Genomic DNA, 250,055 nt, shown 5'->3' with positions numbered 1-250,055 from the left:
AAAGAGAGGAAAAACAGCCTAACAGGAAAATGGAAGGGGATAAAACACTCTTATCCTTGATCTCTTTGAATATAAACGGTATAAACTCTCCGATAAAGAGGAGCAGACTGGCAGAGTGGATCTGCAAACAAAAAGTTGCCATCTGTTGTCTACAAGAGACCCATCTTACAGCAAGGGATAAAAACAGGCTCTGAATGAAAGGATGGAGCAAGATCTTCCAAGCAAATGCACCTACCAAAATGGCAGGAGTAGCCATCCTGATCTCAGACAAGCTGGACTTCTCATTAAAATCAACTCAAAAAGACAAAGAAGGACACTACATTTTAATACAAGGAAAAATACAGAATCAAGACATCACAGTGATAAATGTATATTCACCGAACAAAAGAGGCCATACATATGTCAAGCAAATTCTCACAGAACTACAGAACAAGATAGACCCAAACACAATCATAGTGGGTGACTTTAATACCCCACTCTCTCCAAGAGACAGATCCAACACCCAGAGGATTAGCAAGGGAGCTGAGGACCTAAGTAACACCATGTCCAAAATGGATCTGAACAGATCTATACAGAATCTTCCATCCTACAGAGACCTAATACACCTTCTTCTCAGAAGCCCATGGATCATACTCCAAAATAGACCATGTCATAGCCCACACAAAGAACCTCAGCAAATACAAAAGTATTGACATTATCCCATGTATTATATCTGACCACAGTGGAATAAATGTAACCCTCAATAACAATGGTTACCACAGAGGCTATACACATTCTTGGAGGCTAAACCCCTCACTGTTATCTAACACTTGGGCCACAGACCAAATGAAAGATGAAATTAACAAATTCATAAGCCACAATGACAATGAAAATACATCACAAAGAAACCTATGGGATACAGCTAAAGCAGTACTGAGGGGCAAGATCATTGCCCTCAGCACTCACATTAAAAAGAATGGAAGGGGGCTGGGGATATAGCCTAGTGGCAAGAGTGCCTACCTCGGATACACGAGGCCCTAGGTTCGATTCCCCAGCACCACATATACAGAAAACGGCCAGAAGCGGCGCTGTGGCTCAAGTGGCAGAGTGCTAGCCTTGAGCGGGAAGAAGCCAGGGACAGTGCTCAGGCCCTGAGTCCAAGGCCCAGGACTGGCCAAAAAATAAATAAATAAATAAAAAGAATGGAAGCAGAGCAGGTAAATAACCTCACAATGAAATTAAAACAACTGGAGAAACAAGAAATGATCGAATCTAAAATGACTAGGAGGAGAGAGATCACAAAGATTAAAGAAGAGATAAATCTGATTGAAAATAGAAAGACCATTCAACAAATAAATAAGACTAAAAGCTGGTTCTTTGAGAAAATAAATAAAATCAACAGATCCCTTGCAAGACTTACAAAAAAAAGAAGAGAAGAGACTCATATACGTAAAATCAGGGACTCCACTGGAAAAATTACAACAAATACACACGGTATTCAAACAATCATAAGGAACAATTTCCAGAACCTCTACTCACTAAAAAAAATAATTTTACAGAAATGGATCAATTTTTTAGGGAAGTATAAACTCCCCAAACTGAACCAAGAAGAAATAAATCAACTAAATAAACCAATAACTTACAGAGAGATACAGGGGGTAATCAAGAGCCTCCCAACAAAGAAAAGCCCAGGCCCAGATGGATTCACCAACGAATTCTATAAAACCTTTAGTGAGGAGCTAATATCAATACTCCTCAAACTCTTCAGCGAAATAGAAACAGAGGGAGAAATCCCAAACTCATTCTATGAAGCTAATATTATACTCATCCCCAAACCAGGCAAAGACCCAACAAAAAAGAGAACTACTGACCAATATCACTAATGAACACAGATGCAAAGCTCCTCAATAAAATATTAGCTGACAGGATCCAGAAACTGATCAAGAAAATTATACATCATGACTAAGTAGGCTTCATCCCACAGTCACAAGGATGGTTCAACATCTGTAAATCAATCAACGTAATTCACCACATCAACAGAACTAAAATCAAGAATCACAATGTTATCTCAGTCGATGCCCAAAAAGCCTTTGACAAAATACAACATCCATACTTATTAAAAGCTCTGGAGAGAACAGGAATAGATGGAACATTCCTCAAAACAATAAAAGCCATATACAACAGACCAACTGCTAACATTGTATTAAATGGGGAGAAACTAAAATCATTCCTCCTAAACTTAGGAACAAGACAAAGATGCCCACTCTCCCCACTTCTTTTCAACATAGTGCTGGAATCCCTAGCCATAGCAATAAGACAAGAGGAGGACATCAAACGGACCCACATCAGCAAGGAAGAAATCAAGCTTTCCCTATTTGCAGATGACATGATCTTGTATCTGAAGGACTAAAAAAACTCAGTCCCCAAACTCCTACACCTAATAAACCATTTTGGCAAAGTAGCAGGATACAAAATCAATCCACAAAAGTCAGCAGCTTTTCTGTACACCAGCAATATACAAGCAGAAAAGGAAATTATGGAAATAATTCCTTTTACAGTAGCCAAAAAAAGAATAAAGTACCTAGGGATCAACCTAACCAAAGATGTGATGGACCTATTTAATGAGAACTATAAAAATCTAATAAAGGAAATCAAAGAAGACACAAGGAGATGGAAAGACCTCCCATGCTCATGGGTAGGCAAAATCAATATAGTGAAAATGGCCATATTGCCCAAATTGTTAAACAAATTCAATGCAATCCCCATCAAAATCCCAGTTACATTCTTCACTGAAATAGAGAAAGCAACCCATAAATTCATATGGAACAGCAAAAAACCTAGAATACCAAAGCAATTCTAGGCAAAAAAAGCAGTGCAGGAGGTATCACAATACCAGACTTCAAGCTCTACTATAGAGCCATCATAACAAAACCAGCCTGGTATTGGTATAAAAACAGACCTGAATACCAGTGGATTAGAACTGAAGATCCAGAAATAAAACTGCACTCTTACAGTCAGCTGATATTCGACAAAGGAGCTAAAGACATACAATGGAATAAACAGAGCCTCTTTAACTACTGGTGCTGGAAAAACTGGGCAGCCATATGCAGAAAACTCAAAGTGGACCCTAGCCTATCACCATGCACCAAGATCAACTCAAAATGGATCAAGGACCTCAACATCAGACCCGAATCCTCGAAACTACTGAAGGACAGAGTAGGAAAGATGCTAGAACTTATAGGCACAGGAAGGAATTTCCTGAATAGAGTCCCAGGGGCACAACAGTTAGGGGAGAGACTCAACAAATGGGACTACTACAAAATAAAAAGTTTCTGCACAGCTAAGGACATAGCCACCAAACTAGAAAGACAGCCAACCATATGGGAAAGGATCTTTACCAGCACAGCAACAGACAAAGGCCTAATACCTATCATCTACAGAGAACTCAAAAAACTAACCCCCTCCAAGCCCAGTAAACCAATTAGGAAATGGGCAAAGGAGCTAAAGAGAGACTTCACAAGAGAAGAGATAAAAATGGCAAAGAAACATATGAGGAAATGTTCAACATCCCTGGCAGTAAAGGAAATGCAAATAAAAACAACCCTGAGATACCACCTCACCCCAGTTAGAATGGCCTATGCTCTGAACTCAGGCAACAACAAATGCTGGAGGGGGTGTGGGGAAAGAAGAACCCTTCTCCATTGTTGGTGGGAGTGCAAACTAGTACAACCACTTTGGGGAACAGTATGGAGGTTTCTCAAAAAGCTCAATATAGACCTACCCTATGACCCAGCCATACCACTCCTAGGCATCTATCCTGAACAGCAGGTCCCAAGATATCAAAAAGACATTTGTACTTCCATGTTTATCGCTGCACAATTCACAATAGCCAAAATATGGAATCAACCCAGATGCCCCTCCACAGATGAATGGATCCAAAAAATATGGTACCTACACACAATGGAATACTACATAGCGATTAGGAATGGTGAAATATTGTTATTTGCAGGGAAATGGTCAGAACTTGAACAAATAATGTTGAGCGAGACAAGCTTAGAACACAGAAAACAAAGTGGCATGATCTCCCTGATATATGACTGTTAAGATGGGGTGACGGGGAGACAGTACAGACCAGGTCTGTGAAACCAAAAACTTCTTGTCAAATGGTATTTCCCACAGGATTGGGTCAGCGACCCAACATTATGTAACAAAAACCAAACAACTACTCAACATATAAAGGTCAAAAATTGACCTCTCAGTGGAATACTATAGCTCAAAAGCTATGTATGTATGTTCATATAAGACTATTGTCGACATATTGTCTAACGTCGACATTACATTTAAAGCCCTAGGCGAATTTTCTTTGGCATAGGCCACGTGGCTACTGTATATGTTCTTGGTACACTGTGTATTGTATATATGTCTACCTGACCTAGGGAAGGGAAAGAAAAACAGGGTGTAAGATATCACAAGAAATGTACACACTGCCCTACTATATAACTGTACCCCTTGTGCACAACACATTGTCAAATGTTTTTGTTTAATTAATAAATAAATTTTTTAAAAAACAGCAAAAAAGAGAAAATGTCTTGCTTCCATTTCCTTGGAGTTCATTTCAATAAATATTATTTTGTATGGCCAGAAATACATAGGCATTGCACCCTTGTGTTCCTCTGAGAGTGTTGGGCACCAGCTTATAGCTTTAAGAGGCGGTCCTAGGCCCGCTTCTTCTCCTGGCCTGGGGCCGCTAGCCTCGCCTCCCACCTCTGACCACGTGTGCGCCAAGATGGCAGCGTGCGGAACCCAGGGGGAGATCCTATGGGACGGGATGTGACAACTGCCTATAGAGGAAGTCCTGTGACGTCACTGTGATGGACAGCTCATAATCAGCCTATCGCCGTGTCTAGCTAGCCACTCCAAATCCCTCCCCTTCCTGCCGCCATTACTGCTATATAAACCCCACCCCGAAAATAAAACCTTGGATTTCGCGTGACGTTTTCCCCGAAGTGCCTGGTGTCCTGAGTCCTTATTTAAACGTAAGGGGGCTGGGTGGGCGTTTTTCGCGACTTACACATGTCCTCAGCTTTTCACACTAAGGCACACTCCTACCTTTCCCCTGTGGGTTGGGAGAAAGCGCGTGTGGGCCGAGAGCCTTACATGAGAGTATTCTCCTTTGGTCTCACTGTGTTGCATGCCTACTTGTATAATTTATTGTGTCAAGGTGTATTTTAGATCTAGCTTTTGCATATGAGAGAAAACATGTGCCGTTTGTCTCACTGAGCTTGGATTACTTCACCTAAAATGATTTGTTCTAGGTATACCCATTTCCCTGCAAATGACACAATATTATTCTTTCTAGTGGCTGTGAAAAATTCTGTTGTGTATAGGTACCATGGTTTTCAGCTCTACTTATCTATTGTAGGGCAATAGATAAGCTTTCCACAGCTTGGCTATATGTGGTTGCTTTTTTTTAAACAAATACTGTTTAATAGAATCAGGGAGAGAGAAAGCAGGTAGAGATTTGATCATTACCCTGAACATAAAGTGCTTACTGAAATTAAGCAATTATGAGCCCAACTATTCCAAAAAAGTCAACATAGATTAAGAGATTGGGTGTGACGACCCTAACAGATCTAACTTCATTCCCCCTAGTCACTTGCTTTACCCATTTGGTAGCTTTAAGCCAACCTCCTGGCCCAAAACTAAGATGCAACCTGGTTCTCTTATTCTATTACTGTGCATTAAAAATTTTTGTCTTTTTGCCTGTTGTATGTCAGAATTCTTACTAGCACAACTGTTAACAAATAGATGTCAGACTGTGCTTTGAGATGATACCAAGTTCATTGGTATCAGAGACCTGGAGCCCAAGTTGAAGTAGGCCCATTGTGGTAGTGCTGTGGTTGGACAGGTGGTCTGCTGAGTATTGCTACAGTCTCTATAAAAAAAGACTTTAAAGATCAAGTTTGATGCAGAAACTTGTACATATATGCAAAGCATAGAGAGGATTCATTGTATATGAACATGCTTTTCTTTAAGAAATTTCTTAAAACAGTACTTATGTTAGGCGTTAGTGGCTCATGCCTGTAATCCTAGCTACTCTGGAGACTGAGAGCTGAGGATTGTGGTTTGAAGCTTGCCCAGGCAAGAAAGCCCAATAGACTCTTATTCTTCAATCAACCACTAAAAAAGCCAGAAATGGAGTTATGGCTCAAGTGGTAGAGCACTAGCCTGAGTTTAAAAAAACAACAGCTGAGTAACAATGCCCAGACTCTGAGTTGAAGCCTTACAACCAGCACAACAACAAAACTAAAAAAGAACAGTAATTATTTCAAACAGGCAGGTATGAGAAAAACCCTTTTATTATCTCCTAGTTCCAATTTTGTATAGGTTTAACAAGAGTGATTTACATTGTAATAATCAGCTTTCACAAAACTCTCAGTATACTGAGACCCAGTGAAAAGAAAGACCCAAGAGTAAGTTTTCTTTTTAATGGAAGAAAGTGGGTAACACATGGAATTATGAATAAGAGATTAGCCCTTGGCTCTGGTTTTGTATATAACTCAGAATTGGGGAAGGAAACAAAGGAACTCTGGATCCACGATGTGCACATCATGGGCCTCAGGCTATGAAGTAAACAAGGAGTAGGGTATTGGAGGAAATGGATTAGAAAAAACACCTATCCGGACTGGGAATGTGGTAGAGTGCTTGCCTAGGGTACATGAAGCCCTGGGTTCAATTCCTCAGCACCACATACACAGAAAAAGCAGGAAGTGGTGGTATGGCTCAAGTGGTAGATCACTAGCCTTGAGCAAAAGCAGCTCAGAGACAGTGCTCTTTCATACACATTTTAAACATTTTGTTATAAATATTCTGTTACCAGGATGGACATTTCATTCTTCCAGTATAGCATTATCATACTTGATTGCACTGATTTTATTCTCTGCCAAAACCTACAAGATTTTGAGTAAGAATATTGGTCCAACAAAGAACTGAATGAAGAAGACAAATACATCAAAGTAAAGTGGCAAAGCAAGGGGAGAGAGAGAGAGAGAGGTGGGGGGGGGAAGGGAGAGAGAGAGACTGTTAAGAGAAACGAGGATCCAAACTAGGTGGCATGAGAGCAAGAACATGATGAAACAACTCAGTTTTCTAGGATTCAAGGAATATGAGAGGAGTTCATAATAATGATAGCTCCTAGTGGAAATAGGGCTCATGGCATCGCAGATTTTTGGAAGGGATCTGCCCATATACAAGGTTGTCATCCCATATGTATGAGAAGCAACCCATATACCTGAAGTTTGTGTACAAAGGAGTTTGTGTACAAAGGCCAGGCTCAGGACTCAATGGGTTAAACTGTGCAGGTGCCTAAGTTTGGTTTGAACTGCCTATAGTTTTTCTACCCTTAAAGTTCTAACCATAAACGGATCATTAATTATTCCCAAGGAGGAGTAGCCATGGGAAATACTAGGAAAGAAATAGAAGAAAGGGTTGGTTTCTGCATTCTTTTCTATACCCAACCTGTCTAAGATACAAGTTTATTGCTCTTAAAGACATGAGGCAGGAGTTGATATAGGATCCTGGGAAGAGGTGCTATTCCTAGGCAGGTGTTCTATTGGAAGTTCTTTGCAGTATATGAATTGATGCATCCCCAAGAAAACACACGAAAGTTGTAACGTATCATAGAAATTTGCATATATGCCAAGCTTCAAATGCATGTAACATGCTAAAATTTCAATCAAGCCATAACTAGAAAGCAGACATGAAAATTAACAGGCAGACGAGTCAAAAGCTAACAAGGTAACATGGAAGGCTTCTAATCTTACCTTGAGCTCTCCATTGTTCTTATCCCTTGACATTTCTTTTTCCATTTATTTCACAACAGTTAATTTCTTGTCACTGAGATCATGGCAATATTATCACCCACACATTGCTGGACTCTTGGAAAACTAGACTATTAATCTTGTGAAGTTGAGGTTCATGTGTGTTGGTTGTTCTGCTTGGCACATCGTAAGGTGTTTGTGAAATACTTGTGAGCAATATGGAAATAGAAAGTGTCAGCACTGACAGTGTTTAGCTTTCCAAGCTAAAATTCAACTATGGAATCTAAGGCCAGCCTCTGTATACACCCTTCTCCCTCCTACAGGTAGGTGGGGCAATGATTCCAGTTTTTAGGAGAATTGAGAAGGATCTGTTAGAGTGAGGAACAGTCAGTGATCCAGAAGCCTCTGCACCATGAGTGTCTCTGCATTGAGCCACACCAGGCTCCTGGGCAGCATCTCTGGGCTCCTCCAAGTGGCCTCCCTGTTTGGCCTGCTTCTGCTGCTGTTCAAGGCAGTTCAATTCTACCTGCAAAGGCAGTGGCTGCTCAAAGCCTTCCAGCAGTTCCCATGCCCACCCTCCCACTGGTTCTTTGGGCACAAGTATGAGGTAAGAAGTTGATGAACAGGGAAGGAGGGAGGGTTAGAGCTATGCTACCTGGTTAACAAGTCTATGGGTCAAAATCTCTTTTGACTTGTAATGTTTTGGGACATTTATTTGTTTGTCTGGGAGAATTCTAGGGATCAAAGCCAGGGCTTACTGCATGCCAGCTCCCCAGAGGGAGTTCACATCAAGTATTCAGTAAATAGTCTTGAGAGAATCTATCTGTGCTTCTACTCGGTATATTCACTCGTTGACCTTTTCACACTTCTGCCTAGTGTACTCTTCATTCAGATTTATATTATCCTAAGCGGTGAATCCTAAAAGCCCCTTGCAATCCCAGCCAAACATGATTAGGAGGTGTTAAAGTCTGGTTCTCAGAACAGGAATCAGCACATTATACAACAGTGTCATGATTATCTGTTAATGCAGGAAGGGCAAGAATGTAACTCTGAACTGAAGGAGAACAGAGTGGTTTTTATTGCTTCATAGGTGTATCACCAGCTTCTAGAAAACTGTGTGGTGTACAGTGACTATTTGCTAAGTGGAGGAATGTCTTGGTGCACATGAGAAAGAATTAAGTGGCCCACAGTTCGTAGTCCCTAGTTCTGTCCCAGTGCACCCTGGCTATGCCACAGTCTTTTTGTCCTTTTCACTGCTAACCCTTGCTCAAGATTGTATCTGTTCCTTTAGGAAAAGTTTTGCTGAAGAGTTATTCATTTGGTCTCGCTATAAGTACTCATCGATTCCTTCCTGGTATTACTGATTTCCTTGGCAGGGGGCCGGGTGGGGGGGGAAGGCAGGAAGTCTACAGGTCTGCGGTATGCTGCACTCTAAGGAATGACCCAGAAATGACAGGTTTCAAGATTACTTCATCAGCATGGGGAAAAGGATTAGAATATCAGAATGAAATGTTGAGAACAAATACCAGGAAGCCATGAGAATGCAGGGGAAGGGGCCAGCAAGGTTGAGTTTAATCTAATTACATGGATATGTCCTTGAACATTGGTTTCCTCATTCTTCAGTAAAATAGGTTAAACTCATAAATCACTCCCTGAGCATAACATTTCCTGAAGAGTTACATAATTCTACAAGTTTGGGTGAGCTGCCACACCAAAACATCATAGACTAAGCCTAAAAAACAATGAAAATGAACCCAGATGCCCCTCCACAGATGAATGGATCCAAAAAATATGGTACTTATACACAATGGAATACTACATAGCAATTAGGAATGGTGAAATATTGTTATTCGCAGGGAAATGGTCAGAACTTGAACAAATAATGTTGAGTGAGACAAGCCTAGAACACAGAAAACAAAGGGGCATGATCTCCCTGATATATGACTGTTAACAAAGGGAGACGGAGAGACAGTAGAGACCAAGTCTGTGAACACTGTATATGTGCTTGATACATTGTATATTGCATATGGGTCTACCTGACCTAGACAAGGGATGGAAAAACAGGTTGTAAGATATCACAAGAAATGTACACACTGCCCTACTATGTAACTGCACCCTCATTGCACAACACCTTGTAAAAAAATTTATGTTCAATTAATAAAAAAAAAACAAAAACAATGAAAATGTATTGTCTCACAGCATGGAGATCAGAATTCCCAGGTCATGGTGTTGATGGGGTTGATTATTTCCATGATTTCTGAAAGTGGTATCTGTTGTCTATCTGCCTCCTTGATTTTGAAGTTGAACACCTTCCTATATCAACTCACAAGTTCTCTCTCCATGCACATATAACTGTGTCCAAAATGCTTATTTTCATAAGGGCAGTATCATATTAGATCTAGGTCTACCTTAATGCCTTCAGTTTCAATCGCTTACCTATAAAAACCTATATCCAAATAATATCATACATTGAACACATAAGCACAAATATTTGGAAAGTACACATTACCTATAACTTTAATGTAATTAGGTCTGTTAGAAAGTTTTATATACTGTGTGTCAGGAAAATGGAGGAGAACAGAAAAGGAATAGGACAGACTCGGTCGATACCAGGAGACTGTTTACTGAGGAACAGTGAGGGGCACAGACCTCCCCTGTCTCAGTTTTGAGGTTGTACAAGAGGGTGAATTTGGGAGCAGGCTTATATGGGGTCTGTGCAAGAAGGCAGGTAATTGAAAGCACTACTAGGTCTAGGAAGTTGGGGGTTTTCTGTTTGGCCCACAAAGGGTTGTTTACAGCTGGGTCTAGGTGAAATGTCCTGTCTGCACATCAAAGCAGATTCGCACATTGAGGTTCCACCTGGTGCCTGTATGGGCCTGGAGCAATAGGGTAGGGGTCAATCCTTCACTATGGAGTCTATCCCTGAACACTGATCAAGCAGTGCTTGATCCAGTGGTACAAGAAAGATTCTAAGAGCATTTCTAAGCAAGCGCAGGTAGATGGTCCAACAATGTGAAAGAACCTTAGTTTATGCCAAGTTCTGTGGAGATAGCAAAACGCTGAATTACAACCCGGTCCTCATTAACACTGTGAGTCTCTGATTTCTGTTAATGGATCTAACACTTGATCTCCCTGTTGTACAACCATCATGTATACTTCAAGAACCGGACTTAAAAAAAAAAAAAAGTATCATTGTTTTTTTTTGTCCTTTGGTGACAGTTCCAAAACGACCAGGAGTTGCAGCAAATGATGAAATGGGTGGAGAAATTCCCGAGTGCCTGTCCTCGCTGGCTGTGGGGAAGTCAGGCCACTCTTTTTATCTATGATCCTGACTACATGAAGGTGATTTTGGGGAGATCAGGTGAGAATGAACTCTATCCCTGCAGCAGTAGCTCTTCTCTCTTGAGTATGTGCTCTAAAATCTGCAAAATTTCTGAAGAAACATACAATTAACATATCCCTATGTGAAAATATGTCAACCTTCCCATTCCTAGCTTTTCCCCAGCCTACAAACTAACCTAAAGCCAATAATATTTACTGAGAACTAAATGTTTTGAGTTCTATGTGGGCCTAAATTGATTTTCTTCCCTCTTCCCTTTCTTCTCCCCCTCCATCATTTCCTTCCTTCCTTCCTTCCTTTTCTTCCTTCCTTCTTCCCTTCCTCCATATTGAGCTATTTTGTTTTGTAAAGTGCTCACATCTGTAAGAAAAGCATCCATCTACATTGACTTGGGATTGAAACTTCTTTTTTTTTTTGGCCAGTCCTGGGCCTTGGACTCAGGGCCTGAGCACTGTCCCTGGCTTCTTCCCGCTCAAGGCTAGCACTCTGCCACTTGAGCCACAGCGCCGCTTCTGGCCGTTTTCTGTATATGTGGTGCTGGGGAATCGAACCTAGGGCCTCGTGTATCCGAGGCAGGCACTCTTGCCACTAGGCTATATCCCCAGCCCGGGATTGAAACTTCTAATTGTTGGCTGTCCTTGGTAATGGATGACTAGGCCACTACCAACTGTAGAAATACTGCTGCTTACAGACTGCCTTGTGCTGTATATTCCAGTTTCCTTTTAAGCCTTTCTTTTTTTTTTTCAGACCCCAAATCTCTTGATAGCTACAGATTCCTAGCTCCCTGGCTTGGTACGTACATTTAAATGTGGACACTCCCCTTGGCAAGATATATTTTTCAGGCTCATAGAGAGCAAGAACTGATGGACTACTGCTGTCAAGGCATATCCCTAAAAGTGACTGTGCTTCTCTTCTTCTCACCAGACCCATACCGCTTCTTCTTATTAGTATGATGGGGCTTCCATATGTCCTCTGAGTTTTCTCCTTGCAATCTCAATCTGACATTGCTTTAGGTCTCTTCTTGGCAAGTTTGACCACTCTCAAGTTTGACAGCTCTCATAATTACATCAATTGTATGAGCCCAACAGGGAAATTCACATGTTTGAAAATGCTGTCTTTAATGTGTCCAAGAAATTTTCTTGGTTATTATCATCTCCCAGAACCCTTACCCTCCTTAGCTCCCCAATTTTCTCTCTGATTCCACTACCCACACATTCATGCACCAACTCTCTTTGGCCCAGGCTATGGTTTGCTCCTGCTGAATGGGCAGAAATGGTTCCAGCACCGGCGGATGTTGACTCCAGCTTTCCACTATGACATCCTGAAGCCCTACGTGGGAATCATGGTGAACTCTGTCCAGGTGATGCTGGTGAGTCTATTTAGCTCTCTCATATCCAAATACCCAATCACAGCCTAGAGGCAGATTTGATTCGCTAACCCAGAAGACATTACAGAATAAGACTCTTAAGCCACTCTAATGGAATTTACATTCTGGCTCTACAAGCTTTATATTACTTTGAAATTTAAAACAAATGTTTTCCCCCTACAAATGGGTGCTTCCTGCCCTTGTATCCTAGCTCAGCTCTCAGCAAAACGTATGGGCTGCTCTTTGTTCTAAAATAATATTTTCCGACTTAACAAAAAACAATTCTAATTTCCCCAAATTCAAACCAATAACTGCTACTTAAAAATCATGTTTAATTTTATAAAACAAGTTTGTGAGGAAATCTGCATCCCTTCACAAATACTTGCTTTAGAACCATAATTTATTGGGACATATCTACTTTATAAAGTAAAGACATCCTATTAGAATATGTGGAGACACAGAAGCAAGCTGAGCTTTAATAGCATTGGCCACGTGGAGGGAGTGAATGGGTAAATGTCCCTTTCCCATCACAGGACAAATGGGAGAAGCTCAGTGATCAAGACTCCTCTCTGGAGATCTTCCAATACATCTCCTTGATGACCCTGGACACCATCATGAAGTGTGCCTTCAGCTACCAGGGCAGCGTCCAGTTGGATGGGTCAGTGATAGCCTTAAAACTACTAGGTCCTATAATTACTAAGTGGTGGGGACTCACCTGAAATGAATCAGGTTGGATGCTCACTTCCAAAAATGGTGAGATTTTGATCCCATATTTAAGCTAAACTAATTCCAGACTAGCCCAAACCCTGCTCAGCCACAGACCACTGATTCCTAGCACAAGTAGAAATCTGATTGTGTATGCCATCTTCTAAAGAGGCAGTGAGCTTTAAGATAAAAACTGACAGGTGCCTCCGATATTTGTGTTCTTACCATAAAGGGAACCTCCACCCAGAATTCACTCTTTATGTCAGTCTCTCCCCTCATCTGTCTACCTGTTTGCCTTTGGTCCCCCAGGAATTCCCAGTCCTACATTCAGGCCATTGAAGATCTGAAAAACCTGTCATTTTCCCGTGTGAGAAGTATCTTTTATCAGAACGACATCGTGTATAGTCTGAGCCGCCAGGCCAGTCGGGCTGGCCAGATCTCCCATGAATATACAGGTTCTCTCTGTGCATTCTGTCTCCTTTCTGTACCAGGCTCAGGCAAAATGAAACAGCCATGATTTCATCTCCAGAGGCAGCCACTCTGATGCCTCTAAAGATTTGGGGCATACTCATGCCAGGTGCTTCCTTAGTACAAATGTTGGGAGCTAAGATGTTGCAGATGTTACCATGAAATTGGTCATGTTGCATGAGACCCATCCCAGTAGTTCAAACAGAGCCTTTGTTGCCTGTGCTTTGGAGAGAATTCCTGACCTGAACCAAATGGTGCCATACTCCAAATCTTATCCCTTATCCATTGAGTTCCTACAGGGCATTCAGAGTGGGGCAAGAAGTACATAGGTTTTCTGGGGTTTGCTACAGCATTTGGCAATGCTTATTAACCACTGTCCTGGGACAGATCACGTGATCAAGAAGAGGAAGGATCAATTACAGGAAGAGGGGGAGCTGGAGAAGATCAAGAAGAAGAGGCACTTGGATTTCTTGGATATCCTCCTGTTTGCCAAAGTAGGTTCATGTGGCAGAGGTCTAAGGCTTTGCCAGAGGTACAGAGTGAGGTAAAACATGCATTTTTTTTCCCCCGCTGTGACCTCTCACAGATGGAGAATGGGAGCAGCTTGTCTGATGAAGAACTGCGTGCTGAGGTGGACACTTTCTTGTTTGAGGGCCATGACACCACAGCCAGTGCCTTCTCCTGGATCTTGTATGCTCTGGCTACAAACCCCCAGCACCAGCAGAGGTGCAGGGAAGAGGTAGAGAGCCTCCTGGGGGATGTAGCCTCTGTCACCTGGTAAGTGAATTCACAAGAGATAGGAACATACTGCCTCTCTGGTAAAGGGAACTTAAGCTATTCCCAGGCCCTGCCTGTCCTTCAGGATGAGCTTTGTTTCAGGGACCACCTGGACCAGATGCCCTATACAACTATGTGCATTAAGGAGGCCATGAGACTCTACCCACCAGTACCAACTGTGTCCAGAAAGCTGAGCAAACCTGTCACCTTCCCTGATGGACGCTCTCTACCCAAAGGTGTTAACTTCCTGACTCACTCTCCTAAGCCCTTCCTATGGATAACAATGGAGGATTTTTAGGCACACAGCAAAGACAAGAGAGGATGGAAAATCCATGTCTACTTCAGCAGTTCTGAATCTCCTTCAGTTCCACTTTCCTTATCAGTAAATTAACACTTACTTTGTAGTTAGTATAACATGTATGAAATAGGGGCACTTGGTTGGAGACACTTCAATACCTATTAGTTCTCCTTTAACATCTAAGGAAATTTTCATTCCACAACATTGGCATACATCACTTGCAAGATGGCCTTTGATTCTGTTGTTCATTGGAATAAAATCATAAGGTTCTTTAATTCTCCACAGTTAACAATCAACTTTGGAGTCTATGATCTTGTGATTACAGTTCCCTTGATTTGAATTACATGATATTTCAGATTCTAATACTCTAAGCTTTTATTTCTGACAAACACATTATAGCACACACAGACAACTTCTCTCTTCACGTGTACCTTTTTAAATAATAATAATAATAATAATAATAATAATAATAAAAGAAGCAGCCTATTCTTTTTTTTTTTGTGTGTGCCAGTCTTGGGGCTTGGACTCAGGGCCTGAGCACTGTCCCTGGCTTCTTTTTGTTCAAGGCTAGTACTCTGCCACTTCAGCCACAGCGCCACTTCTGGCCTTTTCTATATATGTGGTGCTGAGGAATCCAACCCAGGGTTTCATGTATACGAGGCAAGCACTCTACCACTAGGCCATATTCCCAGCCCGCACATTCTTTATATTGGACAGGATGTTTAGATAACTCCATTGTGATACATGCAAAAGAAACTCTACCAGTTGACATAATGATGACTTAATTGTCAGGATCTGAGATGAGGACACTAAGGAGATCTGTCTGGTTCTTTTGTTTTCTCCAGTGGAGGTAAATGAAGGAGATCAGGTGTTATAAGATCGAGATAGTATTGTTTATAAGAAGTCTGATTTGATGGCACAGAGAAGCTGATGGCCAAATCTGGGTGTTCTGTTATGGCAAAGAGACACCATTGCCTCACCTGCTTTTGGGTCTAGTCTCTGCCTTGTAATATGCTAGCTTTGTGACCATAGAAGTGTCATTCAGTACTCCTGAGCCTCTGAAGCCTTATCTAAAAGATGAAGAGATGAGTACCTTTCTGGGAAGGTGATTAGGAATGTTAAGTGAAGTAATATGTCTTCTCACCTGCTCAAAGTGGTGATCTATGGAGCCAATGTTTTTATGTATGCATGTCCTCATCTTGTGGAGAGACCAAAAATACACGTATCATGGGCATAACAAGTCATCTCTTTATCTCCTTATCTACCCTATAGGTGCCAAAGTCTCACTCGCCTTTTATGCTCTTCACCATAACCCGAAGGTGTGGCCAAACCCAGAGGTATGCGGGCCCTGCAATGTAGGAGGGGAAGATCTCTGAGGACCAACACCTCCTCTGACTTCTACCTGTAGGGTTACTGCCCCTCATGCATTGCAAAGAAACTTGATCTCCTTCTGTCCTGGCCCTTGTGTTTCCTTACAGGTGTTTGACCCTTACCGGTTTGCACCTGGTTCTGCCAAACACAGCCACTCATTCCTGCCCTTCTCAGGAGGATCGAGGTGAGCATCGTTAGTTGTTAATGGAGTAGAGGAAAAGAGGAGTTTCTGGGCATATACCTAATGTTTGGAATTCTCCACTTTGTTTTGTGGTAAATTCAGGTATGTGCCTGCTTGTTGTTGTTTGTCGGGAAGAAACCCTTTGGGGGTATGTCTGTCCCTGAAAAGAAGGTGGCATTTCTGAGCACACTTAAGAAAGGTTGGCCTACCACCCTCCCCAATGGCCACCCAAATACCAGTGTTGGTAGTGTTTCATACTTAAGTGTGCTCTGATGTTTCCTTCACTTTAGGAGTGGGATGGCAGAAATTAGATTTTTCTCATGGAAATTTAATCTCAGGCATGTGCTTTTAGCTGCCAGAATGCTTCAGTGGTGCACTCCTCTCTTTCTACACATTCTCAACCCAGCCTACCACTCTTTCTGCTTATTCTCTAGTCCCAGAACCATTGCAGAAAGTGGTTGGTTGTCTAGGTTTGTTTTCTTAATGTCTGGCATATACCAGCTGTCTCAGTCCGCCTGAGAGGATGCAGTTAGCTCCTCTATTGTAAGGTAAATCTCAGCCCCCAGAAAACAGAGAAGCCACATTTGAAAACAAGAACAGTATATTGCCTCTAAGGAAGACCTATTTTTAATTGAAACCTAACATTAAAAGATCCCTAACATGTCTACTTTAAACCCAATGAACCAGCTATAAACAAACAATTGTAAAAGAGCTACTGTAAGAACCCACATGGCTCAAGGAGCCTTGCACTCCTTGTGGAGTGCAAATTGCCATAAAACTTGTAATATTACTAGGAACCATGACTGACAGAACCATGACTGTTAGAATCATGATTATGCGAGTTCTTCCAGGGCTGAATTATCTTTCTTTAATTAGGCCTTAAGCAAACTGTTAATTCATCAACTGGACTTCCAGTATTTGGATTATCCTACAGCTAAGTACTTTCTTCTAGACATTTGCTGTAATAATGTTGCTTGCACTAAGAACAGTAAAGTTAGGTAAATGCCTAAACAAACCTAATATTTACTTTCTATGCATTCCAATATGGTAGAGTTTTTTGTTTCTTGGTTTTGCTTTTTTTTGTGTGCAGGGTTGGGTCTTGAACTCAGGGCCTGGGCATTGATCCTTAACTTTTCACTCAAGGCTGGCAGTCTACCACTTGAGTCATACCTCCACTTTTAGGCATTTGCTGGAGATAAGAGTCTTATATTCAGGCTGCCTTTGAACCACACGCCTCAGATCTTAGCCTCTTGAGTACCTAGGACCACAGGCATGAGTTACTGTCACCAAGATTCCAATATGCCTTTTTCCCCCACTTAATTAACTTATTCCAAGTGCAAATATTTTTTTTCCAGTCCTGGGGCTTGCACTCAGAGTCTGTAACTGAGTGCAGTGTACCCTTTTGCTCAATGCTAGCACTCAACCACTTGAGCCACAGTACCACTTCCAGCCTTTTCTGTTTATATGGTGCTGAGGAGTCAAACCTAGGGCTTCATGCATGCTACGTAAGTACTCTACTGAGAAGACACATTCCTCATCCCCCAAGTACAAAGATTTAAAAGTTTTGTTTTCTTTGACAAGTTCTCTGTTAAGGTATGGGAAGCAGAGGTGTGTAATCATGACCCTGGTAACCAATAAGAAGAGAAAGGTTTTGTGCAAAATCAGATACCTACACATGAAACAGACACCATCCTTTCTCCTTCCTTCACTCTGTCAGTAACTCATTGAGATGTTTGTGGAATGTTCCATGTTCCTGATACTCTCTCAGACCATAGACTATGGAAGGTCCTTGAATAAAGAACCTCCCTTGCATATATGGAAAGAAAAGGACTGTTAGTAAAGAAGTGACAGCCAACTGGTCACTAGCCCTGAGCCTTTAGGATTTTCAGGGAGTGGTCATAATAGCACCCTCAAGATGATCTGAGGTGGGAGGTGGGACTAGGAAAGTAAGATGTAGGTAGTATGGATACATCTGCACACTGTCCTTGGAGGGCCTAGAGAGTTACAGGGAATGGTGGGATCGTGGACACCAGTGAAATCCAGAAGAAGAAATGAAGATGGCAAGCAAAGACATTTCTGAATTAGAATTCAAAAGCTACATATATATGCTGATGGGCTGTGGGTTACATGTGGAATTTGACTAGTGAGTGGGAGGCAGATGGGGCTTCAACTTGGTGACAGATCTCCAACCCAATGTGTTCTCTAGGAGTTACTCATTGACACCTGCCTTCCTTCTCATAATTAAAGATCTTTTAGGCCGTAGATAGTGATCCCACCTTATATGGCCCAGATCACATTAGAGAACCAGAAACTCTTTTTTTTAGTGTTTAAAGGTATCTTTTATTTTTTAAAATAATTACTTATTTATTGTCAAAGTGATGTACAGAGGAGTTTACAGTTTCATGCATTAGTTCTTACTCAAACAGAGATCTCATGTTTGAGAACAGCAGTAGAGATCAATTTAGCTCTGGAAGAATACGCATTTTTGTCAAAGGTCAAAAACAAATGAACCACAAAGGGCGATCAAATACAGCACTAGACATTATGTTGAAAATGAACTCTACAGCTTGTGGGGGAGAGGGCCAGGAGGAAAACACTGGGAGAAAATGAGGGAAGAGGTGACACTGTACAAAAAGAAACACACTCGTTACTTGACTTATGTAACTCTAACCCCTCTGTATATTGCCTTTACAATAGTAATAATATAAAAAAGTATGAACCAAGACCTGGGGTAGAGGTAGATTTTGTGTGTGTGTATGTGTATGTGTGTGTGTGTGTGCGTGAGAGAGAGAGAGACAGAGACAGAGACAGAGAGAGAGAGACAGAGAGAGAGAGGGAGAGAGAGCGAGAGAGAGAGCTGTGCATGTGCATGGGAAGGATTCTAGTTGAATCCATGAATGAGAGCCCTGACCTGCTCAGGCACAGGCTAGAGCTCTTAGGGGCCAATGCCTGCCCAGGATAGAACAAGACCTGAGGCACTTCTCATTTCATTTCTCTCTCTGGCCTAGGAACTGCATCGGGAAACAATTTGCCATGAATGAACTGAAGGTAGCCGTGGCCCTGACCCTGCTCCGTTTTGAGCTGCTGCCAGATCCTACCAGGACTCCAGTCCCCATTACACGAGTTATACTGAAGTCCACCATTGGGATCCACCTGTATCTCCGGAAGCTTCAACAATCCTAGTGGGAGCAAGGACAGGCTCTGAGGACCTCCTGCTCACTGTTTTGGCTTTCTGTCACCTGCTCCTGTCCTTGTCTGGCTGCACAGATTTTACTTTCTCTCTGCCTACATTCCCTTTGCATCCACCTGCTATGGTACCTTTGTCCCCCTATCTGTTCTTTTTTTTTTTCTTTTACCTTCCTCCAGAATCCCCACCTTATCTATTTAATTTTCTTCTTAATTGCCTTCATTTTTTAATTTAATTTTGTTATCACGGTGATGTGCAGAGTAGTTACAGTTACATATGTAAAGTAGTGAGTATATTTCCTGTCATACTGTTACCCTCTCCCTCATTTTCTCCCACCTTCCCTTCCTTCCAAGCCCCCCTGAGTTGTACAGTTAATTTCCAACATATTCTTTTGTGAACATAGCTGTCGCATTGGCTAACCCTTTATCCTTTATCTCACCATTTTGATGTTCCCTTTCCCTTCCCTAATTTGGATAAGTGTATATACAATACCCAGGGCACCAAAATCAAATGCAGTGACAATAGGGTAAAAACCATAGAAAAGAAATACAGAAGAGAAAAGAAATAGTTTCACATAGTACATTAAAAACAACAAAGAAAAACATCTTGTTTCCATATCTTGGAGTTCATTTCATTTAGCATCATCTTGTATGATCATATGTACATAGCTATCGAGATCCGAAGTTAGAACTATCCTAGACATAAATTAATTATTACCAAGGATACCATGGAATCTATGTTTCTTTGGGTCTGGCTCACTTAACTTAATATGATTTTTTACAAATCTTTCCATTTCCTTACAAATGGGCAATGTCATTCTTTTTGATGGAAGCACAAAATTCCATTGTGTATATATGCCATATTTTTTGATTCATTCATCTACTGAAGATCATCTGGGTTGGTTCTGTATTTTAGCTATAGTAAATAATGTTGCAATGAACATGGTTGTGCTGGTAGCTTTAGTATGCCCTTGTTTGTGATCCTTCGGCTAAATGCTTTGAAGTAGGGTTGCTGGGTACAAAGCCATAGTAATAAAAACAGCTTGGTACTGGCACAAGAACAGGCTTGAGGACCAGTGGAATAGAACTGAAGACCCAGAAATGACTGCAGACCTTTGACCACCTAATGTTTGATAAGGGAACAAAAAAATAGGATGGAAGAAAGACATCCTCTTTAACAAATGGTGTTGCCAAAATTGGTTAAACACCTGTAGAAAACTAAAGTTAGATCCTTATATATCACCTTGCAGCAGAATAAATTCCAACAGATCAAAGACCTGGAGGTAAAAGCAGATACCCTGAAAACATTACAAGAAGCAGTAGGAGAAATACAAAGCTCCTACAGGAGGTACCCTTATTATCTATGGGACTAAGACCCCTTGACCAGGGTGGTTTTCCACACTGGGGAACCACTCTTAACGGAGAAACTGAACTAACCAATGATTAAATCAAGAAGTGATTTGTGTAATTGGATTCTGTCCCTTAGAGTGCTGGATATGTCTGAACAAAGACTTCATGTCTCTGAGATTAGGTGTAGGGGAAGATGTCCCTAGAGTTAGCAAGGGCTTGTCAGAATTCAGAGGAGTATAAACCAAGGTCTAAGGTATAGAGATGTGTGCGATCTATAAGAAAATAGGTCATGCTGAGCCCCTGAAAGGGCAATGGGAATGCCCTGCTTTGGGCTGGATTAGTCCCTTAGGGGACAAAATTCTGCCCAGCTCAGAACACAGTGTGAGGCCACTTCACACGTCACTGTCTGCCTAGAAATTTCCGTCATGAACCACTGACCTTGGTCCTTCTACCCTTTCAGATCCTCATTCTGGATCCCCATCCTGGTTATATGAGTTATACTCAAGTAGAGAATTGGGAGCCAACTGGATCTCAGAAAGCTTCAATAATCCGACAGGAAAATGGGAAAGGTTTAGAAGGCATCCTTCCTGCCATTTTCTGACTTCTTGTCACCCATTCTTGTCCCATGTTAATATGCTCATATCTTCTTTTTATAAATTTTATACAAATGGCCATTCTTCTCACCTGTCTGCTACCCCACCTCATGTCCTCCTGTCTGTGTGCCACTTTTGATCTAATCTCCTTCCAGGATTCCTACTTGCCTGTGTGTCTCCCATCTGGCTACATCTCTGAATATTTATATAGCCTCTGTTCACTTGTCTATTCCCTAGCCTGCCTTCCCTTCTACCTGTTTTTCTTTTTGTACTATTTGCCTGTGCCTGTGTGATCTTCCTGTTTTGCTAAAATGAACTGCAATCACTTTTATGGCTTTAAACAATACATATTTATAATCTTACAGTTCAGGTGCTCAGATGTCTACAGTAACTTTCCTAGGCAATATCCAAAATTTGCTGGAGCTCTCAGGGAGAATCCCCTGTCTTTCATCCTTCTACTTTTTGCTCTGATGGTCTCATGGTGATTGGATTAGTCCTTCCCTCCAGATTATCAAGGAATATCTCCTGTACATGAAGTCAAGTAAGTGTACATATTACCCACAGTTACAACAACTCTTCACAACAGAACTGTACTAACACTTAAACGGGTAATTTGGCCCCAGCCATACTGAACATTAAAACTAAGTCTGATTTTCAATTCTTGCATAAATACACATCCCTAATACAAATTTAAGTTGAAATATTCATTCACTTTTCACCAAAACCAGTCTGATGTTCTTTTCAACCTTTACAAGGACAACAAATGATGATTCTCCTGATGACTATCTTGGTAGTGTACTATTGAAAAAAACACTAACCTTCTCCCTTAAATAAAATGCAAAGTTAGGTTATGATGTTTATTCTTTCCTTGGTATTCTGCAGTATTCATACTTGACTCATATAAGCTAAATATTATCAACATATTGCATGTTAGATGTGATTGTGGTAAGTACAAAGGAAAGATGAGTATACACACAATATACTTATAATAAAATGAAGAATAAATAATCCTTACACTCCTAGTTTCTTCCACTTCTCACATGGTCTTTCTTCTACTACTTGCAGGGTCACAGTTATGTCTGAAGCTATCTTCTATTACTACACAGTGCACAGTCCCTCTGCCTGTAGCAAGCTCCTTAGTAAGTGGTGTCTTTTCTTGGTGGATTGGATGAGCCAAAGCTTCTCATTGTGACTTCTGGACCTTGTGTAGCTCTGTCTGAATCAGGATGTTATATATTTTCCCATTTACTTTAGTCACAGGGCATGTTTGTATTATGAGATGTTCTGGGATATCTTCTGTGATCCACATATCTTTTTTTTTTTTAATTGAAAGGTATTTATTGAGTGCCTGTGATGTGCTAGCTATTGTTTCAGGTACTTGGGACACGTAAGAGAAAAGCAAGGCGCCTGCCCTCGCGGGGCGCACAGTCTAGCCTTCTGCACCCCCTCAGCAAATCACACACACCTGCAGCGGCCCAGGGAGGACATGCCGGCCCGGCGTGTACGCGGACACGGCCTGGCGTGTCACAGTGGCCATGCGGGACCCCTGCCCCAGCCCACCACCCAGACAGCACAGAGGACTGAAGTTGATTTTTAATCATGAATTACGGGGAGGGCGGGGTGTGGCTGGGCGATTAGACAAACTGCTGTGACTGCTGCGGCTTGCTGGCGGCCTTGTTGGCGAGGTCCTTGGCCTTTTCTGTAGCTGCCAGTGCCGTCTCCTTGGCCTTCTCCTTGGCTTCCTTGGCTGTCTCCACAAATGTTCTGGAAGGGGGCTCACCTTGTAGCTTGGCCAGGATGTACTCAAAGCCTTTCATCGTCTTGGTCACGTTGCTTTTGAACCGGGCAAGACTGAACTCCTGCACAGCTCTGGAGACACCAAACAAGCTGGAGGAGACCCAGGCTTCCCGGCGGATTTCCGTCCAGCTGTTGTTGTCGGAGTTCACGCAGTAAACACACCGCTCCTCCACCACCATCAGCCCGGCGTGGTTGATGTTCCAGGTGAAGGTGGTCATGGTCTGATTCTGTGGGTCCACAATCGAGTCCTCCAGGATGTATACCGAGTGAGCAACGTTGGGCAGGAAACAGTCGCTCCGCCCAGCGGGGCATCCTGTTGGTCTTGGTCAGGAGTCTCTGGGACAGAAGCTTCTGGTCAGGGGTGACCTCCCGGTGTACTATGTCTTCCGTCAAGACATGTTTGCTGTAGGGGTTAGGGTACCGCTGCCAGAAGGCGGCAAACACTTGGTCCCAGGAACTTTGGAGCACGCTCTGGCCCAGGAAATACTTCACCATCGTCCCGGCCTGGGTGGGCTCAGCACCCGCGCAGCATCACACGGGGGGGGCGCACGCGGGGGCCGGGCCGTGGTTCGGTGCATGGCAGCCAGGCTCGCAGCTCAGTCACCAACGCGCCGCGCCCCTGTGGCCGCCGCCGCCATGAGGGAGTGTCCCGCCGCGCTGATCCACATATCTTTCCTCACTTTAATTGATAAGGTGTCAACCAGGCTCGTCTGAAATTCAGACCAATTACTCTTACAGGAGAGTAGGTATGTTTGATTCAGAGATGTGAGGAGCCACAACTAGGCAGGGAGCAGTTCTTTTCACTTCACAGTCAAGAGTAATGATGATGTTTGGATGGAAGCTTTTTTCCATTTAAGACTAAGACCTCTAGGCCAAGAGCTGACACATTGTAAGCCAGGAAGGAATTATTTTGCTGTTGGATCACTGTGGGTACTAAGCAGTGCTGCCATGAACATTTTTATCCCTTTACTTCTGAACCCAGGAGCACCAGCAGTGCCATATCCTGGACATTCATTTAAAGCAGGCATAGACTCCAAAGAACTACACCCCAACATGACAAGCTATTACCACCTAGCTCACACTGTACACTAAGGCAATTCTCAATGTTTCTCTGGCTCCGCACTGCATAATTGAAATATATGTATTCAGAAGTATTTGGAGTTAATATTCCCAGTTTCATTAAATCTTCTCTGTCTCCAATCCAAATTTCAAGCTCCCATAAATTCCCAGTTGGTGCCTTCAGTTTAGCAGAAGGAATTCATCAAGTTTAGGAATTCAATTTGGAGAAACAAGACCTATAGGGGCCTGGAGTCTGCTGAAGGAGAAGTAGGCCAACCTGGGACAGAGTATTTCCACGGGAGCCATAGGAAGCTCATTGATCATAGGGAAAGGAATTGGCCACTATCTTCCCAGAATTTGGACATAGTCCTTATCCCCTTCCCACTTTGTGCCCTGAGCCCTTTGCTCTCAGGAAGCCCCTTCCTGTCCTTGGGGACTCTCACTCCCTCACATTGGTGTAGTCAGGTTTATAGATATGCAGGAAGCCAATGAATTGTCCAAACCAGAGTGGGTGAATAAGGGAGAACTGGTGAGTCTAAGACACCATGTAGGCCAGGTTCCCTGACTGTTGGATATGAAATAGTTATAATTTCCAGGACCGCTTGGGTGTCAATATCAATAGCCAGAACCCAGGTCCTTGGGCAGAAAACTGAGGCTATGACTCAGGCAGGCTCTGGGATCTCTCTCTCTCTGTCTTCTCTGTGTCTCTTGGGGTGGGGGTGCTGGATGTAAACGTTGAGGGGCGGTCCTGGATTGACCTCCTCTCCTCCCACCCTGGGACCGGATGGCCGGAAGCCACTCCTAGGCCTTCCGGGTCCGGAACCGGAAAGAGTAGTTCTGGCTTGGCCCGCCTCCAGTCTCGATCTTGGGTCCACGTGGATGCCTTCAAGATGGCGCCGCCGGTGCCCAGGGGCGGTCCTATTGGGGCATGACGTCAGCCCATGGGGTGGAGTCCCAAGATGCCACTCTGGCCGAGACAGCCAGGCTCAGCCAATTAGCAAAGCCCGCCTTCCCGCCTTCCCCACCGTAATAAAAATCTTCCCTCCCGAGAGGAGTTCAGTTCAAAACCCCAGACTGCCTCCCTGGAGTCTTCTGTTTCCCTGCGCCTATCGCCCACAGGTGAGAAGGGGCACGCAGCCCAATGAGAGCACGCCTTCACCTTCTGCAGGCGGAAGATAAGGCCGAGTGCTCTCTCTTAATTTTTGGGGTTTGGGCATTTCCCCGGGAGATAGGGGAAAAGGGATCCATCATATCCCGACATCTTGGTATCTTTCTCTCCTCATAAGCTCCTCTATTCTGAAAACTCTGTGGTACAGTGGGTATGCCAGTGCAATAACAACTCCTTAGAGTAGTCATCCTCTCATATATCTCAGTTGGCTCAGCAATCCTAACTGGTCAACCTGCTTCCACTTGGCACCTGCCACCAAACTTTCTCTGAACTGCCACCAGGGGGAGGGTCCTTTTCCAGGTGAGAAGTTTATTCATTAAAATGGTAGCTGCCTTCTTATTCTAAGATGGAGAAAACATCTTGAGTTCTACCCTTCCAGACTTCCAGACTCCCTGTTCAGACTTTTGTTAGTAATCAGCATGTGCAAGGCTTTGTTCTGAACAAAGCAAGGCAGTGAGAAAAGACATGTCCTTGTCCTGTTGTTTGGTAGCAAAAAGAGGGAAATTGTCTACTTGTAGAAGTAGACAATTAACTGTCATAATCACATATAGCAACAAATGCTAGATTGAAATAAGTTGGTGATCAAAAGAACCTGTTTGGATAGAGTGATCTTGGAATGCTTCTGTTGGAGACAATACTTAAGTGAAAACTGAAGGATATTAATGAACTAGTTTTTTTTTTTTTATAGAATAAGGGAAGAACATTTGGGATCGAAGAGGAGTGCAGATAACAACAAATATAAAGGATCTAGACTGGAGAAAAATCATAAAATCCTCCAGGAGCTGCCCTATAGGTGGGAGACTCACTGAGATGAGTTTTTAAGTTCATGGGTTGTGTTTGTTGTATGACAGGCCACCCAAGAATGGAAGGAAAATAATGGGTAAGACCATTGTCTTCTGTCTAGCACACTGCTAGTATTAGACCAGATAAATGATAATCAGGTATTAGAATAAGGAGGGGTTCAAATTTTAAAAGATTCCTCTGACTCTGACAATTACTTTGTGATTTTACAGAAAATCAGTGGATGTCTCTAGGTGTTCAGGCTCTTGTTTGTAAAATGAGGTTAGTAACACTGGTAAACTGAAAAGTCATGGTGTTTGCAAAAGAGAAGCACCACAAAAACGAAACAGAATGTTTGTACAGTTTTCCTGCTTGATGGCACTGTGCAGGGTATTAAGGCCAGGGAGCATGCCTGTCTCAAGTTCACCCCTGCCATATTCAGCAAAGTGTTAGTACAGAATATCCGTGACCTAAAATAAATATGCCTGTTCCCTTCTATGGTCAACAAAAGCCACAAATGTTTGAGTTTTTCAATGCCTGCATATTTGGCCTTTGAAGAAATTTAAATGTAAATGAGAATATAAAGTTGCCTCAGTATTAAACTCACCTTTATCAAAACCAAGAAAGCAAGCAATGCCTCAGGTGATCTATCCACGGAAGGCCCCTCTACAGAATGCTGCCATGGAGATCAAGTGAGTCAACCAAAGTCATTTCTGCTTTCGTTTCCCAAATAAAAACAGCTAGAAAACAGGCACGAATAAAAATATAACATTTCCTGTGAAGATATAGCACCTCAGAAGAACTGAATTCTCTCATGATACCTAAGCAGTTCCAAGTTTTACTCATTTTCTTTCTCCATCATTCACAAAACTAATAAGTCTTGACCAAGCATCATCAATAGGCTCATGCCTCTGCTCCAGGCTCCAGAAAGCATAAGGATTTGTGATGCCAAGAAAGCAGTCTTCCAAAGACTCTGATGTAAGTGTCAGAACACTGAAAGGTGGGAAGATGTTTCTTTGTAAAGAAGATCTTCCTGCACCAAACACAATTTTCTGACTTAAGCTCATTTTGTGTGTGTGTGTGTGTATGTGTGTATGTATATATATTGACAGAGAGAATTTGTATCGCCTGTTGTAGCTTTGCTCAAAGCCTCCAAAATCATCTGTGAACATCATGTTCAATAGCTGTGCACATCTAGAAATGGGTGTGTCACATACCTTCTCACACGAGCTCTCCTGTAGATGAGGTGTTTTGTCGCTTCTTCCTGTAGCTTTCAAACTGCATGAAAGAGAAAGCATGGAGTTGTAGGCAGCCCTATGCACCAGATGCTCAACCAAATCCTCACCGCCATCTTAATGGTGAGCAGTAAACTTCCTGAAGCCATTTTGTCTGGGTTTGAATTTTGATACACCTCATGCCAGCTGAGTTATCTTGGATAAATAATCCTTCTACTTTAGATTTCCCATCTTTGCTGAGATTTGCTTGTTTTACTGTTTTATAATGTCGTGAGAAGATATCAGGTAAAATTTGATCAATGCCCTGAAGAGAGTGCTCACTACATGTCATTAATTATAGGCCCGACTATAAAGAACTTGGGGGTAGAAAATAACCTCAGGTGGCCTGTGAAGTTGAGTGGAATGAGGCGTACATAGTTGCAGGGCCCTCTGTCCTTCGGAATCTCACAGGGATCATGAGTCAGAGAAAAATGGAAAGAACTTTGGCCCCATGAATTGATTAATTAATTACATGTAAAAATGTAACACATTAAAAGAAGATACTGAAGGAAGAGCTGAAATACCTTTTGAACTTTACTCTCTGAATTCTGCTCATTGAATTTGATTTTCAAGAGTCAGGAAAAAGCAAGACTGATGTGAAAATAGTATGAGACACACCAAAGATGGTTTAAAAGGAAGGGGGTAATCAGAGGATCTCAGTTGAAGGCCAGTGAAGAACAACAGTATTTCAAAAAAGAAGTATTACCCCCCCACCAAAAAAAAATATTCCATCACCATCCCCAGTGGCTCATTATACTCCATCGCAATTGGCTGGGACAGTGATATGCACTCTACTATTCCAGATACAAAGGTATAATGATTGGGCACATTGGCACCCACCTGTCATCTCCAGTGACATGAAGAAGCACAAATAGGAGGACCACAGCCCAAGCCAGACAGGGAATAAAATTAAACCTTACCTCAAAAATAAGCAAGGCTGGAGCTGGGAATGTGGCTTAGTGGCAAAGTGCTTGCCTAGCATACATGAAGTCCTGGGTTCAATTTCTCAACACCACATAAACAGAAAAGCCAGAAGTGGTGCTGTGGCTGAAGTCATAGAGTGCTAGCCTTGAGCAAAAAGAAGCCAAGGACAGTGCTCAGGCCCTGAGTTCAAGAGCCAGGCCTGGGGAAAAAAATAACCAAAGCTTTCAAAAGGGAGTAGAGGCCTGTTCAAGTGGTAAAGAACCTACCTTAGGATCTCAAGGCTTTGAGTTCAATCCCTACACATACCAACAAAGAGCAATATAAATGGTGTGAACTTGATAAGCGTACATTATATATGTGTCATGAATATTACAATAGAGCTAATTTGTACCATTAATTAATGATGATAAAAACAAGGGATGAGGGTATTGAAAGTGAACATATATTACCCTTCTTTCTTTAGTTATTATCCCCGCATCTAGAACCTTCCATCTGGGTGAACTATTCATCTTTGAAGACTACATTCTTTCCATATTTGTTTTCTCCTTCCCTAGAAATTTCACTCCTCCCCCATATGGTCTTAGCATGTTAAATGTACTGGCCTAATTCTCTGCCTTTACACACTAGTCTGTGAGGTCAACAAATTTTCATTTATTTTGTGGAATGACTTAATGAGTAGGACATCCTGTAGGGTATATCAGAAGGAGATTATTATCCCACCTTAGAAAGAAGACACTGATATCAGAGAGGTTAAGTTCCTGGCTATGTAGATAGTGATCTGACCTTGGCCTTGAGCCTCTGGAATCAAAGTCCTGGGCTCCATCCACCAGTCAAATTGTAACTGAGAATGGATATGAGGAGTCAGCGTGCCCATTTCAAAGTCAGCTGGAAGAGGCAGTTTTGGAGCCTAGTAGGAAAGGATTTTTAATCCTTCCACACACATCTAGTGACTATTTCCCACTTACCATCTCAATTTACCTCTTTGTAAAAGGATTCCATGCCTAAAACCACAGTACTGACACAAGCAGCAGGTTTAAATTTTAGGTAAATTAGACTATAAATTAGACTATAAATTGACATTGAGGATCAAGTGATTTTTTTTTTTTTTTTTTTTTGCCAGTCATGAGCCTTGGACTCAGGGCCTGAGCACTGTCCTTGGCTTCTTTTTGCTCAAGGCTAGCACTCTGTCACTTGAGCCACAGTACCACTTCTGGCCATTTTCCATATATGTGGTGTGGCGGAATTGAACCCAGGGCTTCATGTATATGAGGCAAGCACTTTTACCACTAGGCCATATTCCCAGCCCCAAGAATGAAGTGATTTTTAAACAAATTCTGTTTCATTAACTATGATATTGCCTAGCACAGAGTAGGTTTTCAATAAATATTTTTGAGTAACCTGGGGGGTGCAAAAATGACCGTTGACTATTTCCATCTGATAATGCTCTGATCTGTTTCCCAAGGTACATCTTCCTGGTTAATCAACTCCAAACTCTGAGGTCAAACTATGCCCTTTTTCTCCCTCCCATATGGAGGTGGGGCAATCCTACCAGGACTTGAAATGCTTTGGGGATTTAGTCATAGTGAGGAGCAGTTAGTGATCCAGAAGCCTCTGCAACATGACTGTCTCGGTACTGAGCCACACCAGGCTTCTGGGCAGCATATTTGGGCTCCTCCAAGTGGCCTCCCTGCTGGGCCTGCTTCTGCTGCTGTTCAAGGCAGCTCAGTTCTATCTGCAAAGGCAGTGGCTGCTCAAAGCCTTCCAGCAGTTCCCATGCCCACCCTCCCACTGGTTCTTTGGGCACAAGGTAAGGAGGAGAAAGATGGAGAGTGAAAGAGATGGGAGGCCAGGGCTCTCAGAGACTGATCAACAAACCACAGGACAAAGCCCCCTGTAGAACTAGCACCAAACCTTCAAGTGACAATGTATCTCTCCAGCTGTGCTTATAGAGTGACAGGGAGCTCATTCCCTCAAGGGGAGCCTGCTTTGCTATTACTCAGCTCTAGTCACACACCTTTCTTTAGCAGGTCTGATGCCTGTCCTGGCCCCCTTCCACCTGGGTGTCTGTGGTTGGTCCTTCCGGACTTTCCTCCTCTTACAACTAAGCACAAAGACTCTGCTTTTACCCAAAAATCAAGCTTCTATATGGTTTGCTGCCCCAAATCCCATGCTTTGCTGAATTATTCAGAGCTCGTCCCTGTGTTTAGTATAAAATTACTAATGATTAATCTTTCCAATGATATCAGGTCAGAAAAGATCAGGAGCTGCAAGAGATTCTCTCAAGAGTTGAGAAATTTCCAAGTGCCTCCCCATTGTGGCTCTGGGGGAGCAAAGCCCGTTTTGTGGTTTATGACCCTGACTATATGAAGGTGATTCTGGGAAGATCAGGTGAGAGCTAAGCCCTTCCCACCTGTGTCTAAATAATCTAAATAATTGCTTACCATATTTTTCTTGAAGCCACAATCTAGCATATAGAAAACAGTACTTAGTGCTTATAATTTAAACAGCAAAACAGGGCTCAAGATTTTTCTTCATCTTTTTAAACTAAATTATTTTACCTATTTATATAGTTTGCCTTATATATGAAAGATAAACTTCATATCCACATTGACTTGGTTGTTTAAACTCTAATTGTCACTGAGCTATATCATGAATGACTAACTCACCAACCACTGTAGAACATCCTCCAAGTTATTTCTTACACTTTTGCACTGAAGACATGGTCTCTGTTTTTCACCAACTTACCACATCATTTTGGGGGGTGTTTAGTTTCTGGAACACGATGCCAGTCTTCTTGAGTTTAACTGACTATCATGACTGAGATAGAGGAGGCTAAGAGGGCAATGGGAGGTGACATGGAATATACAAGATGTCAACTGACAGTAATCAAAATGCCAGGGCTGGAAATCTAACTGTAAATGTGGGGGGAAATTTTGAAATATGTTATCAATGTGCATGTAGATAGTATCAAGAAGCTCGATGACAGTTATTAATAGAGGACTGGGATGGGAAAAGAGAGAACAAGAGAAGGTTATACTGAGCAAAACATAGCATCAGCATATCTGAAATACTAGGATAACACTGTTGGTCCAACCAACATACATGAAAGATAAAAATTGACAGGAGAGTAAAACAGATTGTTTGAAGGTGGACACTAGTGGGAGCAGGGAGGGTTAACAAAGAGGGTGAATGAGGACGAATAGGGCCAAAGTACTTAATTTGCTGTTTGAAAGTAGAATTCTAAAACCTAATGATATTTTTGTTTGGAGAAGGGGAAACGAGATAAGATAGTATCAGAAAGGGTGAATTTGATAAGGATATATTGAATGCATGTTTGGGATTGTCACAATGAAACCCCTTCTGTACAATTTACATATCCTGATTTTTCAAAAAAGAAAAAAGTACAAGCAGACAAAACCTGTCATGTCTGCTCCTGGTCAGAACATCAGTGCCTCCAATCCTATTATTTCCACTGTTTCCAATGAATAAACCTTTACTTTTCAGATCCAAAAGCTCATGGTATCTATAACCTTGTGGCTCCATGGATTGGTAAGTACATATTACCTAGAACTACAGCCACTTTTCATCTAGGTTCCCCAGGTACTGTCCCTTGGCCTTACTGAGAGCAACAGATTATTATTGTCAAGACCAATCATTAAATAGAAGTCCCATTTCAATCCTTCTATCTTGACCTTTACTTAAAAAAGAAAATTCTGGCCTGCGGTCTCCTGAGGCCAGCTCCTGCTACACCTCCTCCAAGTGATCCTGAAACATGTTCAGCCTGATATTTACTGAAGTCCCTCTGTGATCTGCCCTCAAGCCTCTCCAACTTTTATCCGACAGCTCTCTTAATCATATCAGATACACAAGAACAATTGGAAGATTCACATTTCTGAAAGGTGCCATTGCTTACTGGCTTTATCCAAGAAATGCTGTCTTCCTGACCCACTCCCAGCACTCTCACATTCTATTTCTCTCACAACACCTTTTTGTTTCTCCAGTTCACTTCCCTCACACTCAAGCCCATGTCCATCTGCTGCGCAGGCTATGGTTTGCTCCTGCTGAATGGGCAGAAATGGTTCCAGCACCGGCGAATGTTGACTCCAGCTTTCCACTATGACATCCTGAAGCCCTACGTGGGAATCATGGTGAACTCTGTCCAAATGATGCTGGTGAGTCTGTCTCTCCCTCTCATGTCCACACACTCACAAAATACCTCATGCTCCACTCTCTAACATAGAGGCCATTAGACATAATGGCATTTATTAATACTGCCAAGTCTATTCCTGTGAGACTTGGTTCCTCAGAAATAAATAGTACAGAAAACATCCAGGCACCAGAACTGAGCCAGCTGCTCATTGTCTTACCGAGTGTATCATGGTAGATACAAGTCCCTCTCCTTCCTTCTCAGCTCAGTGAACTGGGGGAATAGAAACTCCCACCAAAAGTAAGCTACCTGTCCCTGGATGGATTGGGCAATGGCAGTGTCAGTGGTATTGGGAGCTTGCAAGGCTGTCATTCAATCATGATGGCCCCAGGACTTCTGAGTGGACATCATGACCCATACATTGAGATGGACAAAGGAAGGCCCACATTGCCACAGTCAAACCTACCTCATGTTCTCTACCAACCTGACAGTGCTCAGTAAAATTTTGATAAATGAACTAGAATCAGAGTCCAAGATAGCCACCAATAGAATTACTCCTGGCCAAAGCATGCTTTCCTTTCCATGCTAACTGGTGATTTCATAGTTGAGATTCTACCAAATTTTCAAGTCTACTTCCCAAGCTTTCAGGAAACAGAAGGGTATTCGTGCAATGAACTTTTCCATCAACTCAAAAAAGTCACTACTTATTCTCAAAATTCAAAAGGTTTTTTTTTTATCGTGGGTAAATTTTATTAGAGGGGATTAATTGCACTAGAGTTAAACTGCAGCATTACTCCATACTACTTCAGTAATCATTGGTCACCTTTTTTTTTTTTTTTGCCAGTCCTGTGGCTTCAACTCAGGGCCTAAGCACTGTCCCCTGACTTCTTTTTGCTCAAGGCTATCATTCTTTCTTTTTCTCTTTTTTTAAAATTAAACTTTGTTGACAAGGTGTTGTACAAAAGGGGTACAGTTACATAATAAGGCAGTGAGTACATGTCTTGTGATATCTTACACCCTCATTTTTCTTTCCCTTCCCAAATCAGGTAGGCATATATACAATACCCAGTATACCAAAATCATATGCAGTACCCACATATCATACACCAAAGGAAATTCACCTAGAACTTTAAATGTAACGTCAACAATAGAATCCTTCTCTTGGAGTTGTTTTGCTTATCCTTGTCTTATATGATCATATGTACATAGCTGTTGAGCTATTGTGATCCACTGATAGGTCTATTCTAGACTTTTTTATGTTTAGTAGTTGTTTGGTTTTAGATACATAATGTAAGGTCACCGACCCAAACCTGTGGAAATACCATTTGAAAAGAAGTGACCAGATGTATATATGCTCAATTCTGTAATAACATATTGTGACAAACAGTCAGACTACAAATATTGCTCCATACACTTAATTAGCTAGAAGGGCATCTAATCCAAGAACTTGGAACAAGACACATGGAGAGAGAGGAAAGGAAGCTAGTCTATTTAGCACAGATATTCTGTGGGAAATGAGACTGTCAATGTCATCCTCCAATCCCAGGACAAATGGGAGAAGCTCAGCATCCAGGACAACTCTCTGGACGTCTTTGAAGACATCTCCTTGATGACTCTGGACAGCATCATGAAATGTGCCTTCAGTCAACAAGAGGGTATCCAGGGGGACAGGTCAGTGACATTTATTATCAGGATCTTTGTTCTTACCAACTGGTGAGGACTTACTTACCTGAGAGGCAGGTCAGACAGCTTCGATTCTCCCACTAAAAATGAAGATTGGGACCCCAAATTTAGGGACACCTAAGATTCCTGACCTGACCCATTGCTGCCTAACCACACACATCTAATCTCTAGCACAGGTGGAAACTGTCATGTCATCTCCATAAGACCTTTAAAATGGAACTTAGATATTTTCAAGTGTTGTCTTCTCCCATTATTGGAGGACTGTATGGTGAGTTCACTCTGTCTCTATCAGATTCTCAAACCCCAGTGTATTGTCCCTTCTGTTTTTCAGGAATTCCAAGTCCTACATCCAGGCTATTAGGGATCTGAACAACCTGGTTTTTGCCCGATTGAGGAATGTTTTTCACCAGAATGATGTCATCTACAGTATGACCTCTGATGGCCGCACATACCATCATGCCTGCCAGCTTGCTCATGAGCATACAGGTTCTGTCTCCCGCTTCTGTCCCTCTTCCTTATTAGGCTTACCCCAAAATTACAGTCATGTCTCTCAGTCAGAGATACCTCTGTTGAGCTAGAGATACACTCTTTCAGAATACTATGCTAGAATAACTTATGGCAGCTAAGAGTTTAGAGTATCAGGTATCATACAAAAATTCTCAGTGTCATAGTACTGTGATATTAAATAAGACGTGTACTAGTAATTTTTAACAGGACTTCTGTGCTCTTTGTGCCTAAGGGGAAGCTTGACTTCCAGATCATGTGCTAGACTTCCAGACCTGAACCAAACAGCTACCCAGAAATGCACCATAGTTTCTATAGAGACCCCAAACAGGGGAAAGGACAGGCTATGGGAGGTGCTGTAGCTTTTGACTCTGCCTGCCTGGTAACTGTTGTCCTGGAACAGACAAGGTGATCAACCAGAGGAAGGCTCAGCTTCAAGATGAGGGAGAGCTGGAAAAGGTCAGGAAGAAGAGGCGCTTAGACTTCCTGGACATCCTACTGTTTTCCAAAGTGAGTGCCTGTGGCAGAGACCTGAGGCTCTCTGGAGAAACTCAGACCAAGGGAAAACTTTCTCTCAATCATAACGCCCCTAGATGGAAAATGGAAGCAGCTTGTCTGACAAGGACCTGCGTGCTGAAGTGGACACGTTCATGTTTGAGGGCCACGACACCACAGCAAGTGGCATCTCCTGGATCTTCTATGCTCTGGCCATGCACCCCGAGCACCAGCAGAAATGCAGGGAGGAGGTCCAAAGCCTCCTAGGAGATGGAGCCTCTGTCACTTGGTGAGTGAGAGAGAGCTCAATGTGTGGGAGAGCCCTACCAAACCACTGGGGCAAACTCTAGACTTTTTGGGCCCTGCCTGACCCTGAAGATGGGCTTCCTTTCAGGGAAAGCCTTGACAAGATGGCCTACACAACCATGTGCATTAAGGAGGCTCTGAGACTCTACCCACCAGTACCCGCTGTGAGCAGAGAGCTGAGCAAACCTGTCACCTTCCCTGACGGGCGCTCCCTACCCAAAGGTATGAGCTTCCCACACTCACTCAGCAAGCACTCAGCATAGACAAGGAGCAGTCAGAAGTACACATGTGCTTCCCAGTTTGGAGCCCGGTGGGTCTCCTTTCCTCAAAAGTAATTTGTATTCTTAGTTTGAAGTTGGAATGAGAGAAATGAAAATGTTTAACACAATTTAACCTCAGCAATACCTCAAAACCTCTCATCCCCCAATTCTCATTACTGTGATAGACAGAAGATGACAGAAAATCAGAGAGGAACTAAGGTGCTATGGTTGCTTCCATAGGTGAAGGTAAATCAGGAAAGTTCATGGATGCCATGTTAAATGAAATGTGCAGTGTTCAAGGAACCATTCAGTTGCTAGCAAAGCAGATGGTGGCTGAATCTGAGCTTTAATCCATAATGGGAAAACTTCTGCTAACTCACTCCTCACCCGATATGAACCCATTGCTGCTATGTTGAAGCTATGAGAACAAAGGAAACTTAACGGGTCTTGCTCAGACTTTAGAATCTCATCTTTCATCATCAAGTACATGTAACACTGTGTGAATTCCAGAGCAAGAGTGGATTATTAGCTCTTCCTGTGGCTCCATGAACAAACTGTACACTTAAGTGGGAAAGGAAGGAATAGCAGTGAAAATCAATGAAGAGTGGACAAGACAGCTACAAAGCATATATGTGTATACATATATGTAGAGGTATGTATGTACACACACAGAGAGAGAGAGAAGGGGTGAGGGAGAGAGGGAAAGGCAGAGAGAGAGAAAGAGGCAGAGAGAGAGAAAGAGAGAGAGAGAGAATATGAACCTGGCTAGTGGGACAAGGAGAAACCAAGGTTACAAGCACAGGTAATCAAGTAGCCCTGATGACACTGGTGAGAATAGCCACAAAGTTTTCACAATCCTAAAACCCAGTTGCAGGACCTGGTGTGATAGTGACTCTTTCTCCAAGGCAGGAACTGCCCCCCCCACCACCCAGTATGACAAAAGGTGAAGGCAACTAAAACTGAATCAAGGGAAAAAATAAAATAGCTCATTACAGAGGGTTAATTCTAATTATTGGAAGGTTTAATGCATGTTATCTAAGGCTCACGGAAGATGCTTGTTTACTGTGATTTGTCAGGTCATTTCATATTAGCACTGAGCCTCCAGTACTTCCTTGATCTCATGTCTATATCATGGTTTTCTGCTCCTAAATCATACTAGGACCTGTTCCAAGCACCACCTCCAATGGTATCCACCTTGCACTAAAGTTTTAATTGTGCTCCTAGTGATTATATTTGTCATCCAGGCCATTTGTGTATTTGTGGCCCCTGTTCAATGAGGAGCCAGAGCTCTACCCTGCTAGCATCAATGTCTTTTCTGTCTCTCCTGCCCCACAGGTGTCACAGTTACACTCTCATTTTATTCTCTTCATCATAACCCGAAGGTGTGGCCAAATCCAGAGGTATGAGGGCCCTGGGAAGAAAGTGGGGAGGGAAAGGAACACGGAGAACTAACACCTCCTATCAATCCCACACCTAGCCATGCTGTCTCTTCATAGGTTGGAAGCAGGACTTGCCTCCCATGGTTCTGGGTCCTGTTTCTTCTCTCTGCAGGTGTTTGACCCTTTGCGGTTTGCCCCAGATTCTTCCCAGCACAGCCACTCCTTCCTTCCCTTCTCTGGAGGACCAAGGTGAGAAGCTGCTTGCATGGTAATGGATGTGAGAAAAGGGTTGTCCCCTGGCACATGCCTGGTTTTTATGATCCTGCAGTTCCCTGCGTGGCATCTTCAACTGTGGCTTTATTGGTTAATGTTGGTAGCTACATCTGAGCCCATAGGGACCTAGACCCACTGTCTTCCAATGACCGGACAAAACTTCGTGTCATTGTGTGTTCCCACTTTCACTGTAGTTCAGTGCTTATTCCATTTTTGAAGTATGTATTTTCAGAATTCTAGTTTCTCATGTAAATTAACTCGTAGGTGTTTCTTTCCTCTTTGTCAGATATCATGAAGGGTAGATGTGTGTCTTTTCCACATTCCCAATGCAGCACATCATCTTAATTCACAGGTTGAACACTACAATGAGTCGTTGCAAATTTTCATAGCTGTAGAATCTGAAGGCCTACTGTTGCAGCCATGTCTCTGAAAGTTTGCCGCTCATCATAGAAGACATTCATTGAACACCATTAAGGGTTGCCCACACATTTTGGGTTTCAGCAAAATTCTGAATGTATAGAAGGATTTCTTTTTTTTTTTAAAGCTCATAAAGACTTTTATTATTTTATTAGTTAATTTATTTTTTTTTTTGCCACTTGAGCCACAGCGCCACTTCTGGCCATCTTCTATATATGTGGTGCTGGGGAATCAAATCCAGGGCTTCATGCATACGAGGCGAGCACTCTTGCCACTAGGCCACATTCCAAGCCCTATAGAAGGATTTCTATACCATAATGCCATGATCCACTTAATCCAAGAATGAGGGAGTAAGGATATGGACAGCAGTGTCTGAGAGGAAATCTACTCTTCAGTTACAACATATAAAATGTGTACAATGACAAAGTGACCTGAAATAGGTGTTGACTTGGACAGTCATGTTCTGCTGTGAAAGTCCAGAATGCTTCCAAGACTTGTCTTGTGAAATATGGGTTGGCTTCAACTTTACAAATAATTAAGAGAAGGAAAGTTTTCCTGAGTCAATAATTCTGCAAAAAACATAGGTTTCCTGGTCATGGAGCTTGAACTCAGGGCCTGGGCCCTGTCTCTGAGCTCTTCTGCGCAAGGCTAGTGCTCTACCACTTTAAGCCACAACTCCACTTCCAGTTTGGGTGCTGTTAATGGAAGATCACATTTCTAGGATAGCTCGTCCAGGCCTATTTTAACCTTCAGTCTTTGGATCTCAGCTTATGCATGAGGTAGGATTACAGATGTAAGCCATCAGCACCTAGTTAATTTATGAATTTTATGAAGCTAATCAATTTTCAGAGAACAGGCCCTTTAGCATGTCATTCGACTAGAAGGCAGATTTCTTGAGATTAGTTACAAATCATGATAGAGCCATTGGAGGACAGAAGAAAATTATTAGTAGTAATTATTATTTAGAAATATGTACAACCCAGGTGTTCTATTATTGTTTTGTTTTTTTAAAATTTAACTAAAGTAATTTTTACAAGTGAATTAGTGTGATTTCTCTCCAAAGTATGTTTCTCTGTGCTACGCTGCAGGAAGGGAATAGAGAGATCCACCTTCCTGTCCTTGAGTCAAGGACAAGAACAGCCAGTTATGCAGAATTGCATGCCTGTGTGCAAGACACATACCATTCCTTCATTCCTTTGCAGTCGTTTACTCACTTAGTTGCTTGTGGAATGTCCCATAATCGGGAATTCTGCACATTCCTTTGAGTAAAGGGTGGTGCCTGGCGCTGTGGCTCAAGTGGCAGAGTGCTAGCCTTGAGCAAAATGAAGCCAGGGACAGTGCTTAGGCCCTGAGTCCAACTCCCAGGACTGGCCAAAAAAAAAAAAAAAAAAAAAAAAGGATGGTGCCTGGGGGTCAGGAAAGAGGAGGAACAAGTGGCAGAAGGGTAGGGCCAGTCAATGGCCTAAACCTTTAGAAAGTGCCAGAAGAGGTGGAGGGAGTCTTTTGACTTCTACATGAGATGTTATAGGAAGTGGTCCTGGGCATTTAAGATGTGGTGGAGGGTAGGGCATCAACCCGGAGAGATTTTGGATAAAGCTGGGGTATCTGAAACATTGTCCTCTGTAATGGAGGGTTTGGAAGTGTCAGTGTGGAGGGACAGTAGTCATGGAGACCAGAGAAATCTGGGAGAGGAGATTGAAGGTGACAAGAGGAGATATTTCAGGAGCAAAATTAGATAGCTTTGGATTTCAATACTGATGGACTGAGTTGGTGAGGGAGAATCAGAAATCACCACCTGGACAACCAGTGCCCCTTTCATGAGCTCCTCTGCTCCTCTATGAGTGCTCTGTAGAGATGGATCCTAAGTCCTTTGCCCCCACAGAAAATGAACACTGGGTCATGGTACTGACCAGTAGCCTCTACACTGGGGAACCAAACAACTGTAGGAGAGGGAGTGAATTCACCCTTACTTCATTCCAAAATGATAAATAGTAATAGCTTCTGTCAGGTCAGGGCTATTTCAGTTCTAACAGAGTAGGATTCAAAGTTAGGTCTTTGTAAAAAATGAGGCAAGTCAAGAGATTATGAATGAAGGCTTGGGGTAGAAAAGTGTGTGTGTGTGTGTGTGTGTGTGTGTGTGTGTGTGTGTGTGTGTTTGATCTGTAAGGAGAGGGATGAGGCAGGGCTTAGGAAAGAGGACTCTAAATGTCCAACTCTAGGTTGACTCAGCGGCCCAGGTCTGCCCAGATCAGAACAGGCTCTGAGGCCACATCTCCTTTCATTGTTCCTGTCTGGCTTAGGAACTGCATTGGGAAACAATTTGCCATGAATGAGATGAAGGTGGCTGTGGCCCTGACGCTGCTCCGCTTTGAGCTGCTGCCAGATCCCAGCAGGATCCCCATCCTCATGCCACGACTTGTGTTGAAGTCCAAGAATGGGATCCACCTGCGTCTCAGGAAGCTCTGCTAGTCCTGCTGGGGACAAGAGAAGTTCTGATAACTTTCTGCCTGCCATTGTCTTCCTGTCACCGGCTCCTACCCATAGTCCATCTATGTGCATCCTGCTTTCTTCTTCCAACCTGCTTGACAATCTTGCTTCCAGTTCTTCTGTTTGGCTTTCCTTTCCTCTCCTATCTTTGTCCAGGATCCCTACTTGCTGACAATCTATCTTTCTCCTGTCCACCTGCCTAAGACTATGCACACAATCCTTGACTACCTGACTGCCTTCAGACCTACCTGTGCCTGAACAGGCTGTTTTCCTTTCTGCTGCTTATCTGAGCTGAGCTTATCTGCTTATACAACTGAGCTTTCAACTGTTTTATAATTAATTATAGCGATGTTTGTGACAGAAATCTAGTGTTTCGTGATTTTAAAGATCAGAATTTTAACATGGGTCTCATTGGGACAAACACAGGTGCCGGGGTCTCTGGCCCCCAGTGTTCTCCCGACTCGCCTGAGAGATGGGGAAGCTCACCCCGACCAAGGCGGGCCATGAAAAGAAAAGGGTCGAGGGACCACCCATACCCAGCCCCTCCTCACCAGAGGATAATCAGACAGAGTCCAGGACAATGTCTGTGCACGTCTCGCTTTATTGAAATAATCTCTGCTCTTAAATAGGTCAGAGAGGGGCAGGAAGGGGAGGTGTGTACACGCACCTATCTAGGGACTGTGAAGGGAGGCCTGAGCTGTCCGTCAGGGTGGAGGGCCGAGGGACCCTAAGAGGCGGCCTAATTCTAGGTCACAGACCACAGGACCGCCTCCGGGTTCACCACCAGGCGCCATCTTGGCCACATGTAGTCCCAAGGCTGGGAGGTGGGGCTAGCTAGTACCGCCTTTCCAGGTTTGTTGTAATAGCCACCTGTGACCCCAGGGCTGGGAAACAGGCGGGGCCAGCTAATTGCCTCTTTCTGATGCAAGGCATCCGGGCATGCCCCCATACAGGAAATTAAAGGGCCACAAACCTTTAGTGTTGTTGGTATGCTTCTTCTTTTTCCCATTTCCATGATCTAAAGCTGCAATTCTGGGCTTTGGGATGCTTCACTATTCAAATGCAGTCTCATGTCAAATCTCTCTGCTTCTATGTTTACAATACTTGTCCATCATAATAATGATTTTTTTACATTGTTCCCACTGTGATAAAACAGATTATAGGGAACCAGGATGTGGACAAGGACACCTGCACATCCATGTTCATTGCTACAGTATACACAATAGCCAAGATGTTGAAACAGTCCAGATACCCCAGAATAGATGAATGGATCCAAAACATGTGGCACCAATAGACAATGGAATTTTACACAGACATTAGAAAGGAGAAAATAAATAATGGCATTTTCAGGGAGATAGATGGAATTAGAACAAATCATGTTGAGCAAGGTAAGCCAAGATCAGGAAGACAAATGGCTCATGTCCTCCCCGATATACAGAAGTTAGATTTAAAATGCAATGAGATATGACAAAGTATACAGAATTGTAGACACTCAGATACAGTGAGACCAAAAGAGGAGAAGGAGAAAAGCACCAAATTGAAAACCCAAGCACCTCTTTATATGTATATAAAATTATATATATATATATATATATATATATATATATATATATATATATATATATACACACACACAAAGCCCAAGGATTAGGAAACAAAGGATCTTTTCTTACTCATTTGTATTCATTACTTCTTATATGGTGTGCACATGTGATTTGGAGGAGGGCTCAGAATCAATGGAAAAATGGGTGAAAATATGCAGCAGCGAGGTCCACCACTGCACTGAACATTGATGAAAACTCGTGGGCAGAGATAGGAGGGATGGAATGAGAGAGAATGAGGGAAGAGATGATACTAAGCAAAAGGAAGGAAATGTACTTATTACCAGATGTATGTAAAAGTAACCCAGCTGTATGTCACCTCTAAAACAAAAATGAAGTAATAAAGCATAAAAAAATAGGAATTGTCCTCCTGCCATAATGGCACCTATATCTTGGGAAGCCATTATTCATACTAGCACAGTCTCTATAGGACCTCACCATCTCCATCTACCTCTCTCCTGAAAGGTTTCTGTCTACCTGGCAGCTTCTCACATAAGCCTTTCCATCTTCTGTCCTCCTTGCAGTAAGTTCACAATATAAAACGTGCCTGTCTTCCCTTGGATGGAGACTGTCGAGGTTTTCAGTCCCCTCCCTACACCCTCTGCTCCCCCCTGACCTGTGGGAGAGATGGGGAAGGCACGCCCTGACCACAGGAGCCAAGAAAGGAAAGCATCGACAGACCGCCCACACCCAGCCCTCCCTCACCAGAGGACAATCAGACACGTCTGGGAGTCAATTCAGCGCCAAGATCTCGTATATTGAAGGGAGCACGTGTAACTTACAAGGCACAAGAACCAATCAGAACGACAGGAAGGGGAGGGTGTACGTGCACCTATCTAGGGACTGTAAGGGGAGGCATGAGCTGTCCGTAGGGCGGAAGAGCCGGGGACCAATCCTAGAGTCAGCCAGATTTCTCGTCACAGCCCACAGAACCACCTCTGGGTTCAGTGTCAGGTGCTATCTTAGCCACACGTGGCCCCAGGACTGAGAAATAGGTGGGGTCAGCTAGTTGACTTCCTCTTTCTGATCCAGCTGTGTCCCACATCTCCCCCTTTTTGTTTTATTAGCAGGTGGTTGCCTTACTCGAGAGTGTGCCTGTCTTAGGTTGTTCCCCTCTGGGGATCTTACCCGTCATTGACTACCACTCTAGCTCTTCAGGCAAGCCTACCTGTACGGCTTGCCAGCCCATTTGGGGTGGGGGTGAGAGATTGACCCTCAAGAGGAAGCCCTGTTATTTTTGCCTCATGCCTGTACATCCTGGTAGGGACCATGGCCAACCTCATAGGGTTCCCAATCAGCTTCTTGTAAGGCAGCATATTGTTGTCGGACCACCATTAATTGAACAGCTGTGGCTCATTAAGAAATTGAAGAAGCCTATTAACCACACAAGGGCCAAATGTAAATACAAGAATTAATCAAGGGGCCCACAAAAGGGAGAAGGTAAGGGAGCCACCCATTTAGCCCAGTCCAGAGTTCAGTTCGTATCAGCGTCACTCAAGATCCTCTTGTAGCCTCTTTACTTTATCATGGACAATTCCAGAGCGGTTAGCATAAAAGCAGCATTTCTCTTGTAAAAAACAGGCAGAGTCCCCCTTCTCTGGCAGGTCCAGGCCCCAGCGATTCTGAAGGACCATAGCAGCCAAGGAATCAAGTTGAGATTGCAGACCTAGGACAGTGCTAGCAACTCGGAATTCGCTTGTCTTGGCCTGCCAATAGTTTCACTTTGGTGAACGTCTTCCTCGTTGCCCCACATTGGGCGCCATTGTCGGGGTTTTTAGCCCCTCCCTTCCCCTCCCCCGCCCCCTGCACTTCCCTGACCTGTGGGAGAGATGGGGAAGGCATGCCCCAACCACACGAGCCAAGAAAGGAAAGGGTCGACAGACCACCCACACCCAGCCCTCCCTCACAGGAGGACAATCAGACGCATCTGGGAGTCAAGTCAGTGCAAGATCTCATTTATTGAGGGGAGCACGTGTAACTTATAAGGCACAAGAGCCAATGAGTCTTGGGGACTCATTGGCCTTAATGGGGGAAGGGCGACAAGAGCTCACAAGAAGCTGCCCTTCCCCTAGCCCTGGGACAGTGTAAAAAGCTAGCCCCTCCCACCTTCCAGCCTCAACCAGAAGAGAAGACCCTGCCCCTGGGTGAGGCAAACACGTGCGTGCCACCATGAGAGGGGTTGCCCAGCCCACAAAGGAAGTTTCATGACATCACCTGATGGGCAGCCCGGCTTAGCCAATGGCCCAAGTCCTTCCCATTCCCGCCTTTGTCCTTAATAAATCCTTTTCCCAGCCTCCCCTGAGAGAGAGAAGCATGGAACACCTAACTGTCTCCCCGAAATCTTTGTTCTGTGGCTCCTGACACATTATGGGGGGCCGAGGAAGGGATTTCGGCATCCTACTTCAGCTTAGAGCAGTCCGGTAAGGACACGCCTTACTCCTTCTGCCGGTATGAGGGGTAGGGTGGAGTTTCTTTCATAGTTTTGGGGTTCAGGCATTCCCCCGGGAGATGGGGGAAGGGGGTCCTAGAGACTCCAACATTTGGGCATCTCCTCCGGAGAAGTGAGGAGACGGGGTCTCAGAGGCCCGACAAATGAGATCGGCAGGAAGGGGAGGGGTGTATGTGCACCTATCTAGGGACTGTAAGGGGAGACATGAGCTGTCCATAAGGGCGGAAGAGCCGGGGACCAATCCTAGAGTCGGCCAGATTTCTCCTCACAGCCCACAGAACTGCCTCTGGGTTCAGCGTCAAGCGCCATCTTAGCCACATGTGGTCCCAGGACTGAGAAACAGATGGGGCCAGCTAGTTGACTTCCTCTTTCTGATCCAGATGTGTCCCACAGGAGACAAAGGGGAAGGAGAAAAATGGAGGTTCAGAAAGACAGAGGAGATAGGTGCCTTCTGAAGATGTACATGGCATCTGCCTTGAGTGGCAGGAGTCCAGTTCAGTGTTCTATGGCCCACATGATCCAAGAGAGCTCACCCATGTGGCCCCAATGCCCCACACCCACCCAGCTGCGCAGCTCCATGAAGCTAAGTTTGGACAAAGGGCTCTGCTCTAAGACCTCAGAGGAAGAAATTCATACCACTCAGGGAAAACCACTGGCCTCTGGTCCATTTCAAAGCTGACATTTTTTCACATTCATTTTTTAAAGAAGAGCCTCAAGCTAGAGACTGTCTTGAGAGAACTATGAGAGACTTCAGGTGTGGTCTGTCCTAATGCCGTGGGGGCCCTTACAACCCTATATTTCACAACCCCAATAAGAATGAGAAGAGCTGGCAGTCTGGCCATGTGACCAGTTACCTGTCAGCTTTCCTCACATGCAAAGCCTGAAAATTCCTCATACATCTCAGAGAACAAACTATGTCCAGAAAGGGCAAGAAGAGCCCAAGTGGGCAAATGGTTCTAAGTGATGGGTATCAGATCTCAAGCAGCAATTTCACATAGGACACCACCTGGCAGAGAGGGTGAAAGAGACAAATGTGGTCAATGTAGTTGATGCACATATGTGAAAACAGAGGTAGTGACTCTGGTCAAGATGCATTGTATGCATGAAGAGACATTTTAGAAAGAACTCTTCCCCCTCTACAATGAATTGATTCTGATTAAAATAACATTAAATATAATTTTTGGGTTGGGTCTGGGAATGTGGCTTATTTGTAGAGTACTTGCCTAGCATGCATGAAGCCCTGGGTTGAATTTCCAGAACAGGCTAGGTGTTGCGCTGTGGCTGAAGTGGTAGAGTGCTAGCCTTGAACAAAGGAAACTCAGATACAGCACCCAAGACCAGATTTTGAGCTCCAAAACTGGAAAAAAATACACACACATATATATGTATATATACACACACACACATAAAACTATATGTATAAAAGTTTTATTTGGGAGCCATTGTTAAATAAGGGTAACAAACAAAAGAACTAAAGTCAGAAAACTCCTCCTCAGAAGTGCGATGACCAGTAAGTAGGTGGTGATATACATGCTTCATGGATCCACTAAAGAAAGGAATACTCACATCCCAGCAGGACGGGGCAAGATTTACCATATATGCAGAATGGCACTCAATTTAAAATGTGTTTGTATCTGGAATTTTCCACTTAATATTTTTTCACCGCTATTGAGTATAATAGGTGAAACCATAGAAACCTCAACTATGGAAAAGAAGGACCTATTAAGAACCTAAAGAATTAGTACTTTAATGCACCTTTATTCATACTCTCTACAAAGGTAATTACTTAGTTTTCAGTAAGGAGAAACAGATGTGAGTTACTATTAGACAATGATTTTTTTTTTTTACCAAAAGGAAAATAGTGATTGAAACAATGCAAATTTAATTTCCACACTTGTCCCCCAAAGCTATTGGAATGGTAACTCTTTTATGATACATGATAAGTACTTCAGTGTTTCCCTAGCAGTAGGTAAGAGCTCAACCATATGTCATTTGAATGTTTTTAATTTTAATATTTTTATTGTCATTATAGAGGTAGTATACAGAGGGGTTACAGTTTCATAAGTCAGGTAATGAGTGTATTTCTTGTTGGATAATGTCACCCTTTCCTTCACCCTTTCCTTCACCCTCTCCGAGTTTTCTTCTACTGTCCCACCACAAGTTGTGTAGTTCATTTGCAACAAAGTATCTAGTGAGTATCACTGCCACATTTTCCCCTTTGTCCCTCCATTTCTGTTTCCTCCTTTACATTCCTCCAAATAGATAAATGAACAAACAAGACAAAAGGAAAAGAAAACAGAAACAACAACAAAGAAAAACAATCTCTTGTTTCCATTTCCTGGAGTTCATTTTGATAAACATTATTTTAAAAACATTTAACTGTTGTTATAAAGGTGATGTACACAGTCAGTTAAAGAGTACATTTCTTTTTGGATAATGTCATCCCTTCCTTCACTCTCCCAGTTTTTCCCCCATCTCTACCCTTAAGTTGTATAGTTCATTTTTACCATAGTGTCCAGTAAGTGTCATTGCTGCATTTGTCTATCCTGTGTCCCTCCATTTCTGTGGTCCTCCTTACCCTCCTCAAAACAGATCAATGAACCAATAAGACAAAAAGAAAAGAAAACAACAAAGAAAAATCTCTTGTTTCCATTTCCTGGAGTTCAATTCAATAAATAGTATTAAGTATGATCAGAGGCATTTAGGCATTGTGCCTTTGTATTCTTCTCCTAAGAACATCCCCCTTTGGTCTCACTGTGTGTGAATGTCTAGAATACTGTATATTTTATCATGTTCCTGATATATTAGGTCTAACTTCCACATATGAGAGAAAACATGTGCCTTTTGTCTCTCTGAGCTTGGCTTACCTCATTTAACATGATTTGTTCTAAATCCATCTATTTCCTTGAAAATGACATAGTATTATTCTTTCTAATGTGTGTGTAAAATTACAATGTGCATGGGTACTACAATTGGATAAAAAAATTTATCCACTCATCTATTGTAGGACATTAGAAATATTTTCATAACTTGACTATTGTGAATGGTGCAGCAGTGAACATGGATAGATAAGTGTCTTTAAAAGTATCCAAGCTTAAGATGTTCTGGGTAGATGCCCAGGAGTGGTATGTTTGGGTTGTAGGGAAGATCTATGTTTAGTTTTGTTGAGGAACCTGGAGACTTCTGTCTAGAGTAGTTTGTAATAATTTACATTCCCACCAACAGTGCAATAGTGTTCCTTTATTCCCACATCTGTACCAACATTTGTTGTTTGAATTCATGATATTGACCAATAAAACTGAGATGAGACAGAATCTCAGAGTTGCTTTCATTTACATTTTCTTTATGGTCAGGATTGTTGAGCATTTTCTCATATGTTTCTTTAGCATTCCTACCTCCTCTTTTAAGAAGTCTCTCTTCAGGTTCTTTTACGACTGTTTTATTATGTAAGGAAGGGGTTAGTTTCTTGAGCTCCTTGTATATTTTGGATATTAGGCATTTGTCAGATGTATTGCTAGTAAAGATTTTCTCCCAGTCTGTTGGATGTCTTTCCAGTTTCATAACTATGACTTTGCTGTACAGAAACTGAATTTTGAGTTAATCCCATTTGCTAAGTCTCTCCTATCAGCTGTGCCCCTGGGACTCCTTTCTAAAAGATTCTATCTACTCCTATAAGTTCTAGTGTTTCTCCTCCTCTATCTTGACATAACTTCAAGGTTTCAGGTCTGATGTCGAGGTATTTGATCCAATTTGAGTTGATATTAGTGCATGGTGAGAGGAACATTAAAGTCTCCCACTATTATTGTGTTAGGATCTATTATGTTCTGTAAGTCTAGACGTGTTTGTTTAATGTATTTAGGTGCCCCATTGTTTGGCACATAAATATTAACCACTGTCATTTCCTCTTCCTCTTATTAATATGTAATAACCTTCTTTGTCTATTTGTACTTATTTTAACTAGAAGTCTATTTTATCAGATCACAGTATGATTTCTCCTGGCTTCCTGCAGAATGAATTTGCATGAAAGATCTTTTCCATCCCCTCACTCAGAAGTTGTATTTGTCATTGACAGTGAGGTTTCTTGTAGACAACAAATGGTTGGATTGAGTTTTTTTTTTTTTTTTTTTTTTTTTTTTTTTTTTTTTTTTGCCAGTCCTGGGCCTTGGACTCAGGGCCTGAGCACTGTCCCTGGCTTCTTCCCGCTCAAGGCTAGCACTCTGCCACTTGAGCCTCAGCGCCGCTTCTGGCCGTTTTCTGTATATGTGGTGCTGGGGAATCGAACCTAGGGCCTCGTGTATCCGAGGCAGGCACTCTTGCCGCTAGGCTATATCCCCAGCCCCGGATTGAGTTTTTTTTGACCCAATCTGCTGATATGCGTCTTTTGGGTGGGAGCTGAGCCAATGATGTTTCCTGACATTTTATTATGTTCTTGTAGCGTGCTTCTTTCCTCTTCTTGTGTTTATTAAACCATTCTTGTAGTGATTTTTTATTACATGCTGTGTTTTCTTGGCTTTGCTTGTCTTCTTCAGATAGTATTCTTGCCTTTAGTATCCTTTGTAGTACTGGGTTAGTGTTCATAAATTGCTTTAGTTTTTGTTGTGAAAGGTTTTAGTTTTGACATCAAATGTGAATGTTAACTTCTCTGGGTACACCAGTTTAGGTTGACAGTAAATTGTTGTCATTCAGAGCTTGATTAGTACCACTCCAGGCTCTCGTTGCATCAGAGTTTGTGCGGAGAAATCTGCAGTAATTCTAATCTTTATTCTGTTGTAATAAAGTTCCCTCTTTGATTTTGCTGCATTTAAAATTAACTCCTTGTTTTTTAAGTCTAACTTTTCTCACTGATGTGTCCAGAAGTATTTCTTCTCAGTTTCTGTCTGCAAGGAGTTCTAGTTGGCTCTGTCCAATGGGTGGCATTTTTGTGAGATTGCTGAAGTTTTCACTCATTCTTTCAGTAGGTTTTCTAGGCCTTTAGTTTTGAATTCTTCCCTTTTATATATCCTGATTATGCATAGATTTTATCTTTTGGCCAAATATGACAATTCTTGAATGTGCCTTTGTTGTGTTCTGAGTGTTTTTTTTCCTTGACTTTGACTTTTTGTTCTAATTCTTCTACTTTATCCTGATACCCTGCTTTCTAGTTCATTTTTTCTATTGCCTATGCTTTCAACTGTGCTTTGCATTAGGAAGATAGAGTCCTTCCTATTTCCAGGCTCTTTATTGATTTCAGTTCTCATGGAGTTAGTTTTTTGTTTGATTTCCTTCATTGAGGTGTGTAACATTTCTGTCTTCTTATCCATGTCATCTTGGATGTCCTGCATTTTCTTCATCATTTCCTCCCTGTATTCTAGTTTTGTTTTGTTTTTGTTGCCAGTCCTGGGGCATGGACTCAGGGCCTGAGCACTGTCCCTGGTTTCTTTTTGATCATGAAGAAAGGAGGAACAATTTTAAATTAATTGTGAGGGAACTGACCATTGAAATAAAAGGGCAAATCCATGATCAACTAGAAGAATACAGGGGTTGGGGATATGGCCTAGTGGCAAGAGTGCTTGCCTTGTATACATGCAGCCCTGGGTTCAATTTCCCAGCACATATACAGAAAATGGCCAGAAGTGGCGCTGTAGCTCAAGTGGCCGAGTGCTAGCCTTGAGCCTTGAGTTGAAAGCATAGGCAATAGAAGAAGTGAACTAGAAAACAGGGTATCAGGAGTTGAGGATAAAGTAGAAGAATTAGAACAAAAAGTCAAAGTCAAGAAAAAAAAACACTCAGAACACAACAAAGGCACATTCAAGAATTGTCATATTTGGCCAAAAGATAAAATCTATGCATAATCAGGATATATAAAAGGGAAGAATTCAAAACTAAAGGCCTAGAAAACCTACTGAAAGAATGAGTGAAAACTTCAGCAATCTCACAAAAATGCCACCCATTGGACAGAGCCAACTAGAACTTGCAGACAGAAACTGAGAAGAAATACTTCTGGACACATCAGTGAGAAAAGTTAGACTTAAAAAACAAGGAGTTAATTTTAAATGCAGCAAAATCAAAGAGGGAACTTTATTACAACAGAATCTTCTAGTTGATCATGGATTTGCCCTTTTATTTCAATGGTCAATTCCCTCACAATTAATTTAAAATTGTTCCTCCTTTCTTCATATTCACTATCACTATCTCTCTGTGTTGTTGGTTTTTGAGGGTAGCGTATTGTCTTGTTCATGAATTTTGTGATCTTTCACTGTGATTTATGCATTTGGGACTCTGGGACTGCAGGAGCAGTTCAATTCTGATATTACATTCAGGATGTGGTTTACTGGATACCTGAGGTATCTTTGTGCCTGCCAATGTTCAGCACTGAGTGGCACAGGCAGTGTAATCAATCCCAGCCAGATGTGGGGTCCCACTTTGAAGTCATGTGTAAAAGGGCATGACAGTCTATATTGATCCCCACTGGAGGTTGGCCTCACCTGTGTGGTTCCTTACTGAGGGGTGTGGGAAGTCTGATTGGTCCTAGCCAGGGTTGGGCCCAGTGACAGGGATCCTGTGTGGAAGTATGTGGTTAGTCTAATTGGTCACCACCCTGATTTGGACTTGTCTGTGGCATCCTGTATGTATGGGCATGGCAGTCTAATGGGCCCCCACATTAGTAAAGGTTGGTCCTGACTTTGGGGTCTCTTATGGGTTGATGCGGGCAATCAAATGGATTCCTGGAGATTAGGCCAGCAATGGAGTCCTATGTAAAGGAGCTCAACAGGCTAATGTGCCCCAGACAGAGGCTGAGTCCACCTGAGGAATCCTGGAGCAATGTGTGGTAAGTTTAATAGTTCCCCTCCGAACTGGCTAGCGATTTTTAAGACTGCTAGTTCTTGCAGTTCCCTGGCAGGCATGTGTGATCTTTCCCAGGTAGCTGCAAAAGGGGTGGGAAAGGGATCCAGGCTTCTTTGCCCTCTTCCAATATGGTGTCCCTTTATAGGTTGGGGAGGGGAGTGAGAGGTGAAAGGTGGGGTAAGAGGTGGGGGCGGGGGGAAAGTGTCCAGGCCAAGCACTCTGCATCATCACCAGGCTGGTATCCTGGGAGAGGGTTCCTTGATGGGGTACTCATGCATTGGTTCAAGCGGACCAGCAGAATTGTGGTGAAACCTCTCTACTGGTCTTTTCCTGTTTTTGTTTGTTTGTTTGTTCTGCAGTTGTGGACCTTCAAGTATGTTGTGTCTGTGCTATCTGGCTGAGATAGCTTAGCCAAGCTGCTGGAGGAGTGGGGGAAGGAAGGGACACTTTGGGGTGGTGCCTCTTGGCAGGTCTACATCCTTGTGCACTGCGGTATAAATTCTTTGTTAGTGTGTCTCTCTTCCTGTTTATAATTTTCTTGCTGCATTCTCTTGAGATGAACAATATGCAAGGCCCCTACATCTCTGCTTAGTCAGGGAGTGCTTGCCTGTCACTACTCCTCCTTCTTCCCTACCCTAAATGCATTTTAAAGGCCAGAAGAAATGGAAATTCTAAAATAACTAAATTCACCCAAGAGAGAAAGAAAACTTGGACTACTCCCTGTAGAAAAGTGTAATTTCATAGGTTAGTTCTATGTTAAAATTTTTCTTATTTGATAGTTTCCATAAAGAAAATACTTAACTGAGAAAGAAAATACTTAGAAATTAGTGTTTGCCTACTGAATAAAACTATCTGCCTCGTGAGTTCAGTTTATCTTTGGAACTTTTATCAAATGCCATACATTCATGCTAAATAAGCCATCTGTAGAAAGTAATCTCTTTAAGTGTCATGGACCCACTCTGGCCTTTGGGAAGCGGGCAAGAGTTGAAAGCTATTTATGGCCCCTGCACTGGTTTATCATTGATCTGACTTTGATTGGCTTTGTTGTCACTTTGGTAATTGTTATATATTCTGCTCAGAAAAGATAATCCAGGACAGAACAAATTCCCACAGTACTGGAATGAAGCAGGATAACACTTGGAAGGATGGGAATATGATGGATATTATTCTTTCTGCCCAGGTAAATGTTCCAACTGTCTAAGTCTGTTCAAACAGCTAGTCAGTTGTGTAGAGTTCGGGTGTGGAGGCAAAAGCAAGACTGGCCAACTAAATTTGACAGTAGTTTGGAACTGAAGGTGTGGCTCACTCAAGTGGTAGAGTGCCAGCCTTGAGCAAAAATGCCAAGCTCTAAGAGCATGAGGCCCTGAGCTCAAGCCTCAGTACTGGCACAAACAAACAAAATAAATAATTTTAACAGCACTATGAGTGGAGAAATTGGCTCCATGCAGTTTGGGGTAGACCGAATTCTGCAACTCTCCCACTAGAGGGAGTCAGTAATGACTAAATGATTTATTTGACAGGATTAGAGAATGATAATATAGTACACGGGATATAGAGAATCCCAGGAAATAGATCACACACACAAGCATTAAAATGAGGATCTAGTGTTCAAAAAAAATCTGGAGGAACTGGTGCTGCGGTTTAAAGTGGTAGAGTGCTAGCCATGAGAAAAAAGAGTTCTGGGACAGCGCCTAGGCCCTGAGTTTAAGTTCCATGACTGACAAAAAAAGTCTGGAAATGTTTGCCTGAGAAGAATACCAGTCCATTTTTAATGAAAGTGACTGATAAATCCCATAAATGTTGCTTTATTATTAAATGCATTAAGTGATACATATATGTGTGTCTACATGTGTATGTGTATCTGTACAAACATATATAGAGCTATATATGCACCATATTTAATATATAAACATTATATATGTATAGACTATATACACCTAAAAATGCATGTATATACTTATAGGGTTTGTCACTTCTGGAACCAAACGAAAGGCTGTACATTTTATACTTAGCTAAATCTCCACATGGAACCATGATCGTTAATTGTTGCTGAGGCACCCTGCTCGGAGCCAGCAAGAGAGAAGCAGGATCAAGATCAGAAAGCTAGTGGAAGCAAGGACACCAATCTAGAGAATGTGGTGAATTACACTGGGGCTGGGTGCAGGCCACAGGTTCCAGGATCAGAAGCACCAGCACCCAAAATCTCACCAGGCCCAGATAGGGTTGATGAAAAAAAGGAAAAATAGAAGTAGAGCTACTATGATATCTTCCCATACCACTTCTGGGATACACAAAAACAGAAGAATCCAAGTCAACTTAATGTAGTCAGTGTTTCCATATTAATCTTGACCCTGTTTGCAATAGCTAAAGCATGGAATCAACCCCAGGTGCCTAGCAACAGATAAGTGAATGATGAAAATGTGTACCACACACTCACACACACTGGAATTTTACTCAGTAGCTAAGAAGAATAAAACTATGCCATGTTCTGAAAAATGGAAGGATCTGAGATCATCCTACTAAGTGAAACAAGCTAATTCTACAAAGAGAAGTTTTCTCTGTAAATTAAGAGGAAAACACAAGATCATGAAAATAGAGGTGGGACTAGTAGGGAGTAGAAAGAGAGAGTGTGAAGGGTGAGAGCACTGAAAAAGAGTAGTGGAGAATATCATCAAAGCACCTTGCTTGTATATATAGAAGCATGCATACTGAATCTCCTTACGATATAAAACTCACCTCAATTTTTTTTTGTACCACAGCCTTATCTTTTACAATTCATGATCTATCCAAACAGGTTAGATCACAAAGAGTTGCTTACAGGCTGAGTCCTATCAGAACAGCTCCTGCTTTTCTCTAATCCCTGTCCCTTGGGGAGTATGTAAACAATCAAAGGAAATCAATCTGCATTGACTGTACAAAGCACCTGATTCCAGATGATATGTGTATCCTGGGTTCTCAGTTCTCTGGCCTAGCACTGTCACACAGTCTCTCTCTCTCTCTCTCTCTCTCTCTCTCTCTCTCTCTCTCTCTCTCTCTCTCTCTCTCTCTTTCTCTCTCCTCTTGGCAGTTTGAACTGTGGTGATGATATAGTGAAGAGCCAGACTAAAGCCATTTTGAAGTCAGGCCCCACTTTACCACTCGAACCTGAGATAAGCAGGCCCTGTGAGCAAACCCAGGACAAGCTTATTAGGGCACCGTCAATCAAGAACTCTAACCACCTGGGAATGCTTAACTCTAACCACCCCAGTAATGCCTCAAGCCCTGAGCCAATCAGATTTGTACCCATGTCCTAATCTTGCTTGCTTGAACACCTGATTGCTGTAACTTTATTTTTTGCCTTTATAAGCCCTGCGCAATCGCAGCTTGGGGCTTCCTCCTAACCTCCGCTGTGTCGGTGGGTAGGACGAGGCCCGAGTTGCAGTTCACCTGAATAAAGCCTTGCTTTTGCATTTCGGAACATCTGAGTCTCAGTGGCCTTCTTGGTGGTCTTCTCGCGACTTGGCATAATAGTTGGGGGCTCGTCCAGGATAGCCCCAGAGACCCCCGAGACCCCAGACTCTGAAGGTAAGAAAACAGCGCTGTTCATTTGTCTTTGTCTTGTCCTGTAATTTGTCTGTTTGTCTGCTTTGCTTCCTTTTTGAGGACGGCCGTTCCAACTAGTATTTCTTGAAGGGGTTGTTGAAGCAGACGCGCTTACTCGGCAATCCTGGGGAGACTGGGGGACGCCCCAGACTCTCCACCCTTGAAGGGGGACACCTGAAATCCCACCTTGAACTTGGGTCTTGAACTTGGGTCCACTCCTTCTGCACCCTTCAGGCGGTTGTGGGCCAACTTGGGAGATCTCCAACTCGTAGCTTTTCTTGTTTTCAGGCCTGTGTGTTTTCCTCCTTTTGTATTAATTGTTTTGTTTTTGTAGCCTTTTGGACTGAACATCTGATCAGAGCTATGGGTAACGTTCTATCTTGGGGACCTCCATCTAGCCCCCTAGACTTGATCCTAGCTCACTGGAGGGAGGTTAAGGAGATAGCTCAGAACCAAGGTGTGGCCCTTAAGAAGGAAAAGTGGATCACCCTCTGCAAGTCAGAATGGCCCACCTTTGAGGGAGCTAATTGGCCACCTGAGGGGAGCTTTGACATAGGTAAGATGAGGACTTTGCAATGCCTAATCTACACCCCTTGTTCGGGCCATCCAGACAAGAGAAAAACCAAGAAGGAAGAAAAGAAATTGTACCCACCTGTCCTCCAGGGAGGAAGCACAGAGGAGGAAATGTTTCCCCCTCCATTCTCCCCACCCCAGTTAACTCTACAAGAGGAGGACTCTGAGGAAAATGTTTCAGCTGTGCCCTCCGCTCCAGAGGGTCCCGCCCAGTCAACTCGCCAGCGTAGGCAGCCCAGGACAAGGACATGTCATCCCCGAGTCCTGACCCGCAGCCGCCAACCGGGGTGGACACGGAGCCAGCCCAAGCCACCAGCAGGTGGCGGGGGGGGGGGGGCGGGGGGGGAGTGACTCCACCGCGCAGCGCTGTTGTCTGTGTTGTTTGTGATTCTGACAGTCTCTTCTGTGTCAAACCTGCATAAGATGTATAGGCGACAGCTCACAATCAGTATGAGTGTCCACAAAAAGAACTCTGGGGGACCCCCACCCAGCCTTCTTCAGCAGAAAATTATTTGGTGTGCTAAAATGTTTCACTAAGACTAAAAATGTTTTACTAAGACTATCAAGCCCTGGAAAATGAGGATGGAGAATGCTAAAATAATTTGTTAAAGGTTTTGTCTTAAAATTTGAGTGTTGTAGGAGTAAGATTGACAAAAATATCTCTTGCCACTGGAAAATGTACGGCCGATGTTTATTTTGCGCGCTTTAAGATCTTTTTTTTTTTTTTTTTGGCCAGTCCTAGGCCGTGAACTCAGGGCCTGAGTACAGTCCCTGGCTTCTTTTTTGCTCAGGACTAGCACTCTGCCACTTGAGCCACAGCGCCAATTCTGGCCATTTTCTGTATATGTGGTGCTGAAGAATCGAACCCAGGGCCTCATGTATACGAGGCAAGCACTCTTGCCACTAGGCCATATTCCCAGAATATGTATGTATATGTGCATGTGTGAGTGTGAACATGTTCAAGACTGTTAGTATGATGTAAAATTGAGTGAATTTAAGTTTAAATTCAAATGGTCAAGTTCGGGCATTACCAAATGTTTTAAAAGATTAGTACATTGTTTAAAAAAAACAGGAACTAGAGTTAAAAAAGGATTTCTCAGGGTTCTTTAATTAGCAGTCAAAAAAAGTGGGTATCTTAATTAAGACTTGATTTAACAAAGGGCAAGCTGGCATGAATTCATCAAGCCAGCCCTATGGAGTCAGGATGGAGCCAAGAGAGGGCTTTCTTTCATCTTTGTTTTCAGGTGAACATTGGAAACCTTGTGGTAAAAATGAATGATTTGACTGGAATTTCTAAAACTACCCCTTGAGAGATACTAAGAATTGGAAAAGTTTTTTAAATGGTTGAAAAGTTTATTTATCTGATGTGATTCAATTCCTATGCTATTTTTGTAATTTGGATTTTAAAGGATATATATTAAACTAGTGGGGATAGAAGTAAACTCTCATTAACTCTATGTATGTAGGAAGAAATGGCAAAATGGGCTAACATTTCTCACTAATTTATTGAAAAGCTTAATGGATAAGTATTTCTAATTCTGTAATTGTAATTCTTGCATTAAGGAAAAATTGTCATTTGAGTTCAAAGATCTTTATGCCATGTGGTAACTGGGACTGAAGAGAGAGAGAGAGAGAAAAAAAGAGGCTTTTTTAAAACAAGCAGCTGGGAGGCAAAGGGCAGCACCTGGTTTCAGAATGCCTGTAAGCTTCAGTTTTTCCAATGCAGATAAAAGCTAAAGTGTTACTGTAAAGCAGAGGTTAGTAAAAAGGCTTTGGAAATCAGGAATACATTTCTAGATAAGAAATTTGGAAGTAAAATTGTCCTAAATGATTATTGCAAAGTGAGAAAAGGAGAATTATGCCTACCAAAAATGTTTAATTGCCATTCCAGCTTCTTTATAGTTTTTTTGTAACAGTTTCCAGCAGGCCCACAGAGAAGCACAGGTGATTCCTACAAGTTTGTCAAGATCTAACACTGGCCCTTAATAAGTTCCAGGTAAGAGCATGCTTAAAAACTACTTTTGTGTGGACCACCTTGTTACTTTTAATTGGAGTAAAGTGGCCTTTTGTAAGACTCATTGATCTGAAATCTGTGGTTCAAAGACAGCTCGGGCAAAGTTCCCTGTGAGAGTCTTCATCTCTAATCAACCAGCAAAGTGCTGGGAACAGAGTTTTGAGTTGTGTGGAGCTTAAAGTAGCACAGTGCTAGCCTTGAGCTGGAGAGCTGAGGGACAGCACTCAGGCCCTGAGTTCAAGTGCAGCAATGGTAAAAAATGGAAAAGTCACTCCTGGGACAAAAGTGATGGAGCATCCAGAGGCAGTAAGCCACTGCTAGGATGGCAGAGATGGTGTCAGATCTTAAGAGTCACTCATATTTGGCCTTTCAAAAGCTAATTAAGCCGGGAGGCCCTAGAAGAATAGTTCATAAGCATGCCTTTGTAATGCCCATATCTGTCTAATTGGGCAGGAACTTGCCAGTCATCTGTGATAGTGGGTAGTAAAGCTGTTTGCCAAATGGAGGGATAGTTTAAAATCCCAACCCCCGCATCTACTCAAAGCCCTGACTGGCAGTGAGAATTTTAAGCTGATACATCTGTTCAGGAAAGAAAGCTTGTAGACCTAAGATTGTGTCCTTATTGAGATCTGTTAAAGGCCTGCAAAGGTAATGTAGGCATTTTTTTTTAGGTCATCAGAAATCAGTTCCCCAGCAAGTCAGGAAAGAGCTTTTACAAACCAGAATGTTAAAATGCACAAATTTGTAAACCTGAAGTCACCTATCTGGGCTTCATATTAAGAGGGCAAGCATTGGCTGTCGGATGCATGTAAAGAGACTTTGCTAAAAATCCCTGTGCCTAAGTCAGCCAGACAAGTCAGGGAGTTCCTGGGAACAGCAGGCTTTTGCCGGCTGTGGATACCTGGGTTCGCTGAGATGGCCAAGCCTCTATATGAAGCCACCAAAAACCTCCCAGAGTTTCATTGGACTGAGCAGATGAAAAGATTGCCATTATGCACTGTTCAGGTCATCAAAAGGGAGTTGATTCGGTGACTAGAGGGAATAATCTGGCCGACCAGGCAGCCAAGGAAGCAGCCCTCCAGCCCAGAGCAGAAGTATTGACTCTAGTAGACCCAGGGCCATGAGCTTTGCCTCCTGTGCCCCAGTATTCCCAAGAAGACTTGGAGTGGACAAAGAAAATTCCCATGGCCCACAAACCCCCGGACAGAGAAGGAAACAATGACTGGTGGAAAACTTGTGAAGGGAAAGTTATCTTGCCACAAGGGCTGGGTAAGGGGATCCTTAAGAGAATCCACCGAGCTTCTCACATGGGAACCCGAAGAATGCAGGACTTGCTCCAACACTCCAAAGTGAAAATTAGACAAAGAGATCAACTTATTGAAGATATTGCTAAAAATTGTAAGGCCTGTCAGCTCACCAACACCCCCAATCAACCAGTTACTAAAGGAGCTCGCCTCCATGGGGATAGGTCAGGTGTGTATTGGGAAATAGATTTCACCTGGAAAATTTGGATACAAATATTTGCTAGTTTTTGTAGAAACCTTTTCAGGATGGGTTGAAGCTTATCCAACAAAGCATGAGACTGCGAATGTAGTGGCTAAGAAGATCCTGGAAGAAATCCTACCCAGGTATGGCTTCCCATCCACCACTGGGTCAGACAACGGACCGGCCTTCGTCTTAAAAGTAAGTCAGGGAATAGCCACTGCACTGGGGACGGATTGGAAATTGCATTGTGCTTATAGACCCCAGAGTTCAGGACAGGTAGAGAGAATGAATCGGACTCTAAAGAAACCTTAACTAAATTGGCCTTAGAGACTGGCGCAGACTGGGTGTCACGCCTTCCTTTTGCTCTTCTTAGAGTAAGAAATTCTCCCTATCAGCTTGGCTTTACTCCTTTTGAAATAATGTACGGGTACCCCCGCCCATTATCCCTAGCCTTCAGACTGAATTTTTTGCTGATTTGGATGATAATGAATTTTTGTGTAAACTTGATAATTTGCAGCTCGCGCACAAGAGTATGTGGCCCCAACTTAAGACATTATATGATTCCGCTTCTGTCCCTACCCCCCATTTATTCAGACCAGGGGACTGGGTGTTCATCCGGAGGCATAACCCCAAATCCTTAGAACCACGGTGGAAGAGACCCTACGTGGTGCTACTGACTACTCCCACTGCCCTCAAGGTAGACGGCATCACCACTTGGGTCCATTGCTCCCACGCCAGGCCAGCTGACCCCTTTGCCTTGGACGAAGACTACCGTGGTGGAACATGGGAGGTCTCCAAGCACCTGACTCAGCCACTTCGCCTTCACCTCAAGAAAAGAAAGTTAGACTGAATATTGTTATAATTTTCTTTTTGCCTTCTTTCCTTGCTACCCTGGTTAATGTGGATGCTATTTTGGCAGCTCACTCCAAAGTGGGGTGACCCCCTTATTTTAGCAACTAGCAGGAGTCCTGTAAAGTCCCATGCAAGCAAGAAGGCATTGGTAGTTTTGGGCTTGCTCAGGAATACGGGTATAGCCACCCGACCCTTAGAGCACAGCTGAGAAGTTTAGCATTCTATGTATTATTTTGTTGCTGACATTTGGATCCTAAACACAGCTAATGGTAAGTCTGTATAGGTGAAAGTTAATTTCCAGTTTGAAGTAATCCTGCAGTCCCTTGGTAAAGTAGACTAAGGTTGTAGGTTCCTGGCTAGGTAACGTCAACGTCCCTGAGTCAGCCTAAAGAAGTTACAGAAGATGAATGATCTTCACCCATCAGCCCCCCTTTAAAACGAAGGGGCCAGAGTTGTTTTTGGTTACTACTTTGGTCCCTATCGGCCCATGCCTTATCTCTATATCATCCCCTAGACATGCAAGCCATTGAAATGGACAGAAGGGAGCCATGATTGGCTCCCAAGGTACCAAAGAGAAAAGGGGGAAAATGAAGAGCCAGACCAAAGCCATTTTGTAGTCAGGCCCCACTTTACCACGCGAACCTGAGATAATCAGGCCCTGTGAGCAAACCCAGGACAAGCTTATTAGGGCCCAGTTGGTCAAGAACTCTAACCACCTGGGAATGCTTAACTCTAACCTCCCCCGGAATGCCTCAAGCCCTGAGCCAATCAGATTTGTACCCGTGTCCTAATCTTCCTTGCTTGAACACCTGATGGCTGTAACTGTTTTTTGCTTTATAAGCCCTGTGCAATTGCTCGGGGCTTCCTCCTAACCTCCGCTGTGTCGGTGGGTAGGACGAGGCCCAAGTTGCAGCTCACCTGAATAAAGCCTTGCTTTTGCATTTTGGAACGTCTGAGTCTCAGTGGCCTTCTTGGTGGTCTTCTCCCGACTTGGCATAACAATAGTAGCTTCCCTCTGTGGCATAGCCTCCCTCTTGGCTAACAGCTCACATTTCCTGCCTAAGTTCATGAATCTGAGTCCAAATCACAACAGTTTCCTGGATCCACACAAATTGTCATTTAGTCGATGCTGGAGGAGGCCTTTGGAGACCTAAAGTACTGTCTACCAGCTTCCAAGGGCAAAGCCAGTACCTACAGGATGACTGACACACAGTAATTCATTTCCTGGTAAATCCTACTGGATTTGAATGGGGTATACTGCCTCTGGGTATGAATTCCCTCTACTCAGTTGTTCATCTTTCAGAAATAACTCCAAAGCAGGATGGAGGCAAATGGCTGGTGGCAGATGCCACAAAATAAAGCAATTTCTCTCCTATCTCCCTCTTTCTGGCTTGCTTGAGATCTAGAGGGAGTAATTTCTCCTCTCATAATGTGTCTTGTTGAAAGGGCTTTGCTGCCCCCAAGTACTGTGATTTGAGGTTAAAAATTGTGGGAACAAATGCTCTGGATGTGATAGGTGTGTTCGTGCCTCTGTGTGTGTGACTAGAGATGGTGAGCAGGATTAAAGGTGATATTTGTATCCCATCACCTAACACCTGAGAGGGTGGGAGAGTGGGATTTTATATTTGCCTTAAGATTCTGGTCCGGAGAAAATTTTTGAGAATTTCTCCCCCTGGGGGAAAGGATGTTGCCATGGGAGCAACATTGAGTTATGAGAACAAAACAGATTCTCATCAATAAGGGTGTATATATGGACAAATATGATATAGCAGATACAGGGCTCAGTACTAGCTGTGGTTTTAAGCATGTGCTTGGTAACTTGGAACATAATCTTCATAGGTAAGGTACCGTAATGTGGCTTGCTGCTGTTAATGGTTTGGTCAACTTGTTAGTATATAATTATTTGATGAAAATGTAACATATTGCCACTGGATGCCAATGGCTCAGGCCTGTAACCTTAACTAGTTATGAGAATCATAGTTTGAAGCAAGTTTGGGGAGGGAAGTCCATAACTACTAAAGAGCTGAAAGTAGAGTTATAGTTCAAAGGGCAGAATGTCAGCCTTTAGTGTAAAGGCTAAGGTACAATGCCCAGGCCCTGAGTTCAAGCCCTAGTACAGGCCCACGTGCATGCATGCACATACACACACACGTACCACACAAAAGCAATATGCAACCATGCATTTTACTTCTAATATTAGTATAAATAGAGTTCAAAAGCTAAAACTAATCACTATGGAGTCAGGACACCAACAAAAGAATTACATTGAGTATTATTTTAATTAGCATCAATTAGTTGTACCAGGAAGGGGGGTTCTTCCTAAAATGTGCCTTCATGCATACAGTGCATCTTGTCCAGAGTCACTACCTCTGTTTTCACATATGTGCATCAACTACATTGACCACATTTGTCTCTTTCACCCTCTCTGCCAGGGGGCATTCCTATGTGAAATTGCTGCTTGAGATCTGATACCCACCACTTAGAACCATTTGCCCACTTGGGCTCTTCTTGCCCTTTCTGGACATAGTTTGTTCTCTGAGATGTATGAGGTATTTTCAGGCTGTGCATGTGAGGAAAGCTGACAGGTAACTGGTCACATGGCCAGACTGCCAGCTCTTCTCATTCTTATTGGGGTTAATATAGGGTTGTAAGGGCCCCCACGGCATTAGGACAGACCACACCTGAAGTCTCTCATAATTTCCTCAAGACAGTCTCTAGCTTGGGGCTCTTCTTAAAAAATTAATGTGAAAAAATGTCAGCTTTGGAATGGACCAGAGGCCAGTGGTTTTCCCTGGATGGTATGAATTTCTTCCTCTGAGGTCTTAGAGCAGAGCCCTTTGTTCAAACTTAGCTTCATGGAGCTGCACAGCTGGGTGGGTGTGGGGCATCGGGGCCACATGGGTGAGCTCTCTTGGATTGTGTGGGCCATTGTAGGGAACATGTAAATTATATTGATTACTCAGTCCCTTGGGAGGCATATATTTTAACTACACCTCATTCTCCAACAGCGGTCCTCTAGCAGAAGGGACCTCTTTTATGGCTTTCCTTGCCTGCTACTGCTTCAAAAGTGTTAACTCCCTATTATGAATTGGTAGCCACCTTAGTCCATATGTGCCGTGTGGAATCTTGTATCTTGGACGAGATCCATAGGTTATTTATATCCCCTATACTTTGCAACAGCAAGAATGGCTTTATATTCATTGTGATTCCTGGGCCATTGCTTGGGCCAATTTTATGGGCACAATTTCACATCATTATCCCTCCAACAAGTTACTTCACTTTGCCTTTTCTTACACCTTTATATTTCCTCAGGTTGTATCTCTATCACCTCTTTCTATGGCTGCCTTGGTGTTTATAGACAGATCCTCTAATGGAATGGCAGCTCTTACTATTGATGGTGAAACTAAATCTTGGGACACTGGTCTTTCTTCTGCCCAGGAAGTTGAACTTCAAGCAGTTTTACGGGCCCTTACACTTTTACCTACTAAAGCCTTTAATTTATATGTGGATAGTCATTATGTTATTTGAGCCCTTCAGGTCATTGAAGCTGTCCTTTTTCTTGGAAGAGCTAATTCCACTATCCAAACTCTTTTTTGCCAGATACAACTTCTTCGCTCTCGCACCTGTCCGTGCTTTTTTGGATTTGTACGTGCCCATATTAAGCTTTCTGGACCATTAAGTGAGGGCAATGCTATTACGGATGAGGCTACTCAAATTTTTCTCACTCAAATTGACTTAGCAAAGCAATCACATGCTGCCCACCATCAAAACAGTCATGCCTTATGTCAGCAATTTCATATCACTCGTGAGGCGGCTCGTCAAATTGTAAAAACTTGTCCCAACTGTATTACCTTCCTACCTGTGCCCTCCAATGGCATTAACCCTCAAGGCTTAGTGGCTAACCATGTTTGGCAAATGGATGTTACCCACATTCCCTCTTTTGGACTGCTCCGCTTTGTCCATGTTACCGTAGACACTTAGTCTAATTTTATTATGGCTACTTCTCTTATTGGGGAAGCTAGCAAACATTGTATCTCCCATGCCTTACACTGCTTTGCTACTATGGGACTTCTTAAACATATTAAAACTGATAATGGTCCAAGATATGTTGGACGAGCTTTTCAAACTTTTTGCAAATCTTACCAAATTGTTCATTCTACACGAATTCCCTATAATCCTCAAGGTCAAGGAACTGTTGAATGGGCCAATGGTTTGTTAAAACACCAAATTTCTAAATTAAAGGGGGGGGGCAATTATACCCCCTCTCTCCTGTTAATATTCTTTCTCATGCTTTATTTGTACTAAATTTTTAAAATTTGGACTGTAATGGCCTTTCCGCAGCACAGCGGTTCTGGGAAAAGAGAAAGCAAAGAGCTTTTGCCCAAGTTAAGTGGAAAGATCCTTTAACAGGTGCTTGGCACAGGCCCAATCCAATATTGACATGGGGTCGAGGACATGTCTGTGTTTTTTCACAGGATGAAAATGATGCCCGCTGGCTACCTGAGCATTGCATTCAGATTGTGGAAGTCCATCAGAATGGTACAAGTGCTGACCCACGGGGCTTACGTGATAGACCCACCGATTGTGCACCCTGTGACTTGGGAAGGAGCTGAGGTGTTCATCCATGTCAACAGATCAGCATACAGTACAGCTCCAGATCCTTTTATCCAACACGTTAAAATGGGAGACTTTGCAGCTTCTGGCATTGGAACCACTTTATGTTTTACAACTGACTCCAACAGTTATATCTCAGGCTGTACTGTAATGCAATCCATAAATCATAGAATTTGGATTCCTGATAATAGTCAAGTATATAATATATGAATGACTTCATTACCTACTGGGTTCCCTGTACATGTTAATTCTACATCATCCTTCATGATACCTCACTGCATCAACTCTTCTCAAATTGTAGAATCCACGGGAGAACTCCACCCCATAAAGTGTAGACATGGACACCCTTTTATAACCAATATTTCACGAACTAATTCTCAACTGATGGACTGGTCCAGAACCAATCTCACCAACAAGTACAACCCAGGTCTGTGGTGGATGAATGGACACCCTTAATGTCATGTCTGGATGTTAGTGGCTGCCCTAAATAATATCTCCTGGACCACTTCTTCTTGAAAAAATATTATGAGTTGTGTAACACCTCCTGATGCCATTATGTATGGACCTTTTAATATTTCCATAGGAACCATGTATTTCAATGTTACTTGTACTAACTGTTCTTTTACAAATTGCTGGTATAGTGGTCTTACTGATTCTGTAATTGTTAAAAAGCAGCCTCCATTTGTCATGCTTCCTGTGAAGCTTGGTATGAAGAAACAGGTATTCAAGTCTTAAAACGTTTAAAAGAGCTCATGCACCCTAAACGATTTATAGGGCTATTGATAGCAGGCATTGTAGCCTTTATTTCCTTAGCTGCCTCTGCTGCAGCAGCTACTGTGGCTTTGACACAAAGTGTGCAGACAGCTCATTATGTTAATCAGCTTGCTCATAATACTATGCAAACCCTGCACTTTCAAGGCAGGATTGATGATAAGGTAGAACAAAAATTAGAAGCATGTATGAATTTGTGTTGTCTCTGGGAGAACAAATTCGTGCTTTACAAACTTTGCAACAGGTGCGCTGTCATGCTGGGTTTGACTCTATCTGTGTGACCCTCCATAAATATAATGGGTCGAGCTATCCTTGGGAACAAGTTGTTGTAGGGGACAGCTGGCTGCTAGCCAGTAGTCCCACCTCCCTCCGGGTTCTACCGGAAGAGGCAGCCAAACCAGCCCCTGCCTCTCGGCTGCAAGCACGTGTGGCACCATGGCGCCGGGCCTTGGGCTGTGGTCTCTGTTTCTGCAGGAAGTTCCGTGACATCACCGTGATGGACATGCTCATTAGCCTATCGTTAGCACCTGGTTAGTCCCTCCCCTTCGCTTGTCATTATTGCTATAAATCTGTTAGTCCTTACCTTGAATAAACAGAATGCTCTTTGAAGCTTCTCCGAGAGCCCACACACCCCTGTCTTCCTTGGCAAGTATAGGGAGGGGGGAGGGCATTCTCGCAACCACACGCTGACCGAGGCTGCGTGTGGACCTTGCTTCCGCAGTAATTCCTACTGGCCAGAGGATATGCGTTGAGAGCGAAAGGGGACCACACAGAGGGGGGCAAATAGGCCCAGGATCTCTACACGGAAGGAGTTGCAGAGCTTAGCCCGGCAAGTTGTAGCACATCTAAATGGTATTTGGCACCATAATAATTTGTCCTTAGATCTCTTTCAACTCCATAGGCAAATAGCCGGACTAGAACAAGCTCCTCCTCTGGACTCTGAAGTGGCAGAAACAGCAAAAGAACTGTTTGAACAACTTCAACAGTATATCCCTTCCTTGACTAATGTTAAGGGGCTGCTAATGACATTGCTCGGCCCAGGGATACTTGTTTTTTTTTTGGCCAGTCCTGGGCCTTGGACTCAGGGCCTGAGCACTGTCCCTGGCTTCTTCCCGCTCAAGGCTAGCACTCTGCCACTTGAGCCACAGTGCCGCTTCTGGCCGTTTTTTCTGTATATGTGGTGCTGGGGAATCAAACCTAGTGCCTTGTGTATCCGAGGCAGGCACTCTTGCCACTAGGCTATATCCCCAGCCCCCAGGGATACTTTTGCTGATGGTTTTCCTATGCCTTCCTTGCATTGTACTCATATTGCAAAACTCTTTCATGAGTTTAGCCAGTCAGCTGCATAAGGTCAAGCTCCAAGTAAATGAATTTCCCCTGAGAGGAACCACAGCCAGAGATGGGTACGAGGGGGTCTCAGTCTGACCAACCTATGACAGTGCCTTCAGCTTTGCTCTGAAGAAGATCCCGATGATGGGTAAGGCAGGTTAGGTGACCCACCCAACCTAAGACAGGTGGGTTCACTTCTTTAAACAAAGATGGTAGAGGCCATAGAACACTGAACTGGACTCCTGCAACTCAAGGCAGATGCCATGTACATCTTCAGAAGGCACCTATCTCCTCTGTCTTTCTGAACCTCCATTTTTCCCCTTCCCCTTTGTCTCCATCCAAGGGAAGACAGGCACGTTTTATATTGTGAACTTACTGCAAGGAGGAGAGAAGATGGAGAGGCTTATGTGAGAAGCTGTCAGGTAGACAGAAACCTTTCAGGAAAGAGGTAGATGGAGATGGTGAAGTCCTGTAGAGACTGCGCTAGTATGAATAATGGCTTCCCAAGATATAGGTGCCATTATCGCAAGAGGACAATTCCTATTTTTTTATGCTTTATTACTTCATTTTTGTTTTAGAGGTGACATACCACTGGGTTACCTTTACATACATCTGGTAATAACATTTCCTTTCTTTTGCTTAGTATCATCTCTTCCTTCATTCTCTCTCATTCCCTCCCTCCTATCTCTGCCCACGAGATTTCATCAATGTTCAGTGCAGTGGTGGACCTCGCTGCTGCATATTTTCACCCATTTTTCTATTCATTCTGAGCCCTCCTCCAAATCACATGTGCACACCATATAAGAAGTAATGAATACAGAGTCATCTAGAAATGGAAAGTAAATAAGAAAAGATCCTTTGTTTCCTAATCCTTGGGCTTTGTTTCAGTATGTATATATTATTTATATACATATAAAGAGGTGGTTGGGTGTTACAACTTGGTGCTTTTCTCCTAAGATTATCCTCTTTTGGTCTCACTGTATTTGAGTGTCTAGAATTCTGTATACTTTGTCATATCTCATTGTATTTTAAATCTAAGTTCTGTATATCCAGGAGAACATGAGCTGTTTGTCTTCCTGATCTTGGCTTACCTTGCTCAACGTGATTTGTTCTAGTTCCATCTAACTCTCTGAAAATGCCATTATTTTATCCTTCCTAACGTCTGTGTAAAATTCCATTGTCTATTGGTGCCACATGTTTTGGATCCATTCATCTATTCTGGGGCATCTGGACTGTTTCAACATCTTGGCTATTGTGAATACTGTAGCAATGAACGTGGATGTGCAGGTGTCCTTGTCTGTATCCTGGTTCCCTATAATCTGTTTTATCACAGTGGGAACAATGTAAAAAATCATTGTAATGGACAAGTACTGTAAACATAGAAGCAGAGAGATTTGACCTGAGATTGCATTTGAATAGTGAAGCATCCCAGAGCCCAGAACTGCAGCTTTAGGTCATGGAAATGGAAAAAGAGGAAGCATATCAAAAACACTAAAGGTTTGTGGCCCCGTAATTTCCTGTGTTTGTCCCAATGAGACCCATGTTAAAATTCTGATCTTTAAAATCACAAAACACTAGCTTTCTGTTACAAACATCACTATAACTAATTATAAAACACTTGAAGGCTCAGTTGTATAAGCAGATAAGCTCAGCTCAGATAAGCAGCAGAAAGGAAAACAGCCTGTTCAGGCACAGGTAGGTCTGAGGGCAGTCAGGTAGTCAAGGATTGTGTGCATAGTCTTAGGCAGGTGGACAGGAGAAAGATAGATTGTCAGAAAGTAGGGATCCTGGACAAACATAGGAGAGGAAAAGAAAGCCAAGCAGAAGAACTGGAAGCAAGATTGTCAAGCAGGTTGGAAGAAGAAAGCAGGATGCACATAGATAAACTATGGGTAGGAGCCGATGACAGGAAGACAATGGCAGGCAGAAAGTTATCAGAACTTCTCTTGGCCCCAGCAGGATTAGCAGCGCTTCCTGAGATGCAGGTGGATCCCATTCTTGGACTTCAACACCAGTCGCGGCATGAGAATGGGGACTCTGCTGGGATCTGGCAGCAGCTCAAAGCGGAGCAGCGTCAGGGCCACAGCCACCTTCATCTCATTCATGGCAAATTGTTTCCCAATGCAGTTCCTAAGCCAGACAGGAACAATGAAAGGAGATGTGGCCTCAGAGCCTGTTCTGATCTGGGCAGACCTGGGCCGCTGAGTCAACCTAGAGTTGGACGTTTAGAGTCCTATTTCCTAAACCCTGCCTCATCCCTCTCCTTACAGATCAAACACACACACACACACACACACACACACACACACACACACACACACACACTTTTCTACCCCAAGCCTTCATTCATAGTCTATACTTGCCTCATCTTTTTATAAAGACCTAACTTTGAATCCTACTCTGATAGGCATGAAACCTCTGTTAGGACTGAAATAGCCTTGACCTGACAGAAGCTATTACTATTTATCATTTTGGAATGAAGTAAGGGTGAATTCACTCCCTCTCCTGCAGTTGTTTGGTTCCCCAGTGTAGAGGCTACTGGTCAGTACCATGACCAAGTGTTCATTATCTGTGGGGGCAAAGGCCTTAGGATCCATCTCTACAAAGCACTCATAGAGGAGCAGAGGAGCTCATGAAGAGGGAACTGGATCTCAAATTCTCCAGGTGGTGATTCTGATTCTCCCTCACCAACTAAGTCCATCAGTATTGAAATCCAAAGCTATCTAATTTTGCTCCTGAAATATCTCCTCTTGTCACCTTCAATCTCCTCTCCCAGATTTCTCTGGTCTCCATGACACTTCCACACCTTCCATTACAGAGGACATTGTTTCAGATACCCCAGCTTCATACGAAATCTCTCTAGGTTGATGCCCTATCCTCTACTGCATCTTAAATGCCCAGGCCTACTTCCTATCACATCTCATGTAGAGGTCACTGGCAAAAGGCTCCCTCCACCTCTCCTGGAACATTCTAAAGGTTCAGGCCAATGACTGGCCCTTATGCTTCTGCCTCTGGTTCCTCCCCCTTCCTGACCCCCAGGCACCATCCTTTACTCAAAGGACTGTGCAGAATGCCCGATTATGGGACGTTCCACAAGCAGCTAAATGAGTAAATGACTGGGAAGGAATGAAGGAATGGTATGTGTCTTGCACACAGGCATTTAATTCTGCATAACTGGCTGATCTTGCCCCTGACTCAAGGACAGGAAGGTGGATCTCTCTATTCCCTTCCCGCAGCGTAGGGCAGAGAAACATACTTTGGAGAGAAATCACACTAATTCACTTGTAAAAATTCCTTTAGTTAAATTAAAAAAAACAATAATAGAACACCTGGATTGCACATATTTCTAAATAATTTCTAACTAATAATTTTCTTCTGTCCTCCAATGGCTCTATCATGATTTGCAACTAATCTCTAGAAATCTGCCTTCCAGTCAAATGACATGATAAAAGACCTGTTCTCTGAAAATTGATTAGCTTCATAAAATTCATAAATTAACTAGGTGCTGATGGCTTACACCTGTAATCCTAGTTCGTGCATAAGCTGTGATCCAAAGACTGAAGGTTAAAATAAGCCTGGATGAGCTATCCTAGAGTATGTGATCTCCCATTAACACCCCCCAAAATGGAAGTGGAGTTGTGGCTTAAAGTGGTAGAGCACTAGCCTTGAGCAGAAGAGCTCAGAGACAGGGCCCAGGCCCTGAGTTCAAGCCCCATGACCAGGAAACATATATTTTTTGCAGAATTATTGACTCAGGAAAACCTTCCTTCTCTTAATTATTTGTAAAGTTGATGCCAACCCGTATTTCACAAGACAAGTCTTAGAAGCGTTATAGACTTACACAGCAGCCTTCTCAGAGCATGATTGTCCAAGTCAATAGCTATTTCAGGTCACTTTGTCATTGTACACATTTTATATGTTATAACTGAGGAGTAGATTTCCTCTCAGACACTGCTGTCCACATCCTTACTCCCTCATTCTTGTTTTTTTTTTTTTTTTGGCCAGTCCTGGGCCTTGGACTCAGGGCCTGAGCACTGTCCCTGGCTTCTTCCCGCTCAAGGCTAGCACTCTGCCACTTGAGCCACAGCGCCGCTTCTGGCCGTTTTCTGTATATGTGGTGCTGGGGAATCGAACCTAGGGCGTCGTGTATCCGAGGCAGGCACTCTTGCCACTAGGCTATATCCCCAGCCCTCATTCTTGGATTAAGTGGATCATGGCATTATGGTGTAGAAATCCTTCTATACATTCAGAACTTTGCTGAAACCCAAAATGTGTGGGCAACTCTTAATGGTGTTCAATGAATGTCTTCTATGATGAGCCGCAAACTTTCAGAGACATGGCTGCAACAGTAGGCCTTCAGATTCTACAGCTATGAAAATTTGCAACGACTCATTGTAGTGTTCAACCTGTGAATTAAGATGATGTGCTGCATTGGGAATGTGGAAAAGACACACATCTACCCTTCATGATATCTGACAAAGAGGAAAGAAACACCTACGAGTTAATTTACATGAGAAACTAGAATTCTGAAAATGCATACTTCAAAAATGGAATAAGCACTGAACTACAGTGAAATTGGGAACACACAATGACACGAAGTTTTGTCCGGTCATTGGAAGACAGTGGGTCTAGGTCCCTATGGGCTCAGATGTAGCTACCAACATTAACCAATAAAGCCACAGTTGAAGATGCCACGCAGGGAACTGCAGGATCATAAAAACCAGGCATGTGCCAGGGGACAACCCTTTTCTCACATCCATTACCATGCAAGCAGCTTCTCACCTTGGTCCTCCAGAGAAGGGAAGGAAGGAGTGGCTGTGCCGGGAAGAATCTGGGGCAAACCGCAAAGGGTCAAACACCTGCAGAGAGAAGAAACAGGACCCAGACCATGGGAGGCAAGTCCTGCTTCCAACCTATGAAGAGACAGCATGGCTAGGTGTGGGATTGATAGGAGGTGTTAGTTCTCCGTGTTCCTTTCCCTCCCCACTTTCTTCCCAGGGCCCTCATACCTCTGGATTTGGCCACACCTTTGGGTTATGATGAAGGGAATAAAATGAGAGTGTAACTGTGACACCTGTGGGGCAGGAGAGACAGAAAAGACATTGATGCTAGCAGGGTAGAGCTCTGGCTCCTCATTGAACAGGGGCCACAAATACACAAATGGCCTGGATGACAAATATAATCACTAGGAGCACAATTAAAACATTAGTGCAAGGTGGATACCATTGGAGGTGGTGCTTGGAACAGGTCCTAGTATGATTTAGGAGCAGAAAACCATGATATAGACGTGAGATCAAGGAAGTACTGGAGGCTCAGTGCTAATATGAAATGACCTGACAAATCACAGTAAACAAGCATCTTCCGTGAGCCTTAGATAACATGCATTAAACCTTCCAATAATTAGAATTAACCCTCTGTAATGAGCTATTTTATTTTTTCCCTTGATTCAGTTTTAGTTGCCTTCACCTTTTGTCATACTGGGTGGTGGGGGGGGCAGTTCCTGACTTGGAGAAAGAGTCACTATCACACCAGGTCCTGCAACTGGGTTTTAGGATTGTGAAAACTTTGTGGCTATTCTCACCAGTGTCATCAGGGCTACTTGATTACCTGTGCTTGTAACCTTGGTTTCTCCTTGTCCCACTAGCCAGGTTCATATTCTCTCTCTCTCTTTCTCTCTCTCTCTGCCTCTTTCTCTCTCTCTGCCTTTCCCTCTCTCCCTCACCCCTTCTCTCTCTCTCTCTCTGTACATATATACCTCTACATATATGTATACACATATATGCTTTGTAGCTGTCTTGTCCACTCTTCATTGATTTTTACTGCTATTCCTCCCTTTCTCACTTAAGTGTACAGTTTGTTCATGGAGCCACAGGAAGAGCTAATAATCCACTCTTGCTCTGGAATTCACTCAGTGTTACATGTACTTGATGAAAGATGAGATTCTAAAGTCTGAGCAAGAACCGTTAAGTTTCCTTTGTTCTCACAGCTTCAACATAGCAGCAATGGGTTCATATCGGGTGAGGAGTGAGTTAGCAGAAGTTTTCCCATTATGGATTGAAGCTCAGATTCAGCCACCATCTGCTTTGCTAGCAACTGAATGGTTCCTTGGACATTGCACATTTCATTTAACATGGCATCCATGAACTTTCCTGATTTACCTTCACCTATGGAAGCAACCATAGCACCTTAGTTCCTCTCTGATTTTCTGTCATCTTCTGTCTATCACAGTAATGAGAATTGGGGGATGAGAGGTTTTGAGGTATTGCTGAGGTTAAATTGTGTTAAACATTTTCATTTCTCTCATTCCAACTTCAAACTAAGAATACAAATTACTTTTGAGGAAAGGGGACCCACCGGGCTCCAAACTGGGAAGCACATGTGTACTTCTGACTGCTCCTTGTCTACGCTGAGTGCTTGCTGAGTGAGTGTGGGAAGCTCATACCTTTGGGTAGGGAGCGCCCGTCAGGGAAGGTGACAGGTTTGCTCAGCTCTCTGCTCACAGCGGGTACTGGTGGGTAGAGTCTCAGAGCCTCCTTAATGCACATGGTTGTGTAGGCCATCTTGTCAAGGCTTTCCCTGAAAGGAAGCCCATCTTCAGGGTCAGGCAGGGCCCAAAAAGTCTAGAGTTTGCCCCAGTGGTTTGGTAGGGCTCTCCCACACATTGAGCTCTCTCTCACTCACCAGGTGACAGAGGCTCCATCTCCTAGGAGGCTCTGGACCTCCTCCCTGCATTTCTGCTGGTGCTCAGGGTGCATGGCCAGAGCATAGAAGATCCAGGAGATGCCACTTGCTGTGGTGTCATGGCCCTCAAACATGAATGTGTCCACTTCAGCACGCAGGTCCTTGTCAGACAAGCTGCTTCCATTCTTTGTCTAGGGATGTTATGATCGAGATAAAGTTTTCCCCCCGTCTGAGTTTCTCCAGAGAGCCTCAGGTCTCTGCCACAGGCACTCACGTTGGAAAACAGTAGGATGTCCAGGAAGTCTAAGCGCCTCTTCTTCCTGACCTTTTCCAGCTCTCCCTCATCTTGAAGCTGAGCCTTCCTCTGGTTGATCACCTTGTCTGTTCCAGGACAACAGTTACTAGGAAGGAAGAATCAAATGCTACAACATGCCTGTCCTTCCCCAGTTTGGGGTCCCTATAGAAACCATGGTGCATTTATGGGTAGCTGTTTGGTTCAGGGTTGGAAGTGTAGCACATGATCTGGAGGTCAAGCTTCCCTTTAGGAGCCAAGAGCACAGAAGCCCTGTTGAAAACTGCTTGGACCAGAGCATCACAATAGTACATTATCTGTGTACGTATGATTATATAAGAATATGCTAAGCAAAATCAATTCCAAGTCATCGAAACAAGATCTTTGTCATTGTTGCTGTTATTTTTAATGTACTATGTGAAATTATTTCTTTGTTCTTTCATTTTCTTTCCTATGGTTTACCCCCTGTTGCCACTGTATTTGATTTCAATACCCTGGATATTGTATATATGTTTGTCTGAATTAGGGAAGGGATTGGGAAAATCAAAATTATGATACAATGGGTAAAGGGCAAACCAATGCAACAGCGACACTCACAAGACAATATGTTGAAAATTAACTGTATGCTCGGGGTGGAGGGGATTGAGAGGGAGGGAAGGTTGGAGAAAAATGAGGAAGGTGTAACAAGATGACAAGAAATGCACTCACTACCTTAAATATGTAACTGTAACCTCTCTGTACATCACTTTGAAAATAAATTTGAATTTTAAGAAAGAAAAATACTAGGAGGAGCCTTATTAAATAACACAATACTATGATACTGATAATTCTTTTATGGTATATGATACTCTAACCTCTCAGCTTCCATAAGTTATTCTAGCATAGTATTCTGCAAGAGTGTATCTCTAGCTCAACAGAGGTATATCTGCCTGAGAGACATGACTGTAATTTTGGGGTAAGCCTAATAAGGAAGAGGGACAGAAAGGGGGAGACAGAACCTGTATGCTCATGAGCAAGCTGGCAGGCATGATGGTATGTGCGGCCATCAGAGGTCATACTGTAGATGACATCATTCTGGTGAAAGACATTCCTCAATCGGGCAAAAACCAGGTTGTTCAGATCCCTAATAGCCTGGATGTAGGACTTGGAATTCCTGAAAAACAGAAGGCACAATACACTGGGGTTTGGGAATCTGACAGAGACAGAGTGAACTCACCGTACAATCCCCCTATAATGGGAGCAGACAACACTTGGAAATAATCTAAGTTCTATGTTAAGGTACTTATGGAGATGACATGAGCATCCAGTTTTCCACCTGTGCTGGAGATTAGAGGTGTGTTGTTAGGCAGCAATGGGTCAGGTCAGGAATTTGAGCTGCCTCTGAGTTTGGATTTTCAATTTTGGTTTTTGTTTGTTTTGTTTTGCTTTTTTTTTTTTTTTTTTTTTTTTTTTTTTTTGCCAGTCCTGGGCCTTGGACTCAGGGCCTAAGCACTGTCCCTGGCTTCTTCCCGCTCAAGGCTAGCACTCTGCCACTTGAGCCACAGCGCTGCTTCTGGCTGTTTTCTGTATATGTGGTGCTGGGGAATCGAACCTAGGGCCTCGGGTATACCGAGGCAGGCACTCTTGCCACTAGGCTATATCCCCAGCCCCTTGTTTTGCTTTTTGAGGTGAGCATCAAAGCTGTCTGACTTGCCTCTCAGGTAAGTAAGTCCTCACCAGTTGGTAAGAACAAAGATCCTGATAATAAATGTCACTGACCTGTCCCCCTGGATACCCTCTTGTTGACTGAAGGCACATTTCATGATGCTGTCCAGAGTCATCAAGGAGATGTGTTCAAAAACCTCCAGAGATTTGTCCCAGATGCTGAGCTTCTCCCATTTGTCCTGGGATTGGAGGGTGACATTGACAGTCGCATTTCCCACAGAATATCTGTACTAAATAGACTAGTTTCCTATCCTCTCTCTCCATATGTCTTGTTCCCATTCTTCAGATAAGATGCCCTTCTAGCAAATTAAGTTTCTATTCCCCCAGTTCACTGAGCTGAGAAGGAAGGAGAGGGACCTGTATCTACCATGATACACTCTGTGTAGGACAATAAGCATTTGGCTCAGTCCTGGTACCTAGATGTTTTCTGTACTATTTATTTCTGAGGAACCAAGTCTCACAGTAATAGACTTGGTAGTATTAATAATTACCACTATGTCTGATGGCCACTGTGTTAGAGAGTAGAGTATGAGTGTGTCTTGTGAGTGAGTGTGTGGACATGAAAGGGAGAGACAGACTCACCAGCATCATTTGGACAGAGTTCACCATGATTCCCACGTAGGGCTTCAGGATGTCATAATGGAAAGCTGGAGTCAACATTCGCCGGTGCTGGAACCATGGCTGCCCATTCAGCAGGAGCAAACCATAGCCTGCGCAGCAGATGGATACGGGCTTGAATGTGAGGGAAGGGAACTCGAGAAACAACAGGTTAATTTTGTAGAAATAGAATGTGAGAGTGCTGGGAGTGTGTCAGGAAGAGAGTTTCTTGGATAAAGCCAGTGAGCAGTGGCACCTTTCTTTTTGTTGGTTTGTTTTTCATTTCTTTATTGTTAAAGTGTTGCACAGAGAGGTTAGGGTTTCATATGTAAGGCAGCGAGTACACTTCTTATCCAACTTGTTACCTCCTCCCTCATTTTCCCCTGCCCCCCTTCCCATTTCCCTCCACCCCATGAGTTGTACAGTTGGTTTACACCAGATAGTTTTGAAAGTATTGCTGTTGCTTTGATTTGTATTTTTATCCTCCGTCTCTCCAGTTTGGTATTCCCTTTTCCTTCCCTAGTTCCACCTTTCAAAAATGTGAATCTTCTGGTTGTTCTTGTGTATCTGATACGATGAAGGCAGCTGTCAGATAAAGGTTGGATATACTTGAGGCAGATCAGGGAGTGACCTCAGTAAATATCATGCTGATCATGTTTGGGGGCCACCAGGAAGAGATATGGCAGGAGCTGAGCCCCAAGAGATCGCAGGCCAGAATTTTATTTTTAAGTAAAGGTCAAGGTAGAATGATTGAAATGGAACTTCTATTTAAAGATTGGTCCTGACAGTAATAATCTGTTGCTCTTAGTAAGGCCAAGGGACAGTACTTGGGGAGCCTAAGTGAGGAGTGGCCATAGCTCTAGTTAATGTATACTTACCAATCCATGGAGCCAAGAATTTATAGGTACCATGAGCTTTTGGGTCTGAAAAGTAAGTAAGGGTTATTAATTCAACAGGAAAATAGGGGGAAATAATAGAATTGGAGGCACTGGTGTTCTTACAGGGGCATACATGACATAGTTTTGATCTGCTTGTATTTTTTCTTTTCTGAAAAAAATAGTATATGAAAATTGCACAGAGGTTTTCATTTTGACATTCCTAGAAATGCATTCAATATATTCTTGTCTAACTCTCTCTATTACTCTCTTATCTTCTTCCCTATTCTTCAAACAAAACATTATTAGACTTCAGTATTCTACTTTCAACGAGCTAATTAACTACTTTGACCCTATTCATCCTCATTCAACTCTTTGTTAACCCTCCCTGCTCCCACTGGTGCCCACCTCCAATTAGAGTCTGTTTTCATCCCTAGTCATTCTTTATTTTTAGATTATATTCATTGCACCAATGGGTTTTGCTGTAATATTTCAGGCATGCATATATTATGTTTGGCTCAGAATAATCCCCCCCTTGTTCTCTCTTTCTTCATTCTGGTCCTCTGTTAATAACTTTCATTTAACTTCCTTATACTCTCTACATAAATAATGATAAAATATTTCAAAAATTTTCTCCCCGCCCCCCCATGGTTAGAATTCCACCCATGACATTTTGATTACTGTCAGTTGACATCTTGTGCATTCCATGTCACCTCCCATTGCCCTCCTACACTCCTCTATCTCTGTCATGATAGTTAGTTAAACTCAAGAAGACTGGCCTCATGTTCCAGAAGCTAAACACCCTCCTCCCAAATGGGATTGTAAGTTGGTGAAAATCATAACCCATATCTTCAATGCTAAAGTGTAAGAAAGAACTTTGAGAATGTTCTACAATGGTTGATGAGTTAGTCATTCAGGGCAATTAGATATTACATGCTCAGGTCACTGTGGATATGAAGTTTATTTCTCATCTATGAGGCAATCAACATAATTGGTTACCTTAACTTAGTGAACTTAGTTAAAAAAAGACAAAGAAAAAAGTTGAGTTCATTCCTGCTTAACTGTATAAATTGTAAGTATGAGTAAGTACTGCTTGCTATGTGCTAGATTGTGGCTTCAAGAAAACTATGGTAGGCAATTATTTAGATATAGCTAGCTGGATCAACATTTTGTTCTACAATTTCACAGATTCAGGGCATGTGTTAAGGAAGGAAGATCTATTGTTGGTGGGACAGGTTTAGCTCTCACCTGATCTTCCCAGAATCACCTTCATATAGTCAGGGTCATAAACCACGAAACGGGCTTTACTCCCCCAGAGCCACAGTGGGGAGGCACTTGGAAATTTCTCAACTCTTGAGAGAATCTCTTGCAGCTCCTTGTCACCTTTGACCTGATATCATTGGAAAAGTGAATCATTAGAAGCAATTTTAGACTAAACACAGGGACGAGCTCTGAATATTTCAGCAAAGCATAGGATTTGAGTACTTTTTGCCTAACTGTGCTTTCCTCTCTTTCAGACAAATTTTCCTGTCTCTCATGACTTGGTATGAGCCAGATGCTGTGGCCCTGTGAATGGACTAAGCATCTCTCTCTGCTTTCTTATCTGGCTCAGTACCCCTCCCCCACAGGACTGGCAACACTATCCCTGTGCAGCTCTTAGGATGCTCTTTTGTCTTCTTTCTGAGTGACTTCATGCACATGTGCCAATCCTTGTGTAAGGTAGTAGGTAGCTCACAGGGCACCATATGTGGAAAGAAGTCCAGAGATAAACAGATCTAGATTCAAGGGGAAACTCTATCATCAGTCATCTGGCCCATCAGAGTGACCTCTTTTCCAATGTCCTGATACACTAGATTCAAGTGAATTGTCACCACACAATGAGAAGCCCTGGGGACTAGGATTCTATCGCACTGATCTGTATCTTCTTGGGCAGGCTTGGGGCCAGCCAGGGAGAAGGGCATTCAGCGATTGGGATGGCAAGCCACCTAGAAGGCTGATTCTTAGATAACAGTAGAGGCTTAGTGCTAATAGGAGGAAATTCAGGAAGGACCAACCACAGACATCCCGGTGAAAGAATGCCAGGACAGACCTTCTAAAGGAAGGTGTGTGACTAGAGCTGAGTAATAGCAAAGCAGGCTCCCCTTGAGGGAATGAGCTCCCTGTCACTCTATAAGCACAGCTGGAGAGATACATTGTCACTTGAAGGTTTGGTGCTAGTTCTACAGGGGGCTTTGTCCTGTGGTTTGTTGATCAGTCTCTGAGAGCCCTGGCCTCCCATCTCTTTCACTCTCCATCTTTCTCCTCCTTACCTTGTGCCCAAAGAACCAGTGGGAGGGTGGGCATGGGAACTGCTGGAAGGCTTTGAGCAGCCACTGCCTTTGCAGATAGAACTGAGCTGCCTTGAACAGCAGCAGAAGCAGGCCCAGCAGGGAGGCCACTTGGAGGAGCCCAGAGATGCTGCCCAAGAGCCTGGTGTGGCTCAGTGCGGAGATAGTCATGGTGCAGAGGCTTCTGGATCACTAACTGCTCCTCACTATGACTGAATCCCCAAAACATTTCAAGTCCTGGTAGGATTGCCCCACCTACATATGGGAGGGAAAAAGAGGGCATAGTTTGACTTTGGAGTTTGGAGTTGATTAACCAGGAAGATGCACCTTGGGAAATAGATCAGAGCATTGTCAGATGGAAATAGTCAATAGTTATTTTTCTACCCCCCCCCACCAGGTTGCTCAGAAATATTTATTGAAAACCTACTCTGTGCCAGGCAGTATCATAGTTAATGGAACAGAATTTGTTTAAAAATCACTTGATCCTTGATGTCAATGAATTTATAGTCTAATTTACCTAAAATTTAACAAACCTGCTGCTGTGTCAGTACTGTGATTTTAGGCATGAGAATCCTATTACAAAGAAATAAATTGAGATGTTAAATGGGAAATAGTTACTAGATGTATGTAGAAGGATTAAAATCCTTTTCTACTAGGCTACAAAACTGCCTCTTCCAGCTGACTTTGAAATGTATACTCTGACTCCTCATATCCATTCTCAGTTACAATTTGACTGGTGAATGCAGCCCAGGACTTTGATTCCAGAGGCTCATGGCCAAGGTCAGATCACTATCTAGGTAACCAGGAACTTACCCTCTCTGATATCAGTGTCTACGTTGTAAGGTGGGATAATAATCTCCTTCTGATATACCCCATAGGACATCCTACTCGTTAAGTCATTCCACAAAGTCAATGAAAATTTGTTTACCTTACAGACTAGTATGTAAAGACAGAGAATTAGGCCAGTATATTTAACAAGTTAAGACCATATGGGAGAGGAGTGAAATTTCTAGGGAAGGAGAAAACTAAAATGGAAAGAATGTAGTCTTCAAAGATGAATAGTTCACCCAGATGGAAAATTCTAGATGAGGGGATAATAAACAAAGAAGGAAGGGTAAAGTATGTTCACTTTCAATATCCTCATCCCTTGTTTTTATCATCATAAATTAATGGTACAAATAAGCTCTATTGTAATATTCGTGACACATATGTAATATCTGTTTATCAAATTCACACCATTTATATTGCTCTTTGTTGGTATGTGTAGGGATTGAACTCAAAGCCTTGAGATCCTAAGGCAGGTTCTTTAACACTTGAAACAGGCCTCCACTCCCTTTATAAAGCCTTTGTTTATTTTCCCCAGGCCTGGCTCTTGAACTCAGGGCCTGAGCACTGTCCTTGGCTTCTTTTTGCTCAAGGCTAGCACTCTATGACTTCAGCCACAGCACCACTTCTGGCTTTTCTGTTTATGTGGTGCTGAGAAATTGAACCCAGGACTTTATGCATGCTTAGGCAAGCACTCTGCCACTAAGCCACATTCCCAGCTCCAGCCTTGGTTATTTTGAGGTAAGGTTTAACTTTATTCCCTGTCTGGCTTGGGCTGTGGTCCTCCTATTTGTGCTTCTTCATGTCACTGGAGATAACAGGTGGGTGCCAATGTGCGCAATCATTATACCTTTGTATCTGGAATAGTAGAGTGCATATCACTGTCCCAGCCAATTGCTATGGAGTATAATGAGCCACTGGGGATGGTGATGAATATGTTTTTGGGTTTTTTTGGGTGGGGGAATACTTCTTTTTTGAAATACTGTTGTTCTTCACTGGCCTTCAAATGAGATCCTCTGATTACCCCCTTCCTTTTAAACCATCTTTGGTGTGTCTCATACTATTTTCACATCAGTCTTGCTTTTTCTTGACTCTTGAAGATCAAATTCAATGAGCAGAATTCAGAGAATAAAGTACAAAAGGTATTTCAGCTCTTGCTTCAGTATCTTCTTTTGTTGTGTTGCATTTTTACATGTAATTCATTAATCAGTTCATGGGGCCAAAGTTCATGGGGCCTGACTCCTGATCCCTGTGAGATTCCCAAGGACAGAGGGCCTGGGCTGGGAATATGGCCTAGTGGCAAGAGCACTTGGCTCGTATACATGAAGCCCTGGGTTCGATTCCCCACCACCACATATATAGAAAACGGCCAGAAGTGGCGCTGTGGCTCAAGTGGCAGAGTGCTGGCCTTGAGCAAAAGGAAGCCAGGGACAGTGCTCAGGCCCTGAGTTCAAGGCCCAGGACTGGCCACCAAAAAGAAAAGAAAAGAAAAGAAAAGAAAAGAAAAACCAAGGACAGAGGGCCCTGCAACTATGTGCTCCTCATTCCACTCAACTTCACAGGCCACCTGAGGTTATTTTCTACCCCCAAGTTCTTTATAGTCGGGCCTATAATCAATAACATGTAGTGAGCACTCTATCTTCAGGGCATTGATCAAATTTTACCTGAAATCTCTCATGACATAATAAAACAGTAAAACAAGCAAATCTCAGCAAAGATGGGAAATCTAAAGTAGAAAGACTATTTATCCAAGATAACCCAGCTGGCATGAGGTGTATCTAAATTCAAACCCAGACAAAATGGCTTCAGGAAGTTTACTGCTCACCATTAAAATGGTGGTGAGGATTTGGTTGAGCATCTGGTGCATATGGCTGCCCACAACTCCACGCTTTCTCTTTCATGCAGTTTGAAAGCTACAGGAAGAAGTGACCAAACACCTCATCCACAGGAGAGCTCCTGTGAGAAGGTATATGCCACACCCATTTCTAGATGTGCACAGCTGTTGAACATGATGTTCCCAGATGATTTTGGAGGCTTTGAGCAAGGTACAACAGGCAATACATATTCTCTCTGTGAATATATATACATCTAGATATATATATATATATACATATGCACACACAGACAGACACACACAGATAGATATAGATATAGATATAGATATACATATTTATTTATTTATTTATTTATTTATTATGAGCTTGTCAGAAAATTATGTTTGGTGCAGGAAGATCTACTTTACAAAGAAACATCTTCCCACCTTTCAGTGTTCTGACACGTACATCAGAGTTTTTGGAAGACTGCTTTCTTGGCATCACAAATCCTTATGCTTTCTGGAGCCTGGAGCAGAGGCCTGAGCTTATTGATGATGCCTGGTCAAGACTTATTAATTTTGTGAATGATGAAGAAAGAAAATGAGTAAAACTTGGAACTGCTTAGGTATCATGAGAGAATTCAGTTCTTCTGAGGTGCTATATCTTCACAGGAAATGTTATATTTTTATTTGTGCCTGTTTTCTAGCTCTTTTTATTTGGGAAACGAAAGCAGAAATGACTTTGGTTGACTCAATTGATCTCCATGGCAGCGTTCTGTAGAGGGGCCTTCCGCGGATAGATCACATGAGGCATTGCTTGCTTTCTTGGTTTTGATAAAGGTGAGTTTAATACCGAGGCAACTTTATATTCTCATTCACATTTAAAATTTTCTGTAAAGGCCAAATATGTAGGCATTGTAAAACTCAAACATTTGTGGCTTTTGTTGACCATAGAAGGATACTGAACAGGCATATTTATTTTAGGTCACGGATATTCTGTACTAACACTTTTCTGAGTATGGCAGAGGTAAACTTGAGAAAGGCATGCTCCCTGGCCTTAATACCCCGCACAGTGCCAGCAAGCAGGAAAACTGTACAAGCATTCTGTTTTGTATTTGTAGTGCTTCTCTTTGCAAACCCCATGACTTTTCAGTTTTCCAGTGTTACTAACCTCATTTTATAAACAAGAGGCTGAACACCTAGAGATGTCCGATGGTTTTCTGAAAAATCACAAAGTAATTGTCAGAGTCAGAGGCATCCTTTAAAAATTGAGCCCCCCCTTATTCAAATACCTGATTACCATTTATGTGGCCTAATAATAGCAATGTGCTGGACAGAAGACAATGCTCTTACCCATGATCTTCCTTTCATTCTTGAGTGGCCTGTCATGCAACACATACAACCCATGAGCTTAAAACCTCATCTCAGTGACTCTCGCACCTATAGAGAAGCTCCTGGAGGACAGCGTGTTTCTTTTCCACTCTAGATCCTTTGTATTTGTTGTTCTCTGTGCTTCTCTCCCGTCTCAAAGGTTCTTCCCTTATTCTACAGAAAACTAGTTCATTAATATCCTTCAGGTTTCAGTTAAGTGTTGTTTCCAACAGAAGCATTCAAGATCACTCTATCCAATCACGTTCTTTCAATCACCATATAATGTCAATCTAGCATTTGTTGCTGTATGTGATTATGACACTTAATTGTCTACTTCTACAAGTAGACAATTTCCCTCTTTTCGCTACCAAACAACAGAACAAGGACATGTTTTTTCTCATGGCAGTTCAGAGATAGTTTGGTGGTAGATGCCAAGTGGAGGCAGGTTGACCAATTGGGATAGCTGAGCCAAGTCAGATATATACGAGGACGACTACCATAAGGAGTCGCTACTGCACTGGAATATGCACTGTACCACAGAGTTTTCAGAATAGAGAGGCATATGAGGAGAGAAAGATACCAAGAGACACAGACAGGGAAAAAAGAGAAACAGAAAGAAAAAGTGCCAGAAAGAGGGGAGAAAGGGGGACAGGGAAGAAGAGAAGGAGGGGGAGAAGAAGCGATCCTAGAGCTTGCCTGAGCCATAGCCTCAGTTTTCTGCCCAAGGACCTGGGTTCTTGCTATTGGTATTGACACCAAAGTGGTTCTGGAAATTATAACTATTTCATATCCAACAGTCAGGGAACCTGGCCTACATGATGTCTTAGACTCACCAGTTCTCCATTATTCACCCATTCTGGTTTGGACAATTCATTGGCCTCCTGCATATCTATAACCTGACTACACCAATGTTGAGGGAGTGAGAATTCCCAAGGACAGGAAGGGGCTTCCTGAGAGCAAAGGACTCAGGGAACAATGTAGGAAGGGTATCAGTGACCATGTCCAATTTCTGGGAAGGTAGTGGTCAACTCCTTTCCCTATGATCAATGAGCTTCCTATGGCTCCCGTGGAAATACTCTGTCCCAGGTTGGCCTACTTCTCCTTCAGCAGACTCCAGGCCCCTATAGGTCTTGTTTCTCCAAATTGAATTCCTAAACTTGATGAATTCCTTCTGCTAAACTGAAGGCACCAACTGGGAATTTATGGGAGCTTGAAATTTGGATTGGAGACAGAGAAGATTTAATGAAACTGGGAATATTAACTCCAAATACTTCTGAATACATTTCTGAATACATATATTTCAATTATGCAGTGCGGAGCCAGAGAAACATTGAGAATTGCCTTAGTGTACAGTGTGAGCTAGGTGGTAATAGCTTGTCATGTTGGGGTGTAGTTCTTTGGAGTCTATGCCTGCTTTAAATGAATGTCCAGGATATGGCACTGCTGGTGCTCCTGGGTTCAGAAGTAAAGGGATAAAAATGTTCATGGCAGCACTGCTTAGTACCCACAGTGATCCAACAGCAAAATAATTCCTCCCTGGCTTACAATGTGTCAGCTCTTGGCCTAGAGGTCTTAGTCTTAAATGGAAAAAAGCTTCCATCCAAACATCATCATTACTCTTGACTGTGAAGTGAAAAGAACTGCTCCCTGCCTAGTGTGGCTCCTCACATCTCTGAATCAAACATAGCTACTCTTCTGTAAGAGTAATTGGTCTAAATATCAGATGAGCCTGGTTGACACCTTATCAATTAAAGTGAGGAAAGATATGTGGATCACAGAAGATATCCCAGAACATCTCATAATACGAACATGCCCTGTGACTAAAGTAAATGGGAAAATATACAACATCCTGATTCAGACAGAACTACACAAGGTCCAGAAGTCACAATGAGAATCTTTGGCTCATCCAATCCACCAGCAAAGACAACACCACTTACTAAGGAGCTTGCTACAGGTAGAGGGACTGTGCACTGTGTAGTAATAGAAGATAGCTTCAGACATGACTGTGACCCTGCAAGTAGTAGAAGAAAGACCATGTGAGAAGTCGAAGAATCTTGGAGTGTAATTGTAAGGATTATTTTTTCTTTATTTTGTTATAAAAATATTGTGTCTATATTCATCTTTCCCTTGTCCTTACCAAAATCATATCTAATATGGAATATATTGATAATATTTAGCTTATATGAGTCAAGTATGAATACTGCATATTACCAAGGAAAAACACCATGACCTAACTTTGCATTTTATTTAAGGGAGAAGTACAGTGTTTTTTCAATAGTACATTATCAAGGTAGTCATCAGGAGAAGCATCATTTCTTGTCTATATAAAGACTGGAAAGAACATCAGAGTGGTTTAGGTGAACAGTTGATGAATATTTTGATTTAAATATGTCTCAATGGTTGTGTATGTATGTCGAATTTGCAAGAGTTGAAGATCTGGTTTCATTTTAAATTTATCTTTGCTGGGCCAGATTACCCAGCTAGTTAAGTATTAGTCCAGTTCTGTGGTGAAAAATTGTCATATCTGTGGGTAATATGTATACTTAGTTGACTTCAAGTACAGGAGATATTCCTTGATAATCTAGAGGGAAGGACCAATCCAACCACTGGAAGATCATCAGTGCAAAAAGTAGAAGGATGAAAGACAGGGGGTTCTCCCTGAGAGCTCCAGCAAATTTTGGATATTGCCTAGGAAATTCACTTTAGACATCTGAACACCTGAACTGTGAGATTATAAATATGTGTTGTTTAAAGCCATAAAAGTGGTGATAGTTCATTTTAGCAAAACAGGAAGATCACGTGGGCACAGGCAAATAGTACAAAAAGAAAAAAACTGGTAAAAGGGCAGGCTGGCTAGGGGGTAAACAAGTGAACAGAGGCTATATAAATATTCAGAGATGTAGCCAGGTGGGAGACACACAGGCAAGTAGAGATCTTGGAAGGAGATTAGATCAAAAGTGGCACACAGACAGGAGGACATGAGGCGGGGTAGCAGACAGGTGAGAAGAATGGCCATTTGTGTAAAATTTATAAAAAGAAGATTTGAGCATATTAACATGGGACAAGGATGGGTAACAAGAAGTCAGAAAATGGCAGGAAGGATGCCTTCTAAACCTTTCCCATTTTCCTGTCGGATTATTGAAGCTTTCTGAGATGCAGGTGGCTCCCAGTTCTCTACTTGATTATAACTCATATAACCAGGATGGGGATCCATAATGTAGATCTAGCAGCTGCTGAAATGGTAGAAGGACCAAGGTCAGTGGTTCATAATGGAAATTGACATTAGAAGTGACTTGAGAAGTGGCCTCACACTGTGCTATGAGCTGGGAGAATATGGAACCTTAGTCCAGCCAAGAGCAGGTCATTCCTGCTGATCTGATTTTTTTTGGTTGACCTGTCCTTTGGCTATAGTCAAGTGTTAAAGTCTCTCCCTATTATTGTGTTGGGGACCTATCATGTTCTATATGTTTAGGAGTTTTTGTTTAATGTATTTAGTTGTTTCATTTTTTGGTGCATAAATATTAACCACTGTAATTTCCTCTTCATGGATTATTCTCTTTATCAATATGATGTAATGACTTACCTTGTCTCTTTGTTCTGATTTATAAGGAAATGCATTTTTATCAGATAACAGTATAGATCCTCCTGCCTTGTTGCAGGATGCATTTGCATGAAAAAATCTTTTTCTGTCTCTTCACTCAGAATTTGTGTTTATCTTTTATTGTGAGATGGGTTTCTTGGAGACGGTAAATGGTTGGATTTTATTTATTTACTTTTTAATCTAATCTGCTCCTGTACAGCTTTCTTGGGGAGTTGAGCCCATTGATGTTTAACATTACTATGGAGATATATGTCATGTTTCCTGATGTTTTGTTGCTTTCTTGTAGCTTGCATTCTTCTCCTTCCTGTGTTTATTAATCTAGTCTTCTAGTGATTTTTATTGATGCCATGGTTTCTTGGCTTTGATTGTCTTCATCAGGTAGAATGTTCTAGTGATGTTTTAGTGTTCATGAATTCTTCTAGTTTTTGTCTTGAAAGTTTTTAGTTTTTCCATCATTGTTAATATTAGGTTAGCTTAGTTATACCAGCAATTGTTTTCATTCAGAACTTGAATTATACCACCTCAGGCTCTCCTTGCATTCAGTTTGTGTAGAGAAATCTGTAGAAGTTCTAATCTTCTCTCCAAGTTGACAGAGTTCCATCTTTGATGTTGCTGCACTTAAAATTAATTCCTTGTTTTCTAATTCCAAAGTTTTCACAATGATGTTCCTGTCTCAGATCCTGTCTGCCAGACAATCTGTATGCTTTTGCCAAGTAGGTGAGATGGTGTGTGTGTGTATGTTTTTAATGAACAACTTGTACTAATCTGAAAATTGAATATAAGTTTAATATATAAACTCATACCTTTATTTTTTTTTTATTTTTTATTTTTTATTTTTTTGCCAGTCCTGGGCCTTGGACTCAGGGCCTGAGCACTGTCCCTGGCTTCTTTTTGCTCAAGGCTAGCACTCTGCCACTTGAGCCACAGTGCCGCTTCTGGCCGTTTTCTGTATATGTGGTGCTGGGGAATCGAACCTAGGGCCTCGTGTATCCGAGGCAGGCACTCTTGCCACTAGGCTATATCCCCAGCCCCTCATACCTTTATTTTTAACACTGTTTTCCCAATTCCAGGTCAAAAGGTATTAGTAAAATGTAAAGATTTGGTTTGTAAAATTCTATTTCAGTAAGTTGTCATTTGTTATTTATTTATTCACAGTATTGGGCTTTGAACTTAAAGCTTTGGGCTTGCCAGGCAAGTGCTTTTCCACTTGAAACATACTTCCAGCCCTGCCTATTCTTATAATGTTTTATTTGAATTTAAACATATGATTCATGTCCTGTGATGGGGTTCAGTGTAAGATGTCCACCTATGCATATAGCATGCACCAATCATATCCAGACTCCCTTGATCTTCAATGCTCCCTCACATACCTAACAATCTAATAGCCTGATAATCACTGCCTTACATTCAGATGGAAATTTCAATCTCCACCTATGAGAAACAATATTTTTTTCTTCTCTGTCTCTGTCTTCCTTATTTTTTAACATAACGTTCTCTGGTTCTGTCCGTTTTGCTCCAAATGACTGGATTTAATTCCCTTTCTTGCTTAAAAATATGAAGTTGTGCATGTATTCTGCATTGTTCTTGGCCATTTATCTCTTGATTTGCACTGAAGCTGATTCCTTAGGTATTGTGAATAGTACTGCAATAAGCATAGTTTGCGCAGGTATTCCTTTGGTATCCAATTTCCTTTATTTTAGAGAGACACACACACACACAGAGAAAAATGGATCATATGGTAGTTTTATTTTTACTTTTCTGAAGCACCTCCACACTTTTCATTAATAACTTCTGTAATTTTCTTTCCTTTTTTTAAAGGATGCAATATTTTATAACAACTGAAGTAATTTAACAAATTAAATAATATGTAATGTAAATTAAATATAAATTTAAATTGTACTGTAAACAGTCTTTAAAAGCTAAAGCCTTTTCTCTTGAAGATTTTGTCTTTTTTTATTGTCAAACTGATATACAGAGCGGTTACAGTTTCATACGTTAGGCATTGGATACATTTCTTGTACTGTTTGTTACCTCCTCCCTCATTCCCCCCTCTCCCCTTTCCCTTTCCCTTTCTCCCCATGAGTTGTTCAGTGGGTTTACACTAAACAATTTTGCAATATTGCTTTTGTAATCTTTTGTGATTTTTACCCTGTATCTCTCAATTTTGGTATTCCCTTTCAGTTTCCTAGTTCTAATACCTATATACACGGTTTCCAATGTACTCAGATAAGATACAGAGATAGTGCAGGTACAACCACAGAAAGGGGATACAAGAGGATCATTAACAATAGAGGCTACAGTTTCACAACGCATGTTGAAAGTAATTACAACAGTGATATAACAGTCTTTTCCATAACATGGAGTTCATTTCACTTAGCATCATCTTATGTGTTCATAAGGGTATAGCTATTGGGCTCTTGTGATCCTCTGCTGTGACTAGCCTAAGCCTGTGCTAATTATTCCCTATGAGAGAAACCATAGAGTCCATGTTTCTTTGGGTCTGGCTCACTTCACTTAGTATAATTTTTTCCAACTCCTTCTATTTCCTTACAAATGGGGCGATGTCATTCTTTCTGATAGAAGCATACAATTCTGTTGTGTATACGTACCACATTTTCCTGATCCATTCGTCTACTGAGAGGCATCTGGGTTGGCTCCAAATTCTAGCTATGACAAATTGTGCTGGAATGAACATTGTTGTGCTGGTGACTTTAGTGTGTTCTTGTTTGTGGTCTTTTGGGTAGATGCCCAAAAGTGGGGCTGCTGGGTCTTAGGGGAGCTTTATGCTTAGCCTTCTGGGGAATCTCCATACAGCTTTCCAGAGTGGCTGAACCAGTTTACATTCCCACCAACAATGAACTTGGGTTCCCTTTTGGCCACATCCCCTCCAACATTTGTCATTGTTAGTTTTCTTGATATAGGACATTCTTACTGGGGTGAGATGGAATCTCAATGTTGTTTTGATTTGCATTTCTTTTATGGCCAGTGATGTAGAGCACTTTTTCATATATCTCTTGGCCATTCTCATTTCCTCATCAGAGAAGTCTCTTTTTAAGTCTTTAGCCCATTTTTTGAGGGGGCTATTGGTTTTTTGCGGTTTTGTTTAGGAAGAATGTAATTTTTTTAGTTCTGCATATATTTTAGATATGAGGCCTTTGTCCATTGTATGGCCGGTAAAGATCTTCTCCCAATCTGTAGGCTTTCTGTTTATCTTGTGAGCTATGTCATTTGCCCTGCAGAAGCTCTGCAGTTTGATGCAGTCCCATTTGTCCAACCTTTCTTTGATTTGTAGCCTTTCTGCGTCTTTGTTGAGGAAGTTCCGTCCTGTGCCAAGGAGCCCAAGTGTTTCTCTTACTTCTTCCTTTAGTGTTTTCAGGGTATCTGTTTTAATTTTGAGGTCTTTGATCCATTTGGAATTGATTTTGGTGCAGGGTGATATATAAGGATCTAGTTTTAGTTTGTTGCATGTGTTGAACCAGTTTTGCCAGAACCATTTGTTAAAGAGGCTGTCTTTCTTCCATCCTATTTTTTTTTAGCATGACTACGTGGGTTAGAATCCTGGCTGTACCTCTTGATAGTAAAATGGAGGAGAGGAAGGAAATAGGCCAGATTCGATCTTCCGTGGGCTGGGACTGTTTATTGAGGAACAGTGAGTGGCATAGCCTTCCTACAGGGTTGGAAGCTATCTCCAGGGGTAGGGCAGGAGTCAAGGGTTTTATGGAGTCTCAGCAAGGAGACAGAGGTTATTTGAGTTTAGTATGGGGGCGGGAAGTGACTGCAGGTATGGGCAGAGAATACAGCTCTGACTGTGTCAAGCACATCCAGGCACATCTGGGGTTGTGCCTGGCATCTGTATGTGTCTGGGATAATAGGATGGGGCCATTCTTTCACCTCTTACTGGCTGGATGATGCTGTACAAAGATATAATCTCTTTCTATTTTTTACTTCCAATCTATATTAAAAGATTCAATTTATTTTTAAATTTTTTGTTGTAGCTGCACAAAGGTGTTTGCGTTTTACAAAGCAGCTGTGAATGTATCTTGATCAATGTCACCCCATTCAACATTCTCACTCATTCCTTCCTTACTCATCCCCTCTCAGTCTTCTTAATTTTGTAGGATATGCACTTCACCCTTGACTGGTTCTCCTCATCTTCTCCTCTTCATTTGTTCACCCATTTCCCCTTGACCTTTCTCTGACCCTTTTCAGTACCTGTTTCCTGGATTCTGATTTTTGCTGATCTAAAACAAAAGCCAAAAACAACCCAACAACAACATTTTGTAGTGTTGTGGTGATGTTAAAAATAGCTCAGATGTTGAGTTGCCACATAGAAATAAGGATAAAAACTCAAAAGGAACTCAGCAAGGCAAAGTTTAATTCTGAAGAAGGGTGCACCATTGGCCAAAAATCTGGCAGACAAGTACACACTACAACACCTTTTTATATCCCTGTCTCAGCAGGCCCTGCCCCTCTGTTCACATTGGCTTCACTCAGGTTCACAATCTACAAAAGGGTATGGCTCAATTAACAGGACGCAATTAAACTTCAAGGAGCTTCTAAGAGGATGTTTGAATTAAATGCTCAGGAAAAGGATGTATGTAATTAACAAAGGCCAAGGCCAAATCAGGAACCCTTCAGAAAAAACATTCTCTCAAGATTAGCAGAAACGACCCAGTGCTGCTGGCTCAAGCATGTAATCTTACCTACTTAAGTAGCTGAGATCTGAAGATCATGATTCAAAGCCAGCCCGGGAAGGAAAGTCAGTGAGACTCTTATCTCCAATTAACCACCAGAAAACTGGAAATGGTGCTGTGGCTCAAGTAATAGAGTGCTAGCCTTGAGCTAAAAGCTCAGAGACAGCACTCAGGCCTAGAATTCAAGTTCCACAACTGACAAAAAAAAAAAAAAGATTAGCAGAAAGGAAGCAAACTACTTTGATAGAAAATACAATTTCTTCACAGTGAAAAGAAGCACATCAAGGTATTTGCTCAGTGCCCTGAACGGACTTTGTTCACCAAACGTTACCTTTTATTTCATTATAAACCCAAGTATAATAAGAGATCAGGATTCAAGAAGGGAAATATATAGTCACTACCAGAAACTAAAGCCAGACTGCTACCATAGATCTTTGTAGTATGGCCATTTGGGCTGAAGTATGTGCTGACTTATGAAGTATGTGCTGACTTATGCGGGGGCAAGAGTCACAGTCTAAGAGTCCCTGTTATGAATACTGTAGAAGTTAATATTACCATTCCTAAATATCTCAAAGGGCATCTACTCATTATTTCTACTAGTTATTCATTCTTTAAACAAATATTGGATGACAGAAAGTAACCTTAAAACAAGGTTAAAGGTAAGAGAGACTGTGATGGAAATACTTCCACGCCCCTTTGCCCTTCAATTTTCATAGGAATAGAGATACCAAGAGGGTAAAAAAACACTTCTGCAACATGGGTTGTGTAATGAATCACCTATCAGGAGGTAAAACGAAGAAGGGACATTGAGAAAAAGTATTTGAATAGGTGAGAGTTCAGGTTGGGAGCAGTCTCATAACCTCTGGAAAGTCTGGCTTCAAAGGAACTCCTCCTATAATCACCTTTTCCTTTTTATGTTTTGTATTTGATACATTGGATTTGACCTTGGGGAGATAATCATGAACAAAATGAGAGTTAAGAACTTGTAGACTGAATATGTCCCCGTAGCTTTTTCTGTTGATGATCCTCTTATATCCCCTTCCTGTGGTTGCCTCCATGCTATCACTGTATCTCATCTGAGTACCCAGGATACTGTATATACTGGTATTAGAACTAGGGAAGGGAAAGGGAATATCAAAATCGAGAGACAAGGGATAAAAAGATAAATGACTCCAAAAACAATAGTTACAAAATCATTTGGTATAAACCAACTGAACAACTCATGGGAGGAGAGGGGAAGGGGGAGGGGGAAGGGGGAAAGTGAGGGAGGTGATAAATTGAACAAGAAATGTACCCTTTGCTTTATGTATGAAACTGTGACCCCTCTGCACATCACTATGACAATAAATAAGTAATTATTCAAAAAATGTTTGGGCTTAAAAGTGGTCATGGTTATTATTAAAAATAATTACAAAATTATTAATTATAACTACACTTGATTGTGATTTATTTAATTGTAATTAATTAATTACAACTAAATTGTAACTAATACATCAATTATACAATAAAAATAGGTAAAATTGCCAATGTACTTCACTAATGTTTTAAAAACATCAAATGTGTAGATTATATGGCATTTACATTATGTCTGAATAAAGGTATTCATACAAAGAGATTCGGCCTTTATACAGGTTTTTTTTGTTTTTTTTTTTTGGCCAGTCCTGGGCCTTGGACTCAGGGCCTGAGCACTGTCCCTGGCTTCTTCCCGCTCAAGGCTAGCACTCTGCCACTTGAGCCATAGCACCGCTTCTGGCCGTTTTCTGTATATGTGGTGCTGGGGAATCGAACCTAGGGCCTCGGGTATCCGAGGCAGGCACTCTTGCCACTAGGCTATATCCCCAGCCCACTTTATACAGGTTTAAAAATAAAAAATATATGCAAAGTTTTATCACTATGAAACTTACTTCCAACCTCCCTCCCAAAAAAAAAAAAAAAACAGAAAGCAGGAAGCTCCTGGATTGATCTATGCACATGGGTATCAGTTTAGATCTCTCAGTTGGTTTTCCACTTATACTTTACTTTAAACTGGATCAAACTTTTCAGGAAATTAAAATACATGGAGTAAACCCTCTAAATACTTAATAGAATGAATACAGATCTGGAAGCTGGAGCCATTTGAATGGGAGAAGGGCTAGGGGGAAGAGGTATGAATGGAAAAGAGAACAGGGGACAAATACAATCATAATATTCAATAGATAGATGTGAAAAAGGAAGTGGGAAACTCACTATGACTCATAGGGTAAGGGGAAGAAATATGGGGAGAACAATGGAAGGGATGACCCTGATCAAGATGCATAGGACACATAAGTGGACACAATAAATGGTAACCCCCTTGTACAACCATTTGAAAACTACATTTAAAAAATTAACAACAAAAAATGTAACATGGCATGTCAAACTAAACTTGGTCTGTTCAAGACAGAGATGCAACCATGCCAGAGTTTTACTCATTCCCTTCCTGCCTCATATAGCAAGTGACTCAGTGTTGGCTGGACATCATCAATAGGCACAGATCTTTACTCCATGTCAGGAGAAGTATTAGCACACACAGCCTAGTTACAACCTTTTGAGATTATTAGTTGAGCTGTGTCTATGCTGAAAGGGTGGGAAAGATGCTCTTTTGTTAATAAATCTTGGTGATGCTAGGCACAACTTTTGTAAGAGTAAATTCTCTGCATACAGTTTATACTCTTTGTGTAGCTTTCTTAAAATCCTTACTCATATCCTTCCAAATTCTCAGTGAATGCCATTTGAAAAGACTATGGCATCTATCTAACCACATGGTTTTGCACACTTCTCTTCCAAGAGCTTCCCTGAGTAGTGAAGCCTGCAGTTGTGCCAAGATGCAGAGTAGATATTCTATCACATCTTCCTACTACTTGGAAACAATGGATGAAACATAGCAAATAGGAAATGCTCTGGATGTTTTGAGGGACAGCATATTGACCAGATATTCAACCTACTCATTATCTTCTCTACATTAATGCTTAACAGCAAAGTCTTGGAAACAGATTGCCTGGACTAGAATATGGCTATATCACTTAGCTGGGTGACCCTAGGCAAACATCAAACTTCTTTCTACCTTAGATTTCCCAATCTATATTATGATGTTAAAAAGTCTTGTGTCATAGATTGTGAAGGCAGGAACATGAAGTTCTTTATTTGGTGCTCTGAGCATAGGTGCACGAAGACTATTATCACATTGTAACCTCAACTGTTAAGGTACTCAAGATTCAGAGAAAGATGAGTCATGAATAGTAATCCAAAGATTTTTTTGCAGAATATTGGGGAAAACAGTTATGGATCCAAATAGAGCAAGAGTCAGAGTTCAAGATTCACAAATAGGGGAGAGGAAGCACCATGAAAGCTTAAACACAAAACTAGGGGAAAGTTCAGTGGAATAGAGTGTAAATAATTACATTCCCCTTTGCCCTAGGTTTTGTCATGACCCAGGATTTATGAGAGGGGAAGAAAAAATTATATAACTCTGATCCCATGGATTGTGAATGACCTCCATTGTATTAGGAAAGACAAAGGAGAAGATTGTTGGAAATATTTCATAAGCTACAGAGGAAGGCTGATTTGTACTCCAATAGGAACGGATTTTAATCCCCCCATGGACTCTTTTTTTTTTTTTTTGGCCAGTCCTGGGCCTTGAACTCAGGGCCTGAGCACTGTCCCTGGCTTCCTTTTGCTCAAGGCTAGCACTCTGCCACTTGAGCCACAGCGCCACTTCTGGCCGTTTTCTGTATATGTGGTGCTGGGGAATTGAACCCAGGGCCTCATGTGAGAGGCAAGCTCTCTTGCCACTAGGCCATATCCCCAGCCCCCCCGCCCCCCCCGCCCACCGCATGGACTCTTGAATGGCTGTTTTCCTTTTATGAGCATCCTTTTTCTTCTCTGTCATCAGTTTCTTAACACTGAAATAAGGATTTAGTAACAGCCATTCCTAAACATTTGTCATACTAGATATGAACTCTTTCTTAACTTATAAATTATCTAATTAGGCTCTCGCTAAGTTTGGAACACTAGTTTGTGAGGATTAATTCCATTTGGTAGAGCAAAAACTGATCACATGTAGTGTTGAAGCTGAAGAGCAGCTTTGATTTGGGGTGGAATTAGTGAATCCACAGCTTTCTTATCAACCTTGCACTGCTCTGTAACTTTGTATTTCTCTTTTGCTGTCAAATATCTCACCTTCCTGGTGTCTGGGCATTCACAGCTGCTTACTCTGTTGTTTTTTAAAAATTGTTATTATAAAGGTGATTACAGAGGAGTTACAATTATGTAAGTCAGGTAAAGAGTACATTTGTTTTTGGACAATGTCACCTATTCCCTTGCTCTCTTCCACTTTTTTCTCCCATCCCCACTCATAAATTTTATAGTTCATTTTCAACATAGTGTCTACTGAATAGCATTGCTGTATTTGTTTACCCTCCCTCCCTCCATTTCTGTGCCTTAAACTCCCCAAAACATATAAATGAACAGAACAAGAAGAAAACAAAACAGTAAAGGAGAAATAAAACCTTCTTTTCACTTCCTGGAGTTCATTTCAAAAAATATTATTTTGTATGATCAGATGCACATAGACATTGTACCTTTCTGTTCCTCTCCTAGGAGTAAACTCCTTTGGTTTCACTGTGTATGAATGCCTAGAGACCTATTTGATTTGTTATGACAGGTATTTTAGACTAGCTTCTGCATGTGAGAGAAAACAAGTACCATTTTTCTCTCTGAGCTTGGCTTACCTCACCTAAAACGATTTGTTCTAGGTCCATCCATTTCCCTGGAAATTACATAATATTATTCTTTCTAATGGCTGTGTAACATTTTGTTGTGTATAGGTAACACAATTTGCAGATCCACTCACCTATTGAAGGGCATCTGGACTGTTTCCAAAATTTGGCTATTGTGAATAGCTGAGCAGTAAAGATGAATGTTCAAGTGTCTTGATGGTATCCTGGCTTGTGATGTTTTGAGTAGATGCCCAGGAGTGGTATGGCTAAGTTTCAGGGAAGACTTATGTTTAGTTTTTTGAGAAACTTCCAGACTGCTGTTCAGATTGGTTTTACTTGTTTACAGTCCCACAAACAGTGCGACATGCCTGCCAAATTTGTTGTTGTTCAAGTTCATGATGTTGGCCAATCTGATCTGAGTTGTTTAGATTTGCATTTCCTTTACATCCAGGGATTATGAGTATTTCTTCATGTGTTTCTCTGCTTTTTTTTTCTACCTGTTCTTCTGAAAAGTCTCTCCTTTGCCCATTTAGTGATTGATTTGTTACCTGTGGGAGGGCTTAGTTTCTTGCGCTCCTTATATATTTTGGCTATTAGGCCTTTGTCAGATGTATTGCTAGTAAAGATCTCCTCCTAGTCTGATGGCTGTCTTTCTAGTTTAATAACTATGTCCTTTGATGTGCAGAAACTTTACATTTTGATATCATTTTTCAAGTCTCTCCCTATCTACTGTGCCCATGTGACTCTTTCCTAAAAGTTTCTGCCTATTCCTATAAGTTCTAGTTTCTCCTACTCCGTTTTGCAGTAATTTCAAGGTCTCGGGTCTGATGCTGAGGTCTTTGATCCTTATTGAGTTAATATTAGTGCATGGTGACAGGCAGGCATCCACTTTTGGTTTTCTGCATATGGATACCCAGTTTTCATAACACCAATTAAAGAGGTTATCTTTATTCCACTGTATATCTTTGGCTCCCTTATAAATATTAATAACTGGAAGCATATGGTTTTGTTTCTGGGTCTTCTAGTCTGTTCCATTGATCTTTGGATCTATTTTTCTATCAAGCTGTTTTGATTATTATAGTTCTCCAATAGAGGTTAAAGTCTAGGAATGTGATACCACCAGCATTTTTTTTTTTGCCCAGAATTTCTTTGGCTATTCTAGGTCTTTGTTGTTCCATATGAATTCTTGAATTGTGTTCTCTATCTCAATAAATAATTTTATTGGAATTTTGATGGAGATTATGTTACTTGTGATACTTTTTGGATAAATGTCACTTTTACAATATTAATTCTACTTATCTAAGAACATGGAAGATCTTTCCATTTCCTGATGTCGCTTTTGATGTCTTCTTCCAATATTTACAGTTTTCACTATAAATATTTTTTACTTCCCTGGTTACATTTATTTCCAGATATTTTATTTATTTTTTGAGGCAATTGCAAATTGCTTGTGTGTTGTTGGTATACAAAATGGCTACTGATTTCTGTTGGTTAATTTTGCATCCTGCTACCTTGTCAAAATTACCTTAGAAATGGAGTTTTTTGGGTCCTTTATATATAATGTCATGTCATATGCAAATAGGGATAGTTTGACTTCTTTCTCTATGTGAAATACTTTTGTATCATTTTCTTGCCTATTGCTCTGACTAGGAATTCCAGGACTATACTGAGGAGGGGTGGAGACAGTGGCATTCTTAACTTTTTCCTTTTTTATGGGAAATGGATTTAGTTTTTCACCATTCAGTATGATGTTAGCTGTTGGCCTGTCATATATGGCTTTTATTACTTTGAGGCAGGCTCCTTCTATTCCTGTCTTCTCTGCACCTTTTAACATGAATGGATGTTTTTTTTTTGTTTTTTTTTTGGCCAGTTCTGGGCCTTGAACTCAGGGCCTGAGCACTGTCCCTGGCTTCTTCCCGCTCAAGGCTAGCACTCTGCCACTTGAGCCACAGCGCCGCTTCTGGCCGTTTTTTGTATATGTGGTGCTCGGGAATCGAACCTAGGGCCTCGTGTATCCGAGGCAGGCACTCTTGCCACTAGGCTATATCCCCAGCCCATGAATGGATGTTTTGACAAAGGCGTTTCCTGCATCTGTTGAGATGAACATATGGTTCTTGTCCTTGGCTTTGTTGGTGTGACATATTACATTTATTTCTTTACATATGTTAAACCAGACTTGCATCTCTGGAATGAAACCTACTTTGGAATGAGAGTGATGGTGGCTTCATAAAATGAGCTTGGAACTTATCCTTTTTCTATTTCACAGTAAAGTTTCAGAAGGAACAGTAAAGTTTCAGAAGGAACAGTACAGTGTTTGTTCAATTTTCGAAGTCTTATAGAATTCAGCCATGAATCCATCATGATCTGGGCTTTTCCTTGTTGGAAGACTGCTGATTAGTTCCTCAGTCTCATTGTGTGTTATAGGTCTGGTTAAGTGGTTCATATCTTCTTGGTTCATCTGAGGCAGTTTCTATGTCTCTAGGAATTTATCCATCTCTACTAGAATTTACACTTCATTTGAGTATAGGTTTTGAAAATAGTCCCTCATAATCTTTTCGATTTCTTAGATGTTTGTTGTAATGTTTCTTTTCCCTTCTCTAATTTGTTGATCTGAGTCTCTCCTTTTCTTCATCAATTTAGCGAGTAGTCTGGAAATTTTATTATTTTTTTCAAAAGTAGAGCTTTTTATTTCATTTATTTTCATGTATAGTTTTTTAGTCTATTTAAATAGTTTCTGCCCTAATCTTTAATCTCTCTCTCTTTCTCTCTCTCTTTCTCTCTCTCTCTTTCTCTCTCTCTCTCTGTCTAGTAGTTTGGGGTTTAGATTGTTGCTGTTTTTCTAAATGATTTAGTTGCATCATGGGACTATTTACTGTGTGCCCTTAGAGCTATGAACTGCTTTTGCAGTATCCCAGAGGTTCCAGTATGATGTGTTTTCATTTTCATTGAATTATAAGAAATTTCTGACTTTCTCCTTTATTTCTTCAGTGACCCATATGTTGTTCTGCAATGTGTTGTTCAGTCTACATGTGTTTGAGTCTTCTTCAGTATGTATTGTTGAGAACTACTTTAATTCCGGTGTGATCTAAAAGGATCAAGACACGCCTTGCATCCTATGAGTGTCTTGATCCTTTTGTATCTGTTGAGGCTTGTTGGGTGTTTTAGGAAATGGCCCATTTTGGAGAATGTTCAAGGGAGGGGCTGGTGAGAAGAATGTGAATTTTGTGACTGTTGGGTAAAATGCTCTGGAATCTATTAAGTCCATTTGAGTTGTGGGATCATTTAATTCAGAAGCTTCTTTGCTGATCTTTTGTTTGACTTGTCCTTTGACAACAGTAGAGTGTTAAAGTCTCCCACTATTATTGTGTTGGGATCTATCATATTCTGTAAGTCCAAGAGTGTTTGTTTAATGTAATTAGGTGCTCCATTGCTTGGTTCCTAAATATTAACCACTGTGATTTCCTCTTTGTGCACCATTCCTTTTATTAATATGTAATGACTTTCTTTGTCTCTTTGTACTGATTTTAATGAATCTGTTTTATCAAAAACTACTATGGTTACTCTGGCCTTCTTGCAACATGCAGTTGCATGCAGAATCCTATTTTATCCCTTCACTCCAAATTTGTGTTCATCTTTTGACTCTGGGACCAGTTTTTTGGAGAAAACAAATGATTGCATTTTGTTTTTTGATTCAATATGCTTCTATTTGTCTTTTGGTTGGTTAACTGAGTTCGATGGTAGAGAAATATATGTGTTTCCTGCCATTGTGTTGCTTTTTCTGCATTGTGAATTTTTTTTTCAGCTTGTTGTGTTTACTAAACTAGTCTACTGAGTTTTATTCAATGCAGGGTTTCCTTGACTTTGAATGTTTTCTTCAGATTGTATTCTTCTCTTTAATATCCTTTGTAATGTTCCCTTTAGTATCCTTTGGCTTAATGTTAATGAATTCTTTAGTTTTGTTTGTTGTAAGTGCTTTTGTTTGTCACAGGTTGGTGATAGTTGTTTTTCAGAGCTTAAATTATACCACTACAGGCTGTCCTTATATTCAGAGTTTGCTGGCTAAATATGCAGTAATTTTAATCTTCCTGTGATAACAAAGTTCCTTTTTTTATTTTGCTGCATTTAATTTCATTTCTTACCTTTTATGTCCAAAGTTTTCCTATGATTTGTCTAGAAGTAGTTCTTGGATTCTGTCTGCTAGGAGTTCTGTATGTTCATAATGTGCTTTCCTTTGATTTTGCCTTTGATTTTTGATGCTGTTGTTGTTCTAATACCTTTGCTTTATCCTCAACTCCTGATACTCTGTTTTCTACTTCACTTGTTCTGTTGCCTTTGCTTTCAACTGTGTTTTGCAATAGCTCTTTGTTGATACCAGTTCTCCTGGTGTTAATTTCATCTTTCATTTCCTTCACTGAGGTGTGTAATATTTCTTTCATTGAGGTATATAATGTTTCTATTTTCTTACTCATGTCTTGCATTTTCTTGGTCATTTCCTCCTTGAATTCTTCTCTTTGGTTTTGGATCTGCCCTTTCATTTCCTCAGCCACTTCTCTCATCATTTCTTTAATGGTTTTTTATTCTTTATCTCTTCTTCTTTTCTTTCACTAGAGTCCTTCCCTTTCACTGTGATTTACACATTTAGGGCCAGGGTTTGCAGAGGTTGTTAAGATTCGGTATTAGGTTCAGTAGTAACAAGTTGTTGTTTTCTGGCTTTCTTGTGGGCACTGTATAGTTTGTGTCCCATGGAGAGGTGTGTGCTGGCTTTGGGGTCCAGTTTAGCATTTTCTCTAGCCCTGGTGTGTCTGGGGGTGTTATGTTCCAGGACACAGAGAAGCCTGTTGTGACAGTTAGGTGTGAACCACAATGCTGTGGGCTGTCATTGGCATCCACGCTAGGATGTTTAGGCAGGATGTGAGGCCAGATGGGTGTAGACTTCCCCCGCCAACCCCCTAACCCCATGCTTAATGAGGATGTCCTGCAAGGTAAATCACAGATGGGCTTTGGGGTGTGCTAGTAGTCCGGGTGCTATGGATGGGGGAATTCCACATTTGCATGCCCTGGCTGGCTTTGGAGGCTGTCTGGTCTGTGTGAAATCCTTGATGCTTTGGGCAGTGGCTTCTCATGCAAGGGATGCACATGCAGGCTTTTGGGTCCATCTGGATACATACCTCCCACCCTAAAGCCAAAACTGTCTTGCTTGGGTATGTACGGCCAGGTTTGAGTAGGTGCTTCCCCTAGAGATTTGGGTGGATGGTAGTGTACCTCTTGTGGATGAACTGATGGGCAAGGCTGTGGGTAGACCCCACAGTGAGACACTGGAGGTGTCACGGGTGGAGATTCACACCTGGGCTTTTAGAGGTCCCTCTCTGTATCCACTACCTGGCATTAGAGGGCTCCCTGGGGTTTTTCCCAGGTTGGCCATGTTGTGTCCTCATGAGTGTTAGAGATCTGCTGTGCTGTTCAGAGGTTATGGGACCTAGCAAGACCTTTCCTGGGACTAGAGCCTCCACTAAGATACACACCAGGACTCAAAGCCCTGCATTTCACTCAGCCCTAGTTGCTGAGTTTGGGGCAAAACTCTGTGATTGGGGTCTTCTGTTCTGGTCTCTGGTTCCAGGTAGCACTGGCTGGAGGCTTCCTTTTCCTCAGCCCTGAGAATTGAGCTCTGGGTGGGACTCTGGTTTGGATCACCACCTTTCTGTTCCTCTCTGTATGTGTTCCTGATGGGATCAGTTCCTATCTGTATTGGAGGGAGATCTGGCTGAAAGCCTCAGCCATGTGCTTTGTCCCAGGCCAGCAAGAGGTTAAAACATCAGGCACAGGTGTGAGCCAAGACTTGCGTGGTCTGTGAATGGGAGCTCCAGGCCTTGTCCATTGTCCTGGGCTCACCCATGCCCAATCTGGGCCAGATGCTGAATCCTCTCTAGCCTAGTACAGGTTGAGACTGATGACTACTCAGAGTGCAAATCACCAAGCTTTGTCCCTTGTCCCAAACTTGCCCAAAGTGCAAATTCCTGGCAGTATGAAGCAGGTTAAATCCCCACTTTGCTGCTGCTGGCTGTGATCTATGTGACATCTGGGTTCTGACCTCAGAATTGTGTCTCTTGTTTATGCGCCTTTTCCTACCTTCCTGTATTCCTTGCCTGTTTCTGAGCTAGGGGTTGAGTTCTTCCCCAGCCCTTCTCACTGGCTACCTGGGGTGGTGAGCATGTGATTTGCAGTGTTTTGTGCACATGTGGTCTCATTCCCAGGTTTCACCCATGAAGTCATTTCTCAGTTGCACTGCAGCTCCTGTCTTGCTGGGTGGGCTACTCCAAGCAGAGATCTGAGTTGGGCAATGATCACTGTTGAGCAGCAGGCTGGTGGGAGATTTGCACTGAGCCGAAGGCTGCTCCATGTTTTGGGCTTTCCAAAGCAGAGGTCTGCACCAAATGTGGTTTCATTCTATGCTGTCCATGGTGCAGACAATCATACCAAGCTGAGATCCCCACAGAGCTGAAGGCTGCAGCCCAGCAGACTACAATGGGACCTAGTTACACAGATCTTGTTTATTTTGTTGATTTTTCTCCTCTTCTTGAGTTATAAATGTTAGGTGACTGAGTCATGAGGTTATTAGAAAAAAGAAAGAGCAAAAAGCGACCTCAATAGACCAGGTCACCTTTAATGGAGAGTTGAAGAAGGATGCCATGGTGACCTGAGGAGAGTCGGGAGACATGAGGCATGGTGTAATGGTGGCAGGTGTGGAGGGGCTTAAATAGGACTGTGGTGAGGAGGTAGAGTCACAGGGAGATTGAGGCTTCAAAGAGTCTTGAGTTTTTCAAGGTACAGGTCTGGCTCCAGGAACCAAGATACTGCCCAGCTACTTCAAGAAAACCACTCTCTTGCATCTGTGGTGCCAGTGGAGAGGATGAGGATGGTCCCTGGAGTGATGCTGTCCCACAGCCTCTACACATACAGACTGAAGCACTTTTTGCCATGGCTTACCAGCACATCAGAGGCACATCTTCAGTAGGGCAATAGACATTTTGCAAAGCTTAACCATCTGCATACCACTGTTCTTGTCACCACCAGTGGCTCTGTGACAGTAACAAGAAGATTCTCCTTTTACTTTTCAACCATGGATTTAGGAGCCAAGTACTTCCACTTCTTCATGGCTTTTCTGGAATAACAAGGTCGATAGGAAATATTTGCCAATTACTCAGAGTAGGACCAGATTTCTGCCGCAGTAAAGCCTCCCTTTCTTCGGAATTTTAGCATTAGGATAGCCTTCACCTTGCCATTGGCACTAGCTTACTTGGATTCCGGTTTCTACTCCTAGTGTCTGGCTTCTCAGCCTTTTCACCTACCATCTTTCAAGATGGGAAAGAGTTATGAATTTAAAGTCTTAGTTCATGTCTGTTTTCTTTGTTGACATGCACACCAAATACCAACCTTCATGGTTGGTAAGTACAGAAAGTACTCAATGGAATGTCACCAGCAAGACCTCTGGCTCCTCTCCACAAACAAGGATCAAACCAAAGAACATTACTGGAATAGCCTTTGAGGGAGAGTACTGGAGTATAACAGGCAACAGAAACCACACAGAGCCCAGAGACACAAATGCATTTCTTATAAAGAAGAAAATGGAGTATATAGCATCTATCATCACATTTCCTAAATGAGATCAAACATAAACTTCACACAATAGAAAACAAGTAAGTTGGAGGACCCCAGGAGTTGCCACTAAACTTGCAAACACCTGAAGTATTTGTAATTAAAGAAGACTGCAGTCCTTCGACATCCTGAGCCCAATTTTCAGAGCTGCCGGAGAATCTATGCTGCTGCATTTATTATCCCAGAGAGAGCACAGTCCATGTTGTATCCTCTACTATTCAAAAGTCTATGGTACAGCGCCATCATGGGGCTTTCCTCCCATGACCAGTCAACCCCACTCAACTTCCTAAGGTACCAGGAAGCAGTCACACAGCTTGCTCTAAGCATCTCAGCCCACCAAGCCCACAGAAAGCAGTTGGGGCTCCCTCTCCTACAGCATGCCTGGGAAGTGTAAGGTCCTCTCCCTGAAGGCTCCATATAGATGCCCCCACCTCATTAAGTCTCCACCCAGTTACCTGGGTAACCAGCAGACCTGGAAGCAGTTACCTCCCCTTTCCCTGAGGTCACATCCTAATCCACCTGGCCACACCCCCTGCCCCTGCCCTAGACAAGGCAGGGCTGGGTGAGGGTCGCCCCTTCTCTCCAGCCATGGATCACCTCGGCCACAGGCCAGCAGTTCGGTAATAAACTTTCTCTCCTGCCTGAATAATGCGTGGTATTCTCCTTTACCGGCTACCTACTTTAAAAAAAAAAAATCTAACAGGAAGCAACTGGGCAGCCTACTCTGAGCTACTCATCCTGTACAGTCCTCAAACACTGATTGACACTGTACCTGGGCCTCCTAATACATCTAGGCTCCTCTATGGTCCTCAGACACTGAGGGAGAGGTACTATATCCTTGGCTCTGAGAATGCTGTCTTCTGACTGCCCAAGCCTACCAAAAGGACACAGGCCATACACAGCCCCGAGACACTAACAGGCACACTGCCCTGACTGCTGAGCTCAAAGTTTGTACCTTCCTGGATTCAACAGTCACCATGGCCTCTCAAGACCCTTAGAAACTGACCAGAACTTTCCTTCCATTGCCAGCCAAACCCGGGACCATATATGTTAGGTTTTTAAAGTAGGTAGCCGATAAAGGAGACCACCACACGGTATTCAGGCAGGAGAGACAAGTTTATTACTGAACTGCTGACCCGTGGCCTAGATGATGTATGGCTGGAGAGAAGGGGCAATGCCCTTCAGGCCCTGCCTTATCTAGGGCAGGAGGGTGAGGCCAGGTGGATTAGGATGAGACCTCAGGAAAGGGGGAAGTAACTGCCTCCATGTCTGCTGGTTACCCAGGTAACTGGGTGGAGACTTAACCTGGTGGGGGGCATCTGCATGGAGCCATCCCAGGGCAGGCCTTATAGTTTATACTTTTAATTTCAGATACTCTATGCCAATCTAATTTCATAATGTCATGTCAGGTTTTGTATGATAATATTGTTTGATATTTCCTAAAATCAAAAGGTTTGCACTACAAAATAATGATAAAGGAGTTGTATTGATGCAATCAGTAGGCACTGTATCCTTATATTGAAATATCACGCTGTACCCTCATAGTGTAAATGAATTAAAAAATACTTGTAAAATCATTTTCAATTTAAAAAGCAAGTCCAGGGCTGGGGATAAAGCTTAGTTGGCATAAGTTCAAGATGCTAAGTCAACAAGTATGCATTGCCAAGAGGGAGAAAGCGACAGACATGCACAGAAAGGAGAAAAAGATGAGGAGGAAGAGGAAAGGGAAGAGGAGGAGGAGGAAAAAAGCCAGGAAAATGAAAAATACATAAGCAGACAAATGAATAAACAAGTATAAGAAAGTACATGTGGTCAAGGGCAGTACAGTTATGAGGTGACAGCATTTCTCTCTTTGACATAGACACACTCTGGACTCTGAGCTAGAGCTGTGCCTTCACCTTTCTCCCTCCCACCGATGGGTGGAGCAATCTTCCTAGAACAAAGGGCAGGGAGTTAAAGAGCCCAGAGAGTCTACGCAGTTAGTGATCCAGAAGCCCCTGCACCATGAGTGTCTCTGTGCTGAGCTCTACCATATTCCCAGCCAGTATCTCTGGGCTTCTCCAAGCCACCTCCCTGCTGGTCCTGCTTCTGCTGCTCTTCAAGGCTGTCCAGTTCTATCTGCAAAGGCAATGGCTGCTAAAAGCCTTCCAGCAGTTCCCAAGCCCATCATCCCACTGGCTCTTTGGGCACAAGGTAGGAAGGAGAGGGAAGGGAAATTCGAGGGTTGGAGGCCTGGACTCTCAGTCATGGATCAACAAGCCAGAAGACAAAGCCTGCTGTGTTTTAAGTGTGCGGCCCCCCAGGGAACACCCAGCTTATGGCTCAGGCTGTTTTCTTCCCAGAAATAAAGTTTACTTCCTAAAAACAACTTGTCATGCTGGTCACACAGCTCTGCTGCATACTTCTGTTCTGCAGGTCTGTACTCTGTCCTGGCAACACTGAACTTGGAGAACTGTGATTAGTTCTACCCGAGTCTCTTCATTCCCTTGCCACCCCCAAGGCCCTCCCACCACACACCTCAGTTCTTCTCAAATAACAGACTTTGAGATAGTTCTCTGATCCACAGGGCTATTCTCTCTCAAGTCCAGAGCTTACCTGGAAACAAGGGCATTAGCGTGATGTAATTCTTGTCCTGTGGGCTCATGGTATGGTGACAACAGGCATGACTCTCAGCCGCTATTGCAGAAAAAAAATTTTTTTAAGCTTATGGATGTGTGGATGATGTTAGATGGAAAGACTGACTCCCTAGGTTGTCACCAGACTGAGGGAATTTCCAGAATATGTGACTTATAGGATGAAATCTGAAGATGATGTGTATAAGCAAAGAGGACAGCTGCAGGACATCCTGCAGGACACAGAGATGTGTTACACATGTGCTGCCCATCAAGGTCTCTTCAGCTCCTTGCTCTTTTCTCCACATCTAACACTATCAGCTCCTTGGATCCATGCATCATGCTCTCCCTGCACCCCATCCAGACACAGGGCCTGGCATAGATGGGTGAATTATCCAGGAGGGAAGACAAGATACAGCCTGAGAGTTGGGGAGGGACAGCACCAACCCCTTGCACTGTCATCCCAAGAGGTAGGGGCACTGAGCTAAGTATGGCTGCATGGAAAGGTGCCCATCATTGTGCACTGGCCACACCATCTCCTCTTCGGAGGTGATGGAGATGGAGACTTGTGTCCCTGTGTTTGTTCTGCTTTGTTACAGCTCAAGAACCAGAACTAAACAGAAGATTTTACTTGTTTGTATTTCTCTTGATGACAGCTTAAAGGAGACGAGGAGCTACAGCTTATTATGGAATCTATAGAGAAATTTCCAAGTGCTTTTCCTCGCTGGCTCTGGGGAACCAAGGCTTTCTTAACTGTCTATGACCCTGACTACATGAAGGTGATTCTGGGGCGATCAGGTGAGAGTCCAATCTAATTGTGGACAAAACAATTTCTCCCTCTTTGGTACATTCCCCTGGGCTGTCAGATTCTGCCAGTAAGAGATTTCAGCCATCACCCTACATGATCTTCTGGCCATTTTCACAGGCCACAATCAGCACATGGCCAATCATACTGGACATGTCAAACAGCTGTGTGGAACCAAATAAGTTTTTCTCTTTTTTCTTTGTTTTAAAATCGATTTGAGGTGACCTGTTATGTAAATGGTCCCACATCTGAAAAACACAAGCCACAAATCCATATGGATTTAGTTTGGAAATCACTAATTGTCACCAGTGCTAGATCAGATGATGATTAAGCTGTCGTCACCCACTGGGGGCGGGAGGGTGGGGGGAGGAGGCAGGGAGAACCAAGGCCCTTGCTTATTCTTTGGTTTGAGAATATGATTTATGTTTACTGTAAACTCACCAACTCGGGCCTGAAGATGCCCAGTTACTGGTACATGAGGCTACCTAACTTAGCTAGAAGGATATGAAAGGCAGTAGATGAAATAGCATGAGACGAACTGCTAGCAGTCATCAGGAATTCATGGCAGCTCATGACCTCCACCACAGCTATGTCAGAATTGCTTTATTTGTTCTGGTTCCTGTTAAGCCTTTCCTTCCTTTTCAGATCCAAAGGCCAATGTTGCCTACAGATTCCTGGCTCCTTGGCTCGGTATGTACATCCAAATTAGGAGTACAGTCTACTCAAAGCTAGGCTTCCCCAGTGCTAGTTCACACTTAGCCTCTCCAAGTGTTTCTCTAGCTCACAGATAATCACAGGTGACAAGCTACTGCTGTTTATGAATTATCTCTAAGTCTAGCCTAAGCGGTCTTCTAACCAAATCCTCACTCCTTCCAAATGCTAGAATGAGCCCGACTAATGCTTAGTTTCTGCTAAATCACTTTCCCAAAACATCTGATATTGATTTATATTATTCCTTGACTGGCTCCCAACTCTTTTTAAACTTTTTACCTCATGGCTGTATAATCACACTAGGTGTACCAGCCAAATTAAGGAATTTATGTTCTATTGTCTAAAAAATTACACCTTCTTCAAGGTTGTGTTCCCCAGCTCCACCCTAGGGCTCCTCCCAAATTAGTCCCATCTAAACATAACCATATCTGGCCCAGGGTATGGTTTGCTACTGTTAAATGGGCAGACATGGTTCCAGCACCGGCGGATGTTAACCCCAGCCTTCCATTATGACATCCTGAAGCCTTATGTGGAAATCACAGCCAATTCAGTCAGAGTGATGCTGGTGAGTCTGTCTGTCTGTCTCTTCCCCCCTCATACTTCCCACTCCCTTCACCTACACCTATCACACACTTACAGAATCTACTTTCAAATATGTGTGTTGCACACAAAACTTTGAGAGTAGGCTTCTCAGGCAGAAAACAGAATGACCCAATCACAAGGTCATTTTGCTCATTGTCAAGGCAAAGAACAGTGTTTCCAGGTCGTTTCCCACATCCAAGTCCTTAAGGCCCAGTGCCCTGGAGGAGAAGTCAATCCAGCCACACAGCAGGACTACATAAACCTGGCTGGCTTGGGCAATGGCCTTGTCAGGGGCAGAGCACACTCCCTAGGAAGTCACCCAATCTGAGTTGAGCCTGGAGCCCAGGTCTTCTTCTTGAATGGCCCATGCAATAAAAAATGTCCACCAAATCCACATTCTCACAGTTAAACCTGCCACACCATCACCTCTCAACAGGGCTCTGAATTTTGACTCAATTGTTCTTAACAAATCCTTGAGGCATAAACAGAAATCAAAGTCTTATGCCCATCCTTCATATTAGAAGTCCCTGTAGTGGTCATATGTTTTCTTTTGTCTTGACAGGTTTGCCCCCCCTCAATGGTAGTCTTATTCATCTCTAAAGTCAACCTCACCATTCAGACCATAGATGTGTCTTCTTCCTTTTTAGTACTTAAAAAAGGGGGGAAAGTTGCTTGTCAGATAAAAAGATTTTACCTTAACTGCTTGCAAACATTGTATTAAATTCTGAAATAATTTGTGACAATATGTGTCATTTAACTTACATTTGCTTAAAATTTGTAGTGTGTCTCCTCACTTAAATGAGAGAGTTGGAAGAGGTATCTAGAGTCAGAGAAAGATCCTCATATAACATGGGTCATCTGGGGAAAATTGAAATCCTTTCTCACCACAGGACAAATGGGAGAAGCTCATCGGCAAAGATTCCTCTCTGGAGATTTTCCAACACATCTCCTTGATGACCCTGGACACCATCATGAAGTGTGCCTTCAGCTACCAGGGCAGCGTCCAATTGGACAGGTCAGTAACAACCCTGGAGCTACAGGGTCCTTGGTCTTAGTAACTGATGTGGATTCGCCTGCAAGACAAGTGGGCCAGCTTAGATGCTCACTTGCACAGCAAACAGACCTAGACCCAGGCCTAGACCAAGCTCTAACTTCAGACCTGACCCATCTCTATCCCAATCAAGCACTGCTGATCCCTAGCACAGGTGGACCTGGCTCTTTTGACAATCCTGGAAAGGCCTAAAAGTTACAAAGTTGTAAAAGAGAAGTGACTTGCTAATCAGTATTGCCTGTGCTCATATTGGGGAAATCTCAGCATCTCTCTACTTGAAATCAGAACTCCTCTTACAATCTAAGATGTTCTGTATCATGTCCCTCAGGAAATCCCAGACGTACATCAAGGCCATTGGGAATCTGAATGACCTGTTTCATTCTCGTGTGAGGAATATCTTTCATCAGAACGACACCATATACAGTTTGTCTGCTAATGGTCGAACAAACCACGAGGCTTGCCAAATCGCCCATGAGCACACAGGTTCTGTCTATCCCTCTCGTCTCCCTTCTCTACTAGGCACTGATGAAACAGACTTCCCGTGACCCCTCAACAGGGGCATCTCATTGGTGCCTCTTCAGCACCTGGGACATATTTTTGCAGGGTACTTTCTTAGTACAAATGTTGGGAACTGAGATGTTTCTATGTCAGGTATACTATAAGGAGGTGCCTATGCTCACACATTGGTGATGTTGAATGAGACCCAACCCAGAAGCTCAAGCAGAGCCTCCATGGGCTGAGCTTCTGAAGGGAGTCACCTACATCCAGTGGTGAGGGACTCTCAACCCTGAGCACACAAGTGAACACTAACTTCTATAATCATCCTGAGTTCTATAGACACACAGGTTGAAGCAGGGGTCCTTTGGGCCTATTAGGACTTGCTGTAGCATCGGACCTGTTTGGTAACTGCTGTCCTTACACAGATCGAGTGATTGAGCAAAGGAAGATTGAACTACAGAATGAGAAAGAGCTGGAGAAACTGAAGAAGAAGAGACGTTTGGATTTTCTGGACATTCTTCTGTTTGCCAGAGTGAGTGTGTGGGCTGATGCCTCAGGTCTTGCTCAAAAGTCCAGAACAAGGGACAAATCCTTTTCTCTTGCTCTGGCTGTTTTCAGATGGAGAATGGAAGCAGCTTGTCTGATGAGGACCTGCGTGCTGAAGTGGACACGTTCATGTTCGAGGGCCATGACACCACAGCCAGTGGCCTCTCCTGGATCTTCTATGCTCTGGCTATGCACCCCGAGCACCAGCAGAAGTGCAGGGAGGAGGTCCAGAGCCTCCTGGGAGATGGAGCCTCTGTCACCTGGTGAGTGAGAGCTCCAGCAACTGAGAAAGTCCTGCCTCTCTGGTCTTTTCAGGTATCTAAGGATTGACTTCATTTCAGGGAACATCTGGACCAGATACCCTACACTACCATGTGTATCAAGGAGGCCCTGAGACTCTATCCACCAGTTCCAGCTGTTGTCAGAACGCTGAGCACACCTGTCACCTTCCCTGATGGACGCTCCCTCCCCAAAGGTTTGACCTTCCTAGACTCACTCATCCTAAGTCTTCCTGAGGAAGAGGGAGTCAGAAATCCACACGTTTCCCAGCAGTTATGAACCTCTCCAGGTCCCATTACCTTGTTCGTAATGAGTTCTTCTTACTCACAAAGTACATTTTCCAACATGAGACATGAACCTAAATTACCTATAAAATTTCTTCCAGTTCTATTATTCCACCTGATCAGCATTGTAAGGTTCTCTTGTCCTTCGGCTAACATTCTTTCCTTAGAATATATGGTCTTACAATGCTTCAGGTAATCCAACATTAGAAGCATTGACAGCCTGTGATTCTAAATACTCCAAACTCACTTAGATGCCAGAATTCTTGGCCATCTGGTTCCTCATGTGTCCTCATTGTCACCTCTTTTGCTCATTCCCTATATTTCACATAATGTGTGAAAATTTCAGTTTACAATGGAAAGAACTATCTATATAGATGTGTTAACAGGATATAATTCAGTTTGAGGGATCTTCTCCACAAAGAGATCTTCACCTGTGGACATGATCTTATGACTTTGGCCATTTCTTTTCACTGAGATGCAGAGACTCAGACAGGAATAAGTGAGAGAGGGTTCTTTTCTAAGGTCAGGACAGAGTAAAATCAGTGAACGCCATGTCGTGGGTCATAGGTAGTTCAGTCTCTGAGGAGCCCTCAGATTAATGCAGAAAACAGCTGATAACTGTATATGAAACCCTTACAATGGCAGGAAATGATTCTCTGACTTTCACGTTATGACGTCTAAATCCTAGCCAGGCTACTTCCTAACTGGGACCCCATAGGCAATTCCTCTCCAAAGGAATTGCCTCATCTGAAAAACTGGAGATATAAAAAATGATTTCCTTAGGATAGTGTTAGAAGGTCTGAATGAATTAATATGTGCTTCTCAGTGGAAATCCTTTATACAGAGACATACGCTTGTATTTGTTTTACCTCAGAAATAAGATCCAATTCTTTATTCTTTGTTCTTTATTCTGCTTATCTACTGGATTCCTAGTTTCCTGCTTCTCAGTTGTATTCAGGTATTTGCCAAGCCTACCATCCTTTCTTGCACCTGAATCATTCTTTTTACAATGATGGTTTGTGGTACCCAGAACTTTTGCTCATGAATACTCTGGATGAACCACAGCACCATTCCTATCTCTTCTATCCCACAGGTGTCCTAGTCACACTCTCCTTTTATGGCCTTCATCACAACTCGAAGGTGTGGCCAAACCCAGAGGTATGAAGACCCTGGAAGGAGTGGGGAGGGGAAGATCTCTCAGACCAATACCTCCTCCTGCTCCCACTTCTGGGTGTCCTGCCCCATCCTCAGCTGGGACACAAACTTGATCCCAACCTTTCCTGGCCCCGCTGATCCCTCTGCAGGTGTTTGATCCTTTCCGGTTTGCACCAGATTCTGTCCGACACAGCCATGCATTCCTGCCCTTCTCAGGAGGATCAAGGTGAGGCATCTTTGTGAATTAATGAGGTAATGAAGGAGGGACTTGTGATGGAGTCTTGATGCTTGTCACCTCCTGATTCATATATGTTATCTTCAGACATGCCTCTGTGTGTTGCTGTTTGTGGGAAAGAATCTTCACTTGGGTATGTTAGTGCAAGACAAAAAGGTATCAGTTCAGGACAGACTAAAGTAACATTGATTTGCCGCCTTTCCCAATAAACACCCAATTTCAAGTGTTAGTGAATGCTCCACCTTTCAGTGTGTTCTCCTTTTTCCTTCACTTTAAGAATAGGGCCTGACAAGTTCTCTTCCATGAGTAAAGAACTTTTTTCTGGAACTGTAATTTCAATTATTGTGCTCTTCAGCTGCCAGAATTCTTACAAGGGGCACTTTTCTCCTTCTACACATTCCCATCACATATTCTGGCTAATTCTCTATCCTAGAATCACTGTAGCAAGGGGTTCATTTCCCTGGGCTTATTTTCTGGATGCCTATCATGGACCTGAGATGTTATAGTAGCTCCTAAAGAGGGTTTTACACTAATGTGCCTTATCTCCAACTTTGCAGTCTCTTCTAGCCCAGGTTTTGCCTATATAGTGTGTGTGCAGGCCCTTTACAATACTTCCAGTTGTCTAACTTTGACAGGTGAAATAAATATATTGAGGTTACGGTTAGAGTTCATACAATCCAGCTTCAGGCAAAAAGGCAAAAAAAAGCCAACAAAACAGTTACACTGCCTTTGAGAGAAAATACACTGTTTGAATATACCACATACCATTCAAAATATTCCTGGCATGTAAAATATAAAGCACACTTGAAATAACTATTAAAGGATGTGGACACTCAAAAATCACTACCATGAAAACTCATCAATTGATGCAGAAATCATGCAATGAGACAACTCACTAGCAACTTGACAGGTATGAGGAGGAGCAAGTCTTCCTGAGGCTACATTTCTATACATTCTTCAAATGGTAAATTGAGGAATCCTTCCTATATTGGCAATAACTCAAAGTTTCAAGGACAAGAGATTCTTATGCAGCTCAATCTTTAGGTCAGCACTGCTTTCTACTTTCATTGCACTCTTATCTATTATGTTTATTGATTATTACATCAATTCAGTTGTTAAGAGCAAGTGAAAGGAATTAATATAATGGAGATGTACAAGAACTTTTTTAAAACAGCATCTGAGCCAGATCCTGTACTAGGTCATGGGAGCACAAAGATGAAAGATAGTGTCCCTGCCTTCAGGAGTTCAGAAATATGCCCCACAGAGACTTAAGACAGACATCATTCCTTCATCCACTCTTTCTCAATAATCACTCATTTAGCTGTTTGTGGGCAATTCTGTGCTTTTGGCACAACCCAGGCCTTAACTATGGAACATCCTTCAATAAAGCCCGGATGGGACCTTTCAAGCTCAGTCTGATAGAGGCAGGTGGCAGAAGGGTAGGACAAGCTGGTCTTTGGCCTGAGCCTTTAGGATGTGTAAGCTGATGTGGGGAGAGCATATTCTCAGTGACCTCAGCCTCAGATCTGAGCTGAGGTGGGAAGTAGGATTGAGATAGGAAGTAGGGGACCAGCAGCCTAAAGAGGATGTGGATGCAACTGGGGCATCAGAAATTGTTCTGCCTGATGGGAGATGAGGGGAGAGCCTTGGGGGAGGGAGGAAATCAGGGAGAATGAGAAAATGAAGATAGAAAGGAAGGACATTTCTGGGGTAGAAGCAAAAGGCTTCAGACCCTGTAGACTGAGAAGGTAAAGGGGTTCTGGAACCTGACCACTGACAGGGAAACAGATGAGGCTGCAGCTTGAAGATTCCCAACCTATTTCCCTCTCTAGGAGGTTTCCTGTTGATATGATTCTCCTATGAGGAACGCAGTTCCCAGTTAGTGAACTAACCAGTGGTTATCTTTAAATTCATGTGACTGGATTCTGTACTGGTCTTGTCCTAACAGAGGTTTCACACCTCTGAGATCAAGAGTAAGGGGAGGATAGCCCTGGAAGCCTGGAAGCCTTGTCAAAAATCAGGAAAGCAGAGACCAATGTCTGTGGTAGAAGTCTGTGGGACCTGTAAAGAAAAGAGAGCATGGGGCTGGGAATATGGCCTAGTGGCAAGAGTGCTTGCTTCGTATACATGAAGCCCTGGGTTCAATTCCTCAGCACCACATACATAGAAAATGGCCAGAAGTGGTGCTGTGGCTCAAGTGGTAGAGTGCTAGCCTTGAGCAAAAAGAAGCCAGGGACAGTGCTCAGTCCCTGAGTCCAAGCCCCAGGACTGGCCAAAAAAAAAAAAAGGAAAAGAAAAGAGAGCAGCTTTATCCACAAGGGAAGGCCCTGATGGCTCTGGCCTGGACTGGAAGTCGAGGGCCAATGCCTTCTCGGTCTCAGAACATAGCCAGAGCTATTTCCCATTTCACTGTCTCTGTCTGGCCCAGGAACTGCATCGGGAAGATCTTTGCCATGAATGAGATGAAGGTGGCTGTGGCCCTGACCCTGCTCCGCTTTGAGCTGCTTCCAGACCCCAGCAGGGTCCCCATCCTCATGCCGCGACTTGTGTTGAAGTCCAAGAATGGGATCCACCTGCGTCTCAGGAAGCTCTGCTAATTGTGGTAAGAACTAGAACAGTCTTTAAAGTCTCCTGCTTACCATTTTGTCTTCCTGTCATCTGTTTCTAACCCCAGTGTGTCTGACAGGTCCTATACACCTACCGTTCTTCCTGCAAGCCTTCTGTCCTGTCTCCTGTCTTCCTGCCATTCTTCTTTTCTCACTCACCCTTTTCTCCCTTCCTGCTTGCCTGTCTACCTGTCTCCCACCTAGCTGAACATGAGAATGTTCATATGACCTTGACCACTGGCCCACCTACCCATCTGCTTGTCCCTTTGTAGGTTTTTTTTTTCTTTCTGTCTTATTTTCCTCTATATTATTTTATATTGCTGTTGTAGTGAACTACCACAGCCTTAGTGGTAGGAAATAGCACAAAGTTCTTCTCTTACAGTTTTGAAGCTCAGATGTCTGACATGGTATCGCTGGGAGAAAACCAAAGTTGATTCAAGTGGCCAGCCTTGAGGAGAGTCCAGAAGAGAACCCCTTTTCACTTGCCAGAGTACAGCTGCATTTTTTGTATTTCTTAAAGCTAACTTATTCTTCTTTCTTTAAAGCTAGTATCTTTTCACATCTCTATTTCCCTCTCCACCTCCAGTGTAGTGGCATATGCCTGTACACAGTTCTAGCCCGGTCTAAACAAAAAGTTAGTGAGACTCTCATCCTACCAGGAAAGCCAGATGTGGTGGTGCACACCTGCAGTGCCTAAGCCAGCCCCAAATGAAATTGCAAGACCTTGTTTGGAAAAGTAATAAAAACTTAGAAGAGGAAAAAAAAAACTTTCTCTTACTGCCTTTACATTTCCTTCCCTTTTCTAAGGATCCTTCTAGGATCCATCAGGTAATCCAGCATTCTTTCCCCATCTCAATATCCATTTTATCAAACCTTGAGAGTTCCTTTTGACATACAAGGTAACATACTCATGAGCTTCAAAGTCAAGAGGTAGAGAGAAGCTTGTTATTCAGCTTAGTGTAGCCCTGTCACCTGGTCTATTCATCTAATCTCTTCTGCCTGGTCTCTGTCAGGTCTCTATCATCACTTCTGTTTACAATAAAGTTATCAGTGTCTCACACTGTGTCTGACTTTCCTTGGAAGGAGATGAATGGAAAAGAGACAGACAAAGTACCAGAGAGATAGAGGAGACAAGTCCCTTCTAAGGAAGGAGACAGAAGTGATGTCTGCCCTGTAGTCCAAGAGCCCAGCTTTGCCCAAAATGACCTATCCCTTCCATGATACATCAGTCAGATGACCTGTAAAGCCCACACCTGCCAGCCCCTGAGGCTCCCACATAGCCAAATTTCACAAAGGGTTTTCTCTGGAAGCCCAAGGGTAGATGCTTTCATCTGTCGTGGAAAGAGAGCAGGCCTCTATTGTCTTCAAGGACCACCATTTCACACACTGGAATAGATTATGGGCAGACACTCTGTTGGAATGAGCAGAATAGCCTTCAAGCCTGATCTGGCATGAGGGCCTTGGGGTCCCTGCTCATCACAACCCTGATGAGACATGTCAAGAGAGCTCAGCATCTTCTGTCGCAGTTGCCTGCCAGCCTTCCTCACTCTTCGGGTCTGGTAGTTCCTCAGGAAGCTCTGTGGAATGGACAAATATTTAACCACAGTCAAGAGGATTCTAGGTGGACAAATGTGTCTGGCCAATAGGAGAGGGTGTCAGATCTTGAGCAGTTCCTCTCCTACAGGGTAGTCCTAGGTCAATTCCCTCCTTTCTTGTGTGAATACCAGAGGGAGGATGGATCTTATCAACCCTGACCAAACTTGGGGAGTTTTGGGTGCTGGTGCTTCTGATCCTAGAACTTATGGCCTGCACCCATCCCCTATGGAATCCACCACATTCTCTAAATTGGTGTCCTTGCTTCCACTAGGCTTTCTGAACCCAATCCTGCTTCTCTTTCTGGCTCTGAACACAGGTTTCTTTGACATCAAAACCCCTCCTAACTCAGGGTCCTAGATGTCCTTAGTGGTGGTCCTTAGTGTCCTCCCTGTTTTGCCATGTTCTGTTTCCTGGAAGTTACCTTGTCTCCACATGGGTGCCTACAGCCAATATAAGCTTACTGGGCCCCTGACTTCCCAGGGCACTAGGCCATTTCAGTCTTCTTTTGAAGAAGAGCAGGAGAGGACACTCTGTTCTTTACCAAGTTAAGAAGGGAGCATTAGTGGGGGCAGCAGTATGACCTGGAAAAGTCATGGACAGACTGTTCATCAAGCACCACAGAAGGGGTCATGCAGACCTTACACAGAGTACAGGATAAGAAGAACTCAGAATTCTTGCTGACCAGCCAAGGATAAATAATCTAACTGTAGGATTCTCCTTGGGGTGAATGTGTGACCTAAAAGTGACTTCCAAGCAATGGGCAAGACCCAGTCCTATTTCCCATCCATACATGTATGTGTACACACAGACACATATAATCCATATATATAGCATTCATGAAACCACTCTTGTACACCTATCCCACCCTACCCACACTCATGCACATGCAATCCCAGGATCACAATAGGCAGAAGGATGTGGTTGGAGAACTACAACAATTAAGGTGACTTCATCTGTGAGGCTCACCAGTGCCAACCTTGACAACCCTTCCTCTTCTTGCACTAGAGCTCTTGGCTGTATTTCTCACTGACACATACCATCAGTACAATCATGCTATTACTGGTGGAGTTCTGGTCAAAACACACAAGAGTCTGGAGGCATCAGCTCAAGTTTTTTGCAGATGACCTTTGGGGTCTCTTCCCTTAGTATTGAAATGGGACAGTGGATGCAGTTTAAACTCATCTTCAAGCCAGAGGTATGGTGGGATTATCAACTCTAGGCTTACTCTGCAGGTGATGACTTACTTTCACTTGTGCAGACCACAGTCTATGCAGATTTCAGGACAGGAGAAGTTGGTGGCATAGACTGACATCCCACTCAGGTTGGGTCTCCTGCATCCTAGTCCCAGGGAGACAAAGAGGTCTGAATTTAAATGGGGCTGAACAGGTCTGAGTCTTCAGCACTAAGAAGGTAGCAGACTTGCCTTCTTCCAAAAGGAAAAGAATCAATAGCAGGAAGGATACAGGTACATGTCACACATCCCTCAGAATACAGAAACATCACCAAGTGGTCACCAGGGCACTTCCTCACTCCTCTCTGCCACCCCAGTTTCTAGTACCCTTCATCCCATACATGTCTGAATTCCTGGATGGGAGCCTACTAGTAACTTTAAATCTTGAGTACTGGAGATATAGGTATCCATAGATATCAAGCAGTTGCCACAGAGGCTACCAGGAACACTCTTCTAAGTCCTCAGGTAGTCCTCAGCTTGAGGCCCTCCCAAAGAGTCCTTCATGTACCTTCCTACCTCACTTTCATTGCATTCACTAAAATACGTTTCTGTTACATTTCAGAAAGACTGCAAATTATGAGGAAGTTTCTCAAAGCAAGTGAGTATTCACCAAAGGTTTGTGGAATGAATGAATGAATGAATGAATGAGTGCTAAAACTCTATGAATAACAAACATCTAGACACATGTTTACAAGGCACTTTTTCATCAGTTCCTACTCCCTTCCCAAACTATAAGCCTCCTGAAGGCCACCGAGACATAACTACCCCTCATCCAATCTGAGGGGAGAGCACAATAATCTGGCCTTTCTTAGCCTTTGCTCTCTAAGACCTACTTCCCAGACCCAGAGCCCAGAGGCTTCAGATGGAGGTGTATGCCATTCTTGGAACGCAGGATCAGCTGTGGCATCTTGATGGGCAGCTGTGAAGGGTCCAGAGAGAATTCAAAGCGCAGCAAACAGAGGGCTGTGACCACCTTCATCTCGTTCATGGCAAACTGCTGCCCAATACAGTTCCTGTAGCAAGCAGCACATGAAACTATCAGGTGTCTACAGTGAGGAAATCCAACACTTTTAGAGATCAACAGAAAACAATAACTAGATTTGGATGTAGAAGTGGCTGATGGATTGATTTTTCTGGGCTGAAGACCTGGGTCTTGAGACTGGACACCAGTGGCTCACGGCTATACTCCTAGCTACTCCAGAAGCTGAAATCTAGAGGACTATGGCTCAAGGTCAGCCAAAGCAGAATCTCCAAAACACCCAGCAAAATCAAATGGTGGAGGCACGATTCAATCCAACCTACCTATCTCCTGGGGGCAGGAATGGAATATGAGAAGGTCAGTAGATTTAGCATGGTCCTCTTACCACAGAGAACCCCATAGTGATTATTTCCCCCCATAACGTCCTCCACCCTTCCTTATGAGGTCCTGGAGAGTCTGGGCTTCTTCTTACCTGGGACCAGCAGAAAAGGGCATGAAGGCAAAGGGGTGGCGTCCAGTTACATTCTCAGGTGAAAAGCGCAGGGGGTCAAAAACCTAAGGAGACAGACCTTGCTTAAATACTTACCCAGTCTTGGCATGGCCTCCAAAGACCTCACCCTGCCTGACCTCTAGAGATGGAGTACCTCAGGGTCAGGCCACACGGAGCTGTTCCTGTGAAGAGCATAGATGTGCAGAGAGATCAGACTGCCTGCAGGTGAAACAGAGGCTCTGTGACCAGTGGTCCTGGGCAGCCAGGCCCACCTTCACACATCCTCGAGTGTCCCCCTAACCTATGCCTCACCACACTCTGCAAAGTAGCATGCCCAGTCCCTGTGGCCCCAGCACTGGGCACAGCACCTGACACAGACATTGTGGAATGAAGAAAAAGAAGAGGGGATCTCACCCTACCATCATGTGGGATAGGTAGGGATGGATACAGCCCTTCCACTTTCAATTAACTCACTTTTGGGGAGTTATTGTTCATAGCATTATGATGTTAATAGTATTAACTAACTGGGTATTAACGATAGTTTAAAACACTCTTTGCAAAGCCACCATATATATTGCTCATGTTGCATATTACACAGCCTCGTAGTCAATGTAAAACACACACACACACACACACACACACACACACACACACACACACACACACACCCTGACTGGATGTTCATGGTGGGAAATAACAGCCTTGATGAACACTGTCTCTTTCATCTTCACAACAACTCTAGAAAGTAGGTACTCACTTTAATTACTACCATTTTATAAAAGAGGAAAGAGGCTTAGGGTAAAGGAATTGACTCAGAAGCTGTGGAGCCAGGACTTAGAACCAGGTCCTCTGAACACAAAGCCAGAGCTCTTCCCCCTGGTGCAAATATTTGACCAATTGGCACTGGGGATGTCAGAGAGCACCCACAGAACTCTGATTCCACCTTACAACCCAGCTTATCTCACCTGCAGGTAGAGCGCGGCCATCTACAAAGGTGACGGGTTTGTTGAGCTGCCGGTATACCTGAGGCACAGGTGGGTAGAGGCGGAAGGTCTCCTTGATGCACATGGTCAAATAGGTCATCTTGCCCAGATCATCCCTGCCAACAACACAGGATGCTTGCAAACAAGGATCAATGAGTCCTGGGAGAAGGCAGGCTCCTGCCCCAACTTCATCCTCACACAGCCAAGAGTCAGGGGAACACAGGACTCCAAGGGCACAAACCAGAAAAGACTGAAAAAAGCCACTAAGACCCAGTGAGCTGGATCCACTTGCCTCTATCCCCTCCCCATCTTCACCACTAGGAGGAATGGCACAAGACCTAAGAGACATATGTTCACCCAGTTATCAAAGACAAGGTCTTTCTGCTTCCATGACTCTCAGGACGTAATGGAAGCCCCGTAAGGAGTAGTGTTTGAGGTTCTGCTTCTTTTCCTCTGTGGACCTTGTTTGGGAAGGACAGGGGGTTGTTTAGATAAACAACAATGAACTGTGAATGTGTGAGTGTGTGTGTGTGTGTGTGTGCATGCACGCTATTTCTCTTTCAAAGGTTCAACTATAACTAATGTGTAATGCCTAATTACTGAGCCACCAATTCTGAGTTATTTCTCCCTAGTCCCAACATTTCATTTGAATAAATGTCCTTGAATTTGCTTCAAGTTCTAGATAGAGTTAAGTGAAAAGTTTAAAAGTGGTTTAACTCTCTTAGGAGGAAGGAAACAAGAGGGCACAGAAATGGAGGAACAAACGGTGAACAAATGTATCAGTGGTACTCAGTTAACACTTTGTTGAAAATGAGCTACACAACTTGCTGGCAAGGAAAGGAAGGAAAAACTGAGAGAGAGCATGTAGGAATGGATGACATTGTCCAAAAAGAAATTTATTCATGCTAGGCAATGGTGTATCACACCTGTAATCCTAGCTATTCAGGAGGCTGGGATCTGAGGATCATGGTTCAAAGCCAGCCCATGCGGAAAAGTTCCCATGAGATTCTTCTCTCCAATTAACCACTCAAAAAAACAGAAGTGTATCTGTGGCTGAAAGTGATAGAGCACTAGCCTTGAGCAAAAAATAAGAGCTCAGGGACAGTGCACCCAGGCCCTGAGTTCAAGCCCCACACTTACAAAAAAGAAAAAGAAAAGAAATTTACTCCTTACCTGACTTATGAAACATCACCCCTCTGAATATTGTTTTTATAAAATAGCAATGAAGACATTGAATAAAAGAAAATGTTTAACTTCCTGACTGCCTTTATTCACATTGTTACCCAGTATAGAATGTCTGGCTGTCTATTCTTGAGTTTTGTTTTTTGTTTTTTTTGGTTTTTTTGGCCAGTCCTGGGCCTTGGACTCAGGGCCTGAGCACTGTCCCTGGCTTCTTCCCGCTCAAGGCTAGCACTCTGCCACTTGAGCCACAGCGCAGCTTCTGGCCATTTTCTGTATATGTGGTGCTGGGGAATCGAACCTAGGGCCTCGTGTATCCGAGGCAGGCACTCTTGCCACTAGGCTATATCCCCAGCCCTATTCTTGAGTTTTTAATACTCTTTACAAAAGTAATTCAAGCCCCACTCCTTCCCTTGTCTTCAACATCCAAGCCACTCCTTCTTACTCCAGTCTGTGATTCTCTCTGGCTTTTTTGTTATGGCCCCTTCTCCTCTCCCCATCTATGTCCCAGATAGCACTTGGCACATCACTGGAAGGTTTCCAATATTCAACCAATAAAAAATGAGCAATGGAGACTCTACCCCCTTAGAGTAAATTTTAAAGTCCACCATTGGGTAAGCCTTTTCTGCACCTCAGTGGTGTGCCTTGTCCCATACTGGAAGTATCTCAGGAGTGAAGAAAGGAGAGAAGCTGGACAGGATGCAAAAGCCTGGGGGTCAGGAGGTAAGGGAATAGATAAGAAATTCCCAGAGATTAGGCTACAAAGAGAAGTCAATTTGCTTGGTGTTCAGCAATTTAGTCATGAGCCAAGAAACAAAAGAACATTTGAAAGTTTTCAAGTGATGGAGTTTGGAAATAGTCTTTTCGGCTGGGGATATGGCCTAGTGGCAAGAGTGCTTGCCTCGTATTCATGAAGCCCTGGGTTCAATTCCCCAGCACCACATATATAGAAAAAATGGCCAGAAATGGCGCTGTGGCTCAAGTAGCAGAGTGCTAGCCTTGAGCAAAAGGAAGCCAGGGACAGTGCTCAGGCCTTGAGTCCAAGCCCCAGGAATGGCCAAAAAAAAAGGAAATAGTCTTTTCCCCTTCACCAGGGAGAGGTGTGGAATCTGCCAGCTGTGTACAGTCACCCAAAGGCAGGTGGCAAAGGATTGGCTCTTTACCAAGTCACCTATTTCTGTCCATACTCCATTTTCTTTCCCAGACTGCCCTACTCTATCCAGAGCCCAGAAGGCATTTGTTTTCTGTCTTCAGAGGAATTCAGCTCATAAAAATGGATGCCTTGTTCACCACTTTCTTTGTGTGAAAAAGACTCCATTTTGGGGGCTGGGGATATGGCCTAGTGGCGAGAGAGCTTGCTTCGTATACATGAGGCCCTGGGTTCGATTCCCCAGCACCACATATACAGAAAACGGCCAAAAGTGGCGCTGTGGCTCAAGTGGCAGAGCGCTAGCTTTGAGCAAAAAGGAAGCCAGGGACAGTGCTCAGGCCCTGAGTCCAAGGCCCAGGACTAGCCCAAAAAAAAAAAGACTCCATTTTGGGAAAATGGGCTCAGGGGTAAGTCCAAACCCAGCCCTCCCCCAAGAGGGATAAGTACAGCAAGCAGCTGCCATTTCCCAGATGGCTATGTCATCCTCAGATGGTACAGGATGGGCACAGCCCTCTCTTTCTCTCTCTGTAGCTGAGAGGAAAAAGGACCATCTTCAGCCTCACTCACCACTGGAAGGAGTCCTTGTCTCCTAGGATCTCTCGAACCTCCTCCCGACAGCGCTCTTGGTGCTCGGGGTAGAGGGCCATGCAATAGAGGAACCAGGAGATGCCACTGGTGGTGGTGTCATGGCCTTCAAACATGAATGTGTCCACCTCAGCCCGGAGATCTGCATCTGACAGTGTGATCCCATTTTCATCCTGAATTAAGGCACAAGGGGGAGCTCAAAGCCTTTAGGGTAGGTGGCAACTGGATCTCAGAGCAGTAGCTGTCCAATGTAAGACTGAAAACCAGAGTGAAGGCAGCTTGGCAAGTTGGAGAGAAGGTGAGAACCTTCTCCCAGATTCCTGTCTTTCTTCCAAGTCCAACCTAGATGCTTCCTACCCTAGGAAGTCCTCCTTGACCCCTCTAGCCAAATGGCCTGTAACTTTCCACACCTCCAATGTGAGCTGTGATTACTTAGCAAAAGACTACCACCTGGCAGAGAAAGGCCTCTTTGTTAATATCCACCTTCTGTCCCCTCCACTAGACTAGCAATGCTTTCCAATCTCTACATCCTAGTTTGGGATTGGCACTCAGTAAATTTAGAGAGTAGTAAAATAATAGGGAAAAGGAAGAAAGGAACATAACATTTGAATTCCAAGATTCTACAGTGCCAAGATTTTTTTTTTGGGGGGGGGGGATCTTATAAATCTATAGATGTCTCCAGATTCTATCATGTCACGACCAAGGCTCCCTCTTTAGGCCACAGACCAACCACACACCCAGCAGTCCTGCACCCCTGTTGACACATGTCATAAGACAAGAAGCCATCCTACATGGGGGGAAGAAGAGAGACTGTTGGCTACTTGTGCTGGGTGGTGAACCCCTTCCAAGAGGATGGTCTGAAGACTCTTCTGGGACCAATACTTGGGTGAACTAGGTGGAGTGCACTCACCCGAGCACCTAGAAGAATGTCCAGGAAGTCCAGGTGCCTCCGTTGCTGGATCTTTTCCTGTTCCTTCTCATTCTGCAGAGCTGCCTTCCGCCTTCTGATGACCTGGTCTAGGCCAGGAACACAATGTTATTGCCTGGGAACCATCCTCTGCCCTAAGAGGAACTGAGATTCTTTAGTGGGCAAGGCACAGAAGGTCCCAAAGGAAAACCCCATGCTTCCTAGCGGTGATGCCTGTGGGAAAGTTTTACCTGTATGATTGTGGGCTGTCTGGCAGGCCTTCAGGAATCGGCGGCCATGTGGGGTGAGCCAATAGATAAAGTCATTGTGATAGTGGAAAGACTCAAGGCGTTGCTGCATCAGCAGTGTGAGGTCACTGACTGCCAGGTAGTAGTCACTGTCCCTGTGCAACAGACGGTGGAGGGAGGGTAGGGAAATTCAGACATGAACTGAAGACAGACTCCTGAACAGCTCCTATCCAGGAATCCCACTCGATCACAGCAGGAGAGGATCCCTGCTCCTCCTCTTCCCACCCCTCAGCCTCCTCACTCAACCAAATGTGGTTCCCCACCTCAAATAAGACCTGGGAGGGCCAGGGCAAATCTCTATCTCCTTTCCAGCGAGGGCCCAGGAGTCCTCTCAGGGCTCCCCCCTCCCCCCTCCTAGGTTGGGGGTGTCAGCCTGAGGTGCCCCTGACCTGTGGTCCAAGCCGCTGTCTCCTTTGCCAAATGTGCACTTCATGAGTGTGTCCAGAGCCATGTGACCCACATCACAGAAGATGTCAAAGCTTCTATCCTCCCGAGCCTTTTTCTCCCACTTGTCCTAGAGCCCAAAGATAGGAGGCAATAAGTAGGCTGGCTGGGCTAGACACCCTCCATTGTACTCCAGGACTGCTGGAGTCTATCCCATAATACCGAACTCCTCCTCCGCAAACACCCAGTCCTGCGTCCATATGCTGGAATGTGGAGTTTGGCAGCCTGTGGGAAGCAGGCTCATAGGGCAGGACTAGGAGGAAGGTGTTATGTAACATGTCCGTACTTTCTCCCTGACAGGCTAGCCTGTAAGAAACAGTACAACCAAGACAGGGTAAGCTCCCTGACACAGCATATGTATAAATCAGGCCTGCAGTAATGCTAGGGAGGAGTTTCCTGCAGGAGGAAAGACTGGCGTAGGTAACTTCGAGAATTCTCCAGCCCTAAGACTCTAAACCCGACCTGACATTCCTCTCAGAGATGAGTGTGTAAGCAGTTGTGAGAGGTAGAGAATAAACAGAAGATACTTTTTAGATGTGAAGAGCTCTCAAATAGAAGCAGCCTTCAAACTCTGCTCTAGTAGGAGACTTACTGAAGCTTTTCAGGACCTTTTAGTGTGGCAAGAAAGAGAGGCAGGCCTCCTGATAGAGACTAGGAGCAGAGCTGCCTGGGCACTGGGAACGTCAGTACTGTCAGCCATTTGCATCAGGGCATTGCAGAGCAGCACTTTGGCCCTGCTGTCACAAGTAGAATGTGTGTACAGGGCCTCAGGGACCCTCCTCTGCCCTCACCCAGGGCAAAAGGAAGGTACAGACAGGGCTGGTCCTGGAGCCCACAGCTCCAGGAGCCTGCCACAGGGAACTCACCAGCATGGCACGAGTGGAGTCAGCGAACACAGCCACATAAGGCTTCAGGACATCATAATGGAAACCAGGTGTGAGCAGCTTACGGTGCTGGAACCATTTGGGCCCATCCAAAACCAGTAGGCCTCTCCCTGGGAAAGGAGGAGACAAAGGGATGAAAGGCCTGGAGAATCAAGGTATTCCTGCCCCACTTCTGGCAGTGAGGACCAAGCAGGCCCACCTCTCATCCTCAAACCTAGACCTCTGCAGGAGCAGACACTAAAAGACTGAGTATTTCCCTCAGAGGCCCCACCCCCAGGAGACAGTTGTAGGGAAGTAATCTTGGTCCTTTTCATGGGTTCCTCCATTACTGCCTCTCAGCTGCACCCACAAAGCCAGGGCTCCAGGGCCTGGTGTCAGATAACACTAGACTCAGTCACAGGAGATTTGCTACTTGGGACAGTAAGGTAAGAGGGAAGCTTCCTGGGCCTTGGCCTTCAACTGTTGGGATAGCAGTCACAGCATTAGGAGTTGGGAGCAACCTGCCATGTTTGTGCTTCATGGCCTCAGGAAGGACCCTTAACTCCTGCCCCATACACATACATAGTACACAGCCATGGAAATGCATTTCTATTGTCAATATTTGCCTCTTGTTTTCCTAAATCTGTCTGTCTTTCCTTTTACTCTCTCCTAGATAGCTATAGTAAGAACGAGAAGCACTGACATCTATCAAACATTTTTTTCTTGTGTTATTTGGGACCATTTTCTTCCTCTTGCCTCATCTTTTCTTAGCTCACAGAGAGCTACTGCGGATCCCTTGGAGATCATTGTAAAAGAATGACTTTGGAAAAATGTATAACCTCCATTCTAGAATACTCAATGGCTCTCATTCATCCTCAACATCAATCCACAATACTAGCATGAGAGCCAAGAGCGGCCAATTCCTACCTGCGCATCCTCATCTCCAAATTAAACTCTACCTTCCAATCACTCAGACTGCTCTCAGCCTCTGGTCCTAGTACCACAGATTTCCATGCTTTTGGCCTGGACAGCACCACCTATCAAAATCCCCTGTAAGAACAACTCTACAGGGGCTGGGAATATGGCCTAGTGGCATGAGTGCTTGCCTCGTATACATGAAACCCTGGGTTCGATTCCTCAGCACCACATATATGCAAAAGGCCAGAAGTGGCGCTGTGGCTCAAGAGGCAGAGTGCTAGCCTTGAGCAAAAAGAAGCCAGGGACAGTGCTCAGTCCCTGAGTGCAAGCCCCAGGACTGGCAAAAAAAAAAAAAAAAGAACAACTCTACAACTGCCTCCTTCATGAAGCCATTCTTCACCTCCACCAGTTCCCCAGAGCTCCTGCCCAGGAAGGGAGAGAAAATGAAGGCTGAGCAAGGTGCTTGGTCATATGTCCTCTGCCAGCCAAGACCTCTCCTTTCCCCCTTGTCTTCCTACAGAGAAGCTAAGCTTAGGACAGGGACCAACACATGGAGATCACATAAGCTGACAATCTGATTGGATGACTGACTGACTAGGGCAGGGCAGGGCAGGGCAGGACCCTGCTGATCCAGCTCTAGGGTGGAAAGGGATGGGTAGGGAAAGCAAGGTGCTTACCAATCCACTGGAGGAAGAAGTCATACACATCCGGGGCCTTGGGGTCTGCAGGAAAAAAAAAAAGTGGTTCTGCTGAGATAGGGACTTCTCAGAAGAGACTGGATGATAAATGGGGTGGGAACCTGGCCATCCCCTTCCTAGACTTTGGATATAGTCCCTGGACTCCTCCCCCTATTGTGCCCTGAGTGGTGTGCTCTAAGAAAGCCTCTCCCTCTCCCTGGAACACCTCACCCCCGCGGCTGTACACAGCTTTGGCATAATCAGGTTCATAGATGTTCAGGAAGCCAACAAATTGTCCAAGCCAGAGTGGGTGGGCATATGGGAACTGGTGGGCCCAGGATACCACCTTGTCCAGGCTCCCCGTCTGCTGGATCTGAAATGGTGACAGAAAGCCAGAAGAACTTAGTAACCCAATCACCAGCCAGGCCCCTGATCCCTGGGCAGGAAAGGGAGAATACTGCCCAAGCAAGCCCTTGGGCTTCCCTCCCTCCTCCTACACCCCTTCTCCTGAACAGTTCTGCTGCAGTGCCTGCCCACTCCAACCCACAGCCATTTCTCCAAGTCCAGGGAAAAAAATCATCTCTACCCATAGAGAAGAGGGAAACTTCTGGTGTCCTTGCTTCCTTTCTAGCTGGTATCCATCCACTTCTCTATTTTCTACTGGTCCTCTTGGATTTTATCTACCAACCTTCTCATAGCCTTTGTCATTTCTCCTCCATCCCTTCCCAAGTCACAATAAAGCCAGAAATTTAGGATCTCGGAGTTGGAAGGAACCTTTGGCTGATCTGGTTTATCTGAGCTTTACTCTTCTCTTCATCCACCATGCCTATGCCTTTCTGCAGCATTTTCCTCCCAACCGACAGGAGACCCTGACCTTACATTAGCACTGATCTTGGAAATCAAACAGCTTGCCATAGCCTTCCTGTGCCCGGATTTCTCCTATCTGCCCCGTCTGTCCCCAAGCATATGGTGAGAGTGAGGACAGCACTTGGCCCCACTGCTACCACTGCAGCCCCTCTGAGAGAACTTGGAGATCATCCTTCAAGGGGACACGTGACTGTGGCCCAGCTTCTTTGAGTTACACAACAGGATGCCTCAGAATTGTCCTCAGATGCCCTAACATTTGGACCAGCTTGTTTATCTCCAGAAGGAAGGAAGCGGGGGGGGGGGGGGGAAAGCAGGGAATGGAAATAATTCACTGATTCCAGTTCTCCACTCCACCCCATCATCCTCTCGTTTGTACTCTTTGTTGACCCTGCAAGGGATAAGCAACAGGATGCTCTTGCTATCCAAGAATCTGAGTGAGTTTTGCTCCAAGAATCAGATCATAAAGGGATGTTATGTTGTCTACTTGAACCATGACTTCTCTTTATAGGTAGGAAGAGTGCAGCCACTTTCCCACATGAGTTAGGGTAGGTCAGAGATCCTAACTGAGGCTCTTCCTGCTGTCCTTCCTGTCAACAAGGCTGCTCAGGCTTTGGAACAGTTGGCCTGAATGAAATTCAGTTGGCCAGTGTTCAAGGAACAGGTAGCTGCTTCTACAGTCTGCTGCAGATGCAACTCTCCCAGAGATGCTCAAGAACATAAATTCACCAGCTTGCAAAATGGAGGTGAACATTTAGAAACACAAACATTTGAGGAGGGAAGAAGACAGATATTTTCTCTGCTCCAGCATATTGGGAAGGAGGTTATGTTACACTCAGGTTCCTGGTGTCAGGCTGTCTGGCCCAGCACCTCCACAACATGAGAATCCTTCCCTCCAGGATCCCAGACACCTCTCACTACAAGAAACTACTTTTCTCTAGCCTTCTCTGGATTGTCCACATTCTGAACAAGACTTCTTAGTCACTGGACTGAAAGCCAGTGATGCCTTTCCAATGAGTCTCTGCTCTGTTGTCTGGAGTCACTTCAGCACTTGTTACCTAGAAAAATCCTATGGAAATCAGCCCTTTCTGCTCTCCTTCAAATGGACTTCCCTGGGTGCCTCTGAGTGCCTGAGTCTCAATGTCTTCCCTTCATGGTTACTCCCCTAACCACAAACAAAATAGTGCATGTGTGCTTGAGTGCATGCGTGTGTGCATGCACACGTGTGTGCGTGCATGCCCAAGATAGCATTAAGATTTTAAATAAAGTTTAAGAGTTAAAAGTACCTACCAGGAAGAACCAGTCAAGAGCACTAAGAGAACCAAGCAAGAAGAGACAAGATCTCCAAATTACCATATGACTTTACTTACAAATACATCAGAGATTCAACTACAGAGTTGAGCAGACAGCCTAAAGAGAGAGGATCTAATGCATAATGCCCCCAAGAACAGAGAAGTGGCTTCATCTCCACTCTAGTGTCAGACAAGTGGCTTCTTGACCATCTTCTCTTAAGACACAAATGTACATAAGAACATGTGACCACACAAGTCACAGAAAGAACCGATAGCTCAGTTTCTTAGGGGGATATGAACCCAAGATCTGCCTTGTTCCAGTAGAGAAGACTTCTACTTGTGCCCAGTGCCAACCCACCTTTCTCCCTTCCTTTTACCCCTCTCAGATCTCACCCTCTTTAGTAGCTCCTTCCTATATGCATTTAAAGCATGTCTGTCCCAGTTAATGCAAAGAAAAAAAAATTTAAAACAGAACTCCAATTTTAGCTAAAACCTGGTTTTCCCTCCCTTCAGAATAGCTATTTCATTTTTATAAGATAGTCTCACTATGTAGCCAAGACTATCCTGGAATTCTCTATTCTCATCATGCTTCCTGCCTCTCAATTGCTAGGATTCCATTGGCTTGTAACGTAACTTCTCAAAAGAGTTTTTCCTACCTCAGTACCTCAGCCCTCATTCCCCCCACATGCTTCCATTGAGGTGCCTATCACCTTCTCTGGTGTTAAGATTGGCAACCTTATAGTTGCTGTGACATGGTTGACTCCCTGCTCTCCCCTGAGTGTTCCTCCTGACTCTTGATGCCATTCTCTGTAGTTCCTCTCCCTCTGTGTGCTCTAGAAGAATGATGTTCCTCTGGGTCTCACCCTTAGCATCTTCCCATCCTAGAATTTTCTCTCTGGAGGCACTTCACCTTCTCCTATGTCAGTTTTTGTTACCTATCTTCCTCACTGGGCAGCTTTTTCCAAAAGAAATTTCTTCCTAGGCCCCCAAAATATCACCAATAACACCCCCCTCCATCTCTGCACCATATTCCCCAAGGCCCCAGTGCTTATACATATTAAATTTGCCCCCTAAGTCTTCTCTTCCTCCTTTCCTAAGGAATAGAATCACTACCCATCTCAAAACTAGCTATAAATAGAGTGTTACTGCCTCCTTTGTTTATACTGATATCAAGAGATATCTCCTGTGGAGACTGGCCTTCCCCACTTCAGGCCTAACAAGCAAGTGGGTTGGAATTAGCAGTGCAGAGATAAGAGAATCAGATACAGCAAGTCGCAAAAGGAAGCTCCTGCCACAAAACTCCCCAAATCTTGCCCACTCCTGAACCTTCTCTTCCTGGGTTTCAGTTGCCCGCATGTTCCACTATAAACATAGAAATTCTTTCCTTTTGCTTAAAATCCTCCAGATTCTGTTCTTATGACACAAAGAGATGTTTTTCCTCTTCATGTGGCATTGACAAAGTCTGCTCTGACCCAGATGTATTGATGCCTCAGTTTAACAAGGTCAAAAGCAATCTTTGTCCCCCTTTTCCTAGTAGATGAAAGGGATCTCACTGCCCCCCATTCTCCCTCTGCCCCCCCCCCAACCGCCACATTTGTGGCAGTGGCTTTGCTATCTCCTCCCTTTCCTATTCCCACTGAGCCAGCACCTGGTCTACTCTACCACCCACTCCTCCCCATCTCACCTGGATGCCGCCACCCTGGCCCCTGCTTCATGTTTGTATTCTACCCTGGCTCCCAGCTCCCTACTTGCCCTCCTCCCTGGCCCTCTGCCTCCTATTTGTTCTCTTCTGGGTACCTTCTGCCTTACCTTTTGAAGAGCTGTTGATAAGACAATGCTAGTTGCTTAGAAAGAAAGAAAAGAACCAAAGACAAGGTTTGATTTGGAAGCAAGGAACAAAGAAAGCAAAGATCTCAGGGTATTTTGCCTTAAGAATTCCTTATGCTGATGTCAGACTTGGTATCTGTCTGCCAGTGGTTTGCTAAATCTCTACATTTTATCCCATTCTATATATACTCTTCTAATCTAGAAATTTGACCAATAAGGAAGTGAAAATACAAAGGGAGGGAATGATTTATCCAGTAAGGAACAGCAAAAGTTCACCATCAATGTTCAATAAGTAAAATGAGCAAGAATCTTTACAATCCAACACAAAATCAAGGAGATTATTGAGGAGAAGGGCAGGGCTGGAGAAGAATCCCAGACACACACACAACACACACACACACACACACACACACACACACACATACACACACACAGAGAGACAGAGAGAGGGAGACAGAGAGACAGAGACAGAGACACACACACACAGAGAGAGAGAGAGAGAGAGAAAAGAAAGAGAAAGATTAATCAGCCTCTCCCAGAAGCCCCAAACTTAGGTCTACCATGAGCTCCTACAATGTGCCAAGTCATGCTCAAGCATCAGAGTAGAATGAGGTAGCTCCTAGAAGAATAGGACATGATCCTGCCTTAAGGGAAGATATTCTGAAAATTGAGTAGGGTGATGGATACATGCTACCAGGGCTTCCAGACTGTAATTTTAGAGCAAGAAAAGAGAACTTCTGTTCCTTTTGATGAACAGCCCTTCCATACCCCCAGGAACTTTATCTTCCCATATCCATCCTCAGCAGGGGTAGAAATTAACTTCTAATGGTTTTTTAAGGTCTGTCTATCTTCTAAAACAAAAGGCAGAATTTCTGGGCCTGACTTTGACTTGACCTCTGTGTCTACTTAGTACCGGGACTTAAGTAAACCCTTCATTGGTTTGGAATCTCAAAGTCCTCCTCTTTACATTAGAAAAACTAATCCTACCTTGCCCTTCCCATATCTTGGGTTCTGGTGTAGATTCAAACCACAGCAGAGGTATCAAGTTCGGGAGGAATGCAGTGGTATTCAGATGGTGCCAGATGGTTTCCCAGGAACCCTTTGTTGTACTCAAAAGCACCTCTCTGGTTCTTCCAGGCCCTTCTCTTTCTGCCAAGCAAGAGCCCTCCAGATAGTTGTGTTGATACCAAAGGGCCAAAGCTAGGCTGTATTCCAGACCCTCCATGTTCTCCTGGGGTAGGGAATGGGACAGCAGAAGTAAAGCCCTCAGCCAGCTCCAGAATGACCATCTAGGGCTCCAGCTTTGAAGTGGTTTCGGTTTCTAGCACAGCTTGAAAGGTAGGAGTGAAGGAAAGCACACTGAGAACCATTGCTCCTAGGATATCCCTGGCCCCTACAGGATTAGGCCTGATTCTCCAAAGGAAGGGGGAATCTGGCTCCTTCCTCAACACGGTCCACGTACCTCACGGGCATGCCCAAAAAGCCAATGGGTTGGGGGGCCTGGGAAGCTGTCCATAGCCCTGGCCAACTTCTGCCTTCGAAGCAGTACACGGAGAAGCTTGAAAATACTGATGATCAAGATCATTACAGACGCCCATAGGCCCAGGCGGGAGAGGCTCAGGGAGAGGAAGCCTAGCCCCATGGCTAGAGTTGAAGTGTCTGGGATCCACTTTGCCTTTAGCGGCTCCTGAGTTCTCTTATACTCTGGACCCAGGCACTGGGCCAGGCCCCACCCCAAGTCACGTCTTGCAGCCAGTATCAGCCCAAGCTGGGCTGGGTGCCATAGGGTGGGGACAGCAACCTCAAAAACAGAGGAGGGAGCCTGCATGACTTCTCCCAAACTCAGCTAAAGAAAAACCAGGCAGTGGGCTGCAAAGAAACCAGGCAATGAACACCCTATTTCAGTTGCTTAGAGGAGAGAGCAGAGAGCAATTATTAGTGTAATCATTGACATGGTAACAACTCTGTCTTGAAAACACCTTTGTATATTCAAGGGACTTTTTACATACTTGCTCATTTAACTCAAGGCAAGGAGACCATAGGTGCTCACTCTTTATACCCATTTTCCAGATAATGAAATTAAAGGCACAGTTTGCCTGTACTTACTTTTAAAAAAGCTTCTACTGTCTCCTTCAATGTGGACTCTCATGGAGGAACTCCATTTTTGCCAGATTCATGATGTGCTTTGAGTCTTTTTTGGTGAAATGTATCTGGGATGAGGTTTCCATTCCAGAAGGGAGCCAGAAAAGGCTAACTATATCCCTAAAACTACAGTACATTTATGAACATAGAATATTGGCCCTTCAGAACAATGAGGAAAGATAATCAAACTCAATCCCTCCTGAATGAATGGATCTACTTAGGCCTAGACAGGGGCCAGGGAATTCCAGAGTTGTCCAGACAGGCAGTGACAATGCTCAATGCCTAGTCCAGAGCTAACTGAGAACTATATAGAGTTTATCCACAGTGAATAAGGGTTTATATGAAGTGGACATTCGTTGAAAGGGTTCCCAAAGTCAATTTCTTAAATTCCCTTTTTATCCAATGTCTTGAATATACTGCCTTGAAGATACATTATGATTGGCCTTCCCTCCAAGTTCAGTATGGACCTATATTTATGCCAGACAACACACAATATTTATAGTCTACTTGTCACACCCTGATTTCCATCCCTTAGCTGCAACCTGAAAAACATTCCACTTCTAGGGCCAAAGGTAAGTCATCATATACTCAAGTTGATATGTTAGATAAGATCTAACTCCCAGGGGCTGGGAATGTGGCTTAGTGGTAGAGTGCTTGCCTAGCATGCACAAAGCCCTTGGTTCGATTCCTCAGTACCACATAAACAGAAAAAGCTGGAAGTGGTGCTGTGGCTCAAGTGGTAGAGTGCTAGCCTTGAGCAAAGAGAAGCCAGGGACAGTGCTCAGGCCCTGAGTCCAAACCACAGGACTGGCAAAAAAAAAAAAAAAAGATCTAACTCCCAGTTCCTGGTTTTTACCAACTTTTTTTTTAACCAACTTTTACCAACTTTTACCTTTGCCACACTGGCAGTATAATTAAAGTAGTCTGGATGCACCTTGACCACAGTTGATAATTGTAATAGGCATATAATCAAAGTCAGCCAATAAGAGCTAATAAAACCTGAATTCTAATCTTTTTTCTTTTTCTTTTTCTTTTTCTTTTTCTTTTTTTTTTTTTTTTTGCCAGTCATGGGCCTTGGACTCAGGGCCTGAGCATTGTCCCTGGCTTCTTTTTGCTCAAGGCTAGCGTTCTGCCACTTGAGCCACAGCGCCACTTCTGGCCGTTTTCTATGTATGTGGTGCTGGGAAATCGAACCCAGGGCTTCATGTATACGAGGCAAGCACTCTTGCTACTAGGCCATATTCCCAGCCCCCTGAATTCTAATCTTTAATTAAGGTACCTAGAATTAAAATAAGGAGATTGGATCTAAGCAATATGCCTTGTCCTAGCAGCCATTCTAGCGCCTCGCTGGGTGATAGGGGCTTTTCAAGCAGCAGCTTCCAAAGCCTAGTGGTGAGACAAACTGTTCTTTGAATTGCAGATGCTTAGCTCCAGGAGAGCTTGGAGATCTGTGCTTCAGAGAATATGAACATGTTTGGCTGTTTGGCCTCAGGGAACGTTTGCTCCAGAGAATGACTTCCCCACTCCAAGCTTGGGGGTTTTGTCTTTAAAAGCTTAATTTGGCTCCATCCAGGACTGCAAGTCTTTGGGACAGGACTCTACCTGCAATCACCTGCTCTCCAATAAAGGCTCCCAATTCAACCTCTCAAAGTGTGTCTTCTCTGTTTCTCACCGATTGAGTCCCCTTACAACAAAATTAGATTCTCTCTCACAGAAAGGAGAAGGAATCTGTCCCCAAAATTGAAGCATCAACCAAACAAAGTTATCGTGGGGCTTCCAACAGAAGCATTAGGAGACTAGTGTTTGTCTTAGAGTTTACAGGAAGTCAGCAAGGGAATCTTAAGCAGAAAACCAAGAGTGTCAGAGGTGGGTTCCAGGAAGACTAACTGCTTTGTGCATCCATGGTGAGAGACTCTAGATGGTAAGGATGGCAGCTGCTGAAGACCCAGAGAGGAAAGGAAGCTATCAATGGGCTGATCCTTTAGAAAGATGGCAAGCCTGGACAAGGAGTAACAGAGGACATGATTCTGAACTGATAGTATGGAAAAGGACTGGAGGTCAATCAGGTCTGGCAGATAGGGAGAGGAAGTCAGAGAGCAGGTTAATGTCACGTGTGTCCTCAGGATTCTGTATACCTCCTCCTACCAGAAATGTGACCCAGCACTATTTTTCAGGCCCGCCCCTAATCTCCACTCCCTGGCTAAAGTCTGACAGTCACACTTCTAAGGCAAAAGTCAGGTGAGTACATGGCCCGAGTCAGAGGCCGAGTAGCACCAGCTCCCAGGCCCTGTCCCACTAGCCACCCAGCCAACTTGGCAGTATGATTCAAAGAAGCCAAAATGTGTTTATCTGAAGCTTCCACTTCATCTGGTCTTAATATGGCCCTCAGGAACCCAATGGAAGACTTCTGCAATATAAAACAAAGTGTTGGAGAGATGCCTCAATCTTGTATTCTGGCACAGACTGGACCTGGATCTCAAGAGCATATTTTATATTTCTTCTCAGCTTTAGGTCCAGTAACATAATACCAGTCCCTTGGAATTGGCCATCATAGGAATGTTTGCATCACAGAAATCGGCAAATGCAGGCTGGGAATATGGCTTAGTGTCAAAAGTGCTTGCCTCGGGCTGGGGATATAGCCTAGTGGCAAGAGTGCCTGCCTCGGATACACGAGGACCTAGGTTCGATTCCCCAGCACCACGTATACAGAAAATGGCCAGAAGCAGCGCTGTGGCGCAAGTGGCGGAGTGCTAGCCTTGAGCGGGAAGAAGCCAGGGACAGTGCTCAGGCCCGGAGTCCAAGGCCCAGAACTGGCCAAAAAAAAAAAAAGTGCTTGCCTCGTATACATGAAGCCCTGGGTTCAATTCCTCAGCACCACATATATATAGAAAAGGCCAGAAGTGGCATTGTGGCTCAAGTGATAGAGTGCTAGCCTTGAGCAAAAAGAAGCCAGGGACAGTGCTCAGGCCCTGAGTCCAAGCCCCAGGAGTGGCAAAGGAACAACAACAATGAAATTGGCAAATGCTACATTAAGACTATCTCCCCTGGGGAGTCAGTTATGGAATATTCTCCCACATGCCATCATCCCATCACCGTTACATATAACAAAACTAAAACTCTTCTTTTCAGAGTCCTGGGAAAAGAAATCTATAGGTCTTTAGTGCCCATTTCTCAGAGGAACCTAGGTGGTAGGGATGGTGAAATGGGGTTGCTGATTCTAACTGGCGCCATCTTGGCTACATGGTAGATGATAGGGTATTTGTTTTAACTGGCACCATCTTTCCTTCATGGTGGAGGCAAGGAAGTCCCACCTCCCAGGTGATGGGCTTGCCTGAATTCCCATGTTACTTGACCTGCCAGTTTGGGGTCTTGAACTCTCAAACTCCCTGTGACCCTTGCCCCTGACATGACCCTATTTATGCCTGGAGCAGTTCAGGTTGGATGTGCCATGGCTTGTGTCCTGTGACCTCACTCCTGGCTCTCTTCCAGTCACCATTGGGTCCCACTCCCTCCAGCTCTTCATTGGAGATGGTCTGGTTTGTTGGTATTGTTTTTCTGCCCTATCTTTCCTCTTCTGCTCTCCTAGCTCAGTTTTCTAACAGTGTTGAATATATTCCTGGGGCCTCAGGTCTTTGCTAGCCTTCTAACAAAGACTCCAGATTTGACCTCTCAAAATGTGCATTCTCTGTTGTTTCACCATATAGCATGGCATTAAAAAGAGGGAGAAGCAGAAGACTGTTTCTATCCAAGTCCTTCCCAATAGTTCTTGTCCTACAGAAGGCCTTCTTTCAACCTTTCTTCTTCAAGAATATGTATGAAAACCAGCAATCTGTCACCTTAGTTTACAACTGTTCTGGGAGGTGTATGGTTTTCCCCATTTAGCAGTGATTTGAGCAATTGCCGCTTATCCTCAAACCTTTACATTCTGCTGCACGCCAGAGACCATGCTCATCTTTTCCTCAGTTTTCACAGGACTGAAAAGCTACAGCACTCCATGAATCCATCCTTCAGGGTATGAAAGAAGAGACATCTTCCCCTTCTTGGAGTGTTGTACACATAACGAGTGAGAGAGCAGTGAAGAAAATAAAGCCAACATGCATCCACAACACAGCACCAGTCTCACTCGTTGCTCTTGAAATCCTCAAGAGACACTCAGAGTCCTCTTTACTTTTTCAGCACACAGTAGACATTAATTGCCAAGTGAATACTGAAGGGACTAGCTACTATAGCTGGAGATATAGGGGGAACTAGTAAGAAAGGGCTTTCCTATCAATGCAAAATATACTGAAAATGTACTAATGCCCTTCTGGAGGGCATAGACCATGCCTCTTATGGCTGGGTCCCAGTAACCTCTTATGGTTGTAATCTCTTACTGATGTATTCTATGAGACCTTATCAGCAAAGTCAGTTAAACTAACTTCTCAATGGAGGCAAGAGTAAGCAGGCAATATTCAGAAAAAGGAAAGATGTGCTAGAGTAGCATGCTCTGCTTCAACTTCACACTGAAACCACCTTGAGCATTTAAAATACCTGACACCCTTGACATAGCCATGTCCTGGGTGCTGACTCAAGATCTGATAGTACAGCCTTCTTCACAAGGATGTTGTTGTTGCAAGGATCCTGGAAATGTGACAACAGCTTATGCACATTGTAGAAGCTGGTGCTTCATGTGAGATATGGTTATCAGTGCCCAGAGTGAACAATGAAGAAGGGAGATGTCCCCTCCCTGAAGTGGCATCTGGGATTTTCTTTTTTTCTATTTAATTTCATTGACAAGGTGACCTACAGAAGGGTTACAGTTACGCACATAAGGTAGTGATTACATTTCTTGTTAAACTTGTTACCTCCTCCCTCATTTTTCTCCCACCTTCACTGCTCCCAAGGCCCCTTCCTCCAGTTGTACAGTTAATTTCCAACATATTATCTTATAAGTTTCACTGTTGAATTGGGATAGCCTGATCTTTGTGGCCTTCCCAGCTCCTCTCACTTAGGCTGCATTTGTAGAGCTGTGGCTGAATACCTTGATCCTGCAGAGTGAGGTCAGGAAGAAAAGTGGAAATGGGGAGGGAAGAAAAACAATGAGAAATATGAAGCATGTGATTTTGACCGAAGTCAGTTATTCTACAGGCTCTAGCCTGAGTTGAGGCTCCAAAGAGCATATATATGGTCCCCATTCCAAGAGACTCTAGTTCACTACAAGGACTCCGTTTTGCCTCAAGGAAAACTAAGAAAACAAGATAATAGGGAAGGTGTGCATGACTCATATTTCCTGTTCTCCTGGTCCATTGCCTTTTTACATAGTATGCTATGATAAGATTTTTAACTTGGTCCCAGACAACTAGCGTGACTAATTGGAGGGGGACAAAGAATAGCACAAACAACAACAACAAAAAACATGTCTCTGCTTATATGAAATAAGAAAGACAGTTCTGAGCCAAGTATCAGTGACCATGGCCCAAGATCACAGATTGGAATCACCCTAAATGACATGTCTGTGGAAAAGGCGCTATGAATTTTCATACTTATAGAAAAATGAGAGTCATAGGTCAGTGCATTTACCCATACACTGCCTCAGATAGGCAGGCTACAGAAAAGCCAGGAAATGTCTCCTAAGGCTTCAGGTGTTACCTTATTCCATGCTCAGCTTTAGGGCTAGTAGAGGCTACAGATCTGCTGAGCTTCTAGATACACGAAATTTATCTACATAGTTACAAAAATATTGTTAGATGCAAATGTTAATGGTATGGCTATTAAGAAAGACCAATGATAGCCCAAGGTAAGTCTAAGTCTCTTGCTGTAACAGTCCAGCTCTCCACAATCATGATGTCCTAGTCAACCAAGTTCAAACCATCTTTAGGATCTTTAACATGGATGTGGTATCTTCAGAGAGGTTAAGTGTTGAAAGTTTTAAGAGTCCACAGACAAAAGCCCATCCTGGCTTTCTTCCGAAGAGAACAGTTGCCTTGTCTGCCAGAAGTCACTTGTCAATCAGTCTACTGTCCATCATACTATCCCCACTGAGTCATCTCCCTGATGAGGGACAAAGAGGAAGGAGAGAAAAAGAGAAAGGAGAGAAAAGGAAGAAGGATGAGGAAATAGTTCCTTCTAGAATTCCAGGGTAATTTTTCTCCACTGTGCCATGGGTATAAATTAATTGAGAAATATCCACATTTCTTTTCCTGGTATCAATGAAACTAAATATTCATGTGAGGGCTCCCAAGATCCATGATCCCCAACTTTTGGGCAGGTTAGCCACCTCCTCAATGGATACTCACGTCATCCAGGATTGCCAGAAGCTCCTTGGGTTTCTGACTAGCCTGAGATGCAAACCTAGTTCTAAACAAGTGTTTTCACCTCTCTAAACTCAGGTTGCTAATCTACTGAAGCAGGTTATAACAGTACTTACCTTAAAAGGTTGCGTAGAAGGTTAAGGAAGGCAATGTGTATAAAGTGCCAGCCTCACATTATGAATAGCTTATTAAGCTATTCTTAAGGTAATTTCTGGGTGGATGATGATCAATCATACCAACATGTCCTCCCAACACTCCCCAAATGATTCATCGATCAAAGGAGAATGGGTGAGACAACCTTTAGACTAGATTCTGGGGCTTTTTAGTCTCCTGAACAACTTCCTCCACTAAGATAGACTTGTTTCAGAGTCATCCCAGCTGCCCTGGGCTGGTGCTGGAGTTGTGTGTGCTGGAAGTGGAGGGGGAGGGAGAGGGGGAGGGCTCTGGAATGTGGGAAAGGCAAGCAGAGTCAGGAGGCCCAGAGACATGTCCATTCAGATGGCCTCCCAGTAAGGCAAGCCTGGGTTTTGCTTCCAGAATGACTTGAGGGCTTTTGATTAACAAGTCAGAACCAGGCCCCCAGAATGAATAGTTTGGGGAGTGCTGGGTGGCCTATTGGGTTGGAGATTTGTCGCTAGGAAATCTCTGGGATGGCTTCATTGAGGAACTCTTTTTCTTTGTCCATCTGTTCAGTGGATCAGTACTTCATTTACAAATCATCACAAATTGCATATCATAAAATGAGGAAGTGAGTTTATTTGTGCTAATATGGATAATCTCAAAAACAAATCTAAGGAGTGGAGAAAAAGAAAGTTGCAAAAGCAAGTAAATACTTACACTTAAAAAAAAAGTTTTATAAGAAAGAATCTTGTGAAGCTGCCCAGTCTGGAGTCAAATTCCAGGGCTTAAGTAACTCTCCTGCCTCTGCCTCTCAAGTACCTGGAGACGAGAGGCATGTGCCAGTACACTTAGCTTCTGTGTGACTTTAAAACACAAAGAAACAAATGGAGGGGAAACAAATGTAGTAGCGGTACTCACCAGATACTATTTTGAAAATGAACTACACACCAGGCGCTGATGGCTCATGCCTATAATCCTAACTACTCAGGAGGCAGATATCTGAGAATCACAGCTCAAGGCCAGCGCAGGCAGGAAAGTCTGTGAGATTCCAATCTCCAATTAACCACCAGAAAACCAGAAGTGGAGCTATGGCTCAACCTTGTAGAGCTCTAGCCTTGAATGAAAAGGCTCTGGGGGGAAAAAAAGAAAGAAAAAGCTCTGGGACAGTACTGAGTTCAAGCCTCATGACCAACAACATAAAAAATAAAATGAACTATACAATTGTGGGTAGGGACAGGAGGGAAAAACTGGGAGACAGTGAGGGAATGGGTGACATTGTCCGAAAAGAAACGTACTCTTTACCTGACTTAACTGTAACACCTCTGTACATCTTTATAATAACAATATAGTTTTTTAAACACACAAAAAAATCCCAGCACGGTGTATTGTACTTGCCTACATAATACATAGGAAAAAATGTATAAAAACATGCATGGAAATAGCATAGGCTATTTTCAGTATAGACTTTTGTAGAAGGAGGAAGGACAGAAGATGGATGATCAGGGTAGGATTTTAGCTGTATTTTGGCATTTAATTGCTTTTGAGAGAAAGACGGCTGAGAGAATGTCTCAGTGACAAAGCACTTGCCTAGCATGCATAAGGACCTGAGTTCAGTCCCTAATGCTGCCAAAAAAATAAAAATAAAATAAAATAGGGAAGGACATCAAAAGCAAATATGAAAAAAAATAGTCACACCTGTTACATATTGGCTATAAGTTCATTGGTTTCTGTTCCATTCTTTTCCTATATTTTCAGTTTATATAGCATTTTGTCTTGTTTTTCCTTTAATTTAGTTTTGAGGCGTTACAGTTACACTATAAGGTAAGGACTACATTTCTTGACAAACATTGTTACCCCCTCCCTTGTTTTCTCCCATGTTCCCTCCTCCACCATTCCCCTTCTCCCTTGTTTTGTTTTAAAAAGTCAGATTTAAGAGCTAGGAATGTCACTTAGTGGTAGAGATCTTTCTTAGCATGCATGAGGCTCTCAGTTCAATCCTCAGCACTGATAAAATAGTGTCCAAATTGAAAACTCCTAAGTAGGAGTAATGTGTTCAGTGGTTCCAGGGTGGGTCTTGGAGCAGGAGCAGGAGCAGCCTCAGACAGGAGGGGCAGGTTGCCATAGTGATAGTGGTGGCAAAAAAGAGATTGTCTATCAAGATTTTGGCAGTGGTTGTGCTGTTCTTCCATTTCTATCTGAGATAAACACAAACAGAAGTGTTGACCCTGGCAAGCTCCTGGAGGTTTCCTGAGTAGGTTGTAGATGTAGAAAGTCCAGGGACAAACAAAAAACATTCTCAAAGTCTGGGGGATTGGAAAATCCATCCATCTCACTGCAATATTATAAGGTGATACAAAGTAAGTAGTACTTCTTCCCTTTTGATTCTTGAATGGAAAAAGAAGGAGGAGGAGGAGGAGGAGGAGGAGGAGGAGGAGGAGGAGGAGGAGGAGGAGGAGGAGGAGGAGGAGGAGGAGGAGGAGGAGGAGGAGGAGGAGGAGGAGGAGGAGGAGGAGGAGGAGGAGGAGGAGGAGGAGGAGGAGGAGGAGGAGGAGGAGGAGGAGGAGGAGGAGGAGGAGAAAAGCAGGAGGAGGAGGAGAAAAGCAGGAGGAGGAGGAGGAGGAGGAGAAAAGCAGGAGGAGGAGGAGGAGGAGGAAGAAGAAGAAGAAGAAGAAGAAGAAGAAGAAGAAGAAGAAGAAGAAGAAGAAGAAGAAGAAGAAGAAGAAGAAGAAGAAGAAGAAGAAGAAGAGGAGAAGGCAACAGCAGCAGTTTTGGCTTCAGGCTGAGAACCACTTTCTCTGGTTGAGATAGCCCAGAAGATGGCTCAAGCTCAAAGAAGGAGTCAAGATCAAAGTGCTGACTCCCATCAGACCATGGCTGCCACCTCATCAAACTATTGGCATCTCACCATTCCTGGGACCAGGGAGGCTCTGGCCTGGTGGTGCAGTGGGATCCTTGACTGGGGTTTCCAGGCACAGTGCTGTGAATGAAGATAGCTCTCTCTGCCAAGATTTTCCTGAAGCCGTCTTCAGGATCTGGATCCTTCTCTCACAGAAAAACATCCCTATCCTTATTCATCAGTTTACTTGTTAGCCACCTTCATAATTATAGAGCTCAGAGCTGAGAAGATTAGCTGAGGCATTTGGCTAACCAAGTCACTGAAAGAGCTGAGGAAAGAACTTGAGTTGGGTTGATGCAATCACTGAGATTAGAAGTTTCCTGGCAACGCTAGAAAACATGAGGGAAATTTGTAGAAAAGAAAGGAAAGAGGGCTGGGGAATGTGGCTTAGTGTAGAATGCTTGCCTAGCATGCATGAAGCCCTGGGTTCGATTCCTCAGCACCACATACACAGAAAAAGCCAGAAGTGGTACTGTGGCTCAAGTGGTAGAGTGATAGTCTTGAGCAAAAAGAAGCCAGGGACAGTGCTCAAGTTCTGAGTTCAAGCCTCAGGATTGGGAAGGAAAGAAAGGAAGGAAGGAAGGAAGGAAGGAAGGAAGGAAGGAAGGAAGGAAGGAAGGAAGGAAGGAAGGAAGGAAGGAAGGAAGGAAGGAAGGAAGGAAGGAAGGAAGGAAGGAAGGAAGGAAGGAAAAAAGAAAGAAAGAGAGAGAGAGAGAGAGAGAGAGAGAGAGAAAGTAGTCTGGAAATGATGTCACTGAACTAGGCCTAGGTGCAGGAGAATGTTTTCTCACTGACATTCCCTAAACTTAGAGAAGTCACTTGCACTTAGAGCTCTCTCAGTCACTCTGATTGGGTGCCTCGCCAAATGGGAGGTGCTTTCTCAGTAGGAGTTGAAGTGGATACTAAGAATCACAGCTGTGCTTTCTTCATCATATAACCTAACACACTCTTTTTTTTTTAATTTTTATTGTCAAACTGATGTACAGAGAGGTTATGGTTTCATAGGTTGTATACATTTCTTGTACTGTTTGTTACCTCCTCCCTCATTCCCCCCTCCCCTCCCCCTTTCCCTTTTCCCCCCATGAGTTGTTCAGTTCATTTACACCAAACAGTTTTGCAGGTATTGCTTTTGTAGTTGTTTGTCTTTTTTACCCTGTGTCTCTCAATTTTGGTATTCCCTTTCATTTTCCTAGTTCTAATACCAGTATACACGGTTTCCAATGTACTCAGATAAGATACAGAGATAGTGCAGGTATACCACAGGAAGGGGATACAAGAAGATCATCAATAATAGAAGCTACAGTTACACATAGCACGTTGAAAGTAGTTACAACAGTAATATAACAATTGTTTCCATAACATGGAGTTCATTTCACTTAGCATCATCTTATGTGTTCATAAAGGTATAGCTATTTAACACACTCTTTAATCGTTTTGCAACACCTGATATTCTGTGACGTTTCACATTAGCCTAGGGACATAATTCTGTCCTCTTTCCAATTGAGCCAGGTAGGGCTGGGAATGTGGCTGTGTGGTAGAGTGCTCGCCTGGCATGCATGAAGCCCCGGGTTCGATTCTCCAGCACCACATATATAGAAAACTGCCAGAAGTGGCGCTGTGACTCAAGTGGTAGAGTGTTAGCTTGAGCAAAAAGAAGCCAGGAACAGTGCTCAGGCCCTGAGTTCAAGCCCCAGGACTGGCAAAAAAAAAAAAAGAAAAAAGAAAAAATCCAATTGAGCCAGGTACCTTTACCATTTGGCAATTGATAAACACTCCAGGGGATACAAATGTCACCTTTAATCATTCTCACCATCTCTAGTCACACACACAGAGGCACGAACATACCTATCCTATCCAGAGCATTTGTTCCCACAATTCTTAACCTCAAATCACAGTACTTGGGGGCAGCAAAGCCCTTTCAACTAGACACATTATGAGAGGAGAAATTACTCCCTCTAGATCTCAAGCAAGCCAGAAAGAGGGAGATAGGAGAGAAATTGCTTTATTCTGTGGCATCTGCCACCAGCCACTTGCCTCCTCCATCCTGCTTTGGAGTTATTTCTGAAAGATGAACAACTAACTGAGTAGAGGGAATTCATACCCAGAGGCAGTATACCCCATTCAAATCTAGTAGGATTTACCAGGAAATGAATTACTGTGTGTCGGTCATCCTGTAGGTACTGGCTTTGCCCTTGGAAGCCGGTAGACAGTACTTTAGGTCACCAAAGGCCTCCTCCAGCATCGACTAAATGAGAATTTGTGTGGATCCAGGAAACTGTTGTGATTTGGACTCTGATTCATGAACACAGAACTTAGGAAATGTGAGCTGTCAGCCAAGAGGGTGGCTGTACCACAGAGGGAAGCTACAGGCCATACTATATCATCACCACAGTCCAAACTGCCAAGAGGAGAGAGAGAGAGAGAGAAGCTGTGTGGCAGTGCTAGGCCAGAGAACTGAGAGCCCAGGACACACATATCATCTAGAATCAGGTGCTTTGTACAGTCAATGCAGATTGCTTTCCTTTGATTGTTTACACACTCCCCAAGGGACAGGGATTAGAGAAAAGCAGGAGCTGTTCTGATAGGACTCAGCCTATAAGCAACTCTTTGTGATCTAACCTGTTTGGGTAGATCATAAATTGTAAAAGATAAGGCTGTGGTATTAAAAAATATATATCATAAGGAGATTCAGTATGCATGCGGTGCTTTGATGATATTCTCCGGTGCTCTTTTTCAATGCTGTCACCCTTCACCCTCTCCCTTTCTACTCCCTAGTAGTCTCATATCTATTTTCATGACCTTGCGTTTTCCTCTTAATTTGCACAAGAGAAAACTTGTCTTTGTAGAATTAGCTTGTTTCACTTAATAGCATAATCTCCAGTTCCATCTATTTCCCAGAAAATGGCATACTTTTATTCCTAGCAATTGAGTAAAATATTCCAATGTGCACAGTGTGTATGTGTGTGTGTCTGTCTGTCTGTCTGTGTGCTACACATATTTGTTATTCATTTGTTGGTTAATAGGCACTTGAGTTGATTCCATAGTGCAGCTATTGTAAATAGGGCCAAGATAAACATGGCAACATTGTCCATATTAAGCTGACTCTGATTCTCTTGTTTGTGCGTGTCCCAGAAGTGGCATGGCAAGATATTATGATAGTTCTACTTTTACTTTTTTTGAGAAATGTACATAGTGATTTCTATAGCACTGAGCCATAGTTTATTTACCCTGACATCATTATCGGCATTTGTTGGTGTTTGTTTTCTTAGTGATAACCATTAAAACTCTGTGCAGCATCTCCCTGAGCTCTTTCAACAAAACAGGAAAATGAGTGCTAGGAATGCCGAACATTTTTTTCATGTAATTTATTGGACACTTATACTTGCTTTGAGAACAGTCTGTTCCATCATTTGACCACTTATTGCTGGCATTCCTTGTCCTTTTATTGTTCAATTTTTGAGTTCTTCATAAATTCTGGATTTTCTTCCCTTCTCAGATGAATGTCTGGCAAATATTTCCACCCTCTCTGCAGTCTATATCTTCACTCTGTCGACCGTGTCTTTTGATACAATGCAATTTGCCCATTTTTGCTCTTAATTCCTGAGTTATTTGGGCTCCTATTCAGAAAGTCATTGCCTATGCCTACATCATGAATATGTTTTCCTCTAGTAGTTTCAAAAGTTCAGGTCTATTGTTGGAGTCTTTGGTCTATTCTGAGTTTATCTTTGTATAAATTGAGACACAGGAATGTAGTTTGAATCTTTTACATGTAGTTAGGTTGCACTACCCCATTTGTTAAAGAAACTACCTTTTTCCTAATGTTTGTTTTGGTCCTCTTGTTAAGTATCCAGCAGCAGTACCCACTTGGACTTTTTCTAGAAATTTTGTTCCACAGGGCTACCTGTCTGCTTTTGCTCTAATTCCATGCTGCTTTGTTACTATAGCTCTGTAGTATAGTGTGAACTGAGGTTTTATGGTACCTCCAAAATTGTTCTTTCTGCTCAGGAGTGCTTTCAATAATCATCTTTTGCACTTCCATATGAATTTTAGGATTTTTGTTCTATTTCTGTGAAGAATATCATTGGAATTTTTGTGGGGATTATATTGAATTTGTATATTACTTTTGGTAATATAACCATTTTAACAATATTCTAGCAATCTGTAAATAAGGGAGATCTTTCCATCTTCTAGTGTTCCACAATTTATCTCTTTCATGCCTTACAGTTTTCATTGTACAGCTCCTTGAAATCTTTGTTTAAGTGTATGCCTAGGTATTTTTTGAGACTGTTGTAAACCAGATTGCTTTACTTACTTTGTTATTAGTAAGTTCATTATTGATGCATAGGAAAGCTACTTATTTTTATGCATTATTTTTTGCATCCAACTAATTGGCTAAAAGTGTTCACCAAATCTAAAAGTCTGCTAGTTGGAATCACTAGGGTCTTTTATGTGTAGACTCATAGTGTCTGCAAATGGATAACATGATTTCTTTCTTAACTATTTCTATGCCTTTTATTTCTTTCTTTTGCCTTATTATCCTGGTTGAGAATTCAAGCACTGTATTGGATAAAAACAGAAAAAGTCTTTATCCCTTCCCTAACTTTAAAGGCCATGCTTTTGTTTTTTCACATTTAGTATGATGTTGGCTTTAGGTTTGCCCTTTTATGTTGAAGCATGAAGTTTCTATTTCTGACTTCTTCAAGGCTTTCATCATGAAGAGATCTTTCAAAAACTTTCTTTATCTATTGAGATAATTATTGAATACTTGTCTCTCCTTCTATTTCTATGCTGTTACATTTATCAATCTGCATGTGTTCCAGAAATGCAATCAAGTGGATCGTGACATGGGATATTTTTAATGTATTGTTGAATTTGATTTGTTAATATTTTATTGAAAAATTTGCATCTATGTTCATTAAGGAACAGTTTTCTTTGCTCCATTGATCCTTTGTATTGTACTTTTAGTTTCCATTTCACTGATTTCAGCTCTGATCTTTAAGATGTCTTTCCTTCTACTAATATTAAGATTGGCTTTGTTTTTTCTAAGACCTTGAGGCACATAATAAGACTTGTTAAGATCTCTCTTAATTTTTTTTGTCAGTCATGGGGCTTGAACTCTGGGTCTGAGCACTGCTCCTGGCTCTTTTTGCTCAAGGCTAGCACTCTACCAATTGAGCCACAGTGCCACTTGAGGTTTTCCGGTGGTTAATTGGAGATAAGAGTCTCACAGACTTTCCTGCCTGGGCTGGCTTTGAACTGTGATCCTCAGATCTCAGCCTTCTGAGAAGATAGGATTACAGGTGTGAGCCACTGGCACCTGGCCTCTCTATATTTTCTCTTGCTGTTGATTTTTAGTTCTATTCTGTTGTAGTAGGATAAAATACAGAAACCTATTGTAACTTTCTTGTATTTTTAAAGATTTGTTTCATGGCCTAAAACGTAATCTATTTTGGAGGAACTTTCTGGGGTTGCTAAGAAGAATTTGCATTCTGTTTTAGTTCAGTGGTCCTGTGACTTGTGATAGGGTCCTCTGAGGCTCTGCCTACAGTGCCTCTAAGGCTCTCCCTCAAGGGGTCCATCTTAAGATGGGGCCTAGAAAAATCCCTTCAGTGCATGCCCATACCCATGAACAGTTCCCTCCTGAAAGCCCACAGGCCTGACTTTAAGACCAAAATTCCCATAATCTTGAGCATCAAGCTCTTTAGGTTTTTTTTCATTTACCAAAATACACTCTCCAGGGCTTGTCGGGATCTCTGAGGACCCCTTCTTCTCTCTTCCCCGGAGGAGATGTTCCAATGTCGGGGTCTTGAGGACCCTTTCCCCCCCTATCTCCCAGGGGGAAATGCCTGAACCTTGATTTTAGGGAAGAAACTCCGCCCTACCCCTCATACCGGCAGAAGGAGTAAGGCATGTCCTTTCTGGACTGCTCTAAGCTGAAGTGGGATGCCGAAATCCCTTCCTTGGCCCCCCATAATGTGTCAGGAACCGCAGGACAAAGATAACGGGGAGACGGCTGAATGGTTGAATGAGTCTCAAAGGCTTTAATTGGGAGGGGGGCTTATATAGCGGCAATGGCGGGAAAGGGAAGGACTTGGGCCATTGGCTAAGCTGAGCTGCCCGTCAGGTGATGTCATGAAACTTCCTTTGTGGGCTGGACAACCCTATCATGGTGGCATGCACGTGTTAGCCCCCCAGGGGCGGGGGGTTTCTTTTCTGGTTGAGGCCGGAAGGTGGGAGAGGCTCCCTCCCACACTGTCCCAGGGCTGGGGGAAGGGCAGCCTCTCGCTCTTGGCGCCCTTCCCCCACCAAAGCCAAAGCTGAGTCCCCAACAAGGGCTGGAAATGTGGCCTAGTGGTAAAGTGCTCACCTTGTATACATGAAGTCCTGGGTTCGATTCCTCAGTACCACATTTGTAGAAAAAGCCGGAAGTGGCGCTGTGGCTCAAGTGGTAGAGTGCTAGCCTTGAGCAAAAGAAGTCAGGGACAGTGCTCAGGCCCTGAGTTCAAGCCCCAGGACTAGCAAAACAAACAAAATACACTCTCCAAAGCCAGGAATCTTCATTCTTATTTTACCAAAGGTAAAATTGAGGCTCAGAGAGATACATATTGTAGTCCAAGATGACTCAGCCAACACTTGCCCAGGTAAGCCTGGAAACGAAACCTCTCATTTCCCCTTTGCCATGGCACTAGAACCACTGAGTATGAGTGGGACACCTGAGTGTAAGTAAGCAATCTGAGTGTGAGTAATCCACTTGAATATTAGTGAGTCCCCCAAGTGTAAATGAGTCATCTGAGTGTGAGTGGACCATACAAGTACAAGCCATCTGATTGTAAGTGAGCCATTGAAGTATGAGTGAGCTGTTTGAGTATGAGTGAGCCATCCAAGTGTGAATGGGCCCTCTGACTGCCAGTGAGCCCGACAAGTGTGAGTAGACTATTTGAGTGGGAATGAACCACCCTAATGTAAGTGAGCCATTTGAGTGTGAGTTGGGCCAGCTGAGGATGAGTGATCCATCTGAATATGTGTGGGCAACCCAAGTGTGAAGACACATCGAGTGTGAGTGGGCCACCTGAGTGTGTGTGCACCCTCTCTGAACTGCATGGTCCATAAGCACAAGGATGAGGTTAGCTTCACCTGTATAATACCAGTCCAGCCAGCAGAGCTCCTATGGTATGTATTTGTGCAGACCTCAGAGACAGATGATCTGGCCCAACTCTTTCATTTTATATATAAGGATATCTATATGCTTCTTGTAACAAATGGCATAGGTGAGCCAATCAAGGCTCAAAAGGAAGAAGGGGATTTGTCAGGGCTACACAGCAAATGAACACTGGTTCTGGGTTAGGACCCAGGTCATGTGACTCTGAAACTGGAGCTGGGCCCACAGAAGCTAATATGAGATTTGAGTCTCTCCCACACCCTCACTAGGACTGCCTAATTACTTGTCCACTAATCCTATTATATTGTGAGTACCTATTGCCTTGGATCCAAAACAGACTTCAGATACTGGGAATGAGGCCAAGTCTACTTGCCAAAGGGAGCCACTCTAGGAAGCAAGTCAGCCATTCTGCCTTTTGAACTAAAGTTCAAAAGTCAGGCTGGGGTCTCCTTTGACATACTAGTATCTCAAAGGCACAGATCAGAAAAACTTCTGATCAAAGGTGTGCAATTTGCCATGGCAACTAATCTCTCCCTCGTCTCTGTCCCAAGGTTCCCAGAGCTAGCCTCCACCACAGCTTCAACTATACACGTTTCATGAATACGTAACAGAAAGGGGAATGGTGTTGTTTGAAGCCATCACCTACAATTTCAGCCACTTGGCCTAAGAAGAAGATAAAATTGTTTTTTAAACTGAACTGTTTAGTTAATCCAAGAGATCTGGATATGATAAGGAGAGATAGATGATGATTAAAAGATGGCAGATAGAGGCATAAGAGAAGTGTTCCCAGTGAAGGAAAAGCAAGGGTAAAGTCTTGGGTACGGAGTGTTCAGAAACCTACAAGTTCAGGGAGGCTGTACTGAAGATGTAAGCAGATGTAAGAAGTGAGGGGAAGGAAGCAGGGCACAAGGCTGAGCACAGTGAGAAATCCTTCCATATAAGGAAGAGAAAATAGGGCTGGGTACCTCAGGTGGGGAGAATAGAATGGGTAAACACCAAGAGAGGGTGCAGAACAGAAACTATTTGAGCTATGGCACTGCACTGCATAGAAGCTTCTCCTACCTCTTCTTCTTGGGATGGAATTCAAACACTTTGTTTCCCAGGCCTGGCACAGCTGCCTCCTAAGATCAACCTGGAGCCTCCTCATTACACCCTGCAGTGCATCCTCGTGTTCAGCTTGCTACATCCAAGATGACCTGCAGCTGGAGTGCTCTCCCCAGTCAAGATGCTACCCACTTTCTTCAACCCACTCTCATACCCTCTCTCTTCCTTGTCTCGTCTCATCTCATCTCGCCTCCAGGGCTATCCTCCACCATAACTCTGGTTATGCAATTTCATCATTATGTAACAGAAACGGGGTGAGTATTGTTTTAAGCGGTCATCTGCAATCTCTGCCAATTGGACCAGGAAGAAGGTGGAAGTATTTTCAGGAAGAGAATGTTCTTTGGGGGAGAGAAACACAACAAAGAAGCAACTTTTTTTTGGGCTGGGGATATAGCCTAGTGGCAAGAGTGCCTGCCTCGGATACACGAGGCCCTAGGATCGATTCCCCAGCACCACATATACAGAAAACGGCCAGAAGCGGCGCTGTGGCTCAAGTGGCAGAGTGCTAGCCTTGAGCAGGAAGAAGCCAGGGACAGTGCTCAGGCCCTGAGTCCAAGGCCCAGGACTGGCCAAAAAAAAAAAAAATCAAAAAAAAAAAAAAAAAAAAAAAAAAAAAAAAAGAAGCAACTTTTTTAATGTATGATATTAGCCATAGGTTATGCATGAACTGAGCAGGAAAAAAATACTTTAGATTTCTGTGTGTATTGATTTCTCAGTACGGCTCTTTGCTACTTCTCCCTCTCTCTTCTCAGTTCCCACTCTGGTTGTTAGCCCTGCAGGCCTTTGCAATCAGTTAAATTCTTATTTTTATTAGCATAAAGTAATTGTACAAATGGGTTTCGCTGTGGTATTTACACATATGCATGCAATGTACTTTGGTCAAATTCATCCCATCTGTATTACTTTTTCTCACCTTTTGTCCCATCTCCCCTGCCCACATTATAACTGTAGTGTTTTCATTATGCCCTGTATAATTATATAATAATATATGTAATATATATATATATTACTTCAATCATATTCACCCCCCTCACCCTTTCTTTTTGTTATGGAGTTCAAAGGAGGGGATTCCCTGTCCCTCCAGAGTCCACCATTCAAATACAGTCTCAAGCAAAAAGATGGGTTTATTGGGGAATCAAAAAGCGAACTGACTGGCCAGGGACGCAGCACAGACCCCGGAGCTGAACTGCAACAGTGAAAAGTGGGCTGACCGGCCAGGGACACCATGCAGACTTGTGCGCTGACACTGTGACCCTAAGCAGTCCTCAAATTGGGGTTTATAAAGGTAAAAGTGTGACACAGATGTAGGCGGTTGATGCAGGGGGCAGAGCAAGCAACAAACAAGTTAAGCAAGCCATTTACAGGAACAGAATTTTGAGGTCAGGTTGACCTAATCTACTCTTCCCAACATTTCCTACCATGTATCCCTAATCAAGATGGAGTCAGCTGTACACCCTCCAACACTTTTCATCCTCTTTCCTTCTGGTCCCCCACCTCATCATGAATTTACAATCCTGTCATATTTTTCAGGTCTAGTTTCTAAGTAAAAACATGCATTATTTGTCTTTCTACACTGGGTTTTCTTATTCAACCTGATAATTTACATTTCCATACATCCTCATCTATTTTCCTTGTTTGTTTTCTTGGTGATTGTCATTCTGACTGTGATGAGATTAAATCTCAGAGTTAAATTCTTTTTCTCAGAGTTAAATCTTTTTAATTTCTGCTAGTTTATTTTTCACCCACATTCTTGCCAACATATGCCTTTTCAGCTTTACATCTGCCATCTTGTTTGGGGAAAAGTTCTAGTCCTAGTGTTAGGGTACAAAGATCTGTGGTTTGTTGTCACACTTGAAATGCAAGCTACCTAAGGGTCATCTCTACATGGAAAAGTCACTAATGAGAAAAGTCTTGCTTGTTGCTTACTTTTTAAATTTTTTTTGCCAGTCCTGGGGCTTGAATTCAGGGCCTGAGCACTGTCCCTGGCTTCTTTTTGCTCAGGACTAGCACTCTACCACTTGAGCCACAGCACCACTTATGGTTTTTCTGTTTATGTGGTGCTGAGAAATCAAACCCAGGGCTTCATGCATGCTAGGCAAGTACTCTACCGCTAAGCCACATTCCCAGCCCCAATTTTTTTCTTTTCTTCATTTTCAGATTTTTTTTTTTTTCCGCTAGTCCTGGGCCTTGGACTCAGGGCCTGAGCACTGTCCCTGGCTTCTTTTTGCTCAAGGCTAGCACTCTGCCACTTGAGTCACAGCACCACTTCTGGCCGTTTTCTATATAGAAAACATATGTTGCGCTTGGGAATTGAACTCAGGGCTTCATGTATACGAAGCAAACACTCTTGCCACTAGGCTATATTCCCAGCCCCCGTTTTGAGATTTTTATTCAGAGTGAAATTCTTAAGAATTAAAAAGCCACCAGAGGGCTAGGGATGTGGCATAACAGTGCTGGCCTTAGCACCACCAGAAGTGGTGCTGTGGCTCAAGTGGTAAGAGTGCTAGCCCTGAGCAAAAAGAAGCCAGGGACAGTGCTCAGACCCTGAGTTCAATCTCCAGGACTGGCAAAGAAGGAAGGAAGAAAGAAGGAAGGAAGGAAGGAAGGAAGGAAGGAAGGAAGGAAGGAAGGAAGGAAGGAAGGAAGGAAGGAAGGAATCCACTAGACGCTGTTGGCTCATGTCTGTAATCCTAGCTACTCAGAAGGCTGAGATCTGAGGCAGTTGGAAGCCAGCCCAGACAGCAAAGTCTGTGAGACTCTTATCTCCAATCAACATAACAATAGTAATAATAATAATACAAAAATAAATATAAAAAAGAGAAGTGGAAGGGTGGCTTAAGTAGTAGCACATCAGCCTTAGGCAAAAATACTAAGGGAATACTTTGGCTCTGAGTTCATGCCCCAGTGCCAGCAGTTACCTCTCCCTTCTCTGAGGTCACATCCAATCTACCTGGCCATACCTCATTGCCTTTCCCTATATAATCTGGCTCAACATAGTCCCCACTCTCTTTCCTTTTCTCTCTTATTCTCTCTTGCTCTGTCTCCCCATGCCTCCATCTTGTGTGGGCTGGCAGTTTGCTTTCCCCCCAATAAACTCCTTTCTGTCTGAATCATGTGGCAGCTTTCCATTCTGGCGAACCTTACACAGCCCAGTTCAGTATCACAGACTCTACCTCCAAATATCTGATTCCTGTCCCAACTTTGTACAGAAAAGAAGTATTGCAGGTAGCTTCAGAAAAGGAGAGTGAGGATGGGGGGAGGGGGAGGGAGGCAACATAGAGACATTGGATAGGGACAGAACCAGGAAGTGGGAGGCAAAGAATGATTTCTTCCTTAAGCAAGCCCTATATAGTGTCAGATTGAAGGTATTAGTTGGCAGGAAAGAGGAAGACCCTTACCTGACTTCATTCCACAAGTTTACTCAACCAGCATTTGTCCTGTGCCTACCAAGGAAGAGGCAACAACCCTTAGGAAACAGAAAACCTGGTTCAAACACCAGGAAAACCATTTACCAAATCCATGGCCTCAGGCAAGTGACTTAATCTCTGAGACAGTTTCCATCTGGAAATGATGCCAGTCATCCTAGCCATGCAGAGTTAAGGACTAAAATAATATGTACTATAATTAATCGATACATAATAGGTGTTTGGTAAGTGGCTGCCATTGTTATTTGTCTGGAACTCTGCTGTCATACTATCATGTCTGATAAGGATGAGCATAAACCAGACCTAAACTTTGCAAGTTTCTGTATTTCAGTGCTTCCCTCTGCTGGCCAAAAGGGGAAGATGCTACTGGGGATAGAAGATGCCAGACAGTTCCGTTCTCCTGCCCAGACTAGGAAAATCTGAGTTACCCCACAAATATTAGTGAGCAAGCACTTTGAGGTCCTTTGCCCACCATTCTTGGTATTGAAGACCCCAGAAAAATCTAAGAAGTTGGCTCTGCCCTGAGGAGTTCCGATATAGTATAAGGAACAGTCACACTTCAGGAGGGTATTGCAAGGGGATGGACACATGTGTGCTCAAAGCAGCAATAGGAAGGCCTGATGTTTGTCAGCCTGTCCTAAAGTGCTTAATGTTTCATCTCTCAAAGGTCAGAGGCCAAGTCTGAAAGGACCTGCAGGTCTCCAGTCTCTTAGAACATTCTTTTCTATTGCTCAAACACATCATCTCCAATGCAGAAAACAGGGAAGTGTGAGAAGTGGTAGCCAGAGCCAACCAAGTGAAACTACAGATGTCCACAAGCACACACAGCATCCTATTTGGGTGAGAGTCTCAAAACTCTAATGTACTTTATCATATCCTAAGACCAGATTTTCTGAGCCAACTCCTAATGGCCTTCCCAATTACCCTCACCTCCAAAGCTTTGCTTTGACTTCAACAGAATTAATAGATCACCACAGATGGGTTTCAACAAGAATTTTTCCTGGAGCCCCAAACTTATCAAAGTTCCTGAGCACATGGATATTGACAAAGAATCCAAAAGGAATAGACTTTCAGGAAAAGAAAAGTATGTACTTAGACCTTCCTTTAGATTTAGGATCAAGGAAATGTCTGATGGAACAAACTGAGTGTTTTCCAAAATACTGGTTTCTTCACTGGGCATGGTAGTACAGACCTATCATCCTAGCTGCTTGGGAGGCTGAGGCAGAAGGGTTACAATTGCAAGGCTAAATAGAAAGTTTGAGATGGACCTGGGCAACTTAGCAAGACCTTATCTCAAAATGGAATTTTTAAAGGGCTGGAGATATCTTTCAATTGTATAGTACTTGCTTAGCATGAATGGGGCCCTAGGTTCAATTGCAAGTGTCACCAAAAAAACTGATTTCTTTATTAATAAATTTTCTGTGAGAAATGAGCTCCACAGTCAAATTTAGGGAACTGGATATAAAAAATTGAATTTGCTGAAAGATGTCTCAGGGCCTTCATTATCTCACATCATTAGGAATCTCCAGATAGGGTAGATTATAATATATGCAGTGTTTACCAGTTTTACTTAACAAAGGAATTGGAAATTCAAGTCACTCTTATTAACAACACCTTATGGGACTCAATGAGTTTCATGAAATGAAGTACTGATAGCTACAGTGATTTCTTTTCTTTTCTTTTTTTTAGCTTCTAGGGCAAATGAGTATAACTTCAATGCTTATGGAGCATGTAGGTTAGGTATGAAATGTAATTATCTCCCCCCAGTAATATTTCAGAACTTCTGAAATGACTTCTAGCTGTCATTCCATAGCAATAAAGAACAAATGTTGCCATCGATGAGGAAACATTTTCTCCCACTCCTGACATACCCCTAAGACACTGGACCAGGCTCATTAATCCTAGGTCGGGCTATTCTCAGCCCTGGACCTGAGGCTAGGAGTCTCAGGGATGACCCTTAAGGAATTGCCTCCCGAGAATAATAGGCTGAAGGTTTACAGGCCTTTGCTGCCAAATCTGTAGCTGAGGTAGATATGGACCATATGATCCTTGAAGAATCTACTGCCTGGTTCCTGAGCTACTTCCTAATATGGTCTGCTTTTGTTGAAGGCTTGGTCTCCACCCCAAGCTTGTGGGTTTTGTCTTCAAAAGCTTTGTGTAAGCTCTGTACTGGGTTTTGGTTCTTTGAGATAGGAGTTTGTGCAAAATGTGGCTTCTCTGTTTTCTCGGGACTGAGATTTACCTTACCACACTTCTAACTGTATGGTTGTTGGTAAGTTGTTTAACTTCTTTGAGTCTCAGTGTTGTTAGGGGAAGTAAATGAAATCAGCTATCCATTAATGCCTAGCACAGTTTTCAATAAGTGATTATTATTATCCCCAAAACTGCAGGCCAAGACTAATGAATCTATTGAGTATTATGGATTCATACCCAATCAATCTATGTCTTCGAGATTCTCAGGCTAGTAAACTAGATAGACAGGTAATCAGGTGATGATAATACAGCACCATCAGGGTTGTAACAGAAACATAGGGACTTAGCACAAAGGAGAAACTTCAGCCCTATTAGATGAAAAAGATGTTTAGGTATAAACAATTGGAAAGGGAGAGATAAGGCCATGAATTTGTATACATAGTAGAACTGTGCATAAAAGTGAAACAAAAATTTAAAAATACATATGTAAATTATTAGGAGCAAGGTAATTATTATATTATAATGTATCACATATATTATTATATTATAATATATCACATATATAATCATGTATAAAGTTAATACACAAACTGCTACTGCCGCATTCAGTGCGACAATGTGATCAGGTACCTAGAAGGGGCATGGCATGAGAAAGACACAAAAGCAATCTCAGGAATCACAGCAGGGAAACCAGGGGGCACTCATCTCTCAGGACAAAGGTCCCTCATTCATCTCCCAGGCAGTTTTTATTATTCATTATGACATAGTAGGAAAGGCAGTAGACTTTGTACATAATTAGTGATGAGTTAATAAGTTTCTTCTCTAACACAAAGCAGACATCATTTTACTAGAAGAATAACCCTGAGCTGAACATAAAAGCTCTTAAGCTAACATTCTGAGTAAACTAGCTACCTTCTTCTTATCTTAGTCTAGGAAAAGGGTTAGGGAGCCAAGCTGAGCATACACTCATAAGCTAACATTCTGGAGTAAACTAGCAATCTTCTTATCTTGGTTTGAGAGAAGGATCAGAGAGAGGGACCAGGACCACTGTTCTCCTGCTTCTGCACTCTGCCTAAGTGACCCTCACCACTTAGACATCCCTGGCATGGTGCCTTTGCACATAGCCAAATGTGCTTTAAGCCTTGCTTAGGGAGCTTAGCAGTCCCTAACAACAGATGTTGAATCTCTACACATCAACAACAGGTAATTTAACATTACAAATAATATTTAAGCTAGATATGGTGGTATACATCTGTAATCCTAGCACTCAGAAGACTGAAGGAGGATTGTGAATTCCAAGCTAGCCTGGACCCTATCACCAACAGAACAAATAGAGAATCAACTCAGTGTGATTGCACTTTCCCAGAACCACAGAACCCAGGAGGTGAGGACTAGAAGATCATGAGTTCAAGGCCTGCCTGAGTGACATAGTGGAAACCCTATCTCAAAAAGAGGTGGGGGGGTGGGGTGCGGAATGAGAATGCAGCTCAATAGTACAGCAGTTGGATGGTATACAAAAGGCCCTGGGCCCAATCCTTAGCACCGCCCCCCCCAAAAAAAGATGAACAAATATTTAAGAGTTGCCATCAATATTGGCAATAAAATTAGTCATTTCTCAACTTTGGGCATAGTTAGTTACATCCCATCCAATAAACCCATTGTAATTTGAAAGTACCATAAATTTTAAATGCCTTTCATATACCTAGGCCACTGAATGTCACAATTTAGTAATACAATATAGTGTGAAGATTATCAGTGCTAACCCTTGTGATCATGTGTGACCAAATGGGACTCTAAGAGTGTCAAACTACCTATAACTATCCCTGGAAATGATATGGACATAACTCTTGTCTTTAGAAACCCTAAGTAATATCCCTAATATGGCATTTAAGATCCTTTACAACTTCCCTTCCATTATTTCTAACATTATTGATAGTCTCTATTCCTATACAGCTTTTGCTCATAGCAATTTGCCCCTCCTACTTTTCTGATAATGTCCCCCAAGTTCCCGAATGGGGACTGGTGGATTCCTGGGACTCTGTCCTTGAAATCTTGTTCTATTTCACCCCATCTTCACAGTGATCTAATGTAGTCTCATGGACTAGATTTAAATTCATGGTGGCCCTAGACTTCTGCCCTGACCTTCAAATTCACATCTCTAACTACTTGATAGATAGCTTGGATGTCAATAGATACCTTGGTCTTAACATTTCTCTGACAAAATGCTTGATCTACTTCTCCCCAAATTACTCCTCCCACCATCTTCACTAGCTCCATAATTAGCAGCTCTGTAGAAGCTCTGTCTTTTTTTTTTTTTTTTTTTTTTTTGCCAGTCCTGGGCCTTGGACTCAGGGCCTGAGCACTGTCCCTGGCTTCTTCTTGCTCAAGGCTAGCACTCTGCCACTTGAGCCACAGCGCCACTTCTGGCCATTTTCTGTATATGTGGTGCTGGGGAATCGAACCCAGGGCCCCATGTATACGAGGCAATCACTCTTGCTACTAGGCCATATCCCCAGCCCCAGAAGCTCTGTCTTCTGGTTACTTGGGCCTTAATGTTTCTTTCCCTCTGTTTTGTTCTTTCTTTCTGCCTTCTTGCCTTCCTTCATTTCCTTTCTTTCTCTTTTATATTCCATATCAATTTTATCAGCAAATTCAGTCAACTTAACCTTCATAATATGCCCATAAATCAATCAATTGACATCATCTCCATCTTGATCCCAAATCACCATCATCTTTGTATTATTGCAGCAGACCCTGAATTGTGTTGCTTCTGCCCTTGTCCTCCTTTTCCTTTTGTTCTGAACATATCAACCAGAATGATTCTGTTAATTATAACAATATATCCTACCATTCCTTTCAACATAAATTCTCTGATGGCTTTCCAACACAGAGTAGGAATGATAGTCTTTACAACATCCTACATTACCCTACATGAACCGGGCCTTCTGTGGCAGGCATCCCTGTGTCCAGGCTATTCCTCAAACAGGCCAAATATGTTCCTACCAGGCATCCTTTGCGCTTTCTCGTCTTCTTTTTTGAGATACTTTCTACCTAGATTTTGATAAGATTTGGTCCTTTGTTTTCCTCACATCTTAGTTACAATCACAAAGTTTTGAAATCAAATAGTGTAAATCTTTCAACTTTTTCAAAAAACTTCTTAACTCCTCTAGGTTCTTTACATTTTCACATTATTTAAAGCTATCAATGTGTATATGTTCATTGACAAGATCAGCTTGTCCTACTGGCATTTCACTTAAGATTTCATTGGATCAATTTGGGAACAATTGACATCTTGATAGTGTCTTCTTTTCTGTGAACATGGTACACATCTTCATTTATTTATGTCTAATTATAATCTCTAAATGATACTTTGTAGTTTTGATACACAGATTTCATGCCTATTTGTGAAACCTTTCCATAAATATTCCATATCTGGCCAGTCACCTGTGGCTCATGCCTGTAATCCCTTCTACTCAGGAGGCTGAGATCTGAAGATCACAGTTTGAAGCCAACCTGGGCAGGAAAATCTGTAAGACTCTTGTCTCCAATTAAATCCTCCAATTAAATGCTGGAAGTAGCACTGTGACTCAAGTGGTAGAGAGCTAGCTTTAAGCAATAGGAACTCAGGGACAGTGCCCAGGCCCAGAGTTCAAACCTCAGGACTGGCAAAAAGAGAAATAAAGAGAGACAGAGAAAGAGAGAGAGGGAGGGAGGGAGGAAGGAAGGGAAGTAAAGGAAGGAAGGAAGGAAGGAAGGAAGGAAGGAAGGAAGGAAGGAAGGAAGGAAGGAAGGAAAGAAAGAAGGAAGGGAGGGAGGGAGGGAGAGGGAGGGAGGGAGGTAAAAGGAAAGTAGGAAGGGAGGGAGGGAAGGAGACCCCTCTGCTATAGTTGGGTTTTACCTTCCTGATCCACCAGAAAGTTCCTTCAGGCAGAAAGCTTGAATGATCATAAGGCTCACTTTGATCATGTTCCTTAACTCAGAGATCACAGTCCTGTGTGTCTTAACACCTGTTTAATGTATTTGTCTCGTTTTCTAGCTACTTATGCAGGACAGAAACTCCAGTACTATTCCATCATTTTCAGAAGCTAAATTTCCCCATACTTGGATAGTTCTCCAAATGATAAGAGTTTCAAACATCCCAACAATGCTCTCTGCTCTCCTTGCCTGCTTCATTCTTTCCCCTAATATTTGTATCAATTGCTGTATGCATCTCTTAGTGTTTCTCTTCATTTTAGAATGTATGAAAGCAGGCAGGGATTTGTGTGTAATTCTTCCCTTTTGTAGCTCCAAAACAAAGATTAGGACACAGAATACATTAGGTGCTAAAAATAATAAGTGAATAGAGTATTTTTAGTAAAACAATCACCATTTGAAAACTTCCCTAATTCCATCTTTACCTTTTCTACATTTTTCATCATGGCGTTGAACATTCTTATTGTCTGTCTGTCTTTAAACACACACACAACACACACACACACACACACACACACACACACACACACACACACACACACCAGGAGGCCTTAAGAAGAAGGAATATGATGTTGTCTATCTCTGCTGGACAGAGCTCAAATCTGGGTATGAGTAATTCATTAAGTGAATTAGTCCCTAATAGTGCTGCCATTCAGGAAACCAGAAGAGGGCAGCGCAGGGCTAAGCCTGTCTCTACTGTCTCTCCCCAATCCACCTCACTCTTCCCTGATAAAGAGGGGCTGGTATCACAAAGAGCTGCAATTATCTGAGGCACACTGTTCTGTTTCCGCAGAAAAGAACTCAGGGAACCCAGGTAGTCTTACTCAGGGTTGCTCCCTAACTGACTCTGATTCCAGGCTTGATTCAAGGAAGCACACACACCCAGCTAAACACACACACACACACACACACACACACACACACACACACACACACACACACACACCTCACCGCCTCCCTCTAATACAAGAGCCCTCCCTTTGGGATCTAATCTCCTCCCCAGCCTGTGCTGTGTTTCCTGGTTCAAATAGGATTTCTCTGAGGTCTATTTCTTGGCCTCCTGGTAGACTGTAGCACCACAGGCACACCCAGGGGGTGAACACTGTAGGTTCTAATCTAGGGGAGGAAATAAGCTCAGAGGGAAGAATCATTTGCCTTGAGATCACACAGAGGTTGAGTGAAGAGCCAGTGCAGCTGCCCCCAGGGCTTCTTCTTGGCCATTTACAGCCTCCTATCCAGTTCAGCTTCCTCCCCAGCTCAGGAGCAGGAGTAGAGAGGGCAGAAGCCGAGGCCAGGGCAGGTAGGTTGGAGGCCCTGATACCAGTTCTTTACTCTAGGGGTTATTATTCTTCTCCTAAAATAAACCTAGTCACTACTGGCTTATTTCCTATCCCCACCTCCAGCCCAACTATAAACCTTGTTGTGGTACTTACCTGGAGGTGGTGGGGCTAGGCGTGTTTGCAGGGCAGAGTCTGTGTATTACTGGTATACTTGGGACAGCACACAGGGATTCACAGACAAGGAAGGTCTCACTTGGGGAAGGATGAATGGGCAGATGGGACCACCAAGATGAAGAAAATGCCTATAAAGAAAAACTTTTAGATTCTCATTTCTTCCAACAATTCAGCAAGCAACTCCTGAGGTCCAAGCTCTCTGTTGTTGGATACTAAAGACAGTTTATAGATGGAGAAAACAGAGGCACAAAAGTTTGGAAGCAACACATAGGAGGCTATGCCTAGGATAGGAGGATCCTGGCAGGGGCAGCTGTCAATGTCCACCATAATGCTGGGAACTGGTTGCTGCTTCCAGATGTCTGAGTTCTATGGGAAGAGAAGTCATTGTGTAGCTGGATGCTTAAATCCTTTCCTACTTCCCAATCCTTTCCTTCCCAATTGTCTTTAGGCCCTCCTTAGGATACATATAGGATGCAGCTGCCTGAACAGCAGTAGAAAGGTGAGAAGGGGCTGAGAGGAAGCAAAGCTATGATAAAAAAAAATTTTTTTTAAGGCGAAAGGCTGGTGATGCCTTCCCAGATGAGGTACAGACCAATGTTGCCTGGCAGCAGGCTGGTCAATATAACCTTGAGCCCTTGGGTACCTAGCACAGAAGTCAGGCTTCCAAAGTGGAAAGATCCAGATTCAAGCCTTAGTATCTGCCACTGATTCACTGTGTATCGCTGGACAAACTTCTTTCCACTGTGAGCATCAACTTCCATTTTGGTTAGAAAAAGAATAAAATGTGGGCCTAGTACGGATCTGCTTGTTACAGTGAAGATGAACACAAAAATATCTGATACGTAAGTATTTAAACATGCTTATTTCTGTCCCTTCCTCCCCCTTCAACTATACCAAAATACTGTAAGATAATGTCAAAGAGGTGTGTGTGTGTGTGTGTGTGTGTGTGTTGGAACTTGAACACAGAACCTCTCACTCGAGGCTAGTGCTCCACCATCTGAGCCACACTCTACTCCTCTTTGTTAATAAATCAGAGTCTCACAGACTTTTCTGCCCAGGTTGACTTCAAACCACAATCCTCAGATCTCAATCTCCTAGGTTTACAGGCATGAGCCATTAGCTTTTGGCTTAGAAGCTATACTTCTTATTAAGTAAATGGAGATGTATTCTCACAACTGAGACACAGTCAACATCACATTTAATAGATGTATAATAATTCATAGTAGTTTATTATCACAGACCATGACTTGGGGGGAGGTCAATCTTCTGTTACAATCATCTTCCCATTGTATTGTGAAGTAGGTGTTCACCCCCATTGAATAGAGAGAGATAATTAAAACTCAGAAAAGTCAAACCACTTCTGCAGAGATAGAGCTGGTCATAGAGGTATGTGTTAATCCCAGGTCTTTCAACTCCAAAACTCACCCCAACAGCTTTATGCAACACTGCCCACTTACATATTTACTGGGTCAGTCATTATTATTAGGTTCATACTTGTGGGTTAAACATTTAAAGGCGATAGAATTACTACAATAAGAATGAGTATAAAAAATATTTTGTGGCACGCGATCCCAGCTCCCAATTCTGGGCTGTGACCCTGGCAGGTCAGTATACTTTTTACTTCCCCAATAAATCCATCTTTTTACTTGAAAAAAATATTTTGTGACTTTCTTCCAGGTAACTTCACGTATTTTGCTTTAAGTACCATTTATATCTGATAACTCCACAGTTTATATCTCAGACCCTAGTCTCTACCCAGAAGTCCAAACAGATAAACCAAGCAGCCTAATAGATATCATCCTGTTAATATCAAATTGGCTTCTCAAACTTGCTCCAAATCTTCTTCCACTTAGTAAATGGCAATGTTCTTCTGCTCGTTCCACCTCAAGTCTCTCGGTCATCTGTAGCTCCTCTTAGATCTAATCCACCAACAAATATTATTATTTCTGTCTTCAAGAAACTTCCAGAAAAGTGAACAATATGAAAATGTGTGTGTGGAAATGGTGTAAGAAGTCCCAGTGAAAGCTGTTAAACAATAAAGGAAGCATGGGAAAAGAGAGAGCAATAGAGGGGATTTTTCTAATTGAAATGTAATATATGCAAGTATAAAATACCATAGTGTAACCCCTTAGTACAATTAATATACAATAAAAAAAGAATGACAAGAGAATAAAACAGGCTGTGTTATGGGGTGGCAGGAGTGGAGAGGGTAAATGGAGATGATGAATGAGGGTGACTCTGTGCTTAGTAATATGTATGCATGTATGAAACTAGAACAATAAAACGTGTTGAAATTGTTTTAAGCAGAGGGAGAGGATATGGGAAAATGACAGAGGGATGGATGTTGATGGAGTGCCCTGTATGCATGTGTGGAAATGTCACAGTGAAAACACCACTTGGGAGAGTTCCGGGAAGACAGCGGAGGAGCAGCAGAGCCCTAGCTGAGCTCCCTCCAACATCGCAGTTTTCCCACCCCAGAGAAACTTTTACCCCTAGATAGACTGCCCAAATAAGTTATCACAGTACAGGGATTCCAGCCAGGAAGGAAAAATAGACTTTGCTGGTCTGAAAACACAGATTTGAGCTCTGGGCGGCCACACCAGTGTCAGCGCCAGCACAGCACTGCACACTCCGCACAGCTCAATGGAGACCAGGGAGAAATCCTCCAGACGGCAGCGTACAGACACAGATCGCAGGCTGAGCACAGACGGGCTGAAATCACAGAAACAGCATGAGTACTCCCATGAAAGACATTCTCACTTGTGCCCACAGAGCAGCTCCTTCCCCAACCGCCAGAGCAAAGCACCATCTTTGACACTGGCAAAGGGTCAGACCAGACTGGAGCTAAAGCCCACCTGGGGAAGCAAGGACAAAGTGGCCATCTCTGAGAAGGGCAAGGGCAAGAGGAACCAACCAGTGAGAGCCAGCTCTACCCAGGAGAACGTCCCTTGCCCAGGCGGGGGGGGGGGGGGGGGGATTGTCCTGGGCCTTGGCTCAGCTAGAGGTGCCCACCCTGCCCGCCGGAATTCCTAAATTAAAAGCGAAAGTGGCAAGCAGCTATCGGCGGCATGGAACAGCCACATGGGAGAACAAACTTCCCGAGACTGATAAATGGTCCCGTTTAGAAGCCCAATTCCCAGCCCAAAATGGAGCTGAATTCCATACCCAGCTCTGCCCAGAAGGCCGCCCCACCCAGGAGGGAGGAACCTCCCCCAGGCAAGCAACCCTGAGCCAAGTAAACCAGGCCAGAGGTGCCCCGCCCTGCTGAGTCCACAGCCTATTCAGAGCCAGGCGTTAAAGGCAGTGGCCCTACAGCAGACGGGAGGAGCAATGGTTCCCAAGACTGTTCATGTCTGCCACCTACAGAGGACACCCAAGTGGGAAACACAGAGCCCAGGATTTCACTAACAGGGGAAGAGGGTCAGAGCAGATCCACCCCCTGCAAACTGAAAGTAAGTCAAACCAGCCAAGCAGCAGAATAGACTGCAGACCATTGCAAGGAAACCAGAGACTATAGAAAGCCCACCCAAACAAGGAAGACTTTTTTGTTTGTTTGTTTTTGTCTCAAAAGTTTTTTAAGCTTTCATTTTTATTTTTTTCTTTTCTTATATTTTCATTTCTGAAACGTCATTGGTTTTTGTTTTCCATTTTCACCTGTTGGTTGTATCAAGTTGTTTTTGTTGTTGTTCTTTTTTCTTTTTCTGGTATTTTTTTCCTTTTTATTTTTTTTAAATAATTTTTCTCTGTTATGTGCATCTGTCTTCCAGTATTCTTTCTTTATTTCTCTCTTTGTATTCTCTTTCTTTAAAAATTACTTTCCTATGAATAACACCTCCACTCTTTACTGCTAACTCTCCATTGTCTATCATTTTAACCTTGTTGTTTCTACTGATTCTACTCTCCTCCACATTTCCACGTCACTGAAACTAAACCAAAATCATCACCCCCCCATACATTTTACTCTAGTTTCTTTACTACCTCTAACTTGCCCTCCTGACTTACTTCTAGGTCCTCCAGATCCCATTGACTCCTGGTTATTGGATAGAGGGTATCCCTGCTTAATCTGAGTGAAACAAAGGGGTTCATAGAGAAAGCCAGTCCAAAAGGAACTTAATATAAGAACAAGAATTGCTCATAGGGTTGTAACAGTAAATAAGTAACTACTGAATACAGGGCTCAGGATTGGTTGTTATATTGAAATTGTATTCTTTAGGAACACCAAATCTAATTTTATACACAGGTATAAAAGGTATCTGTATATAACAACAGTGCTTGGTAAGGTCTGCTTTGGGTCTTAAATGGTGCTCACAGGTGCTTGTAGATTGGCATTCCCAATCCAAATAGGCAGAAGAAACACAAGAAAGATGGCAAACAATGAAGTCTTATCTCCCACTCAAAACAAGCAGGAAGCAGAGCAATCAATCAAAGACATAGAAGAGAACCCCCAAAATGCTCTACAAAGTCTACTGATAAACATGACAAATGAAAAGTTTGAATCTCTTCAATCAATTATTCTAGAGCGTGAGGAGGCAAAGCAAAAATTAATGGAGAATTTCATGGCCTCCACAAATAAAAACATAAATGAACTTCAAAAGTCAAATGAAAAGATAGCTACCCAGCTAAAAGATTTGAGAGACAACACTCAAAACCAAATTAATGAAGTTAATGAAGTAAAGAAGTCCATACAGGACCTAAGAGATGACACGGAAATCATCAGGAAAGACCAGTCAGAAGGAAAAGAGATTCGAAATCAAGTAGCTAGCCTACAGTCCCGACTAACTGAAGCAGAGGATCGAATCTCAGGAGCTGAAGATTCCCTAGAATCTATGGAGAAAGATCAAAATTTAATACAAAACCAATCCAATCGACAAAACAGATCACTCCAGGCGATTCAAGATACAACCAGAAAGCCCAATTTAAGGATAATAGGTATTGAGGAAAACCTAGAGAAGGAAGTTAATGGAATAGGCAACCTACTTAACAGAATATTAGCCGAGAACTTCCCAAATATCCAGAAGGAAAGGCCTATACAGATACAAGAAGCATTTAGAACCCCAAACCGACCAGACCAGAATAGGACATCCCACCAACACATTGTGATCAAAACAGGATCAGTAGAGTCCAAGGAAAGAATCCTTAAAGCTGTTAGGGAGAAAACAATCACATATAAAGGAAAGGCAATAAGAATTACCCCAGACTTCTCAGCAGAGACCATGAAAGCAAGGAGAGCCTGGAATGAGGTATGCCAAGCCCTAAATAAAAATAACTACCAACCAAGAATAGTGTACCCAGCTAAACTCTCATTCATAGCTGAAGGTCAAATAAAAGTCTTCCACAGTAAGGAAAAATTGAAACAATATATCTCCACCAAACCAGCTTTACAAAAAATACTCAAAGATGTACTATACAGAGAAAATAATCAAGATACCAATGCAGACAGAGAAATGAACCCTAAATAGTAAGCCAGAATAACAGATCAACAAATGGGAAGACTCAGCTTTTAACAAGATAGGGATAATGAAAGGAACAAATGATCAGCTCTCAATCCTAACTCTCAACATTAATGGACTTAATTCACCAATCAAACGACATAGGCTCATAAGTTGGATCAAAAATCAAGATCCATCTTTCTGCTGCCTCCAAGAGACTTATCTATTCAGCAAAAGTAAACATCTTCTAAAAGTGAAAGGCTGGAATCAAATCTATCAAGCAAATGGCCCCCATAAGCAGGCCGAAGTTGCAATTCTAGTATCAGACAAAATTGACTTCAAATTAAAAAAGGTAAGAAGAGACAAAGAAGGTTACTACATACTAATAAAGGGATCTCTCCTACAGGAAGATATAACCATCCTAAATATCTACACACCAAATACAGGAGCACCCAACTTCATCAAACAAACACTACTGTCTCTAAAAACACTCATAGACCCAAACACATTGATAGTTGGGGACTTTAACACTCCACTATCACCTCTGGACAGATCAACACTCCAAAAACTGAACAAAGAAACCACAGAACTAAACAATTGCATAGACCAACTAGACTTAATCGACATCTACAGACTATTCCACCCTGCAACAACAGAATACACATTCTTCTCAGTGGCACATGGAACATTCTCCAAAATAGATCACATCTTAGGGCACAAAGAAAATCTGTACAAATTCAGAAGTATCAAAACCATTCCCTGAATTCTCTCAGACCACAATGGAATAAAATTAGAGCTCAACTCAAACAGCCACCACAGAAAATCCTACAGTTCATGGAGACAAAACAACACACTGCTGAACCATGAGTGGGTCATTGAAGAAATTAAATCGGAAATTCAAATGTTTATGGAACTCGACCAAGATGAGGACACAAAGTACCAGCTCCTTTGGGACACAGCAAAGGCAGTACTAAGAGGAAAATTTATATCTCTGAATGCATACACCAACAAACTGGAGAAACAACAACTCAATAATTTAAGGAAGCACCTTAATTTCCTTGAAAGAGAACAACAAGCCAAACCCCAAGTCAATAGACGGAAGCAAATAATTAAAATCAAGTCAGAATTAAATCAATTAGAGACAAAAAAAATGCCTGCCTCATACACATGAGGCCCTGGGTTCAATTCCCCAGCACCACATATACAGAAAATGGCCAGAAGTGGCGCTGTGGCTCAAGTGGCAGAGTGCTAGCCTTGAGCAAAAAAGAAGCCAGGGACAGTGCTCAGGCCCAGAGTCCAAGCCCCAGGACTGGCCAAAAAAAAAAAAAAAAAAGAATCAACAAAACAAAGAGGTGGTCTTTGAAAAAATCAACAAGATTGACAGACCCCTAGCAAACCTGACCAAAAAACAAAGGCAGCACACTCAAATAAATAAGATAAGAGATGAAACAGGTAACATCACCACAGAAACAACCAAAATTCAGACCATAATAAGGGACTATTTTGCAAACCTTTATGCCAACAAATTCGAGAACTTGGAAGAAAAGAATGATTTCCTAGAAAAAATTCATATCCCCAAACTCAACCATGAAGACTTAAACCTCTAAACAGACCCATATCCAGTATTGAAATAGAAAAGGCAATAAGTGATCTCCCAGCCAAGAAAAGCCCAGGTTCAGACGGATTCACAGCAGAATTCTACAAGGCCTTCAAAACAGAACTCACACCAATATTTCTCAAACTCTTCAATGAAATTGAAAGAGAACGTTCACTACCAGACACATTCTATGAAGCCAGTATAACCCTCATCCCAAAGTCAGGCAGGGACTGATCACAGAAAGAGGACTTTACACCGATTTCCCTGATGAATATAGACTCAAAAATTCTCAACAAAATTCTGGCCAATCGACTTCAACAGGTCATCAAAAAAATCATACACCACGATCAAACTGGATTCATCCCAGGGATGCAAAGTTGGTTCAATATACACAAGTCAATTAATATAATCCATCACATCAACCGGAGCAAGGTAAAGAACCACATGGTTAGGTTATATCACTCGATGCGGAGAAAGCATTCGATAAAATCCAGCACCCGTTTATGCTAAAAGCCCTGGAAAAACTGGGATTCCAGGGAACATTCCTGAATATAATCAAGGCAGTTTATGACAAAACAACAGCAAGCATAACTCTAAATGGTGAAAAACTAAAGCCATTCCCTTTAAAATCAGGAACAAGACAGGGATGTCCACTCTCTCCCCTTCTCTTCAAAATAGTACTAGAATTTCTAGCCAGAGCAATTAGGCAAGAAGAAAATATAAAGGGGATCCAAATAGGAAAAGATGAAGTTAAACTTTTTCTCTTTGCAGATGACATGATCCTATACCTAAAGAACCCCATAGACTCTACCCCCAAGCGACTAGAGCTGATCCAAAACTTTGGCAAAGTTGCAGGATATAAAATAAACCCTCAAAAATCAACACTCTTGGGGCTGGGGATATGGCCTAGTGGCAAGAGAGCTTGCCTCGTATACATGAGGCCCTGGGTTCGATTCCCCAGCACCACATATACAGAAAATGGCCAGAAGTGGCGCTGTGGCTCAAGTGGCAGAGTGCTAGCCTTGAGCAAAAGGAAGCCAGGGACAGTGCTCAGGCCCTGATTCCAAGGCCCAGGACTGGCAAAAAAAAAAAAAAAAAATCAACGCTCTTTCTCTATGCTAACGACCCGAAGACCAAGGCTGAAATCAGGAAAGCAACTCCTTTTGCAATAGCCCCCAAAAGCATAAAATACCTAGGAATAACCTTAACCAAAGAAGTGAAAGACCTCTACGATGAGAACTTTAAAAACATGAAAAATGGGCTGGGTATATGGCCTAGTGGCAAGAGCGCTTGCCTCATATACATGAAGCCCTGAGTTCAATTCTCCAGCACCACATATACAGAAAACGGCCAGAAGTGGTGCTGTGGCTCAAGTGGCAGAGTGCTAGCCTTGAGCAAAAAGGAAGCCAGGGACAGCTCAGGCCCTGAGTTCAAGGCCCAGGACTGGCCACCAAAAACAAAACAAACAAAAAAAAACATGAAAAATGAAATTAAGGCAGAACTAAGGAAATGGAAAAACCTCCCATGCTCCTGGATTGGGAGGATTAATATAATCAAAATGGCAATATTGGCAAAGGCGATCTACAAATTCAATGCAATACCCATTAATATCCCAACACCATTTTTTAATGAAATAGAGGAAGCAATCATGAAATTCATATAGAACAATAAAAGACCTAGAATAGCAAAAACAATCCTAAGCAGAAAGAACGGTGCTGGAGGAATTATAATACCCAACTTCAAGCTGTATTATAAAGCTATAGTAATAAAAACAGCTTGGTATTGGCACCGGAACAGGCCTGAAGACCAATGGAACAGAATTGAAGACCCAGAAATGAACCCACAGAACTATGCCTACTTAATCTTTGATAAAGGAGCTAAAACAATAGTCTGGAAGAAAGATAGCCTCTTTAACAAATGGTGCTGGCAAAACTGGTTCAACACATGCAACAAACTAAAACTAGATTCTTATATATCACCCTGCACCAAAATCAATTCCAAATGGATCAAAGATCTCGAAATCAAAACAGACACCCTGAAAACACTAAAGGAAGGAGTAGGAGAAACACTTGGGCTCCTTGGCACATGGCAGAACTTCCTCAACTAAGACTGAGAAAGGCTACAAATCAAAGAAAGGTTGGACAAATGGGACTACTGGTATTAGAACCAGGAAATTGGAAGGGAATACCAAAATCGAGAGACACAGGGTTAAAAAAAAGACAAACAACTACAAAAGCAATACTTACAAACTGGTGAAAATGAACTGAACAACTGAACAACTAACTCATGGGGGGGAGGGGGAAGGGAAAGGGGGAGGGGGAAGGGGGAATGAGGGACAAGGTAACAAACAGTACAAGAAATGTATCCAATGCCTAATGTACGAAACTGTAACCTCTCTGTAATTCAGTTTGATTATTATATATAATATAATATATTATATAGTTATAATATATAATATATTATATAATATAATATAATATATATAAAAGAAAACACCACTTGGACAACTAATGTATGCTAATTAAAAATCTTGAAGGACAAGAATCCAGAATGTTTGCTCTCCCCGTTGCTGTCATCCTGGCCTATTATCATTATCACCCTCCTCCACCTCCACCTTCCAATCAACATCGTCATTGTCATCATCATCATCATCTCTAGCTGGCCTGGAACAGACAAGCCTTGGTGTTCTTTACTCTTCATCATTCTTTTTTTTTCCCCCCTACACAGAAGCCAAGTGATGATGTTTAAAAAAAAAAACAACACTTAGGAATTCAGAATATGCTCCTCTTTGCTCAAAGCCCCCAATTATTTTCCAGCTTTACTTAGGACCCTACAACGTCTGGCCCCAGATGACTCTGACCTCATTTGTTTTTCAAGTCCAGCCTCAGGTCTTGTTGATCAGGCTTTCCTGAAGCAATAGCCCTGGTCCCTCCCTCATGCCCTCAGAAACTCTGACCCATGGTGCCCTAAGAACAGAGGCACTCCCCTTACATTATCCTCTATCATTTTTCCTCATCACCAGATCACCTTCCCACATCTAATATGTTTGTGGATTGTTGCTCTCCCATTACAGTGTAAGCTGCAGGAAGAGGAAGGCAATAAAACCCAGCTGAATCTGAATTTCTGATAAACAAAGAACAACCTCCCAGAGGTTGCCAGGGAGCCATTTAAACTAAACTAAATAAATAAGTCACAGTTTATCTGAAATTCAAACTTAACTACCATCCTATGCTTTTTATTTACTAAATAAAAATTACTATTCTGGAAGGCCAGACAGTGATTATTGTTTATTGCTCTACTCTCCTGACATGCCACCCTCAACAACATGTATTGAGTGAATGAATGAATGTGTTCAACCTTGTCATCAATTTAAAGCGCCTAAACTTTTAATAAAGAGCCTGCAAAAGTAAGAGAGGTGGAGCAACGGGTCCAGGCAGCTGGTGAGCTTTCCGAGCAGGTCCAACAGCCCAGTGCTTCGCCAGCCCACTTCTCCAAGCTCTGCAAATACGATTTCCCGCCCCGCCCACTTTGGTGAGCTGTCAATTTTAGGTGGCTCTCCTGGGGGCGGGGCCTCCCAAACACGGAGGCGGAACCCATCCCTCAATGGAGCCCGGTCCCCTTTAACGCCCCGCCTCCCCTGCTCCTCTCGCGCACTCCGCCGTGACGTCACCCAACGGCCAACCAATGAGAGTACGGCTTACTGGCAGGCGGTGCCGGTGGCCGCTGCCAAAAGGGAAGTGAGCTGCAGCCGGAGCGATGGCCCCGGTCTGGAGCCCGCGGCCGCCGCCGCCGCCGCCGGTGCGTCGAGAGCAGCCGCGGCTGGAGCTGGGGCCAGAGTCGCGGCTGGAGAGCGAGCGGCGCGTGTGAGTCGCCGAAATTTCCGGAACACCTCCAACTCGGCTGGAGCGCTTCGGGCGGGCTGAGCGGCGGCCGCCCCGTTCAGCGCCGCACCTCCCACCCCCCCCCCCACCCCCTCACACGCCGGCCCAGGCAGCAGGGCTGGTTTTTTTTCCTGGGCACGGGACCGGCCCTGAACCAGGCTTCCTTCAAACTCAGAACGGAAGCCAGACAACGCTGTCATCCCAGGCTCTAGCCGGTCCCCTGACCTCGGCATTCTCCGAGTGTCCAGGCAGTGTCAGGGTTGTTGCAGCTGAGCCCCCTCCTGCTGTCACCTCCAGCCAAGGACCAGCGAGTTCCCACTGTGCCCTGCGTCTCCTCCTCTCCTCCCATTCAAGAACAAGTTTCTTTTCGCTTTCCTTTGCATATCCCGTCCCGGAGGTCCAAAGTACTGTTCTCTACAAATACTGGCCACCTATCGGGTAACTGACAACTTTTTCTTCCTCTCTTGAAGGTAAAAGTTGCCCCTTTTCACCCTAAACTGACACTCCATGCCCAGGGTTTTATCCATTTGGATTACCAGCTCCTTGACCATCTCTATGTGACTTCCCCCACCCATCTTGAGTTCCAATTTCCTTTGGGCTCGCATTCTCCAGGCCCCAGTGGATCTGGTCAGTCCCACCTCTGGGTGGGAGTGATCAGAGGCCTCTGGCCCAGGATTTCCCACCCTGGAAGGCAGCTCCAAGGTAGCAAGAGAATTGGGCGTCGGGTACGAACCTGGCAGCTCAGGAGTGGGTGCTCCACTCACCCCACACAAAAAGATGAAAAAGCGCAAAGAGCTCAATGCATTGATCGGCTTGGCTGCGGACAGTCGGAGAAAGAAACCCAAGAAAGGCCCAAGCAGCCACCGTTTGCTTCGCACTGAGCCTCCTGATTCTGACTCAGAATCCAGCTCAGAAGAAGAGGAGGAATTCGGTGTAGTTGGAAATCGTTCTCGCTTTGTAAAGTAAGTGAAGCAGTGGTGGAGGTAGGATGGGTCAAAGACATCTTACACTGCCATAGGGGAATAGATGGTAAAAAAGGGTAAGTCCTTAGGAAGAAAGAAGGATGTACATTTTGGAAGGCAAAAATAGAAAAGGTGTTAGAGATGGATAGTTCAGATCCTGAGTAAAAGCAGAAATTTTGAGATCAATCTTTAGGTACAGAAAGAAGAACTAGATCAGTCTAGGGTGGAAGCAGAGACTTGGGGAATGTCTCAAGAGCTTAGGGAGTAATAAGTCTTAAGAATAGAGACAGAGACCTTGGGACTAGGCACGTATGTATGTACCTATATATGTCCATATAGATAGATAGAATATATATACATATATATAAATATATATAGTATGAGCTTGGAAATCTCTAGATGGTAAGGAGCAAAACAGGCAGCTTTTTCCCAGACTTTCAGTTGGAATAACCATTAAACAAGTTGTGAGCTTTAAGGACTAGGGATAAGTTCTAGTGTTGAGAAAGGGCCAAAGAACCCTTAAAGATGCCCTTGGACCTTGTAAGAGCATGCTAAAGGAGGAAAGGATTCTGCTGAGGATGGGGAAACATTGGGGTGCTAAAGGAGATTTATATCCTTTGTGCTATTTATGTGTTTAAAGTGAATGTATCTTTATATTTTGTTAAAGAAGAGTTTGATTTCTATTGAGTTTTGTCAGGTTAGGTAGTTAACAGCAATCTTGTATTTGAAGTATGAAGGTCAGATGAAGTTTCAATCCTGAAATAGTTAATCCTCCTAAATTAGTTTAGACCTTAAAGTTTGGGTAGAGTTTAATGTGAATCTAGCTTGCTTCTCTTTCCTTCCTTCTGCTACAGATCCTATTTCTTTCATTCCATTTACAGTAAAATATGCTCAAAAGCTTATAAAGTTTCAGTAAACTGAAAACAAGGTCTTTTGGAAGGAATGTATATTTGATAGAGACAAGTAGATAGGTAAAGTACCAGGCAGTACTAGAATTACACAGAACCACTGGTTTTTGTACATTTTATTTTCTTTGTAGTACTGGAACTTGAATAGTGTCTAATGCTAGACTAATACTTTATCTACCACTTAGTGAACTCTCACAGCCTTTTAAATTTTTCTTTTACTTTATTTTGAGACAGTGTCTGGCTAGATTGCCTCAGCCTACCAAGTAGCTGGAATTATAAACATGCATCATTTCATCTGGCTTGTTTTCCTAACAGAGCTTCTTTCTAAAGACCACCTTCTGAAATGATGATGGCAGTGATCTATAGATCTCACAGGAGCTTGTCATCACCCATAGGAACTTCCTGGTTTTTATGCAACTTGAAGTCTTCGTAATCAATAGCAGAACTTTTTATAGGTCATTTTTATTTTGTAATTTTCATTCTGCTGCTATTTAAATGTAAGTTCTATCTCCCCTGGTAAATTCATTGGCTATTCATTAGAGAAGATAATTGTAGGGCGGCACACATGTACTGTTTCTAATAAAGCTGTCTTGGTAATCACTTTCCTACTCATGGTTGAGTTTGTTCTTCTGACAGAGGAGACTACTTACACTGCTGCAAGATCTGTTATCCCCTCTGTGCTTTTGTCATCCTCGCGGCCTGTGTGGTGGCCTGTGTTGGCTTGGTGTGGATGCAAGTTGCTCTCAAAGAGGACCTGGATGCCCTCAAGGAAAAGTTCAGAACAAGTAAGTGGTTACCCCTTTCAGGGCGCAATCTTGGACCTTTTCCAGGTTTCGGGACAAATTGGCCTATGCAGAATTAGTTTGCCCACTGGGTGAAGCAATTGTACATTCCATTCAGCTTTTTCTGTTCTCAGGTATTAGCTTGAATGGTGTTAATACTCATTTTAAAGCCTACAATCAAAATTCAGACCTTATATATCATGACAGCAAGTAAAATCTGAAGTAATATTATTTCATTCAGATGTTAGAGTTCAGAAAAGAAGAGCTACATTTCAGGAGTCTAGCATTAACCTCTCCCAAGTCTAAAGTGGCAGCAGCAATGCTGGGCTGTTTCCCTCTGTCTCACAGGGCCAGTTGAGAAAGAATATGGGAATGTCTGTCAAATGTTTCTTTGAGAATCATAGGAACTGGCAATAATAATAGTGATGACCAATATTTATGGATGTGTGCCAAGTCACAAATCATTCCCAAAGCAGCCCAAAGCAGATGAGTATTATTTTTGTTATATGTGTAGATGTATATAACATATGTAATATACTTTTTTTTTTTGCATTACTGGGGCAAGATAAGTATTTATTATTTTTGTGCTCTTAGAAAAAAATGAGAAGCTTAAGGCTGGGTATGGTAGCTGATTTGTGTAATCTTAGCTGCTTGGGAAGTAGAGATTGGGAGGATCAAGGTTCAAGGCCAGCTCAGGCAAAAAGTACAGGACATCTCATCTCAAGAAATAAAAGCTGAGTGATAGCATACACTTGTCATCTCAGCAATACGGGAAGCATAAATCCGAGAGGTATAGTCCAGGCTATCCTTGACATAAACACAGACCCCAGCTCAAAAATAAAGTATAAAATAAAGTGCCTGCCTAATTAGCACAGGCACTAAGTTCAAACCCAAGTACTACAAAAACAGAATAGTAAAAGGATTATGTGACTTATTCAGTGATTTGGTGTGGCAATGAGAAGACTTATATCTGATACCTTGCCCTTCTGCTGCCCTGCTGTTCATGTTTACAACCACTACTATACTGCATCAGTATTTCCAGTGCCTGGGGAAGCCTACTATATACACTGCTCCAAGTGCTCAGAGCTTACTTTGATATCAGTGTGGGTCAGTAATCTGAAGCTTGGTGAAAGTTCCAGAAGAGCCAAATTTTTCTGTGTGTTTTCTTGCTTGCCCATTTATTCAGCAACAAGTAATAGATTTCTTTGCTTATTTGTCACATCTGTTTCCATAGGAAAACTTTTTTTTTTTTTTTTTGGCCAGTCCCGGGCCTTGGACTCAGGGCCTGAGCACTGTCCCTGGCTTCCTTTTTGATCAAGGCTAGCACTCTGCCACTTGAGCCACAGCGCCACTTCTGGCCGTTTTCTGTATATGTGGTGCTGGGGAATCGAACCCAGGGCTTCATGTATATGAGGCAAGCTCTCTTGCCACTAGGCCATATATCCCCAGCCCCCATGGGAAAACTTTTAAATGCTATTGATGTTATCATTTTAAAGTTTAGAAAACTTTTGTGATTTCCAAGGTAAATTACATATTCATGAAGGGTTTGTAATCACCATAACAGTACCTACCTTGAACATTGTATAGCTGACAAAAATACTTTGTCTCATGAACAAAGTTTAATGTTAAAGGGACTTTACAAGTTACAAAACATTGTGTGTCACATACTTTTACACATCTGACTGTTTTTGGATGAAAAGGTATGTCTTATAGCATTCCAATCAGATTTAACTAGTTTTTTTCTTTTTTAGCAACAATGACATTTTTGTCTCTAGGTTTCAAGAGGTATTTTCTAAGTTCAACTTTATTCCAGATATCCTAATCCTAATAGCATTGGTATGCCAGAAAACTAACTATAGACTTTCTCAAGGTTGTAAAGAATTCTGGCTCCAGAACTAGAGTTCTTACTTTCCATCTGGATCCTAGAAATCACAACATTTTACCTTTCCTTCATTCAGTCTTCTCTTGGCTGCCTACATTATTATTCAGATCCTAAACCTAATCCTCATTGTGTTGATAGTGTCTCTCTAGTGCTTGAACAATACTCACTTTAGTTTTCTTTGAGTTTCTGGATTCAGAAAATGCGACTGGGTAAGCCACGATTCTTCCAGAATCATCTGACCTGGATGCTTCTTCAAATGGTTGAATTAGAGAACAATGCAAGGAAGAATGAGATTTGTTTCCTACATTTTTTTCTGCTTGCAGTATTGTAGGGTGTTTGAAAGGCCAGAGTTTTCTTTTTATGTAAGTAGTAGTGGTAATTGGAAAACAAGGGTCCCAAATAACCACTGAGCATACCTGTCTGTACCATCAACTTTCCATAATTAGTTGGTCTTCCTAGATTTATAACACAGTTTGATGTGATAACATAACAGCAGTTATATATTTATATATCGCAAAACATGGCTCCCATTTATGGGTTCCTTATTCCAGCTATTCTGTGCTGATGTTTATGGGATACCAGAAAATTTATACCTTGATTGGTTGTCGGAGAATTTCTTGGTTTGGGAAATGTAGGATATGTATCTAGCCTGGCAGCTAGTAAATAAATATTTTTGAGCACTTGTTAATACTAGTCTCTAGAACAAGTATATTCAGAAGATGCCAGGAATTATACCCTAGACAAGGAGGCCAGCTTTCAATCACTGAGCATCGTCCCCCTGGGACCATAACTACATTGGTCAGTCAGCTAAGTGAACAGATTTGGAGTTGTTGATCTACTTTTCCTTTTGGCTTTGCTTTGTCAGCATCTGTAATATCCTAAGACTTTCTGAAGGGCTTCTTGAAGGAGGGTATTAGTTAGGGCCTGGAACCGTTAGTATATAAACTGGATTGTTGACTGCCCAAGTATTTTTTGGAAACCAAAGTCTTGTCAATCTTGTTAAGCTTAAATAATCTTTCCTTCGATTTCACTTCTACTTAAATTTCAGCAAGTTAATTTTTACTATTTTTTTCAGTGAGACGTGTGACTCATTGAAATTCACTGACTCAAATAAGACCACCTGTTCATTTGGCTTTATTATGTTTTTGAGAAATTCAGAGTCCTTTATTTCAGTAAATAAATTTCAAAGCACTTGTGAGGAAAGGAAAGGGGATTATAAAAACCAAATGAACTGGGCTGGGGATATAGCCTAGTGGCAAGAGTGCCTGCCTCGGATACACGAGGCCCTAGGTTCGATTCCCCAGCACCACATACACAGAAAACGGCCAGAAGCGGCGCTGTGGCTCAAGTGGCAGAGTGCTAGCCTTGAGCGGGAAGAAGCCAGGGACAGTGCTCAGGCCCTGAGTCCAAGGCCCAGGACTGGCCAAAAAAAAAAAAAAGAACTGGAGAGCAAAGAGATAGGCTTGCATTTATCTTTATGGTCAATCTTTATGGTCAAGAGTAACTTGATCCTTGAATTCAAAGCACTGGCTGGGCCAGGCACAGTTGCTCAAACCTGTAATCCTATCTACTTGGGAGGTGAAGATTGGGAGGACTGCAATTCAAGTCTAGCCCAGGTCAAAAAAAAAAAAAATGCTCAAGAGATTCTATCTTTTGACATAATGGCTGGGCACAGTGGTGTTATCTTATTATCCAGCAATTCAGGGAAGCACAAATAGGAAAATCACAGGCCAGTGCAGCTCATGCATAAAGCAAGACACTAGCAAAACACAATAACCAAACCAAAAAGGGCAAGCAGAATGGGTCAAGTGGTAGAGCACCTGCCTAGCAAGTGCCAGGTCCTTAGTTCAAATCCTAGTAACTGCCAAAAATAAAAATTAAAAAACGAGTATGGCCTGGCTTTGAGACTTTTAACTGAATATCATTTTTCCAGAATCAAGTATTCTGCAAATAAAAGACCTCAACAGTTATTCTAAGGAAAATTCTATCCCCACCCTTCCCTCTGTTCATTGACCAACTGTGAAGCATTAAAGAATTTATAAGAAAAGAGAAGCACTAATATATCAGACATCTCCTTTACTGACCATAAAGGCAACATCGTAGTTTGGTATTTAGCTCAGAATTTACAAATGGCCTTGTGTGAATGAAGGCATTAGGATCTATCTGTGATATCTAGAGTATACTAGAAAGAACATTGGTCCTAGCAGGAGAAGGTTTGACTGGATCCTGGCTCATTCCTAGGTGTAAAATTTGAATGTCATTGTATTTCTTCTGAGCCATTATCTTCTTATCCATAAACCATAAAGGTGTACTATTGCCATCTAAACATTTTGAGCATTTCTATTACATAACATAGGTCGCACTGTATAATACTGTGACCACACCTCACTTCCACTGTAGACTAAGAGCTTCAGAGTCTTTGGGGTACATTGGTGCCCAGTACAGGGCTGGCACTCAGTAGGGGTTAAATAATACTTAAATAAGTTTATTGCAAACTATAAAGATACTATATACATATGAGGAATTGCTATTGTCATTATATATGTTGTATTTGAAGACTGTGTACAGAAATTACCATTTGCCAACCTTAAACATAGAAAAATCAAAAGAACTAGGGAAATTCTTTTGAGAGTTAACATTAAATTTTAAGTGAGTTGGCTTCCATGTTAAAAGAACATGAATTAGTAATTATAAGTTTTTGTTTGCTACGCTTCCTTCCATTTATAGAATAAAAGTGCCTCTACTTGCCTTGTCTCTCCTAAAAAGCCCAAATCAGATAATGACTATGATCCCCTCTTGGCTCATACACTCCTCAGCATCCAGAATGTTCTCAGAGCCTGTCAGTTTTATTATATTTATTAGTTAATAATTGTAACCCAGGTTTTTTATGTGTTTGACCTATTTCCTTTTCTATTTCTATCTCCTACTTAATGCATACAGACTTCAGGAGAGTGAGAGATCTTCTGCCACCTCCCCCCTTGGGAGGTCTGACCACCTTAGTGTGGCACACATTCCGGCGGTTTTCTTTACACCCTAACTGAAAACGTATGAAGAAGTTTGTTAAGTTTGTTGCATTCGTTTAAAATGAGTGGTGAAATGAAATATTCTTGCTGTCAGAGATGGATGAAAAACCATATATAAATCAAAAGCTACACTAAAAGCACTTAGGAAAGTATTATTTATAATGAAATACATTGGCAAATACTTTCAAACAGTGAATAAAAGTAATATTTCTTTTTACTATTTTTAAATTTTTATATAATGGACTTGCTAAACCACTCTCAATTTTGGGGCTTGTTTGAGTCTTGTTGAGTTTTCTTTGCTGGTTTGAAGAGGAAGGTAAAGTGATAAAAAGCATGATAGGGAGGTACCTAATGGCCAGATTCATTCAGGTAATACTAGTTGAGCATCCAAAATGAGGAAAACTTACATGTATTTTTAATTTCTCTTATTTTTGCTTTTAGTGGAATCTAATCAGAAAAGCTCATTCCAAGAAATTCCCAAACTTAATGCAGACCTACTTGGCAAACAGAAACAGCTGGAAAAGATTGAATCTGGGGAGCTGGGCTTAAACAAAGTCTGGATCAACATCACAGAAATGAATAAGCAGGTAGCAAAAATATGATTTTATTTCTGTTGAAACTGTAAATAGTTTAGAGTGGTTATGAATATGAATTTGTAAGTATGGGGAATTCACTTCAGGTGGTTTGACCTATTTTCTTTATTTTGAGTTTTTTTGTTTGTTTTTTGCTAGTCCTGGGGCTTGAACTCAGGGCCTAATCACTGTCCCTGGTTTCTTTTTGCTCAGGGCTAGCACTCTACCACTTGAGCCACAGCTCTACTTTCAGCTTTTTCTGTATATGTGGTGCTGAGGAATTGAACCCAGGTCTTCATGCATGCTAGGCAAGCACTCTACCGCTAAGCCATAGTCCCAGCCCCTTTTGATTTTTTAAACTTTATTTTTACCGTCGAGGTGTTGTACAGAGGAGTTTCATATGTAAGATAATGAGTACATTTCTTGTTGAACATTGTTACTCCCTCCCTTGTTTTTCTCCCACTTTCCCTCCCCCAACCTCCCCTCATCAAGTTGTAAATTAATTTCCAACATATTGTCTTGTATCACTATTGCATTGGTTCATCCTTTCTCCTTTGTCTCACCATTTTGTTGTTGCCCTTCCCTTCCCCAAATCAGATAAACGTTTGACTTTTTATATTGGTATTTTTGCACACTTAAGACCTCAATGTGTTAAAATAACGGGTTTGGTTTTTTGGTGTTGTGTTTGTTTGTTTGTTTTTTTACCAAAATTTAAAGTATACTTACCAGTGGGAGCATCTGTGTGCACACTAATTCTAGCTACTCAAGAAGCTGAGATCTGAAAATCAAACTTCAAAGCTAACCCAGACAGACAAATCCCAGAAATGCTTATCCCCAGTTAACCAGCAAAAAGCCGGAACTGAAGGCATGGCTTACCACTTAGGAGCCAAAAAGCTGGGCAAGAGTCCAAAGCCCTGAGTTCAAGCCCAGTAGTGACACAAAATATACCTACTAACTATTTTAAATGCTAAACCTTTCTTCAAATGAGCAATATTTCCATCAAGTTAGAAGCTGGGAATTCTTTAGTCAATTTTTCCAACCCCCAGAAAAATACCCTATTGTTACTAGATAATGAGGTTTATTTTGTTAAAGAACTGCTGAGTGCCAGTGGCTCACGCCTATAATCCTAACTACTCAGGAGGCTGAGCTCTGAGAATCACAGTTCAAAATCAGCCCAAGCAGGAAAGTCCATGAGAGTTTTGTTTTAGTTGTTCTTTTGTTGGTCATAGGACTTGAAGTCAGGGCCTGGGCACTGTTCCTGGTGGTTAATTGAAGATAAGAGTCTCATGGATTTTCCTGGCCCAGCTGACGTCTTCAACTGCACTCTTCAGATCTCAGCCTCCTAAAATCCTAGGATTGCAGACATGAGCCACCAGCACCTGGCCCTGTGAGACTCGTCTCCAGTTAACTACTGGAAAATCTAGAATTGGAGCTGTGCTCAAAGTGATAGAGCACTAGCCTTGAGTGAAAGAATTCAGGGACAGTGCCCAGGCCCTGAGTTCAAGCCCCACAACCAACACCAACAACAACAAATCTACAAACTTACAAATTCAGCTTTGGCATGTAGTTCTGTACACTCTGCTAAAAACAAATTTGGAAACCATCAATAGGTATAGTTATTTTAGAATAGCTTAGGACCAAGTGAAAGAGTTAGTTAAGTACCTTGGCCAGGCAAGAAAATGTGGAGCATCATCTTTTCCAATCCCTAAGTTGTCCAGAGCTCTGTAGGCTTTGCTTCCAAAGAAAGAATCTACTGGAGAAAAGAAGTTATTCTAAGGATATTGATGAAGTATCTTGTATATAGTTGCCCCTGGCTATAGTTACAGCCCCAGTCCTCAGTTTTTTCAGTTTAGTTGAAAGATAAGATCATTGGAAAGACCAAATGAATGATGCAAATGCAAACTACTTAAAAACAGGTAAGTTATCTATTCTCTTCAGAACAGAGTTAGAATGTTGAGAATGCCAGTAGGAGGGAGCATTATCCTAGAAGAAAAAGAAAATGCTTGCAAATATTTCTGAAACTACACCTTTCAATAGTGGTCTAGAGTGGGGAAGTACAGTACATAAAAACAAAGTCCAGCAGGGTATGGATAGCTCATGCTTGTAAATCCTAGCTGCTCAGGAGGCTGAGATCTGAAGATTGTGGTTTGAAGCCAGCCCAGACACAAAAGTTTGTGAGATTCTTTTACAAACTCCGGTTAGCCATGGGCTGGGGATATGGCCTAGTGGCAAGAGTGCCTGCCTCATATACATGAGGCCCTGGGTTCGATTCCCCAGCACCACATATACAGAAAATGGCCAGAAGTGGCGCTGCGGCTCAAGTGGCAGAGTGCTAGCCTTGAGCAAAAAGAAGCCAGGGACAGTGCTCAGGCCCTGAGTTCACGCCCCAGGACTGGCCAAAAAAAAAAAAAAAACTCCGGTTAGCCAGTAAAAAGCCAGAAACAAGTGTGGCTCAAGCACACACACACACACACCACCACCACCACCACACCCAAAGACTGATGGTCTAGGGAAGTGGCTTTCAAACTTTTACCTAGAACAGTAAGAAATGGTTTACATCATTACCCTGTAAACACATATGCTATGGTTTGAATGTGTTCTCCAATTCCTGTTTTGGAAATTTAGTTCCGGATTCATATATTAATTGTATTTAGGGATGGAACCTTTGGGAAATAGAATTAAATGAGGTCCTGTAGGAAGATCCCTCTTGATGATATAAAGAGGAAGAGAAAGTGAAACCTGCACGTTTGTTCTGTCTTATCACATGTACATGTTGCCTGCCCTCTAATATGATAAAGCAGAAAGGTTCTCACCACATGCTGGTGGCAGACTCTTGGGCTTCCCTGCCTACAGAACCTTGAGCTAAGTTAACACATTCTTTGATATTCAATTATAACAACAAAGACATGAAAATGAACAAAGACATGATATGTTACTGAAAAAATTTCTGAAGCCTTATGATATTTTCTCTATTCATCTCTATTTTGTTAAATCATGCATGAAATAACTGATAGGTTTTAGCATCTAGTATTTACTACCTGTCATTTATACTTACATTCAAACAACTAAGGAAAAACATTCATTTATTTTGTGCAAAAATGATAAAATAAATTATAGCCTATTTACATTAACACAGCAAATGAGTAATTTGGCCAGTGATTACAGCAGGGGAAAATACATCACAATGAAGTACTGAAAGATAATTAACATCTTTCCTGAAGCCATCTATTGGTTTCCAGTTGTCAGTCATGGAGTTAATTAACCCTTCTGAGACAAAGATAAGATTATGTCATATAAAGGCAAAATCAACTAGTTCCCATTTTATCTTTTTTTAAATGACATAGGAAGTGCCAAAGAAGAAATGGTATTTGAAGACACATACATTTTTACATCTTTGGTTTTGGTTCCTGAGTTCTCTAACTAAGAATGTATACACCAAAGAATACTTTTGTTCTTTGCCTGGACATTGTTTTTAATACAAGGCTGTATTTCAGGAGGCATGTACATAGGGATGTTTACTTCAGTCCTAGAGCTTTATATATGATTCAGGATGGTTGAACTGAATCTCTTTGCATTTTAGCTTTAATATGCATTTAGAGATTGTAGGAATAACTTATGAAGATAACCTAATACAGAGGAATTCTTGCTGGTCTGGGTCCAGGGATAGGCGGTGGTGAGGCCGAGCTCTATGTGTTTTCCAAAGAGAGCTCAGTACTGTCTGAGTGGTTTTCTAAAATTAATGCTACACATTTCTGACTGTCTGTTCAAGTAAGAAGTATTTGTCCTAAACCAAAATAGCTATAAAGGTAAAATTAATATTTTACTATGTTCCTATGTCCATAAGTAACTGTCAAGATGCTTTCAGTGGCATTTTTAAAGCAATTCAGAATGGCTCGACCAACAGGAAAATGTATTACATCACTTAAGTGAGTTGAACTTAATGTAGTCGGGGGCAGAGGGGGAGGGGGAAGCCATCGGTCTGAGAACAAATTTTGCTTTGAAAAATCTTTAGTAGTTAAAACCTCATTTGTATTTCTTATTTTATGCATGAAATCTCTTGTACCCATTCCCTCTTGACCATTTAGGGAGTCTCTCCCTTTCTTTGAAGATCATTAATTCAACAAATGTTTGCTGGGCTGCTTTGGATTATGTCTTAGTCCATCAGGCTGTTACAACAGCCTTATACTAGGTAACATAAATAACAGAAATTGATTGCTCACAGTGTGGAGGCTAGATTCCAAGATCAAGGTGCCAGTAGATTTGGTAGCTGACAAAGGCTCATTCTCTGCTTCATACACTGTGCCTTCTAATTATATCCACATATGGCAGAAAAGGAAAATGAGTTCTCTTGGACCTCTTCTATAAATCTCCTAGTCCCATTCATGACAGTAGAGTCCTCCCATATCATATCTGAAAGGCTTTGCCTGTTTTCTTTTTGTGTACACATTGCTGATCACTTGAGCCACAATCCCAACCCTTTTTGCTCTTGTTAATTTTTGGATAGGGTTTTACTTTTTCCCCAGTCAGCCTGGGCCTTGATCCTCATATTTATGTTTTCCACTTAACTGGGAAGATAGGTACTGGTACAGTAGAGCACTGTACTGGGCTTTGTATTGGTTGAGTTAAGATCTCAGGAACTTTTGTGCCTAGGGTATCCTTTTTTTTTTTTTTTCTTCCCAGTCCTGGAGCTTGGACTCAGGACCTGAGCACTGTTGCTGGCTTCGTCTTGCTCAAGGCTAGCACTCTGCCACTTGAGCCACAGCCCCACTTCTGGTTTTTCCTATATATGTGGTGCTGAGGAATCGAACCCAGGGCTTTATGTATACAAGGCAAGCACTCTTGCCACTAGGCCACATTCCCAGCCCTAGGGTATCCTTGAGTGACAATCCTCCCATCCTCAGCCTCATAAGTACCTATGATTATCACATCCAGCTAAATTTATATTTATTTTTTCTCTTCTTTGGCTGTACTGATATTTGAATTCAGGGCCTCTTGAAGAGTACCTCATAATGCCACAACATTGGGGCCTAAGTTGCAGTATATAAATTTTAGGGAGACACAAGCGTTCAGACCATAATAGATTTAAAACCAAATTATTCCTTCCTTCAAGAATTTTTCAGACAGATTAAAGAGATGAGAAAGTAAATAATTGTAAATAGCTTGACAAGTAATAAGCAATAGGTCCAAATGGTATTGTGAGGGCATACTTATATACATAGCCAACCCAGGCTGGGGTCAGGGGAGGTTTCCCAGAGATGCTGAGCCCTGCAGGGAAAATAAGACTTGGCAGTGAACTCTGTAGAAAATAGGAAAGACTCTAGGTAATAAAAAGTACAGTTAATCATTATAATTTGTTAGTTACATGTGTGCAAATTCACCTGCTTGCTAAAATTTATGATCCCAGAATCTGCATTTGAGAGACTTTTGTATTTATTCACTGACATGCATAGTAGCGTTTCAGCTAATAGTTTGAGGTCTTGAACTATAGGCAAGTGTCTTTCTTACAGTATATTTAGTGTCACATTGCTCACATATTTATCCTTTTTGTGGATTATTTCTATTAAATGTCCCCTAGCACCATCTAAGTACTGTCTAGTGTTCTAAGTGCAAGGAGATTGATGTTGCACTGAAGAAAATACGTATATCAGGTAGACTGCCTTTAGGCATGACTTGTAGTGGTTGGCTGTGATTTTGATGCTAATGAACTATGCATTAAATAAATACACATAACAAGGTTATGTATTATATTGATAGATTAATAAAAAAGGTGTGAGCAGAGAGCTCACCAAATCCTAACCCTGTCTTTCCCCTAGAGCAATAGTTTAGCATTCACTAACTCAAAGTTTGCTGCAGCCTTTTACACAATAATTACCATAAATCGGGATAATGGACTGTAAACAAATAGAAAAGGAAACACACTGTGTTCCAGGAATTTTAGTCCTTCCTTATTTTTATTTATTTATATTTATTTATTTATTTATTTATTTATTGCCAGTCCTGGGGCTTGAACTCAGGGCCTGAGCACTGTCTCTGGCTTCTTTTTGCTCAAGGCTAGCACTCTACCACTTGAGCCACAGTGCCACCTCTGGCCTTTTCTATATATGTGGTGCTGGGGAATCAAACCCAGGGCTTCATGTATACAGGCAAGCACTCTTGCCACTAGGCCATATTCCCAGCCCTTAGTCCTTCCTTTTAAGCTCTAGTTTTGGGTATAAAGAGACCAGATATAAAGTCAACAAGAGCCATTTTGAAGAAAGACCTTGAGTGTCCTTCTTTATACTCTCTCTGTCTTTGTAGTCAATCAGTCCAAATACCTTTGTGATTTTTTTCCTTTATTTATTTTTTTGCCTATGCATCTAAATCAGAAAGTTGTATGATGATGATAATGATGATGATGATGATGATGATGAAGAAGAAGAAGAAGAAGAAGAAAATGGTGATTGTAGTGCCAATGAAGATAACACTTGCTAAATGTTTTCTTTGTGCAGGCCACTGTTAGATGTACATGTGTGTTTCTACCGCTATATGAATGAAGTAACAAGTTGTATCTCGATTTTACAGATAAGAAAATGGAGCCTCGAAAACTTAACATAGTTTGTCCAAGTTCACACAGCTATGTAGCTATGCTAGCACTAAAATATTCAAGTCTTGGGAGCTTCTTTCCAGGTTCTCATTCCACCTTCTACCTTCATATATCTTACAGGATTCACTAGGTATTCCTCAAAAATTACATTGTTGGATCCCTGCTAGGGGGAGGGGTACCTACTTGTAGTTATTCACCAATGATGATTATTGTAGTAACTGTTATTATTTAAAGAACTTTTCATTTTATCCCCAAATTAGTAACTCTTTCTTATTATTTGAAGAATACTTCATCTTATCCCCAAAGCAAAAAAGTAACATTTCTGACTTTATAGCATTAAATGATATATTAAGCAAATGGTCTCCAATAGCTATTTTTAATTTTACTAATAGAGTCATGTAAATGATGGAAGTCATGACTCATCTCTTGGCTGAAATATGATTCTTTTTCTTAATGGTTTCTATTTAATTCAACTTTTTAGATTTGTCAAGTCTCAAAATATGACTCTTAATGATAAGTTCTATAATACTTAAATTGAATCTGACATTCTAGATTGTGTGCATACTTGAGGCCAGAGCAATTCTAGAAACAGTAATGGGAAGATGCCCCTCAGCTCTTCAGTCTTATTACATATGTAGCTGTCTTGTAGTTTCAGGCATTATGCAACTGAAGAGAGGAAGACTAGAAGATGAGAATCTAGTTTTGTAATTTATGAGAATATAGCTGAGTCCTGTTGGCCAGAGTTGTGATCCTGGTCTTCTAAGTGAGTAAAATGCCCTAAGTGTATTAGGTAACTGCAGAATTGATGGTCAGCTCTCCAGAGCATTCTATTTCAGTTATCCAGCTAAAACTTTACACCTAGAATCTTTTGTGACATGAGGAAAAGTGAATTCTTACCTACTTTACCTATTCCTACTTCCATTTCTTCTCTGATTTGGGGTGAAATAAAAGCTGTCAGCTGGGCACCAGTTGCTCATGCTATAATCCTAGCTACTCAGGAGGCTGAAATCTGAGGATCATAGTTAAAAGCCAGGGCAGGCAGGAAAGTCTGTGAGACTCCAATATCCAGTTAATCACAGAAAAAGCCAGAGTGGTCTGTGGCTCAAGTAGTAGAGTGCTAGCCTTGAGAAAAAGGAAGCTCAGGGACAGTGACCAGGCTCAGAGATCAAGTCCCAGGCCCAGCAAAAATAAATAAAGCCAGCTCAGGCCGGAAAGTCCATGAGATTCTTATCTCCACTTAAACTACCAAAAAAGAAAAAATAAATAAACGCTAAGAATGTAGCTGTGGCCAAAGTGGTAGAGTGCTACAAGCCTTGAGCATAAAAAGCTCAGGGGCAGTGCCCAGGTTCTGAGTTTAAGCTGTAGGACTGGCACACATGACAAAGCTATCATACCAGCCATACTGGCCTTTTACAAGGTCACTGGCCATTCCTGAGATACTTCATATTAGCTCTGCCGTTAGGCTCTGGGTATTGTAGCACCTGGGAGAATAGTCTCTACCCAGAACTTATTGTCCCTTTTGGTTCTGGCCAGTTATCATTGGTGGGAATTAAGCTTCCAGGCTGAAAGGTAAACCATGTAATTGAAAGGGTCTGTGGAATAACTATATTGTCCATTAAATTGGCTTTGGGCCTATTGTGTACATACTTTTTAACCGTGTGAAAAATATACCCGGAGAGGGACTCCCTTCTAGCCACTTTTATCATTAGACATCTCTGATGGTTATGGAAGGCCTAGTAGTGGAGGACATGAAAGGGCAGTCAAGGAAATCTTTCAAACCTTTTCTCAAACTATATGATGTTGTTTTCCAATGTGTATGTATGTATGTATGTATGTATATATGTGTGTGTGTGTATGTGTGTATGTCACGTTTGATCTTCTTAAAAAAATTTTGATGTGAATAAAAGATTTAAATAATAAAACATACAGAACCTACAGAACATATACAACATATAAAGAACATATAGAAATCCTATTCAAGTTTCCCTTTAATCATATATTTGTACTCCCAACACATACACACACTCATGCATACACACACTTGTATTTCAGTTTCCACAGTTATTTGGAATCGGTAGTATGAGTTGCCTTTTTCCAGTCCTTTTTATGTATTTACAAAGCCATAATAGCTTTTAATACAAGTTAGCTTATGGCTAGTGTACATGTTTGTATATAAATGAAGACATTGAATGTGTTGTTCTATACCTTGCTTTTTACAAGGACATCTGTGTCTGTATCCTTAGTTGTAGATATTTAGATTATTTCTAGCTGTAGCTTTATTTTATTTTTTGGTTGGTCATGGGTCTTGAACACTGGGCCTGGGCACTCTTCCTGAGCTCTTCAATTCAAGGCTAGCGCTCTACCATTTGAGCCACAGTGCCACTTCCAGTTTTCTGGTGGTTAATTGGAGATAGGTGTCTCAAGGACTTTTCTGCCCAGTCTGGCTTTGAACCATGATCCTCAGATCTCACCCTCCTGAGTAGCTAGGATTACAGGTATGAGCCACTGGTACCCAGCAACATTTCAGATTTTGAAAGCAATTTTATTAAGCCTTCTCCAATTTATATTCCCAAAACAGTTTATGAAAATACCTGTTTCCTAAAAACTTCAAGTAATTGCTATTCTTAAGAGGCTTAGAGCTTATTGATAGTATCTCCCTGAGCCTGAGATTTCTTACTTTTTTGTGTTGTTTGTTTTTCTTTTCTTCTTTTTTTTTTTTTTAGCCTATTATGGGGTTGTTGGTTTTTTGGTTTCTTTCTTTCTTTTTTTTTTTTTTTTTTTGGTCAGTCGTGGGGCTTACTCTGGGCCTGGGCTCTGTCCCTGAACTCTTAAGCTCAAGGCTACCACTCTACCACTTGAGCCACAGCGCCACTTCCATTTTTCTGGTGGTTAATTGGAGATAAGAGTCTCACGACTTTCTTGCCCTTCTTGCCCAGGCTGGCTGTTTTTGTTGTTGTTGGTCATGGTGCTTGAACTCTGGGCCTGAGTGCTGTCCCTGAGTTCTTCAGCTCAAGACTAACACTCTACTACTTGAGCCACAGTGCTGCTACTTCTGGTTTTCTGATGGTTATTGGAAATAAGAGTCTCATGGACTTTCTTGCCTGGGCTGGCTTTGAACCGTGATCCTCAGATCTCAGCCTCCTGAGTAGCTACGATTACAGATGTGAACCACCAACTCCTGGCTTTTCTTCTTCTTCTTCTTCTTCTTCTTCTTCTTCTTCTTCTTCTTCTTCTTCTTCTTCTTCTTCTTCTTCTTCTTCTTCTTCTTTTTGAGATATGGTCTTGTGATCTCACTTGACTTTTTCTGTTCATAGCTGGTATTCTACCACTTAAGCCATGCATCCAGTCCTCACTCTATTGTTTTTAAATGGAATTAGGATGTTGGTAAATAATACTGCGTATTTTGGAACACTGTGAAGCATGATATGATTAAGTTTCTCTACTAAAGAGAGCTCATATTTTTCATGTATTAAAATGTCTGCTTATAAGCCAGGCATTGGTGGCTCATGCCTGTAATCCTCGCTACTCAGGAGGCTGAGATCTGAAAATCATGGTTCAAAGCCAGCCTAGGCACAAAAATCCCTTTAAGACTCTTATCTCCAGTTAGCCACTCAACAACCAGAAGTGGAGCTGTGTAGCTCCAAGTGGTAGAGCAGTAGCCTTAAAAGAACTCAAAAGTGTCCAGACCCTGAGTTCAAGCCCCACAATCAAAAAAAAATTTTAAAAAGTCTGCTTACACTGTAATATAAGCACCATAGGATCCCTGACATCAGTACTATTCCCCAGTGGTATATGATAGGCTAAGTAAATATTTTTTTGTATTAACAAATGAATAAAAATGGCTTTAAGCCTCTGAATTTATCCCTCCTAATGAGGAAAAAACAAAAACAAACAAAAAAAAACCAAGAAACCAATTTCCCGAGTTCCTAGTTCCTCACTGGATTCTTGTCCAGATGAAGCTGCTGCTCTCTCCAGTTGTGTTTAAATTCCATCCCCTGGGGTGTATACTCCACAAGAGCACAGTCCTGTGCCCCCGTTTTCCCTGACTCTACAGTGCCTGCAAAAGAGAATGCCCAACACTTGTTAAGAAAATGATAGGGAATCCTATTCTGCTTTCTCTGATATCCTAATGGCCTCCCCAATGCTCAGCCTGTAGTAAGTGCACAGAAACTGCTGATTACTCTATGAAGCCATTCTTGATGGAGTTGCTATTGGTACAGCCTAGCATTTTGAATAGGTAAGCAGTTTGGAATCAAGACTCTGAAGAGTGTTTTGAGTCATACTGCCAGGCTTGTGAAGATATGATCTCTGCATCTTGAAACTGAAGGTTGCACAGCTTCCTCTGTACTCTATTTAAGATAGAAGTCCAAGTATTTAGAATTCTATCCCTAAGTAGTAGAAAGAAAGCCACATTTTATTTTTATTCACTTCCTTTTTCATACATTTGTTGCATCAGTCAGTGAGTCAGTGGTTATGTATTGAACCCCTTCAGGGTACAAAATAATGCTTTGGTTGAGCTATTGAGTTTGAAATATTAATCACATTATTAAACCAAATCCCCACATAGTTGAAAGTGCTGTTCATGTTGTGGGGGTACAGTTTCTGTAGACTGTATTTTGTGATGATGGGCTCTTTATAATGTATGTTCCCACCTGGACAGGAAGAAAAGTTCAGTTAAATAACTGAGGTGTTATATTTTACCAAAATGAAGCATGAAGTGTTCCTTGATTATTAGCTTTTTTCCTGTTCAACTACTGAAGGATTGTGTGGTAATCACATTTTGTGGACCTTGCAGCTTGCCAGGACTAGGGTAAAGAACAGCACTTACCTTTTCCTCTTTGGCACTAGTCTAAATTGGGCAGGGGTATTATTGCTGCCTCCTGAATCTTAACCCTGTCCAAGATACTGCTGTGAACTGACTGATGCTTTTGATACCTCAACCACAGAACTTGGGAAGGAAGCGTTCACTTCACATACTGTGTTTTCATTGATTTTTACTCTTTTCCTTACAGATTTCTATGTTGACTTCTGCAGTAAATCACCTCAAAGCCGATGTTAAGTCAGCTGCAGATCTAATTAGCCTGCCTACCACAGTAGAGGGACTTCAGAAGGTACGTGCTGAGTTTGGATTAACTGACTGAGGGGATTCTAGCTCCTTACAAGTTTTGTGAAAGCTTACTCTTCCCAGGGGCCAAGTGAGGAAAGGGCAGGCTTTTGTGGCCTTCAGTACCTAAGCAACTCTGACAGTATTGCATTAGAAAAGGAAATCGATCTGTCCTTGCATTCATTAATTGAATAAACATTTGTAGAGCTTCCTCCAGTTTGTATCCAGCACTTTGCAGATAGTGGGAATATTAGTTTCAGGGATTCATTGCTAAGTTTACATGGCTCTGTCAGTGCTGCTTTAAAAAAAAAAAATCCCTAAACAAGAGCTTACTATTTTGCTGCTGTTCTAATGGGCTTATACATCCAGCAAGTGAGAATTCTCTAACAGTAGGTGTCTGTGAATGCTTGTAGCTTTTGTAACAACCGAGCTTGCACAGCTTAGAAACTTCTACCCTGTACATTGTCTTTTTGCAAAGCCTCGCATTAATAATGCTGGACAGTGCTTTTTATGGCATACGATAAAGTATTGAAGTAGCAAATCAGACCATATATCTAACTTCAAAGTATGTTATTTTTTATTAATACTGAAAATGTTATCTCTAGTTCTGTTGGATTCTTAAATATCAGTATAACAAAAAATTACCAATTACCAAAAACAATAATTTGACACTGTAAATTATCAGTATATCTCAATAAAAGGCTACACCCCATCATATAGTAGCACTCTTTTGGATGTTCCTTAGGACAGAACTTTTTTAAATGACTTCCCAATACACTTGGGTTTCTTAGGTCTAATGAAAGCAAAGTACTCCTCTAATATCTAATTCTGTCCAATAGTTGTTGACTGAATTCTAGAGTAATCACTGCCAAGTAGAATTTTTCTTAAATCTCTGCAATGCTGAATTTCCTAGAGCCAATAATATTTGTTATCTCATTTTTCTCAAAAATCATCATTCAGCTGGGCACCAGTGGCTCACACTTATAATCCTAGCTACTCAGAGACTCACACCTATAATCCTAGCTACTCAGGAGCCTGAGATCTAAGGGTTTCAATTTGAAGCCAGCTGGGGCAGGAAAGTCCCTGAGACTCTTATCTCTAATTAACCACTAGAAAGCTGGAAGGGGTCCTGTGGCTCAAAGTGGTAGGGCTAGCCTTGAGCAAAAGAGCTCAGGGACCACTAGTACCCAAGCCTTGAGTTCAAGCCCCACAATCAACAACAATAATCATCATTGGTTCCTGACCCAATGGGCAATCTACAGACTTGGCTCTGGCCATCTGTGTTTACTGCAGGACTTAACCAAGGTAATTTAAGGAGAACCTTATCTATGGGTCCCAGATTTGTAGGTCCAGATTTAATGGGTCCTAGATTTATGAACTTTTCTTTAGGAAGGATTTAGTTTTCCTCTAGGAAAATCATTTAAATCCAGAAGATAGCTTGAATTTTTACATATAGGAAACTATTAATGTAAATATACAAGAGAAAATGTGTGTTTCCTATTCCCATTCAGCTGGACATGGTGACCCACACCTATAATCCTAGCTACTCAGAAGACAAGGAAAGGCAGAACACAATTTCAAGACCAATGCGAGCATATATACACATATGTGAAAATAGCACAATGAAACCCCTTTATACAAATAATTACAATAATAAAAATAAAAACATGAGAAGGCTGGGGATATTTTCCCAAGTGATAGAGCACTTAAAGGCCTGGTTTCAATCCCTAGTACCAAAACAATAGTAATTACAAATGCTGATCTACATTTGATGAGTGTTTTGTGTAAATTAAAATTATAGGATAACAGTACACTTTACCAAAATGACTAAAATTGGAGAAGCCAGTATTGATGACTATAAGGAGTAATAGGAACTCTCTTACACTACTGGTGGGACTACAGAATGGTAAAATCTTTACAGAAGATGGTTGCAAGGGTTTGGGGGAGGGGGAGGTTGCTGTTGTTTCAAGATGGCAAGTGTAAACTGGGCACCAGTGGCACACTCCTTAATTTTAGCTACTCAGGAGGCTGAGGTCTGATGATCACAGTTTGAAGCTAGCCTGGGCAGAAAAGTCTATAAGACTTGTCTCTAGTTAACTACCAAAATGTTAGAAATGAAACTGTGGCTCAACTGACAGAGCGCTAGCCTTGAGCAAAGAAGCTCAGGAACAGCTCCCAGGTTCTGAGTTGAAGCCCCAGGACCAAGGCACACACATGTACACACACACATACACACACACGCACACACCAGGACCAGCATGTACACACACACACACACACACACACACACACACACACAGTCAAGTGTAGGATTGCGGCTTAGTGGTAGAGTGCTTGCCTAGCATGCATGAAGCCCTGGGTTTGGTTCCTCAGTACCACATAAACAAAAAAGACAGAAGTGGTGCTGTGGCTCAGGTGGTAGAGTGCTAGCCTTGAGCAGAAAAGAAGCTTAGGGACAGTGCCCGGGCCCTGAGTTCAAACCCCGAGCTGGCAAAAAAAAAAAAGTCAAGTGTAGATCTACCATATGATGAGCCTTTACCTCCTAGATGTTGCGATAATGAGGAAAAAAATGTGTACTGAAGAGAAATAAAAGCACTATTCCACATAAAGACTTGCATGAATGTTTTATTTCTAACTTCAAATACTTTAAAAATGAAAACATCTGTGAGCAGGTGAATAAGCAAGCTGTGTAGCCATGCAGTGGAATATAATATATAGGTAGTTTAAACATTAATGAATCTCAATTGTGCTGAGTGAAAGGAAAGGAAGGGAAAGGGAAAGGGAAAAGGAAGAAAGAGAAAGAGGGGGGAAAAGGAAGAAGGAAGGAAAGAAGGAAATTGTCACTCACTGGTTGTATTTATGTTAAGTTCTAGAAAATGGAAACTGATACCTAAGTGACAGAAAGTGGATTAGGGTAGCCTGGGGTCAGAAAGAAAACAATTAGAAGTAGCATGAGGAACTTTCTGGAGGTGACAGATACTTATTGCCTTGTTTGTTGTGACAATGTCATGTGTGTATTTATGACAAATAATCACATGGGACAATTTGAATATGAAGTTCAGTGCTTGTCAGTCATATCTTAATAAAGCTGCTACAAAGGGAGGAACTGACATTCCTATATATGTCTGCAGAGTGTAGCTTCTATTGGCAATACTTTAAACAGTGTCCATCTTGCTGTGGAGGCAATGCAGGAAACTGTGGATGAACACAAGAAGACCCTGGAGTTACTGCAGAGTGATATGGTAAGGAGATCTGCAAATGCTACAGAAAAGTAGATACTCCTGCTTGCACTTTTCTGTGTAAGAGTCATGATACCTGTTGGGCTCGCTCTACTTCCCCTCTGCTTGGGGGGGAAAGGGGCTTGTCCACCCCTTCCTGTGTGGTCCTTTATCGCTCTCACGTGGGAGCGATGGCCACAGGTAGCTCAGTAGCGTGTGGTCGCAGGGTGCCCCAAACCCACCAAGGAAGACACAGATGTGTGGGTCCCTGGAGAGAGCCTCTGGGGCTTCTGATTTATTCAAATGAGGCGCCAAGAGATATACCCCAAAGGCGGGCACAGGAGAGGGGCCCCTGATTGGCCCCAAGGGCTGTCCATCAAGTGATGTCAGGGGACTTCCCTTGTGGGCCAAGGCCCAGCCCCCCCAAGGATTGGGTTTCTGGGGTCCCGGCCATCAGACATGTGCTCACCCCTGGAGGTGGGGGCTTCTCTTCCTGTGGAAGGCAGAAGAAGAGGGGACAGGCCAAAGCCAGCTGTGGCCTCTTAAAGGCACAACTGTCCCCAACAGATACCAAGTTGCTACTGGGTTGTACCTGCTTAACAGGTCTAATAAGAAACATGTGCCAAGTATTGTATAATCCGTAAATTAATCAGATAGACTTGAAATCAGAGTCTTTTGCAAGCATGAAAACATGGTACTAGAGGAGACACTGATGAAATGGGTACAGATGGAATGGGTAAAAAATAATATAGAAAAGAAGGAAAAACAGGATTGTCTTGCTTGCACCCCGGGGGAGGCTAGACATTCCAGGACCACTCCAGATGGTTAAGTAGATCTAGCAATTGTTGCCTATACCACCCTCCATTTGTATTAACAGAATCAGCATTTCTTAAAGGAGACCAATGGAAGCAACCAGATTGTTCCATCACCATCACCATCAGCTTCACCAGAACTTGACAATAAAACTCACAGTGAGAATTTGAAACAGGTACTTTTTATCTCTGGGCCATGGTGGACTATGGAGGTAGCCTGAGAGTTTAGCTTTAATGTTATGGTACCTCTGTCAGAACCTTATTTATCTGTTAAGAGGTAGCAGAGAAGGATGTGTTCTGGCATCTGGGAAAATGCTGTCCTGTGTTATCTTTCACACACTGCTTTTCCTCTGCATATCAGTCAGTGGGATAAATTCCTTTTACATTGTGAAAGACATAGAATGATCACATTTTCCTGATCTATTAAAAGGAAAAAAAAGAAAACTTCAATCTAGGACTGAGGATGAAGTTGCATAACAGAGCACTTGCTTGAATGTGTGAACTGTCCTGGGTTTGATTCCCAGCACTGTAAAAATAGAAAAAAATAGTACTACAGGCAAGTCAGAGGTGAATGGTTAGATTAACCTAGAGTGATGACTATTATGAGCTACAATATCTTCAAAGAGTACTAGGAAGCATTCATTTCCCCTTTTTTTCTTTCTTGTTCCACTACTAGAGCTTGAACTCAGGGCCTGTCACCTTTGTTCTGCTCTTTTGCTCAAAGTTGGCACTCTATCACTTAAGCCATGCCTCCAGTTTCAGCTTTTGGCTGGTTAAGTGGAGATAAGAGTCTCTTGGATTTGTCTTCCTAGGCTGGCTTCAAACCTCAGTCCTCAGATATTAGCCTCCTGTGTAGCTAGGATTATAAACACAAGCAGCCAATGCCCAGCAGGAAGCACATTGTTGAAAATTGGAATTTTCTTAAGTCTAGAGAGAAAAGGCAAGGGAGCTAAAAAATAATTTCTGTTCTGAGTTTAATGCCCTTCAACGCCTATAGGCATCATTTCTTTTTAAGTAACAATCAGTACTAGAAAACATCAATAAAAATAATTGAATCATACTAAATAATGCACTACTTGTTATGGTTTTGTTACATGAACCAATTTAGTAGTTGGCATTGTTCCTAAGGTAGTTTTGTTCTAACAAATTAAGTTAATGGGATTTTCAGTTAATAACCCAGCCAGCCTTTCTGCTAGCAGGTGAGGTGAGCACTGGGAAATCAATTCCCAAACTCTGCTTTCTGGGACCATAGAGGGAATCATATAAGTTTTCCTCTTCCCTCTTCCCCCTTTCTGTCCAGCTGAGGTCATACCATTTCAGGGGCAGTAAAGTGGGAACAATTTAAAGTTGGGGGAGGGACAAGGCAGGGACAGAAGATGGATGGTTACAATTGGGGAGGAGTTTACTTCAATAATTTGGCATAGAGTGTGCCATGTTGCTGGCCTGCTTGTCCAATAGCAGTCTTTAACTGCATTCTTCAACTTCATTTATTTCTACTCTAGGATATCCTGTACCTCCACAGCTCTCTAGAGGAGGTAAACACTGCCATCGTGGGGTACCAGAGACAGAATGATCTTAAACTCGAGGGGATGAATGAGACACTCAGTAATCTTACACAGAGAATCAACCTGATAGAAAGTGATTTGGTTGCTTTGAGCAAGGTAGAAAAGAAAGCAAACCTGACATCCAGCATGGTAAGCACTTTTCAAACCTTTTGTGGCATGTTCTCTGTAGCAGTGTATTTGTAGTCTGTATGTAGATGAGATTGCACCTCCTTTTGAGAACAGACTTGTGGCTGTTCTTGAGAACGTTTGTGTTGTACTTAATCCCTGTCTCCGTTAGTCCTGTCACCAACTCTGTGATGTGAATGACAGAGGCTGTGCTAGTACATTTGGAAAGGGATTTGTGGTGGCATCAACTTGCTTTCCAAGGCCTTACCACCACAAGTTGTTGGCAGAGATCACAAGTCTCCTATTATGTTACAGTGAATGACCTATCTGTTATGAAAGCTTAAGCACATATTTCCAAAGGTCTTCCTGATCTTTTCCAAGGTGTTAGAGATAGGAATAATGACGGTTACCAAATAGCTTTTGCCATTTCTTTAAGCCTGAATTTAGCTTTCTACTGTGGCATATGAGGGGAACTTTTGCATATGATATCGGGAGAACCATTTAAAACAAGCCAGTTCAATACATAAGGTCAGTGACTCTGACCCCTCATTAGGGAACTGAATCACCTATGAAGTTTCTTATGCTGGCCAACCTTCCTATTTATAAATACTTTATTTTTTTCAATTTACTTTTATTTTGTTGTAATGGTGACATACAGAGGAGTTATAGTTACATAAGGAAAGTAATGACTACATTTCTTGTCGAACATTCTTAGCCCCTTCCTCATTTTTCTCCCTATGAATACTTTAACATGGACTTTTAAAAATCATGCCAGATCCATTTGGATTGTTCTGTAACTGTTTGTTTGGTTTTGTTTTTTTGCTGGTCCTGGAGCTTGAACTCAGAGCCTAAGCACTGTCCCTGGCTTCTTTTTGCTCGAGGCTAGCACTCTACCACTTGAGCCACAGCACCATTTCTGTCTTTTTCTATATATGTGCTGCCGAGGAATCGAACCCAGGGCTTCATGTATATGAGACGAGCACTTTACCACTAGGCCATATTCCCAGCCCCCTGTTCTGTAACTGTTATAGGCCCAAATTAAAGGTGTTATGCAGCAAGACACGGGCATCTGAAAACATGGAAACCAAATACAGGGAATTGTACTATAAATTCAAGTAACCACCAAAGATGGAAGCAAGCTAACAAGTAAAGTTGAATTCTGGCACAAGGCAAGGAGCATTGAAAATCCTCTGTCATGGGGGAGCCTTGGCAAGTTGCCCAGACAGGGCTTTGAAGGGTAGAGTAGAAGACCTGTCCCCCTCTATACCAGACCCCTCCAGATTTAGAGGGGTGTGTAATTTAGTACAAAGCTGTGAAGATTAAAGGAGCCCTAGTTTTTAAAGCCCTTTTGAACTTAGCTAGGCTAAGTAGGGACCTTGGGATGTTTTGATGAATATAGTAAGCCTGGAAGGTTTTCAAGGCTTATTGTGAAAACTTACCACCCCAAACTCCCCCCACTGTCCCTGCCCTCTCCTTTTATATTTTTATCCAGCAGAGAAAATCGGTAATAATATCCATATGCCCTACTGTTCCTCCCAGCAGCGTCATACCCAATCTGGATCTGGATAAAAGTTCTCTCACTTTTCATGCTTCAAAGTTTTCAAGTTTGTAAAGTCCCCAGCTTTTACTTTGACTCCCTGTTGCCTTGCTCCCATTCTGCTGCCACTCTGCGGTTTGTTGCAAGTGGTGCAAGACCCTGTAAATAAACTTGTTTGTTTAAAAATACTGTGTCGCTTGAGTTTTAAGGCTTGTCTTTAATCTTTTCCTCTTGTCTTTTTTGCTCACTAAGATGGGGAACAGAGCTGCAACTCTAAAAAGAGAATCTGTGGACCCAGAGACCAACAGAACTGATATTGTGAAAACCCAAAATGTAAAGGTAAATTACGGTGTCCCTGAAGTAAAAACAAACTCATCAGCATCTGTCTGCCTCCTCACAAACAGTAGTTTGGTCTCATGTGCCAAAACTTCTCTGCAACTGAAGACATGCTCCGAACCCTTTTTTATTTTGGGAAAGGATTTTGTGTTTCTGCCTGGGCCAGCCAGGACCACAGTACTCCTATTTATACTTCCAGTATAGCTAGGATGACAGCTTTTATTGATAATATGGGGATGGGTCTGACTGACTTTTTGCTTGGCTGTCCTCAAACCATGATCCTTCCAATCTCTGTCTGCTGAGTACTGGGATTACAGGTGTGATCCATAAGTGCTAGAGTGATGTAATGCTTTCTATCTTTATTTTTTTATCCTTAGCAATTTTGTATTAGAAAGTCACATATATTTAAGGTTTTGGTGCATTGTGAGCTGGGCTTTTATTGACTTTTGAATTGCTTCTGCAAAAATTGTTTTAAATCTTAGAAAGTAAGAAAAATTTAAGAGCCAGATGTAAATATTATGTACAAAAAAATAACAGATGGTTACTGTTACAAAGTAATAGTGGCCAGGCGCCAGTGGTTCATGCCTGTAACCCTGACTATTCTGAAGGTTTGCAGATCAAGGCCAGACTTGGCAAAAAAGTCCATAAGACTTTGTTCCCAAAACACCTAGCACAAAACAGGTATGGCTCAAGTGGTATAGCATAAGCCAAGAAAGTTGAAGCCCTGAGTTCAAAACTCTTAATGCCACCAGAAAAAGAAGCCATCACAAGTGATGGCTCAGTGGTAAGAGAACCTGCCTGGCAAGCGCAAGGCCCTGAGCTCAAACTCCAATAAAGAAAAGAAAAAAGAGAGGGAGAGGGGAAATGAGATTCCAGCAGTAGTTGGTAGTTTAACAGCAGACATCAAGACACAATTACACAATTTTACCCAAATTTCTTGGCTTTACTTTCTGATTTCTTTCCTACTTCATCAGAACATCCTAACCACACATAATTTCTCCTTACAATAAGCATTTAGTACCTATTTTTTGTTATATGTGTCCATATTGGAGCTCCTTAAGTAAACTGAATAGCCTGCTATACAGTAATATTAGGGTAGAAGTAACAATAGACAAGTGAAATTATTAGTTAAAAGAAATGTGAAGGGACTGGGGATATGGCCTAGTGGCAAGAGTGCCTGCCTCGGATACACGAGGCCCTAGGTTCGATTCCCCAGCACCACATATACAGAAAACGGCCAGAAGCGGCGCTGTGGCTCAAGTGGCAGAGTGCTAGCCTTGAGCGGGAAGAAGCCAGGGACAGTGCTCAGGCCCTGAGTCCAAGGCCCAGGACTGGCAAAAAAAAAAAAAAAAGAAAAGAAATGTGAAGTCTGATGTTCTAATAAGCATAGATTCGGGCCTTTTCACATTATCAGGAGCAGTTAATTAAATTGATTTTTATGTGCCATTCTCAATCATCCTGGGAATGTGGTGTAGTATAAAGGAAGAACTGTAGCTCCTTGTTCCTGATGAATCTCCTACCATTTGAATCATCACTATAAGGGGACAGGGAGGATGAGGGAATACTTGTGGTTTGAGTTTAGCTGCTTTAAAGGGGCAGCGGGGGTGGGGGGGGGAGCCACCAGTGACATGCCTTACAACTATAATCCTCGCTACTCAGGAGGTTGAATCTGAGGATCCCGGTTCAAAGCCAATCCAGACAGACAAATAAGTAAGACTCTTTATCTCCAGTTAGCCAGCAAAAAGCTGGAAGTAGACATGTGGCTCATGTGGTAGAACATCAGCCTTGAGAGGTAGAAATTAAATGGGAGCAAGAGACCCTGAGTTCAAATCCAAGTTTCAGCACAATAAATAAATATCCTGTGCCTCAAGTGGTCTGGTCACAGGTGATATGATATATTCAGGACTGTTATTTAGTTAGTGTGAAATAGCTTCCAGAAAACACTATCTTCATTTAGGAAATGGGTGTTACACAGGCACCTGAGCAACGGTACATTTCCTCCACTGCTGATACTTTCATGCCTTCCTCCATCAGCCAAATGTTCACAGTGAGTCAGTGAGTGGAGCGTAATGTTTCCTGAATAGTCTGGCCTCAAATCCAGCTAGAGACTCATCAACTGAGCAACAAAATATTTCTAGTGTTTATCAGTTCATTGGCAAATGGCTTTTAGAGGAAATCTAGCGAGGGTCAAGCACTGCATGCTACATATGCTGTGGACAACAGTGGAGGCTCCGTTGAGGCCGCCTACCTTAAACTTTCTGTGATCTTTGTTTTGAGCAGAAAGAAGATAGCTCAAATTCTCAGGTTTCCAAACTACGAGAGAAACTGCAGCTGATCAGTGCTCTCACAAACAAACCTGAAAGCAACAGGCCTCCAGAGACTGCCAGTGAAGGTGAGTATGGGGCTGGCTGTTTGAATGTTTCACACAGGCTTGGGTGGCTTGCCTCCCACACAGAGTGGAAAAGGTATTCCAGCAGCACTGATCGAACCGAGTGAGTAATGCCTGAGCGCACTGAGATGAAGCTGATGCACTTTGCTTTCATTTAGTAAAAGCCCATTTTGTACATGATTTGTACTCTAGTCTATTAAGGGAAGAATGGGTAATGTTTAGCTGGAAATAGACTTCTCCATGCTGTCTGCATCCAATTATAGGCAAAAATGTACTGTCGTAGTGAATTCTAAAGCAGCCCTAAATGTTGTTCATGAGCCTTTTTTGTAAGTGCATAAAATTTACTTAAAAATAAATATTATTAGCCCTTTTGAAAATCATTAGCACACAGTGATGGAACTATTGGGATGGAAAGGCACTTGGCTTTAGGTAGAGATACAATTAGTCGACATTAGCAAATGCATTAATTAGCCTTTTCTGATTTAGGCCCTTTGAGAAGATTACAAAAGCATTGGTCATTGTTGGCTTTGATCTGTCATCCTACAAGCACTTTTTGGAAAAAGTAGTTTTAGAAAAGCAGTATATTCCCCTTTGGATTCTCTTAGGTGAGAAGCAGAACTACCATAGAGACCTTACAATACTGTGCTGCATAATCTTATGCTAGCAGTCTTCCTACCATCCCAGCTGGAAGGAAGTCAAATCATCTTTAATATCCAACCACTGGGCTGTTTTACCATCTGCTTTACTATCTAAAGGAGTATAATACCAACCTGTACTACCACTATCCAAAATGTTTGAGACCTCCAGTATTTCTGATTTCAGATTTTTTTCAAGTTTTGGAAAACTTTCATAGACATAATGAGATAGTACTTAAGTCTGAAAGTGAAACTCCCATTTCATATATACCCTAAATGCATGCCTGATGGCAGTTTTGATTGTGACCCATCACATGATATGACATGTGGACTTCTCTACTTATGTCAGCACTCCAAAATTTTTGGATCTTTAAGCATTTCAGATTTGGATTCTTAAATTAGGGATGTTCCACCTTCATAACATCTTTCAGGGTACTTCTGCTTTAAATGTTCATGTAATATAATACTGATTCATCTTCACTTGCCCACCAACATACCTCACTTAGTCCAAGCCTTTAATGTTCCTTAATCACTACCACTTATTTTCAATTGGGTCTTTTAAATGAAGTACATATGCAGTTTCTCTAAAAGGTGACCTTTAAATACTTGTTTAATTTGCTGTTGGAATTGACTATACTTAAAGCATATGTATTTGTTACAGAGCAAGTGCAGAGTCTTACATCAAAGCCATCCGCATTGCCAAAATTTTCAGAGTTTCTTGGAGACAAAATTGAGAAAGCTGCCCAATTAAAACCTATCTCCCTGCCAGAAATTTCTAGCATCGAAGGTAAATTTCTATACAGTGGGGTAATGGGAACGTTCAATGTCATAACTTATTTTGTGTGATGCTGAAGTTTGAACTCAAGGCCTCAAGATTGCTAGACTGAGTGCTAATTCTTGAGCCACACCTCCAGCGCTTCTTTTTGCTAGTTATTTTGGAGATGAAGTCTAGCAAACTTTTATGCCCAGGCTGGCCTCAACATGTGATCCTTCAGATCGTAGCCTCCTGAAGAACTAGGATTACAGATATGAACCACCTGGACCCAGCCAAGGTCATTAACATTCATTTTTTTAAGTTGTATAAAAAAATAAAAGTATCTAGCATTTATTGAGTACTTACAGACCACATACTTTATTTGCGTCACCATCTTGTGAACATAAGTCTGGGCACTCAGTAAGTGGTTGAGTCAGAATTCAAGCTGACTGACAACAAAGCTTGCACTCTTAAGCAATGTACTATGTTGTAGAGGACATAAAAATGAAGACAGTCCTGTGAGGTTAGCAAAATGATCTTTCAAAAATGAGAGGCCTTTTGCTGAAAGTCAGCAAGAGAAACATCATAGGAAGATGATTCACAAAGTATATTTGCCTTCCAGTAGTGTGTTCTGCTCTTTATTGTGATGTCAAGCCCTCCTGGCATTTGCTAACTACCTGGAAAATCACCCATATTTCTCCACTTAGCTTTCTCTGGCCCTTTACTTCAACTTAGATACCATGCCAACAGGAAGCATTACATCCCAACAGACATTTAAAATTTGCATACAGTTAGCAAGTGTATAGCATAAGGTATGAGGGGCATAGACATCACACACACACACACACACACACACTCACACACAATCACACACACACGAAATCTAGCACTTGGTGACAGGCATCTGGACAAAGTTCCCCACTCATTTTTCTGGCTCTGAGAGAGCTTTTGAGGTTTTACTAACTGTATTGCCCAGTCTGTGACAGGAGTGAGAGTAGGGCCCTATTTGGGAATTTGCAAGAATTCTTTGATTCACTTCCCAAATCTATTTCTCCTTTTTTCATTCTTCCTGAGTACCAAACAGTACCCCCATTAAATCTAAGTATGGCAATGAATGAAGAAAGGACAAAGAGTTGTAAATGATTTTTAAAGAAACATAAGCCCCATTGACGTTCTTTAGTAATAGAATCTAAATCATTCAGTTGGTTATAGGAACACAAGTTCTTTTTTTAAGCCTCGTGTTTAGGTGTGAGCCACGTGCACCCGGTGTCACCAACACTTTTTGATGATGGCTATCCTGATGACTATGAAGTAACAGCTAACTGTAATCTGAGTCTCTGGTTCTGGAGCTGACACCTCATAGAAAGAGCACCAGACTACATAATAAGAAAACATGTTCTCTAGTCCAATTCTAAGACTCCATGCAGTCTTAGGCAAGTTACTTTCACTTTTGAGCTTTGGTTTCTCTACTGAAATTGAGTTTGGAGGATTGTCACCGCTTATATACTTCCAAAGCATTCCTCCATTCCCCACTCAGCCATCCAACAAGAAATCTGACAGTATGCCATGGTCTGCTTTACAGACTAGTTCCTATCAAATAAGATACTGTGCTTCTTGTCCTTCCTTCCTAAAGTAAAGGGAAAGAAATCTAAAGGGAAGACTCTATCCAGGGAGAAAGCCAGACCATGCATTTCTCCGGTGTGTCACTGTGGGAAGATAGTGCCATAGTATTCCTCTTGTTTTTAAAGAATTGGAAAAATAGTCTTTATCATTCAGTGAGATCCTAAACATTGAGCTGGGAATGTGGCTTAGTGGTAAAGTACTTGCTTAGTATGCACGAAACCCTAGGTTCAATTCCTCAGCACCACATGAACAGAAAAGGCCTGAAGTAGCACTGTGGCTCAAGAGGTAGAGTACTAGCCTTGAGCAAAACAAAGCCAGGGACAGTGCTCAGGCCCTGAGTTGAAGCCCCAGGATTGGCCAAAACAATAGAGATCTTAAACGTTGCCTTTTTGAAATGATATCTGCAAAGTAGCTTTTCTTTTATTGTTTTAAAGTCATTCGAGGCTAATTTTTCCCCCTGCTACTGGGGCTTGAACCCAGAGTATTGTGCTTGCTTGCTCATTGCTGATTCTCTACCACTTGAGCCATGCCACCAGCTTGGCTTTTGAGGGATTAATTGGAGATGGAGTCTCATAGACTTTTCTCCCTGGCCTGCTTTTGAAGCATAATCCTCCAGGTCTCAACCTCCTAAGTAGCTAAGATTGCAGGCATGAACTACTGGCTCACCTGGCTTGACGCTATACTTAGCCATATGCATAAGCACATTTTTTGCATTTCCTTTTGACAGATCTTCAGAATTTGTTCCACAAGAGTGGCCAAGATATGAATGGGAAGTTGACCTACCAAGAAATCTGGAATCTCCTAGGCTCTTCCATGCCAGAAGAAGAAAGCTTGAGAGCATTTGATTCCAATGCAGATGGAAGATACTCGTTCCTGGAGCTTAGAGTAGCTTTGGGCGTCTAGCTTCATAAGGCATACTTGGAAATGGAGATAGACCCTAAACTACCTAAAATCTACTTACCCAACAAAAACAACCCTTTTTCCAACCCAATTGCCTCTCATGTCCTCCAAACTACTGTAGCAGACACATTGCCACCTTTTAACTTGTTTGAAAAAGCTATATAAAAATTATTTTTTTAAAAAGAAAACCATATTACTTATAATATGATAGTCAGAAATCTATGGTTTCTTGAAACCAGTAAGCTCTTACATTTTAAAATTACCTGGAAAAAATAATAAAGTCCTTTTTTTTCTTTTCTCTCTCTCTCCTTTTTTTAAGGAGAGGAGACCTTATCTTTTAAAACTGGAAAGTGTATATAGAAAGAGAATAGCCACCTTTTATATTTCATATAAATTTGCCTTAAATTAGCTGCACTTTATAGAGACTCAGAAACTGTCTTTTCTTTAAAAGATAGACCTTTTCTGCTTGTAAATATTTAAAATGAAAGAAAGATTGTGCATATTGTGTGGAAAGTAGGAAGAAAACTTTTGAGCAGGATGTGAACAAATGATTTATTCAAGATTGTTAATCTGATCTGCATAGCAGTTAAAACTATGTCTGCAACTCCTTAAGGTATCCCTCAGCCCAGGTGCTGCCTGGGGTTTGGCCTGGGAGCTGGGGGTGTTGATTCAGGGAATGGACACTGGAGACAGCTTAGCTCCAGGCTCAGGAAAGTCAGATTCTGGGTCTTTGTTCCTGTTTTCTCAGTTAACCCCAATCCAGGAACCAGAGAAGTCTGTGGAGGATCTTTCTCATTTTTAATCCTCTGTTAGGGTTTTTGAGATAAAAAATTATCCAGTGAGGATCTTTATTTTCCTCCCAAGTAAGCTAGATTATCTCCCCCTACCCACCATACCCACCATTCAAGTCTATCTTAAAGCTATAGCTCTCTCCTACTTTCAGGATGCCCTCCATTCTATTATGGCAGAGCCCAAGTCCCTGGTCACCACTGTAAACTGGCCACGAGGATATTTGAAGAAAGCTATGCTTCTGCTTTTGACCCCAGAAGCTTCTGCTTTTGACCCTACATAGGGGCTAAGTGAGAATATGATAGATTTCTTGGTAGGATGACTAATGTAAAAAGAGAGTATGAAGTGAAAATCAGCTCAAACTTGTCAGAGGTTCTCTGCCCAGAAGGTGCTAAGCTACAGCAAGCAGGCCTGGAGCAGGAGCCTTCACAAGATGGTAGAAGCCCTTTACTTACGTGGACCTGCCACCAAAGGTCCCGGGCTAGAAGGACCTTCTGATCACCTGTACACTGAGTTAGACTGGTGAGTTAGTGTTGCTCCTGGAAGCCGTCTTTGGGCAACGCTAAAGGAAAACTTAACCAAATTTACTCTTGCTGTAGCCAAGTCAGGGAGAAACAAGAGAAGCTTCTTTAGTAGAGAACATTTCCATTTCACTTGTCCAAGTTGCTCTCAGCTGTGGATACAGTCCAGTACCCTTAAATATTTAAAGCCTAGTTTTTTTCTTTACATGATGGTCAGCTTTGTGTTGGCTAACTTTAATGTTTTTCAAGAAGTTTTGAAGTTTACTTAAAGTGAGACAAAGTCTTTCCATGAATAAATATATCTACTTACATCATTATGATTTAAGTTTTTACCTTTTGTAAGTTTTTTTTCTTTAACATTTCCCTTACCCATTTGTGCTATTTCCTTTTTTTTGGAAAGGTTAATATAGTTTAAAAGTAGCCAGGCACTTTAGGTAACTTGAAGATAACTCTTGGTCTTCTAGCTGCCTTCCCTGCCCTTCCCATATACACCTCTTTTTTTTTTTAATATATACACTCTTACGAATTTTGTAACAACCAAATAAAGTTCTAGCAATAAATTGAATTATACTGCTATATTTGTATACTTCGTACCATAGATAGTGTGTCTGTACCTGGAAGGTATTTTTTTGAGAACTGATTTATATGAAATATATTGAGGGTAATGTAGCTTGTCCTTTTTAGTTTCGAGTTCTTATTCATAGGCAAATACTTTCAGGACACCTTAACTCTTTGTGGTATGTACTTTTGTTTTGCATCTCCTAGCTATCCATATGGGAAAGTCAGTTTTTTAGTTTTCCTTCTTCCCATCTGGAACTTGTCTTCCAGCATCGCCCCTGAGCCATGTATAGTGCCATCCCCTCCTCCATCAAGACAGTAGAGTGTCTGTACTACACTTAGCCCCATGATACCCTTTGTCATTTGTCCTGGACAGAGGTTGGTATCTTGCACTTCCTTTGTTCAAAGTTGAACAGACTCACTGGCTTAAGAGCCACAAAAGCCTATCACACAATGTTGATTTGGGATTTTCATTTGTATGTTGTCCTAAGTTACCAACCTGTGCCTGCATTGAGCTGTAGTGAAGCCTCACCTGCCACCTCTCAGCTTTGAGAAAAAGATTGGGTAGTAATGTTTGCCTTTGGTTTCAAATCATTGTATCTCTAAAGTCTGGTGATTCCTAGTGCTTTGCTCCTAAATTTCAAAACACTAATTTCTGGAGTTATACTAACCTAAAGTCCAATAATCTGTAATCCTTGTTCTGGGGAGGCTGTGGCAGAAGGATCAAGAGTTCAAGACCAGCCCGAACTCATCATAAATCAAGTCAGACAAGTAATGTGGAAAGAGAAGCAATGGAAGAAAACACCTGGCTTCCAGATGAATGCAGTGTTGTCTGAAGGAAGAGGTTCCTGGTCCTCAGGAATAGGTCCTATGCAACAAAGCTGAGAAGTGGGCCTTCTACTTCTGCATTTTCCCTTGTAGTTTCTTTTCTTTGCCTTTGCTAGACATAACTCCTCAGCACCCAGCCTGCTAGTCACAGTGGAAGGTTTTGATTGTGATGGGCTCATTCACAATGGCCTGTTTTTAGTGACAGCTTTTGTTTGCTACACACCTCATTGGCTTGCTTGCCAACACCAGCTAGATGTGGGTCCTTTCATATCCAAACCAGAACACATTTGGGTATTCCTGTGACTTGATAGCGCATGTATTGTAAATGAACCTAACCTACCTTGTTTTCTCATGTTAAGAAATGTAAATCTTTGTGTTAGGGCAATCCATTTTGGAAATGTGTAAATGACTTTGGTTCTGTTTCATATCAGTTATCAACCATTTTGTCTAAATAAAATATTTGCTTTCTCAACTGTCTTGCAAAAAAAAGCCCATGCCCTTACTGATTTTTAAAAATCTGGTTTGATCCTAGTTTTATGAACTCCTTCCTCTTGAAATCAAAGACTAATAAGTGGTAGACACAAAGCAATGTTCAGAAATCTACCTTAAGAATTGCAGCATTTTGCCTAAAGCAGTGAACAGAGCTCAGGCTTTAGTCACGTGCAGAATGGCAGGAGGCAAAGTGATGCTCTTGTCAATGAGAGGCTCAAACATTTAAGTCTGTTTCATATTTTGAGATTGAATATAAAAGGCATGTTTCCCAGGTAGATTCCACCACCTTAAGAACAAAAATAAATAAAGCCTTAAAACCCATTGCTAGAGAGAAGCCATACAGATAGGTTTGGGGCTTTTCCACAAACACACACACACACACAGTCAGTGGCCCTTCCCCTCAGGGATGTCCATGCATAAACCTTAAATAATTTGCAAATATGGGGTATAACTGGGAGGAATATTGAGTTGTCCACAAGTACTAGCTCAGTGTACCTCCCCATAGCCAACCTCCAGTTCCAATATTGGTGAGACTGGGACCAAGTTGGTTGGCAAAGTGCTCCCACCAAACAGGAAAGGATTTGCCCTCAAATGAGCAAAGGAGACACAGGAGAGTCTTAGACCTTTTAATTTTTCTTACAGTGACAGCCAGATGGGCTCTGACCTCTATCGATACCACCTTGAGGTTAGCTCATTTTCTACTCTCCCCTGGTCCCTGCTGTCCCACCCTCAATGAGAGGAAACTACAGTTCTGAAGCAAAAGGCTTGGTGTTGAAGCAGTTCCCCCTGTGGGCCAGTGTGGGTAAGGAATGGAAGTGGACATTCCTTTCAGGACAGTTGGCCAAAGGGTAGGACACTGAGTGGTTCAGCATAGGAGGTAGGTTGCAGAGCGACAGGGCAAAAGGTACCTCCTGAAAGATGGGAATTGGGAGTGGGGAGCCAGTGTGAGGCTGCACTGGGGAAGAAAGGGGCTGCTGTGGGGCCACCAGAGCAGGTTGCGGGGGACCAGGACCCTCACCCCGAGGGCTGCTGTCCGGGACAGCATAGGCTCTGCTTTCAGGGATGTCTATTTCCCACAGAGGATCTGGATTCTGGACTTCAGTCTCCATCTTGGTGGCAGCAGGAGGAGGGCCCGTATTAATGGCTGTATTCATGCCATAGTGCCGTCGCTTGTTTATCCAGTACAACAGTGGGCTGTAGGTGAATGTGGCAGCTCTCATCACCTCCACCCACTGCTGGGCACGCTCTTCCCGCCGCAGGTTCTTCTTCCAGTGAAGAAAGAGAATGCAGCTGCCCGTGACCACAGAGCACAGCCCCAGGAAACCAAAGTACAGCAAGACCCACACTAAGGAAGAGGGGGAGAAAAAAAGGAGAGAGGCAGGCTGGCTGATGATGCTCTCGCTCAAGAGGGGAGCTGTTCCTGATTTGTCTCCTTGAACCATTCATTAATCAACTCCAATTAATTCTTCTCATAACTCCTTCCCTCCCTCCTCCTAGGTTTATGCTATCATTCTCTTATTCCGAGACAGGGAATTCTGAGGAGCTTAAAGATGGCAAGGATTACTAGATCTAGAGGTGGCATGGTCTGGCCAGGTTGTCAGGCTCTGGGTCCTAGCCCAGGAACCCATCCAACCCACTGGACTAAGAAGTCTCATTAAGGGCAAGACCATTAAGGAAATAAGAGTTCTGCATTGACTGGGGCACCCATGTAACCCCTTTGGCTGGGCAGAGAACGGTCTCTGCCTTCAAGGAATCCTTAGTTTTCTAGAAAAGACTGCTTCCTGTAAGCGCTCCATTCATTCAAAGTCTTGTTCCTCCTCACACCTAAGGATACAAAGTGAAGGGCAGGATTCGAGGTAGACTTACTGCCAGGGAGGCTCAGGTCCTGTTGGGAATCCATAAGGAGGTGCATTGGTAGCCAACCTATGCTCTGGGGCAAGGGGATTCATCCACTGATGTGCCCCTCAGTGGGAACCCTCAGAAGGCTCAGGACTTTATTGTTGCCTAAGGGAGAGGTCACCAAGTTCTGAGCACTGAGCATTCCAGGGGCAGTGCTTATGAAGTAGTCCTGAGATAATGCAACAAAGGGATTCTGTCCACTGATATCTCATGAACCTAGTATGTCTCTTATGGCTTTTATCCAGTCCACCCCTCTAGTGAAACCATAGAGCAGCCCCCAGACCTCACACTCAGTCTTACCCATGTTGGTCACTAGGAAACCATGGCCATATACCTTCTGCAGTGGGGGGCAGGGCAGAGGGCAGAGAAGCACAGTGTTCTCAGGAGAAAACCTTCTCAAGAGAATACCTGCTCAGGTGGCCAATGATCCCCTCTTTGGCTCCCACAATCTCTCTTCTGTTTCATTTTTTTCCTTCCTTCCAATAAATACTGGCAAGGGTTTCCTGGACATCAAGCCCTGTAGGATTTCCCCTTTATTGGTCCTGTATCTCTATACTTCCCTTTCCAGTCTTCATACTCCTTTCCCTTCTTGTCATGTTAGACTCCCCAACAGACTTATTCACCTCTCTGGGGTCTTGCTCCAGCTGTTTTTTCACCCAAGAGTGGCTCTCACCTGCTTATCCTTGCAGGTTGGGCTCAATGCCTGTTCAGTGGCCAATAATGTTTCCTTTGTCTTCCCAGAAGCACATTATCTCTGATTGAAAAGATTGGGATAGTTGTGGAATCCAACTGACAGGGAGGGGTCAGGGGAGGCAGATCTTCCTATTCAACCAATCCCTTAGGACTCAAGTCAGAGACTTGCTTAACATCTCCCATGAAGCTTGATCCATTTATGGAGCAGCTCAGAAAGTCCTTTATTTAAAAGCCTGTCAGCTTCCAGTAGCAAGCACCACTGGACCTAGCTTGGTGTTTCAACACCATTTAATTCCTTCCCTGCTAATTCCCCAATGAGGGACTTGAGGCGCTATTTACACTGTTCTCCCCAGGTTCTACTTACCCTTGGCTCTCCTCCATCATTGGCCCCTGCTTACTAGTTTGCTGGTTTAACCTTATTTCCCCTCGTAAGTGTTGGCAGGCTCCAAGGCTCAGTCTTGGGCTCTATCTACATTCAGTCCTCAATGATTTGTAATGCACTCATGGGATAACTATCATAGATAGACAGCTTGCAACTTTATGTCTCCAGCCTAGGACAAAACTTTAGACTCATACTGAACAGCCTAGGTGGCATCTCTCCTTCCCAGTCAAATATGTCTCAAACCGAACTCCTGATCTTTCATCCTCCTACCAGTACCCTTCTTCCTTTCTGCAAACAGAAACTCTTGTTTCTAGTTATTCAGACCCACCCTGTAAGTCATCCTTGACTCCTTTCATTCTATCACATCTGTCTGTGCAAAATCTTTAGCCTTTCTTTCAAAATATACCCCAAATCTGACCATTTTTCCCTCCCATCATTTTAGTCCAAGTACTTCTCTCAGTTAAATCACTGGTTTTCCTGGAGGGTAAACAATCATCCTGTTTGGTCAGGAATAAAAGGGTGTCCAGAACATGACAATTTGAACACTAAAACCAAAAGTATCCTGAGTCAAACAGTAAGACATCCTTGTGAGCATTTCAATCACCACATATCCTAACTTCCACCAGCAGCCAGAATTTTTTTTTGGGGGGGGGCAATACTGGAGTTTGAACCCAAAGCCTCACACTTGCTCAGCTTACTTGCTTAGCTGACACTCTACCACTTGAGCTACTCCTCTAGCCTAGTTCTTTAAAAGTTATTTGGGAGATGGGGTCTCACAGGCTTTTCTGCCTAGATTGGCTTCAAATCAGAATATTTCAGATCTCAGCTTCTTGAGTGGTTAGTATTATATAGGCATCAGCCACCAGCACCTGGCTCCGAATTATCCTTTTTAAAGAATAGAACATGGGGCTGGGGATGTGGCCTAGTGGCAAGAGTGCTTGCCTCATATACATGAGGCCCTGGGTTCGATTCCCCAGCACCACATATACAGAAAATGGCCAGAAGTGGCGCTGTGGCTCAAGTGGCAGAGTGCTAGCCTTGAGCAAAAAGAAGCTAGGGACAGTGCTCAGGCCCTGAGTCCAAGGCCCAGGACTGGCCAAAAAAAAAAAAAGAATAGAACATGTCAGTCCTCTTCTCAAAATCTACAGTGACTTCATATTAAAAATCACAGTCCTTAAGGCAGGTAAAGCCTTTAACACTCTAACACCCCTGATGCCTTCTTAGTCTCATTTTGGCTGCTGTTTCTCTCACTTCCTAAGATACAATAGCCTCCTTGCTGTTCCCAAAGTAGTCCACTGTATTGGACCTTTGTACTTGGTATTCTTCCTACCTGGAAAAAAAAATGAATAATTCCCTTCCTTCCTTTCCTTCAGGTCACTGCTTGAGTGTCTCCTGATCTCTATTTCTATGTTTTTCTGCATAGCAATATATGTTCATTTGTTACCTCTCTCCACTAGAATGGAAGCTACATGAATTGACGTAAACAAGGATCTGAGAATTTCAGATAGTGACAACTCCTATGATGAGTAAAATAAAAGGACAAAATAAGATTTTTAAAAACAGACCATAAAAGGAAGGAGAGATTCATTGTAAAAGAGTAAGAGAGATTCGTTTATGTTTGAGGTATTGACACATGAGCTGAACCCTAGGTGAAAGAGGCCGCCATGTGCTGACTGAGCAAGAAAAAGAGCAACTGTGAAAGTCCTAACCAGCACACTAGCCATTGGTAATCTCCCACCACATGGCCCCTGTGTGAGAGCAGGTGGCATTGAGTAGAGCTGAAGGCCCTGTCCCTGCCACAGGCCAGGTTCCTATGGAGTAAGACACAAGCAGACCAAGAACTCCATGCAAAAGACAATCTAGTATTCACTGGACACTATGTTGAAAGTGAACTTTATCACTTGCGGGTGACAGTGGGAGGGGAAAACTGGGAGAGAACAAGGGAAGTGGTGACACTGTCCCAAAAGAAATGTACTCTTGGGGCTGTGAATCTGGCCTAGTGGTAAAATGCTTGCCTTGCATAGATGAAGGCCTGGGTTCTATTCCTCAGCACCACACATATAGAAAAAAAGCTGGAAGTGGCACTGTGGCTCAAGTGGTAGAGTGCTAGCCTTGAGCAAAATGAAGCCAGGGACAGTGCTCAGGCCCTGAGTTCAAGCCCCAGGACTGGCAAATATGTGTGTGTATATAAATATATATATTTATATATAAGTAAATAAATAAATGTATATATATTTATGCTCTTTTCCTGACTCATGTAGCTGTAACCCCTGTGAACATCACCTTTGTAGTAACTGTTTAGAAACAAAACAAAACAAAATGTAAAGGCAATCTATCGCCTGCCCTCACCGAGGGGTCCTTCATGCTGGGAGCAGGGGCACCCCAGAGCTTGCCACCCCTGGGTCAGGTGAGGGAGCTGGTGACACAGGGTTGGGAAAGGGAGAGACTGAGGCTCACAGGCTCGTTCCTCCTGAAGTGTTACCCCTTGGGCTCTGCAGGCAGTAGGGTGGGTAGTTTGTTCCGGCCGGAACCCCGGTGGGATGCCGCGGAGGGCCCACGAGGCTTGGGGGGCGGCTGGCATCTTGGTGCCCGGTGGCCTCGACTCCCCCCGCCCCCACCCGCCCCGGCCTGGTGAACCGAGGGCGATGCCTGCCTCGTTTGACCGGAAGCCCGTGTGGGGGTCGGCGGGGAGCGACCTCGGTGGGAAGGCGGCAGCTGCGAGGAGGGGACCGGGTGTGGCCGCGGAAGGACGGCCGGCTGACGGCAAGGGCTACGGTAATGCGGATGGGAAGGAGCTCGGTGACGACCGCCCAGTCTCAGCGGGCTTTCTAGGGGCGCCCGGGCGCGCAAAGACTGCCGGTCCCGAGAGGGAGGGCGGGGGATAAAACCCGGCAGGCTCGCGGGAGGAGGCGGGCGGCGGGACGCCGGGGACGGCGGGAGCGCTCGGGCCGGGCCGCGGCAGCCGGGCCCCCTCCCCTCCCCTCCCCTCCCCTCCCCTCCCCACTCGGGCTCCCGCCCGCCCACAGCCCGGAACTTTGGGCGTGCGGAACTTCGGTGGCGGAGCGCGGGCGCTGAGGACCCGGAGGGACATGGAGAGAGCGCGCGGGACGGGGGCCGAGGCCCTGGCGCCGGTGGAGGACGAGGAGGAGGAGGAGGCGGCGGAGCCCATGGCCGCTGTGCTGTCCGCGGCGGGTACCGCAGGCCCCGCGGTCCTGCAGGTGGCCGGCCTCTACCGGGGTCTGTGCGCGGTGCGCAGCCGCCCGCTGGGACTCGGGTTTGTGTCGCCCGCGCAGCTGCGCGTGTTCCCCGTGCGCCGCGAGGCCCGCGGGCCCTCCGGGAGCGCGGACGGCAGAGGGGAGGGGTCCGAGCTGGAGGCCAACCCCTTCTACGACCGCTACCGGGACAAGATCCAGCAGCTGCGCAGGTGCGGCCCGCCCGGCTGGCGCGGTGGGGGCGGGGGGGAGAGGGGAAGGGGGCCTAGCCCGCACCTTCGTGGGGGGGAGGCCTGGCCCAGACCCTCCTAAGGGGAGGGGGTCACCGGTGGGGACCGCCCCCTGGCCCGGAACCTTCTAAGGAGGACACCCGTGTGGACTGGGCTAAGGTCCCAGGTGCTGCCTGCCCCACTGTACTGACAGTGTAGAGAGACCCCGGGAGTCCAGTCACTTGCCTGAGAGCCCACAGCTAGTCCCCTTCCACAGTTGCCTTTGTGCTGTAGTTCTAAGAAGACAGAGGTGGGCCCTTGGGAGGCAGCCCCACACCACCTGATCCAGGATAGAAATGGGGAAATGGAGGCTTCCAGAGAAGGGAGTTGACTTGCTTCAGGGTCACATTCAAGAGCATCTGAGTAAGAGTGAATGAAGACTTGTCAAGGACAGTTGCCTCTGAAAGGTTTGGATCTACCAGAGAAGTCAGTTGGAGACCTGGTCCAGAGCTCGGGGTCCCCACACTCCTAGCTTAGGACCCTGACTGCAAGGAAAGAAGATCAGAAGATCATAGACCCAACCCTTTTATTAAGCTAAGGAAAGGGAGGACCTGAGAGAGGAGGACACTTGCCAGAGGTCTCACACACAAACTGGTTGGAATTTGTTAGATTGAAACAGGGGGTCCTAATTTTAACTGTGTGCATTCTGTTTCATCTCTAGTTTGCTTTTGTTTTTTGCCAGTCCTGGGGCTTGGACTCAGGGTCTGAGCACTGTCCCTAGCTTCTTTTTGCCCAAGGCTAGCACTCTACCACTTGAGCCACAGCGCCACTTCCAACTTTTTGTGTATGTATGGTGCTGAGAATTGAACCCAGGGCTTCATGTATACGAGGCAAGCACTCTACCACTAGGCCATATTCCCAGCCCTCTCATCTCTAGTTTTACTGCTGTAACTTATTCTCTCATTTTCACCTGGATTACTGCTGAAGTGCTGACAGATATAAAGGTTGAGAAGGGGCCTGGGGTGAATATGGGAAAATAAGGCTTGTCTTATGAAAGGAAACCGAAACGTGAGGGCTGTAAATTCTTTGCAAGCTGTCCATGTCTGATTTCCATTGCTATAATTTACTTCTTCATCTTCACCAGGACCACTACCTCTTTGTCTAGCTAGTGTCCCCCCTCCACGTTCATTCTTGGACCTTTTCACCCCAGCTCATCTCACTGAAGCTGTCGTGATCTTTCCCATCATGCAGAGCTGTGATGCAATAAATTAATGAGTACCTTAAAAATATTTCCAGTTCCTTTTCCTGCAAATATTTTCAATTTTATGGCTGAGTAATAAATAGTCCACTGTGTATGTATGCCACATTTTCTTTATCCATTCATCTGTTGATAAATGCCTCATCTGGTTCATAGTTTGGCTGTTGTGAATAATGCTATTAGAAACATGGCAATGTAGGCATCTATTGTTTGTAGAGGTAGAATGAATGACTACTTCTGACTTTCCAACATAGGTATTCTTAAGTATTTTTCATTTTTCAAACCTTCACTTGACTTAAATTTCTCTCCACCCTTTTCTCTTTGATCCTTTTCACACACAAGCGTCTCCAAGGTATTTCCTTCACTACTCTGAATGCCTACCAACTCCTGTTCTTTCTTACTCAAGTACAAATAATGGTTTTGCACTCCTTCCCTACAAGATAATTATCACCAACTTTGATTTGTGCTACTGTCTTCTGGAGAGCATTTCAAAGTACTCCATTGACTTCTAGATACATCCAAACTTCTCTGGTGTTCCACATAAGACTCTCACACTTCATTCTCTGCCAGTCATGTAGCCTTATCTGTTATCAAAGCTTATTTACATTTTGAGTAGCACACACACAGAGAGAAAACCAGAAGAGAGGGGTTAAATGTTCAAGTAAAGGAAGTAGCCACAACAAGGTACAAAGATATGAAGTCACCTCAGCCTTTTGAAGATGTTGGGGCAAGTGTTTATCATAGTACTTGTAGCATTCTCATGTACATGTCTGTCTTTCCCACTAGATAGTGTCTTTAAGTAGATCCTCTGTCTTCTTTCTTTTTCTTTTCTTTTTTTTTTTTTTTTTTTGCCAGTCCTGGGCTTGGACTCAGGGCCTGAGCATTGCCCCTGGATTGTTTTTGCTCAAGGCCAGCACTCTGCCAGTTGAGCCACAGCACCACTTCTGGCATTTTCTATATATGTGGTGCTGGGGAATCAAACCCAGGGCTTCATGTATACAAGGCAAGCACTCTTGCCACTAGGCCATATTCCCAGCCTTATTTATTTCTTTATCTCCGGAGCTGAACAGAGCTCTCCTGGTCTCTCAGTATACTCATCAAATGTATCTGTGACCATCAGCTGGGCTGATCCAGTCTTTCCAGAGGAAAGAAAGATAATCGGCCCATCTACATAGCAGTGAGAGGATTGGCATTTGCTGTCACCTCCAAAAGTGTTTTATGAAACAGGGCCCCCTCCGTAGTGCCTTGATTAAGAAACAAAGGGGGCTGGGGATATGGCCTAGTGGCAAGAGTGCCTGCCTCGGATACACGAGGCCCTAGGTTCGATTCCCCAGCACCACATATACAGAAAACGGCCAGAAGCGGCGCTGTGGCTCAAGTGGCAGAGTGCTAGCCTTGAGCAGGAAGAAGCCAGGGACAGTGCTCAGGCCCTGAGTCCAAGGCCCAGGACTGGCCAAAAAAAAAAAAAAAAAAAAAAAAGAAACAAAGGGTTGGGCTGGGGATATGGCCTAGTGGCAAGAGCGCTTGCCTCATATACATGAAGCCCTCGGTTCGATTCCCCAGCACCACATATACAGAAAATGGCCAGAAGTGGCGCTGCGGCTCAAGTGGCAGAGTGGTAGCCTTGAGCAAAAAGAAGCCAGGGACAGTGCTCAGGCCCTGAGTCCAAGGCCCAGGACTGGCAAAAAAAAAAGAAACAAAGGGTAAACAAGATGTCCCTGGATTGTACAGACTTCACCATGACGCTGAGGTGTCATAGCCAAGGAGTTAGAATTCTTACATGATAAATTTTCCAAAACATACAAAACCAAATACCAGTGGTCACCTACAGGTCTGAAAAAAGAAATCTTTAACAAGGACAGCAGGTCTTCAAGGACCTTGTCTTCAAGCCTGAAGCCCTGCCCCATTAAAACATGAAAGAGGAATTCTAATGTTCCCTCTACTGTTTTTTGCTTTTTTTTTTTTGGAGGATGGATCAAGCAAAACTGGCTGTTTGAAGCCTATAAATTACCAGGAATCCAAATAAAACTGAACTGGATATAGCTTGACAGCTACCTAAGGAGATGACCCAACAGGATGACTTAAAGCACCAGCACCCTTCCAATATTGAGGCTTCTAGGGACGTTGGGCCAAGTCCTTTGTCGCCCTAAGGGATAGCCTACAATGGGAAAACATCATAGTCATACTGACAACAGTTTACTAATAGTCTTTGTTTCCGGCCCTCGATTTTCCAGCCTACTCCCAATCCTTATTAACTGAAGGCAGGTCCTTCAGCCTCTCTGAATGCCTATGTCTTTCTCTTTGGAGGTATTACACGATGATTTATTATCTCAGAATCCAAAAATGGCCCAGGTGGTTTACTCTTTGATTTTCCTTTGGTTAGGTCTGATCCAGCTGCTTTTGAGTCCCGCCTGGAGAAGCGCATCGAGTTTCAGAAGCAGCCTGTGGGCCACTCCAGGCAAGGTGATTTTATCAAGTCTGTGGAGCAGAAGGTAAGGGCTGTCCCATTTTATGTTATTTGTTCATGAGAACTCCCAACTTCCCCCATCTCTTAATCCCTGAAGATTTCTTGATGGGCCAACTGGATGAACAAAGCATCTGCACTCAGTCTCCATCCATAAAGGTGACCTGCCCTTTAAGGGCAAACTTCTAGGCTCATGGTGGAGACACAGAGAGATAAAAGAGTCACCTGATCGTGAAGGGTGCAGTCTACTCAAGGCACCATGACATTGGGCTATTGGGATCAGAGAAGATTTCTCAAGGGAACTAGAACTTGACTAAGGCTGAAAAAAGTCTGGTGGGGGTTAAAGTAGACAAGAGAAAGTACGAATTTGGTATAGAGCAGGGCTCATGAAACTTCCTGTAAATGATCAGACAGTAACCGTGCAATCACGCAGCGTCATTATAGTGTGAAAGCAGGCACAGACAGACATTAAGTACCTGAATGAGTATGGTTGTGTGCCAATAAAACTGTATTTACAAAAAGTTGGCAGAATGGATTTAATTTTCTGACTACCAACCCTAACAACTAGAGCACAACAAGACCTCTGCTACCTAGAATGTTCCTAGCTTGTAAGACAGGGGGTGAAGAAAGAAGTATTAAGGCTAAAGAAGTACATCAGACATTAACCTCCAAGCTGAGGCAATTGGACATAAGGAGTGGAAGTAGGATCACTTCATTGCTAAGAGAGTTGGGCTCTGGAGCCAAATGCCAGGGACTGAATCTTAGCTGAGTGACTCTGAGGGAATTACATGACTTTTCCATCCCTCCGATTGCCTGTCTGAAACAGGAATAACAACACTATATACTTCCTGGAGTTGTGCTGAGGAATGACAGTGAAAATGTCATGCAAAACTCTAGCACAATCCTGAACATATAATCAATAGTATTTGTTATTATTATCTTTTAACAAGAATCAAAGCTGGAGAAATGTATGCAGGAAGATGTGTATAGGAAGATTAATGTGGTATTTTTCAAACATTTCTTTGTCAGTCATGAAGCGTGGACTTGGGGCCTAGGCGCTGTCCCTAAGCTTTTTTTGCTTAAGGCTAGCACTCTACCACTTTGACCCACAGCTCCACTTCCAGTTTTCTGTTGATTAGTTGGAGATAAGAGTTTTGTGGACTTTCCTGCCTGGGCTGGCTTTGAACTGCAGTCTTCAGATCTCAGCCTCCTGACTAGTTAGGATTACAGGTCTTAGCCACCATTGCCTGGCTTTTTTCAAACTTTTTGACCATTACCCACAATAAGAAATGTATTTTACATGCTCACTTCAGCAGCACATATACTAAAATTGGAACGATACAGAGAAGATTAGCATGGCCCCTGCGTAAGGATAACACGCGAATTCGTGAAGCGTTCTATATTAAAAAAAAAATGTATTTTACATTGCAACTTAATACTGTATACATTTATCCTGTTCCCTAACTCTGTGTTATATATTGGTTATATAACAAACAAATTTTACTTACAAAACCATGTTTTACTTCAGTTTTACTTACAAAACCACATTGTATGCCATTCTTGTTTTTTATCTTTTCAAAAACTCTGAAACTCTACTAAATTGGTTATACCACCTACGATTTGAAAAATATTCTGGAGTGATACACAGAACAAATTGGAGAGGTTGGCAATAGGGAGAACATACAGTAATTTAGATGTGCAGTGGTTTCTACTGCCACCACTCTAAAAGAAGGTGGGAAATTGGGATTCTACATTTTGTTCTAAAGTCAAATTGGTAATATTTATTTGCTGGGGTTTTCTTTTATTTTTTTGCATTAGAAGATAGCCTAAAAAGAGAATCTATGCAAGGGAGTCATATATTTCAGGGTGTCCATTCCAGGCCAGCCAGACATAAGAAAATTCATGAGACCCCATCTGATTCAATGGCTGAACACAGTGGTGCGTGCCCTCTTACACCCAGAAACACCAAGGAGCGTGAGTAGGCTTGCAGCCCAGACATAAAGGAGACCACCCCCCCCACAACAAAAATAATCATTGTATCTGGGTGCTGGTGGCTCACATCTATAATCCTAGCTACACAGAAGGCTGAGATTTGAGGATTGCAGTCCAAAGCCAGCCCAGGTAGAAAGGCTTATGAGACTCTTATCTCTAATTAACCACCAGAAAACTGGAAGTGGCCGTGTGGCTCAACGTGGTAGAATGCTAGCCTTGAGCAAAAAAGCTCAGGGACAGTGTCTAGGCTTTGGGTTCAAGCCCCCTCACACACACACAAAAAATCATTGTAAAAAGAGACTGGAGGTCTGACTCAAGTGGTAGAGTACCTACTTTACTAGGCTTGCTAATGCAAAACCCTCAATTCAATCCCCAGTACTGGGGAGAGAGGAAGATAGAAGGAAGGGATGGAGGGATGAAGGAGGAAAGGAGGGAACCTAATCAGTCTTAGTAGTTAGTGGAGTTAATTAAACAAGATTAATAGATAGTGGACTAAGCCTGATGTGATGGCACACACTTGGAATTCCAGCACTCAGGACACCAAAGCAAGAGAATTGCTACTTCCAGCTCCTCCTGGGCTACGTAGCCTTCTGTGTAAAGAAAGAAAAATAGTCAATGGCCTAATCATTACAAAGTTGAAGAGCAAATTTATGACAAATGTAGTTTATAGCTTCAAACATTTTCTAGACAAATGTTCAACCATTTGAGACAACCTTTAGCCCTTTGCTTTAGTTATTATTTGAAGAGGGTCTCACTGTCAACCTAGGAAGAAGACCTTGGACTATAATCTTCCTACTTACGGCTTACTGCATAGCTGGGATTACAGATGTGAACAGCTATGCAGGCTTGTTTGATGAGATGGGATCTCAGTAACTTTTCCCCCCCCTAAACTAGCCCCAAACTATAATCTTTCCAAGATTTTACATAGAAAATTTCTTTCAGGTTTAGAATCATACATGGAAACAATTTCTTCTCAAAGGCATAGTCTTGAACTTAGAAAATAAGTGGCAGACTTTATTTATTTATTTTTTATTTTTTTATTTTTTTGGCCAGTCCTGGGCCTTGGACTCAGGGCCTGAGCACTGTCCCTGGCTTCTTCCCGCTCAAGGCTAGCACTCTGCCACTTGAGCCACAGCGCCGCTTCTGGCCGTTTTCTGTATATGTGGTGCTGGGGAATCGAACCTAGGGCCTCGTGTATACAAGGCAGGCACTCTTGCCACTAGGCTATATCCCCAGCCCCAGTGGCAGACTTTATTAACTATCAAAAACAACTCAAAATAGGACTTCTAGGCCATGGCTTCTATTAGAGAACATAAGCTAGGAAAGAAAATAATCACTTTGGGCTGGGAATGTGACTTTGTGGTAGAGTGCTTGCCTAGCATGCAGGAAGCTCTGTGTTCTATTCCTTAGCACCATATAAATGGAAAAAGCTGGAAGTGGCGCTGTGGCTCTAATGGTAGACTGCTAGCCTTGAGCAAAAGAAGCTCAAGAATAGTGCCCAGGCCCTGGATACAAGCTCCAGGATTGAAAAAAAAAAAAAATCACTTTCTTCGCTGTTTTTTTTTGACCAGTCCTGGGGCTTGGACTCAGGGCCTGAGCACTGTCTCTGGCTGTTAGCTCTCTACCTCTTGAGCCACAGCACCACTTCCGGCTTTTTCTGTTTATGTGGTGCTGAGGAATCAAACTCAGGGCTTCCTGCATGCTAGGCAAGCACTCAACCGTTAAGCCACATTCCCAGCTCCTCACCTTTTTTTTTTTTTTTTTTGAGAAGCAGTCTAGGAGTCAGAAGGGACTGAGTACTCAAAAAGACTCTAATATAATAAAAACTGAAGTCAGAAGTGCTGTGAGATAAAGCAGTCGTAGAACACGTATCTTTCCCTTTCCCACTTCTTCCATAGCTCAGTGAGGAATAAGTCAAAGAGCCACTCACAAGAAACCCAAGCAAATTAAATTTTTGGAAGGAATACTTCCTGTTGCTTATCCTAGCAGATGGTGGTTACTAACAAATCTCCCTCATCTCTGCATCTCATAATTTTTATTTTATTTTTTTGTCAGTTGTGGAGTTTGAACTTGTGGCCTGGGAGCTGTCCCTGAGCTCTTTTGCCCAAGGCTAGTGCTCTACCACAGTGCCACTTCTGGTTTTCTGGTGGTTAGTTGAAGGTAAGAATCTATTTTCTGCCCGGACTAGCTTTGAACCACAATCCTTGGATTTCAGCCTCCTGAGTAGCTAGGATTACAGGCGTGAGCCACCAGTGCCCACTACATCTCATAATCTTAGAGAACAGTTTTATTCAGTAAACAGTAAGTTTTAGAACAGTGTGCACACTTGTTATAAAGAAGTGAGTTCTACAGAATTACCTAATGAAACAGGAGCACTTCAGCTGGCTTGATTGTCTTTTTCCTATGAGTAAAGTGTGGATTAATTCCCTGTCTCACCATGTATTTCAGACACATGCCTTGGGGAAACAGTCTTTGAGCAAAGGATTCACTAAGGACAAGGTAAGTCTTAATTAAATCTAGAAATCCAAATCTGAGGTTATATGGAATATCTATAAGACAAGGCTGCAAATTTTGAATGCATTTACTTTGATTCAATTATTTTATGATTTATTTGTTTATTTTATTTTATTTTTTGCCAGTCATGGGCCTTGGACTCAGGGCCTGAGCACTGTCCCTGGCTTCTTTTTGCTCAAGGCTAGCACTCTGCCACTTTCTATATATATGGTGCTAAGGAATCGAACCCAGGGCTTCATGTATATGAGGCAAGCACTCTTGCCACTAGGCCATATTCCCAGCCCGGATTCGATGATTTTTTTAAGAGGTGATTTTCCAACTGTAGAGATGAGAAATATTTCTGAGTATCTTTACTTAGCATGAACTCTAGCTTAAGTGTAAATCGTGCAGGTCCTGGAAGAAGTCTGTAAGAAATGTGTGGCGCTTGTCCTTTCTCTAGGCATTAGTTATTTTGTTGTTGAGTTTGGCGTGGGGGAGAGATTTTTTTTTTCAATAATAGGGATTGAATATAGGCCTGACTTTTGCTAGACAGGTGCTCTGCCACCTAATCCAGGCTTCTAGCCATGTTCCTGTTTGTGATTTCCAGGGTCCCTGGGGATGACAGGTATATACCACCAAGCCCAGCCTTAGTTGAGATAGTCTTGTAAATTTTTTATACCTGGGCTGATCTCAAACTGGAGTCCCTCATCTCCACTTCCCAAGTAGTTAGGATATAGGCTTGAGCCACTGCACCTGGCTAGGAAGTAGTTTTAAAAATAAAAAAATGCTGAATGACTACTGGTGGTTCACACCTGGTTGAGATCTAAGGATCCACGCCAACTCAAGCAGACAAACCTATGAGGCTTTTATCTTCAGTTAACTAGCAAAAAAAAAAAAAAAAGTGGAGCTATGGTTCAGGTGGTAGAGCATCAGTCTTGAACAAAAGAGCTAAGCCAGAATGTGAGGCCCTGAGTTCAAGCCCCCTCCCCCCCGGTAGCGGCACACACACACACACGTATTTAGTTTGTCACTTAATTGGCAAATAGCCTCCTCTGTAGAATTCCAGTGAAATTAAAAATAACATCCAGGATTTCTCCTTTTACATTGAAAAGTGCCACATGACTCGATGGTGATGGAGAAGCTTTTGGGGAGTACACACTGTTCAGGAATAGAAATGAAAAAGCCATTGTAGACTCGGGGACCCACTTTGTGCATGCAAGGGTTTCTTATGCTATTCTGTACTTACTGCAGATCTACTTCACTGTGAAAAACTAGGGTTATTGTTGTTTTAAATTGTAGGTTTTAATTGCTTTTTATTTTCTCTTTCAAGACTCTCAATTCAATCTTTAACATTGAGATGGTGAAAGACAAAACTGGAGAAGAAATCAAACAGGTAATGAATGAGAATGAGGTGGCATACTCCATGAAAAATTGTGCTCTGTGAACCAAATCTGAGAGCAGTAAGGGGCATACATTAGTCACCTTTTTCTAACCAAAACAAAAAGTAATTGTAAGCAACAAAAGTGATGAATTACATGAACAACAGTGGATGAGAAAACTTGTCTTTCTTGCCTTACTCTTATATGCCTAGTCAGTTTGTATTCCTCCTTTATTTTTCATTTCTGTTGCCCATGTCTTATTTAAAATTTCAGACATGGTGATACATGTCTGTAATCTCATCATTGAGAAGGCAAGATAGAAAGATGGGGAGTTCAAGGTCAACTGCCACAATCAGTATGAAGGATTCCCTCCCAGAATTTGGTTTTCTTGGGTCTCCTTTGCTTATCCCTCTGACCCGAGGAGGTAAGAAATGGAAAGATACGTTAGAGACCCTATCTTTTTTTTTTTTTTTTTTAAGGATAAACATGATGGATAGATTGGGGGGTGGGGGGGAGAGGAAGAAAGGGAAAGTGAAGGAAGGAAATACTTTTCCAAATAGATTTTCCTGCTTCCATTTATCTCACTCTACTTCATGTCCTTACCAACTGAGTCCTCTTAAGTTTCTACCTATTATGGAGACACATACTGTATTGGTTAAAATACCTATGATACAATCAAGCTGCCAGTTTGAATCCCTCGCTCTGCCATTTTTCCAAGCTATTTGATTTGAACAAGTTAGCTAACTTCTCAAAGCATTCATTTACTACTGTAAAATGGAGATACTTACGCTACTTACTTCATTCATAGAGTTATTTGAGAATTAAATGAGTTTAACATTTGTAGAACACTCAGAAAAAAATGCCTAGCACAGAGTAAATGCTATCATTGTTTTTAAATAAATCAATGAATAAAAACAAATACTGTTGGCCAGACTGTACTTGGTGGCTTTTGCCTATAATCCTAGCTACTCAGGAGGCTGAGATAAGAGGATCAAAGTTCAAAGCCAGCCCAGACAGGAAAGTCCATGAGACTCTTATCTCCAATTGACCACCAGAAAACTGGAAGTATGGCTCAAAGTGGTATACGACTAGCCTTGAGCACAAAAGGTCAAGGACAGCACACAGGCCCTGAGTTCAAGCCCTAGGACCACAAGAAAGGAAGGGAGGAATGGAGGGAAGGAGAGAGGGAGAGGGAGAGGGAGAGAAAGTGCTCAGGCAGGAAAGTCCATGAGACTTTATCTCCAACTAACCACCAAAACATAGAAGTGGAGCTGTGGCTTAAGTCATAGAGCACTCCTTGAGCATAAAAAGCTAAGGGATATCATCTAGGTCCTGAGTTCAAGCCCCAGGACCAACACACACACACACACACACACACACACACACACACACACACATTATAATAGCAGTATAAAATGTGAGTACAATATGCAGTTGATATGTTAAGGAATTAAAAGAAGGTAAGACATAAAATTTCACACATGATATCCATATATATTATAAAAGGAAAATTATATTCCTAAGATATATTAGAAACTTAAAACAAGAAAACAGCAATGACTATAGTAGTATAAACACTTGTTTCCTTTTTCTGATTTTCTAATTTTGTAATTGTATAAATCTTTTTTTTTTTTTTTTTTTTTTTTGGCCAGTCCTGGGCCTTGGACTCAGGGCCTGAGCACCTTCCCTGGCTTCTTCACGCTCAAGGCTAGCTAGCACTCTGCCACCTGAGCCACAGCGCCCCTTCTGGCCGTTTTCCATATATGTGGTGCTGGGGAATTGAACCGAGAGCTTCATGTGTAGGAGGCAAGCACTCTTGCCACTAGGCCATATTCCCAGCCTGTAATTGTATAAATCTTTATTTCCTACTTTTTGGTATTTCAAAGTCAACTATGCCCTTCTTGTTCTTTGATATCTGGCAGAGCTAGAACTCCTGACTATATATACCACAATCAGACCTAGCAGCATTTATCTCTTCTTCATAGGGTGGAATTATTACGTGACAACAATAGCTAATAAAAGCTTACATTGTTTTGAGTGCTTCCTCTGTGCCAAACACAGAGCTATGTTAGCTCAGTCTTCACAACAATCCTGTTAGATTGATGTTATTGCTAATTTATTGCTGTTATTTAGGACTTTATAGTGATTTGCCAAAAATAGCTTAGCTGGTAAATGCAGAGCTAGAGTTTACATCCAGGTCCACCTAACTATACCATCTATTTTGAATAACTAAGAAGGCCACACTTGACTGGAGAGATGTAAGTTTGGGAGGGAGAAAGAAGATAGGTAAAAAAAGAGGCTGTCTGTCACATACAAATTCGTCTCTAAAGGAAAAATTTCAAAGATCACAGAATCAATTTTTATGACAGAACGTGTTATTGAATGAGTTGCAATTTAATCGTTTTAAGAGTAGATGATATTAAGTCTCTTGTAATCATATACTGATTATAAAAGCATTACATTTCGGCTGGGAATGTAGCTTAGTGGTAGAGTGCTTGCCTAGCATGCATGAAGCCCTGGGTTGGATTCCTCAGTACCACATAAGCAGGAAAAGCTGGAAGTGGTACTGTGGCTCAAGTGGCAGAGTGCTAGCCTTGAGCAAAAGAAAAAAAAAGCATTACATTAGTTGGTTTTTTTTCCCTCCCTGTTGGCAAACAGCATAATACTCTGAGCAATGGAAGCTGTCACAATTTCTTGCACAGGTTGAAAAGATTACCTAGATGTCACTTATACTCTTCTGTTTTTTGTCTTTTAAACAGATTTGGCAGCAGTATTTTGCAGCAAAAGATACGGTTTATGCAGTTATTCCTGTAAGTAGTTGGAGGGAAATGAAAGTGGTACAGCATGAAGGTCAGTGTTCTAACCTTCAAAGGCAGTTGCCTTTACTTTTTTTATGTTTATGGCCTCTTGAGAACTTAACATTTTACAGCCCTGAGGTTTTTTATTACACCCTAAGCACCAAAGATTGGAAGCTGTGTATGGTATATTTATGGTTTCTGTTTTCCCTGTTTCTGGTTTAGAAGTGTCTCTGATTCAAGTCTCTGACTAGGGAGCATGGTATAAGTTCATACTGCTGAGTAATTTCCAGATGTCTTTTATTTCTTTTTGGTTTTTCCAACCAAGCTATTGGAATTTAAGACAGGGCCTCTAGCATGACTTTTTTCTCTTTTCAGTAAACAACATAGACCCATGCTGACTTGGATCTACTTCCTAGTCTTTCTCTGGCATTCCTTCTCTGGCATTTTTCTTGGTTTTTTTCCTTCTTGAAATTGCTATCTTAGAGAAACTCCCTGGCTGCATTAAGCCCTGTGCCTGGGAAGATAGTGCCACTGTCTTCTCTGGTTTTAAAGTCCTTCTGCCGTCTTAGGAAAACATTTGAAACACTGGGGCATCAACTAGTTCCTCAGTTCTTTTTCTTTCCCTAGAAGAGGCTAGATTACATCAAGCATGCTAAGCTATTCTGAGTTTACATGACTAAGCTTAAGACTAAGGAAGAAAGCATTTAGGCAGAAGTATCATGCTGGGTCTTTTATGTTAGGAGAGTAGCCTTGTCCTTTAAAAAAAAAAACACAAAACAAACAAACAAAAAAACCCTCTTAATACATGTAAGCCCTTACCCTTCATGAGTTCATCAGCCGATTCAACACTTTTCCTTACATTTTAGATCTATTACACTAACTCATTGTTTGAAAAGGGCTTCTCTGTTATTCCTTGGATTGACTTAGTAGAGTTTGGAGCATTAGTATTCCTAATCTTTACAAGTAATTGTGACAATAAACAGCAAAATATACATCTAACTTCTTTGCCTTTTCTAATCCAAGAGTGATTTGCAAATGATGGAACTTAAATCATTTTTGTTGTAGTGTAGTTCTAGAATTCAGTCTTGATGAATGTACATGTGATTGTGTGGTCTTTTGCATTTTCTTATTGTGAATTAATTTTATTCATTTCTAATTTGCAGAAAGAGAAGTTTGATTTGATTTGGACCCGCGCTCAGTCTTGTCCAACAGTAAGTTTCTGGTGACCATGTCAATATTGCTTTCATTGCTCTCAGACAAGGATGTTTTCCACCTGATCTCATTCTAGTCCATACTCTCAGATGTAAATTATTCTAGTGAGTGATATTTTCAACCTTATGAGAGCATGTGGGTTTGACTAATAAACTTTAGGCTTTTTAGCTCTCTGTCATATCTCAGGCCTTTCTGGTATGGATACGAATTTAACAGTAAAAGTGCATCTTGGAAGAGACTTGAGTCCTTAATCTTTGCAACCTCCTTCACAATTCAGTTTATTGATAGTCGTCTTTGCAGTTTTGGCCACGCTATAATGGAAGTTAGAGGTACAGGTAATTGTTTTCTGGACATTACTCCAATTGCACAGAAAATAAGAATAAAAATTAACAAATGGGGTTAAATCAAATAAAAGGTTTCTGCATGCAAAAAAATTTTTATCAGAACCAAGAGGCAACCTACAGAATGGGAGAAAAATCTTTGCTAGCCATTTAACAGATAAAGGATTAATACCCAAAATATGCAGTGAACTAAAAACAAACAAACAAACAAAAAAAAAAACAGTAAAAGAACTGATAATCCAGTTAATAACTGGGCAAGTAAGTTGAACAGAGAGTTCTCCAAAGAAGAAATACAGAGGACTAATAGACTCATGAAGAAATATTCAACATCCTTAGCAATACAGAAAATGCAAATCAAAACGACACTTAGAATCTATCTCATCCCAGTCAAATAACAACAAAATGCTGGCAAGGATGCAGGGGAAAAAGAATTTTCATACACTGTTGATGGGAAAGGTAAACTAGTACAACCACTATGGAAATCAATATGGAAGTTCCACAAGAAAATAAAAATAGAACTACCTTATGACCCCACCATATCACTACTAGGCATATATCCAAAAGAGTGCAAATGGTATTACAGCACAATACCCAAACTGTACAGTCTACCAAGGTACTCCTCAACAGATGAATAGATAAAAATGATATATACTACAGAATCTGAAACAGCCATAAAGAAAAGCGAAGTTATATCATTTATAAGTGTTGTGCCAAGTCGCAAGACCACCACCAAGAAGACCACCAAGACTCAGACATTCCGAAATGCAATAGCAAGGCAAGACTTTATTTAAGCGAGCTGCAACTTGGGCCTCGTCCTACCCACCGACACAGCAGAGGTTAGGAGGAAGCCTCGAGCTGCAATTACACAGGGCTTATAAAGGCAAAAACAAAGTTACAACAATCAGGTGTTCAATCAAGATTAGGATACAGGTACAAATCTGATTGGCTCAGGGCTCGAGGCACTCTGGGGGCTGTCAGAGTTAAGCATTCCCAGCGGTTAGAGTTCTTGACCGGCTGGGTCCTAATGGGCTTGTCCTGGGTTTGCTCACAGGGCCTGCTTATCTCAGGTTCGCGTGGTAAAGTGGGGTTCACGTGGTAAAGTGGGGCCTGACTTCAAAGTCTGGCACTTCATAAAGAAATGGATAGAATTAGAATGAGATAAGTCAGGCTCAAAAGGCACAGAGGTTATCTCATCTAATAGTAATAAATCAGAGCCTGGAAGGTTGGCAATAGGAAGAAACTCCAAGGTGTGCATTAGGCTTTGTTTTGTTCTGGTACCATTTTCTTCTCTCCCAGCCACCCCCAATTCTAAACATAAAACTTGCCACTTAATAATGTTTAGTCTGTAGCCATTTGCCGATGCTGATCTTGGTTGATAAAACAGATAATTTAATAGTTAGATAAAATTAATTAATTCAGTAGCACTACATAGTTTAGAAATCAAAAAAGTCCTAGATGTTTAACCAGATAAAAAATAGATAAGTTGTGATAAATTTCTTTTTTTTTTTTGGCCAGTCCTGGGACTTGGACTCAGGGCCTGAGCACTGTCCCTGGCTTCTTTTTGCTCAAGGCTAGCACTCTGCCACCTGAGCCATGGCACCACTTCTGGCCATTTTCTATATATGTGGTGCTGGGGAATTGAACCCAGGGCCTCATGTATACGGGGCAAGCACTCTTGCCATTAGGCCATATCCCCAGCCAAAGTTGTGATAAATTTCTATGCTCAAACTCCATACAACATTGGTAATTTAATGAATTAGAATTATATTTACCAACATAGATTGGTCTAATATTCAGTAAAGAAAGCAAAATTACATTCATGTAGTTTAATACACCTATACATATACCTGTACATATAGTTGAATACAGCGGTACATTAAAAGTATATAACCAGGGCTGGGAAGGTGGCTTAGTGGTAGAGTGCTCGCCTTGCATGCATGAAGCCCTGGGTTCGATTCCTATGTACTACATACACAGAAAAAGCCGGAAGTGGCATTGTGGCTCAAGAGGTAGAATGCTAGCCTTGAGCAAAAAGAAGCCAGGAACAGTGCCCAGGCTCTGAGTTTAAGCCCCAAGACTGGCAAAAATAAAAATAATAAAAATTTTTAAAGTTAAAAAAAATCCAAATTTTTTTTAAGTATATAAACATAGAAGACACCATATGCCAGATAGATTTTTAAATCTATAATGGGATTAAAAGGATGTACAGGTATCCTCAAATTGTATCTCTGGTGCTTGTTTTTTTATGTGAGTTGAGAAATACATGAATGTTGGTTATATTATCACATGCATTTTATGGTTTAAAAAGAAATGTTTTAAGAACCAAGCACCAAAGACAGAGGGTCTGGAACAGGTGGTTGGTCTTGTAGCAAATGCTTTTATTTATTCCTCTGTCTCCTTATGTATCTTTCCCACAGTTTCTGTGTGCACTACCAAGAAGGGAAGGTTATGAGTTCTTTGTAGGACAATGGACAGGTACCGAACTCCACTTCACTGCACTTATAAATATTCAGGTAAGTGGCTTGTGCCCTAACAAACTCAAAGGTAGAAGAAAGACGCCTGTTGTTTGATAGTACTGAGAGCCTTTGCTGAGCCCCAGCATTGCTTCCAATGACACTGATGAATTGTCATACTTTGAAAGGTGGGCTACTTTTTAGATCCCACTTAATACCCAGAAATTAGAAGATCCCAGAACCTTCTCTAACTACAGCTGGCTCTTCTATTATCTCTTTACTAGGTATCTACAGCACTTACTGCTGTAAGTAACAAACCTGGCAAAGTTGGAATGTTATCTTTTTTTTTTTTTTTTTTTTTTTTTTTTTGCCAGTCATAGGGCTTGAACTCGGCCTGGGCACTGTCCCTGAGCACCTTTTACTCAAGGCTAGTGCTCTACCATTTGAACCACCCCTCCACTTCTAGCATTTTCTGTGATTAATTGGAGATAAGAGTCTCATAGACTTCCAGCCTGGACTGGCTTCAAACTGCAGCCCTCAGATCTTAGGCTCCTGGGCTCGCTAGGATTACAGGCATGAGCCACCAGCATCCAGCCAGGATATTACCTTTTTAAGCCAAACTATAAGCCCATTGAGGAAGGCTCCATGTCTTTTCTGTCTTTTTTTTAACCAAGTCACTCCCTTCATGTTGCTAGGTGTGTCATTTCCATTTAACAAATGGTACTACTCTATTTGCTTGCTTTTTTTCTTTTTCTTTTATTCCCAAATATTAGACTTTAAAAAGTTAGATTTGAAGCTTTTAAAATAAAAGTCAGCATTTTAAATCACAAGCACTAGGATTAACATTTTATATTTGAAGACTATAACAGTAAAAATAAGCATGTTGTTATATTACCTTTAAAGTTGAGGCAAAGAGGGTGCGAACTAGAATACAAGACCAGCTTTTTACATTAATTTATAATTCACCCAACATTCACTGAACACAAACTAACAGCCAATATTTGATGTACTTATTATTAATCATATATTTTATATTCATGTGATTTATTCATCACAAATACATCACAAAATTGTTTACTGTTATCTTTTCTGTTTATAGAGAAGAAAATGGACTTGAACTAGTTAGTTCATACTGCTAAGTGACAGAGATGAGTCTAAGTCTGGGTTATCTGAATCCAGAGTCTATGAATTTGACCATTATGGCATTGTGTTGGGAATTGCGCTAGTACTTGGAGATCTATGAGATAGGGATTCTGCTCTTATATCCAAGAAAAAAGATCCAGATATCATATAATTTCATATCATATAATTATGACCAAAATTGTTAGCATAATATTAGAAATCAAATTAGAAGTGTTTACTAGAACTGAGAACCACTAAGAGTAAACAACAATAGTTAGATATCCTATTGCTGAAATTTTAGAGATGAAGTTCAGGATCTCTTTTTGAGTGTAGTTGTTTTATTCTATATAAGGGCTTTAGTTTTAAATTCAAACCTTTCTTCCCAGTCTAGACTTGAGGTCAAGCAACCTCTGTGCTGATCATTCTTTATGAAGTTAGTCTATTTCTATTCTCTCTTCTACCCCAACCAGATAATATTTTAAAACTACACACTAGAAATCTGGTCCATGTGTAAACTCTCCAGCTCTTGCTATAGCTTAAAAGAACTCAGTTTTCAGAGCCAGCCAAGCAAGGGGAGTCGATTTCTGCTATGAAATGTGCTATTTCATAAAAGTGGCAATTACACAGGCACGCTATTTTCTTTAGAACTTGATTTGGTAGCGGTTCATGCCATTGTGTTTTTAAATGTATGGCTATAATGAAGGATTCACTGCCTTCTACAAACATTTTCTGGGAAAAAAGCCAAACCTTTTCCAATTGAAGACACAAATAACAACGTGCAAATTGTCAGTTTCACCAGGCCTTTGTAGGCCTGACCTTGCCCCCACATACCAGTCTTCCAACTCACTAGCCACCCAAAGGGCTGTTAAGAGCCAGAATTTCCTCCAGACTCTATTGCTTTGAAATTGTAGCTTGTGGTGGTGGTGGGTCTGATAAGTGTTCCTTCTTGCAGACCCGAGGGGAAGCTGCAGCTAGCCAGCTGATTTTATATCACTACCCTGAACTTAAGGAAGAAAAGGGCATAGTGCTGATGACAGCTGAAATGGATTCCACATTTCTGGTAAGGATCAACATTTACCACTTTGGATTTACTTATAGGCCCAAAAGCATTACTTGTCTATAAAAGCTCATGAGAGGTCAAATTGCAGAAACCTATATGACCTTTGCTTCTTACAAAGTTGAAAGTAATTTGTCTTGTGCATGTTTTTTCCACGTTGAAGTTAGTGCAGGTCCTCAATCACTTATTCACAATTCTGAAATCCACAAGTTCTAAAAAATTTTTTATACCTTTCTTGGTCTCAAAACCTTATATGACTTAAGCTCACTTTGGAGCTAAATTCTTATTAAACCATGAGGCTATGTATAGTCCTAAATAATCTCATGTGGTATACAATGTTATGTATTTTATTAGGAAAATATTACTAAGTTTGATTATAAGGAGTTGCTTAGTACACAATTATGCATTACCTTCATCTATACTTTTCTAAAATCCAATAATTCTGATTTAATAACATCTGGCCTAGGGATTTCAATTAAGAGGTTGAAAAGAAAACAGCTACTTCCATGTAGGGATGAGCTTAGTCTAGAATCTTTTTTAGACTTTGATCCTCTGTCAGTTAAATGAAACGTAAACAAGCTGTATAGTAGTCATAAATCTGCTTGTGGCACCTGGATGTCAGGGAGAACTCAATGGGCATCATTAGCTATGGGCATGAGGTTGATGCTCTAGCCTAGTGACTCAACTGGGAATGTAAAAGGAAATCACTAGGGATGATGAAAGTTGTACATACGAACAGCGTGGCAGAGCATAAAAGTCTGAGATACCTGCTTAATAGCCAAGTAATAAGAGGTTAGACATATAAGACTCGTATTCAGGGGAGAGGGTCAGCTTATAGGCATCAGTATAGGAGTTGTCACAGAGATTGTATTTAAAGCCACAGAACTGAATGGAATAACAAGGAAATAAATTAAGGTTCAAAAGAGAAGAGGTATAAGCACTGAGTCCTAGAGAGATGAAGGAGCAATGGCAAAGAAGTTAACAAGTGGGAAATTAAGATGTAGAAGGCCTGGGAAGATAAGATAGAATGTTTTAAGCAGTAGGAAGTGAGTGCTCAGCTGGCACTCGCTTATTGAACAAATGAGATAAAGACTGAGAGTTTACTAGGTTTAAAATCTCAGGAGTCATTGTGAGCCTATAAAGAGTAGTTTCACAGAGTAGTGACATTATAGCATGAGTGGAATAAATTCAAGAGAGGAGGGAAAGAGAAAGCCATCTCTAAAAACAAGCCTTTTGTTTTAAATAAGATAAATAATACATTTGTGTGCTAATAGGAAACATGTAGAAGAAAGAAAACAATACAGGAGAAAGAAAAAAGAAGTAATGTTTTTGAGAGGGTAAAATCTGGGAAAGAGGGTTTGATCTTCGTCCGAAGTATATTAGTAGAGAGAGGCCAAGATAGGAGGACACAAATAGAATTAAATGAGTAGAGGTAGTAGTAACCTGTAGAAATTCTTACTAGATTGCTTGGTGAAAGACCATCACTAGAGAGTAAGTATGGAAAAGTAGGTGTTAGAAATTTGAGTCATGCCGGATGCTAGTGACTCATGCCTGTAATCCTAGATACTCAGGAGCCTGTGATCTGAGGATCTCGGTTCAAGCCAGGAAAGTCTGTAAGACTCTTATCTCCAGTTAACCCCCAGAAAACCAGAAGTGGTGCTGTAGCTCAAGTGATGGAGCACTAGCCTTGAGCTAAAGAGCTCAGGGACAGCACCCAGGCCCTGAGCTGAAGCCCTATGCCCAACAACAACAAAATATTTGAGTCCTAAAGAGAAATTATAAAATTGTTGTCTAGGATTGATTGGCCTGTAAGTGATAGCCTGTAAGCCAAACTCAATACACTGCTTGTTTTTTAGTTGTTTTGTTTTGTTTTTAATGAGACTGGGGTTAAGAATGTTTTTCTCTATCTTTAAATGGTTATGGGGAAGGGGGAACTGGAAAAAAAAATAAAGGATATTTCATGACTTGCAAAAAAAATATGAATTTCTAATTTTCATTGTCTACAAATGAATTTTTATTGTACCTTAGTCATGCTCATTCATTTATTTATGGGTATTTTTGCTTTACAACATAGTGCTAGCCATTAGTGAAAGCATCCAGTTCTGAGTTCAAGTCCTAGTCTTGGACAAAAAAAGAAAGAAAAAAAGTTGAATAGTTTACAACAGAGACAAATAGGCTGCAGAACTGAAAGTATTTGCAGTTTACAGTTTAACCATCCTTATTCTGAAAATGGAAGAATTTCACTGCAAGTGTGGGTGTCAAAAGAGTCAGATTTAACTAGCCAAGTGATTTAAGGAAGTAAGCAAGGAACTAAACATTAAAGGTGAATGCAGAGAAATAAAATTGTCACTCAATAAAGTATATTAGCAAAAGGGATTTCTTCTGTCTTTTAATCTTATTTACAATCTATAAAGCTCTGTTCCTTCCACATTTCATGGGTCATTCAGACATTCTGGTCAATAATACAATAATAATTGGTCATTCTGGACAATAGTTATATTATTGAAAGCTGGGCAAAGAAGGAAGTGAAAAGATTAAGGGAAGTTAGGCACAGGAAGAATTGTGGGGTTGACAGTGGTTGGAGGCGAGGTGAACAAGGTAGGAAACAGTAGACAAAGTACAGATGTTTACATTGAGATTCAGAAAGGATATAGGAACTGACAATGGCACCATTTGTTTGGCCATATTCTGTTCTTCAGCCAAACACAGCATCTGGTCATATTTTAAATGGGTCCTAGGGTCAGAAGAAGCTCTTTCTGCCTTGCGCTGTTTTTTCCCACTTCACTTAGATAATCTCAAGTTATTTTGCTGTTCTTACCATCATTAAAGTTTGTTTCCTGGCCTTTTAACATTTGACAGCATACCAGACCACATTCAGTTTGTTAATGCGGCAATTTGATCTGGATACAGAGAAGCCACATTTTGAGAGGTCGAATCAGGAATCTTTATTAGAAAGCCAGTGACTGCAAGCAGACAGATGTCCCCAAAAAACTTGTAGCCTCAAATACACTTAATACTATTAGGAAACTGAGCCACAAGGGTAGCAGAATAAAGAAAGAGCAGAAAAACAATCTCAACAAACCAGATCAAATGTAGTAGAAAGCTAATTGGGATGCCATGGTGACCAGAGGAGAGTCAGGAGACACTAGGCATGACGCAAAATGGTGGCTGAGGTGGTGGGGCCTAAACAGGGACATGTCAGGGGAAGGGTCACAGGGATATCATGGCACAGAACTGGCAGGTCTAATAGCCTATTGTCCCAGTCCCTGCCTCTAGGAATTCAGGCATATATACTCCTCACCTGGGGGTGGGATTTTACCTTCATCCACCAAGATGCCAAGATGATGCCAGTTAGACCCAGTTAGATCCATATTTCAAGTCTGCCTGTATAAAACAATTTGGCCGTGAGGTTCCAATGTTGTACACCATTAGACACGTTAGAATTTGTTGAAAAGATATATGTTATAAAGAAGGGAAACCTAAAGATGTAATGTGATCTCCTGCCTGCTCATATATAAAATATGCACTTTGGGCATAGTATTTTCAGCTGTAATAAAGCAAATGAATAGGGGCTGGGAATATGGCCTAGTGGCAAGAGTGCTTGCCTTGTGTACATGAAGCCCTAGGTTCATTACCTCAGCACCACATATATAGGAAAGGCCAGAAGTGGCACTGTGGCTCAAGTTGGCAGAGTGCTAGCCTTGAGCAAAAAGAAGCCAGGGACAGTGCTCAGGCCCTGAGTTCAAGGCCGAGAACTGGCTAAATAAATAAATAAAGCAAATGAATAGAAATTTATGGCCCATCCCTCTCTACCTTCTCTGCCCTGGAAGCAGCTCTCCTGCCACATCCCCTCCCTCCTGAATATATAAGCCTTCTCCAAGTTTGTCTCCACCCCATTCTTGGTCAGGAACCCCTCTCAGCCACTGAGTCAACCACTATCTGCAGTGATACTGAACCAACCAGCAACGCTGACAGATGAGAGCTGTAGCAACTTGGCAGGCCCACATTTCCTGACCTCACTTGTCATCAGCTGCCATCTCCAAACCAGGGCCAATTCAAGGGACACCGACATAGTGGCCAAGTTCATTGGGGTTGGAGCCGCCACACTTGGGGTGGCTGGCTCTGGGTCTGGGATTGGTACTGTGTTTGGGAGCCTCATCATTGGTTATGTCAGGAACCCTTCTCTGAAGCAGCAGCTCTTCTCCTAAGCCAGACTGGGCTTTGCCCTCTCAGAGGTCATGGGACTCCTTTGCCTGATGGTGGCCTTACTCAGTCCTCTTTTCCATGTGAAGGAGCCATCTCCACCTCCCATAGTTTTTTTTCCCATGTCTTGTCTTCCCTCCATGTTTCTTTTTCTGTACTTCCCCAGGAAGTCTGGGGAAAGTGCTTGGCTCAGGGTTTGACAGAGGGAAGACTATAAACACTAGATTCATAAGAAAAAAGAAGAAAAAGAAATTTGTGGAAACCAGAGATTTTTTCTGAACTCACTAATCTTCAGGCTAAAAAGTTAGTGGCATACTAAAAACTAAACAAAACAACTCTCCTTGTTTGACTCCACATCTTCATCAGTAGATGATTTCAGCAAAATGTGGTTGATGCAAGGACATTCCAAGACAAGCAGGAGTCTGACCAGTTCACTTACTTTGACAGAGGAAGCACGGGACAGGAAGTCTGTTTTCAGGTGAGAGAATAGCATCTGTGAATGTTGAGACACAAAATGACTGAGTATTACACATGGTTTTGTGTCACTGGTATATAGAACAAAGGAAGTTTGCTGAGTGTGTTTAGAGTTGGGCATTATCCTGAAGACGTGAAAGAATCATTAAAAGGTTTTGAACAGAGTAGCCCATAAAGAACTGGATTTTTTTTAGACCATAAATCTTAATTACTTTCCCCCTTACCACTCCATACTACTAGTCTGGTCAGTGTAGTCATGTAGAAGACAGTTGCTTCACCCACATCTGAGCAAGAAGTGGTAAAGACTTGAACCTAGAACACTAATGGTAGAGAACAGAGCATGATCCAAGAAAAATGGAGGGAATAAAACAGACAGGGCTTGATATATTGATTGTAGATAAGATTAAAAGACAGAAGGAATCAGTTCCATTGATACACTTTAAAAAATGTTTTATTATTATAATGGTGATGTACAAAGGGCTTGCAGTCAGGTAAAGAGTACATTTCTTTGTGGACAATGTCACCTCTTCCCTCACTCTCTCCCAATTTTCCCTCCCTTCCCCCACTCTGTAATTTATTTTATTGAGCAACACAAGCATTAGTGTATTTATCTTCTTAGGTCCTAGAAAGGGAGGAGGCTACTGCTTTATACTGAGAGTCAAGAGAACAAAAAGTGCAGTCAGTAAGGAGGGAAGAAGCCCTTCCCATGATGCTCCACGAGGGACACACAGAAGTACAGTCTTTCCGTGTCTCACCTCTCAAACCCACCATTCTGGTTGCCTTCAGACTTTCAATAGTAGGAGGAGCCCTTTATCCAAACAAAATCTTACATAAACTCCATAATATAACAACTTAAAACTCAGATGAGAGGGTCCTGAGGTACCTACACAGAATCTCCAAACTCAGAAGTTAAGACAGCACTGTTCTAGAGTGAGCACATCTGAGCTTCCTCATCCCTCACCATGTCTCAGATACAGATTGATGTCAGAGACCCTACCACTACACAGCCCAGAAATGGGTGGTGTCTATCTCTGATTATTATGATGCACTCGCTGTAGAGAAGATTTGCTCTTGAAGTGTGCTTGAGTTTAAGAAAGGTAAAATTGATTAAAGTAGAGTTATTGACCTCAGTCAGCCTTTTGTTTATTTGTTTTGTTTTTGTTGCCAGTCCTGGGGCGTGGACTTAGGGCCTGAGCACTGTCCCTGGCTTCTTTTTGCTCAAGGCTAGCACTCTACCTCTTGAGCCACAGCGCCACTTCTAGCTTTTTTCTATATATGTGGTGCTGAGGAATTGAACCCAGGGCTTCATGTATACAAGGCGAGCACTTTACCACTAGGCCATATTCCCAGCCCCTCAATCAGCCTTAATGATCAGAAGCCATAGCAAGGGAAGTGGAAAGAGTGCCAGTCCCACAATCTTGAGGTCTGACGCTGGCAGCCTCATGACTTTGGGCCCATCCCTGAACTTTATCTGCTGTGGTTTCCTGGCCTATTAAATGAGAACTAGAAGGCTCCTACTCTGAAATTCTTTTAATTTAAAGTAGCCAGGTTACGGGGAAAAGGCATTTGATTGAAGATCCAGTCTGAGATTAGTGCCTGATTGTGAGAAATGACTTGAAAGTCCCATGGATAAATAGAGGTGAAGCACAGCCTATGTTATTTATAAACCCATCTTCATCATTCTGTAGCTAGACAGTGCACACTTTGGGTAGTTTTTAATGGGAATTTTCCAGTATCTTCTGAGGCTTAATTTTGGCTATCCATACACGGTGATGATGGATAAGTGCTTCTGGCACTTTCTATACTGTAGACAGTATAGAAAAAAAGCCATTTCTTTGTAATAATTCATTCATGAAGTTCTGCGGGTCTAGCCTATGCATTTCGCCCCTCCCTCCCCCCACATTCACCCACTCTAAAATTTAGTGGTTTGAAACAAGTATTTCTTACCTCACTGCTTTTGAGGAGCAGGAATTCAGAGTCACTTACTAGGTAATTCTGGCTCTGTTTCACAGGGTTGCTGTCAAGATGTTGGCTAAGACTACAGTCATCTGAAGATTGCTTGGGCTTAAGGATTCACTTCCAGCCCCACTCCCAGGGCTTATTTCTCACCACATTGGCTTCTCCATGGAGCAGCAGGAATGTCCTCTTGTAATGACAACTGCTTTTTTTCTCAAAAGCAGAGGTCCTTTCCTACCATTTCCTCATAGTCCTTCTGTTACTAGAGAGTCACTAAATACAAGTCTTACTCAAGGAAAGGGAGACAGGGCTTCACAAAAGGGAGGGGGACTGTCATAGAATTTGCAGAGCAATTATTAAGCCATTCCAGCTGGCTTCAGCCGAGATGCTATCAGTAGCAGGTTTTATTCAAGGGTATGTCTACTTAGTCAAGAGCTTAGTACTCACAAACTCTTTCTTGGAACTAGCTAACTCTTACATCCTAGCACACAACCCCACTCCATCCCCAGAGATATATTTGATGGTTATTTATGACTGAATGAAGAGGAAGGTTGTGAATATATTCACTGTTTCACACATTCACCAGATGTCACTATGGGTAGGGACATAAAATAAGCCATGGTTTATATCTTTGAGGAATTTTTATTAGGGGAAACAGGGAGCAAAAGGACAAGTACAAAACAGTGTAATACATGCTATGACAGTGGTTTCATAGAGAGGGACACCTAACCAACACTTGGAAGATCATGAAGCCAGGAAAACTTTCTAGAATCAGTGACTCCAGGCTGAGTCCCACCACTACAGAACTCAGACACAGCTTTGACCTTGTGTAAGGAGGAATCTCACTTCTCTTTTTGTCTTACAGAATGTTGCTGAGGCACAGTGCATCGCCAACCAAGTTCAGCTCTTCTATGCCACCGATAGGAAAGAGACCTATGGTTTGGTGGAGACCTTTAACTTCAAGCCAAATGAATTCAAATATATGTCTGTCATTGCTGAATTGGAACAAAGTGGACTTGGAGCAGGGCTGAAATGTGCCCAGAACCAGGATAAGACTTAGAGGTGGAAGTGTTAGCCTTTCACAGAGTCGGCTCAGCTCTGGATAGTCTAGAGCCTACCTCCCCCTCCAGCTGCAGAGTTGAGCATCTATAACAAACAGTCTGTAATGAATGGTCCTATGTGCTTATTACAAGACATGATGATGGAGATGAGCCCTAAGACTCAGGAACAAAGGTACCCGAATAGTCTGATAATTTCCTTTCAGTATACTTGAGGTTTCCTTTTAAGTGTTTCTGGTCATTAAAGTAAAAAATAGCCAGGAATCTGCACCATAGTTGGCTTGATTTACAGTGTGGCTGTGTACTTGCATTCTGATAACTATTTTGACCTCAGAACTTCTACTTCTGCATTTTTATGAATTTATGACAGAATAGTAAGCTTGAAGACAGTGGTACGATTGAGCAATATGTACTGTTCCCGTGCACCAGTGAGCTTGCCAAAAGCCTAATCCAGATACCCTGTTTAGACTCTGAAACCAACCAGAGATTCCCATGAGGATAGAAGCTTTATCTTGATACCTCCCCTTCCCACCCCCAGTAGTTAACCCTTAGTGTAGCTGGTTTGAGGCGTCAATAAATTTCAGGTAAAATTAGATAAACAGTGCCTGAATATTGTTAAACCATAGATTGCACCTGCTTCTCTACCTCTGCCTGTTAGAAGCAGATGAATCAGTGTAGTGCAAATAAAAGATTTTTGCAAGAAGTTCATTCCAGATTTGCATGATTTTTTATTTTTTAATGTTTTTATGTTAAATTTTATTGTAAAAGTGTTGTATAGAGGGATTACAGTTATATCATTCAGGTAATGAGTACATTTTCTTTTGAGCAGTGTCACACCTCCCTCATTCTCCCTAGTTTTTCCCTCCCAACTTCCCTCACCCCTGCATGATTTTTTTTTAAAAGAACAACTCTTAAGCATTATAGGAAAAAGTAGGTGGAAGCAAATATTCCCAGATTGAGGGGTGAGAAAAATGTAGCAACAAAATAAAGTCTGGCTTTGTCTTTGTTGTACAAAATAGTAAACTCTTAAGCTGTGTGCTGTCCATAGCATTGGTGCTGTGGGCTGATTTCTTTTCAAAACTCATATTGGAACTCAGCAGTTTCTTAGAATGCCAGAAATAAGAGTGTTATTATCTTACATTGGAAACCCACGAGTGATTGGTAGCTCACCCCAACCTTACACCCCAGCCTTCTGAGCTCCAGGCCTCAGATGCCCTTAGCATTGTTGGCTCCCTGTGCTATGCACTTTGTTTTATCTAAAATGCTGCATTGGGGCTGGAATGTGGCTTAGTGGTATAGTGCTTGCCTAGCATGCATGTAGCCCTAGGTTCTATTCCTTGGCACCACATAAATAGAAAAGGCCAGAAGAAGTGGCACTGTGACTCAAGAGGTAGAGTGCTAGCCTAGAGCAAAAAGAAGCCAGGGACAGTGCTCAGGCCCTGAGTTCAAGCCCCATGACTGGCACAAAAAATAAAATGCTGCATTATCTGTTGCTCCTGCTTAATAATCTGATTGGAAGCCACCAAAGTGATGAATAGAAATTGAAGCAATATTGCTGTGTGTGTGTGTCTATGTTTTGTGTCTGTCTGTGTGTTTTCTTTATCATGGAAGATTTTTATAGGTTGGGCTTGTCTTCCAAGCCTTTTACCTATAATTGGCCCTTCCATTATTTTCTGAGCTGTCGGTTTGGTTGTTCTTCTGAGTCAGTATGTAGAGTGATAATGTTTATTTAATTCCCAATTTCTCTAAAGATCGAGAACTGTTTGCTAATGTAGAATCTGGACCTCTCTCTGGTCCTGATTGTTCATCTTCTGAGAAACTTGACTCTTACTACCTTGCCATTTTCCTTAAATGCCCTCCAACCCTCTGTATGTCTCACATGCCCAGAACCTTGGACATCAGATGGGTTTGCTTTTGTGTGTCTTCAGCTATATTTGCTTTTTCCTCTAGATAGACCCAGGTCTTGGCCATTATATATATTCATAACACCTCTACCACAGGGCAAGATGACAGAAAAAGAAATTAAAAATGTCCACTCATTTTATGGGTTCTTCCTGCTTTATCCTTCATCACAGCTTGCCAAGGAAGTATGTGTCCATGGGCATTACGTTGAATTTGACTGCTCTTTATATTTATTTATCTAGGATAATGTAAAGAAATCTGTAACTTCTAGTCTATAAATTTTCCTCCTGATACAAGGGGAAGATTGTGGTGTAGGAAGTTGACAGGCTATAGAAGTAAATTTGAGCTCAAATGTCAGTATGTCAGTATTGCTATTCCGTAGCTGCTAGTGTTAAATTGCTTAGACTGTCTAACTTTTGCTTTTTCATATGTAAATAGGGATTATAATATCTACCTCATAAGATTATTATGAAAATTAAGTTAATATACATAGACTACAGTAGAATTTAATAAATGTCAATCTGCTTCCTCATCTCTACTTCCCCTTCCCTTCACTAAATACCAACGTAGATTAGCATTTCAAATGTAAAGATCATTCTTCCAGTGTAAAGAATACATCGTATCTCATTGGTTCTCAAACTTTAAGATGCATTGGAATCAACCAGAGCACTTTAAAATTCAGATTCCTAGGCCCCAGACATGCTGGATCAGAATTTTGCAAAGGCACCAGAACTACATTTTAGTTTACATTTAGCTACATTTAGTTACATTTAGCTCCACATAATCCTGATGGAGATAATGAGCTGACCTTTGAGAACCATATCTTATTTATTCCTGCAGAAATACCCATTAGCTAGGTCTTCTCTTTCCTGTACACATTGGCTATAGGTTGTAGATTCTTCTGCTCTTTGTCTTCCACAGTGATTCCCTTTGTATACTGTAGTTGTACTATGTTAATTTTTGTCTTTTTCCCTCCATTCGATTGTGAGCTCCTTGAGGGCCAGGATTTATCTCTAGTCCCAGCTTCAAGGACATGGCCTGAAGATACTCAAGTGTTTGTTGAATAATAAATTATATGGATTTTTGTGAAAACATAATTTTACTGGTTTTGTGTGTGCTTCTATTTAAATATTTGGGTTTAAGTGAATCAGCTAGGTGTTGATGGCTCACACCTGTAATCCCAACCACTCATGAAGCTGAAATCTGACAATCACAGTTCAAAGCCAGCTTGTGCAGGAAAAAAAAAAAAGTAGGTGAATGGATGAATGGATGGATGGATGAAATTTGTTTGTTTATTTTTTGCAGTGCTATCAATTATAAATTATACCCAGATCCTCATGCACATTAGGCAAGCACTTCACTACATAGCTATAACCCCAGCCCAAAAGAATCTTTTAAGACATATAGATTGAGAATTTGCTTAGTAAAAATATTTGCAAATCAAAGTACCAAATTAGACACAAAGCCTGTATCTCACCTCATCCTCTAGTATTACCTTGTGGATTGTCAGTGTTTACACAGAGCCCTTATTCATTAACACTGTGTTTAGTGCTGCACATGGGAGGATGAGTAGGGTAGGATCGTTGCTCTCAGGCTCTGTGCCAGCCACCTGCTCTCTTCCCGTTGAATCTATGCCATATATATATACAGCATCTGGTTAGAGTTTGCCTTGTTTTGTTCTCAGGATGTTCATAGCCACATGCTCTGATTTTTGCATTCTCCATAAACAATTCTTTATGACAGGGTTCAGTCTTAGAGAAGATGTATTACTGTACTCATTTAATTTAGCGTTGTTCAACAGTTATTCTTATTTTTAAATATCTATTATATCCCAAGCAGTTACAGAGAATTGGCAAATACAACTATAAGCAAGACAAACAAGACTTGTGTTCTCATGGAAAAGACAAGTCAGTAAAATGATTTCAAATACTGTCAGTGCTACAAAAATAAAACAGTATGGTAGGGGCTGGGAATATGGCCTAGTGGCAAGAGTGCTTGCCTGGTATACATGAAGCCCTGGATTCAATTCCCCAGCACCACATATATAGAAAATGGCCAGAAGTGGCGCTGTGGCTCAAGTGGCAGAGTGCTAGCCTTGAGCAAAAAGAAGCCAGGGACAGTGCTCAGGCTCTGAGTCCAAGCCCCAGGACTGGCCAAAAAAAACCCCACAAAAAAACAGTATGATAGACTGAGGGGTAGAGGCAATAAATTTAAGAAAATAACCTCTGCAGAGGTAACAACTAATACATGAACTGGGGTGAGTGTGCCAGGTACAGGGAATAGCCAGTGCTAAAGCGAAGCATACTTGTTTCTGAGCACCGATTTAAAGGCTGAATCATTGCCCTGCAGGATCTAGCAGTTTAGGCAAGACACTGACACAAATTATAGTAATGCAAGGCAAACTGACCACTGCCATCTCAAAAGAGAGGCAGGGAAAGCTGGAGCATCCTGGGCACTGTGAAGCATGCAAAGCTTACCAAAGTTGGCCCCTTCCCTGGAAGTGGTTTATGGACTAATAGAAAATACCATGGAGGGTTGTTGTTGTTGTTGTTGTTTAGGAGAGGGAAAGTGGGAGTTGTGGGGTTTTTGTTGTTTTTTGTTTTGTTGTCAGTCATAGGGCTTGAAATTGGGGCCAGGCACTGTCCCTGAACTCATTCAGCTCCATTTCCGGTTTTCTGGTGATTAATTGGATTAATTGCAGACTTTCCTTGCTGAGCTGGCTTTGAACTACTTCCTCATAGCTCAGCCTTCTGAGTAGCTAGGATTACAGGCATGAGCCACCAGTCCTCCACATAGCATGTTGATTATTAAAGTTTCAAAAGGTATATGTGGACCCCACATTACATACATATTAGTGCTAACCATTAACATTTTTTCTGGGGGCTTACCAGGAGTTATTGTACTAAGCTCTTTTCATGGGCCAACCCTATGAGGGTATCAGGAACCCACTGATAGGTGGCATGTTCTGTCTCTATCCTTATCCTCCTGCCATCCTTCTCAAGCTCAAAAGAGCAACTTCGCAGTCATCTCTAACGTCAACTCCCATAGCAAACTGCAGTCTCAAGAAGATATGGGTGGCAATGGAACCAGCCCCAAGAAACATGCCTGCCAGTTTGCCTGCTGTTAGTGAAAGAACAAAATGCAAGCATTATATGTTTCTTACTCCTTCGGACTATTGTATTCTAATTAGGGAAAACCTTTCTGGTGCTCTGCTTTGGGGCTCATGGAGCCCTTTGGTCATCCAGTGCTGCTTTTATCCCTGTCTGCTACATAACAAACTTGGGGCCCAGAAGGGAGAGAGATGGCTTGAAGGTTGTTGCCTGCATCAGGAGCCAAGCCCAGAATAGAAGCAACACCAGGCTTAATGGTATCATTTGTAATGTCCACTGAGCGGGTCATTTCTCATGTGCATTCAAACAGCTACTTCTGAGCTCTTTGGGCCTCAGGAACTAGAAATCTACAAGAAAAATTATTTCATAGAACAAGAATCCTCCCAGTCTCCTAAAACATTCAGGATAAAGTCCCTTTGGATCAGCTCACAGTGACTTCAGGACCTGATGCCTGATGACTTCTCCATACTCATCTCTTCCTGGGTCCCTTCTCATGGAGCTACAGCCACTCAACTGACTGGCAGCTCTCTGATCACAGTTTCCTACTTTTGTTCTGAAAAAATAATTTTTTCTACTGCTTTTGCTTGCTTCAAATGCCCATAGTCCTTTAAAGGGCTATGCTTTTATTTATTTATTTTCTTTTTTATTAAGTGGTTGCACAAAGGGATTTCAATTCCAGAAGTCAGACTATGAGTACAATGCATCTTGAGCAATGTTACCCCTCGCTTGCTTTTCACGGCACCACAGGAGCCTCTCCCCCAGAAGCCCTCCCCACACCTGCACCCTTGCACTGTCCCCGCCCAGGTCACATGCTGTTCTCTCTTTTCTGTCCTCCCAGCAGTCTGTGCTCAGGCTTTGCAAGTCTATCTCTCCCACTAAACTGGATAGCCCTTGGAAATGGGCATCATATCTTACCAGATATTATAGTCCTAGTGTTCAGCATGACATCTTGAACACAGACCCTTTGAATCCTAAATTCTTAAACTCAAGCCAACAGAGTCTTCAAGCATCTCTTGCACAATAAGAGCCAGTCCTGGAAAACACATTATGACTATGTCTTCATCCCAAGCAACGATCATTGTTCTTGCTCTTACTGCAGAAATTACATATGAAAAATAGGCAAGGAGTTGTCATAAGAGGCAGCCAAATCCAGAGTTGGTAAACAGAAAGACCTAGGGTTACAGGCATGAGCCATCATACCTCAGCCCATCACGTCTTGACTTGAATCTTCCCTGTTGCTCTGAGCCTACATCCCTGCCAACAGGTGTACTACTCCCCTTTCCTTGGTCCTATTCTACATTATCATGGCAGTCACCATTGGCAAATGGTGTCCCTCAAGCTCTCATCTCTTCAACCCATTTTGACCGTGTTTCCAGTCAGGTGGAAAGTACCAGGCACATCTTAAATTTTCACACTGATGTTCCAGGGAAAGAGAAAGAACAAGTGGTACATGCTGAGATTCATTTGGGGTATGAGGCCCAGAAGACTCTGATATGTTTGCTTCTACTACCTAAATTTCATTGCAACAATACCATAAAGGCCATATGATTCCCATTGTAAGGATGAGGACACTGGGAAAACTGCTTTATAAATGTTGAGTAAGGTCTAAATTAAAATCCCAGCTGTACCTCTGATTAGTGGCCTCACTTTGGACCAGTTTATCACTGTCAGCCTTTGTGTTCTTATCTACAAGCAAAATAATAATCCTGTATCCAAAGTTAAGAAAGGATAAAACAGTACAGTGTGCATAAAAGTGCAAGATAGTAGCTGTTAGGGGATGTACCAGAGTTCAGGGAAATGGTTCAGAGGAGGTGGTATGATACCTTCTGCTTCTGGAATATAAAGCTTCTAGAATATAGACCTTCCACTTCTGGAATATGTGTTCTTATTATCCTGTTTCTTCCTCCACCATATTACTGTTTTTATAAATCATTTTCCAGGAATTTGGAGAGACTGAAAGAGTGGGCATCATGACAAACTAGGGGCAGGTATTGGGAATTCGGAAAGCTGGAGGCTGGATTTAGAAGCTGGAGGATAGGAACAAAGAAGAAAAGGCATAGTTAGCCTCAGATCATATCACACCAATTAGGTAGATGCACCATTTACTGATCATTAATCACTAGCTGGTAGTCCCAGTGCCCACCCTTCATTGAAAATAACACGGAACTAAGGAAGTAAGAAGTGGGTAAGTAGGCAGCCCAAGATTCTGTGTGTTGAACCTGAGTCAAGAGCCAGGTTACATCTGGAGTTTTAGCCCAAGGTATGACTTTTAGCCCAAGCCTGTATGACTTATGGGTGCCTTACCAGAGACAGTTACTTCTGTATACAAACCTGTGTCGAATTCTTGTTGATTCATTAGACTGACTTTATCATTTAAAGAAATCAAATCTATCTAATTTTGTCCTTTTCCTACTGGTTGGACATCAGAAATACGTGAAAAACTGATTAAAGCTATAGAAAATGTTCTCTCTTCCTCCCTCCCTCTTTTCCTCTCTTCCAGTTCTCCAGCTAACCCTGAAGCTCATTTTTTTTTTTTTTTG

The 250,055-nt window shown here is 42.5% G+C and overlaps 9 protein-coding genes, 1 long non-coding RNA gene, 1 other non-coding gene and 1 pseudogene across 16 annotated transcripts; 7 read left to right on the top strand and 5 right to left on the bottom strand.

The window, feature by feature from the left end:
• Window positions 1-8,153: 8,153 nt before the first annotated feature.
• LOC125355114 (cytochrome P450 4A6-like) lies at window positions 8,154-19,747 on the top strand. Its single transcript, XM_048351244.1, has 12 exons — window positions 8,154-8,406; window positions 11,019-11,160; window positions 11,887-11,931; window positions 12,381-12,508; window positions 13,039-13,163; window positions 13,520-13,665; window positions 14,066-14,172; window positions 14,265-14,455; window positions 14,558-14,691; window positions 16,026-16,090; window positions 16,232-16,308; window positions 19,314-19,747. The coding sequence occupies exons 1-12, from the start codon at window positions 8,212-8,214 to the stop codon at window positions 19,486-19,488; spliced, it is 1,530 nt and encodes a 509-aa protein (XP_048207201.1). The 5' UTR covers window positions 8,154-8,211; the 3' UTR covers window positions 19,489-19,747.
• Window positions 19,748-22,963: 3,216 nt separating this feature from the next.
• LOC125355116 (PRELI domain-containing protein 1, mitochondrial-like) lies at window positions 22,964-23,739 on the bottom strand. The gene is given in 2 exon segments (XM_048351247.1): window positions 22,964-23,509; window positions 23,511-23,739. Coding segments are annotated over 2 exon segments (657 nt in total). The 5' UTR covers window positions 23,727-23,739; the 3' UTR covers window positions 22,964-23,068.
• Window positions 23,740-30,039: 6,300 nt separating this feature from the next.
• Window positions 30,040-115,434, top strand: LOC125355118 (cytochrome P450 4A6-like). Its single transcript, XM_048351249.1, has 13 exons — window positions 30,040-30,243; window positions 30,683-30,824; window positions 31,941-31,985; window positions 32,481-32,608; window positions 34,130-34,254; window positions 34,598-34,752; window positions 35,174-35,280; window positions 35,364-35,554; window positions 35,660-35,793; window positions 37,167-37,231; window positions 37,383-37,459; window positions 40,201-40,374; window positions 115,398-115,434. Exons 1-12 carry the CDS (start codon window positions 30,055-30,057, stop codon window positions 40,367-40,369), a joined length of 1,527 nt encoding a protein of 508 aa, XP_048207206.1. The 5' UTR covers window positions 30,040-30,054; the 3' UTR covers window positions 40,370-40,374; window positions 115,398-115,434.
• LOC125355117 (cytochrome P450 4A6-like) lies at window positions 68,395-79,195 on the bottom strand. Its single transcript, XM_048351248.1, has 12 exons — window positions 78,919-79,195; window positions 77,880-78,014; window positions 76,635-76,679; window positions 75,742-75,869; window positions 75,214-75,338; window positions 74,454-74,608; window positions 73,438-73,544; window positions 73,164-73,354; window positions 72,925-73,058; window positions 71,492-71,556; window positions 71,265-71,341; window positions 68,395-68,612 (listed from the first exon to the last, which is right to left on the bottom strand). The coding sequence occupies exons 1-12, from the start codon at window positions 79,127-79,129 to the stop codon at window positions 68,444-68,446; spliced, it is 1,542 nt and encodes a 513-aa protein (XP_048207205.1). The 5' UTR covers window positions 79,130-79,195; the 3' UTR covers window positions 68,395-68,443.
• Window positions 105,608-115,434, top strand: LOC125355115 (cytochrome P450 4A10-like). Its single transcript, XM_048351245.1, has 13 exons — window positions 105,608-105,844; window positions 106,920-107,061; window positions 107,714-107,758; window positions 108,217-108,344; window positions 109,252-109,376; window positions 109,741-109,895; window positions 110,336-110,442; window positions 110,529-110,719; window positions 110,798-110,931; window positions 112,113-112,177; window positions 112,324-112,400; window positions 114,838-115,011; window positions 115,398-115,434. Exons 1-12 carry the CDS (start codon window positions 105,656-105,658, stop codon window positions 115,004-115,006), a joined length of 1,527 nt encoding a protein of 508 aa, XP_048207202.1. The 5' UTR covers window positions 105,608-105,655; the 3' UTR covers window positions 115,007-115,011; window positions 115,398-115,434.
• Window positions 115,435-118,356: 2,922 nt separating this feature from the next.
• On the bottom strand, window positions 118,357-133,058 carry LOC125355113 (cytochrome P450 4B1). Its single transcript, XM_048351243.1, has 12 exons — window positions 132,771-133,058; window positions 127,557-127,698; window positions 127,326-127,370; window positions 125,734-125,861; window positions 124,813-124,937; window positions 124,367-124,518; window positions 124,119-124,225; window positions 123,191-123,381; window positions 120,277-120,410; window positions 119,466-119,530; window positions 119,294-119,376; window positions 118,357-118,855 (listed from the first exon to the last, which is right to left on the bottom strand). The coding sequence occupies exons 1-12, from the start codon at window positions 132,948-132,950 to the stop codon at window positions 118,672-118,674; spliced, it is 1,536 nt and encodes a 511-aa protein (XP_048207200.1). The 5' UTR covers window positions 132,951-133,058; the 3' UTR covers window positions 118,357-118,671.
• Window positions 133,059-172,810: 39,752 nt separating this feature from the next.
• Window positions 172,811-208,548, top strand: Efcab14 (EF-hand calcium binding domain 14). Of its 5 annotated transcripts, none has more exons than XM_048351239.1 (11): window positions 172,811-173,929; window positions 175,474-175,625; window positions 180,969-181,114; window positions 192,695-192,793; window positions 195,918-196,028; window positions 196,882-196,992; window positions 198,319-198,510; window positions 200,276-200,362; window positions 202,637-202,751; window positions 204,045-204,170; window positions 206,488-208,548. In XM_048351239.1, the coding sequence occupies exons 1-11, from the start codon at window positions 173,748-173,750 to the stop codon at window positions 206,661-206,663; spliced, it is 1,497 nt and encodes a 498-aa protein (XP_048207196.1). In that variant the 5' UTR covers window positions 172,811-173,747; the 3' UTR covers window positions 206,664-208,548. The 5 variants fall into 5 exon arrangements, with proteins under 5 accessions (XP_048207196.1, XP_048207197.1, XP_048207195.1 ...); XM_048351240.1 differs by having other exon boundaries at window positions 172,811-173,932; window positions 175,477-175,625; window positions 202,640-202,751; XM_048351238.1 differs by having other exon boundaries at window positions 172,811-173,932; window positions 175,477-175,625.
• Window positions 174,351-186,125, bottom strand: LOC125355112. The gene is made up of 3 exons (XR_007211593.1): window positions 186,116-186,125; window positions 182,473-182,478; window positions 174,351-174,529 (listed from the first exon to the last, which is right to left on the bottom strand). It is a non-coding gene; the product is annotated as an uncharacterized LOC125355112 (long non-coding RNA).
• A 2,043-nt stretch (window positions 208,549-210,591) lies between the features above and the next one.
• Tex38 (testis expressed 38) lies at window positions 210,592-211,748 on the bottom strand. Its single transcript, XM_048349900.1, has 2 exons — window positions 211,715-211,748; window positions 210,592-211,193 (listed from the first exon to the last, which is right to left on the bottom strand). The coding sequence occupies exons 1-2, from the start codon at window positions 211,746-211,748 to the stop codon at window positions 210,592-210,594; spliced, it is 636 nt and encodes a 211-aa protein (XP_048205857.1).
• A 4,024-nt stretch (window positions 211,749-215,772) lies between these two features.
• On the top strand, window positions 215,773-243,220 carry Atpaf1 (ATP synthase mitochondrial F1 complex assembly factor 1). Of its 2 annotated transcripts, XM_048351236.1 has the most exons (9): window positions 215,777-216,246; window positions 219,885-219,993; window positions 224,406-224,456; window positions 225,781-225,843; window positions 228,589-228,639; window positions 229,791-229,838; window positions 232,598-232,693; window positions 234,708-234,815; window positions 242,311-243,220. In XM_048351236.1, exons 1-9 carry the CDS (start codon window positions 215,912-215,914, stop codon window positions 242,503-242,505), a joined length of 1,056 nt encoding a protein of 351 aa, XP_048207193.1. In that variant the 5' UTR covers window positions 215,777-215,911; the 3' UTR covers window positions 242,506-243,220. The 2 variants fall into 2 exon arrangements, with proteins under 2 accessions (XP_048207194.1, XP_048207193.1); XM_048351237.1 differs by lacking the exon at window positions 228,589-228,639 and having other exon boundaries at window positions 215,773-216,246.
• LOC125355870 lies at window positions 221,266-221,372 on the top strand. The gene has a single exon (XR_007211791.1). It is a non-coding gene; the product is annotated as a U6 spliceosomal RNA (small nuclear RNA).
• LOC125354403 lies at window positions 238,593-239,242 on the top strand (annotated as a pseudogene).
• Window positions 243,221-250,055: the final 6,835 nt, after the last annotated feature.

The sequence above is a fragment of the Perognathus longimembris genome, chromosome 7 (genome assembly GCF_023159225.1).
Source record: "Perognathus longimembris pacificus isolate PPM17 chromosome 7, ASM2315922v1, whole genome shotgun sequence".
Lineage (NCBI taxonomy): Eukaryota > Metazoa > Chordata > Mammalia > Rodentia > Heteromyidae > Perognathus > Perognathus longimembris.
The sequence above is the reverse complement of the archived record's forward strand: the minus strand, read 5'-3'. Positions and strand labels throughout refer to the sequence as shown.

Excerpts from the sequence above, each read along its gene's own strand:
- LOC125355114 (XM_048351244.1), top strand. The coding sequence starts at position 8,212 with ATGAGTGTCTCTGCATTGAGCCACACCAGGCTCCTGGGCAGCATCTCT. Across the intron at positions 14,692-16,025 it reads TGGACGCTCTCTACCCAAAG|GTGCCAAAGTCTCACTCGCC; the intron begins GTGTTAACTTCC and ends TCTACCCTATAG. Across the intron at positions 16,091-16,231 it reads AGGTGTGGCCAAACCCAGAG|GTGTTTGACCCTTACCGGTT; the intron begins GTATGCGGGCCC and ends GTTTCCTTACAG.
- LOC125355118 (XM_048351249.1), top strand. The coding sequence starts at position 30,055 with ATGACTGTCTCGGTACTGAGCCACACCAGGCTTCTGGGCAGCATATTT. Across the intron at positions 30,244-30,682 it reads ACTGGTTCTTTGGGCACAAG|GTCAGAAAAGATCAGGAGCT; the intron begins GTAAGGAGGAGA and ends CAATGATATCAG. Across the intron at positions 34,753-35,173 it reads GCTTGCTCATGAGCATACAG|ACAAGGTGATCAACCAGAGG; the intron begins GTTCTGTCTCCC and ends GTCCTGGAACAG.
- LOC125355117 (XM_048351248.1), bottom strand. The coding sequence starts at position 79,129 with ATGACTATCTCCGCACTGAGCCACACCAGGCTCTTGGGCAGCATCTCT. Across the intron at positions 73,545-74,453 it reads GCTTGCTCATGAGCATACAG|ACAAGGTGATCAACCAGAGG; the intron begins GTTCTGTCTCCC and ends GTCCTGGAACAG. Across the intron at positions 68,613-71,264 it reads CCCTTCTCTGGAGGACCAAG|GAACTGCATTGGGAAACAAT; the intron begins GTGAGAAGCTGC and ends TGTCTGGCTTAG.
- LOC125355115 (XM_048351245.1), top strand. The coding sequence starts at position 105,656 with ATGAGTGTCTCTGTGCTGAGCTCTACCATATTCCCAGCCAGTATCTCT. Across the intron at positions 105,845-106,919 it reads ACTGGCTCTTTGGGCACAAG|CTTAAAGGAGACGAGGAGCT; the intron begins GTAGGAAGGAGA and ends TCTTGATGACAG. Across the intron at positions 109,896-110,335 it reads AATCGCCCATGAGCACACAG|ATCGAGTGATTGAGCAAAGG; the intron begins GTTCTGTCTATC and ends GTCCTTACACAG.
- LOC125355113 (XM_048351243.1), bottom strand. The coding sequence starts at position 132,950 with ATGGGGCTAGGCTTCCTCTCCCTGAGCCTCTCCCGCCTGGGCCTATGG. Across the intron at positions 127,699-132,770 it reads TTTTTGGGCATGCCCGTGAG|ATCCAGCAGACGGGGAGCCT; the intron begins GTACGTGGACCG and ends TCACCATTTCAG. Across the intron at positions 118,856-119,293 it reads CCCTTTTCTGCTGGTCCCAG|GAACTGTATTGGGCAGCAGT; the intron begins GTAAGAAGAAGC and ends TGCTTGCTACAG.
- Efcab14 (XM_048351239.1), top strand. The coding sequence starts at position 173,748 with ATGAAAAAGCGCAAAGAGCTCAATGCATTGATCGGCTTGGCTGCGGAC. Across the intron at positions 181,115-192,694 it reads TCACAGAAATGAATAAGCAG|ATTTCTATGTTGACTTCTGC; the intron begins GTAGCAAAAATA and ends TTTTCCTTACAG. Across the intron at positions 204,171-206,487 it reads AGAAATTTCTAGCATCGAAG|ATCTTCAGAATTTGTTCCAC; the intron begins GTAAATTTCTAT and ends TCCTTTTGACAG.
- Tex38 (XM_048349900.1), bottom strand. The coding sequence starts at position 211,748 with ATGGATTCCCAACAGGACCTGAGCCTCCCTGGCA. Across the intron at positions 211,194-211,714 it reads GGACCTGAGCCTCCCTGGCA|TGTGGGTCTTGCTGTACTTT; the intron begins GTAAGTCTACCT and ends CCTCTTCCTTAG.
- Atpaf1 (XM_048351236.1), top strand. The coding sequence starts at position 215,912 with ATGGAGAGAGCGCGCGGGACGGGGGCCGAGGCCCTGGCGCCGGTGGAG. Across the intron at positions 219,994-224,405 it reads TCAAGTCTGTGGAGCAGAAG|ACACATGCCTTGGGGAAACA; the intron begins GTAAGGGCTGTC and ends CATGTATTTCAG. Across the intron at positions 224,457-225,780 it reads AAGGATTCACTAAGGACAAG|ACTCTCAATTCAATCTTTAA; the intron begins GTAAGTCTTAAT and ends TTCTCTTTCAAG.